This window comes from Hirundo rustica, chromosome 1, assembly GCF_015227805.2.
Source record: "Hirundo rustica isolate bHirRus1 chromosome 1, bHirRus1.pri.v3, whole genome shotgun sequence".
Taxonomy (NCBI): Eukaryota; Metazoa; Chordata; class Aves; order Passeriformes; family Hirundinidae; genus Hirundo; species Hirundo rustica.
In genome coordinates, this window is record NC_053450.1 from 103,813,980 (window position 1) to 104,052,457 (window position 238,478).

Genomic DNA, 238,478 nt, shown 5'->3' on the forward strand with positions numbered 1-238,478 from the left:
AATAGTATCTTTCATTATAGTCTTATTGCTGCTACAAAGAGTACCCAAGAGAAGCTGTCATCTTAGGTGACAGATCTGTAAATCTACTCTCCTCTCTAGGTCAGAAAAATAATAACTTTTTGGGACAGGTTTTTAATAGTATTCTTTGACATGATGCACAGATGGTTAGGCTTTCAATATCTCTTAGCTCTTTGTGCATTTTGTTGTGAGTGCTCACGGTCAACCCTCAAGAGTGACCACAAATGGACATCTTCAGATAAACACAGGGCCCCTTTGCCTGTCAGGGCTCTCACACCCATCCATGTCTAGCAAAAATTTGAAGTTGCTCTGAAACATGACTTCGTACTAATGGGACCTTCTCCCTTGATGCTTATTCAGTCATGTCACTGAGCAGTGACAAAAAGAGGATGCCATTGCCTCCTGCTGCTTAAGGACCTGCAAAAATAAGATAGCTGAGGATTAGGAGTACCATGTGGTCTTTTGGGAACCAGGTGAATGCTCCTGTTTGATGCCAGCCAGGGCACAGAGGTCTCACCTGAGGTGGCTTGGAGTAACCTGAAGACCTGTGTTGCACAGGGAGCCCAGGCTTTATTGTACTGTTGTTCTGTGTCAGTGGCTTCTGAGAACTTGTTTCTAGGTGTCAAGCTGGATTTGCAGGACATCCGTTTTGCTGTGAATATGAGTGTCTAACAGAAAAACTTGTAAGGGCCACTGTTTCTGCTGGTGGAGTCAGTAGCCATCTGGAGCAGAGGAAGCACTAGAGGAGTTCATTCCTGCATACCTGACTTGGATGAAATTGTAACCAGGGCTTTTCATTACTGTGCATCATAATAAGGGACAAAACAAAGTACTTCTGTGTGTGCAGTCTCAGGCTTGAGCAACACTTCAGATAACAAAATAGTACATTTGATAGATGCATACAATGCCTGTCTGCACATCACAACTGTTTATGTTTTCTAAATTAGCTTGAAGTGTAAAAGCTGTGTATGTCACTGAGTATGGCTGTGTTTACAGAACATAATTTTTTAAAAGCAATTCCAACCTTTTCCTGGCAATAGAAATGGCAACAGACCTCATGTTAATAGATCGATCTTGTTAAGTCCTTTTATATTATGAAATGTATCTGTGACAGCTGGCATTGTCCTGGACACATTGAATAGAAACCTTTGTACAGTGAAATTCAACTTCAGGTGAACTTTTCCTGAAGTCTGGCTTGTTTATTTCCTAGTATTGATATGGATGACACTACCTCATACAACACAGTGAATTCTCTGCTAGCAGAGTTGCTTGGTCTTTTCTTGAAAACACATCCCCTGCATGGGCATCCATATGCATTAATTGCAGATTGTTTACGTGCCTTTCCTCTAGTTGCCTCAGCAATTCCAGCAGGATTTTACTTGTCAGTGGCGATCCCCTGGGAGCTGCCAGCTGCTGCAGCTTTGCTAATGTGAACTTCCTCAGGGGTTTTGGTGCTTTATCTGCTGGGATTCTCTGGGTGCAGGTACTGCGTCCTCTCTTAAACACAAGAGATTTTGGTGCCTTGCTGATGAGGCAGGGTGGTGTTCTGACTGCAAAATAAGGTTGGTTGTCATGGCTGGGAGCCCTGGGAATGTGTGGGGCACTCCCCTGCCCCTTCCCAGGGGCACTGGACCAATGTGCAGCTGACTCCCAGCTGGCCTTTGAGATCTATCTACCTCAAGAAGGTAATTTTTGTGTCTTGTGCCTGTTTCCTGGTTCTTGCAGTGAGGTTTGATCCAGAGGTCAAAGCCCTTGACAGGGCTTGGCTAGAATGGAGATGCTTTAGTTGAGCCACTGAACCTGGGCGGGGAGCCGGGAACATGAACAATGTAACCCCTTGAGGTCCTTTCTTCAGTTGTGCATCCCCAAAATGTGTGTGGTGTACCTCTGAGGAGGCAGGGACCAGGAAGGGAAGGACACCTCTGCCCATATGAGAAGGGGCTCAGTGTCCTTCTGCTGAAATCTCCAACTACAGTGCTTTATGAGACGAGGCACCATCAGGAACTCTTGCTTCACCTTGCCTGTTGCTCTGGTGGGGCCTGTGTTTCATCACTTTGGGAAGTGATAACATACTGACAACTTTCTATGATTTGTGGGTGTTTTTTGTTTGTTGTTTTCCCTTGGAGCCTCTGTGACAGTTTACACTGCTGTAACCACAAACAGCTGGGGACTATATTTTCCAAAAAGGTACTCCGACCATGGGAAGAAGCAAAGGAGGTATTCTTCTCTGCTTTAAAAAATCCAACTGCAAAAGCTCAGAAAGGTTAGCTTCATATAAATATATCCAAAACATCACTTTTTGGCACACAGGTCAGCCAAGAAGCCGTAACAATTTTTCAGATAGTGATGCCTATCTTCTTTTTCTGATCTAACTCAATTGCTAATTGAATAGGTGAGCCAGGATGCCTTTGTAGGCCCTGTAGCCATAGGTAGAAGCCGTCCCCTCTGATGATTGCCCTGTCACCAGGAGTTGAGCTGCCTTACAGTTTGTACTGTTTGGCAGGGAAACAACTACAGAGACACCACACAGGGCAAGATCCAGCATGAGACAGCTTTTACAAAGCAGCTGCTGATAATAAGGCAGTTAAAGATAAGAGGTGTAACTGGCAGCCATTGTTTCAAGCTGCCATGTGCTGCAAGGTGAAAGGGACAGCAGGTAAGGCAGAGGGAACAGTGAGAAGCAGCCCTATCTTCCTGCACAGATCTGTTATTTTAGCTTTATACAGTGAGAGAAGTCACAAGGAAGGACTCTGTCCCACTGCTTCTCTCCTGCTGCCTAACCCTATCATACCTAGACTTAAAACCTACAATCCACTTGTAGATGTCAAGGAGAGGCAGTGGTTTAAAGTCAGGTCCTGATGCACAGATCCCACTGGCCCTGACTGAATTGACATGAAACCAATGAAAACATAATGGGAAAAAAAGTGAAGAGTTTCACTAGGAAAGGCTGCTGCATCAAGCACCCTGCTGCGCAGGGCTCAGGCAGCACAGTGGTGCCTAGTTATGAGGTGACACACAGCACATGTATTTCTTCCCATGCATCTCTCACATGCTGTTTAGATGTTAGAGATCTGTGTCTTTGTTTGAAAGACAGGTATCTGCTAGGGAGGGGTGGGGCCTCTGTAGGAATGGGGAATTCCAATCCATTCTCTCTAAGTTGTTATAATTTAGAAAATTAAAGGGGCTTTTTCAGGCAGAGCTATGGGGAAAGGAATAACAGTTCTTTACTAGTAAATAAGGCAAACAAACAACAACAACTACAGCATTAATAATAAACAACTAGGAACTTTGAGGGACTTTGTTTCACAAAGCCCGGGGCAGTCTGATCCCTTGGGACTCCGAGAGCACCAAGCTGGAAGGGTGGAAACTCCCGGGCTGGTGGCTGGAGCAGTAGGATGTCCCGGCAGGCAGAGGGGTGTCACGGCAGGCGGGGGGGTGCGGGGCTACAGCTTAGCACAAAGAGCAGTGCTGAAGAAGCCGCGATGGCTGGGCAGGGCTGGCCCAGCTCCAGCAGGGCAGGCGAAGGGGGCTCTGAATTCCTGAGCACACGAGCAGATGATGGTAGATCTCCCACGACTGGACTTTCTATTGACAGTGGACTTCTCTCGCAGCAAACTGCAGCCTGGCCCTCCTAGCTCCCCCAGCCCTGTCCTTTCCCTCCCCCAAAACTCATGTGATCTACCCCCTCCCTCCTCCACGTCTTTTGTGTCGGTCAAGCACCCTCTACGCATCAGTACTGAGTCTCTTGGCAACTTATGGGGAAAAATTCCATAGGAAAAAAACAAACAAACAAACAAAAAACCTAACCCCCAACAATCTGCTGTACTAGAAAAACCCCCACGAGTTATCCACCTACACCTGAATTAGTACAAATTACTTACTGATCTTCTTCATCCAAAAAAAGCAGCAGTTTCTCTTGGTGGCCGAGATGGCCATGAGTGGCACAAGGGGCTTGGTGAAACAAATACTGCCCCTTGCTGCAGCATACTTGATGTTTCCTTCTGTTAAAGCTTAGCTAGAGGAACATTTCAAACTTCCTCAAAGCTAGGAAACAGCTGTTATTCAGCTGGACAGAGAGATTTCATACGTATGTTTTAAAAACCAGTTCATTCCAGGTCTGGCTTTAGCTGCAAAATCTTCAACAGGATCTGTATGGCCACAAAGAAAAGCAGAGCTCTGCACTAAAAATCACCTGGGAGCAGCAGCAGGAAAAGCACCTGTGGTGCTAGGAAAACGGGAAGGTTACAAAAAAGCAATCTGCCCTTCTTTGAGCATGGACTATGGGATAGGGAAGCAGCTCAGCAGTCAGCTCAATGGGACAGCTATCACCACAGTGCTGGAGGGAAGGAAGGACAACCACAATGAAGAAAAAAACAGACTCACACAAATCACCACCGCAACAGCTTAATCTTTACTAATAAAGCCAGAGAACAAAACATCAGCATTTTTTTCCTCTTTTTTCTGCCTAAAGAGCATTTCCATTTTTAACACTACTGCTTTTTGCAACAGGTGGACTATTACACACAGACAAAGCAAACCAGGGAATATTAAGACATTTTCTACATTTGTAGTTTGATGTAATTCCTGAAGACAATGCCTTGGTGAAATGCACTTTTTCACCTTCACACCATCTTTCCTTAAGGGGCCACCTAGATAGCACAACGCTGTGACGAACAGAAAGGAGGAGCCACGGGGAAAGTCACAGCAGGAAGATGAGGCAGATGCACTATCAAGACACTTCCCCACTCAATACATTTCCTGTCTTACTCAATTCTGAGAGGATTCTGCAGAGAACAATGGTGCCAGGTCTGCCAGGCCCCACCATGGCAAGCCTGGCTGTGGTACAGAGGAGCAGGTAGCTGACTTGGTCATTGTCTTGATGGGTACACTCCAGCATCTTGGGGATCTGCTCAGCATTTAGCTGTTGAGTTTGTGTATATATCTGCATATTTTTAAAACTAGCAGGTTTTAATTCCCTTTAGGCTCCAGCCAGCCAACCTCACCTCCCACAGGAGCCATTCCAAGCACAGTAGTCAAGGCCAATAGGCATATAGTCAGAGTGAAAAACCTGCCAGTTGACCCCCTAGTTAAACAATCCAGACGACAGAGGCTTGGGATTTACCAGGGTGGCCAGTGTTTGCAGGCAGTTCCTCTAAATGTGGTGAGCCCTTTCCCTGTTAACACACCCAACATGCTCTGCAGCCACGGTGGAGAAGGAACAAAGAGGTGAGGGATGATGTGAAACAGGATCAGAGCTGGCATCTACCTCTGCTAGTGTTTCTCTGAGATTTCTGGGGAAGTTTCCTTCCTGGCTTTTCTATGGGCAGAATCAGGGATCCACAGGCTGAAGAAAGTAACTTAGCTCTTGGCATGGAGGAATCTCATCAAGCTGGTCTTTGCTGGTAGACTGTGCATTGCCTCCGTAACCAGCTCTTCCTGCTCCTCACTGATCCCTCACATTAATAATTCCCTCTGTTCCTCACTTCCTGCTGCTCTGCTCCTATTTGCTTCAGCCCAGCTGCTGCCATGCAGCATTCCCCACTCTCACTGCCTTTCAGCATTTTTTCCCATCCCTGGCTGTAGAGATGCAGCTGGGTTTGTTGCTCCCACCTCACCTTCTGCCTTTGCCAGAGGAGTGGAAAAATCTCTTCTGCTGCTCCCATGTTTTAATCCTACCTGACAAAGCAGCAGAGGAGCCGCTACACTGTGACATTAAGAGGTTTGTGGACTGACACTGCTGCGTTGTCCAGCAGAACTGAATGGGGAAATTATTAACATCCCAAGGGATTTGGCAACAAACATCAGAACGCGCTCAAGGAAGTACCTGCAAGGTGACAAATCAAGACACATTTACGCAGGAGCAACAATGCACCTCCAAGCCCAACCACAGATACTGGCAATCAGCAGACGGCCCACAGGTCACAGATATCCCCATGCATGCCCAAAAGGTCAAACTCTGCCATCTGTCAGCTCACACCTGACAGAAGATACCAATTTAAATCAGCACCTGGAATGACAGCACAGGGAGACCTGGGGGAGGATGACCACAGAGCCTGAGTGACTGGGAGTGTGCTACACTTTAGCTTCTATCTGGATACAATAAGCCTGCTCTGTGAGTTCTCGGACTATGTCCCACTTCTCTTCCCAAACCAATGGCCTGATACTCAGGAGCACCTGGACACAAGTCTAGTATTTCACAACCCCACCACACCACAGGGGCAAGCAAAGCACTAGCAGCAGTTAAGACTACCAGAAAAGACCTTTTTCTGTGTGGATTTTGAAGATGAAATATACTTCAATTACAGCCACTATCAATGGCTTCATCTTGCTCAATAATCCTCTGCAGCTTCCAAAAGCAGTTGGTATTTATCACTCCTGTACTGCTACATGGGAGGGGAGGACCCAAAACAAATCACCACTTTGGCTCCAAAGTAACAACCATCCTGAGCTACCTACATGAGAAGCTTGGCCTGGCACCCTCCCTCACTCATCTGTATGAGAGGCTGCAGGACAGGTTCATTCCAAATCGAGGTCCTGGAAAGGAAAAGCAGTTAAGCTGTCCAGACTCTGCTGATGGTGGCAGAGGGAGGTTAGTCCAAGTGACTCCACCTGCAGTTTAAGCTCATTGCATAGGATGGGGCTTTGCAGTGGTGGGGAGAAGCATCTCCACTCTGCTATAAGCACCTAATAAACTAACCAGCTGCAGGATTGCACTCCAACAGCAAACCTCTCTTTCAGACTTTCAAAGAAGCTTCCCACAACAGCAGCAAAAGAAAAGTCAGATCCCTTCCAAGTTGCTAAGTTTCTGAAAACGGAAATGGCCTCATGCCTCTTCACAAAAACAGGCTGATCTACACCAGCTTAGCTTGTAAGGACTGTGGAGAAAAAGGCAAAGAAAAAAAAAAGGACACAGAAACATTTTCCATCTCTTTTTAGACCTGTCAGCACACCAGTGAAGCTGGGCACCGTCCTGCAGCAAACTCTCTCTGTGGGTAACCACACTTCGGAAAGCAACACTGCTCTTGTGAGTCATGCATGAAGGTACAGGACAGATATTCACACAGCTTTTGGCTAACATCAAAAGACTCAGATCAACACACAACACCAATAAACGTGCAGAGCATGGCAAAGACCCGAAGACAAATACAACGGAAAAGAGAAAGTTCAAAACTTGACTTCTCTGGTCCTACATCTGAAGGTGTCACTTTAACGGAACTGAAGTGTGGCTTCTCCTGTTCATGCTCTAATGACTTCATGGTCCTTTGGAACAGGAGGGGTGAGAAAAGGGCTTTATCCATCTGTCGGTTCAGCGTCAAGTTGGTTCATGGTCAGAGGCACTAAACAGTCTCATCCCTTCTGGCATCAGTTTCCTTTTCAAAATGATGGGTTTAGCCATCCTGTTCCACTTTGTTTTCCTTCCTTTGAGGTCTAAGTTCAAATGCTGGAAACTGGGAAGTCTCCGGTACTGAAATGTCTGAGAGGAAGTGAATGGCTCCAGCCATGCCTAAAACATAATGAGAAGGAGTTCTTTGTGCACATTAAAATAGCACAGCTGATAGCAAAGCCAACAGCACCCATTTGAACACCTCCCTCACTAGGATCTTTTTTTTAAAGAGATGAACTTAGGTCCTATGGAAAGGCAAGTTCATCTGTATTTCACCCAGGAAACCAAATTTTATTTGAAAAGATCAAAGGCAAGAACTAAGATGTCTCTGCTAGCATCCCTTCAACTGAACAATCTCAATGCTATTTCAAATTAAGAAAACGTTAATCCAACATTGCACTGTCCTTCATTGTTTGAGCCACTCTTGCTTGTCATTTCACTGGTTAAAAGAAAAAGCCCAAACTTTCTTGAACTTGTGAAGTATAGATTAATTTTTTCACTATTCATGAAGAGGTCATCCAGAGCCCAAAGTGTACCACCCAACAGAACTCACAGGGTGACAGACAAGAGAGGCACAGCAAGGAAATCATACAAATACAAGTTCAGTTTTATGATCAAGCTAAAATCCTATTTTATAAACAGCTAGGAACATTTCTGAATTACAGTATCTGATGGGAATAAAACACTTAGGATATTTCTATAAGATGCACGTGCAACTTCTGTTCAAAGCACGCATATATAGGAAGAATTGGACAACTGCAAGCACAATTTTGGCTACAAAAACAAAACCCAAAGTTAAGAGGATTTTTTATTTTAAATATGAGACTTATATATTTTTCTAAAAAAAATCCAGACAATTAAAAACTAAAATAAAAGCTGTATGTCAGCATTAAAGCACATACATCATGCTGTTTGCACTGTCACCTTCTCAACAAATTTCAAAGCTTCTATATAATAGATTATATACATGCTTTTTTTCCTCCCTACAAGAGCATGCAAGGGTGCTCTCAGGAATAGGGAATACTTATGCTTTTCTCCTTTAAGCATTAAGACATTAACTCTGTATTTAGAAGGGCTGTATATTAACTCTTGCTCTCCTGTGTTCATTCACTCCCTGGATTGTTAATTTGCAAATATCCCTGCTTGGCTGGTGTAATTTCAATTATCTGCAGCAGGTGGCACACGAGGCTCGTTGATCTGGTAACATCTTGGAACTTACATTGCTTTCCTGTTCAAGCGATTTGAGTTCATATTAAAACTACCTTTTTCTTGGTTGAGTACGGCACCAGAGAAGGCCTCGATCTGACAGCTAGCAACTAGTTTGAGACACCCCAACTACAGCTGCTCCTCTGCCTAATCCATCTGAAAAACCACCTGTGATGAAACTGTTGCCTGAACTTCTGTTTGCTTTAAACCAAGTTGCATCTGATGCACAGCAGAATTTTATTCCAGAGTAACGCTGGCACTGCTTTTACATTCAAACTGCTGAAAAGAAACCAGGAGTGATATTGAACAATTTTTCTTAGTCCTTTTCTACCCCCTGCCACTCTGCCTTGTTTTAGGCAGAGGTGGTGGTATGGGGGGGGGTTAATAGGGGAAGAACCCACCAAAGACTTCCCGATTCCTACGCATGTGCCAATATTGCAAGGATGCCCCTCTTTCCTGTAATACAAAACCATTTGCAACACCATCATTTTACCTTCAAAGAGGGAATAAGGTCGGTCAGGAATACGACATCCGTGTGCACCATACTCCAAACACCATTCAGCAAACTGGGGAACACATTAAAAAAAATATTTTTTTCCAGACTGTTAAATGCAAGCTTGAGTATCTGAATATCATTAATAGCTTCAAAATGTGAAGCAGTGTAAGCAGACACACAACACATAAATCACTGAGATCAATTTGTCCTCCTTCAACCATGACAAGGCCCCAATCAGGTTTTAAAACATGTATTTGCATAGAGAGAGTTTCAGTTTTATAACAATGTAATAGGTGGGCTAGACATCTGTTTTTTGTAAATCAACCCTGCTACATGCAAAGGAAAAATGCTGTATGAACAGATATACTCAATCAAAATTTTACTAATATCAGTCTCTTATCTCTCTTGGTGCTTACTTTATCCACAAGCTCAGGACCTATTGCATTTTGTTAATTACATTTTGGTTTTCTTTCATTTCTGTGCACCAACTTATAGTATTAAATCTTCAGCTGTCATGAATTTTATATATTTGCTCTCCCCAGTCCTTATGAAAAATCATTATAAATACAGTTAGACAATTATGGTCATCAGTATTTTGTTACAGGAGATGGATTACCATTAGAAAGAATTAACAGTGTTTTCTCATGTTTGATCAGCACTGCTGCAGTAGCTACATTAGACACACATGAACCACACCAGGATCAATTCAGTAACAACCAGCGACTTCTCCTTTGTGGCTCCCAGAGCATTAGAGGGGCGTAAGTTTCCCTGGCATTTCTGTGCTTGGATGCAAACCACTGCTTGTTCAAAATGCATGCATAAACTCCTGCAAAGCAAACAACTGAGAGGTCTCTCCCGTTTCCCCTGCAATTTGGCCTACCTGCTAGCAAACATACCAGCCTAACTAGAGGGTGCCCTAGCTGTAGAGCTGGGGCTCTGTGGGATGTAAGCATGATCCCAGAGCCACTGGTCCGTTCATTAGAAGGAAATGGGTGGTATCTCCTCTCTTCCTTCCCTCCCTACTCTGTTCTGTTTAAATATTTAGAGGGGAATGAATTTTTCTTCTCTTGATAGAGGTATGCACATGCATGTGAATGTCTTCAGGAAACACAAGGAAAAACCACAAACATGAACATTGTGATTCACACTGTTATTAAGAAGTGATTAAACATTTTTGGGCACCCTCTGGGTATAAATCTCCAAATCTCCACGGTTTAATTCTCCCATGAAATCCTGTCTTAAATGTGAGGACGAAACATGTTCATGGCATGTTTCTAAGCTACAATCAATTCTTGCAACATCCACATCTGATTGCACACACTAGCCTTTATTATTACACTTCCAGCCTGGGAACTGCAAGAGAAATTTAAAAAATGCACCCTAGGCTACTGAAACACAATCATCATTTTCAAGTTTATAACTTCAGCACAACCCAAATCCAGTAAGCCACAGCATCTGTTTAACTGATTGGGGGGGGGGGGGGGGCGGGGGGGCGAGGCGCAGAAAGAAAAAATATCTTAGGAAGACATCTGACATTATTTGTCACACAGACTGGAAATTCTTGCCACCAACGGTGGTAATCACAAGTCTGACCAGCACAGGGCTGAATGCACTGTTACCTGGAGCCCAGGATGCCACAGCCCCTCTCTCCTCTTACAGGCCAGCTAGGAGCGCCTCAGCCTCCTGGGAGCCTGTCTGATAACCTGAGAAGAAAGCTGTGATCATGCAAGTATGAAGCACAAAACAGGGGTCTCCTCTATTCAAATTCTTGTGGTTCATTTTTGAAAGTTTCATGGCTTTCATGAGGTAACCAGGATTCCAGGCAAGACTCCTTCTCCTAGGCCTGGTGTTTTCGTTTGAAGAAGCACCCCTGCGAGGGGAGCCATCTCATTCTTTCAGTTACGTGCCTCTAGGTACCAACAGAACTGCATGTTTGCTTCCCTGCATGCTCTGTCTCAGAAAGAAAACATTTCAAGAATGCCAGAAAAACAAATTCCCCTGTCTGTTTCAAGATTTCCCCTGCAAGGGGATGCTGAAGATGCTAAGTGGCAGAGTGGCTGCAAATCTGCTACCTGACCTATGGGTGGGCACCTCCAGCAGTCTTTGGCCACTGTGTCACAACTTCCTTCTTAAAGGGATTTCAGGTACGTAACTGAGTCTCTTCCTTCTTCTGGCTCTGATACATGTGCTTTCCTCTACCTAGGCATGGACAAGCACCAGGGCTCTCTTGGGCCAGAAATGCAGCACCAACAGGAGCTGCCAATGATGCAGAAGGTGTGCTAGCATAGAAGATGACAGGGAGAGTTGACAGCAGTGCTGCCAGCAATGCCTGCAGGGTGCTGTGGCTCACACATCACCAGCAGCTGACTCCACGTGTAATAAAGTCACATACGTGCTGTAGGAGTAACAGGGTTTTATTTCAATCTCTAGGATGCAGGTATGTCTACAGGTGTTCTCACAGCATGATGCTTTGGTAAATGTGAGACAAGCAGCAGCTTTTTAAATCTCTGTTGACAGAGGACAGGATGACTGTAGAGATGAATACAATCATTTTACATGTGACCAATATTCACAAAAAAGCACCTAGGAAGCAACTCATCAAATTTCATTTGAAATACTTTGTAAAAGGCCTCAGCTAGAAAGCTGTGTACAGAATATGAAACCTCGTGTCAGTGAATTAAACTGGAAAAAAAAAATTCAAAAAACCAAACCAAAGTCTTACAAGGTAAGGAAACAGGCAGAGAAAGCCTTCTCCTTCAGTAACTGCTAGCATAGTCAAGAGCTGAGCAGAACTTAGACAATTCCAGTGGAAAAAATCTGAATGTGTTGCCCTGTAACTCTATTAAAAAAAAACAACTCTAAGTGAGCATTTTAATAACTGCAATTCAGAGTTCTAAAAGCCCCAAACAGGCACTAGTCTGAAAACAAATAATTACAAAAGACTATAAACAGTATTGCTTGAGGACCTGAGGAGGACAGTGGATCTCTCAATGGAATAATTAGCACCACATAACATCAGTCTGTTATTGTTCAAGCAGGCTAATTTTCAGGCTCTTATTTTCTTTTAATACATTTGCTCTCTCCCCTCCCACAAAACATTTTGTGTGTTTCACTCTGCTTATTAAGCCAGTGCTTGCCCTACATACACCGTTGACGTAGTCCAGTCAAAAGTGTGAGTGAAGTGGAGCAAGTGATGGGCCCTGTTATCCCAGCCAGTGTCCCAGCCAGCCCCAGTGCACATCAGCCCATTCCCACCCCGGTTTACCCTGGCACGGGCACTGGGATGTGAAAGGGAACAGTGATTTTGCTGGGATGCTGCAGAGCTCACCTTGCAAGCTCGGTAGAGGTACTTTCTGTCCTGAGTTAGGTTATAGAGAGACAAGAAGGAGTAGCCATTGCCAGCAGTACCATGGCAGATCCCGTAACCTTTTCTCAATAAACCTCTCTGCCAGATGACATCACTGCAATCCATAGCATCTTTCAAGTATTTATCTTCTTTAAAAGTCTGTGGAATAAAAACAGAGAATAAACACACATCAATTGAAGTACTAATGAAAACAAAAGGAAGCTGCCTCTGAGAGATGTTTTGCTGTTTGTGTGGGGTTTTTCCATATAAAATTTATTTTGAATTTCAATAGTCCATTCTTCATAGACTTGTCTTTCTTTTCTTACTAAGTTGTTTCTCCTTTCCCTACATGGTAAAAGAAAAAACTGTTCAGGTTTTTGTTTCAGAAATTAGGACCCCAAAGAAAAACCTCAAGTTGAAGGCCTTTGGTTCTAAAGCCTATAATATATTTGAAGGGTATGTGGTCCTTTTTTCTTCATTTTCTATTCCCAAACCAGAACTTGAAAATACAGAAATGTTATGCTGCCTCCAAGAAATATAAAACAGAATAAATGGTCCTAAATTGTTGGTCTGGTCTTCATGACTAATTCTTCCCGGTTACTCACCGTCTGCCCTAGAGTCCATGTCAAAAATGCACAAGAACATCTCTTTACATAGCACAGGACTCTTTTCTCTGTCACAAATACAAGCAAGAACCCTACACTGCCTTTATGAGTACTTGTATTAGTATAGTTATATAGTATATACTCAGAAGCAGTAGTCAGTTTGAGCAAAGTAAAACTTTTGCAAAGTTTATTGCAACTGAAATGCACTTTTAATGTAGTGGGCTCATCCAGAAAGAAGCAAACAAAGGCAAGTAGTTTAGCTGATTAACACCAGAATTCCACCTTTATAAAGCCACTTTGTTGCTCACCTTTGTCTAGGTCACTTTACAGTTCAACAGACAGACAAAACCCCAAACCAACAACAACAACAACCGCTACCAAAATAACACCAACAAAACAAACTTGATGCACTACTGCAGACTTAGTTGTTTGGAGATGGTATCCCCTGTCAAACTATTTAATGAGATAATAGAAGCAACTAACATGCAGGATTCTTAAATTCACATGCTTGATAAAGGAAGTGCCTCTCTCCAATCAGGGTTTGCCAGCTACTCAGCCATAACATTTTGAATTAAGGCCTGGCAGCACCACTTGATTTCAAGGACAAACACTGCTGCCGGTTATCACAAGTCCTGTGCCTGGCATGAAAGCATAGTCAGCAAAACACACACCAACTTTTTTTCTTTCAGCGCTTCAAAAAGCAGACTATAAAGAATAATAGAAAAACATCATATGTTTCATCACCTTAAACATAGAAAGAGGCCAAAAAGGACACTGCTAATCAGTACTTGTTCCTATCCCTCTCACCTCCTGCAAAATATTTTATTCTGGGGAAAGCACATTGACAAAGAAGGAGAGAGTGGAGAAGTCAATCTCCTACCACAATCCAAAGAAAAAGCAACTGCAACTGCTGTTACATGCAACAACGTTGTAAGAAGTTTGAAGTTTCAGGTAGAAGCATGAGTAATTATTCCATAAACCAAGCCTGCTTTTCATCAGCCCACCCAGATGCCAACCAGGGAATCTGTCAAGAAGGGCTGTCAGAAGCAAGAATCAATTTGCATAAATTTAATTAAATGGCATACTTTCAAATGTCATGCAAATCAGAAGCACATAAGAAGACGGGTAGCAAACCTAGTTAAGAATGGAGAAAGGCCAACAGCAGGCTTGTGGTAGCTCAGCAGTTTTCTTTATGCCCTGGAAGAGGCCTGGGATCTTGGCTCTGATGTTAAGTTCTCAAGAGTTATATCTTAATAAAGGAGTAATTTATGGAAGACATTCTTTGGCTAGGCACATGATCCTATACTTTTGAAAACCAACATAATTGTTAAAACTCTTGGGATGAAGATTCAAAGAATTTAGGCCAATGTTCTCACACCCAGGACTCTGATGCCAAATTGTTTAAATAGATATCTCTTTTCCAAAAAAGCCCAGTAACTGCTAGTGCCCTGAGAAGCAATTTTACCCATTTATTTTTTCCTTCAAAATATACCAATGTAAGTAGGCTGAGAGTTTTACGTATCTAGCTTGGGATTCTTGTTCAAAAGCCTAGAAAGTATCTAGAAAGATACTAAATTAAAGCCTTGCAAACAAACAGGCCTGCATACAAGTCTCTTGGCAAAGAGAGAGGTATAGATACATGTATATATATATGTATTTCAGAGCTTGGTGCTAATTGCACCAAGGCTGTGGGTTTGATCTCTGCATGGGCCACTCGCTTAAGGGCTGGACTTGATGATCCTTGTGGGTCCACTCCAACCCAGAATATTCTGTGAATCTGTGAAATCTATGAACACAGAATCATTCACCTTATAAGCTTGCATGAGCATGTGGATGACTCCAGGGGCACCATGGCACCAGTGAACCAGTCTGTCAGTCTCATTGCTCAGCGACGAAGGGTAATTCCCAGATCGGAATTTTTTATGACGCACATAGTCAATGCTTGGCTTCACCAGCTCTGTCAGGGTCTCCTGGTCCACATTTGCAATTGGCTGAAGAAAACATTAAAATAAATATCACTAAACACATCAACAGAAGTAGTAACAAATTGTGTATCAACACTTAATTCTACAATCTGTTTTCAAGTATCCTACATATGTGCCCTTGATCCAAATACTGTGAATCACATCCTACAGATTTAATTAATGCCTGCTTATCACACCCTTGCGAAGAGCATTTTTACAGTCATTGTGGAGACAAAGAAATTGGGCCACCAAATTGTTACCTGTCTTAATGGAGGTGACACAGTAAGACTATGGAAGAACTGAAAACAGAGTATAAAGACTCCCAGACCTCTCTTCCTAACTTAAAATAGGGAGGATACTTACAGGAGAAAGACAGTTTTGTACATATGGTGCTCATAATATACACTTCCAACATATTGGGTTATATATTTTGTTTTAAAAAGAACCATTTCCCAACAAATGAAGGAAAGTGTATATAGCAACATACCTGGCAAGAGATTTATGAAGGTCAAAGTTTTCCATCATAAACAAAGCTCTCTGAAGCTATGGGCTATAAATCTGCATTTCCAATTTCAGAAGCAATAGCTACCTTACCAAATATCTTAGGAATTTTCTTCCTAGTTTTTTTGTTTAATTTACATCCTTGTCAAATGGAGAATCATCCTGCATGTTCCTTGTAACTAAAGATTTAGAAGCCAAGTAACTGTTGTGCCTGCAGTTGCTCTTGGTTGGCATTCCATCCACTATGAGCCCATTTTCCACCATTTTAGCAGCAGACCTCTCTATTTTTACACAATCTATAAGATTTCTGGAATTTCTGCAAGCTGTGGGAACAGCCACAGGCACTGGAACCTATAGCAGCCTAAAATCTGAGCTTATTTTTTTAAATAGCCTGTCTTTATTACTGATTCAATGTCAAAATTCCACTGTTTCCCACCAGCTCCAGCACATTTGTATTCAACAGATGAGCACATTCCTACAATTCAAAGTCTGACAGCCAAATGAAGGAAAACTTTCAACAGCTAGATTTTGAGTAACCTGAAGCCTCTATTTCCCTTCAGCCTCTACCAAACTTCTTCTAGTCTACCAAGTCCCTCAAGCAGACTCCAGCTCTACACTTTTCTGAGTGGATCAGAAATGTCCATGCTGCTCATAAGAAGTACACCTGAATACAGAGCAGCTTGTCATGAAAACCCCAAAGCTAATCAGCCCTCACTCAGAACCCTCCCCATGAGGTAGAGAGACTTCATAGGAATGTTTATTTTGAGGCTCTTGATTTCACATGGCACTCCTGCAGAAGAAGGCAAAGGGGATGGGCACCAACCATAAATGCCTTCAGTCTTGAGCTGTGCAAGGCAAGCCGAGCCCAGCTCAGAAATCCAAGAAGAGCAGCGCTCTTTACAAACCTCCTTACCTTGTGCTTCCAAGAAGATTTGAGTACAAGTGAGTTTTCTGCCCAAGCTGCTGAGGTTCCCAGCTCTTACTTCCAACACCTAAAGAATAACCTACAGGTGTGCACCCTGACATTGTGGTGAAGAGCAATGGTATGCAAACAGACACTTCTGCTTTAGGGTTAGCGAAAGGATCTTAGAGTAGAGACTTCCTAGCTAGCACTTCAAAATTCCCCCTCTACCTCTTGCATGCATTATTTAACACGGCTAAGCTCTTATTCTTCCAGCAGCCTGTAAATAACTCCAGCAATACATGTTTTCTCCAGCTTAACAAGTGTTTGGATAACAGTCTGGGCACATGGTGTGATTCCTGGGGTGTTCTGTGGAGGGCCAGGAGTTGGACTTGATGATCTTGATGTGTCCTTTCCAACTCAGCATATTCTGTGATATAAGTGTTGTACAGGAATTACCCTCAGTAACCTTCATATCTCAGGTGTGATGTTTTTTGTTATCAAATAATGACTCAACAAACCATCTATTGAATTCTTTGATGAAAATACAGCAAAATTCACCTCATTTGGCGAGGGAGGGACGAGGAAAGGATGAGACTCTGATATGCCATCTTCTTCTGCAGTGGATGACTCAACTTTGCATGACTCACAATATTTAACATATAGTGAAAAGATGGTAATCTAATGCTGCATAAACAATGGCTTTCTGGTGATTCTTATAAGCAGCAATTACATGTAAAGGAAAAGTAACTAAGATGTTAATATGTAGACAGAGCAGCTTTTGCTCAAATCAAAAGGCACTGTGCAATGATTTCTGTTATGAGCCTTAAATAGCCTTCTGTAGAAGACTAGATGTTTCTCTAAAAATCTAGCACTACCAGGGAAAGAAAAGTGGAAGCCAGAAAAGTTGAAGGACGCCAAAGGGGGTGGACAACCTTGTTGAAGAAAACAGTAAGTAAAGATAGGAGCACAGTAAATCAGTGCAGCCTGAGGCCCCAGTGGGATGGTCACCGCAGAAAATGGGTGTAGTGAGATTAAAACACATCCCAGGCAGTAGAGCAGTAGTTACTTTTATAGCAAAGTCAGCTGGTTTAACCAGAACTGCTGGTGGAAGTAGTGTAAGGTAATCTGAAATACAGCATTTTTTCTAAGCAAGGAATGGCTGAGCAGTGGCAGCACCACATACTAGCTCAATCACTTCTGTAGTGAACACTGGTACACAGCTGCAGACTGTGAGGATGTACAGTCCTTCCATTTACCTGAAGAAATTTCATTCTGCATGAGCTGCCAAGGAAATTGTTATTTACAAAGATGTTGAGACTGGCAGCAGCACCTTCAAAAACCAGAAACAAGTACAATAAAGTTTTGCAGTTCTATGACAATCTTCTCTTAAGGCTCTTTTCCCAGACTGCAAAACAGAAATAAGATATAGAGGATTGTTTGGAAAAACAGCATAATCCTATTGCAAATCTCAGGGCAGAGGGGAATTGATTTAAGTGTGGAAAAGAAGAGGTTTACAGAAGAGAGGAATCTCACTAAGGAACACAGAAAGAGGAAAGCAGGGGTCATAAATACACTAAAGAACATCAGACTTTTGTGTGAGAAATAGGGGAGCTAATGAAAAAGAGAAACCTCTAAATAATAAAAGCATTCTGAAGACAAATATGTGATTAAGGATAGTCTTCAGAAAACACCAAGACACTGGGGAAAAAAAAAAAATCACTCAAGAAGAGAGGAAGGGCACAGAGGACAGGAGGCATTAGCAGTGCAAATATTTAAAAATAGCAAAAAACTGAAAAGTGATGGATAGTAAGTGAATTTTTAGCTGTTCTAACTGCAGGCACCAGAAGAAGTAAGTATGAAGATGAGAGAAAGCACTTCATTGTCTTCACTGAGGGTAAGAATCCAGATCCCGACAAGCTGGTGCTCTGGACCACAACTCAAGAGTTAATTCATTCTATATGTGATGATATCCTAGCCAGAGTTTTCCTCTGCTATCAAAGCCCTAGGTAGCACCTCTGCACAGCTCTATGCTGCAGTCTAATTGTGAGACCATGATCCAGCACAACACTGCACAGGCATGAAAGCTGAAGATAAGATCCTCTGATAAACCAAAAAATCTCTGCTACTTCACCCCAGCCAACAGAAGATGCTCTTTACCTGCATGAGCATGTAATAGATCCCAGCCACTCCATGGGCTGCTCCAACATACTGCTTCCTGTGCCACTGGTACAACAGAGGACAACGGTCTGTTTTCCGCTCCTCCTTTGAAAAGTTTTTCCCCGACTCAATAATGGCATCTATGACCTAAGAAAAAGAACACACCCTGATCACCTGCTTACTTTGATTCAGAGAATTTTGCTTCTGCATGACTAAAACCACAACAAACTAAGCCACAATACAGTGGTAGAACAACAATATTTCATTCATTTGGATTTGAGTGTTAAGGAAGAAAATGTATTTTCCTTAATGATGAAATCACTTATATTTTAGGAGTAGAAACTTAATCTAGCAATATTTCTAATTACTTTTTCCACCCTGGCTTCTCTGGTTCCGGTATCTGCACAACAGTCATGCATATTCCTCACACTGAATTCCCTTTTTTTTTCCACTTAAAATACTTCCACACGGCTGTCTTAAGGGTTTTTTGGTAACATGTCTCAAGTTACAAAACTAGTTACATATTGACATGTTTCCTTGGACCCATCCACAATGGCCTGTCCCAGCTCCAGCTGGGCAGCAGGGAAAGGGGGGAACGACTGGATGGACCAATGAGATTGGGTTCCCTCCCTCTAGGTCCCTCTTCTCTCCAGCATCTCTCTCTTAAATTGCTTGAAAAATGCATGAGAGTGATCCCAGTTCAACCTCACTGATACTGTGATGCTGGAGAGAGAAAAGTGTCTTACCTCTTTGATAACAGACTGTGGGACAGTGTCTGGACCGATTTCAGTATTCAGGTACAGCAAGGCATACAGGTAACCTGCTCTGCCATAGAGCAGCTCATCTGGAAGTTCGGAATCCGTGCTGATGACTGTCCTTTGGAGTTGTAGCAACCTGCATCAGACAAGGAAAGTGGGGAGAGAGAGTATCTTCTGTAGAAGATGGCTCGTACAATGCACGCTGGATTGTGCATTGTACCAGACATCAATCCAACCAGAAGAGAACGAATGGTGAAACCACCCCCCTTCAGTCAGCCCAGTCCATTTGGCTGCTGGGTTTACACGCAGAAGCTCTGCACACCTGCTGTCTCAGAGATGGGAAACTCTGAGCCAGAGCCAGGCCAGCATCAGCACAAGTGTCAGGATTTTGTGCAGACAGAAACAGAGGCAGGGTAGGAGATGGAGAAGCCCAGAGAGCTAGTCCAGCAAAGACAGAAACATCCTGGACCCTCTGGAAATTTCACCAAAGTGAGGAATACTTATTTGTACATGTTTAACAGGGAAATAAACAAATTCACAAAAAACCCCAATACCACCATTTGTCATTCCCTCTCCTAAGAAAACATGTTGCCTCAAACATTTAGCACCTCAGTTTGGGGAAGGACACTGCTATAATGCACAGGTATTTTGCTTGCCTTTAGCAACGAAAAAAACAAGAAACAAGAAGTGCTGTCATTGTAACTCTCATTTTCCCCAGAATGACACTCTGCTAATAATTTACCAGTTCGTATTCGCACTGAAGTAGATCAGAGATCTGATTTGGGGCCACTCACTCCCTGTCTTTTCCTACCCTTTTTGATTAAATTGTTTAGATTAAACCATGGTGATGATCACATTTTAAATTGGGGGAGGAGCAACAACAAACTGGATTAAGACCGAATTCAATTCCCAGATTCCCCCAGCTGTTATTTCTCAGGAGAAATGTCAGCATTAATATCATGCCATAACAAAACCACTGACCTCAATCGTGTTTACGCTTAATACTAGGGAAAGGCTACTCACAAAAACCACTTTTATATCTCCCTTCTCAAAACTACACTTTGGGTTTAGAATTAAATGATTTTCTTCTGAACTGTCCACAATTAAGTTTTATTGTTGAACTCATACAACTGGACAAGGTAAAAAGTTAAAAGTTAAATCACAGATTACATTTTGACATCTGTAATGTACCACTCAGCTGATGTCATGCATATATTTGTAAACAAAAATGTTATAAAATAAGCAAATAATCAAACTAAACTCCTTTTCACTACTCCTCACAGAAATTACTTTTCCAAGGAGAGGCAACATTAAAATATTTACTGCTAATGTTATTTTGCTATACTCATGCATCTTGCTTCTCGCCTTACAGCAACACTGCTTTCCAAGCTGCATTCAAAATGATATGCCCAAGTTTACTGCCAGTTGTAAAAGCAAAAAGCCTCAAATCTAACACTCACTTCAAAACTGAAATATTCATTCAAGAACAGCAGCAGAGATTAATCACATTAAGATTCTAGACTAGAAAGAGACCAATTACATTTCCAAACATAAACCAGAATGGAGATGAGGATGTAGGCCTCGTTGCAAATTGTGCTAGCCTCAGGTACATGCTGGATAGCTACCAGGTGGGCTGTGGTGCTGAATGCAAACCCCACAGGGTTCCAGGGCTTCCAGCCCTTGCTGGGATAGCAATCAACTCTACCAGCAAAGGCACAGTCAGTGCTCTAATGAAGCTACATCTAAACAGGATTTCTTGAGACATTTGTTCCATTTAAATTACTTTGAAAAGTAGGCTTGAATTTTTTCAGGCCACCCTTCATATGCTCTGACCTAATTAAATCCCTTGCCTTTACAAATTTGCTCCTGCAAATAATTCCTCATTGTTATATTAAATTTTTGTTATATATCAATCCGATACAACGTGTTTCTGTCTGGCTGCTTCCAGATCTTGCAGTGCACATGTTTTGTAATGAATCTACAATTAATACCCACTCTTTACAGAAAGTGTCACATACTGCACAAGTACTACATATTGTCAATGACAAGTGTGTGGCTTTTGTTAAATGTCACTTCAATGTGACAAAATCAGAACGTGCATGCACTACAGATATGCTCAGGACATGCTGTCCTAACAGCAACAGAAGACTCAAGATAACCCACTAAATATGAATCAAGTGCAAGCCAGCTTTAATAAAGATAAAGTCTATTTTGCATTCTTGTACCAAAAATGTACCAGGGGAGAAAGTGTCCATTCTTTAATCCTATCCTCTAAATTGTTACTTGCAAAAGTTTCTGAACCAATGCTCTCTGCAAATGAAGGGCATGACATTTCCCATCATCAACCACTTACTTGGCAACACATTCTTTAGATTCACCGTCGTTTTTCAGTTTGTGGTAAACCACTGCACCCACTGCCAATGGCCCAGCATCACCACAGAGGAAAGTAACTCTTCTGCCATTCAGATTGCGAAGGATTCTCTTTACATAATCCAGTGATCGCTGCAAATGGCTCTGGTTTTTCGTGACGCGGTACAGTTGCAGATATAAGAGGGCAATACCTGAAATGAACACATGAAAAAGAGAAAGTTCAACTTACTTTTCTTTCTAAGTGTATCATATTCCCCTCTTTGGCACCTCTGAACCAGTAACTCAAATGTGAACGGGTATTTTTGCAATAAAAACATGTCAGTCAAGGGTGCTAGCTTATGCAGTGTGAAGGCACTGGGCCACTATTTGGATGACATTTCAATTGGATTGTGGCAATAAAAAATTATCAGACTGAAGTCTGGTAGAGTCTCAATTTCCAAACAAAAGAAGAAAACCCATGACACAGGGCTCAACACTTGGCAAACTGTATTGGGTTTGCATAGCCAAGCTTTGGTAGCGGGGGGCTACAGGGGCGGCTTGTGTGAGAAACTGCTGGAAGCTTCCTCCATGTCTGGCAGAGCCAATTCCTGGTGGCTCCAACAGCTGATGTACCACTGGTCAAGGCTGGGCCAATTAGAAATAGTGATAATGCCTCTGTGATAACAGATTTAGGAAGAAGAGTTAAAGAAGTTATTGTGCAGTTGTAATTGTGCCAGAGAAGACCGGAGGGAGAACATGTGAGAGGAACAACACTGCAGACACCAAGGTCGGTGAAGAAGGAGAGGCAGGAGGTGCTCCAGGCACTGGAGCTGAGATCCCTCTGCAGGCCATGGTGCAGATCATGGTGATGCAGCCAAGCCCCTGCAGCCCACAGAAGACCATAGGGATGCAGAGATCCATCTGCAGCCCATGGAGAAGTCTCATGGAGCATGTCAAAGCAGGTAGCTGTGACCTATCGGAAGGAGGCTGTGAAACCTGAGGAGAGAGGAGCCCACATTGGAGCAGCTTGTGTTTGAAGGACTGTACCCCATGGAGGAGTGATTCATCCTGCAGCAGTTTGCAGAGAGCTGTTGCTCGTGAGATGGACTCACACTGGAGAAGTTCATGGAGAACTGTCTCCTGTAGGAGAGACTCCATGGCAGAGAAGGGGAATGACACTTCCCGCTGAGCAGTGTGTGAAACCATGCATGATGAAGTGACCATAACCACCATTCCCTGTCTCTCTGCGCCACTGGGTGAAGATGTAGAGCTGGGAAGAAGGGACAGGTGCGGGAGGAAGGTGTTTTGAAGGTCTTGTTTTACTTCTCATTATCGTGCTCTGATTTTGTTAGCAATAAATTCAATCAATGATGGTATTCGGTGAGTGATCTCTCCTAGTCCTTATCTCAACCCATGAAGCTTTCATTATATTCTTCTCTTCCCTGTGAGTGAGAAGCTTTGTGGGTGCCCTGCATTCAGCCAGCAAACAAATCACTGAAGATGCAAAATTTGAGCTAACAAGCACATGTGTGACTGAGTACACTAACTGTACTCATCCTATTATATGCAAAAAGTGACTTCCCATTTGATTTGTTAAATGATCTTTTGATGAGTTTTTGGATTCAAGTTGCCAAGTTCTTCATAACCCCTAAAGTATTTAACAACAAGATTACAAGCTTGCACAAGTCAAACTGGTTTGTAAAAGCAAGAAGTCAAACCAGGGCTCAGAGAATGCCAGTACTATAAAGCTTCACTCCATTAAACTCATTACATAGTTTTCCATTAAAACAAACCAAAACCTTAGAAATAACAATGTAAGCTGAAGGAAGTAAAACAAATCCATCTAAGTGGATATGTATTGGCCAATTGCAAGCATATACATGCAGAAGTAAATCACTTATCTCCAAACCACACTGTAACTCAAACCCATTTCTGAATGGAGAGAGCACTCTCCTGAGCCTCATCCAAAGGCAAGTACACACAAGGCTCACAGAGAGGCTGCCTCAGCACCTACAAGAACAACAGCACCACAAGAGTGCTGGTACATCCTCACATGTTCCCTGAGCAGGCTCTGAGCAAGCCTTTCTAGGTGAACCTAAGAAGAAAGCAGCAGAGCTTGGGTAGCCTGGTTCAGCATCATGGGAGCTTGTAGACAATTTACAGGGATTTGTGAAACCCATTTTTATGCTGCAACAGATGTGCAAATATCTTGGCTTGATCAAAGGATGATTAGAAATGTAGCCAAAGTCCAGTTCATCTAATCCTTCCTAGTGCAACACCCTTAAAATGGCTCCTCCAAGAGGTTTGGCACGTTAAAAAGTACTTTTATAAGTAAGGTGGACTCTTATACGTGTCCTATGATTGCTACATGCCAATAGTAGGTGTACCAAGATTTTAAAGATGTTTCACAAAATGCAAGCCAATGCTCATGACTACAGTGCTAATAAGATTTGTCTAGACTTACAGAAAAGTGGGGCAGCCGTTTACAGCACTACTTTTACACAAAATGCAGCAAAGGGCAAGTCTGGGGAAAAGGCACCTGCATTAAGTATTTTAAAAAACAGATCATTTAGATACTTTTGTTCAGAACCACATCCACAGGAGCCTCAAAAGAAGTTAATAGCTTTGAACAGATGTAGATGACAATCCTTCTACAGGATGGAAAAATCCCACACTCATTAGACGTCACTTTTTCATCTATATTCCTGTTTCAGCAAATGATGGCTGTGTTACTTTTACCTTATGACTCATTTTCAGCATGCTCTGGTTTATCAGCCACAATTTCAGTTGTCAGTCACTGTGTCAGAACACAGCTCCCCGGGAGCCATTCTGTACTGTCAGCACGAGAAAGCCCACCACTAGAGATCTGCATGCACCCGGCAGCCAGTCACTTTCAGACTCTGAAACATGTCTATCTTTTAAGCCCGAGTTGTCTAAAAGTTCCCCACTCGCCCACCCACAGCACCATCTGTACCAAAATATCAAGAAGAAAGCAAAGAATTTTTACCCTTTAATTGCCAGATTTCAGCCTAAGGATGGATAAAGGCTGGAGAGCTTTCCCAAGCTACTCTCCCCTCATGACACAGAGATAAAAGAACAAATCGCCTCAGGGCACATTTCCAATAAGTGGTGCTGAAAGTTTAAGTATGCCTGAAGCTTGAACTCTAAGAGCAGGAACAGAATACGCCATTCTATCCAGCAAAGTCACACTTAGCAGGCCTAGAGATGGACATGTCCTGGCAACTTGAAGAACAGTGGCCATATCAGACATGAAAACTGTAGGCTCTGCCTAAAGGATCAGTGTCCTGGTTTCAGCTGGGATACAGTTAATTTTCTTCCCTGTAGCTATAGTGCTGTGGTTTGGATTTAGTATGAGAATAGCACTGATAGCCCACTGATGGTTTAGCTGTCCCTGAGTAGTGCTTAGCGTAAGTCAAGGACTTTCCAGTTTCCCATGCTCTGCCAGGGAGCAGGTCCACAGGATGCTGGGAGGGACCATGGCCAGGACACCTGACAGGAACTGGCCAAAGGGATATCCCCTACCAGAGGACATCATGCTGTGTACATAAACTGGGAGGAGCTGGCTAAAAGCCACCAATCACTGCTCAGGCACGGGCTGGACTTTGGTGAGCAAGTGGTGAGCAAAGGCATTCTGCATCACTCATTTCTCTTGCATTTTATCCCTCTCCCCTTTTCATTACAATTATAATTATTATTGCTGGTTCCATTACTATAATTCTTATAATTTTATTTTACTTTATTTCAATTATTAAACTGTTCTTCTCTCAGCGCATGGGTTTTATCTTTTTTTTCCAAATCCTCTCCCTTTGCAACTATCCAGAGGGGATTTAGGAGGGGCAGGGTGTGAGTGCTTGGCTGTGTGATATTTAGTTGCCAGGTGGGGTCAAATCACACCAATCAGAAGGGCTCATTTACATCTGGACAGCACCAGAGATGCAATGCTAAATGAAAAATGGTCCCTAGCAATAACCACCACCTGTGCATGCCTAATTTTCTTCATGATCTTCACAGTCTTGCAACCATACCTCTACACTCCCCCTCCTCACACAGTAATTTTACCTTTTTTTTTTTTTTCAGACAGAACAGGAACAGCCAAGTTTCCTATTTGAAGGCTCCAAGCTCCTGGCCACAGAACATATTACCCCCATCTGATTAGAAGATGCTGTTACCATTAGGAAACTGCTAACTAATAGCCTGCTGAACACAAAAAGGTGAAAAATAGCTCAATTTTAAAAGCAAACTTAAAGAAACAAGAGTTAAAGTAAAAGAGCAGCCTTAGAAAATCCACTCCTTTTGCAAAGCAATGATCGCCATATACAAAAGTCAATTATCATTCTGTGTCTTTGTCTGCTGAAGTCAATGCAAGTTACAGACAGTAGTGACCAAGGCTCCAGAGTTAAAAGAAAAACCAACTCACAAAAATGCTTGTATCAGAGTATTTCTGCCAATCCTAAGAGAATATCAGAACAGCCTGTAAATAAATCCAATTACATCATTTAACAAATACACTTAATTCAAATTCTAGCTTTCTCACCAGTCCAGCCAGTATAGGCAGAGCAGTCATGTGGATCTGCCGTCTTCAGCCCCTCCTCCATTTGTTGCAGAAGGTCCTTGATTTTTGCCTGGACCCGTTTTGAGAACCGAGCATTGACCTGAAAGCAGGAGACAGGGAATAAGCTAGGAAAGAAACGAATTAAAGGATGCAAAATACCTGCTCCATTTTCTTGTTTGGGAAGAGAAGAAAACCAAACCAAAACCAATAAAACAAAACAAAACAAAAAAACTAAAAAATAAATAATATATACAACAATCAGCAGCATCAAGGTGGTTCATTTCAAGTGTGTCTCATGTAAATGCATTCTGACTACATTTGTAACTTACCTGCATTAGAAAAAAATTACCTGTGCATTCTTTAAAGTCACACAAAGAGCAGCTACGGACACTGTGACAGTATGCAATTCTAATCAGGGTCCTGGTACCAAGACCATGTTATAGACAAACAGCACAAGTCCTGTGTTATAGGTGCTTGCTCTCATCACAAGGTCCCTGCACACTCTTTGTAGCACTACAGAGCAGGAAATAGCCCAAGGAAAAGGAACGTTCATACTCAGGACAATCAAGCTAAAGGAGATGAGCACAAGCAGCTCGGTATCTTTAGCTCAAGCATGAAGGCAAAGAAACAAGTCTTTGATTTTACACACTTCTTGCTTTCATTTTTGACCAAAAAACATTTATATAGATGAAATACATGAAATGTAACAGAGGACACATTACTCTCGCCAAAATTTCTCTCTCATTACGCACACTTTTAGGGAAGGTATGTTACTGATTACTCCTTAAAGTCTACGGAACATGGAAATTAGCACAGTAGTAAGGTAAATCCTTGCCTGACTACAGCACATCCCAGAAGTGTGGGGTTTGGATAAATTACAGATCCTGGATGCCAGCACACAACTGATTACTCAAGACGTACCACATTTTTTGCTCTTGTTTGGAGTGGAACCTCAAATAAAAATCAGTGATTTCAAACATCCACCCAGCAGATTCAGAAATCAGAAAAGTTGTAAGAATTGCACAAGGCTTCTGACACACCAGAAATCTCCAAGGTCAATAATTCAAATTCATTTAAGGACACCCATGGTAGGATAGGAAGGGAGAAGGAAATTGTGCCATTAAATCTTACATTGAGCACATATCATTCTAGAAACAAGCTAGAGACACCTTAAGCTTCTCCGATACCTCTAGAAATAGCAACCAAACACAGTAGGCATCTTAAGCCTGTCACTCTTCAGCCTTAATATGATGTTAAACACCTTTCTGTTAAGGAACTGTACTATGTATCCACATTGCCACCACCCCACCATCCTCCCTTTTCTGACTAGTTCAGTGAGGTCTCAACACAAAGGAAAACCTTCTCCGAGGGCAGGGCTTCCCTCCTTCAAAAGACAGCTACACCAATGCTAAGGCATATGGTGAAACAGCATGAGGATATTCACGTGGATGCATCCAGGCATAGAGCTCAGCTTACCTGACCAGAGTGAACTAAGGCTTCAGACTCCCCATTTATTTACCTACTGCACATCACAAACATGCTGGTTATCTTTTTGTTCTGACAATACACCTGCTGTTAACAAATCAGGATATTTTATATCAAACACCAGATTAAATTGTGTAAGAGGTAGGAGGGGAATACTAGGCCATCAGGATGCCTGGGTTCTGCATTGAAAGCTCAGTTCCATACAAATAATTTAGCTCAGGTTGGTAATCCCTCTCTCTAGAATTTGAATTGTAACTTACTTGTCTTGTTTCAGTGCTTAGAAAAGCAGAGATTAAAGGATATTTTTATTAATATTTTTTAAAATTATCTGTAAGCCCAAACAAAGCTACTCCCAAGCTTATGTCAGTGTGAATAGTTTATAAGGGGCAACAAAGTTTTCCCCAGCTATCTAATCCTCTACCACTGCCTCGCTTTTTTCTGGTTGCTCTGGAGCTTTCACAACCAAGCACTGCCACTGATCATTTTTATAAAATCCCCCTATAAGCTTGTAACAGATGCTTACGTGCACTAGAGTAAATTAATTACATGAAGAAATGAATGTTGAAAGGTGGCTTTAGAAGATTTAAAAGCTTCCTTCAAGGAATCTTAGGGCAGCATTACAATTGAGCATAACACGCACACTTGTGTGGAGCACAGGTTGATTTTCATCAAAAGCACATTCATCTCACAAGGATGTTTCCAGCTGGCATTCAGCCTTTTCTGCAAGTGACTTGTTATTCCTGTAGGAACAAACGAAAACCAGGCAGCCTGATCTCTGTGGCACATGTCATCAGTCCCACAGTGGCACATTTACTTCTGGTTCACAACACACTGGGTGATAGCAGGAGCTGAAGAGTATCTTTAATTGTAAAGGGCTCTCTACAGGAATTCAACTGCTGCATTACTCCTCCTGCAGAAAGAACAACCACTATCATCCCAAACACAGCTCAAGTTTTATATTGTCAAAACATTAAAAAAGAGAGCTCATTCCTCATTATACCAAATGGAGCCTTGTGCCATATTGGTTATGGTAACTAAAAAGGCTCATTATCAGCACAAAAGTAATGCAGAAAAAATATGTCAGTTTGAAAATCAATAGTTTTGTTATTAATTTGTACCATATCACTTTTTCCATTGCAGTAAAACAGCAGGCAAAATTACATCCCAATACCAAGTCTTCCAAAGCCAACAAAAATGTAAAGAACCTAAGTACTTATGTAACATCACTCACCTCTGGCACTAATCACAAGATGCTGTTTTTGTCAGCAATACATGTTTCCCCTATCTGCTTTCTTTCATTTGTAGGGTTTCTAAAGAAAATTTATCTCATCTTCTTCTGTAAATTCAGCACTAGAGTTACACAGCTACATTAGAGCACAGTGCTAGTAACACCAAGGTCATGGGCTTGGTCCCCATATGGGCCATTCACTTGAGTTGGACTCAATGGTTGTTATGGTCCATCCCAACACAGAATATTCTGTGATTCTGTTATTATAAAAAAAGACATCATGATGCAAATAAAAATCTAAAAACCCCAACCATTTCACTTGCAGTCAACATTACAATAACATACCAATTCTTACTGATGATTGCAGCCATATCCAGCTTTACAGCCATGGCATTAAAACAAACCAGAGCCAACAGCAAAGGAGGCAATAAGCAGCTGCTGTGTATGTATTGTATATCATGACTTCTCCTAGGCAGGAGAAGAAGTCTTGCATGCTCATTTGGACCAAATATCACAGCGCTGATGTTAGTCTGACAATGCAACCCTGCAGCCTCATGGCACTCCTTTTGTCACTGAAAGTAACACTGGTCTGACAGACATGGGATGAGTAATCTCATTTGCATTTGTCAAAGACATTTAGATAACCATGTGTTGTTTAAAAACACCTCTTGGCATTTACTTGCTCATGACATCTATGCTAAGAACCTGTGCAGAGTCACAGCAGGGCAATGGAGATCTGAGCTCACAGCTTCCTCACAAGTTGCCAATATACCTATCTTTCTTGCCACCACCAGCTCCCAAAACAACCATCTTGCTCTTAACCCTATTTTAATTCATATGGGGGACTGATGACATGTGCAAATGCAGACTGCAGAAGTATGCAGCTGATCATGCTGAAGTAAAAAGGGAGGTGACATAAACACACAGTGCTACCTACCAAACAAGCAAAATACACTTTTGTTTCACCTCACTTTGTTGTTGGTGATGTGTAGAACAGGACACATAACATGGTGCTGTATTGTCTTTTAGCCAAAGTGCATTTCAAAGAGAAAAAAAACACAGCTCAAGTTGGTACTGCAGCAAGAACTCATTCAAAAACCAAACTTGCATAGAAGATCATGGAAAGGACATAACAGACACTGGCGAGGAAGAATGTAGTAGGGAAAAACTCACAGTTCTGCTGAAATGAGGAATCCAGGCTGTACTGAAGTCTTTGGGAAATTTGCCACTGACTGTAAGGGAGCCAGGTTTCACAACCATGTATTGGAGCATGGCTCTATTGAAGCAGGATGAGCTCTCATGCTCACCTACAGAAGTCCCTGCAAAAGCAGACTAGAAGGGATGGCAGTAGGATCCCATATGCAGAATCTAGCAATGTCTGCTAGGAGGTGACCAGCCTTTTTGTACAGAAGAACAAGTTCTACTTTATTTTTACCTAAGTCAAAAGACTCTTACAGCTCAAGAGCAGCACTTTCTTCTCTGAAAATACCAGATACTGTCGAAGCTCATCACCCAGCCTCTGTAACACTCAAACACAGTTCTCTGAAACTTCTCAGACAGGTCCTTGGGGGGAAAAAATGCCAGTTCTGCAAAACCACATGCTTAATAAATGCTTTGAAACACTGCTGTCTGTAGAACAGATTGCATTGTTTTTCAGTGATCTGTCACTTAGCATCATACATGCAATAATGGGGAAAAAAAGGTTAAAAAAGGGGGAAGGAAGGATGAGAGAGAGAAAATCAATAGCTGTAGGCAAATTCCTACACTGCTACAAACGCCAGCTTAGGAATAGGCTTTAAACACAGACATCACCCTGTCTCAGAGGACATAAGGGCATAAAAAACATCATTAAAAGGCAAACATTCAAGTTATAGAAAGAACTGCTTAAAGCATGTGAGAAATAAGAAGACTGTGTCTCTAATGCATTTGTGTGTGAAAGAAGTTATATGTCTCATTGGTTAGAACACAGCAAAACCCCAAAGCTTAAAGATCTAGATCATCACAAAGAATCATCAAAAAACTCCAGATTATTGGTACCAAAAATAAACATGATTAGCAGATATCCTACGTTTTGAGAAATGGAGACTGATTAAGCAAAAGAACAATACTGAAAATTGCTGGTCCTCTAGGTAGCCTCACACTAGCACACTATTTCTTGAAAACTGAGAAAATAAAAGTCTGTAAGTATGATTTAAAGTCACTCACTATACAGAAGTCTCTGGCCCAGCTGTGACATTTTTAGGTGGCCCTCAAGTTGCAAAAAAAGCTAAAACCTCTACCAATTCTGTCTAAATTACCTCAATGCACAGAGAGCAGATATATTCCACATATTGAGCTTGACAGCAGATCAGTGCATTTAGACCCAAATAAAATTTATTTTCACCAGGAAGCAAGTATGTGTTATTGCACTTGCCCACACAATGGGCTGGAGTAACAACTCAATAACATGCAGGTTTGCAAGATAAAACTAGAAACTGATGAAGAGTGGATGGATGTGAGACAATTTTATCAGAACTCAGGGTTTGATTTTACAAAGTATTTTCATTCAGAACTGGTTGACTAAAACCAAACAGGCTTAAATCTGTGGTCACCTCCTGAATAGCAGGAGAGGTTTTCACTACAAAAGCATCAGAAAAGCCCTAAGCAGCATTCAGTGCTGATCTGTGATGTAGCAAAGAAGCAGCAGTTCTTCCTTTCGGGCTGTGTACAACTGCCAGGAGTTAGTGAGGGACAATGAAGTACAACAAACTGATTTTCAGGCTCAGTTTTGACCAAGACTCTAAAAAAGCAAACTTTCCTACTAAAGAATTACAGAGAATACTGCAAACCTTGTTTGTTTCAGAGTCCCCTATGAAAAGAGCATACCTGAGCTGGGGAGCCAGGAAATGGTCAAAAAAGTAACAAGCTCAAGAAATGCAGCTGCCTCATCCCACATCTCTGGAAAAAGTGTGAAGAATTATTTACTGGCTTTGGAGGTTGCATTTTGCCTCCAGTGCACTAAGCTGTATAATTCCCACTAGTATAAGTTGCTGCTGAGTGAGTCCCAAATCACAAAGAACTTGCTCCCAGTAAGGTAACAAAAATGCCCAGTGAGACAACCCCCAAAAATTAAAAAAAAACAAAAAAACAAAACAAAACAAAACAAAAAACACAACCAAAAACCAAACAAAAAACAACCAACCAAAAAAATACCCCACCAAAAAAACCCACCCCCCCAAAAAAAGAAAAAAAAATAGAAAAAGGAAAAGAAAAAAAACACCAAAAACAAAGGGAGAAGACAAGTGAGACTATGACAAAACCCCATATATACAAAAATATATATTTTACAGGAGAAGTAAGACTGAAGGCCACATAAAGGAATTATCTGAAGTAACAGAAGACTGAGAAAGCATTAGGAAACTAAATGCTACTAAATCACCCAAATGATAAATATAAGTAAATATTCTATATCACTATTAATACATATTTACCAATGAGCACCATCATCTTTGAAACAGGTTCCCTGGAAGGAGTCCCCTGCAAAGCCTAATAAGGCATGGTATACATTTTTCAGAATATACTGCTCTTTTCTAATATTCTTAGAACATCATAGCAAAGTCAGGAAAAAACTTACAAAGAAATAATTTACCTAAAAAAGAAGTTTAAGTTTGGGCATTCTAGTGACCAATGCATGAAGTATGAATCTAATTTTGCTTCTGTCTTGTGATTCAGACAATCTTAAAGTGAGGGCTTGGATCACGTTAATTTCTTGATGACAAGGATGCTTCTTTTTTTTTTGCACAACCACAAAATCCATATGCTTGTCGAAGCTTCCACATTCCCTGGCTGAGCAGGTAATACCAGGTTGCCTTTTCTTCCCACATCACTGGCCTGTAGTCAGCATGAAGAAGAATCCCAAATCACACCTGACTATACTATAATGTAGCCACAGGGCTGTGGTGGCTCCGAGGACAGTGGGCAATAGGTCCTCAAACAAGCCATCACCACCCCTCAGCAGCAAGCTCTCCTCACCATTTTCCTTTCCTAGAAATCTTTTAGAGTTTTGTAACTTTCTACCACATTAGGGAACTAAGAACTACGGAGTATTCTTTGTTATGAGTCTATTAATTTCTCTGCCTCTTCTGACCATCCACATTTCCATTTTGAAAACTTTTGGACAGACCGCTTTGAGATACTATCTGTAGGCACCCTTTTTGGCTAATGTATCTCTATGGGGTCCAGATGAAAAAGAAAAAAGCTGTAGGATATATACTTAATTGAAAGATTCATCACTTATTAAAAAGAGCTTTACATTTAAAATTATGTTTCTTACTAATCTAGAATTAATGCCATCTGATGAACCTTGGCTTTCTCAGACAAGTTAAAGAAGCAACTTAAGTACATGATACTTTAATGGTTAAGAAATCTAGCCACGAAAACAGTGAATTTCAGCTACATGAGCAAAGCCCACATAGCTGTAGCGTTTACTGTGACTATTTATAAGAAAGGAAATCAGCAACCTCAAATTCTGTTTTTTGTATTCCCATACCTTCAAGATTTCTAAACAATATTTTATACCCACACACTTCCATATGCAGAATTTTGTTCCAATTGTCTCACATTTCAGACAATGCCATGAAGAGCTTCTCCTCCTTTTATCAGCCAAGGGGAATTTTAGATGGCAATCATAACAGACTAAGAAATCAAACAGATTAATAATGCATTGCCTTCCATGACAACAGCAGAGCCCCGCATACCTCAGGCTGTCATTACGTGAGTCACTCAGCACTCCTCGCTCCACTCAGCAGCAGATGGGAGGAAGGAATTATGCAGTGCACTGAGGCCTTCTGAAAGATGCTCTCACTTTTAGGAAACCTGTGTGCTTGTGTACAGAAGTTTACAGAACAGACTTCCTAGAATTTTACAGAACAGACTTCCCCTTGTGTGAAGTCCTTCTGTCTTCACAGGGGCATTAGGCAAGCAAAGATATTTCTCTGATGGAATGGGAGCCAGAAAATGCAAAAATAAAATACTAAAAATAAACTGGAAATCACAAACAACAACAACAAAAGCAACCCAAAAGTACCCATCATGAAATCTCATAAAAGGATAATACTAGGACTGCAGCATGCAAATACTTCAAAGAATATAAACACACATAAATACAGTCACAGCTATATTCTAGCCCAGAAATATGTAAGATGAGTCCTGAGATTTTGCAGATGCAAAACCAAAAGAAAATGTACATTTGCTTCGGCCTTCTACAAAATGCACAGAACTGTAGTTACATGGTTTTAAGGCAGTATAGATTTTTTTTTTTCCAGAGGCACTTCATCCCCCTGAACAAAGCCCAGACACCACCTTTTATCAAATACACGACTACTCAGGTGCTCTAACATATTTTCTCAACACACCTGCACAAATAGCTGCTGACTGCCACTCCCTTACAAGGAATGTCATCCACCATTGACAATGGGAAAAAAAAACCAAAACAAAACATTTGCACCCACCCATTCTCATGCACAGGAGAACATAACAGGCTCATATGTGAACACCAGGCTAGAAATTCTTGACTAACTCATTTCACCTCTGCCACAGAACAATGTCTCTGAATTTAGATTAATTCAAGAATCAGATCTCAAGTAAATAAGAGTTGAACTATTCTGCAATAGAGCTAGTATACTTTAAATGTAATTTTTACAGATGTTCATCTTCTTTTGATATTTCACCATTCTTCTGGTTATGTTACTTGGGAAAGCTTTAGTCCATCTAGGTCAGCAGTAAATGAAGGAGTATTTTCTCTTTTAAAAAATGGACACGAAGTGTGGGATTTAAAGCAGGTACTCAAGAAAAATGACTGGCCTACAAAGTACTTGGGTATGTTTTTCACCAATTTAACAACAATATATAGCTATAGCACTTCTGCCATCTCCTCTCTGCCTTTATACTTGAACTCATCATACTTGGATGATTTTTATAGACTAAACCAGATACAAAAGAACAAAGAAATAACGGTTCTCTTCCACAAGGAAAAAGAATAGTTTTACCAACACTCAGCACACTACGAGGGAGTTGTGTGCAGATTTCACTTCTGAACCTACCCTCCTCAAATGCTCCGCTTCTGACAGCTGCAATTAACTGCAGCAGTTAGACACTGAAGCTCCAAAGTATTCTCTTTTGTGCACTGTTTAGCTACATACCACTTCACAAACCTCAGTCATAAAGAACTTAGTGAAATCTTTCATTAGCTTGGACTTACAGTGAGCTGATGGTGTCCTGCTGGTACTTAAAATGGTCAGAGAGACTGTCGGGCATCACCATCCTTATCTCACTTTATCAGTAAGTTAAGATAATTCCATATTGCCACAAGCAGGAAAATACCGAGCTGTTATCAACAGCTTTCCTTTATTCATCCCAGCACACAATCAAGAGAGTTAGGAAGCTAACTTCCCACCCTCAATGCATTTGTGCTTGTGTCAGTGTCACCATGCAGTGTTTTCCATGCAAAAGATGATGAAGCTGCATAGTATTGAAAGATGAGGCCGCACAAGGGCTAAATGAAACCAAATCCATATTCTGGCATTCCTTCTGCAGCTCAATCCAGCCTGCATTGTAACAGGTCAGGCGAGACCAGCTTCTCTACTTAAAACCTAAGACACTCATAGTATACCAAACAGCAGCACGTGGCATCAAGGAGATAAGCAGAGCAGGAAGACTGCAAACCTTGTGCGACCATTCCTACCAAGCAGACCTTCTGTGGGCATGAACCGACAGCCAGATGCCTATCGTGGTGCACCTGAACCTATAAATGTACGTATGTCTGTAAATAAACACGTGAGAACAGTCTAGCTTCACCTAATGACTGACCGTCGCTGTTACCTGAGAATAAACTCTCCCTTCCTAGATGGGCGCTCATCTTTTCCAACCCTTATGCACTTTCCCAGCTGAGACTCGGGCAACTTGTGCTGACGACTTCTTCTGAGACCAAGAGCCACCGTGGTAAGAGCAGCTGTAGCTTTTCTCCTATACAGCGTTCTATTACCTCTAGCGTTACTTCGCGTACGGGAGTAAAACAGCCCGAATAAGGAACGGCTGCTGCCGACTCCAAGCCGTGCGGCCGGGCTGAGGTCCCGCTCCTTCCCTCAGTTCACCCCGCCGCTCCCTCTCCTCGGGCGCCCATCTAGGCGCGGCCGGCGCGCAGGCCGCGGGCAGCCCCACCGCCCCCGCCGCCGGGCCTGCGCCCCGCCGGAGCCTCCCCGAGGCGGAACACACGGCCACCCGCGCCGCGGGGCCACCGCTGCCGCCGGGAGCGAGCGAGCCGCGGGTGAGGCCGGGCCCGGGGATCCGGGACGCGGCGCCTGTCCGCCGCCCGGGACTCACCTTCCCGTCGGCGCCGAACGGGAGCGACTCCTCCTCCGCCGGCGGCTGCAGCGCCCTGTCCCGGTGGGCGTCCGCCGCGCTGGGGGCCGCCACGGCTCCCTGGGGCTGGTAGTCGGGGTAGGGGTTGGCGAAAGCTCGCTCCTCCATCTCCGCTTCACCGCCCAGCTGCAGTTTCAACCTCTTGGACATGCTCTCTCCCATCTCAGCCGGCCCCCGGCCCGCCTCCCCGCACGGCGAGCCGGCGGGGACACACTCCGCCCCGCAGAGCGGCGGCTTTGCAGCAACGCGAGCGCGGCGCCCGCTCCCGGCTACAGCTGCCCCCGGCTACAGCAGCCGTCCGCGGGCGCTGGGGCTGGGTCAGGAGGGCGCCTGCAGTGACAGTACCCGCCGCCGCGGGCCCATCGGGGCCGCCCCAGGGCGGAAGCGCCACCGCCCCGACCCCGAGCCACCGAAGCCCAACTTTGGAAGGCGAAAGGGAAAGCTGCGACGCCGCGGCTCTGCTCGGCGTCCCTGTCAGCCGCGGCGGGAGAGCGGCAAGCGCGGCGGCATCACAGCCCGTACAGGGGCAGAGCGCGGCCGGGGCCGCGGCCCGGCCCCCCCGCGGGAACAGGCAGCCCGCCTGCCGGCGCAGGCCGGGTGGCACCGCTGCAAAGCTCGTTCCAGCACCTCATCCTCCCCCGCCGGGGCGTCAGTGCCTCCGACTGCTGCTGCCGCCGGCCGCACACCGGGCGGCGGAGCGGGGCTGCCGCCGGCTCCTCCCGCCCGTCCCCCCGCGGCGGGGGCGAGTCGCCGCCCGGCGCATCTCAGAAGAGCGGCAGCAGCAGCAGGAGGGGCACGGACAGCCCCAGGAGCAGGCAGTACGCCACCAACTCCTTCGCCCGGCTCATCCGCAGCCGCTGCCGGTCCGCGCTCATCCGGCCGCAGCGCCCGGTGCGCCGGCCCCCGGCCAGCCGCGGCGGGAGGGAGGGAAGGGGTCCTCGGCTGCCGCGCGGTGGGGACGGCGCAACCGGCGGCGACCGCCCCTCAGCCGGCGAGAGGACGCAGCTCCCCTGCGAGAAGGGGGGTGGTCTCTTTCATCCGGCCCGCCCCCGGGCTCTAATGTTGGGCTGATCGTGTTCACCGTTTTGTCGAGGGGGAGCTCGCTCCAACAAGCCGAAACGTGCTATAGAAAAACACCCCAACCCCCCCTAAAAGACATCAGAAAACCTCCCAGCCCGGGAGGGGGCTGGCGGCGGTGGGTGGGGAAGGCTCTCCGCGATCGGCGGTGGCGGCTGGATGTGAGGGTGGGATCGCCTTCCACCTGGGGAGGTGCAGCGTCTGGACCCCGTGTGGATCGCGCGTTTGTGTCTCGGATCCAGTCCTGGGAGAGGGGGCTGGATGCCAGGGCACTGTGTCACCAGGAATTTAGCCCGTCGTCTTATGACACCTCCACTTTAAGCTAGGAGAAGAGCTCCAGATGAGAGGGCACTGTACAATCATCAAGGATAAATATTTTCTATTCACAAACAAATGGTACATGCTTTCGATGTAGTCATAGCCTTCAGGAATTGATACTGCGTACTGAAATATCGTTGTGTAGAGCGACCCGGCAGAAAGCCTGCAATCTGGCGGAACGCTGCACACAGTATTGTGTAAAAATACAGGCACGGGAGACCTCATTATGCCATGAAATATTTACTCCCAACTATGCCATTCCTTTTTTCCCAGTAATTGTAAGTCAGATGGACCATAGAGCATTAATTCAATAGCTGGGCACTGTGCAGACTTATTGATCTTTGGTTTTATGCGTTGGGTAATTTTATCGCTATCAAAATACATATTCAGTGCATAAGATTAAATAAAAGTGGCATCTGTCCTGGCACTGGCTTCAGTTTATAGTTGTTTGTAGCAATATACATAAGAATAAATGGGACATTTACCTGTCTGTCACCTTGTCACAGAATATGAACTTGATTTAATACTTTCTTCATTTTTATTTATTTTTATAAATTGAGATGATGACAAAGCAGAAATTCCAAACAACCTGTCTGACAAGAAGGACCTTGTATTTGCTCTGGGAGCAAATATAACCAGTCACTTAAAAATTAGAGTAATCTATAAAATGTCCTCTTCTGTGATAATTAAAAAATCACTTTATGCGTCATGTATTCTTTAATGGGTAAGTCTTTTGTGCTGTATTGCAGTGCCTGAAAAGGTAAAAGCAGAACCTTTTTAAGACATCTCTTGTCTCTGAGTAAATATTTCAAATGACATGTTTTCATCAGGCATAATTTCCTACCTTTAGTGGAGATGGGCCACATCAGCACAAGTAACTGCATTCCCATAATGAATATCAGAGTTAAGCCTTCAATATGGGTATGCGTGGTTTCTGTTTTCTTACACCTTCTACTCTTCTTGAATCAAAATTATAGAAATATAAAAGCAGGATCATATCAATTGGTACCTGCTCAAGGCAAACAGATAAGGAGAGAAGGTACTCCCTGGCACCTTGCAAGAGCAGGTTCTTCCCTTCTGGAGCTGTGGGTTTGTGGGTTGCTGGGTTGGCACCTCTTCCCTTTTGCATCATTGTGCTGCTTAATTATCTGCACACTGCTGCAGGTTTAACACCCTGTTTTCTGGAGCGCTTCTTTCATGTTCACTGTTCTTCACATTTGTTGCAATGTGGTATGTTTAGTTTCAAGCATACAAGGCCTTTTGTTCTTAGCAGGTGGGATAGAGTTCAAAAGACTTCCAGGCTTCTTTTCAGGGAGTGTTTTTTCCTTCTGCTCTTTTACCCTTGATGCATGCAGAGCTCCCACAGCCCAAATGGGAATCATGGATGAAGGAGGAGGAAAAAAGTTGGGCTGAGTGAGGTGTCAATCTGTAATATAAGTTTTAAACAATAATGGAGTCACGTCTCTCATCTCCAGCACTATGAAGCAGGAGGCTTTGCCTACTAAAATCATGATTTCATTTGTGCTTTCATTCAGAAAATATCTAAATGCTAATGAAAGCACTGAACCCTCACCTTTACTTCACCACTCCAGCTAAGCACTCCTGTAACCTGTCTTCTGCAGCATTGGCAAATGTGCAGCCCTGCAGCAAGCTTATCTAGCTGAAAGCTGTCCTTTTCCTCTCTGTGATGTAGGTAAAATCCAGCTAATGTCTAAACAAAGCCTGATTCTTACTTAGAAATCAGTTTCTTCATGTAAATCATGGAAGTTTTTCTTATCAGATCAATAGGCTATTCATTCTTTACACAAGAGGAAATCATAAACCCTTCTCTTATGGCCTTTCCTTTCTTCCAATCCTCTTCACATCCTGCAGCATCTGATACTCTGCTCACAACAAGACTAGTGCCAAATTTTTAAATAGTAAAATAAAATATCTGTTACATTTTCCGTCAGGACTAAATAACCAGAATCCATACATAAACCATTAATGATGTTGTGCTTTCCTATGCATTTTGCTGCTTGATTCCCAGCATGCATTGTAAATTAACCTAACTAACAAGGTGGGAAAGAGCATTGTATATCACAGAGGCAACCCTCTGAGGACTAGCACACAGCTGCCCCTCCCTCTACACTCCGTGGGAGCTACACCATGATACAATGTTAGGTGGCTTGTGGAATGAGTGTGAACAGCCATCAGGAATCTCCATAGCTCTAGCTGTGACATGTTCAATGGTTCTTTCAGCATCTGTGATCATTCTTACTACAGCATAATAGTGCTCATTTATTTTCATGCACAGTGGCTCCATATATGTTCAAGCAACAGCCCCATCCATGCTTTGCTCCATGGAGACAAGATGGTGAGCATATGACTTCAGCACCCCTGCTAAAGTGCTTTTTAAATTCAAGGAAACCATTGTAGCAGCTGGCATTAATCTCATATTATTTCTGACTGTAGAGATCCAGCTGAAATTAACTGAGAGTAGCAAGAGCTTCAGGAATGGACCCTGCTAATGTGGTGCATAATGGAGAACAAGGCTGTGCACTGCTTTATTTAGTGTGGAAAAACAAGATATGGAAATTTCTCAGCTAGTGTTAAGTAGTACAGCAGATCAGTGGAGATGGGGTAGTTTATACCTGCTGCAAATCAAGGGTCATACTTTTATTGAACATAAATATAGTCTTTCATACTTTCATGCAAAGCTTTTGCTTTTTCTCTGGTCGTCTCTTTAGGCTGCATTCTGCCTGTGGTGTATCCTTTGTACTCTGCAGCAAACCTTTTACTCCTTGATTACTCCATAGGACTCTAGTAGCCTGTAAGAAAGGACTTCTTAACTCTCTCTTCACCTGCCTTTATCTGCACTTCCTAGTTTCTTTTTTACCTTCACCATTGTATAAGTATATATTCTGCTACTAAATGATTTAAAGCTGTTTAGGTCTAATAAGCTATTGGGGGGGGGGGGGGTTTGCTACTTGTAATAAACATGATATTATGAAATAAAATCTGCAGGATCAGGTTTTGCTTTTTATTTTCAAAAGACTTGCACGCTTTGGACCAAGTTCAGTCCTGTAATGCAGCATAAGAGCTAACTAGTCTGTGTGTGATGTTATTATTATATTGTTATCAGTAGCAACAAGTTTCTCTGGCTGCTGTAAATAAGTGATCTCTATTATTGTATAATTTTGCCATTTGCTATTTAAGATCTCAGAGATTCCTGTGAATCTGAGAAGACACTTTGCTATTCAATCACAAAATAAATGTTTCTTTAATATAGTTGTCTTCTTATTTTCTGTCCTTGTCTTTTGTTTTGTAGCAGAAAAAACCAGGGTCATGAAGTCTGTTGCACTTCTGTTCTGATTACTGCCTGCTAAAAAATGATAAACCTGAACAGCAGTTCTCTCAGCTTGTTTTTAAAGAATGAATTTTGTTATAATCAAATGTTTACGTTCCTTATCCCCTTATTGCCAGTGTTTTTTTTTTATTTGCACATCCTGAGCAGTACAACTAATGCTGAAATCATGCAAAAATGCCTGTAAATGTTCTTAGAGATCCTTACCCCATCTATGATGAAAATGGAGACAGCTTGCTGCTATTAAAATGTACCCTTTATAATCATTTGCTTAATGTTCAATTCTAAAAGGAATTATTTCCAACCCTGACAAGGTTTGTAAGCCTGAGAAAAGTTCAGTTTGTAAAAAACAAATGTTACCCCCCTGAAGCATGAGGAACAGAGGTGAAAGATGGGTACTTTTAGAACAGCTGTGGCTGGCCCGTATCAATAGAAAGGAGTAACAAAACAAGTGTTGGATAAGAGGATTGCTTTTGCCTAAGGGAGCTTGTTGCAAGCTGGACACCTTATTTCTTCAGATATTCTTTGAATGACTCAATGTCAGGGACTTAAAAACCAGCCCTAGTCACTACCTTGAGATTAGGATAGATGACAGACTCAGGCCTAGGATTCACCAGAGATTTTGGACATGTTGCTGTGATGCACTGAGTGATCTCAGTCCTGTTTCTTCAGGGTTTGTTTACGGAGGCTTATGATCTTCAACGTGTACTCAGAAGTCCATAGGTTTGGGTTCCGTCTTCAGTGGCTTTTGCTGAATCAGGACAGAGTGGGGATCAAGCACCTTCAGGCAAAGTAGCTTTACAACTTTTGCAGGATAAGAACAAACTACAACAATACAAGAAGGGAGAAGAAGAGAAAAAATGGTAAACAAGAGAATGTGAGAAAAACTAGGTAGAAAAACCATCAAGGACTGTACTTTTCCTACCTAGTGAAAGATCTCACTGACTTTAAATCTCTGCCCTGACACTGAAAGTGTGAAACAGAGAATAGTGCTCAAGATAGTACAACCTTGATAATGATAGCAGTGAAACAGCAAGAGAGTCTCTAACACAGGATGTACCATCCACTGTTTGTCACTGTGGGTAGTCACCAGCCTTCAGAATCAGCAATACAAGCACCAAGCTTGAGGACAAACAAATTTCTCACTCACCTTTCAGCTGCAAGAGGTCAGGGCTGTTCCTGATGTGTTTGCTTGACCAGATTTTAAAAAACAACGTCAAGAAGGGTTTCCTCCACAGGCAGCCATCTCTGCTGCTGTTCCCTTGATCAAATTATTTCCTGTGTCGAACTTGAAAGTCCTCTGCTGCAGTTTCAGACCATGCAGAGAAGTGTTTACACTCTTATTCATGCCTCTGTTGCCTTACTAAGGAATCAAAACTAGCACAGGTACAGCTGCCCTCAGCACAGTGTTGGTATGTGGGTCATGGTGCAAGGTGCGTGAAATGAGCTCCATTTCTGAATAACATTATTCTCTTTCCCCCTGCTTCCTGCCCCTCCTCCCCCTCTTGTATTTTAGGTATAATAGACCCCTTTTTAATCCTTGTGGAAATAGCATGGGGAGCTGGTGTGTTTTTACCGAGGAGCAGTGGGGAACAAGGGAGTCACGGCCCCCTTCTTACCATTGCCTAATGCAATCTTGTTCACACATTTTAAGATGGAGTCCTGGGCACAAGGTTCTGCAGCACATCCATCCCAGCTCCTCCCAGTCAGTGCAGGGTTAATGTACACATCTGCCCCTGCGAGGTGTACATTAGCACCATTAGCATTGCTCTTCCCATGATTTCTAAATTTTGAGGCTAGGAGGAAGGAGAGACAAAAAGAGGAACAGATACACTTTTTCCATTTGTCTCTGAAATGGTCTGCGTTAGCCAAAAAGCAGTCTGGATGATTTTGTCTTTTGAATTCTTCTTGGTCTTCAAGTTCTGATTTGCATCCTTAAAAAAACCCATGTTTTTTTCAGAGAGCATGAGGAAAAAGGTCAGATTTCCAAAAATGTAAGTGACTAGGATCTTACAAAAGAAACCAACTACTGCTGTAACAGTGGTAAAACCCCTTTAGCTATGTAAGTAACAAAGAACAAAGAGCTATGAGGTTTTGTTTTATTTAAGAGAAGAATAAGGTTAAAAACCATTAAGAATACTAAAGGTAATCTAAATCTAGTGAAAAGCAAAATTAATATTTTTGTTCAGTGTTTAGTACCAGAGAAATTACAGAATGTGGCTGTGAAACCGGGTAATGGGAATAAGTGAAGGAGAACAAATTACCACATTCTGGGTTTGGGTGAAAACTAAACTTAGATTATTTATTACTCAGTTTAACTGGGATTATAAAAGTTGGCAAATTAAACTGTAATTGCCCTAGTGACGTTTATCCATGCAGTGAGCAAATTAGCCAGTACTGTGTGGTTGGAGAACAGCACATGTAGGACGTGTTTAACCAACAGAGGAATCCTGAAGCTGTCCATTACATTACATTAATGGTTATTAGTTGACCTTAGCAGGATGCAAAGATTTAGTCAGATGTTGAAGAAAATATTAATAGGAAAGATGGAGATAAATGGAAAAATATTATGTGGGTTTGTAGTATATCATTCACAGTGGAGAGACTCACTACTTTTCTTTGGCAAGAAAAGTGATTCTGTGGCTCTCACTGTTTGTAGAGTTGCAGTAACTGGTAATTTCCCATGTAGCCCAGTAGCAGGTTAATACAATTATCTTACAGTAAGTGAGGATCTAGAAGAAAGGGAAGCAACAGTGTGCTATTGTCAAAGGGAATGTATGGCGCTAGAGGAAAAGTAATACGGGTGGTAGTAAGGTAATAAAAAAGTGGATTTGGAAGTACTTTTAACAGACATTTGTATTAACAATGTTTGTACAGCAGATAAGGAAAAAACCCAGTGAATTTTTCAGAGGATGATTAGAATGCTATAGTATAAGACCTCAGTGAAATGGGCAATTGTGAATGAAGGGTTGGTAGCTTTAACAGGAGTAACAGTGTATTGACTAGAGTCCAAGGTCATAGCAATCTGCCTGCAGGGGAGTTGGTCAATGGAACTCAAAAAGCAAAACAAAACAAAACAAAACAAAATAAAACAAAACAAAACAAAAAAACCACATTAGAATTGAAGCAGATGCCGAAAATGGGAATGGAGAGTCTGTTTAATGAGGAAAGCTGAGACCATTCTGGCTTGTTTAGCAGAATGAAGGCTGGAGTGTAGTTGCTGTTCATAAATAAGAGAGAGCTATAAATACACAGCTATATCTACACTAGGGAGGTGAAGAATTATTAAGGACCATACTTGCAATGGAAGAAATTATTTTATGTTGCCTGTGATGAAATTCAAGCTAAAAAACAAACAAACAAACCCACAAAAAGGAGTGATTAACTATCAGAAGAGAAAGATTTTGGAGCAACCTATCACTGGGGCATTTTGGAAACACTTCAATAAACTTCTTGGGTAAAAGGTGCTATAATGTGGTTGTTATGAGCCTGTAAACCAAGATTCTCATATTTCTGGTACTTGGGGAAGAACAGTGATCTCAAGGGACACAAAAGAACTTCTCCTAATTCATCAACAGTGACAGTTTCTAGAAGCCAGTGAATATGCAAACAAAGTTGTTTTTTTGTTCATAGATTCCAGCTGAGGGAGGGATATTGGCAAGTGAGATGGTTGTAATATTCACTAAGCTTCTGTGTGAGATTTCCCACAGCAGCTTTTTAAAGTCTAATTGTCATTAACAGTTCTACACATGTTGTGTTTATGTGAGGATGGAGATCAGGCATCTAAACCTGCTTCAAATTCTGCCAAGGGAATGACAAGCCAAATTACTGGTCTGACAGATAAGAGAGTTAGAAAACGATGGATCTAGGCAGTCTTCCATTTTATGGCTTGAAGGGAGATTTCTGTCTGAAGTGAACTCACCATTCTGACAGTTTCCTGACATGTGTGTTTATTTCCTCAGCTCTCTCCTGCTGTTTAACTGTACAAATATTTCCATCATCTGCTACTGAGCTTCCAGATCTAACAACAATTAGAAGATAGCTGAAATATGAAAGTAGGCCCCCCCTGGAAGCCATTTAAAATCTATCAGTCTGACATTAAAAAGGCTACTAATAGTGCCGTATTTAGGTTTTTCCTAACCTGAACAGATAAGGAAATTATGTGGGATGTTCTCCACTTTTTTCTTCAGGTATTCTAACTTTGAAGAACATTTTGGGTCACAGAATAGAGGAATAACTTGGTTGTTGCTTAGTCCCTCCATCACTGTCGTGCTGCATGCAGTTCACCATAAGGCTGAGTATCCCTCTGCAGTTATGAAGATAAGAAGTTGCAGAGTACAGAAGTTTGTGTGCTTGAACAAGGAGAGAGGTGACTGCTAACACCATATTTAAATTCTGCTGAGGTAACTCCACTGACTGGTTTAGACCTCCTTAAGTAGTTAAATAAATTAACATTAATTTTCCATATATGTGTTGCAACTCAGTTGTCATATCATATCTGAATTAAAAAGATAACCTCTGCAGATTTTCTGGACTAATGATGGGCCTTTTCAAGTAGTACAAATATTGTTACATCCAGGCTCAAGCAGGTCATGATTTATTTTTTCACATCTATTTTTTTGACCGCAAACTACAGCATCTTCCTGGCCCAGGGGCTCCTTAACACACTGGGCCAACTTCTGTAAAAATTATAGATTCCAGAAACTAAGAGGGAGGAAATAATTGCAAAACCATTGATTATATTGACTATTTTAAGAAAAGGACAGCATGAGAGAAGCAAAATAGAGATAATGGGATTCGGTAAAGCAGTTGTTGGTAAAATTTGTGAGAGGATTCTTTTGGAGGGATAATTTAAGGATAAAGAAGTACAGGAGAGATAGCAATTACTGACAGAAGCTGTATTTAAGACACAACAGCAAATTATTGTGCTGTGAAGGAGAAAGGAATCAGCATATAAAAGAATACCTGGAGCAGAAGCTCTTTAAAGTCTTGAATGTTTTAAAAGGAATTTATTTACAAATTAGGAACAAAGACATATGGCTTAAGTTGGGGAGAAAAAAAATGGACCCAAAGTGTATGGTTGAGCCCAGACAGATAAACTACACAATGAGTTACTACTATTGAGGCTGATAACAAATTAATGGGAAAAGATTGTATGAACACTAAAAGAGCAGAAAAAGGCAAAGTAAAATTCTGGCCCATTCCTTAATAGGTAAGGATTACAAATAATAGGCCATTATGAGAAAGCCAAGATATTTAATGACATATTTGCTTCAGGCATGGCATAAATTGTTAGCAAATGCCTAAAGCATTTAGGTTGTTTACAGGACCACAGAGTAGGGAAAGAAGAGGTTAGAAAATATTTAATGTGTTACATATATCAAAGTTAGAGTGGCCTGATAAAACTGACTCTGGAATATCTAAGAAACTGAAGCAAAATCTGAATCAGTAGCACTCATTGGTAACAAAAGAAGAGAAAGTTCTCTAGGAACTGGAAGAAAACCCACAGAAACCCATTCTTCAAAAGAGGAAAAGCAAGATTCAGGGAGAGAACAAGTCTATCTGTGTTATCCTGAAAGATACATGTGATCTGTGTGTAGAGAGCAATAAGCTAATAAAAAGAGTAGATTTGTCAAGAATAAATCATGCCTAAATAATGGTCTCCTTCTCTCATAGGATAATTGTTCTCATGGATAAGGGAGAAGCAGTAGATCTGTCTTGACTCTACTGAGGCTTTTGGCATGGTCCCATCCAACATGCTCTAAAGGAAACAAAAGAATCATATACCTACCCAGGGTCACAGTACTGTGAGCACACACTTTCGTACTTTGAAGTTAAACTGGGAAGGTGTTACATGCAGGGGTCCGTAGAAATCATCTCAGCATTATCATCAACAACATGAATCATGAAACACACGACATGTCCAAACAACATAAGGCCAGGAGGGATTACAAGCTCTTTGAGGCACAGGATCAAAATTCAGAGCTATATTGAGAAACAGCACAAAAGGCCCAGAATCAACAAGGGGAAATTCAGTATTTTAATACAAACACTTAAGCTTGGGAAAAGGAAATACAAATACAAATTATAAAATAGGGAACGAAGGTGCATGGTTGCTCTTATGGAGATGTCTAATGGCGTACCATGACAAATGATACTGCCATAATATGATACTGTTACAAAACCAAGCAAATCTCATGCTGTGAGGCACTGACAGAAGTGTTGTGGGTAACATATGCAAGGTAATTATCCTTTCCTGCTTGACCCTGGGATGCTGACACTGGCACGGAACAGTTTTGGACACGACACTTTCTCAAGGGTTGCCAAACTGGGAGGAGTCCAGAAGAGGGAAATGAAAAAGGTAGGAGGTAGAGAAAGCATGGCCAGAAAACAAGAGCCAAAGTCGTGACTTTTGAGAAAAGATTGAAGGAAATTGCTTTGTTTGGTATAGAAAGGAAAAGACTAGAAATGAGATGTAATAATAATCCTGTATTCAAAGGGAAATTTGTTAATGGTAATTTATTCTCTAAGACTCTGCAAAACAGACCATTATGAACTCAATGAATTTGCATCACAGATATTTTATGCTGCAGTATTGGGAGTTTATCTGTGGTGTAGTGCCTAAATATGCTACACAGGAGAGTGTTTATGGGAGGATTTTAAAATCAGGCTGGACAAATTATTAGACATAGTCTAGGTATAATAGCCCAACCCTTCAGAGAGGAAAAAGGACTGTTAGATTCCAGGACGTCCTTACCAGGCTTGCATTGCCATTATTCTACTAAATTTAGACCAGGAACACAGCAGGATTTTATCTTTATTATCTTTGCAGAAAAATTTCAGTTCTGTACTTCAAATATACAAGGCTATTTTAAGGCACCTATTGTTTTATATGGATGATAGACAACCACAAATAAGACAGGAATGTGATTAATTTTTCCTTTTTTAACTGTCTTTAATTTTGGGCCAGTTAAGGAATAATGATCTAGGGAGAACAAGATGTAATTAAGGAATTGTGGGAGGCTTGTAAAAAATTAAATTTGCTGTGTATAATGAAATCCCAGTAATTTCAGCAGGCCAGTTGAGCTGGTAGCCTTGTTGGCAGAAATCAGGCTAATTATACCTACCTTGAAAGTCCATTCTTAGGGTTATTGTGGAAAAGAAAATTGAGCATAAGACAGAATACAGCCTTAATGTGAAAAACCAAGCATGCAAGAAATGGAAAGTCAAGGAGAGGTGTATGAAATCCTGAAGACCTTGAAAACCAGAAGCAATAGTTGAGAGATATGTCTAAGTCAAAAATCTTCTCTGTGTTTGTCACAGAATCACAGACTATTCTGACCTGGAAGGGACCCACAAGGATCATCAAGTCAAGAATCCTGTCTCTGCATGGGATAATATCAAAAAATGCACCATGTGCCTGAGAGCATTGTCCACATGCTTCTTGAACTGTGTCAGGTTTGGTGCTGTGACCACTTCCCTGAAGAGCCTGTAACGTGAGCAGAGACTGAAGTTTCCAAAATTGTCATTTACTCCCTTGTGTTTTGCCATCTTAGTCTAGAAGGATGGTGAGTGGAGGGCTATGATCCTAACCCTCTTGGGAAGCTGTCACTTCAGTGTTGCTCCATTTGTAAGATCTCTCCCAAATAAAAGGTCTGTAAGTTAAGACTATACCTGTGCTGGTTAATGAGGTCTCTCAATGCAGCAGCAGCAAAGGACATTGCTTGCTGGCTGCTGTAGTTTATACATTTGTCAGAACAGCTTTGGGGTTTTGAATGCCAGTAATGGAGCCCTGGATGTGAAATGCAATACAGGAGTTAGCTATGAACTGCCAAATGTAGTGCCTTTCTTCCTCAGCTGCTGGATCCATGTACACCATGCAGTGGCTCTGAATGCTGCGGACAGCCTTGGAGAAGGGAGGCTTCACTGATAGCAAACTGTTGATGCAAAGCTTTGGCTATTGTCACCAACACAGCCTGTTCCAGACAACCTAAGGCTGCCTTAAGTGCAATGCAGAGGAAAAGTGTCTCTGCAAACACAGCATCCCTTCTGGGACCTCATCTCCCAAGCACTGCAGCCTCACCCAGTCAGAACTGATCCTCAGAGATGAGCTGATGGAGCTACAAAAAGGACAGAGCTCCTCTCACCCCATCTGGGGAGATGGCAGCCAGGAGCCTTACAGTGTAGTGCCTGAGCTTCCTTCCCCCAAATACTTTCCCAACTGCAACATTTGCATCTGTTTGAAGCCCTCTTTTGTGGCAGCACTCCTCTAAGGACAGGGGCTTTGGGATCTCTGCGTCTAACCTGAGTCTGGGGGCTGAATCTAGGTTACATGCTTCCTTTCACATGGGGAAGGCAGGTGGACTACCTCAGCAAAAGAAGTGGGTATAGGATGCAAATGAAGCTGCCATATGATCTGGGGCAGAAAGTTTTCCCTTTCCTACTCAGTGACCAACATACTTTACCCACTGCACCCTGAATCTTGATGCCTGGCAGCAATAGATCCATTACAATGAAGTTTCCACTCTTCAGCAGAAAGCCTGGCATCTGCTATGGTATGCTGTTTAGAAAAAGCACAGAGTAGGAGGGAAGGAGGAAGCTGTTCTGAGGGAGGTATGTTTTCTAGGAAAGCTTCTGAAGCAAAGGAAATTAAGTTTGAATGAGTTCTAGCTTTATTCCTTACGAATCCCTGACTGTTAATCTGGAGTCATTATCCTTAAACACCAGTGACTGCAAATGCCCTTCTTAGCCTTCTGAGCAGAGGCAGGGCAGTACACACATGTTGACATGCTTCTCAGAGGAGCAACAATAGATATTGGGCAATAAGAGTTGGGTAAGGGAGGTAACAAACCGTGGCAGGTGGGATTTGTTAAATCTTTGTTCTTAAGCAGATTCCTGCTCTTACTGAAAAAGGAAAAATATCTGATATTTCTGCATGTAGCTGAAGCAAGCAGGATGTCTGAAATATCTGGTGTATGTCTACTCTAGTTTACAGGGACTCAGGAATCCCATGTGTAGTATGCTTGAGGATGAAATAGAGCTAGGCCCTAAGGCTTGGTGACCTGTAAGTCTTAAACGCGTCCACTTCATTTTTCAAGAGACAGAAGCAGCCATAAAGGTCAGCATCTCTGTCTTATAAAGCCTGAGGCTTTGAAGAGTTATTCAAGGCAATAATTTATCTTTACCTATGAGGAGTTAAACAGAAGGGGGCTCTTTGCTTAGAGGAAATAACAGCAAAACTTTGCTCCTGTCAAGAAAGAAGACATGGTATCTTAATTAGCTAAAGAACAGAGTTAGGTAGCTCTTCTGCTAATGATGCCTCAGATGGTCTCCCTGACCATCAACAATAAACTAGACGAAGGCTTAACATATACAGGACATATTATTTCTCTACAAAGGAGAGGATTTATGCGCAGTGCTTACTTTAAACTTTGGATATTCTTCTTACTGTATTGCAAACAAATCCTCCCCCATTAATGAGTAAGGCTAAGATTTAAGATAAAGCCTTTTAGTCTGTAATTTCAAGCAGCTCAACAGAGAAAATTTAATATGCAATTATGTGATCTTTGTTTTCTACGTCTGGGATGCTCATTATTGCACCTCCAGACAATGAAGTTGCCTGTCCTACAACCGGTTAAACTCACATTTTCTTGAAGTTGTGTTGAGATTTGGTCAACATGCAGCAGTGCATTTTCTGTAGAACATGATCTATTTATCTTCCTCATATCAAGAGCTATTGAAGAAACATCTACTCTAAGAATGTGCTGTGAAACAGTGCCAGCATCTCTATTTATCTCACACTAAACTGAGCATGTTTTCTAATAGGAGTGCTACAGAGAAGGGAGGAAAGACTTGATACAAGAGAACACTGATAATTTGCAAATACTGAAAAACTCAGCAGGGTTTTATGGGTATTATTATTTCCTTCCCACCCCAGCTTCATCATCATCAGTGATTAAAGCTTGCTTATAGCATGTAGAATCCTTTATCTGGGATTTAATTAAGCAATTATCTCAATGAAAGTCAAAGTAAGTTAAAAATTGGTTTGGGCTTTCCTAAATGTACAGCATTTTTGTAGCTCACATGACTAAGATTCAAACAGTATTTTTATCTTGAAATCAGCACAAAAGATTCTTAATAAGTGCCTGTAAAAGATCAGCTGAAAAAAAAGAAGCACCTTAAAAAATGGCTACTTTCCTGATTATACCAACAGTAAGAGTATTGTGAAAAATACTTGGGAAGACTCAGTTTTAATGTATTTTGATGTAGTAATAATTTCTTTCACTGCTTCTTTCTTTGCCTCTAAATTTATCCATTCATCTCTAGCGTTTGGATTTCTATGATTAAAATATACTGCTCTGTATCTGTGTTTGTAAGCAATGCAAACCAAAGAGCATCACACAGCAATTTCTGCAGCTAGCAAAAAATTAATGTGTGGGTCTGAAAAGACAGGTATCTGCTAGGGAGGGGCGGGGCCTCTCTAGGAATGGGGAATTCCAATCCCTTCCCTCCAAGTTATTATAATTTGGAAGTTTAAAAAGGCTTTTTCAGTCATAGCTATGGGGAAAGGAATAACAGTCTTTTACTAGTAAATATAACAGGACAGACAAACAACAACAGCAATAATTATAATAATAAACAGAACCAAGAACCCCGAGGGGCTTTGTCTCACAAGTCCCGGGACAGTCTGATCCCTTGGGACGCCGAGAGCACCAAGCCGAAAGGGTGGAAAAACTCCGGGGCTGATGGCTGGAAACGGTGGCTTGTCCTGGCAGGCAGGGGGGTGTCCCGGCCAGCAAAGTGAGCAGTTCTGAAGAAGCCATGACGGCTGAACGGGGCTGACCCAGCTCCAGCAGGGCAAACGAGGGGCTCCGAGTTCCTGGGCGCTCTGGCAGATGTTAGAATTCCCAGGACCGGACCCTCCGTTAACAGTGGACTCCTCACGCAGGCAGCAGTCGCCCGACCATCCTCTCCGAAACTGAGAGCAGAAGAAAAAACCCTCAGCTCCCGTGGGGAGCCCCCGAGCATTTTTCTCCCCCTCAAACTAAGTGATCTACTACCTTTTGTGTGGGTCAAATACTCTTTAAACATCAGTATTTACTCTCTTCGCAACTTATGGGGGGGGCGGGAATTCTATAGGAAAGCTTAACCCCCAACATTAATTTTGAATTATAGCATGTTTCAAAAAGACATCTTGGCTTTTCTCTTTGTTACAAATTCTATTTGATTGCTTCTGTACTTATCAGTAGGTATTTTGGATTTTATTAGTGCTTCAGCATACCAGCAAAGTGTCTTTAATTGAAAAACATGCATGTGATTCCTAAATAAAAGATGCATTAATTTTATGGTAGTTAAGATGTTCATTTTATACAGAGTATTGTGACAATATCAATTAACTCCACACCTGGCAGCAACATCAAGAAAGAGTTAAATGGGCATTCAGATATCTTTGTGATGTTCCCATCTTATCCAGGGTGAAAGTTGAAGGGTGTTCATGTAACAAGAAAAGCATTTTGTTTTGCTCTGGTTTAGGCTCTACGCTCTCATTAGACAAATTGATTTTAAAAAAATTAAAGGTACGTATGCTTTGTGACAACTTCAGAATTTGCAGTATTAAGTAAAATGCAGTACATTTATTTAGAAAGTTTGTTCTTCAATAGATCTGCCTCTAGTGGAAGAGATTGGCCTTAGTTGCATTTCCTCCCCTATCAAAGATATCACAACTTTTGAAGGAACCATTAATAACAACATCAAACAGCTATTCATGGTGACTGCGAAGAGCTCACTGATTGCTGAAGCTGGTAACAATCTAGACCATCTCTAGATTTGACTTTGTGTTCAGAGGAAATCCATTCATGTTAGTAGAGCTCTTTTGGCTCTACTAACAACACTAGTGACACAATTTTTTCTGCCTGCTGCTTCCTGGTTTGTCAGTATTGTGGAGTTTTTTTATTCTTGGCATCTGAGTTGAATTTGCATTGTTTAAATTACCTCTCTTTCTTCTTTTTTCCCTGCCTTAAAAATAAATACTTCCCTGTCTTTCAGCTGATCAAGGCTTAGAAGACCACTGCCTTGGGTATTTTCAGTATCTTTTGAGTTTAACCTTGTTTGTCAGGATTCTTACCAAGTGCCTCAGGATGCAAAAGAATCACAGACACATCATCTGGGAAAAGATTTTGTGTTCAAACCGAGACTGAATTTACTTACTGGCTATATAGGGTACTAGGGAATACACTTTCACTACATCTGTCTTCAAGCCAGGACTTCAGTTAAGCTCAAGAGAAGCAAAACTTAAGATTTACATTTTAATAGAACTGTCAGGTATGTTCTGTTTGCCAGTTTTTGTATTTCTTTTTCATATGCTCAGTATTTAAGTGGATGTTTTGATGTTTTCTGATGCTTAATGTTTTCTATCAAATTGAATTGCAGTGTCATGTTCAAACTAATATAATGTAATAAAAGTTGTCTGATTACAGCACAATTTGTCATTCAGCCTTCTTTAGTTCTGACTATTTTCTAACTTCAAGATTAGGTTAAAGATGCTAAAGCTAATCTTTCTAACCTGAAGTTTGTCTGAGTTTGGATCCACATCTTGCCAAATTGCAATCACTTCAATATCCTCTATAGTAGTGTTGGTTCAGAACTCATGCGATTTCACAGGCATCCTTTGTCACATGGAAGGAAAATGCCCTGTTTGGACACATTACTACCAAGATAACGTGCTGAAACAGGCAACATAGGCCAGCATTATGGATTTTGCAAGGTGCCAATACACCCATGTAGTAATTCTCATTTTTCCTAAATTTCATGTGCTCATGTCCCTGTACTGCCATTTGTTGTAGTATTTGAAGTTTTCAGCCATACTAACTTTCTTAGAACTACCAAGTCCTTGCTTTAAAAAAGGTGAAGGTTGGTGTTTGAATTAGAACACAGAGTCATTGGAGGGTCTGGAGACAAGGACCACTAGGGGCTATTATTATTTTCTTTGGCACTTGGCAGAACGGAGGATGTGAGATTCTGGGATACTAAGTCTTCCACATACAAGAACTAAGCTTAAGTGGAGCTATAGATCTGCAGGTTAGGAGAGGATTCGGAAATGTTTCTGGAGGCTTACAAATTTGTGAAATAGAGCTTTGCAACAAAATTAGTTCATGCCATCAGACGTATTTACTAGATCACAAAGCAGTGAGGCTCCTACAGTGTAGTTGCTTCATTCAGGGATGGATATCCCATCCCTGTCAGTGTTCAAGCTCAGGCTGGATGGGGCTCTAAGCAACCTGGTCTAGTGAAAGTTGTCCCTGCCCATGGCAGGAGGTTTGAAACTCGATGATCTTTAAGATGCCTTCCAACCCAAACCATTCTATGGTTCTATGATTTTTCAAGGCACAGTTTGAAAAGCTTAGGAAATTTTTCTTTTATCCTTCTTTCCTTCTCTGAAGAATTCATTTGAAGATCAAGTGCAATCTGGCAATGTAATAAAAAAGTATATAAACCACCTTGAATTCCTCACAGCATTATCCAAATTAAAAGTATTAATGATTGTCAGATATTGCATGTTGACCCCCACTGGTACTTCCTGTATTAGACATCTGTGAAATAAAGGACTTGTATCATCTCAATCTTCAAGTATTTGAGCATGAACATTATTAGGGGCTTTACTTTTGTGAAACAACAAAACCTGAACAGAACAGTTTTCTGATTGTCCAGTTCATCTCACTTATCCTGGATTCAGCCCATCAGAAAGCACCTGAGATGCTCTAATGGGCAGTGATACCTCACTTGACTTGGTTTGAGGGAGAAGCTTGTGCTCAGAGACCTCTCAGCAACAATGTGTGATGGAAGACCTATTTTAGATTTTGCGCAGTGCTGTTCATAGGGGCCATCTCCAAATCAGCACCCAGCTTGAGGAAATGCTGTGAGGATCTCTTTGCCTTGCAAAGGATGGAGATTTCCCAACAGCCCTTCGTGTTCTGACAATGTCTGGCCAGACTTCACTGCCCACTGAGTGTTGCATCGAGTCTGGTGCCATGAGTGGTATCTGATGTTCACAGCCCACTAGCACAGCAGAAGTATCTGCTCACTCAGAATCTGCTTCTCCTGTGATACCTAAAATTTTGCCCAGTTGCCATTGAAAGCAATGTGGCTAACTGAAAATTTCAGTGGCTAATTGTTTGGGGTTTTTTTTCAGCACTGTTAAGAGAAGGACATTATTTTACTCACAACATGCCTTCCACCCTTCTCTTTATCTCTGACAACAACATTCCTGTTCCAAACTGCTGAGTTATTTTTGCTGAAAATTTCAACAAAAATAAGCAATTTTGTCAGGCACTGAGAAAAAGAATACAGCCAGAAAAGAGAAAACCTGTAGTGGACTGAGAATATGGGGAATTATTTGATCTAAAGCAACCTTTGTGTGTTCCATTCCAATTACTGTTCCTTTCTGACAAATAAAGGATAACCAATGTAGAATTAAGCCGCTTAGGAGGAAGAATAAATCACAGTCATCAGGCTGCAGAGTGCTTCATTAAGTAAGATAATCTATCAGCTTTACTGGGAAAAAACATAGAAAAAAAAAAATGCCTTTCAGTGAAAGCAGTCCTGAGGGGAGAAGGTAACATCAGTGTATAGTATTTCAGTGACTGACAGGATGGAACTACAGGCTTTGGTTACGAGATCTTCCTCCTCAGCAAGGTGCCTGCTTCTTGTGGCTGTGTCAGATCTGGCCTCCCAGTGTACATATGGCTCTAGTCAGGGCTTCATCATAATGCAAAAGAGCACTGGACTGAGATCAGAGACCAAGAAGGGATAAGAAACCAGAGAGTCAAGCAGGTGGTCCAAGGATGTGAAGGAAAGGTGGGAAAGAGGGTTAAGGATCCCATAAGGTGAAAAAGATGATGGTCTAAACAACAGGTAGAATGAAGATGTAACGGACTAAAAATAGGAAAAGAAAAAGCAAACCAACAGCGGAGCCTTCTACTACTACTTTGATCAGGAAAAGCTCCTTGATCTTGGCCGAGAGTTCTTTGGTCTTGTAACACAAGTAGGTGGTGAGAGTGGAGTGAGAGAAAATGAAAAACCTGGGTGATGTTCTCAGAGAGGCACATCTTACTTAAGAACTATAATAGTTGAGGCGGAAGGTGGTTTTTAGTGTTATATTAAACTGTGTGAGATGTGATGGGGCAGGGGAGGTGTCAAGCGGAACAAGAGGACCAGACATGTTGCTGGTATGAGTGGTGCAGATTTAGCATCCCAGTCCTAGTGAGGTGGGATGCGGAGGAGGGGTGTGCTCTTCTCACCAGGAGTGTTTCCTTGCACTGTTTCAGTTATCGCTGAGCCAAATGATGCAGCAGGATGGGAAAGAGGAGTGAGTGGATTGATGCTTCCATTCCCACTCTAGATGTGGGCAAAATGGGTATGTTTTCTTGATTATTTATTGGTCTTGATGCTCAAGGAGTTATATTCTGGTAGCTGAAGAGGCTGAAATCTTTCATCTGAAGTACAGTCAGACATTTTAACTGAGGTCTCCAAGGGCTAGTTCTGGGAATAAACAAGCAGGCCCCTCTTCATAATGATTAGACTCAACATGTTGGTGATGTCAGAATGTTATCTCAATCATTAAATGGAATCCATCTATGTTACATATTTGAAACTGTCATCAGAAGATGACTTAACTTTCACCAAACACGAATTCTAAGTAGCAGTGTACCACCACTATTGAAATTCATCCCAGTCCCCTATCAATTCCATTGATTTTCCAGATCTATGAATATTTATCTTTCCTTCCCTCTCCGGTTTTAAGTATAAACAGATGGAGGGCCTAGAAAAAAAAGAAAAAAAAAACCAAACCAAACCAAACCAAACCAACAAACAAACAAACAAACAACAACAACAACAACAACAAAAAAAAACCCAAAAAAAAAAACCCAAACAAAAACCCCCAACAAAACGAAAAAAAACCCAACAAAACAAAAAGGAAATGCTGAATGGTTTCTAGCTATTGGTAAATACCCAGATAAAATGTCCTCAATAGATTAAAGAAGTAAGCTCTTAAGAAGCTTATCTAACCTCATCTCCTACTATTTGACCTTTATTTATTTATTTTTTGTTTGTTTGTTTATTCTTCAGAATTAGCACTGATTTGATTTTTTCCTGAAATCATTTGCTTCCAGAGTGGTCTATCTTTACAATGTGTGGCTTTGCCCAGTGTGTGCTGATGAATAAATAGAGGACAGTAAGTGTTCAGCCACCACTTCAAATATTGGAAGAAGGGGCAAAACAGGGAACAAATAATGTTGTTAATGTGAGATGCTGAAAGCTGATGAGGCATTCAGAAACACACAGGTCTTGTGCTAGCATATGTCTGATAGCAAAATGCTTCATAATTTAAAGGAAAGTGAAGAGTGAAGATGAGGCTCTGAACTTTGCTGTTCTTTGGTCCTTGTTGCATAGGGAAAAATTAACATAAACTTCTATATACTACCAAACTGTTTGAAAAAGTAACTGCAATTTTGAAACAGTGGGTCAAAACTTGCATGAACTCATTCAGGGCCTCAAAGTTTTAAAATGAGTTCATTTGGAGCAGGAACTCAAATATCCCAAGACACCCAACCAGTATATATCAGCACTGCTAACTTACAGACTAAGCCTGTAAGTTGGGCAAGACAGATGTGGAAGACAACTGTCCAGCTTCTATAGTCCCACAGAGCTCTGCATAAGGAAGAAATGGTGTGAGTTTATAAGAGGCAAGGAGATGCACTTCTGCTGTGCAGTGTGAACTCAAGTCCTCTTTGAACTTTCTGGCGCTGAATGCTTCCCTGAAAGATGAGAAAACCTTTGGTATGATGGAAACGAATGGTAGCTACATGCCTCAAAGAAGTAAAAGATGTGAAGGTTGCCTTGTGTGGAGCTGAGATAAAAGCTTCAATGAAAACCTTTCAGAAAGTCAGTATAATGAACACTGACATCCTTGTATGGAGGTCTGCTTAAAAGCTTTCACCTGTATCAAAAGATGTACTCTTCTTCCCACAGGAAAGTTTAAGAGAAAATTCCCATTAGTGGATTAGTGGTAGTCCATTTGGTCCTTTAGTGAACGTGTTTGCAGCTATCTGTGCGCCACAGAACCAAGAACATTCTACCCCATTTGGACAACTCTGCTTTGCTTCCAACCCTGTCAGCAAATCATTCTTGAGGAAAAGTTTCTGATATATCCAGTTCCTCATTAGCAGCTTTACAGATCTAGTTTTTCACTTGCATAATTTCCTTGATCTGACAAACTGCTGAAACTGGTAAAAGCTGCAGCTGGACCAGTAAAGAGCAAATCTTGCTGGTCTTGTTTAATTTTCAGTGATGCCAGCTTATCATTATTTTGTCTCTGCAGAAACCGAAAAAATCCTGAAGAACTGGACTATTCATAAAATATAAGAATGGCATGTACTCTATGGTGGCAAAGTCTTTAAAAAATTGCATTTGAAATTAACTATGTAATATGGTCTTCAGCAAAGTTGTGTGACTAAAGTAGTTACAACAGTATCAGCCAACACAGTATATGAGAAAGTCATAGATTTCTAGAGATTAATTCGGTGCAAGAAGAAACACCTTCTATGAAGACATTACTCAGTGTTAAATGGGAAACTAAACTTTATGAAGACTTTTCTAAAACAGCTAAGGTTTATGAGAAAAGAGTAAAGCAAAGTTTCTGTAAATGAATCAGAACTACGTTTTGAAAACAGTGGGAGTCAGATGGTAATCCAACTGCAAGGAGACTGTCAGAATGTCTAAGTGTTTGTGTGCATTGAAGAATTGGGTCATAAGTGATCTGGCTATTCAAAATCTCATTGTAAAAGAGAGACAGCTACTTAGAAGTCAATTTCTCTGAGCCTTCATTGAGGGATAAACATTATGCTATTACAGTATTTTTTATGTCATCTAGGAAGAAATATATACAGAACTGCGTAGCTTAAAATACAGATTAAAAATACAGTTTAAAATAAGCTTTACCTTTTGGATAAAAATCATAAGCTAGTGAGTTGACCTCAGCTTTTATATCATGCACAAAATATTGATGCTCTTATTGGTGGCATGGCAGCAAACCCTGTTGTGCTGAGGCTTCCTGGGACACTGTCTGGCTTGGGCCTTGAAGTGAGTCACCAAGGTGCCTCCCCAGGATGTGAGGACACCCGGAAAAAAACCAAGTCAGAGTAGTAACCTCAGCAGGGCTGAAGGACCTACCAGTGTGTGCTAACAAAAGAAATGGTCCCAAAGGCCAGTTTACACTCATCAACACTTTGCTCATGCTAAGATTACATTCCTGTATTACCCCAGGAACGACTTCAGTGATATTGGGTGGGACTACTTTTCAGAGCTAATCTTGTATGCGAGTCTTCAAAGACCCAGCTAGAGAAGTTCACTGGGCAAAGAGAGTGATGTGCCATTAGTCATGCTTTAAAGACTTAATGGGGACATAAATGATACATAACTTTTTACACAGGTTGTATACACACATATACATTTCAATAGCATACTTAGTGCTATTTGAAGTATTTATAGAAGTGTTTTGCATTCAGTGGTGAACTAAAAAAAAAAAAAAAAAAAATCTCTGTGGTTCAGCTGATATCTCAAAGGGATGTTTAGAAGCTTTACTGCTATTTCCCCTAAGGCCGTTCCCATGATAGCTGCAATACTGAGACATAGAAGGCTAATTAGTGAATGTTTGTAAAGGACTTTGAAGATGAAAAGATAGTTTTCTTTCTTTTTTTTTTCTTTTTTTTTTTTTTTCTTTTTTTTTTTAGCTACACATGCTGATGATTAAAAAGGTGGGATTTCTGTCAGCCTCTTTGTTTTGCATGCTGCACTGAAGGGATTTGCAATGAATTCAGTTTGCTGCCAGATTTTCAGTAATTAGTTTTTCTGCTTTACCGGCTGCTGCCTTTTGCCATGCTGCCCTCTCCCCCGGACCAGCGCTGCTGAGGGTGCTGGCCGATGTAGGAGGAGGCTGGACTCAAGTGCTACCCTGCACACCACCAGCAACCCCACGCTGGGCCAAGTGAAAGAAACTGATTCTCTCTAACTCTATCAGTTACCCCTTGACTTCAACAAGCAACAGAAACATGACCTTACTACCCAGGAAATGAATGGTGCCTATTGAACAAGATCTGTGCGGCTAGTTCTTCTCGTCTACAAAGGCAACCCACCCTGGCATTCTGCTTAGTAGAATACATCTTAACCATGCAAGACTGAGAAAATGACAGCAGTTCTGTCTCTGGCAAATTTGACAAAACCTTCTTTCCAGGAAATCCAGTACAAAATACCAATATTTAAAGAGCCCATCTTATTCATTTAAACACAAGAGCACAGCAGCAACACCAGGTTTTGAGTCTAATTCTCCAAGCTTCCTGCTGTTTCAATAAAAAACTTCCCCTTCACTGAACTCATTAGGTTGTTCTTTATCTACTACCTACGCTTCCTCAGGAACTGGAACGAGGCAAAGAGCAGTCTCCTTTGTCAGACAACTTAGTATACTTTCATATTCAGTAAAACTAACTAATGTTATTCTACCAGCAATCTTGATGGGACAAATTTATTAAGTTTTCATTAATCAGACCACTGCAGTATTGGAAAATTTTATACCTATATAAGTGGGTCTATGAAACAGCTTATATTGCCAAAAATATGGTTTGGGGTATTTCCATATTTGAATGTGTTTATAGCTGAGACATGAGGATACCTTGAGAAGATGCAAACAGCAAACATTGGAATTCATCTTAGCCACTGCTAGTTACTTGACTGCATGTTGCTTTGTTTGCCTGCATTTCTTCTGCATAGTGTGAAATGCACCTTGCCTGTAAGAAAAAGCATGCATAGTACTATGACAAAAACCCACTAGAGCAAACCAGCAGTGTTACTGAGTTTGTACTGGATCAGAGCAATGTGAAGACTGAGAATTTTCTAAAATAATAATAATAAAAAAAGTGAATGCAAAATTTCATTTTACAAAATGAAAAAACAAGGCATTTCCTCGGCAAAGAGCTAAGAATCCTCTTTAGCCTGATCTGTATTAAAATATTTATTGCAGAGCAATATGATGTTGGAGGGAAGGCATCTATACTACATAAATATTTCTCCCTCTTTTTCTTGAAATTGTATTATAAATTATCACTATTAATACATTGAGCACTAATTTCCCAGCATATATGGGTAATCAGTCTCTCTATATTTATGTTTTCAATATAAAGAGTGTCCTCATTAGATATTTCAAGGCAAAAATCATGATCAGTGTAACAGAAGACAAGCCATAAATTCAGAAGCTGATATAAAGCCCTGCTGGCTCAGTGGCTGTAAACCAGCAGGGTTACAATCAGACCCTTCTGGGTTATACTCACCAGAGAGCTGAAGCAGCCCTAGTACCAGGAGCTAACTCTTTTGCTGGGTGAACAGGAGTGACCTGCCAAAAATGTTTCAAGAATAGCTGTAGCCAGAGTTTCCCTCAAATTTCCCTCAGTATTATTAATTTTATCAGTATTATCTGTCTGGGTGTTATCAGACCAAAGGTCCATACAGAAAAAGATCTTTCCCAGTGACTATAAAGTAAGTGCTCAATGAAAGCATGTAAAAGAGAAGGCATCCATGGTCTTGGGATAACTCAGTTTATGACGAACCTATTTATTAATTTCCTTATAGCCCCTAGGTAATTTTTTGTTATTTCTTGGCGTGAGAAAGCATACATTTCAGTCGTGATCATTAACCGAGTATGGAATGGATTTTAATAGAATAGCAGTCTTTCATCCAAGAAAGTTTTCTGAGCAAACACTTTGAATGATAACTTCAATACACAGTAATCCAGCATTGAGGACAAAATATCATCTCTGAGCCCATTAAGGCTCCTTGAGGTAATACCTTCTCTATGTAAGCAGGTGATATGCTTGCAAAATAGAAAATTGCACCCTGCAAGAGGATATATATGTGTGCCTGTGGCTTGTTCTACCTGCTGTGCAAATGTTTTTGCATGGAAATGTGAGACCAGAACACTACACATCCAGCATCTCTCTTCAGAAGGCACACTTGGGATTTTTTTTCCACACAAAATCTAAGGATCTGATTTCAAAAGGACCTCACTGTGCTAAGTACGTACAAAACCTTGCTAAGAAACATGCAATGCACAAAACAGCCTGCAGCCTATATTTTGTTCAGCTACAGAGCTGAATTACTGTGTATTGAATACTGGATTACTGTGTATTGAAGTTATCATTCAAATGTTTGCTCAGAAAACTTTCTTGGATGAAAGACTGCTATTCTATTAAAATCCATTCCATACTCACTTAATGATCACGACTGAAATGTATGCTTTCTCACGCCAAGAAATAACAAAAAATTACCTAGGGGCTATAGGGAAATTAATAAATAGGTTCATCATAAACTGAGTTATCCCAATTACTTGTGTAATTGCACTGACCCTTTGACACAGAAACTGTATAAAAGACTGACATCACCTCAGATAAAGTCATAAGCAGGGCTCAAAAATTTTTGGGCAACAAAACCTAGACTTTTGTAGGTATGTCCTCCAAACTGTTTCCTGCTACAACCCATGCTTCTTCTTCTCACTTCCAGGCAGGACCTACAGTCACTCCTCTTTCTGCAGCACTGCCCCATATGCCCTTTGCTACATTGTCCTCCACTAAGTAATACAAGTCCAAAAGACCATTCAAGAAGAAAATCTATCCAATCCTGTCCAAAACATCTCCAGAGGGCTCAAACCTCTCTCACAAAACAAAATAACCACATGTATAAAGGGATTTAGTTAATAATTTAGGAAATAAAATGCTCTTTGTGTGCACATGCCTTTGGTCACTCAACCATGACCAAATTCCGCTATAGATTTATTTTAAGGAAAATACCTGTTTTCCCAAGTCTGTCAACCAGTCTCTGACACACCTCTTCTTAGCTCAACCCTCCACCATGTTTTCTTCCCATCCTTATAAAATTTGCACTTCTTCTATCTTGAGAGCCCTTTATAGTCCTGCCAACACCTATTTGCTTCCTCCTCTTAGGCCATCCCACACTAGGCCAGTTTGTGTTTCTTTCTTTCATTTTTTTAAATAATAAAAAAAATAAGTTATTTTTATTACCTGTGGTAACAAGCTTTCCTGCCTGCCAGGGTCCTTGTAAGACTAAGTACGAGTCACATACTGTGAAGCAGAGAGGGTCACCTCCCTTCAAGGTCTCTTCAGGATTTCTTTGGATAGTCTGAATGTCCCACCTACACCCTCTTGTCTCCTTCCTCTGGCTTCCCCCTTGTAAACCAATGTAATGGTCTTAATTTAATGAAACTGGGTAGAAAGACCAATTAATACAGAGGTTTTAGTATTTATTCTTTTTCTGTGGGAGAGAGAATTAGGAGAAAAAGCAAAGCAGGCTCAAGCTTAAAAATGAACAAAATAGTTTTATTAACACACAGTAAAAGAATGGAAAAAAAGGTTAAACTAAAAAAAAAAGAAAACTTAAACTAAAACAGAATGGAACTTTAAAACACTCTTTTCTCCCCCTTCAAACTATTAACTTTTTTATTGAACAACATAGAAAGACACAACTTGTGATTTTCAGTCAGTTCCACTATTTAGACATAATTATAGGAGAAGAGTCTCTCTAGGGTTTTTTTTTTAATGGAGATGTTTGCTACAAGACACAACAGTCTAGTGGCTTTTATTGGCACATATCTGCAACTGCCCGGAGTTTTTGCAGACTGTGATGTTCTCTTAGTAAGGCCTCCCTGTGCATCTGTGGTACTGTTTACAAATACTTATTCTAGTCTAAAATCATCTTTGTCTCAAAGGCTGAGACCTCCTTTTGACCCAGAAGCAGGGGCTTTAAAGTTCCCAAATAAATCTCAATCACATCAGTCCTCAATTTTGATCAGAATTAGCATTCTACCCAACAACACGAAGATGCTACAAAGAACAGTCCATTTCTGCATAGTTTACCTTAGAGAAGCCCGGTTAAAAATGTCCACTTCTTCAATCCTATTCCAATATTATCAGTTCTTTCAGTTCTAATCCACTGACTTCATGCAGCGTCTGTTCTAAGTACCCTCTGTTTTCTTTCTTCTTTCTCTCAAGGAAGAGTTGTGCTTTAAAAGCTCCATGTTGCTAGGAAAGGGTTAAATCCGCCCAGGCCTGCAAGGGCCATGTGCAAGTGCCGGGCTGCATGAGGCTGAAGGAAATGCAAAGCTGTGCTGATGGAGGAAGCTGGTAGATGTCCTTTTTTCCACCCCTCAGTCTAACAGGGCGGCCCAGCTCAGAGTTGCTATGGAGCTGCAGGCTTTCTTTCTCTGCTGCCAGCGGTGATTAAGCTGGGCCATGGCTTGGCCTCCTCTGCCATGGTCTGAGCACGTGGCCAGCACTGCCGAGCTGCAGCCGCCTCTCTTCCCTGCCGGCAAGAGCGGGAAAGGGGCTCAGCCGGCCCAGGCCCTCCCTGTGCGGGCAGCGGCCCTCAGAGGCCCGACCCGACTGCCCAGAGGGACAGCAGGGCCCAACCCGAGCCAGCCCGCTGCCCACGATGTTACCTCACGGCTGATTCCAAAGCGAGAGAGCAATCCGCCGCAGATGAGAGTTTTAAATGTCCTTTCCAAAGTCACATTGACATCCTTATTGGTCAAACTAGCCGCCAATGTCTTGGCTAGCTTTCTGATAGGTCCCTGTCGTCCCCCCACCAAAACCACTCTACGGTCCTGGCAGGGAAAAACATTTCACGTTTCTCTATAACCAGAAAACAAAACGGTGCCAACCCATGATAGACAGCAACCTAACTTTTGGGAGGAGGGCAACGGCGTGTGTGCTTTTGTACTGTTACATATTGCTTACAGACATACGCCTCAGGGGCATGTCCGTTGCTCTCTGATCCTAAAGTTTCCAGGTTTTGGCAAACAGACATTTTGCTACTTCCCACCATTGATACAACTCATGTCTGATGGAAGCTAGGTTTTTTAGCTTAGCACTCAAACCCCAAGAATAATTGAAAGTCTCGCTTGTTTACAATTCTGTTCTAGCAGCATTATTCACAGCAGCAAAACATAAAGTGGTCAGATATTTTAGGCAGATCCCCACTCAATTCTAAACCAATAAAACAAGTACTAGAAGTAATCTTGCATTAGCAAGCTGCAAGGGCCAATACAGTAATTTTTAAAAATATGTGGAGGCAGTGTTTGCATTAGGCAAAACCATGGCTTTTCTAAAACTGCCATCAACTGAAAATAGCATTTTTTGCTTCTGCATTATGTTAAACCCATGCTGGAGCATTTCCATAAGATACAAAAATGCTGGATGAAGAATTTTCCCTACCAGCAGTATAATGATCACAAACCAAGCATGAACCTAGATCTCTTTGTTCTGACACAGCCTATTTGCGTTACTTTTAAGGTTCTTCACAGCCTCATCTGCACAATATTGCTTTTCTTGCAAGATATGAAGAAATCCAGGAACTGAGAATTGGGGAAATAGAATTATCTACAGTAAAATGCACAAGAGCTTTTGAGGGCAGGAGGATGTCACACTTGTTATGATGTTGTCACTTGTACACTTGTCACCAAGGGGCATGGTCGTGTCCTTTGCATGTACATTACCATCTCAGAAGTCAGCTCTGGTGCATGCAGAGCTTGCAAGTCTGCTAAAACCAAGCTGCCAAAGAGAAGGATTAATTTTCCATTGGATCAGTGCAGCAACCCTTTCTAGCAGTATCCCAATCGTAGGTTGGATTAAATGTACCATGAACCTGTACTCCAAATGGACTGGAAAATAAATCTCCTACGCAAGCTCCTTTTTTCAGCTTGGCTTGCTGGGAGACCTGTTTTAAAGATATGTGTGCTCTGGACAGAGTTTCTTCCTTCCAAGAGAGGGCACCATTAGCTTTCCTTCTGGTGCTCTTTGGAGCAGGGGTAATAGAAATAGTCCCAGAGAGGCTTTGCAAGCTTGGGTTCCTTTTGGAAATCTCAAATAGCTGCAGATGTGTTCTACGAGTGCCCCAGAGGATGTCTGGCCACAGGGGCAATGGCTGTGCCTGAAGGATACCACCACTGTGCTGTGCCAGAGCTGCATTCCCATGACATTTATGCCTAGCCAGGCTTGGTTTGACCTAGCATGGCCTGGTCTCCATGGGCAGCAGTAGAAGTTACACATTGCTATATTTCTTATCCACAATCAGCAAATTCACACAGAGATCCTCAGCTTCTGATGATTTACTAGGCTCCAAGAGCTAGATGGGAATCTATACAACCAGCTGTGACCCTTACTAGCTGTACTTTGGCTTGCTAAATCAGTGCCAGGACAAACACTGCTAAATAAAAGCTGTCTGTGAGACAAGGATATCCATCTCTTGTATCATCATTGCTCCTATCTGAGAGGGACAGTGTCCAGCAAAGTCTAGTGCAATCCATAAGTCCGTGTGCTTTAAAAGAGAAAAGGAAAAAATAGGTGCAAACATACAATACAGGAGAAAGATGAACACTTACTGTGCTATTTCTTCAGGGCTGTAACTCACTGAAGAAAACAGCCTCTGAAGTTAACACACACACATTGAATAACATTCCTTCTGCTCTCTTTAGAAAGAAAACAGGTTTTCAAGTAAAAGGATTTCTGCAACAAGAGCTCTGGTGTTGACCTTCACACAGATGGTGCTTATTAGAGAGATTTCAATTCCCAACAAACAGTTTAAAGCACCACCTGATCTGCAATTCCAGCTCCTCTCAAATAAACAGCAATAATTCACATTGTGGGACTGGGGCCTTACTTCCTCAATTTATACTTGCAGATGGGCTCTGAGCAGGCCACCTCATGATGTGGAGAGCAAGGTCAGCCACCCCACCGAGCACCCTGAGCAGGACATGTCCCTTTGTGCCTGCCATGTCATTGGCACCCCTCCTGGGGGTCTGCCGTGGCTCTGATGCAGATGGATGCTGACAAATGAACTGAGCCTATCTTGGACAGCACGCATAACGCCACTCTAAGGAATCTGAGTCACCTTCACTGCTGTTCCCACCCCTGCCTTTGGCAATTGCAAGGCCCCTTTTTCTTGCCAGAACCATGCCTGGTACAAAAAACCCCCATCAAATGCTGCTGCCCCAGTCAGCAGCCTTAGGACAAGAATGAACAAAGCCATTTGTGATGAGTTACTGCTGAAATATGACTGTCTCAAAGACTGATGGTGAAGCCCTTCCATGTTCAGTGCTGTCGGAGGCATGTGGGTCTGTCCCAGGTGCCATGGTAGGTGGTGCAGCTGTGGCTGTGGACCTGCTCAGGCCATATTATCTTTTACTGGCTCCCTTGTACATTTCTGATGTGTTCTGGTGTAATTATTGGGCATTCAGATAGTTTCCCAAAGGCTGGCTTTGTTATATTCCTGGGTTGAGGTCAGGAGTTGCTGACCCTTGCTTAGGGCTGCTGTTAATAATGATGGAGCCTGTGGAAGAGACTTGTATTCCTCTCCTATCTTTTAATAGCAATTTTCTATATCTTATCTTAATCTGCCATATCCTGTGCAGGCAGATAGGGAGGTTAAACTGCAGCTGTGTTTCTTTGGCTGCCTTCTATTCTTGCACCCTCTGTCACTTTTCTGTTTATTTGATGTTGACTGCACTGAACCCAGTGGAATTTCTGAATGCTCATCCTTCCAAACACCCACACTTTTCTACGCTTATACTATTCTTCATTTTAAGTTCCTCTCTTTTGGTGCTTTGGGAGTGGGATTTAGCAAGTTAGGGTCCTCACCTCTCTGGGGTAAATACAGAGGCATTGCTCCTCCTCTGTCAGATACAAACAACAGCAGTTTCCTGTCTGATAAGGACTTTTAAATCTATAAGTTGCTTTTTGATCTTCACAGAGGAGATACATAGATGTACAATGTTTATTTCAATTTCCTTCTTGATATTCATTATTCTTCTGCAGAGCAATACTAACTTATCTAGAATCTTCTAAGGGCAGCTGATTTTGAAGTGGGGGTGAAGGAAATCATGTGCCAAAAGAGCAAATATTTATTTAATTACTTTTATTAAAATAAAAATATCATGCATTAATACTCATTAGACATTTCTGAGAACCAGTAATATGAAGATTAAGACTACGTAATTTCTGCATAAAATAGGTTGAGCTGGTAGAACATGCAGCCTACATACTGGAAGGGACTGGATGGAAAGATGAAAACAAGAAAGGTGCTGATGTGGCTTTTTTTTTTCCTGTGTAGAAAATTCATCTATAAAGACAAAAATTATTTCATTTACTAATTGTGATACCTGGGACCTATCCAGGCTGAATGCATACTGACAGTTCCAGGTCCTCTCTTCTTTACTGTCTTGCCAATGCAGTGTATATTGCTCTGTTAGGTTGAAGACCCTGCAATTTCTTTAATCTTTGTCTGCCACATGTTCCACCAGTTGGATAATAAACACCCATACTTGAGGTACACTGGGGCTGCTTTTGCTAACAGAATTTCTCTTCCCACCTAGTATAGTACAACAGTTTAAGTCATCAGTGTGACTCTGGTTGAGACTTTATTTTGCCTTAGCTATGCACTTTGGAAATAGCCAACGCTACAGCTTCATATGCCACAGGGATCAGCTTTTGAGGGATTGCTTTCACTCTGCTTCTGCCCTTGTCATGGAAGTGAAGTGGGAACCTGACACATAAAAGAGCAGCTTTTTCTAGGGCCCTGATAAGCAGCACCTGGGCTGTCATATTGCACTTCCATTGGTCACATGGCTTGCCTATATTATTGCTCACATTATGAAACTCCAGCACTGTGCATGCAGAGAGACAGAGTCTTGAAGAGAGGAAAGTGTGCTGTTACTAGCTTCACTAAGCTCTGGATAAATCCCCAAGGTGACAAACTTTACCAGAAAAAAAAAAAAAAAAAAATCCAAGTCCATCAATAAGGAAACCTTACAGTGAGTTCTCCTCTGGCTACAAGCTATAAGCTAGCCACTGCTTTTTGTTCCCCCCAAATACAACAGTATATTACAATAAAAGTCCTCCAAAAATTAAAAACAATTAAAAAGAATAATATACACCTCATTTTTTTATCACTCATATACAAACAATCTTTGATCAACAGTATAAACCATTAAACCGTATAAAAGTCAAGAGTCTTATTTTACAAATAGTGCTTTCATAGTTGAGTAACTTTACAATGCTGTGAGGGTACCATCTGTATCTATGGATATATTGCTTGACAGTTTATTAAAACCAAGTCATCATACCTTATATTCAGTTGATTGCATCGATATAAAGCAGCCTAAAATGGGCATTGGATCCATAGGATCTCTGATTACTGTGAGGGATTTTAAAAAATCACTCAACATTAGCCTTTTTTTATACTCTCAGTGTAATCAATTTAAACATCCCATTAATTTCAAGAACACTTTTAGGAATGTAGATAAAAAAAGCAACAAGGTATATGAGCCAAACCTCCTACCATTGTAGACAACTACTTTGATGATTCCCTTTAATAAAATATGAGGATAACATTAATGGTGGTTGCGGATGCACACTCTCAAGCTAGCTGGTGGGAAGTAAGGAGAAGAGTCTGGATAAATTCCAGCCTGACTGGAAATGATGTACTGTATTGGCTGTGTAGGAACACCTTCTACCAGTTCAGTGGTTAGAGGCATTTTTGATTTCTGGTTTTCACCTTATTGATTAGAAGAATCTATTTCTTCAAAGTGAGAGATAGAAAGAGACCATAGGACTTGTGCTGCTGCACATCCAGACAGCCCCAACTGTACCATGTTAGAAGATGACAGAAAAGTTGATGAACCACCAGCCCTAAATCTTGGCTGAAGGTGTTCAGCCTTCTGACTGCTGACTTCATCAGTGCAACAAGTGCTGTGTCTTTTGCCAGGCAGGTCTTCCATTGCCAATTTCTTCCCTTGGGAAACCCATTTTTGGATGCTGTTGAGGGATTCATTTGACCACTACCTTTGGTAGAGCCAACTATGACTGCACTTTTCTCTCCCTGAATAAGAAACAGGGGTTGCACCAACCCGTAATTCTCAGTCCACATGGCCATGGTAGTAGAGGTGGTGATCTGCTTAACACCAGACATCAAATGCAGGCAGGAGACATGGCAGAAAGCAAAGCATATCATGGAAGCTCTGTGATTTCAACTCCCCTGCATAATTAAAGTAATACATAACCAAAAGTGTTACTGTTTTATAGTCTCACTGCCTGCCTACACACTTCCTCACACAAAAAAGTTATTTCATCATGTCTCATCTTCATCGTATTTTTTCCTCATATTCCAAAATAACATGAATTTGCTTCTTTTTTTCTTGGCTGTGTCTCTGTTTAGATACTGCATTAAGTGCAATACAGAGTAGAGGTTTTAGGTTTGGCACTGAAGTGATACATGGTCCTGATATCCGTTTGGTTTTCTATGGCAGGCCTCACCCTCCAGCTAAACTCTTGGCTCAGTGGAGGTCTGACCCTGCCCCAATGAAGGGTGGAGCTCTGTAGCTCTTCTCTAAAAAACAGACTGTGGGAGTGGTGATCTATTGTCTTACTCCTTTAAAGCGAGAAAACAAGACGTTACATCTTTGGTCCTAATGCAGCCCATTTGACAAGCTACTTGAAGTGTCAAGTTTTTCTTTTGTATAAACTTTTTTTTTTTCTATTATTTTATTATTTAAAAAGGCTCCTTGAAGGTTGTATGTCAGAACCAAGAGGGAACACTTATAAGAAGAAAGCTAGAAAATGGGATCCCAATATAAAAATTTGAACCAGTGGTGATAAAACATTACAAAATGTTGCTCTTGCTAAGTGTTATACACAGAGTCTGACATTTCACAAATACACAGTTTCCACCAAGAAGGAGGACACAGGTACATTTTCATACTTTGTCCTGATTCAAGTGTTTTCTCATAGAGAAACTTTGGGGCAAACAATGGCCAGAGTACTGTAACTGCTCATTTGAGAGGCAGTGGTCATACTAGCAGAAAATGTTCAACCCTGAATGTGAAAAATGAGCGCTTGTCTGGAAATGCAAAGTTTCTTCTTGGCACTCTGGAGCACCCGCAGACAGACCAAGAACACCCCAGGCACCTTGTGATACTTCTTCAAGCTGTTTGGGGTCCTGACATTGTTGTAACCCCGACTATGTCCCCCAGGTAAAGAAGAGATACCCCCCGCAGCATGAATGCCATGTACATTGGTTTTCACACAAGCAATCTCTGCAACCCCCCTTCACATCAAGCTGGGATCAGGGACAGGATAGTCCTGCAGGTACAGGACTAGCACCTGTACCTGCAGGAACAGTCAGTGGCCTCAGTGATGTCCCTGTGCAAACTCAGCAGCTGTCTAAGGTATGGATTGATCAGCTACAGCCCTTCCCTGGCATTATGCTCCCTATACAAGCCCCTTCCTTTCAAATAAACCACAAGACCACATTTTCTAATGCTAGGGCAGGCTTCAAGTTGTGGTGAGGTTGGTGGGATGGGGCATCACCCTGAGGCATTCTAGAAACCACCATCTAGTTCTGGCCGCTCTCTCTAAAAAAGCGTAATTTCAGTGTTGACTATCAGCTGGGAACAAAAGCAAGCCTCTGGCATCTGGATGAATTTACTCGACAACATCAATTGCAACATGGAGAAAATGTCCCAGATCAACTCCCTTTGCAGCAGAAAACAACTCAAGGCCCACAATGAAATCAAGTCTGCTGACTCTGCACACAATCACTGGAAAACATCAAAGTAAGATGAAGACTCTTACGTTTTCATACACTTAGAAGTTATTAAAAGTCCTAAATTATTATTGCAAAAGGAGTTCTGTAATAACTACTGCTTTATGATAGACGCTAAGGACGAACTTGTTTAAATTTGCCTTCCATGAGAAATACAGTAAAAAGGGAAATTTTATCTTAAGTGGTAAGATTGTTAGCTTTCAGAAGAGGCTTCGGAATGCTACATTCCCCTATTTATCTGTGTCTTTAAAATCAGCTTTTCCTACCCACACCTCCAGCTGACCTTTCAAGTTATTTCTGGATGTTGATTTATGCTGCTAAACCGTATTCTCCTGTATGAGCACCTACGACGATCTGCTGGGGTCTCCTTGCTGTTTAATGTGCAGTGAGCTGCAATGGGAAAACCAGGACATTTTTCCTGCTTACCTGTTGGGTGATTGGTTTGGGGTGGTGTCTTTTTTTGTTGTTTTTGTTTGTGTTGTGTTTTTTTGGTTTTGTTTTTTTTTTAAATCCTAGTGGAAATTATTTGGCATATTGCTATTGTCTGTTACCCTGTGAGCATCACCCTGCATAACATGTGTGCTTCCAGCCACAGCCAGTAGCTGCACAGTCCCATCTACTCCCAGTGCCACTCTATCTGCCTCTGCAGGCACTACCTAGTTTATATTTTTTTGCTGGCTTTTGAATCATTACTGAGCTGCAAACTTACAAATCATGGCTTACAGGATGCCAATCTACCAGAAATACTTCACAATTTGTTGATTTCACCAACCTGGAATCTACATTTGTATCAACAGTTTTTGGTCCTACATTCTATTTCCTACTTTTTTCATCAAAAACATCACATTCCAAGAGAGATATTCTTTCAAACTTAGATTACTTAATTTTTAGATGAAACTCCTTGTTTCTAGCAATGAATTGCTAGAAACTCCTGAGTTGTTTTAAAAGGGCAAATGTTAACCTCTATTCATGCTACATAATGCTGTGATACAGATTGCTGTTTCTCAGTGGCTTTCTGGTTTTAGCTAACAGATTAAAGAGATTAAAATCAGCAAATTCCTTTGAGCAGTAGTGTTTGAAAGATTCTGTGGGAGAATATGCACTATGTGATTTTCTGGTGTTCTGCTTGGAGACATAATAGATTCAGCAAATTGAAAAGTTATCTGTGAATTCTGTTAAGATCTTTTTTTAGTTTTATGTACATTTTTGCCAGGGCAGTGGGTGGGGAAAAGCAGCGCTGCCTGTGCGCACATGTTGCACACTTGTGAGAGCAACACAACAAATCTGCTCCCAGGAATGCAAGGAGAAATCTGCTGCTAATTGGACGTGGGAACTGAATTTTGGTTACTGTTTTAAGTATAAACCACTGATAATCCAAGTCAAACATTGCATCTTCCACACTGCTGTGTCTGGGACTTGGGCATGGTGAGACACATCTACCAAACAGAACAATCTCCGGATTCTGACCCAACATGCCACTTCACCCTATACTGTAGTGGGGCCCATGAGCTGTACACATACAAATTGCTAATGCATGTTAATTTAAAAAGGGATCATTTCACATGACTGAAGGTCTCCTTTGCTAGTAAATCTGTAAAAACAGTGCTCTAAGAATTTGCTGCTTGATCCTGGACTTCAGATACAGTACTTAAACTGAAACACATAATGATGTATTCAAAACACAGCAGTAGAATAAATTTGACTGTTTCTTGCTACTTAATATAGACTACAGATCCTCTCTCAGTTAGCTGCTTATGCTACCCTCAAGCAATTTACCAACATTCAACTAGTTAAGGGCCTTTGTGCCCAAATGAGAATTTTCTTTCTGATCTAGTGGTTTGATTAAAATAGCACTGCCAAGCTGCTGGTGGGATGCATCTAAAGGACTGACTAAATTCACACTTCAGGCACTTTACTCCTCCTACCTTCATAAGAAATGTTAGTGATGGAATAATTTTATGGGTCACTGGAAAGAGTAGCTTCTTTTGCTGCTGTGGCTGATTTATACCGTCAAGCCAAAATCTTAGCCTTGCCTTGCCTGCCTACACACACTAATAACCAGAAGATGATGCTGCATAGTTCAGAGAAGCAGTAGGCAACCCTGTGCTTCAGAAGAGGAAGATAGTATTTTCCATCATTCCAGATTATTCCTTCTTTCCTTAATTCATTCTCACTGCTCCTTCGGCATTGCCAGGACAGTAACCCCAAAAGGACATGTAACCAGCCCCAGCCTCTGCTGCAGCACAGGAAAACAGCTGGCCATATTTTGTCTTGAAGTGAGTGAAGTGTACTACTTAGATACCCCTTTTATTTGCCAAATATATAAGGAAAAATTATTTCTGCTTTCAGCCCCTCTAAAAAGGGAAATAAAGCTGCTTGGCTAGAGCTACCTGTGTTTCTTGCCTTAATCAAGTTTAATTCAGTCTGTCTCGTGAGTGCTCCAATTTGCCATTCTTTGCATTTCCTTGACATTTAACTGAAGTCTGTTAAACATTATCTGACACTTCATTTTTCAGTTATGGCAACATCTTTTAACAGTTTTGTTGAAGAAGAAAGGCATTTTGACAACTTGACAGCTGCATATGGGATCAGAACAAAAAAAAGTTTTGGGTTTGACCATCAGAAAACAGACTAGTGAGCACTTTATAATCATATAGGTGACTTGGAGGCATGTTCCGCTTGTCAGTTTGTAGCAATAGTGGTCAGCAGGTGATGCATTGTGCCATTTTGCTTCTTGTGCTAGTTTTCCCCAGACCAATCCACTCCATACTGCCTGGGGCAGAACTGCCCATACGTCCCTCAGATGCACTTCTCACCTTTGGGCCAAAAGGCAGTATATGGAACCAATTTGTAAAAATCAGGTGGTTTGGAATAACAGTTTCAGTTCCAGGAGATTTGGAACATAATTCTTTTTCCTGCTGGTGATCTGAGCAACACTTAGCAGACGAGCAGTACAAGCATCTGATCTTGTAAAAGATCCAAAAGATCCAAAAATTCTGTTAGAAACATTTATAAAAATACAGAATGTAGAAAGGAATTTGACTGTACAATGTGTACAGCTCTCAAGTTCATCCCAGAGTGGCTTTTTACCATGCTACCATTTGAAAATGAAAGGAATGCATCCATATTTCTTCAGTCCAGGAATATCCTGCTCCATCCCAAAATCCAAGTGCAGCCTATGGGCCTCAGTTATTACATGGAAATGGGCAAGGAAAGGCCCAAACTACCATCAGACAGGCAGGCTTTGCAGTTTCAAAGCCCCATGCTGAAAAGCAGAGGTGCTTTTTGATGCACTGCAGTTGCCACTTGCTCTGAGCCAGAGTCCACTCTTGCAGCAGCCAACAGTTCACTTATCCAGCTTGCCTTACTGCAAGAAGAAATTCTCTATGGTCATGCTGAGGCTTCAATGTATTCACTTTTTGGTGCCGCTACCCTCAAGTACTCTGGGTTTTCTGCTGCGGGAACTTTCAAGAGACCATTAGGTTTGGTTTCCTTCGGTAAGAAGTCCTGCTGATAGTCAGGATTGTCCAGATTTATTTGGTGGTTGCCCGCCTGGATCCAGTAGGGAGAGCTCTCAAAGACTGTCTTGGCCAGGGGAGACTGGTTAGTGTTGAGATACTCGGGGTTGTCCACAGCTGTGCTGTGTGAATTCTGGTAGCTGGAGTCTGTGGGGACCTTTGAGTTTGCTGTGAGAGAGAAGTTGTAGATTGGATTCTGGACTACTGAGGCAGTTGCTTTCTTGGGCACCAATTGGTTTACATACTCTAGAATAAAAAGAAAATAAAAATGAGAAGGAATGAAAAGGAAGATATAAAATCAATGCAGCCATTTGTGTCACTTGACATTTAGTTTCAAGCCAGCTGCCACTTGCTCTTCGCACATGGCATGTCTCTGAACTTCCCGGAGTGGAAAAGAGCCAAAGGCAGGGAGTGCCACTCTGGGGCACCAAACACGCTGCCCTGAAGTTAACCTTCAAGAATTTTGTTTGCCAACCAGCAGAAAGATGGCTTGGATCATGAGACAGTGAGATAGCTACTGCTGATTTTAGTGGCGTGTGGGTGGCTGTGTCCCAGATTGTGTTCTGAAATGGCAGTTTGGGAGGTTAGCTGCCAGAAGCTGTTTCCCCGGAAAAAATGTTTAGCGATGAGGAAAATGCCTAGAAAATACAGGACTGGCAGTAACAGTGATTCCACATTTCACGTCAGTGCTATTCCTTGCAGGGCCTTTCACCCTTTTTAGCTATGGTATATTCTTGGAATGGTTGGTTGGGATTTTTTAAGGACACAAAACATCATCACTGCATTATCCAGCCCCATCTCCCTCAGTGCTCACTGGCTCTCTCTCTGACCGCCTACACTGTAAGTCCATGTCAAACCATGAACTGCCTTCTGTGGATTAACTTCTGAAAGCAATGAAACAGCCATAAAGCTCTTTATGTTGTTGAAAACATTAAAAAAATGAACCCGAAGTTTTAGATGCTACTATCTCAAGTAGAAAGCTTTAAACATACAACCACACACGCAAACTCCCTGCTGAGATGGTACACATGGCTAACATAAGGAACCTGACTCATGAAGGAACTGAAATGAGAAATGGTCAGAAGCAGACAGATAAAGGCTAGGAAAATGGTATGTTCACACTTTTCCACTCCCATTTACTGAGCCAAAATGGTAGAAAGCATTTAAATTGCTTCATTTCTACAGAAAAGGAAGAAAAATTATTATATTTGCAAACAAATGGCCTGTGAATGAGTAGCCATGGGATGGAAAAACAGGAGAGGTACTCACCTGGGGCTGGTAGGAAGCTGTCATCTATGCTGTCCTCCAAGAAAGCACCTGTTGGGTCTGAGCTATACCTCTGGACAAAGCTGTCTTCCCGCACAGGGTGTCCCTGCTAGGATGAAAGTAGAGAAAAACAGTATTAGAAGGACTGATTTGTAGAAGCGGATCCACATAGGTTGAATTACTCTCTTATTAAAGGTCCTTCTACTTACCCCGTTCCTGTCAATGCAGGTTGTAGCAGAGTTGTTGCTGGTTGCACTCTTAAAAGAGAGAGAAAGAAAATACAGACATTATGAGAAGCAGTTCACTCCTAAAATTTCATGTCATGTTTCCACAGTGGAAAATTTTCATACCAATGAACTCAAGAGAGGAGTGCGAGATGTTGAAGGGCTGTTGAAAAAGCCCTGGTGTGGCACGAGGTACTCATCCGCATCCACTATATCTTCCATGTCCTCCTCCTCCATCAGGGTGCGATAAAACTTGGAGTCTGTAGGGCTGGGCAGGTGCATCCTATCATCTCCCTGTTAAAAAGGTCAACATGACACAAGACTTGTAGACTCCTTTCCAGCCCTCATTCTCCCCTTCTCTCTGAGACAAAGTAATTTAACAAGAGGCACAGGATGCAAAATCTTGATTCACAGAATATTCTGAGTTGGAAGGGACACACAAGGCAAGTTCAATACTTAAGTCAATGGCCCATACAGAGATCTGTGTATTTAACCAAATTTACCTAGAGTTTAGGGGAACTTAGGCCTGCAATCTCAGTCCATGCTGCTGTAAAATAACTGCATTTTGAAGAGGATCAAACTCTGTTCTCCTCTCATGCCTACAGTATGGACTCTTTCTGGTCCTAGACTGAGACCAGTACTAAGAAAATAGTGACCAGTCTTGACATTTTGTTTGAGGCTGTAGCTGAATGGGTTAAAACCTGGAAAGCAACAATAAATCTGGTCTTCAGTTATGTGCATCATATGTTCTCATATGCATTACTAGTTACTTTGGGCCTCAGATGAAATGCCCATCAGATGTCTTCCCACCACTGTGGTTAGTACCTGTATAACAAGATAGCGTGGAGGGTCACGGGCCATTTTTGAGAATTCAGCTATCAGCTCACGAAACTTGGGACGGCTGTCTGCATCGATCATCCAGCCTGCAGGAGAAGCAGTGCACAAACAAAATTGTTTTGGTGATCAAACACAGAGTTTAAAATAAAATATAACAGCAAAAAGGCAGTTCCATGTGTGGAACAAAGAAAGGAGCTACCCCTAAGAGATCACCATAAAAAGTTAGTTCACCAGCCATGGGTATGAATTTCAGCATTTAAAATGCAGATTTGGCAGTTTGGGGAAGGCGGAAATGAAACCCCATGTTGGAAAAGCTTCAGGCTGAGTCTATCTCCTCTCCTGCTATCCTATCTCCACATGGGCAGGCAGGTCCCACCTGAGGGATAATCCCAATTAGTTTGCTTTGAAAATAGCTCTTGAAGGAGAGGAAGCAAACTGACCCCAGTGGGTGTCTGCCGAGGTACCAGGATTTGACCATCTGACAATCACTGGAGTGCTTCATGAAGTCCTGGGAAGCTTACATCAGAAGCCTCCCTGTGTACCAGATGCCTTCTAAAATTCATAACATTCTCACTGAAGACATATTGAAAGATTACTGCAACTAAGCTGTATTTAATTAGTAAACTGACTTCAACAAAAGTAAGTCCTTACAGCTTAGTTTGAATCAATGCTAGAAGAGATTTCAAATATAGATACTGGAGGTTTTACATGTGATGTCAGTTAGGAAACCCATTTTCTGTAATCAACTAACAGATGAGCTGATCTAGAGACTCTTGTGTTTAAAATGAAAAATAATAAAGGTCAAGCTTAGTGTGTCTCGAGGAACTCTGAAGAAACAGCCTATCTATATTAATGGAAAAATGAAGTGGTAATATGCCTTCTGAAATCTGCATTAGACAAAGACATCCACATTAGACAAAATCTCATCATTTCCAGTGACTTTTTACCATGCTAGAAATATGATTCCCCACTAATTCAAAAATAAATGCTTCTTGCTATTAGACAAAATGGAGTGTTTGGGAGTTTGCTGTTCTTGCAGGAGTAGAATCTACTTTTTCTGACTTTACCTCTAAGTTGCCTATATTTAAATGCCAGTTTTTAAATTTAAAAAAATAGTATTTATTTTGCATTAACTTTGAACATTTCAACTTATACTTTCTGATTATAAAAGAGGTGACTGGGAATCCTGAATTCCTTCTGATAAAATGGCACAACTTCATTAGGGTCTGCACTGTAGCCTGCAAACATAAGGTGACCAGAGCAACAAAAGATGTGCAGCTGAGTCCTGTGCAAGCAGGAAGGCTCAGACCCCAGATCCTCACAGTCTTGCATTTGAATTCAGGGTAATGGCATGGAAAGGATGGGGACACTCCATTGGCTCTGTTTTAAAAGCAGCAGGTACTGGATTAGGTGTCTGGCAAAATGCCTCTTTTCTGCTTCTGGACTGACCCTAAGGAAAGGCAGGGGCTGAGCTGCCACTAGGGTTCAGAATCTCTGAGGAGGAGTTTCTAGGACATTGCTTTGGGGTCTGGACTCCACTTGGGCTAGGGACACACTTCTGGATGCAGTTCCTGTTGCCCTGCTGAGCACAGGCTCACCTTGTGTGGTGCTCGTCCCACCACAGCAACATGTGGGTACTCTAGGATTCCCCGAAAGTGCTGTACTACAGCATGTTCATGGTAGTGTGTCTCCTGTTTCAGGAACAGGTGCATGTTGCTCCAGTGAGAAGGTCTTAAATGCCACCTAGTGGGCCGCTTATCACATCCTCACAGCAGTGAGCAGAGATGTGGCAGTCATGGCCTAGAGACGCGCAGGAAGCCAGGTAGTAATCTGACGTTTAGTAGATGATAGAGATGGAAAGGGGGTTTGAGGTTCAAAGAAGCCCTTTGACATACCCTAAGCTGGCCAAAAAGTGCTTCAGAAACCCTCTGTTTTGAGCTACTATACTACAACAGCTGCATGGCAAAAAGGGACCAGCCAAAAATGAGGAAGAAATTTGAAAAGGAACTCTGAATCCTCATGTCTATCTGACATTGTGATGGTGCCTGCAATCCCGACACTCCTTTAGTAATAATCCACCCTGTGTGACTGCAGCGGGAAGCACATTACTGAGCCGAGGGGGAGCTTGGAGGAGAAGGCAATATTAATTTATTTCCTAGACATACAGAACCAGAGTATCAGGCAAAGTGATTGCTGTCCTGCTGATCTATACTGCCTGACCATATGTACAAACCACTGTGCTCACTCTTTTCACACAACCCTATTTCTGTGCCATTACCAGGAATGCAGCATAAAATGAAACTGAGTTACTTATTCAGCTTAGATGAGCAGCCAGAACCCCAAGTGTGAACTCACATTTGACCATGATCATGTACACGTCGATGGTACAGATGGGGGGCTGCGGCAAACGCTCGCCCTTCTCCAGGACAGAGGAGATCTCACTGGCAGGGATCCCTTCATATGGCTTGGACCCAAATGTCATCAGCTCCCAAACTGTCACACCTGCAGGGTAAGAAGAGAAGATCATGAAAGAGACTGCCAGGAGCTGGACTGCTCGGCCTGGGTGTGCAGAGGTGGCGAGCAGAGAGGGGTCTTCTGGAAGCACTGTTTTGCCAGAATCTCAACCAAAGAAAGTATTTTCTGACATGATTTTATAGAGAGATTAATGTAACAGTTTGAAATCATCCTGTTTCCATTTAAGGTTTTGGTTTTTTGCCTTTTTTTTTTTTTTTTTTTTAAATCTCAGCTAATATATTAGTGTTGAACATTCCACAAACTTTCTGGCCCCACAGAAAGGAAATGCAGGTTACTGTCTCCCAACTCCAACACAGCAAGTGGTTTTAAAAATGGAACTTGTCTTTTTGTTTGGAAACAATCTCTCTGGAGATGAGCAAAAGCAGTTTTTGAAAGATGTGTAAACCAGCTGCTTAAGTGTCATTTGCTGACATACCATGGACTCTTGTGATGTAGCTGTTGTGATTGTCTAGTAGCTTAGGATACAAAACAAGATTTTGGATGCCAAGATACATAAATGGATTAAGAAGACCAGAGGCTTGACTGTTTCAAAAAGGCCACAGGATCTGACCATCTGCATTAAATATTTTCCAGGAATATAAGAGCCCATGACGGGGGAAATTTTGCAATAGGTTGCTTTGAAAAGTCTCCTTTCTTCCCCTTTCTTTCAAGCTGGCTTTACGAACTATACCAAATACAAAATAAATTCTCTAAGGAGATTATCACACTGCTTCCCTTTTAGCATTGTCTTCTCAATACCAGGAAACATAAGCATTTTCGGCCTCAGCAGAGTTACACTGATTGACACCGACTAATAGTGTGGCCAGTGATTTTAAGTACTCCTAGTTACACAGATCTATTGCCTTGCAATGGCAGCTCCATTATATTTCACGTGAAGCTGCTGAAGAAAAACTTTAACAGAACTTCAGTAAACAGACCAGAGTCTCCTACCTGTAGCCCCTTTCAGGTGAGAGCTCATTACAAAGCATATTCTGTGAAACATCTTACACCTCACTCACATGCAGCTTCATGGGGATTTTACTTTGTTGAATAGGTGATTTGGGCATTGTGTTTATATATTTATCTCTCGTTCTTCTCACAATACACAGTAAAAAGGCCAGTATAGAGTCACCAGCAAATCCTGAAATTTTCCATCCCATCTGCAATAATTGTAATTGCTTTTAAACTCACCATAACTCCAGACATCACTTTGATGAGTGTAAATCCGGTGCAAAATTGACTCCAATGCCATCCATTTAATAGGAACCTAGAAAAATTCACAAAGAATCCTTAAGAGAATGACCCAAAATTCATCAGAGATATTTACCACCAGGTGGTGTGTAAATCAATAGTTTGGTTGCAGAAGGAAAAAAACCCAACACAACTATCTGAATGGTAGAAGAGGAAGCTTTTGAGTCCCCCTTTATTATTTTCATATATTATGAAGAACCTGGAACCATGTGGAATACTAGGTATATCAGAAATACCTCTTACTAAACAGTTTTACCATATTTTTAACAGTCAAATTACTTTTTAGCCTTCTATCACAACAGGACACAAATCCAATCTTAGGCTGCATGACTGATCCACACTCATGTGGTTTCTATTTATGGCCTCTGCAATATTTGCAAGCAGCTTCTCTTTAATTTCTCAGCAGGATGCATTCCCTCCATCAGCACGTAGTACAACACGAAGGCGTGTTGAACCAAGTCTGACAGGTCTTTCTCCTTCCATGAATATACAACATTCCCGTTCTCTTTATAAACAGCACAGTCTTATTGGTCTTGGCTACACTGATGAATTTTCCCAGACATTCTGGGTGGGAATTTCAAAAGCATTTGCTCTGCTACCTCTGCTTCCACTGCAGTCCCACTGGCCTGATGCTGCTTTGGCTGATTTCAGAGGACTTCCAAAGGCTTCAAAGGCAGCACGCTGAGGCAGCAGCCACGAGCTTTGAAAAACACACTCCCTTTTCTCTCCCCTTTGAGGCTCGTGTGCAAGCACGAACACCAGCAAATGTGCAGTAGCTCATTCTGCAGTGTGCTTTACCTTGCCTCCCTCAGCATGATATTCCTTCTCATCTGCACCGAGCAGCTTTGCCAGCCCAAAGTCCGTGATTTTCACATGTTGAGGAGTCTTCACAAGGACATTCCTGGCAGCAAGGTCACGGTGCACCAGCCGCCGTTCCTCCAGATAGTTCATTCCCTGCAATGTAACACACTGTTGGTAAGGCCTCATGCACTTGGAGCTCCAACACACAAATTGTCAAACCTCAGCTGCTTTGTGGTAACTACAGACACCACCCTGAACACGTGGTAAGTTATGCCACCTGCACTCTCCATTTACATGATGTTTATTGCAGGGCGAGGGTTAAGTGCTTGCACTGTTGCTATTACCCTCCAGGAACCTTCTTGTGGGTCCAGGCACTGGTGGAGCGATGAAGGAAAAAGAGGGAGTAGTGGGTAGAGTAGATAGTAGCAGGGGATGTGGTTCCTTTGGGACTTAGTCCAAGAAATACAAAATCAGGATGGAACTTACAAATAGAGGGACAAAGTCTTTCGGCTGCACTTGTGCAAACCCAGTGACTTCAGGAGAGCACAGTACAGAGTTTAACTATTCCCTGCCATTAAGTACACACATCGGCCCTAGAGAGAGTATTTAGACAATCATTCAAAGTTGCTCATACTGTGATTTATTACTCTGCCTTCTCCCTGCTAACAATGAGGCAGTCCACTGCAAAGGTTAAAATGGAGGGAAAAAAATAAAAAAATCATTTTAAGTCTGAACTCAGAGTTGCATCCATTTTCCAGTCCTCTTTGAAAAAGGCAAGTTCTTCCAGTTTCACTGCCTCCCATGATTAGGCTGGATTCACCATAGCATACGTGCTTTTTTGGTACAACTGCTTTTCAAGGAAGAATATAACTAACTGTGCTGGTTAGACTTCTAAAGCATAAATTTAACAGCTGTGTTTCTGGCCACAGAGATTACTCCCCTTTCCCTCAACACCAGTCTCTTGGTACATGGAATCAAAAAGTTCATGACTTCCAAGTTTCCTGCAATATCTTTTTCAAAACCCACTATTATTCCCAGTTCACACATTTTTGCTGGTGGTAGCTTATACACTTGTATTTTTATGAAGAGAATTGATTAAAAATTACTTTTAACCTACAAAGTTAGCACCAAAACGATCATGTTGATGTGATGGCAGAGGACTGGAGGGAATAATTGCCTTCCATCCTCCACCCGCTTCCTAAGCCCACTTCTAAGCTGGACCACCATCGAATCCTCCTTCCAAGTCCCTCAGCAGAACTTCACCTATGCACTCCTAATGTTGCCAAAACAAACCACCCAAACAAACTGGCATGGTGCCACTACGAGCTTGCACTGAATCACACAAATAGATCTTTAGCAAGCAGAGCTCTTGAAACAAAAACTTCTGAGCTGCTGACAGAAAACAGACTATCTTAAAAAAAAAAAAAAAAAAAAAAATCCGTAATCTAGCTCCAGTAGGGCAAAAAATTTCTTGCTAAAATTGACTTGCTGCAGAGGCTAATAAGACTCAGAGCTGCTGAAAGGCAGAATATCAGCGTCACACTAAGCACTTTAAGGAGCTGATGGCTGAAGACTCATGCACGTGCATAATCATACACTGAGGATGTTGAACTGCCTGTTTAGAAAGTACAGCAGATCTTTAATTGTGTGCAGGCCTGGAGTTTAATCCATTTTTCATCACTAAGCGTGAGACCATTGTGTTCAAAGAGTTCCTTCACAGTGTTTCTGCACATGGAGTGTTTCTGCTCTGTCATAACATCTTGCCTGAAGAGAGAACTCCATACCTCAGGAAAAGATAAGGTTTATAAAAGATGCAAAAAACCCTTATTTCAAAGCTGTGAAAACAGTAACAAAAATAAGCTTCCCAGAGAACTTGCCTCCTGCTGGTTTAGTTACCAGACATGTATTTGTTTCAATTCTTTTTCCCACTCATAAGTAAATTTTTAAAGAGTCAGAGAATGTTCAAAAATCTGGCATAACTTTATCAGAGTAGTAACATTAGACACATTGGTGGGAAAAAGCGGTACTTAAGATATATGAGTGCTTTGAGGAAAACTTCAGTGTTCAGCAGCACAAATGAGTATGTTGAAGGTCAGGCATCGCTGGCGAGGGTAGAAGTTGCTATGGGCAAATGTTAAACTGCCATGAAAAAATCAAACGAAAGCAAACAATTGTGAATGGCAACCTTTCAGGCAAGCAATGCCCCAAGGACCCATTTGGGGATACATTTTGCCACCTTAAAAATTAACAAGGAGAAGAAGGAGGAAGAGGGAAATACGGCCTCCATCTCATCCTCTGAAGAGATTGAAACTAGGACAGAGCAGTAATTGATTTTAAACAAGGAAGCAAAAGATTCACAAAAAGTCACAAAAAATGCAACTCACATCCCAGATGGACACATAAATTAGATTTTACATGTTGTGGAGCACAATGTAAAAAGTACACACACACACAATGAGATGAAAAATGTGCTCTACAGACATTTGGTGGATACATTTCTGAGGTCCTCAGCTTGTTTCCTGAAAACAAACTAAGGCTGGGATGTATACAAGGTCTCAAGGGACTAATAAGTTTTGAAGTGTGTGGTTATCCTGCAGACCAGCATTCCTGAAATAAACAGCATTAAAACAACCATGCTGTGTGGACACTGCCATCTCACATGATGGATCTGCAACAAATTGCAGTTATTTTTTTGCTGGTTTTGCTTCGTTCTTCCACACTTGCAAATGGCTAACCACAATCCAAATACAGCACATTGCTGCTAAGAGCTAGAGGCTGTATTGCAATTCCTTTGCTGCTCTTTGGCAAACAGTACCAGGTGTGATAATGAGTCTTTTACGGCCATTGCAGTTAGAGTACAGACCCTAGCTCAGTACCTATGAATTACAGAATAGCTCTGGGGTGCCTGGATGCCTTTTGGTGAAAGCCAGCCTGAGCAAGGACAGAGCTGGTATTCAGTAGTCAGCAGTTTCGATCCCTGGCCTCAGAGATTTCAGCATCAAACTCTCCAAGGCATACAAGAAGATGTATTCAACATCACCATCCTGTGACATAGCCCAGAGAAATCCACTGATGGAAGCAGCCATTTTGCTATGGGAATTGACAAATTCTATTGCCTTCCCTGCCGCCTGTGCTGCATCACGTTTCCATTGCATTATCATTTCAATACTGGGTGTCTGGTTTGGGCATAAATGTCTAGGTGATAATATTAAACTGCCTAGAAGCATTTTGAAGAATACTTAAGGTTTGCTCATCAGCATGAAAATAGTAAATTGTTCAAGAAAAAGTAACTGCTTATTGCCACGTATAAGATATCTAGGACCCAGGTGGTGAAACAGAAAGATTTGCAGAGACAGGTAATTAAATAAACACATTACATGCTGTCAGATCTCTGAGTTTTAGCTGATCTGGAGTTCTGGTCTGCTTACCTTTGCAATCTGCACACACCAGTTGAGGAGGTACTGAGAGCCGATGTTGTCCTTGTGCTCTCGGATGTAATCCAGGAGGCAGCCGTAAGGCATCAGCTGTGTGATGAGCTGAACAGTTGAAGTGAGGCAGATTCCCAACAAGCGACACACATGAGGATTGTCAACACTAGCCATCACATAAGCTTCCTGAGAAGAAAGGAAAAAAAAATAAATGTGAAACATTCCCTTTGGCATGACATGAATATTTGGAGACAGTTTAAAATAAGTTGGTCATCCAAGAAGTTGCTAAAATACTATATGCAAACTCTGTGTCTCATATCACATACAAAATACATATATTTCCCACTCTGTTGACTGACCATTCAGTGGAATGTCCAGATTTTGAACACCAAATTACCACTGAGATGCCACAGAAGAGCCAGTCTCTCACTACTGTACACCAAGCAAACATTGGACATAAAATCCTAGGAGACTGAAATTTACAGACCAAGGAGGAATTAATAAATTGAACACCAACTGGAAGCTGATGGGATTTCATCATTTTGAGCACTTAATTGCAAGGGCAACACATTTTGTGAACTTGTACCATATGGCTTTTCCCACAGACCTTTTAATAAAACTGACTGGAAAACAGTGTTTTTGAGAATTCTGCTCCCCTGTCAAGGTTGGTACTAACCGAGAAAGCCAAAGATCTCATTTAGAACGTGATTGACAGTCTCATTCTTTTCAGAGACCATGTTCTTCTTGACCATGTTCTTCAGTCCATGTCAACTCAAATACATTAATGATCAGTTCACTGCTTTAGAAGCTTTTATACTTCTCTTTAAGTAACAATGGGGAAAATACTGCCCTCAGAAAAGCTATTTTAGACTTATATAGCAATGTAAATGATACTAGGAAGGTACTTGGAATGTGGGAAGCAAGCATTAGAGCATTACAGCCCCTTTCGTCAACTGGAATTTTGGGGTTTAGTTTCATAAATATGTGAAAAATGTTGGTACACCCTGTATAGATTTAGGTGTCTATCTACAACACCCAAGATGCCTCCTCTTTTGTTCTTCTGTGGGAAGGGAAAGACCCCTTCAGAGGCTGGTTCAAATACATTATTTAACATGGCCATGGGATAAAAATTCCTGCCCTCATGGGGTTTGTGTGCAAAAACTACTTATGGATTGAAATTTGAGACCTATATTTATATTCAAACCCAGACAAATGCCAGCTCAAAGAATGTACTCCATTTGGGGAAAAAAATTAGAGCTGCAGTTGTTTGGTTTCTTTAACTAACTTTGTGTCTGATTTACAGTATGTCACTTTTAGACATTTAAAAGTGATTTGACTGAAAAGCAACACAAGAGGAAATTAATGGGGATTTTTCCATTCAGTGAGCAGGTCAGCATCTTGATTCAGCATCTGGAGTAACACCTACTAATCACCTTTTGGCAATTCAGGCTAGCAGTCCCCCAAATCATAGTGAAGACATGAATGGTGCAAGGGAAAGGGCAAATCTGCTTTTTCTAAGAGCTTAAGAAAATAAATACCATAGCACTTTACTCATCATCTAGCAAGCATTCCACAGACGTCACATAGCTCCACAGCTGGTGAGAACTATTATTAAACAAAGTTATTAAGGCAATGACGTTCAAGAAATAAGCAACCCCAGTTCTTAAGCTATACTTTCTGGTCTCTGTGTTGCTGCTTAATGTGCTAGCCTAAGCAAATCATGATGTAATGCAGCCTCTTTTGAGGTACTAGTTCTGCATTTAGTATCCTTGTTTTGGAGGCCTCAGGATGAAAATGGCCTCCAGTCAGACAGATTAAATAGGATCTCCAGCAGAATTAGTAAGAGCTCATCAACCTACAGCGTGATGTGGGCACACCACTGAAAAACATCCCTCTGCCATTGATAGCACTGATTGTGCGGGTTAGCTCAAGGAAAGATAAAGCAGGAACACCATCTGCTATTTAGTTTGTATGTATTTGTGGCATCATTTTTTGGAGATTCTTGAAAAATTTTTATCCCATACTCAGACAACGCGGAGACCAAAACAACTTCACTTCCCTATGCTTCCAAGCTGAGCCATTGTAAAGATGAAGGATGCCTCGCCTCCTGCTGGGATTCAGATCCACATTGTATTCATTTTGGCAGGGCAGGGTGGGGGGAAGACTGCCGAGTAGAAGCTGTTCTCACTGCCCATCTGCCGCGCAGCCCGCGTGGGGCTGACCCGGAGGCTGAGCACTGGGACGCTGCAGGAGCGCGGTGGGCGTTTGGGCCACACAGCTTTCCGAGAGCGTCCAAGGACTGACACCGCCTCTTCCATTTGATACTGCAAAGGAAAATAGGCCACCGCCTCCTCCTTGCAGAAAGCAGAACGGGGCTATTGTGTGGTTGTGGGTCCTTCTAAGTAGCCCAAGACATTAAAGTGGGTCTTTGTTTCAACTGTTTATCTTGGAAATCTCTTCGGGTGTGCTCTGACCTGCTCCAAGTATGCTTGGTATTCAACAACAACCTTCTGAATTAACCCTACCCTAATAAAGTCGGCCAGAGCTTACTCAGATTATAAGAGCTAAAGCTGCTGTGCTTGTTCTATACCTAGTATGATTCTGTAAGACAAATCATCTTTAATTAGACATTATTATATTTGAGGTTCCAGTGACCTTGAGGTTCCAGTTGTGTAGCAAAAATCTGTTTTGAGAAGTGCTTTTGGAGTTATCCCTCTGACTTCTTTCACTAGTTTTGTATTTTTTTAAATTTAGTTCTGAAATACAGAGTCTCACCAACCAAATTATCTAAAAATTAACAGGACTGAAAAAGCAAGAGCTTTTTGTTAAGTGTCCTAATTCAAAGAAAAAGCTAATGTTGGGATTTGCTACAAAAATTTCTTTTATAAGAGAAAGCACTTTGATACCACTGAAGAGCACACAGACCCTGCATATACTGCCCTGTCCAGTGATCTTGATGTGCTGAAGGAAGGATGAAGTATTGTCAGCTTGCTGATTAACCTTTCCTTCAGGATGCATGCTTTCAGGAATTTAATGCAGTTAAGTCCAAAGCATCCTTTGTGAACACTGTGTTATGCTCCTTATCACTGTGAAGAGCAAAATGTGGGGCAGAGGTCAGGGCAGGCAGCTGAGCAGCATCTCTGCCAGCTCCTCAATGCAGAGAATGCCAGTAAAGGGAGGGATCACAGGCAGGTGAGGGGCAGGAATGAGGGTCACATAGGTAGGGACCTGGGGAAGGGCTGAGACTTGTCTGGAGTCTAACCAAACTAAAACCAGAATGGATATTGCTTCCTGGACGGATTTGGAGATGGACCACCTATTCTCCTGCACTGATGCAATATGCCCATTAAATCATATGGCGCATGACATGCAATCTGGTGTAATGTATTGGAATTACACTGTTTATTCAGGGTGACTTGAAAAATCCAGTGAGCTTTATTATTGTCAGAGGCACAAATGGTGATTTGTTCACACCCTGAGACTTTTCACTACAAGGATGGGCTTTTTATTAAGATCTTCACCAGCCTCAACCATCTGGGATGAACCTTCCTACCTGAGGTGTCATTTGGTGGCCAAAACTGGATTTAAAAAAATCTCCTTCTAAATTCAGTCCCTACAAAAATAAAAAAAAATTCCACAATTTTCCCCATGGCTGAAGAACTTGTGTGCTTGATTAACAATACCAAAAACTCCAGACAAACAGGTCCATTTGGGACATACTAGGGACAGGACAAAGACAGACACATTCTTCCTAAGAATTAAGACTAAACCACAGCACGGGAAATCTGAAGTTACACTGAACTTCTGAGTGCTCCTCTCCTCACTCAGCATTCTCCTTTCCTTGTACAGAAGTTTATACATCCTTGTTGCTGCATGTTCCATGGCTTTGGATGTAGTTAAGATTTTCATCAATTCCAGGTTGGGGAAACTTTGTTTTTAGGACTCTGCCTCACTCATCATAAACTTAAACATTTATGAACTCTTAAATCAGTGTCCCATAGCCTTTTCTCCTGTTTTCTGGAGGGATGAGCTATAGCCAAACAATAAAATGAAAATCCCAAGCTTCCTTCAGAAGGTGAGATAATTTCTTGCATTCTGTGGCATAGAAATCAGACAGCTGGGATTTTTAAATTTTATTTTGGATTTATAGTTAATTTAATCCTGTTTAATTAAGGAACTAGTTATGACAATCCACTGGATTCATAAATCATTAGGTCTGTTGTTATTTGGCTTACTTGTACCACCATAATGACAATGAATGGTACAGGTTAAGGCCTGAAATGTCAGAATAAAGAAAAAATGTCCTGACCACTCCTTAGGTACTACCCCACGAGTATAAAATCTGTATTTGGATTGGGTTCATGAGAGACACAAAAGCCCTTCAAAGACTGGGCTACAATGTGCAGAACTTCTAGATGGAGAATTGAGTTTAGGAGGCAAAATATTTTTTCCCACACAAAATCCTGAAACCCCTCTAGTTGTTCGAGAAGAAAATCCACAGACCACTGACAATTTGAGAAAACAAACATGAAAACTCACATCAAGTATTTCCTTGTTGGCTTTTGGTGATGTAGCCTCTCTCAACTCTTTAATAGCCACAGGAATTTTAACCTTCTCTCCTTCTGGGATCCAAAGTCCCTACCAAAAAGAAGTACAAAGAGTTATTCAGTCGCATACCTAACAGGTTAATTCTCACAGTTACATATATATTTTACATCTTCTGAGTAGACTTAAATATTGTGAGCAATGGAAAGACATGGCAGGGAACAAAAATATGCAAAAAATGTGTCTTGTGGGTATTACCAAATTCCTGTTAATGGAGTGGTACTTCTTTTTCAGTCACCTCTACCATACTTTTGTGAAAAAACTTGTTCATTACTATGCCTGTGGAAATAGCCCAAGAGATGCATAAAGAGCAACTTTTGTGGATGGAAATATAACTAATTAGAGCATCACAGCAACTGCATGTGCAAAATTTTGCCACTTCCAATTTATAAATGATGGGATGAAAATGATTAGAATTTTCTCATTAAAATCCAGATGGCACCTGTACTGTACAAATAATCCAGTCCTAGACACACACAGTGGCAGGGAACTCTATGTCCCACTGGTGCAGTGCTCTACATCCACAGTGTCAGGAGCCATTTGGGTGGCAGGTGAGCAGTGTGGCACTGTGAGGACATGCTGCTGAAATCCCCAGCAGCGCAGGTGCACATCTTTTTGTGCCCCCGAAGTTCTAATCATAGCTGGACGCTTGATTCAGAATATAGAGCTTTATAAAGAAATATAGGAACCTTGAGTTAATGGAAAAGCCTGAAACACATATCCTGAATAAAAGGAGGAGCACAGAAAAGTGGAACTTGATGAAGAAACACAAAGGATAATCAAACACCAAGAGAAAAAATAACTTGTGAACCTACACAACTGAAGGTGTGCAGACGCTTTCACACATCTGAATCAGTTCTAATGGAAGAATGATTGAAAATTATAAGATCCCAGATGACACAGAAAAATGGGTTTGCATGGAGCTAATCAGAGTGCATTTTTTTTCTTCTTAATATTTACAATGGGGTGTATTTGACTGTGGTAGTTTTTAAGTCAAGATTTGTGTTCAGGTTCAGCAGTATGGCTTTGGCAATGTTTTACATAAACCTTCTCCTGTTACCCAGTTTCTAACAAAACAAATGATGATTGAGTAATCGCTCTACCCTTCAATAGATACATGCTATAAAATCTAGTTAAAAAAAAAAAAAAAATCTACACAATGATTGAAGTTCCCAGTTCTTGCTTTGTTTAGGTGGCTTCTGCAGGAAGGAGCAGGATGAAAAGGGAAAAGAAACATGGTGATCTTACCTTATAAACAGTGCCAAAAGCTCCAGAGCCTAAAACTTTGACCTTTTTAAATTCGGTTTCTTTTAAAATTCTCAGATGAGCCTGGTTTGGTGCCTCCCCACTGGGTGTCAGTGGTTCAACAAGCTGGTGCAGAGAGAAGATGATGTTAGAAGGTTACACAGTCTGGAAAGTTGAACACTTTGTGGAAGCAAATAAATCCTTCCTTTAAAAAAATGAACATTTGATTCCATCTGAAGTTTTCGGGAGGATAGCTCTGCTTTGACTCTCAGGAATAACTACCTGCTCCAAAAATCAAGCACAGAGTGGCAACTGCCATTTTGAAGCAGAATGAAGGAATACCTCTTCTCAAATGGAGGCTATGACTTCAAAGCCTTGAAACACATGGCATGAAAAATAATGTAATTACCACAGATGCTAAAGGAGATTATTTTTGTTTTGAACTTGTGAATAAATTATTAAAATGTTTAAAATAATGGGTGAGAATCACCTGCAACCTTTCATGTCTGCTCTTGTTTAATTTTTTAATAAAATTCCCATGCTACTGGTGGCTCCCCCAGACCATGCGGTGCACAAACAGTAATTGAAGCTCTGACAGTGATTCTTTCCTCAAGAAAAAGGATGTTGAATTGCCCATTGATTTTTTTCAAAATTTTATCTCAGCCTTATGCAAACAGCAATAATGCCCTCCGAAGATATTTAATGCTTTTATGATGCATAAGACAGCTTTTTCTTTAGTGTTTTTCCTTTTGCCTTTTTTCAAATAAAACTATATTTAGCTAGATTCAATCTGATTTTAGAGGCTCAGCAGCCTCTCTGTTGTGATGAAATATCCTTATTTTGAGGAGTCCAGAGGGTACAATATGAGCTGAGCACAAACTGAACTCTATCACTGCAGAATACAGCAGTATGTAAAATATAGTTTCATAGTGCAATGAAAAACAAACCAGCTTGTTTTGTTTTCTTTTTTGTCGTTGGTTTTTTTAAGGATATTAGCAGCTGACTCTGCAAAGCTGGCAAGTACAGAAAGAAGCTGGGATTTTAGCAGAATATTAAAAACAATTGGCTAATTTACTAGAACTTGACTAGAAAGAGAAGGGGGCTAACGACAAAAGAGCAGCTTCCACCCAGGATTAGGAATTTTGCTGTATATGAGGTATCCAGAGGGTGATGCTGTAATGCACACAAAGCCATGCAAAAAACCAAAAAGCAGTGCAGAAACCTTGTTCATGCCCAAGAGAGTGAACCATTCACTTTGATGGCTTTGCGGGCTTTTTGTGCTAAAAACAAAGCAAAGACAAGACACAAACTCCTCCTCAATTCCTTTCTCTCCTCTCCTTTTTTTTCCACAGGATCAGGTACGCACCTGACCAAGGGGGTAAAATTTTCAAAAGCACCCCGAGCTGCCACAGGACCCTCAAGGGTTGTGACACGATTTGAGGCTGAAGGTCTACACGGGAAGGTAATATGGATCAGCAAACACACTGCACCTCAACCTGAAGGTGTAGGTTTTTCCTGAGTAGACCATCTCAATGACTTTCCTTGGGTCTGAGACATCCAAATCCCTTAAATATTTTGCAAATTACAACGGAGAGGGATCGGATTTGAGACTGAGCAGGTGTTAGGTGCATGCTGCTCCTTTTTTGAGTAGCACAGCAGGCTCCACGTTTCCCATCCCAAGGGACTGCTGAGTTACAAGGCAGGTGCTTTAATCTCCTGGCACAAGGAGCAGGACACGCGCTGCCCCAGAAGCAGGGGTGCCGGCAGTGCTCACCTCCCTCTCCTGCAGCAGCCGGCGCAGGGTCCGCTTCCTGACAATGTGGCGTCGGCGCAGGTACAGGCCGATGCCCAGGCCCACCACCACCAGGCACAGCAGGCCTCCGACAACACCGGCTGCGATGGAGGGGATCTTGGAGCTGCAGCACACGAGGGGATGCAGGAAGAGAAAAAATTCTTAGGTGTTTGATTTTAAAGAAGCCCTACGGAGGTTGCAGGAAGCCTGATGTTTTGATCCAACAGACTCTGGACAGCCACGTAAGCCTATGTGACACTTCCGATTTCTTGGGCACCTGTATTTTCAAGTCCCTCATCCGGTATTGTGTTCAAAGTGGTGCTTAATTTCCATCTAGGCTTAAACCGTAAGTCTTCATTCTTCCCTCAGACTCGCAATTGGAACTGATCATCACAGCTTAAGTGAGGGGATTTCTCCTCCCTCCGACAAACCCACCAAGCACATGTGTTACCCTGGTTTTTCTGAGTTTCTTTATTAGCCTTTTGATTTTCATAAATGGAGTCAGATCTTTTAGTTACTGTACAATATTAGAGCAGTTTTCTACCTTTCCCACAGAAGTAATATAAACAAATCCTTTGTTTTTCATTCTCTGTCCTTTGTTTGCATATTTCTAACCTGAAAACAATTGTAACTGACAATTGGTCTGGCCATTTGGCTGAGGGGTGGAAACCCCAAAAAGCCAATCTTCTGCTAGACCCACAAATGTATAAAAAGTAAAAAAATAAACAAAGGGGGCTCTTCTTCTCTCGGCTTTCAGCTGTGAGCTGGGATCGGAAGCACCTCTGCCTTGCGAAATCTCGTCTGCGTGTGACTGCTTTGTGTGTCTCGGTGACACACATGAGCATCAAATCTGTGATGCCTGTGTGTGCCAGCTGTGGGCAGCCCTCGTGTGATCAGAGACACAAAGCATATGGAGAGAAGGCCTCTTAGAAAGGCATATGCAGTTGTGATGCCAGCAATGCAGCTGACATTCCCCACACCATTGGTGGGGCGGAAGGATGCTGCAAGGGTCACAGCGAATGTGAGATCATCTATCTTCCTTACAAGTACAAATGTCTGAAGCCAGGTATTGTGTACATTCCCCACTGTACACACAGACTACTGCCTTTTTATTAGAGCCTGGGTAATTGCAAATTTAAGTTGAAAAGAAAAACCTGCTTTCCAAGGTTGTTTTTTGGTCTGTCCTTAGAGATTCTTCCCAGCATTTTTCTAAGTTGCCTCTGGGATTACTATTAAATGCAGTCACTTTTTAACAGTACTTCTAGGCTGAATTTATCTTGCCACAGCATGACTTTGTGGCCAGAAACTAAATCCCTCTCTCTCAGTCAGAGAAGACTGCTTGTTGCATGACCTCGAGCACATCATGAAGCCAAACAGTGTCTTCACGTTGTGGCCAAGGTATAGGATTCAGTGGCTAAGATATAAGATCTAGTCTGAGTGTGATGAATGAGCACCCATCTGGGCAGACAGTATTTGGAGATGTACAGATCACAGGGCTGGAAAAGACCCTCTGCATCTCTGAGTGTCCTGTAACACAGGTAACTATATCAGTGCTAAACATCTCCCTCTTTGCCCTTAATACTTTCTTTTTCCGTCCCCTCCTTTTATTATTCTTCAGTAACAGATCCCTGGTCTCACCTTGACAAAAATTGTAGGCAGAACAAGATTTTCAAGTCTTGTGCCAGTAGCAATATTTCTCAGTTCTTTAAACCATTTTTACAGCTCTAAACCTGCTCCAATCTGTCACTTCCCTGTAAACAGCTGAAGACTTTAGTCCCAGCCTTGCAGTGTCCAGTGTGGAAATGTAAACACAGATACACAGACACACAGACACAGACACACACACACACATTCTTTCCAACTCTGCCATTAATTGTAGCAGATGAAATACTCACCCATTTGGACAGCCTTCAAGACCTGGCCCTTTGCACCTGTAAAAACAAATGAATGTTACAAACATAGTAGTTCTGGCCTACATACTTCTGTAATTCCAACTGAGAAGAGGGCTACTGATTTGAAAGTTCGTGTTTCAGAGCAGTCCAAGTGTTACCATAGGAATTTATAATAGTCATACACTCCATTAAATATCAACAACCTTGCTCCAAAAACTTTTATCTAGAGAAATAGCTATGCTGCATACTTAGTTGAAAAAATGTTTTAAAACAATGTTTTAGCATGTGGTAGAAGTTGGGGAGATAGATACACAAAATTCATGCATTCCCTGTCTCTGTGCAGAGCCCAGGGCTGACTGTGGAGGTTAGAAGTTGCCTCCTCCTCCTACATGGACAGAAATGCATGTGGAAATATGTCATTGCAGACCTTTCTGCATAATCCTTGTTTCCTGATAAGGTGAAGATTTCAATTTCCAGACTCTGTATTGCACTGGAAAATTTGGGTAGCAGATACACAGACTTCCATCAAAAAATGGGATTTGACAGCACTCTCTCAGGCTACAGTTTGTTGGCATGTGTCCATGGTATTTTTCCATTAGAATCCAAAGTCTTATGTTACTGGTAATGTAAACAGGTACAATCATTATCCAGAGAGCCAGGAACTCTAATAGCAAGTCATTCACCCTCCATTTGAGTTTAAAATGCTCAAAATTTTGGCAGCACAGTGCAAAATAAAACATAGTGACTGCATTCACTTGATGGTCTAATGAGTGTGAGAGGCACGGTGCATTCCCCAGGTGCTGCTGGGCTATGAGATGTATGTTCTTCATGGGAATTGTGGTCTTTGTGGTGTCTACTGAGGAAGGAGAGCATTACTGAGAGGGTGACATCACCCCTGGAAAACAGAGCACAGGAAGGAGTAGAGTCCAGTTTGTGGTATCCGCTCCCTGTGCTGACTTAAAGAAAATGGATCATCCCAAAACAATTCCAGAGGAGGTCAAGTAGGGGGTAAGGAGTGAGCCCATGCCAGGAAAACTGCTCTGGAATCCCTCTCACTGAGAGGAGGAACCAGAAAAATTTCAAAAGGCCAGGTAGAGTTGCAGATTTTCTCTCGTAACTTGGTCTGGGTCTGGAGAAGGAAGAGGTGAAGCAAGTACTCATTTTATTGGGTTTTAGTTTGTTTGTTTGTTTGTTTTCATTACTCAGCTCTTCCCTTGTGTATTTGCCTTGTTTCTGGGCCAACACAGTGCTCCAAGACCCAGCATCTGGAAGGTCTTGTAAGTTCACTGGGCTCCCATGCAAGAATGTGCATCCTGGTGTCCTGGACATGCTGGAAGTGCTGTGCATACCAATTCCCGGATTCCGGGTGCTCAGCTTTGTTAGCTTTCCTACCAGCATACAGCCTGCTTTGTTTGCTCAGTCGTGTAACTAAGCACAGAGAGGCTGCATGTGAAGACCATTGTTGCTCATCATCATAGGAGGCAGATCTTGCCTTGGGTTTCTCTCTTTGGGTTCTCAGTGGAAAACTGATCAGGGACTCCAGACTTCACCCAGTCAAGGTCTACCTCCTGGATATGAATTTCTAATGCAACAAAGCATGTGAAGCTGCTGTTGATAAGAATGTGACATTAGAAGACCTCGCCTAATTTCAGAATATGACTACTGTCCCTCAAAGTATCTCTTCCTCAAAATTCTGGTTTGCCATGCTACTTCAAGATGGCAAGTTCTCTGTGTGCTTCCTAATTGTAAACAAAACTGGCTGAGGGGATTGTAGCTACAGTCCAAGGAATGACTAACCAGTTTGCCTCTTACAATCAAAGTAGAGGCAGGAGAACTGTAGATTTTTATCAGTCCCCTTCCTTTCCCCACACAAATCCATCAATATCAAGTCTCGTAGGGTAAAGCGAAAAGGTGTTTGGGAAGAAATAGAGAGATCAGCTTGTGCTTTTCAAATCCCACTTGGTTTTCTGATTAATTTCACAAGTCAGAAAAGAAACAAAGACCATAAGAACTATCCCTCCAGGACTATATATAACTATCTTTCTTAATGTGGAATTTTATGATGATATCCTACATAAGTGACCCAGATTTTATGGAATCTAAACGATCATGTTTTCCATTCTGGAGTTATTTTTCTTCTGCTTAGAAACCAAAATGACAAATGTGACCTTATGTTATGAAGTAACTCAAGACCTTATGTATATATGAGGTGAATATAACAGCAGTTGTAGTCTTCGATGTATTTCTCTACTTACTTGAAAATTAGTTCTGTGTACAGCTCCTGAAAACTACTTCATCCTGAACTACACATTTTCCCCATCTATGTAAATACTAGTTGTCTCAGTGCAGACAGCTATTTATTTCCTAAATCCATCAAGATTTTATCAACTTTCTTCTTGACCTATTGTTCCTAATTTGATGTAATACAGTCAAGTTGTTATGATTGATGGCCTTTCAGAGGGGACTGACACTGTAACAGCCTAAGTTACATCACAATCAGAAACAGAAAACTATTTTAAAATCTTTTTAAACTTCACAAAAATTTTACTTTGTCCTTTCTTTCTACGTAACTTTCCAAGAGCGACAAAGGCATAGAATTTGTGCTGTGCTTCTGCAGCCTTCCCTCTCAGATCCCCTGGCCACTTTCTCATCTCCCCCAAAAATCCCTTAGCATTTTAAATGGAGACTGGTGAGACACAGAATGTTGATAGCGACTCTGGATGGAGGCAGGATGTGCCAGCCAGTGGTATTTGGTACAGTGGTGGCCTCTTCTTCTCCTTGCTTAGCCACCCCAGTGGCTGTGTCTGAGTTTATTTCCTGTACTCTGTGAGACTGGTAAGGAAAAATCAAATCCTTCAACACTGACCAGATTAATTAAGATGGTGAGTGTCTTTAATTTATGAACATATGGGGTAATTCCAGGACTTTTGAGATGTTGCTTTCTTTATCGTAGCATATAATCTCAGCTGTACTAGAGGCAGGGCAAAAGGAAAGCTTGTGTACAAAATCCCCGAGACAACACAGGAGAACTGGGAGAGAAGGGGTCTTTTGGGCTAAGCAGGGGAAAGCATCCTTCATTCTGTTTCCTAATGAAGGCTGAAAAATGGACTCAGCAAAGAAAATAGACTCAAAGGGATTCTTCATGACATTCCATAAGTAGCAATGTACAACCAGTACACATACCTAAAGAAAAAAAATGAAATGCATGACAAAAGTCAGCTGGGAAGAGAAGTCTTTTACTGGAAGCTTCTTCAAATAAGGAAAACAGAGAGAGATCCTGGGAACCCTTGCTTGCATGACTACTGAAGTCAGCACACTTAATCATGCTGATAAGATTTTGTGGGCTCTAGCCATGAAATTGGACAGGGACAGAAATGAAGTTGTTTCTTGTCATGCAGGAATTGCTGAGACTGTGGTTTCTAAGGATGCAAAAGCTTTGTGAGACAGATGTTTTCCACTCAGTGCTGAACAGATCCATTCCCACAGCAAAATGAGGGAAAGGCGTTAAGAGAAATGGCATAACTGATGGATTGCCTTTAGAGGGACAATGCTGTGCCTTGACTGCATGTTCCCATATTATAACCCTGACACTGGCTCCCTACTCATCCATGGCCACAGATGTCCCATCTGTATAGCAAATATTGTAACACTACCTCCTTCTAGCTCTTTGAACCCTTCAAGGAAACAGCCTATTTCATCTGCCACATTTGGGCATCAACCTGAATAGGGCTATTGAGCATGCTCACAATGTAACTGATGCAAACAGCCCAGCACTTTCATGTGAAACATGAAATTGATACTACTTTTTATGTTCTGCCTTAGTAACACAGGGCCAAATACACTGAGGCTTATGTTGGGTAGCCCTCATTTTAAAGTCTCCTTACTGTAACCCTCCTGCCTGACTCTTGTGGTTTCCCCATGCACTACTAAAGCAAGGCAGGAATTGACTTCTCTGATCAATTCTGCTTGGGGAACTTGCTTGTGCACTAAGAGCCACTGTGTGACTTGTTTTACATCCCTGTCTGGCAAATTATGTTCTCCAAATCTGCATTAGGGTTTAGTGTTTGATCTTACTACCAAGGCTGCACAGTGGAAAAAAAAAAAAAAAAAAAAAAAGCCGTGTTTAGATGTGGTTACTCATTACACTATTCAAGTAATCAGCTGCATTTCCATTTTCATGTGGCCAGTTAGAAGAAGGATGTTGGACCACTGTGGCCAGTTTGTATCAGTAGGGACTACTGAGGTCATTAATAAAGAACAAACTTATTACAACCCCTTTTCAACTGAGAAAATTTCTTCTCAGGCTTGCAGTGAAAAGCCTTGATAAGCCTTGTCTATGACTATAACAAAAAGCAGGAAATTGTGGCAAATACACCAGGCTGGTATAACTACTGTCTGAAAACCATTGCACTGAATTTCACAATGAGAACTAGAAAGGGCTCTTGCTGATTCCACACTTCATCTCCTTTTTTCCACGAAGGTGGGGAACTGGCAGTTGGATTAGCTAATATGCAATGTGATGGTTGGTCTGAGTATGTTACAGCTCCTCTCTTGCAACACTTATGGGCAGGTTATAGAAGGATTTTGGATCAGACAGACTTGTAGGGTGAAAAGCAGAGGTCTAGGAAAGAAAATACAACAAACGTGGGCTTTTTGTTTTGAAGGCACCACGGTCCAATAACCAGCTCTCAAACCCTAAAATGTTTTCCTGTGCATCCCATGTGTTTTGTAGGTTGGAAATCAGGAGAGGAGACAACTGTTACTTGTGATGTAGGTTAAATAGTTCAATACATACCTTGTTACAGGTTGCAGTTGAGGCGCGTCCCCAAATGAGGACAAAAATGGCTCATATAGATTGAATTTACTGTGATGCCTGTTAAAAAAGCCCCACTCACAGGGATTTAAACTCAGAACAAGGGCTAGCATACAGAAGGAATGGAAGAAAGAAAATCACTGGGATTTCCCTCCTGAAGGTTGAAATGTGCAGAGAAATACGGGCCCTGGGAACCCAGCATCCACCAGATGTCACTGATGTTCCTCAAAAACCAGAGAACACAGCAACAAGCCATGTGGGGAAAAAAGGGTGCCATCACTGGTGGGTGAGTCCTGTAAAATTCTCTTTTCAAGTTATCAAACAAGCCTGTTTCAAACCCCTTAAACTATTTTTCCCCTTTCCTTCTGCCTAAAGACAAAGAACCACCGACCTTTTCCTACTTACAAAGTTTGCCACACTCTGCTTACATTAATTGTGTCCTCCTGACCTCTCTAGCTCCCTGCTAGTTCTTCTCAGTGGTTTGACATGGGACCATCAGGAAGAGAAAGAGCTCGAGACAAGCTGTTTCTCTGTTTCTTTTCTTTCCTGTCGCCATTCAATCCCAGGTTCTACTCACCCCCGGGTGCAATTTGGATGGCAGAGCTGGCAAACGTTATTCCCATCGGCATATTTCCAGACGAGGGTGTCATTCTCGCCCAGAACCCCTGCTGGGCAGGATTTCACACAGTGGGGGCCATCTATAAAATGGGCACACTTCATGCAATTGTCAGGGCCCTGCAGAGAGAAACAACTTGTTTATAATGCCCTTATATCAACCTATTCAGAAGGAAGCTTAGAAGATAAATCTAAATGCCTTCCCCTGCTGGAAGTTTTCAGCATTGCCTGGTTTTATTACCTTGCTACCTGATATTCTTGCAAGTAATTGCACTTGCAGAATGGACCATACAAAAGACAGTTCCCGCTGCTTAAAGCTAGTATTTTCTTACATTACAGTGTTGCTTCTTTTTCTCCCCTGCCTTCTGTCTGGTTGGAAAACTTGCATTTTGCATTTTAAATGGGGAGGAATTTAATGACACCTTAATAAGGGGTTAGCTGAAAAGCAGACGGCTTGGTTGCTACCTGGTGCAATCTACTGTCACATAATTTAAAATAGTGGATATAGACCCCCTGATACCTCCCTGAAATATGGAATCAAATAATTATTTTTCTGGTTTCTCAGCACAGGTTCTTTCCTCTGTTAGGAAGAAGCATAGAATGATGAAGGCAACCCAAGGAGTCCATGCTTTTTTTTTTTTTTTTTTTTTTTTTTTTTTTTTTTTTTTTTTTTTCACTTTGAAGACTTAGCTTGTATTTAAAGGCATTGCCTTTGGCCATTTTTCACAGAACTGTTTTTATTAAGACTGTAACAGCACCATGAATGACCTAAATATTTTAAAGCAGGGGAACCAGCAATTGTGGGTCAAATTCTACTATAGAGAATAAACAGACCAGATCCACAGTGCTGGTTGCAGTAGGACAAAAAGTATGACACACTATAGGAAGATTATTTTAATCACTGTAATGTCTAAGGGTCACTATAATAGACTGATTACTAGATGCTAGGCAAATATGGAACAGGGGGTCACTGCCTCAAGGAGTTTATAATGTAAATAACATCCTTGAGACCATGGTGCTAGAAGAGAATGGAAATGCTTCACATTACTGAGCAGTGACTCTTCAAACTGATGATGGATGTCCTTGGTCTTGACAGGACAGGGTTAATTTTTGCAGTAGCTAGGAGGGGCATGGCTAGGACATGGGGGTTATTCTATATCCCCTCATGTCATTGCCATGGAGGAATGAGTTTCTTCTAGGGAGAAGGGGTTCCTTCTGGTTGAGCAAGCATGCTAAAGGGTACACTGGGGTAATACTGGTTCTGAGCAATTACGTATGAATCCTTCACCTTTCTTGTACGCTGTTATTAATGTTGTTGCTGTTACTGTTCCCTTTCTTATCTCATTGCTGTTTCCAGTAAATTGTTCTTATCTCAACCTATGATTTTCCCCTCTTATGCCTCCAATTCTCCTCTCCAGCCTGCCAGAGGGGAAAGTGGGGAGGGAATGGGTGAGTGGCTTGTGGTTTGGAGAGTCTCAGTGGGAGTACTTAAGCTGGGGAGTACCATTCCTACACCACAACAATGGGCAAGGGTCAAACTCTCAGAGGCTGCTGAGCATGGCAAGAGGTGTTTAAAGAATTGGCTTAAATAACACAGAGGTGGACCTGTGATGGAAGAAGATTTGATCTCAAAACAGAGGTATGGAGTTTTGCAATTAAGATCTGAGTTTGATCTAATGTGTTCACATCAGCTTGGAAGCTGAATGGTTACATGCTACTCAAATGTTTGCCAAAGTTATTATTTTTTTTCTGTAGAAATACAAAAAATATTAAAGACTCTACAATGTCTGTGACTGTGGACTACATGTCAGAAAATAAACTAACACCCTAACACTAATAAAACTACTACTATTAAAACTACTACTAATAACACCCTGAGGTTTCCTATCCTGCTCCCGTGCCAAGATCTTGACTTCTAACCACCCCATTCTCGACTTCACCTCAAATAGGGTTAAAATGAGACCTCAGGATTATCTGAACATGGGAAATACATATTAATACACGATTTGAGGCTCAGTTTGCTAAGATGAATCGGCTCTTACAGGTCCAGTGCAGGTGGCATTGTACATGGTAGAGTTTTGCACCAGGCACTCAGGGTGGCAAGGGAGGCACTTGGAGTCCTTTTCAAACTCTCTTGGCTCCCTGGAAAACAACAACAACAAAAAAGAGAAATAATTAAACCTCAGAAATAATAACAAGTGATAAATTGTGGTCTTCTCTTCTTTTCCAGACTTTTCCACATTACATTGATGGTACTGAGACAGGAGGAGGGACCCTCTTGGCTACAACAGTAGCACTTGCTCAGGGCAACCAGGAGGACATAAAAGTAAGAGAAATTTGGTTGACAGTGAAACACATGGCTCTCCAGATTGCACACTACAAATTAGTTTACTTTCCCTTTTAAGCTAATGTCACAAAATACTCACAACCATTTCTAGGGGCTTTTAAATGATAGTGATGCAAAGAGATCAGCAAAAACAGTTCAGGTGATTCCAAGGCTACAAATAATAATTAAGAAAGTTAAACAGCAAGGCACTGATCATTAAATTCATGTCCTCTCTCCAACACATAATGAATCATTAAAATATGAAAGTTGGGAACAGATGGTTTTAATAGCAATAAAGCTGTTCCACTTCAAGTAATGGTGTTATTAATTAAACTAAATCTACCCATCATTTGACACAAAAAAATGCCCCAATCTGCCCTTCAGGTTATAATAGCTGCTAGAGGGAATTCACCTTAAAAAAAAGGCAGCTGCTAAACTGCAAGCCACTAGAGAAATACAAACATCAGAGGCATTAGAACCCTGACAAGTACTTGCTTAATACTCAGGAGCTTTAAAATCAAACTTTGTAATTTTGCTGCTAGACGTGTCTTTTCCACCTACATCACCTATTGAATTGACACACAAGGCAGCAATATTTTTTTTCATGACCTGAGTGAGGCTGAGGCAATAATTTTGCCTGAAATTGCTGCTCTCAGAGATTTTTGGATGAAAGTTCATTCTCTCTTCACTGCAACTTTGCACACTGCAAGGGTGAGCTGCTCATCTGGGCAAATATAAGAGGAAGGAAGTCTACCAAGCAGTGAAGCCCTGGCTCTGGGGATTACTGAGCTCCCAGAGACTCTAAATGGCTCTGGCTCTCACCCCGTGTACTTGACATGACATTCACAGCTTGGGCTTTAAACTCCTTTCTTTCTTATGGGAATGAAGCCCAAGGCTTAGCCTCCTTGGGCCTCCAGATAGTCTCCTTGTGGGCTTAAGGGGATGTTTTCTTAGCAGTCTCCCTGTCAGGAGCTAACTCCTAAGCAATACTGAACGGGGAAGGAGAGGTACCTTGGCTAGGTACTGTGGTTCACGCAACATCTCTGCAAAACTGGGGAAACCCCGTACAACCAGAGACCCAGTCTCTTGCTTTCTTTCTAGCTACAACACATTTTAAAAACCAAAACCCCCATACCATCACCAAAACCTAAAGCACCCCTGAGACACCTTACCCTTGCAGGATGTTGCATTGTTTCACACATTCTTTCTGACGATCAAAAAACCTGCAGGAGAAGCAGTGGAAGGGCCCAGGGCCCCAGCAGCCTACGTCTGAGCACAGGGGGTCACAAACATGCTTGGCAGCAGCTGAGAGAGAAAGAGGGACAAGAAAAGACTTGAATGTCAAGGCAAGAGTGTGGTCAAACTCTCCATTCTCCCTCTTTCTGACCAACCAGTTTCCCCAGCTTATTCCAAAACAGATATGAATCTTCTGGTGGAGTGGGAGAGGAGTAATCATGCTTCTCTAAATCTCAAAGCCTGAAATTGAGTGACTTCTGGCCATTCAAAATAAGAATGATCTCCTCTGTGACAGCTTAACAGATGTATAATAAAGTTAAATCAGGCTGAGGGAGCTGGGGTTGTCCACTCTGGGTAAGAGACAGCTCTGGAGAAACATAATTGGGGCTTTTATGTACTTGAAGGGCAGTTAAAACAACTTTTTAACAGGGCATGTGGTGACAGGACAAGGGGAAATGCTTTTAAACTGAAGGAGTGGATAGATTAATGGCTACAATGAAGACATAGTTACAGTGGGTGGTGAGATGCTGGCATGAGTTGCAGAGGATATGTTGGTGGATACCTAATCCCACAAAGTTCAAGGTCAGATTGGATGGGGCCCTGAGCAACCTGGTCTAGTGAAAGACATAACTGCCCACAGCAGGGGGGTTGGCCTACATGACTTAAATTAAATGATTTAAAGGTCCCTTCTCACACAAACCATTCTGTATTTCTATGACAAATTTCTAAAATGCAACAAATTCATACTCTGCAAAACAAAATAATTAGATTTTGGCCCAGGGACCACTGCAGTCAATAGCAGTATGGTTGAAAAACAGCTTTGACCTGGTCAAAAAAGACCAGCGTTAGGAGTTAGCTTTTGTGTCCTTCAACTGATGTGGCTTCATTACGTTCATAGTAGTGAAGAAGCTCCTGATTTGCTGGACACCACAAAATCCACATTTTGGTGGGAAGAAAAAAAAGTCCCACACTTCCCTCACTCCTTCCATTAAAGCGGTATCACTAATGACTCCAGAGGAACATGGAGAAAAAAGCCTTGCTTGAATCATGAAAATGCAAGCCTACTCTTGAATTTCAGCATGAGCTTTAATGGTGAGCAGGAATGCAGCACTCACTTACCACACTCATTTTTATCTCTGTTCTGTAAAATCTTCGTTTTCTGGCTCTCAGTTGCAAAGAGGCTGCGCCAGTCCATGGTGTCAGCATAGCAGAGGTTCTTGTTCCTCATAATGGCAACATCTCCATCACTTATTTCCTTGAGGGAGCGCAGCCCTAGGGACTGTATCTTCAAGTTAACAACTGCAAGGGAATACTGGCCACTAAAATGGAGATGGACAAATAGAAAAAACATGCAACAAAGGTAATTAGTAAGCAAGATTTACTCAGCATGTTTTTCTTTTAGTTGTCAAATGCGTCTTGCTGTGAACTGCATTTTCTTCAAGCAAGATTCTGCTCAGCCCTCTAAACTTAATGCCTCGTACATTACACGCCTATTACGTAACAACTGCAACATTCACATCTGGTTTTGCAAGGGCTTTTTAAGCTAAAACTGGCAAGACACAAGCGTTCTGCCAAGTAAATTATGTGGAACAATGGCTGTAGGTAGGTGAAGCAGCTATTATTTTGTGCTTGTCCACCAAGTCATTCTTCAGCTTGGTTCAATCCTAGGAGGGCATTGGAAGCACTGCTGATGTCTGCACTGCTTGGCAGCCTCCATCCACGACTGCCCAGCTACCTCAAATCCCACAGTGCTTCTGATCATATTATGACTTAGCTCAGACTGTAAAGAGCACTTTCTGTCCTGCCTGTGCTTCCAGGGCGGTGGGGGAGACCCTGGTCCTGAAAGCAGGCTCAGGGCAGGCCTCCATATATGGCACAGAGCTGAGGGTCTTTACTCCCAGGGCGCATTATCTGTGCTACAGAGATGGTGCTCTACTCCTTGCAGGGTTTGCCCCATTTTGCATCAGTTTTGGGACACCAGAGTCTCACACTGCTGGCAACCTTGGTGTGCTCAGCCAAGGGCAGCTCAAAACAGGGTTTCTCTTAGAGTGGCTGTGGCACATAATTTACTTACTGTTGCTTTGTTCTGCCTCGTATAATCTCCAGATTTTCAAAAGCATAGAGATCAGTAGCATTCTCAGGCCAGGCCTGAATCAATAAAAATCCTGAAAGAAGAAAAGAAGATTAAAAAATAATCATAATGGAAATAAACCCACTGGCAGCAGAACCTTCTCTCTAGCAAATCTTGCACCAGGAGAAGGCGCTTGTGCTTTCCCTATGCTTATCTGAAGGATCTCAAAGTCTAACATGACATTTTAGGAACCAAGGAGATATTTTTAAACCCTGTTTTATAAACAGTTTACTTCTTAGCCCACCATGAGGGCTTAGGAGCGTAACAGAGCATGTCGGTGAGCTGCACATCCTGCCACACCGAGTCACTAGCAACCATGGCTCTTGCCAGTAGATACCCTGGCTGAGATGCTGCAGACTCTGGATCTGTGGGAGAAAGACAGCACTCCATTTTTCAGCTGACCCCAAGGAAAAGGAACACTGAAAAGTGGGAACAGAGCAGAATAGCTACTTGAAGTGGATTTTCTGAGGCAAGCAGAATTCTCCACTCAGCTGAGGTGTTTGGGAGGAAGGGGAGAATTTGGAAAATTGCAGGCTACTGAATGAAGCTCTGCACTTAGTCATTGCTGCCCTGAAGGGAACCACACAGGTGAGAGAGAAAGAAAAGGAGAACTGGAGTCACGTCTGTAGACCTAGCCCTGATGTTACATTCATTTCATAATGGGCTGAACACAATTACTTTTAATTGATACTAGGAGCAAAAAGGTGGCTGAGTGTTCTGCTGGCAGCTTTGTGCACATGGAGACACATTCACTCCAAGGAAGAACTCTTGAGGCTGGAGAGGGTGTCTCCATAAGGATGACGCAAGCCACTGAGCATGCTTCCCTAAGAAGCTGCTGAAACGTTTTCCACAAATAGAAACACACTTGGCTTTTTATAGCCAGAGTGGCACGCCTTTGCATCACCACATGCTTCTTGGGTGGCTGAGGATCTCCACTGCTTTTACTCATCTCTAGAGCTGACAGTTCAGCAGAAGAGATGTTCTGGCCAAACCACACACCTTGGATGGAAGACCAGTATGGGTTACGTGGGTGTAATGCTGGCAAAGTGCTGCTGACCACCTTGGTTAAGAGTGACCCTTGTTAGCTCAGGGACAAAGAAACACTTTGGATACACTTCTCTTCATGTGCTTAAAAAATTGCCCTCCTCCCTATTTGTGTTTTTGGCAGTATCAGTCAAAAAAGATCTGAGCTTAAATTCACTGCTAACCTGATATTTCTTTGACTGTTTTGAAGACATCCAGCTTCTTGGGATCCAAAGGCAGGGTCTTTGTGAAGGCATCACTGAAACAAACAGAATGAGAAATTGGGAAAAGAACAGCTTAGTCTGGATTTTCCCTAGCCCTTTTCTTTCAGTGCTTGATAACCAGCAGGTAACTCACCCTAGAAATGCAACTGGGAGAATGCTGACGTCTCCATTGATCTTGGTACAGTTTCTGAAGGAGTCAATATTCGTTGCATTTATGGAGAGGATCCCTTTGAGTTCACCTATTCCAATGCCATTGCACACTGTTGAAGTAGAGATACAAAAGTTAGGGGGACAAAAGTGAAGCCCAGTCACATGGCAGGGTAGAAACAAGGAGGTGCCACGAGTTCAGAAAGAATTTCTGTATTGTCAAACATACCACTCTAAGATCAGTTTCATATATCTTTTGACTATTTTTGCTTTTCAGAAAGTGCCACAGGATAACTGTTTCCCGCTTGCCCAGCTGTGCAGCTCTGGTCTGAGCATCTCTGCACACAGGCTCCGGCACATTCTCTTCTCTCTCTGTCCCATTTCCATTCCCCTTGATGAGACACAGGGAAGGACAAATGGAGAAGGCTGATGTGCAAGATATACATGCACACAGCACACACTTTATCTACTGTACTTGCGGTGTATCTGATCTGGAGAGCATGCTCCATAGTCATGCTTCCTGATCACACCACTTGTCAGATCTCCAAACTATCACTGGATCTGATTTATATTGAATTTGCACTTAACTAAGATCAGAACTCCCCACACCTTTCCTAGTAAGTTCTCTATCATCTCAAAGCCTTACTGGTTTATTCCATGCTTTTTATACCTTTGCTGCATAGCCCATCACACTTTTTACACTTCCGAACACCATTTTCTTCCACTTCATAAGTATCAGCGTTGCACGAGCGAACGCAGGAGCCGTGGTCTGTCACCACGTAGTTGTCTGGGAAAAAAAAAAGATACAAACACGACTGAAATACAAGAGGGATGCTTTGAGGTGCAGACAAGCACTTCAAGACTTGGAAGAAAAAGGGGATTTGAGCTTTTGCCACACTCAGGAAAGTACAGGCATTAATTATGAACATCACAAATATCATTTGAAGGCCCATGAACATACAGTTCTATCACCATTTTAGGGGAGGGGAATGGTCACAGAAGGATAAAACAACATTCAAGTCTTGATGGATTTAAAAAATACAGAAATGGAACAGCACGAATGGAAAAGCAAGCATGTGTAGAGAAAACAATGATCACAGGCCTGGAGACAGAGTGTTAAAATCAATAACTTTTTAACAGTCCTAATTAAGAACCAGTTAAAAGTTGATAATGCTTTGGTAATCCATAGCATTGATCTGATATAGCCTTGTTTTTAGAAGCTGCCTTTCTCTTTACCAAGAGAAAAATTTTCAGAAGTCAAAATGCAAAGATTAAAAATTAGGCAAGGTGCTGGATGCAGGCTGTTTGAAGAGGCTCACTTTGTCACCTCCTCTCAGTTCCCACAGAAGCTGAAGAGAACAAGTGCTCTCTTTCACCTGACCACAACACAGAGGGATGACATAGGACCCTTCCCCGTTTTCTCCAACTCCCCACCTCCTCTGCGGCTGCAACCTGAAATGAACTTACGTGGACATTCCTTCACACAAGTGGCTCCAAAGCTGTACTTTCCTTCAGGGTTCACATCCATCTGGTAAGTGGTGGGGTTATACAGGACCAATGGGGGACATGTATCCTTGCACGTAGCATCATCCCGAAACTTGCGACATGCCTGTAATTGAACAACAGCACCCATTAAACTGCCTTCTCCTTAAAAAGTCACAGTGATTTTACATCAGGTCTTCAAAACACTCTGATGGCCTCATCTGCTTCCTGCTTAGCTCTAATGGAAACCCCAAGCAGCTACAGGGATGGTCCCTCAGGATCTGAAGTTGAAAGGCTGCTTCAGGCTGGGCAGTGGAGTTTAGTATTTTTTTAAAAAAGAAAGCATGAGCTTTTCTTTTTTCTGAACAAGAAACCTTGGCACTCTGCTTGGAGAGCTGCTGGGATTCACGTGGGAACAGGAGCAAATCTGCATGCCTTAGACTGAAAAATTTTTCCTACAAGCAGGAACCAGATCAAGAGAAACTGTACTTTTCTTGGCCAGTTTTTAATAACCTAAATCAAATCAAATCAAGTCCTTTCCTGCCAATTACTAACTTTTCTAGCTAAATATTAAACGCAAGCCATTATATTTGGCTGCAGGTAATGAACAATTTAGCAAGCATTTATGAAGGGCAAGTTGGTTCTTCCAATCTAAATCTGCATTAAATTAATAATGATTCTCTTTTTCCCCTTTCTTCTGCCCTGGCTTTCCAGAAGAGAGAGAGTAACTGTCATCTCTGCGAAGCAGTAAGGGGATCATAGCCATCTTAAAAGAAACCAGGAATAGAGGTAACAACAATAAAATCCAGCACAGACAATTTCTATCGTGGTTACTGAGAAGTCACTTCATTCTGAATCAAGTGTAGTGCAAACGTGGGGAAGAGTTAAAAACCACAGCATGCACCAAACCCCTGAAACTCTTGTGGAAAAGCTATGAGACATTTATTCCCTAAAGAAGCTCCATTTGTTTCCTTTCTCTTCACTGTCCCAGGGCTCCCCAAATACAATGCTTTTGTGGCAAGTCATAAGCAGAAAGGGAAACCCATATTTCATGCGTGAAATTTGGCAAAATGCAAAATAGTGAGGATCCATCACTTTTTACTTCCCTTACAACTTCTTTCTTTAGTAAACCAAGGTTATTACTGACTAGTGCTAAGGAGTACAAGGCAAAGCTGTGCTGGCCTGGCAAAACTGCTGCACCGTGGGGGCAGCTGTGGGCCAGCGGACCTGCTCATATGGGGAAGTTGCCTACAGCAATCATTTAAGATGCTCTGCAACAACATTGGGCTCACTGGGCAGTCAAAGGCATTAGCACTGCTTCGGAACACACTAGGAAGGTCCCTGGGCAGAGTCAGTAATGACCAGCTAAGGGTGCTGTGAAGTTCATGCCATCTTCCCTCCCAACAACCACCCATGCAGGGAAACCCTCCAGGTCAGCAACTCTCAGGAGGCCTTCTGGGGCTGAAGAAGGCTAGAGCTCATGCAGCTGGTCGCCCTGCTCGTGTCAGGGATCGAAGCCATTGTGGTGGTGGTGTAGCATCATTACCAGGCAGTCACTCTCCCGAGGCCCGGTGCACCCTGCGGCACACTGGTTGTGGCAGCAGTCGCTGGGCACCTTTCCCCTGCAGCGACCAGAGCACTGCTGAGCACAGATGACTTTTGTTACTGGAAGATACAAAAAAAATTAAAAACATCAGCTGTACTTGCTGCAATGAGATCAAGAAATACGGAGAAAGGGTCTGGTACAGGTTCTGTGCTAGATTTTCCTCATGGGACATTCTGTCCTCATTTAAGGCCAAAGTTTGGGAGGGGTGAGAGCGAGTGTGGGTGGTGGTAAGAAGGGGTCATGTTCAGCCTGTAATTATCTTGGCTCTTATGAGGTGCTAAGAACTCTGATCCCAGCCAGGAAACATGTCCTGCTTAGAAAGAAAAACCCTGTTGCCTCAATGCCTAGAACAAGTAAAACTCTGTGACAGAGTCATTGCATCTCATAGCTGGGCAACAGCGTAGAATCTGTCTCCATTTCACCGAGAAAATTTACTATTATTGGTGCTAACTTTGGGAAAAACAATGTGACAGAATTGCCAGGATTCTGTACTATAACTGGAAACTGTACATTGTTGGTGTGGTGCTTAAAATGTCCCTTTAATGCACTAAAACGTTTCCAAAATTTTTGGAGATAGGGGAGACTCACTCAGCAAGCAGATTTCATACGCACATTGAATTATTTTTCTTTAATGTTCAAATCCTTGGCCAAATTTTATCTTCATTACACAACTCCCCCAGGGTTTGCACCAGTGCAACAACCCAATGGAAGAACTGGCCCTGATCCAACTTTTTGCAGGGAAGGAAAAACTGCCTGCAACATTTTGTTGAGAATTGGGAAAGCTTCTTCATTTGAATATCAAAGCAGAAAAAAGGATAATCAGAACAATTTTAAAAAGCCCCACAAATGAACAGCTAGCATGTTTTTATACCAGAGGAGACCCAAAATGGGAGTGTTTGTTCTCTTAAAAATTTCTGATCCATGGAGCCTGGCATGAGGTGCCAGAAGAACCTGATGGCTACGCTGCTTCATACAGCACCCTGAGCATTTCAGCTGTGCACTGTGCTAACTGTTATCAACTTCACAGTTGGCACAAATGAGTTACAATATTATCAGGAATTCCTGTAAGTCTGAAAACCATGGTTGTTAATTAACAGAAAAATATTTCAAAAAATACCCAGCTACAGAGTATGTAACAGTGATTTCCAAAAATTATATATTCTTATTCCATTACACAGTTCTGTATCCAAACTGTATTTTTTTTTTTTTTTTTTCTTGTAGGCCTGTAAGCAAGGTACTGTGTTTTCAAGGAAACAGATTCTTTCCACAGTATGCATTAGCTTCTCTGATAGCAACTCCTCCAGTCAACTAGAAACAGGGGAATAAAAGGCACATTGTTCTACATGAACAGCATTTTGATACAATTTTTTTCATAAGAATTAGCAGGGGAATAAAGCACCTCATCACTTTGATAACTATTGACTAGAGTTTCCTGCTGGAAACATACATTACGTTAAACATTTTTACTTCATATAGAATATCCCACGTTCAGGAGAAAGACATATCCCCCAAACTTTCCCACATATGGAAATGTGGGATACATTTTCAGTTGGCCAGATTCTTAAATGCCTGGAGAGGTGAGCAAGAGCCCGCAAAAGATTTTGTTTTATGCACTTGACAACCTCCTGATTCCAGCAAGGGTTTTTAAATGCTGGAAGCTTGCAGGGCTGAGACCTGAGGTTTCGCAAGGTCCTGGGACAGCTGTGCAGTCTCAGCCGCAGGAACCAGCCCAGGAAGGGCTTTGTATGCACAGCCACTGTCCACCCTGAGAGCCAAACTGCAGAGCCAACTGACAAAAATTGAAGCTTACACTAAATGAAGACAGGAAAGGTATATGCTCCTCTTTTCTCAAGCTCTAGGTCATACAAATTTGGCTTGATATTTGCAGACAAAAAACTTAGGTTCAGGTGATTATTTGCAATGGAAAACTGAATGTAGGATGTTGCTTCCATTTGCATTATGTCTAGATCAGCAGTCTTTCCACTGAACTTTTCACAAAACAAAACCCAGTGTATTTCCCCACATTTTAGAGAAAAAAAAAAAAACAACAAAAAGCCAGTGAAACAAATTGACATGGTGTTCTTTCTCAGCCTTTACTTTAGGAAAAATAGACTGTTGCAAAATCTCAGGCACTTGTAAATGGATGTTTCTGCTGCTCTCTTAGCATCAGTCAAGCATACCACCTGCATAATTATGGTTAGTTTTTCAGTAGACAGAAATGTAGTATATATGTTAGAGCACACAAGCTCTCCCCTAACTGATCTGCAGGCTTACATGTCTGGCAGTTTTGTTCACCAGGGCCCCAACAGTGGTCTTCTGTGCAGTTCTGATGGCATTTAGGACCTAAAACACAAGAGAGAGTATAATATTCTGTAAACAAAGAAAACAACAATGTACTATGAACAACAGAAAACAATGACTTGAGATTTCCTTCCTGATAAACCAGGGTAGGAAGCATCTATATAACACTGCTCAAAGAATTTGAGAGCTGAATTTGTTATCCTTTGTTCACCTCTGCTTTCCTACGTGCAGTTCTCCACCTCCACACCTTTGAGCAAGCAAGCACAATACCCAGCCAGTCTAGCTTACGAAAGAGGCATATTTTTCCCAGGAACAGGAATCTCAGCTACTGCCCAGCTGGCCCTTCTGCTGAGGTTTTCATGTAATGGCAAGTCACCACTGACTTGCTTGAAGTCAGGCATGTGCCAGCTGCTCACTACAGGCCACATGTAAATCAGTGTTTCTGAACAAGACAGTTCTAAAAAGAAAACAAATCCAACTGGATTCACAGGCAACTGCCAGCTACTCAGACCACAAAGTAATCTGACTTGTCTGCTTCGTGCCCTCCTCCCATCCTCTGCCAAAAATACTCCTTGTGTAGGACTATGCTGGAGATGGACAATTGATGGAGAGGTGGGTAGGATGGACAGACATCTTGCCTGACTTCGAGGGTTCAGTGCTGGCTTCTTTCCCATTCCTCCCTCCTTGCTCTGTTCCTTCTTCTTCTTTCTCTTAATGACAAGCAAAGTCCCAGAGAAACAACTTATTTTAGAGTGTGGGACCATTATTAAAACTGAAAAGGCTGTCTTAGCAGATTAATGTGGAATTCACTACATTTAAAAGGCATTTACTAGTAGAGTGTTTCTTCCCACTAATAGCATGATTCTCCTTCCCCCCATCAGCCATCAAATAGCTGAACAAATGCCAATACTTGTCCAAGAGTTGATTGATTTGGTGTGGGACCAAAGAGCTTTTTTTTTTTTTTTTTAAAGTTGAAAAGTTAAAGGTTAACATTTCTGTGGTGTTCAGAGCCAAATTCCTGTCCTGACACGTATAGTTTGTAACTCCTTGATTACGCCAGGGCTCTGTAGAAAAATAAGTCAACACAGAAGTTGGCTATTAGCTCTCAGACAATTATGCAACTGGAAGAAGATAAAGAAAATATGTTTTCCTGCCAATTTATAGTGCCAGAAATGAAATGCTCAGAAATTAAAATAAACCCTCCTTTCTGTGAAATGACTGGGGATTTTACGAGGTACTCATAAGGCTGAAGGATTAGCTTGAGCCTGCTCTAAGCAGATGCTGTACAAACTTTTAAATATCCCCTCATCTCCCTGTTGATCTGAAGTGTGAGATTTGCCAGAGTAATCTGTGCAGCCCAAAGCAGGAGAATTTTACAGCATTCAACTTGGGCCTTAGCTCTAAAAAAGCTTCAAGTAACTCCATTAATCTACCCGTATGTTTTTTCTAGACCAGAGTCTTACACTGTAAACAGAGGATTGCTGGAAAAGTAAATGGATGTACGTTTTTCTGAGCTGTCTTTCTGAGCTGAGCAAATGTGCAGGGTACTGTCTTAAACCAAGAGCAACATTCCCAAGAACTTTGCTGAGCTATGAGTTAAGGACCTAACAATCATGAAAAATTCTATTCTAGGCCAGTGGTGCAGAAATGGAAGCACTTCTCTTGGAACAGGGCTTGGTGGCCTCCATTAGAAATTGCTGGACCAGGAACCAACGGCATGGAAGATGGGATGTTCATTTTACTCTCTGAAATGGAGGGGGACACATAGCACTTTTGATAAATTAATACTCACAAGAGGACAGGTTGCTCGCAAATTCAAGCACTGTGGGAGGCTTCTTGCCTGTGTCAATGATGTCATTCCAAAGAACAGTGTCCATGTTGCACAGTTTGGGGTTGTTGCTGATTTTAACACCTCCATTGAGAATTTCTGTTACAGAAACAACAACAAAAAAATTGCTACGTGAAGCAAACCCCTAATTTGCCCCAGAGACATCCCCAGAATGTCTCTGGTCTAAAGAAAGAAAAATAAGTTACGTCTTTCTGCATCTCTGTCACATGATACTGACAGAAAGGAACAATCTGCAGGGCACCAGCACTCCTGATGATGTAACTAACACCAGGATCAGACTGAAAGGTTCTGCAGAGTCAGCTTTTCTCAGATGCCACAAAGATGCCACTATGCATCGTGCCTGGTGCCACCTCTAGGGCCCACAGCACTCAGGAGAGTAGGCACTGCTGGTGTGCATAGTCAGAGACCACATGAGACACGCAGATTACCAGTTCCCACAGGGATCTAACCAAAAATACTGATATGCATGCACTGGAATCAAATAATACAAAATAACAAATGGATACTCCTTTGCCAGTTTCAGGAGCTAAGATGAATCTTGATGAATTTTCTTTGTCTTTTGCAGAAAACAGGCTAGCAGGAAAGCAATTAGGAAACAACACTTAGATCCTTGCTTTTAAAGTGAGGTTTCATGGCATATGACTTTGAGGGGCAATCTCCAATAGATCTTGACACCAATAAGCTGACAGTTGAAGTTGGCTTTAGAGACCAACCTCCACCTCTTGCCCGTGTCTCACCTGAAAGCCGCTTCATTGGCAGCTGTTGGAGTCCCTGGGTTTTATTCATGTGGTAGTTGGATAAAACTGCCAGGGCGTAAGAGTTGTCATACAGCACGTTGCCTCGGATGATCTGGAGGTTTTCAAGGGGAATGACATCCACCATGTTAAGTGCGATGAGCACGTAGCCTGCAACCTCCTGTATTGTCTGAGAGAAAAACAGAAGAAACTAGGTGCTTAATCCATAGTACACTTCAGTAACTGCTTTCCTCCTCCCACTCCTCCAATCTGCCATCTTTCAATTTTAAGGAATGACAGACCACTTAAACTCATTAAAAATAAATAAATCTAAGAAGAAAAAGGGACTGTGTGAAAAACCTGGGTGGTTAAGCATGTCTAAACTCACCCTTTCAGCAACTACCAGTGGGTCATTCCAAAGGTCCAGCATAACCTTGTTCTGTCCCCAAGTAAGGGTAAGTGGGGCTGACTAGGGGATGCAGGAGAAAAGGGCAAGCATGCATGAAATGCAATGCAACTAAGCATGCAAAGCATGCAACTAAGTGTGATGCTTCCCATAAACACTTGCCTAACCTTGAACAACTGGCAGCACAGAGAAGCCACCCGATTCAGGCTTTTACATTGTCTCTACCACGCCCCTTCCCTTGCTTATCAGAGGGGAACACTAGGCAACCTTTTCCCTTTTATATAATACTTATCTTTACAGGACAAAAAGACAAGTGAGGTACTGTTCTTGCATGTGGGTTAATTACTGTCTTGCACTGTGAAATGTATGGATTTCTATCCCCTACAAAAATCACAAGTAAAAATCCTTCAGGCTACTACTTAAGATATTTCCCTTTACTATGGAGCCTACCAGTAAATTTTCAAGACACTCATTACGTTCCTTGGAACCCTGAGCTCCATGATCAAGTTGTGTTTGGGAAAGAAGAACGGCAATACCATCATATTTGTAACCCATATGTTCAAACAATAGATTTTTTAATCTTGCTTGTTACTTGCTGGTGGAGAACCTGGAAGTGCCCATGTCAGCCATGGCTCCTACCCTGTGACTGTATTTTGATATCCATCCTCTGTTCACTCCCTCCTCAGCTTGCCGTAATTTGCCCATGAACTTGTGCACAAAACAAATGTTGAGATGGGAGTAGCCCATGTGTCAATCATGGGGAATTATCTTGAAGATCACTTCAAGGATCCATGTGGGAAGTTATTGCACAGGAGTTGCCTGCCTGCTGAGGGTGTGAGCACTTCAGGCTGGAGAGACAGTCACCACCATGGCAGGGGAAGGGATCGCAGTTTGGAGGGCAGGGAAAAGGCCTCCACACTTCAAAATCTGCCACTCATTTTGTGCTTTGCTTTGCCCAACAGCACCAAAAAGCCTTTTGCTCTCTGAGAAGTGAGGTGACACAGGTAAGCGCGTAATTCTAATTATAAATAAGAAGAAACCCATCTGCAGGGCACTCAGCACAGGCAGCAAGTATTTGAAAAGCTACTTCTCAAAGTACCTGATTTCTACAGTAGGGTGGAGTGCAGCCTGCAGCCTACAGGAATGTTTGGACTGTGATTCCTCTGACATTAGTTATGTTTTTGGATGAACACAGAATTTTATCAGCAGCTGATCCTTTGCACTGAAAATATGGAGAGGGATTTGTTGTAGCAGAGAAGGCCCCATTGGCCATGAACACTAACCTTCAGGAAAGAGAGGTCACGATTGTGCTCCACGTAAGTAATCTCCAGGTTGCTGAGTACCACCTCGCAATTGTTGTACATCCTCTGCAGGCTGGTGAAATGGTCTTCCACATGTCCCAGTTGGGTCAGCTTGTTATTTGTCCCTTGACAAACTGTGGAGGAAAGGAGAAAGCTCTGTGAAGGAAAGAAAGAATAACTACAGGGCAAAGACTTGTTGCTCACTTATCTTTAACAGCACAACAGTAAGCTAAGCATCAGCTTCATAAGAAACAAGAACATTATCTGTCATGACTCTAATGGCAATCGTGTAGGAAGCATGCAGTGTTTCCCAGGGACAGAGATGTACCAGAATTTAGAGCTGAAATAACCCTCCACCACCTTCTGTTATAGAAAAGCTTCAATACGAGGCTCTTGTACATAGATAGCACTAAATTTTCTGTATCACAGACATAACTCAGTTCCTCAGGAGAGGACATTGATACAGTTTCACTGAACAGTACTGGAACTAGCAAGCTGCCAGATATCACTAAAGGTGATTTCCCTGAGGACCTATTTAACATTACTTTCAGGGGCATTGGGTCTCCTTGTAAGCTCAGAGGGAGGAAGGGGGGCTTCCTGAAGGACCCCTTAAGCTACAAATTCTGGTTTTAAGGTCTGACTCCAGGGCTTACACATCTCTTGCCACTCTGACATTTTGGGAGTATGACAGATTCAGGAGATTTTCTGGCATATTCATCTTTGGCACTCAAATCCACTTCTGCCTGGTGGGAAAGGAAGAGGTGTCACACAGAGCAGCACTGAGATTCCAAATATTTATAACAGCACGATGGAAAAATTAATCCTCTCCTGAAATAATATTAGTCTGCTTTATTAAATCTAGAGGAACTGAAGAAAGTTATCACCATTGTATTTGATTGCAGTGAATGAGCAAAATGCAAAATTGCTTTGAAGAAAAACACCAGAAACAGCCCCCAAAAATTCTGTACTCATACAGTCATTCCCTGGGCTATCCCTACAGGGATGAACACATCTCTCAGTTAATGCTAATATAGAGCAAAGGAGAATGATATAGAAGACAATGTGGTAAAAAACTTCACAACCCCTTCCAGGGGCTCCTTCAGCTCTGCTTTGCTCTTCGGTGGGAGCAAAAGGAGTCTGTTATCTCATCATTTGTATAACGTAACTCCAACCTGACTGCAGAGCTTTCCATAACACATTGAAAGAATTGTATTTTTTTAACTTGGAGAAATGAATACATGAAATGATACTTCTGTAGAGCCATAATTCATAGAAGCACCAATCATAAACTGGGGTACTGCAAAGCAAGTAACAAAGACTCTCGACAAAGCTGGAAATATGTTTCAGTTCTAGTAACAAAAGACAACACCTGTTGAAGATTTACTGAGCAACTGATGCTTTATTAGTAGGAAAAACAATGTAATGACAGTGATGAAAACACACCAATCATCAAAACTATTCACTGACCATGTGGTACTTCTCAGTACAATCATCAGCATTAGGAGTAACAGCAATAACAGATTAAATACCCTGGACCATGTTTAAAGCAAGGCTGTTCACTGACATTCCTCAGTTATTTCTCATTATACATCGAGATAAACATTATAGTGTTTGGAATCAGAGCGGCAACTGCTGGTAAACGGGAACACTGTGACGGGCTGTGAGTACATAATCTAAGCTGCTTGACCCTTTTAATGTATTTGAATTTCTGAATTTCTTAACATTTGCTTTAGAAATTCTAAGTGGGATTTTCTGTTTCAGCTTCTGCTCCAGTTTCAAACTTAACTGTTGCATTGTGTTCACACTTCAAGTGTGTATTTGCTGCCTGCTTCAAGTACAAGGACCACAAATTATCAGTCACAGGCAGGTTTTTATTCCGCGGAGTGATCACATTTTGAAAGTTAGAAATACTGCCTATGCTAGTCTACTCTGGAAAATGTATTGTTGTTGGGGACAGGGATGAAGAGTCTTTGAACTGACTGGAGAAGTCAAGGAGTCATCCCAGAGGGCATCTTCAATTTTAAGCAATGTCATCCTACAACCAAGGAAAAAGCAGTAATAATAGATTCTCAGAGTGTTCAAAACCTCAGCTTGGATGCTCAGTTCAGGCATCTCATATCTAACCTTTAGAACAGTGTGATTTTGGAAAGCACTCCAACACAGTGCAGAAGCAGTTTAGACTGCTCACAGAAATAAAAACACGTAAGTCATCCTGCTGTGGTCTTCAGGGTCCACAAATGACCCGATGCATGTGCTGCATCTTTGAGGTTGCCAGCAAAGATCTGCCCTGATACTCAAGACAGGCACAATGCAAAAGCTGCAGCGTTTATGCTACACCTGAACCAAAGGACGGCTGGAAGGAGAAGCTTTCTCTGGAGGCATCCTCCTGGCCACCTGTGCCCTTGATCGACCCTGCAACTTGGCACTGGTCAGATCATACAACAGAACAGCCCAACTTGCTGAAACAATCCCTGAGACAAACTGCACTCGTGAATGTGCTTCTCTTGGGATCAGACAAGTGTTGGAGCGCTGAACTTGGTCAGCTGTCTTGAGAAAGACAGACTTTTTCTCTGCTTACTAGGTCAAGGCTGAGGCAGCAGTCAGAGGGCATGGTTACTCTTGCACTTCTCTCTCTCCCTCTCCCATGGGACCTTTCAGGGAACCATGCCAAAGAGCTGATCCAAGCTACAAATAATATAGGACAACAAATAAATAATTGGAGAGAGGGTATTTTTAGCTCAGGAAACCTCGTCGATTTGGTTCACCATGGTGCTCCATGCATTGGAATCAGCTCAGAGGACAGCAAGGAGGCAGAAGCAAAGAGTTAAGAGAAGGAGCTTCCCTGCTTGTGAAACTGCAGAGGGAAACCCAGACATAACAAGCGCTGAAAAGGCTTCAGCTTTGTCCCCCTACTTTTTTACCCTGTACTGAGAGCAGGGAGCACTTTGATGGCTCTCTACCAAAGATGTCTTAAGCTACATGCAAATCCACTGGTCACCTCATCACATCCTCCATCCAGTAACCAGTAGCTGTACATGAAATGTTAGTTACAATCTGGAGAGGGTAAGAAAAAAGGCTGCTTTGGTTAAGAAATCAACAGTATGTGGCTGTCAGAGTATCAGTCAGAACACCACAGCGGAGCTTTCTCCCTCATGCACAATTTTTTGTTTGCGCAAAGAGATATAAGGGGTCTAAGTACATCCACAGAGTGAACTTCATCACACCAGTATTCACCAAATGAGAACCTGGGTCATAAGCAGTATATGCTGAGCAAATAAAACTCAAATCAAACAAAACCAGGTAAATCCCTGCAGCAGTATTACTGAACTCAGGCAAAGGTGCAGAATAATTTTTCTACTAGAACATTTGAAAAGAATATGGCCTGCTTGTATCTGATGAATAACATAATTCCTGCAATTTCTTTGCTTGTGGAAACTGTGTTCTAAAAAGATACATGCTATAATTATCTGCATATAATATCACAGTGTGAATGCCACTCTGGCCAGAGGCTAAAGCACAGACAATGAGGTGCTCACCTTGCTCTGCAGAGTTTTAAGCGGGATATGCATGCTTGAGTGGATGGAATTTATTATGATTTGACCTCTCTTGAACTCAACTTATTTGCCCTCTGAAGGACAGATTCTGATGCTACACACAAGACATTCATTATGTAATTTTGTTTCAATGTGTTGCAAAGCCATCACTGTCCTGGTTTAGGAAATCAGTGGTGGGCATGGACACTTGCATGGTACTGCTAGAAGCTATGGTAGCATGTACCAGATAATATATGTTCTACGTGGACTCTTACACCTTTTAGCTACAAAGGAGAGTAAAACATTCAGGGTGAGAATATCCCTGACCAGTGGAAAAACCAGGATCCAGAACTGAACTTCAAGGCATGGGCCGATCCCTGAAAGACGAAAGCTTTGCTTTAATCTCTGATGTTAATATGACAAAAGCACAACCGGTCTGGAAAGTTCTGACACAGAGGGCATATCCCAAGAGGCTGCTGTCTGTGGCAGCGCTGAGAACACGGCTGCATGCTGGGAGTGCAGGGTTCTCCTACCCCAGCCAGGGGACCTCCTGGACCCTTAGTGCCCCAGCCACCACTCCTGTGACATGGAGACCACCCAGAATTTTGCGGGGCAGCATAATGGGATTACCACCACGAAGCATTTAAATTCTATGTGATATAGATTTTAGCCGCAATTCCTAAATGCCAAAGTGATGTTGATCTTGAATCAGCTGCAGCATTACCTCAAGAGACAGCCTAACAAAAACTCAGATATTGCTGAAACAATCCAAATGTCAGGTGCTGTATAAGGCAGAATCAAGGGCTCAGGAAAGAGGCACACCATACTGATAAATGCAAACTCATTGAATTTAGTGCTTATGAAAAGTGCAGGGTTGGCTGTCCTGGCTACTGAAACCTTCTGTGTGTCCTCAGATGTGCTTGGTCCTTCTCTGCCTCAAATTTGGGCTTACAGGAGAATTTCTAGGTGATGCAAACTGGTTCACCCTCTGCAACCCTTTACTCCTTGGCCATTTTTTTCTTGTTCAGCCTGAAGTAGTAGCATGAAACCAAAGCATTTCTTAAATGGCATTTTCCCCAAGTGATGGCAGGGAGACAGAGGACATCCATACAGCTATAATGCTAAGCAACTATATTTTCCCAAATACATACAAGCTCAGATTAAACAAAGTGGTCCCTGCAGCAATTGCACTGATACAAGTAAAATCTGTTTTCACCTTTTCCCCAGAAAATCTCTGATTACTGAAGTCCCAAGCCTGTCATGCATATTTGCCCCAGGCTAGACAAAAACCCTAGAGAATGCTTTGAAGCCAAATTATCATTGATCCCCAAATCATCCTCTGTTTCTAACCATGTTAGTCTCCCTGCAGCTCTGATAGACACATCAAAATAATAACTCACAAAGGTAATTTCAGAGATATGCAAGTCTATTTCCATGCTTCATATGTCACATGTTTTCCATGCTTATCATTATATATGCCCTGGTATGATAAATTTATATACTTTTGCATGTTTTCTAGTCATTATTGACAATAACACAAAACTTGTAGATAAAGGGATATTTGTTTAATCTGACAATTCAGTTGTAAATGTTCATCTCTCCTTACTCATTAGCAGTAATTTCACTTTTGATTGTTTTTAGGTACTTCATGGAAGAGCAGTACCTTGCTGGGTGCTCAGTTGGGATACAAAGCTGCCTGGGGAGATAATGCTACTGAGTGTGCTAAAATCAGTGCTGCCCCTACTCAATGCACCTTTATCAGAGTGTGGGGGAAAAAAACAAAACCTTTCAAGTGAATTGGAATAGCTTCATAGGAAATATTGTTCAATTTGGGTCTGTACAAGCAATCACCGTGGGTCCCTCCTGCACAACACAGAGGGGATCCTGGCCATACCCTGCATCTCCATGATCTTCCCTGGGGAAAAAACTGTTTCCCCTTTATGAGGATCTTAATCTAATGGACCCTCAGAAATGAAATGAAGATGCTTGTCATTCAAGCATTAATATGCACATCAACTCTAAGGGCAGGTCCTCTATATCAGGTATTTTTTTAACCAGCTTCAAAGCATACCTTTACAGCTATCAAATGGATCCACACAACCTGAAGTGGAAATCAGCAAAGTGCAGCTTACTAGCTACCAAATGATCAAAATAATGATATTTAAACTTATAATGAAGTACTAGAACAGATAGGACATTTGTCATCATGATTAACCTACTAGAAAGAGAAAGAACCATGCAATGCTTTTCCTAAAGAAAACAGGGTATGAAATAGCAGAGGCTGGAATAAGAAAGTGACATTATATTTAATGTAATCAATCACCTTAATAGAAATATTTCTTATATTCACAAGTTCCTCAGCTCTAGAGAGAGAAGGGGTAGAGAAATTTCAGTATTGCTGGGTTGAATGTGTTTAACACACTAAGAATTTCAAGAGGGAGGAAAGTTCATGTGACACAAAAGGAAAACCAAATCTGCCGCAATGTGCCATGGGAAGTTATGAAAAGGAAAGCTAGGAAACAGGGGAGGAAAAACAGAGCTCACATACTGGCACATGTTTTTCCTTGAGAATAGTGTTGCAAACCCATACAATGCCTAAAAAGTCCAGTTTCAGCTTAATGACAGCAACATTCAGGCACTAGAAATTCTTCTCCAGAAGATAATGATTTTTGCACATATCCAAATACTTTAATTTAAAACATTGTGAAAAACAACCTCATGTGGCTTTTAGTAAGTTCTTGCTCAAACAGTGTGGTTTAGAGTAATGCAGCTGCTGAGATTAATTCCAACTTTTAGACACACTGGGACCAACACAATGACAGAGCTCTTAAAAATACTTAGATGGAAACTGTAATTGCAAAAATTACCAAAACTAACACCCTAGTGGACAAAAAAGAATATGCCTTGAGGGAAAGCTTTCCCAGATGGTTTCTTATTTCTATTTACTTGACAAAAACAACTTTTCCAGATACATGTAATTTTAAGTCTCCCTTCCTAATTCAAATTAGGAGTGGAGACCTGCCCTGTCAGAAGTCACATCCTAAATTGTAAAGGATGGAGGCATCATGACAGATGGTCTGATTGCTGGTGAGTGCCTTTGCCTGAAAAAACAAATAATCACATATAAATCAACTGGCTCCTGGATGAAGACCTCACCAAAATCACAGTATTTCTTACAACAAGGGATTCAACCTTATTAATTCCCCAGGGTGCTTTTTTTCCCCTCCCCAATATCATTTACTGATATTTCTATTTTTCTTCTTTGTTGCCATTATTTAATTCTGCATGTATGTTTATTAATCTTCCAGAGATTAAGGCCAGACCAAGATGTGCTGAATTCAGTCTTTCCACTGGTTTAAATGTGAACTGGATGAGGGATTAAATTCATCTCTTGCTGATGCCGGTATTAATTTGGAGCAAGTACATGGACAAGATGGACTAGCCCAGATTTAAACTTCGCCCTCTGAATGTCTTAGGTTAAAACCGTGGTTGATACAGATAACTTCTGTAAATACCAGCAAAATTTCAAAGAAACAGGAATTGTCACCTTGCAATTTTTTACGGTTTGGGGAAAAGTTGATTTCCAAAGGTGAATAATTGATGGGAATTTTGGGAGAGGGTACTTCCACTGAGGTACTGTAAGATAACGTGAGTTTAGTTCAGTTTTGTTCACATCGTTTTGTCAGTGATCTCTAAGAAGACTTCAAAGCACTGCTGAGGATTCCTGCAGATGACACAAGCATTGCTGGAGTTCTAAATAACAAAGACGGATAGATGACCTGCACAGGCTGGTTTGCATAATTTAGGAAAATAAGCTCCTTTACAACATTACATGCACTATAGCCAAAGGCAAGGTGTTACACCAAAGACTGCAGAACACCTAGTAGACAGAAAATGGGGTCCTGGAACGCAATTTCCCTGAAAAAGATTTGAGAATAATATGAGGTGATCAGAGAGAGAAACCAGGGTCCACCAGGTCCATCAGTGACAAAATGCTGAAGGAAGGGAGGCAGACACTGGCATTAATCCCTGGTGGTGCCCCAGCATGCCCCAAGGTTGTTGGCCTCTGCACTGGAGGGCTCTCCTCTCGCGGCAAAGCAGGTGCCACCTGGGACAGCTCCCACTCCCAGGGCTACCAGGATGCTCCCCTCAGGCTTCAGCCCTTCTCCAAGCTACATTTTAGCCCACAACACTGATACATGGCCAGCGACTAGTGCACTAGGATTTTGCCTTGACTTTTGCAGGCTATTTATTGAGAACGATGGCTGTAAAGTCAAGCTGCCCAAGATGTTCCCCCCTGCAGCTGGGGTGCTGCTGTTGGGTTGTTCTTCCACTGGCACCCTCTGGAGAGCCTGCTACAAAGGTAACTAAGAGCTTGCACGGGGCTTTCTCTTTAGAGCTATTGCTTAAGGTCAAAAGGCCAGGTTTATTGTAAGTGTGATCACCAGTGGATTTAAATAATGAGTTGCTTCTACAGTGAGTGAGGGAAAAAACAAGAATAAGGGAACTTCATATTGTTCATCCACTATACAAACGTCTGCACATATATATACAACAAGATAATGAATATTTCATAAATATTAGACAAAACACTTAACAAATTTTGTGCAGAAAACCACAGAGGTACCTTCCCCCATTTTTTAACCGTATTTATAGAAACTCAAGCCATACTGACTGTGTTATGTGAAGTCAGCATGGACTCTGAGGTCCCTCCATGAAGTTTTTCCACGTGAGCCCAATGGAGCAGCGTGATGAGCTTGGCTTTACAAATATATTAATATCAGGATGGGCAAAGTGATGAGTTCATGCCCTAGCTTGTCCTTTTTAGACTCACTGTTCCCTACACACAACAGAGCAACTGAAACTGGATGCTATAGAGCACAAAATGGGGCTCTTCAAGACAAAATGACAACTGCAGCTTAGACATCCAAGTGGTGTACAATACAGGGAAACACCCCTGCGTGCTATGGAAAGGAACGTGACTTTGGGAACTGCTGAGGAGGAAATTAAGGAGTGGGGGAAAGACAGAGTTGGTAGTATATTGGTTATGCTGGATGGAAGTTCTGCCATCCCACTTATTCTGGGTTCTCCAAGAGAAAGCACTGCCCGTGCCTGTGTTTTAGAACAGTGATCTTCATGCTGTGTGAAATCCACATACTGACCAAAGTATGTCTGTCTTGCACAGCACTGTGTGTACCCAAACAAGACCATGCAAAGGGCAACAGACCCTGGTGTCAGTCCAGCAGCTCTGTGTGCTCCAGTGGCTTGTTTCCCCCAAGGATGGGTCTGCCAGGTAGCACAAGCCCTGGTTAAAAGTCCATGGCTGCAGTCCTTCCACCCTCCAGCTTCATACACGAGCATAGCTACCATATTCACTGCAAAAAAACTGTGTGCATCTGCTGGGCAGAGCTCTGGAGTGTGAGATGGACTCTCACACAGGTCCATTCATGTGAGGTTCAGGCCCTGGGAGACGGCTCACAGAAATGAAATGGTTCTCCAGGCATCCATGGTGAAGTTTGTATTACTGTGTTGCTGCAAGTGAAGTAAAAAATCTGCACAGAACACAGCAGCAAGCAGCCAAGAGAACTCCAACAATGGGCATGGCTCACCAAGCCTTGAATCTGGTGTCACATTCTGGCTGGGCTGTGGCACCTCAAGATCTACACCAAAATATTTGGGAAAACAAGTAGATGAGGACGGATAAATAAGCCTGTATTCCATGGTCTAAAAAAACCCTACATTCTTCTTTGTTGTCTGTTCTGGCAACATCTATGAAGCAGAAGGATTTTATAGCACAATAAAAAGAAACTGAAGATGTGTGCCCATGAAAATATGGGATCAGTTGCTAGTTACATCAGCCCTGAATTGTTTAAAATTGTTTCAAAATGAGTTAACTTGAGAAACGAGAGTTAAAGGCATTAAGCTATGCTGTGAACATTTTAGCATGTGGGATTGCTTGAGACACTGCAATTGACTATTTCAATTTGTGCCTACCAATGAAGAAAGTCATATGTTTTTCTTTATTTACATTAAATGAAGTCTTATGTTGAAGTAAGCTGTGGTTCTCATGTACGTATTTCTGAATCCCCTGAGGTGTAAATTCTATGTGAGCACTCACGCGCTGGCTCGAAAAGGACAAGAGAAACCACTTACAGCTGATTCCAAGTAGAGCACTAAAAGCTTGCTATTACAGACAGAACACATCCTTATTTTTTTCACCAAGAAATACATGATTACACATACACACACATACACGTATATATATATATACATATGTAGCTCTCCCAGATAAGCAGATGGGCATCTCTAGAGATACAACATATGCGGAGTACTGCTGAAACACAACAGCAACCACACAAGCTTTATTTGCTGCCTTGAACTACATTTGCCCGCCTCAACTATGACCCCATCTACTTCTGTGTGTGGTTCTGCCCACTGAGGACATGGGAAGTGCTGCCAGCACACATGATGAATGCTGCACTGAGCCTCTGGACCTGCACAGCTGCATCAGTCCTGACACTTCCTCCCAAGCTGGTCTACAGTTAAGTTTCAGACTCCTATGGAGTCAAACTGGAAAGCTACAGAAAGATCTATGCCTCAAAGTTGCCTACAGGACATCTTGTCCCTTAAGAATGAGGTCACCTTCTTGAGCAAGACTAGAACAAGACAAAAACTGCAGACAGGGCTAAGATAAACAGTATTTACTGCTTCAAACCATAAGAGTTACTGTTAAGTTACTACTGTAGCAAATGTTCTGTCAACTGACTACAAAGGAAAAATGCAATATGATAAAAAGCTTTAAAAGTTTGTTTTCAACAACTGTGCATTCATGGGAATAAATGCTAACACTTACTCTAGGGCTTCCAGATGAAATTTGGATATTTGTGCATGTTGACAAGCAAGCAAGTTAATACATGCTGCTGGGTTTGAAGAGCCTCCGGTAATATTTAAGTTTAAAAGGCATAGCAGAAGAGAATATTAGATGTAAATGAGGATCATCTTCTGATCTTCATTTAAACCTTGACTAAAACTCAGTGGAAAGAGTGCTACTGAAACAAATGGGATCTGAATCAAGTACTTATTTAATTAAATTTAACTGTGTGAAATCTAATAAATAAGGTAAATAGACTTTCTACCACCTTTTATTCTGGAAGGAGAAGAACTACAATTACATTTTGAAAGCCCAGCTAAGAAGCCACAAAATTATTTAACAGCACCTGGGTAAGTTTTGAAGATGAAGAACAATTTATCTTCAAAAGTCTGGGAAGAAAAAACATTGAATTTAGTTGCTGTTACTATAAATGTTGCATGTTATAGCAAGTGGACTGCTTTTAGAGCTGGTCTTATTTAGCAATAGGGAATCTCAGTCACATTTAATGCCAGAGTTCAGTTCTGTGAAGACATGTAAACAGGTCTGAACACTATAAAAGGTATTTGAAAAAATGCATGCATGATTACAGTATGTTTCATGCTATTCAAACTCTGAAGAAGTTCCCTCTCCATCTCACGATTTGCAAGGTTCCTTCCTCATGTCCTTTCACCCTTTTCAGCAAAGCAAATGCTCCATGGCTTAGTAAAGAGCCCAGAAAATCTGCAATCTGAGCTCCAGAAATATAATGTAATACTGGATAAAGCTCTGCTAACACTCTTAGACTTCTATGATCATAATATTCATTTATACAGGTCACAGAGAAAAGAATAAAACCTCAGGTTTATCAAAAGGTTGTGCCTTGTATTGACCCGTGCGTCTTTTTAGGTCAAATTATTACTTCACATATACTCTGAATTAGTGACTGTTTAACTGTGAACAGATTAAAATCATAATAAAGATGACTGCAGCTGCTAAATTTGATTCTGCAACTCCTTTGTCCCTAATGCTTGAGGGACGGTCTTCCTCAAGGACCTTTTCCAAGCAACAAGGCAGGAATAACAACACACAGCTTTATCAAACATGTCACCCCCCTACATGCAAATATGAAAATCCAGAAGATGACATGCAGATAAGAATTAAACGAAAATCTGCCTTTACATAAACAACACAAACCTGCTTTAACACATTCCACCCCTGCAGAAAAAATTGCCAGAAAGAAACTGCCCCATCAGCTCAGTAAACACGGGGAATAAACGTCCCCTTGTATACAAAAAGCTGGTAAATCAGCTACAACCTAAGCTCCAGCACAGAATGTGAAAATGTTATCAGTAGCAGACGGTTGGACTGTGCTTATCTTTGCCAAAAGTGTCTTGAGCGGGGAAAAAATGTCAGAAACTTTTTACTAGTGAAAAAAAATGCATGAAGAGACATGAAAGCCAGAGGAGCCTGACTGTAGAACTGATCTCACTTGCTCCTGTTCCCATCTGCTCCTCTGCTCCTGCAATGTTTCTTCTGCAAAAGATTTCACTCAAGTGTTTTGATGAATGGAGAAATTTTTGTCATCCATTGAGTTTGGTTTTGTTTTTTTTTTTTTTTCTGCTCTGACTAAAAATAATCAGCTTTTACCTTTTACGATATTACAATTTGGAAACTCACTGATGTACACGGGTCTCTCGCTTTTTTTGTTTCATAGAAGAAAAGGAGCTGGGAACATTCCAGTAGAGGCTCCAGCACCAGCATTGCTGCTGTGGGGCATCTCAGCAGTGTTGCAGGAGGATTAGCCCTGCTCATCTGCCAAGTGCAAAAACTGTGTACATCTTTGTTACTCCGGTGATTCTAGGATGCCTTACACCTTCCAAAATACAAGAGCACCTGCCTAAGAAACCCACTTCCTTGACTTCAGCATTTTGTGAGAAGAAGTTTCTTGAACAGCAAGACAATTTAAATCACATTCTAATTTATTTCTAGTACATTTCTTGGAGATGCCACATTTTTCTCTGGCCTATATCTTTGGTGGAAATTCAAAGAAAGGAAGGACTGGTGAAGTGCAAACTCAGAAGATATTAGAGGCAAGCAATGCTAAGATTTGAGATCCATCACTCCAAGAATTTGCATGCTTGAATCTTCCAAGGACTTTTATGGAGTACTAAAACTATGAGGGGAAAAAATTATGTGAGGCAGGCATCTATGTACCTCAACTAAAAAAAAAAAAAAAAAAAAAAAAAAAAAAAAAAAAAAAAAAAAAAATCACATTTTCTTTTCCAGAAAATGACATTAACTTCGGAAAGATCTGGCCTTGGCTACTGCATCCCAGAAAGTTTCCAAAATTGCAAAATGGTCACCTTCTGAGCAAACGGACACATCACACAGCCAATTCTCCTACTCCACTGCGAAGCTGCTCCCTGCCTTGTGAAGTATCTTCTGATAAGCCTTACTAAAACCAGAGCCACCTTATCTGAGAAAAATGACACCTACCAAGTTTTTAAAGCCATAGGTCTGTTTGACTGCCTTTGATGCATTTGCCAGTCTTCAATCACTATCATTTCATGGAGGGGCTGCAGCAGCTCTTGTGAGCCCAGTAAACTGCCTTGCTGCAAGCAATGAAATGCTACCAGCCCCAGAGAACAGAGCAGCTTTGTGTGTTAGCAGCTTCGTGTTATAGCAGCTCTGTGTTGCCTTCATCCTCACCTCCCAAAATGTGGAAACAAATACTCACCATGAACAAATAAAATTATTTCTTCCATGGGCTAAGAAATTAACTTTGCAGCATTGAATGCGAGACTGTGTAGTACTACACTGGATGGTATAGCCAGTCTTGGAAAAATAAAGCAGAACAATCCTGTTCTCAATACTAGGACTAAAGGTCTGCATTACAAAACTTCAAAAGATTTAGACAGATTTTCCAAAGTAGGAATAGGATGTAAATCATACAACAAGCCAGTGGGAGGTGGCCATCAGCACCAGCTATTGAAAATCCTCTCTTTAAGATGGATCAGCACTGCTCAAACAAAGATGGAAGTTTTGCCACCCAGAAGTAAAGTTTTCAAGACCTACCATGCCTCCATGAAGGAACATTCTGAAGGAACAAGAGCCCTCATTTTGCCCCAAATGCAACACCCCTGTGTTGACATCAGTGTTGCATGAGGGTATTGGCTTCACTTAGTTGCACTGGGCTGCAGTACCTTGGAGCAGTATCACCATTTTAAAGCAGAATGCAAAATGGTGTTAAAAATAATAGTGGTAAAAGAAAAAAAAAAAAAAAAAAGAAAAAAAAAAGAAAGAAAGGTGGGCTTAGAAAGGACAGAAAACAGCTGCTGGTAGATGCATTACAGCCGCATTCAGTTTACAAGCTCCCCAAAGGTTCTGGTACAAGAGTTAAGCAACCCCTTGGGAAAATCGAGCTTCTGATCTGGCTGTTATACAGCTACAGGATGTCTTTGCTGTCACCAGGTTTGCTTTTACGAGACAGTGCCTGATAGAAGGGGTTTGTGTTTTTTAGCTCTTGGATCTCATAAATGAAATTACAGAGTTCTTTCAGAGCTTTGCCAAAATAAGTTTCCATTAAAAGTCTCGAAACTGTCTATGGAAAGTTTCTGCTATGCTTTACTGAACTCTCCCAATACATGGCAATTGTAATACTTGTGGGAAAAAGCTCTGTCAGTGTGCATCTATTCCAGATAATGTGCTACTAACACAACTCAGGAAAGAAAATGTGGATCTCAGAGTAACTAAAATATAGTGGTTTAGGGCATTGCTTTTCCCTCTGCATGTTGGAGCCCATTGTTCCAAGGAGGATCCCATAACCCTTGCAACTGCACCTCACAGGATGTGACTGATTTGCTCTGCCAGATGCTGGGACACAGCAAAATACTGGCCTTCTGAATCCTCCTGATTAAGGCTGCACTTTTGTGAGGAATTAATTCTACACAAAAATGTGCAGATGCTCATAAACACCCAACATATTCTTACCTGTTCCTAATAACGTATGTCTTCAAGCATGCAAAACTGTCCTTCTTTTTCCATTTAAGTGCATTTATTTAAAATTTTGGCTTTCCATCAGGAAGGGAAAATAAGTTTTACGCTTCCAGAATACCAAACTCGTCAAGTGGAAAATCTGCATTGGCCTAGATCAGTGACCATGTAAAGATGAAACTGCTGAAGCCCTGATGGTAATATTGCTGCTTTTGAAAATTCTTCCTTAAAGCCTTATCCCATTATTTTTGGTTTTAAGCAATTTTTTAGATTCAAACTTGACCATAAGAAATCAAACCCTATACCATAGAACTGGAAGGCTGTTGCTTGTTGGAAAGCATTTCACTGCAGCCATCGTGTGAAAACTTATGGAGAGGCAACAGGATTTCAGAAGCAGTGACTAAATATGCACATCTCTCAGACAGAGCAATGGAAACTTATTTTTTGTCTTCTTTTAGTAAAGAGATGCTATTAGATCTCTGTGGTTGTTACTGCAAAAGAGGATTATCTCATTCATTCTAAGCATCATTTAGTGTGCTTCCTCAACCAGAGATTTTCAATTTGTGCTCAACACCACCCTGGGAGACCCTGGACTATCTTCATGCCCATGAAAGCTAAATAATGAAAAGCAGGCTTACACGTGCTAGAGAGATCTGTACCTCACCTCCCTTAGAACCATTGCATATTGAGCAATGCTGGAAACAACTGGTATGCATAAACTGTGAACTCCTTTAAAGCACTTCCTACCACTGCCTTACCCCCCGCACCCCTCAGCACTGTATATTCACACACACACATACGTAACATATATATTTGTGTATATATGTATATAATTGCCACCATAAGTCTACCTGAAGTACTTCGAGGTGAGACTGAACTGCAGGAGAGGGGTGGTAGAGCATTGCACACTGATTTCCAATCCTCCCCTTGAGCATGAACAGTGCCTAACCACTGTCTCCCATAAAGTCTCATGTGCTAATGCACAGACCCCATAACCAGAAAACACTTCCAGTCATGCAAATACTTACAGGAGTCTCCCTATGTGGCCAATGCCATTTCTTCCTCACTTATTTTCAAGGAATATTTGTCATCAGCTTTAATTTAAACAGAGAAAATAAGTTTTTTGACCAGATAAATAGATCCCCCTCTAACTGTGTAATGAATACCCCCATGCTGAAGACACAGTGAGCTAAGAAGTGCTCTTGAGTGCTTCAGAAGAACAGAGACTCAATACATTTTATAGATATGTATGATACTAACACATAGTTGACTGTGAGTGAAAAACAATCCCGTCTCAATTTCCACAGGAGTTTATCATCACATAACCCAGATATTGTAACTATTTCCTTGCTATGATGGGAAAAAATTCTTTCCTTGTTCACCAATTGGCGGGAAGAAAAGGGTGGGGGAATTACGTGGGGATGTGGAGCGTTATGTTCCTTATGTTCCGCAATGACAACTGCCCAAGTTAGTGCATCAGTTATTTCTCAGCATTATCATGTAAGAGTGTAAATAAATAAAAGTAGTCAGAATATTTATCTGGATTAAAAATGTACTTTATCCTCTGTGGCACAATATCATGACTCAAAGCAAAGTCTAGAATTCTTCAGTCAGAGGTTTTTCATCTAGGGTCATGCTCCTGTCTTGATTAAGAGAATAGAAAAGGTTTTTGTTTGGTTGTTTGGGGGTTTTTTGTTTGGTTGTTGGTATTTCTTGGTGTTTTTTTTTTGTTGGTTTTTTTTTTTTTTTTTTTGGAAAGAACAGTATTTTCTTTAGTTCTGTTATGAGATAAGATATTTACTACTGAACACGTGCTACAAATATATGACAGAGCAATAAAAAATTTAATAGCCTGGGAATTTCTTGCTCAAGAGGGCTACGAGGTCAAAAGTTACGGCTTTGACATATAACATATGCTTTCTGAGTGCCTTCTAATTGCAGGAAATGTTTTGATTTCACAAACTTACAAATATTCCTGAAAACTCTGAGGTATTTTTCATAGTGATTCATTCATGTGGGATTTAAAAAATGGATGCTTCCTCTGAGCACCTTACCTTAGCACCAAGTGCCTCCATGAATGTGTTCTTTGAGAGGTCATGAACATCTCTTGAGGCATTTCCCCTCCTGGAAGGGGACTGCAATAATGACATTATATGCAGAGCACGGCCAACAGGAGAGAGGTCAGCACAGCTACACCAGCCACCCGACAAAGAAGCACCGAGTCCAGCTGCGCCGCGCATACACACAAACGCTACCAATTCCCTGCCAGATGTGCTCGAGCCCTGCCTCTGCAGGGGCAGAAAACCCATGTCACGCCATTCCTAACAACTGGGTACTGCTGAGTCACTCATGCCCAGGAAGGGGAAGCACCAGACCACACCGGCTTTCGAAGGAGTCACTGGTGTGAGCTGTTGCCAGACCCTCTGCAGTCAGCGGGGACAGATCAGCAACCAATAGAACTGTTCATCCTTGCTGCAGAGCATACCAGGTCCCTTGTTTTGCAGACAGCTTAAGATTTTGATAGAGACATGGCCTAAATCAAATTCCTCCACAAACATGCAGGATGTAACATGACCTAACTTGCCTGTGATTTTTTAATTTACAAACAGCTAGGAGATTAATAGGAATGAATGATACCAGTGATAGCAGATTTCTTAACCATTAGAACCTACAGGGTCCTGTGATGTTTCTACAGGTTCCCTGTTCAATGCTCATGTGTGCCATGCCACAGACCTCTGGAGACATAAGAAGCCTCAGCGAGGCAGCTGGGCCTTTGTGCTTCTTGGAGATTGCTCCAGACCTTCATCCCTCTGATATTTATGAAATTTGTTTCTAAATGTTCAGCCTAACTCAGGCTTTACCATTCAGACCATTTGTATAAGCTGTGCTAGCACTGTTCTTTCCATTAAGGAAGCTTCTTCCAAGTCTGATGTTGTCTTTTCCAATGCATATACCATGTCATAGGTTATTTTGATTCATTCAACTCATAGCCATGTTTCATTAACCAGCATATTTCCCTGATTTTCCTTTTATTATATCCATCCAATTAACATTCATATCCCATTAAACTGAGGACCACAACCATACACAGTGTTTCTTCCAAGGATTTAGCAGTGTATTGTAAATGATATTAATGCTTTATCACTACTGGGACTTTCTGCACAGTGTATCCTTGTTTTCTGGATATACACATGGGCTCCTCCATTCTTCCAGATTAAAACAGATTAAGTATGTGCTTTTGCATTCTGCACAATTTTAATTTTTATTCCATTTCTTAGCGTCCTCCAATTCTACTCAAATGCCATCCAAACCTTCCTCTTCCTTCTCACTCTCTCAGCTCTTCATTGTGAAACATCACTGTGAGAAACACCTATGCAAAGATCCTTAATGAAAATATTTAATGAGACACATCCCAAGAATAATTCTTAAGGATACCCAGTAGATACCTGTCTCCAGAGTTTTTCTGATACAATCTGTTGTCTCCTCTTTAATCAGCCCTTCATCCAAGTTTAAACTCTGCTACTAAACTTCACCTCCTTCAAGTTATGTAGTAACTTAATTTGGTTACTAGAGTTACTGAAATTCTGGCTAGTAATTATCTCCACAAAATGAAACAAAAGCAAAAACCCAACCATCTCACCAAGAAAGACAACCTGGTAGAACTGATCTTTGCTAACACAACTAAAGCTTTAGACTGTTTTCCATTTATTGTATTTACCTCAATTTTCCTTTCCTTCAAAGCACTTTCTGGTTCTATAGCCATGCAGCTTTCGTCTTTCCCTGAAAACATGGGGGCCTCACATTATTGCACAGACATGTAGAATCATGATTGCTTGATGACAGATTATATTGCTTACTTTTAAAATATCTGTAACTTTTTAAAAAATATGCATAACAGGAGCTTGACCTGGGTTTGCTGTGACTGGAGAGTGATTAGAAAAGTGGGGATGATGCATTTCTCTCATGGAAGATTTAAGATTGTGAACACCCATTAAGAATTACTTTCCTGCAGATCTCTCCTGGCCATGTACCTTTTACTGTACATGTAAACATCCTGTCTACCTTCAGTACCATATAATGCTTTTCATGGTAGCAGAAGTCAACCTGATGCAACTTGAAGTTAACCTCTGATTCATTTTCTTCTTAATTAATGTAACTTTCTGGTATTCACATCCTTCGCAGAGAAAAAAGGAAGGTCGATCTTTTAAGTCAGTCAATTTTTAAGGGAAATGTAATAGAAAAAACCAAACCCAGACAGTCATATCTGTGTCACTGAAGCTCTGTGAGCTGTACCTGATAAATCATCTGTCTGCGATGCCACAGAAAACACTCTGTGCTACTTCCTGTACACCTTGTTTGTAAAGCTCTGTTTACTTACCTGTTACTTTTTGGCTAACTATTAACCACAATTAACCTGATGGACTTTTTTTCCAAATAGAACAAATATTTATCAGAAAAGCAAAATTTATTCAGTAAGCCAAATGCAAATGTTGTCTCAGGCAAGGTTAGAGAGGTCACAGGGAGCAATAAGATTGTATTTCCACATGCAGTAGTTTGTTCATTATTGCTGAATGAAAATTAGAGGGAGATTAGAAGATCAGAACTGAAACTTGGTTTATTATGGATTTTTTAAAAGGTATTATTTACAGAGTGGTTTGGAATCTAGTTCCAGATTGGAGGGAGAAAAAAAGCTGCTTTCTAGGCTCACTGACAAAAACATTTTAAATTCATTGAAATGCTACTGACAAATTTGGTGGGGGTGTTTCTTTCCTACTGTCTGTTTCTGAGCAACAAACAACAAAATATTTCTGAGCAACAAACAACAAAATATTTCTGAGCAACAAACAACAAAATATTTCAGGAGAGCAATGGATGTTGCATCCTACCAACTACTCTGCATCCTTGGCTAACTGCTCACTGGCATCTATTCTTGCTCAAACATCTGGGGTGATGGCTTCTGTTGCCTTCACTGTGTCCCTGTGGGACAGACCCACAGGGTTTACATCTGTAACACAGTCTTACTGATTTGAGACACCACTCCCACATGTGGTTAAGTCTTGTCTCCTCAAGTTTTAAAAAAATCACTAGAAATTAAAGCAGGTAAACCAAAATTTTCTATTAATGGTGCCAAAATTAGCCCAGGCTATGGCTGAAATAAAAAATGCAAAACAGGCCATCAGATGATACCATAAGCATTGGCAGATCATTCTAACTTCCAGCTTTATTGGCTGGGGGAGGAGGTTTTTCAGTAGATACTGCAGACATCTAAAGCTGAGAGCTCGAATTGTAATGAAACATTTCACTTTTCCCAGATGGTGTTCTCCTATTCAAGGATGTTTGTGAAACCATGCTGCCAAATCTGTGATTTCACAAACTTTTCCACAGTGATAACATAAACAGTGAGTAGTGATTTATCTGAGGGATCAAGCTGCGCTAGAAGGGGAATGTGCATTTGGAGGCATTCTCCCCCCTGAGGAAGGATGAAGGCTCATATACGTGTATAAAATGAACTAGACACCCCAGACCTGACAGAATTGAAGCTTTTTTTGGTGTACTTTCTGAAAATCCATGTCAAATTCACTGAACTGAAAAAAAAAAAAAATGCAAAATAAGAAGCATTTCTATTAAACGGATATTACTTTGCCTTTCTTCTTAATAAAGCAAATTTGTGATATTTTCACAGCAAAGCATTGAGAATATTCTCCATAACCCACTGAGATTTCACTCTTCCTTTTAAACTAGTAGATGATGGCTTTCTCAGGGAAGATCAGATTTTGCGCTCAGTTACATCTACATCAAAACAGAAGTAATGACACTGATTGAGGCAAAATTATTCCAGGTCTACATCTCTCTCACAGACAGCACCAAGAAAGAGCAGTTTAAAGACAATCCAGTTAATTAAATCCAAATTCATCATACTTTTTAAAGTTATGAGCAAGAAGAGAAACTAGACTTAGCATGTTTGTCTTCTTGCCAAGAAGCACTCACTATAAAGCCCCTTCAAATTCAAAACTGAATGTGCACATATATTGTAGCAGGAAGAAACTGTATTATGGCAGAAAGAAGAACAGTTTACGAACTTTGATATTGCTTGATCTAGAGTTTTGATTAAATGGTACTTCCAGTATGAAATTTTCCTCTAAGAGGGCCACAGTCTTGAATTCTCCCCCGTATTTCCTTAATGGTTTTCACATTTTATTTTCTCTGCAGCAGTCAAAACAACTTCTTTGGCAGTCATATCTTCCTGCAGTACACAGCCTGTGACCACTCTTATCCCCACAGAAGGCATCTGGGACTACAGTGTCTCCTGGATGAAAGTGAGAGCATCTGTCTTCACCACTGAAATTAAATATTTCTCATTTCTACAGAGCTCTTATGGCCTTGGTTTAAGTGCTGGGAGAAAGGGAGGATAACACATAGGGATACTTATGCAATTATCAGGTCATGTATTCACAGTACACAGTGAGAGAAGTCAGAGGAGAGAGAGATGTGTGGCCAGTTACCTGTCCCAGCACCCACATCTTGTCCAGGTGCCTCTCCTACCATGCTCCAAAAAAATCACACACAGAGGTTCAGAACAGCCAGTGCTGTTTAGAAGAACCACATAAACTGAAAGCACTTTTTAAGCATTGTTTTTCACCTCAAAAGAGATGCTCAAGTGAGTTTAAAAATTGTGATAAAGCTGCCTGTAATGTAACCTATCCCATAGTTTATCGTGTACTTGAGTACCACTCATAGTTGGGCAGAATCATGAAAGGAAAGAAATGCACCAGAAAGGACAAACTCTGTCTTAACACATTATTCTGAAGGTCAAATGAAAATCAGCATCTCAAAAGCAAGAGGAAGAAATTATGATCTTGCATATCTTGGTTCAGTCTTTTTGGTGTGCACCATCACCATCACCCCTTGTCTGAACAAGGACAGTACTGAAGAGCCAGAAGCCTGGAAAGACAAATATTCCCATCACCAATAGGAGGGCTTCCCTTTCCACTCCTTGTGAACAGTCACTGTCTGTTGCTAATCAAGGTTTTCTCTGTGTATTTCCTCAACCTGGGCTCCTTGTGGTTTTATCTTTTTTCTTGTCGCTTTCCCATTGACATTCACCTCTTCTTGAAAGATCTACCCTTTGCAATCTGCCTTCCTCCAAACAAGCAGCCAGAACATAGTGAACCAGAAGGCTGCTCTCCCCCAACCTCTCTCAAAATAGTTAAGAGAAAAAGGCAAAGAGGAGAAAGGTCCTGTTTTAGGAAAGCAAAGCCCAGGAGTGAAGAAGGCATGAGCTTACTGTGCACCTGAGGAGTGCACCTGTGAGCTGCAGCTTGGGTGGGTTGGCATGGGCCAGAGGACATTGCTCCCACACCCTTGTGCCCATCCCAGAGCCAACACTGCTTTCTTTCCCACTGCCTGACATCATCACCCAGAAACTCCCAAAAGCAAAATCCTTTTGCTTTCTCATCCACATCATCCAAAACAATTTTCAAGCTGAAAATCAGGGCTATAATGCACTCAGAGTTGATTTACCCAGAGTAAACTTAATAACCAGCAGCAGTTATTGTTTGTTAATACGTGAAGCTTTGTGTCCTATTGCTTTATTAAAATGTCTACATGTATTTATCCACGTTCAGGAGGTGTTTAATCTTCTCTGTGACCACTAATGAAAAATCCTTGCCAATATTTGATATCAAAGTACTATGCCTTAGTGAAGTGCCGATTTCCAGCAGCCATGAGAAAAAACTCTGTCGTGAACACATACAAAAAGGAAAAATAAAAATATACTAGATTATCTGAGTCGGATGAAAAACAAATAAACCCCACCACAAACACCACCAGAAAAAATATGCAAAAATCAAGACAGCCACAGTTTAAGGATGTGTTTTACTTTTAGGGGTTGATGGTTCTGGTAATGGCAGCTAAGGGAAAAGAATTACTGGGGTAATCTGTGATGGCAAGGAGGTAAGAAGTAGCAGCTCAGCCTCCCAACACAGACCCCAAGTGAATTGCAGAGGGGAGAGCTGACAGTGTCCTTGCTCCTGGTAGCACTGCTGGGACAGCTCCCAGCTCAGCTCCTGGTGCTGGCTGGGCACCAGTAAGGATGTTTCCCAGTAAGGGGGGAATCACTGCTTTCTGGAGAATACACCAGTCATATTGAGTGGGTATTGTTAAAAAAAGAAAGAAAGAAAGTACTTTTACAATTACTACAATTACTACAACACCTAAGTCTTATCCTTCATTACACCCTTGGCTTTCTTATAGTAACTCATATTTATATGGGGCCACTGAAGACTCTTTGCAGCAGGTCAAGCGAACCCAGCTCACTCTGCACAACTGGATTTCTATTCCCAGCCCCAAAGTGACATGTTTAGAGGCTTCTCAGCCACCCCAGGGTGCTGAGAACAATCCTGCCCAATATCTGGTGGTTCATGGTGTAGTCATGCTCCTGAGAGGCAGGGCTGGGCTGTGAGGAAAGGCCAGGTAAGCATCACGGAGCAAGACAAAACTTGCCCAAGCACGACAGCTGGCTGAAGTCAAGGTTACTGCGGGCTGCAGGAGCTCTTGCCCTGCCATCCCAAGCCACAGCTGAGCAGAGAAGTCAGCATTCTACAGCAATACAGCACATCCCCCAGCTGAGTTAAATCAGAAATAACAATAAAAAATTAAATTCATATACTGAATTAACCTACATGGGATTTGGGAAGAGCAAATGGGAGAGGATGATGAACAGACAGAGTAGGCACAGTCAGCTGCTCACCACTAACTCAGGCCAGGGTTTGCACGGCCACTGAGTCAGCTTCTAGGCTGTGAACAGAAAAATCCAAGCATCAACCAGCGAAACTTGACACGTGGAAGAAACATCCGGGCACTCACTTGGGGCACGGACTCTTCACCAGATCTGTCACCCACTCAGACCTGCTTTTCACATTTTAGCAGATGAGAGAAAAGCAGGGCAACAAAATCACTGAGACACAGGATGGTGTCAGCTCTCCCACCCACAGGTACACTGCTCCTCTGCCCTTGCTGGCTGCTACCCAGCAAGGCACTAAGAATTTGATAGGACAAACCCATCCTCAATATACATCACATCTGGTTTAGGAACAAAATTATGTCCAGCAATAGACAAGGGAGTTACATATCAGGTATTACCCAAGACTTTATTGCTGCTGGTACCATTCATGTACAACTCACAGGCAAACGATGCGAGGCCAAATGGGAATTACTCACAGTATTTGGCATGACACAACGCTTTACTGTGAAGAAACAAAGGTCACTTTGGTCCGCTTGATGCCGGAGACTGAGAAGCCCGAAGTCAGTGCAAGTTATTGCTTCTTCAGGCCTCTCTGAAATACATGCTAGAGCCATTTAGGTGCCCCTGGGAACACCAACATCTCCACACCTCCACCTCCACCATCCTCTAAGGTGAAATCTGCCAGGATGTGGAGGCACCAAGCAGGGCAAGAAGAGAACAATGGCAAAGAAATCTTACCGAGCTCTTGCACAAAATCACCACGCATCTTCTGCTCTTCCTGAGAAACAAAGCAAATTATAGCATATGGGGATGATGATCCTCATAGCTGATCAAGGCTGCCAATTGTCAAAGAGGCTTCAATAATAGACACGTGCAGGTGACATTACACAGAGTAGAATATGAATTTTCCTGTGGACTATGATACAGTTCCCTTCTTAATTTACAGAGCTACAATGACAAAATCCGAACTGATCTGTACAAAATAATTCCCTTAATACTTCCTCTGACTGACAGGATAAAGAGACTACCAAAGGCCATATGCTTAGGATTATTATACCAAATTCTGCCTTCACTTAACACTGCCTTCTAACTTACAGAGATAAAGACATGAGGGAGAACACAGTCCACAGCACACAGCAAGTAACAGGAACAATAAATGCAGTTACCTGTGCCCTGAAGCAAATACATGTCCCTGAACTGCTGCCATGGGAAAATACCCTACTAGCGATTCAGCCCAGAATTTCACATCATGTTTGTGCCTGTAGCACCGGCAAGAACACTGGAGGGGTTTTCCCTATGGGTGCTCAAGTGTTCTTGGTGACAGGGTCTCTAAAGCATGCAAGGAAGTGCTTGTCCAGATCCATGTTTTATGGCCCAATTCCAGGACTGCCTTAACTAATTAGGCAATATTAGTCCCTTTTTTGTAATGCAAAAACTGCAGTCAGGAACATGAACAAGAACATTGTGAAGCAGGTTTCAAAGAATGGTAAATCCACATGTGAATTTGAGAGTATTTCTTTAAATCTCCAATTTTTTTTTTTTTTTTATTATCTGCATATATGACAAAGTTAATATCCCCAGGAAGACTGACTCATCTGGGAAAAAATCAAGAGCTCCCAATTATTTCTGTTGTACCTGTCCCTTCTTGCTTTGCAGGTTATTATTTGTAAAGAAGAGAACAACTATTAACCAATAGACAATGTGTTCATACTACCCCACCTTCCTTTTTAAAGCTGTCAGAGATCTCATCCTATTCTTCCCCTCAAAGATACACAGCTGAGGCTGTCTCTGCATACAGAAGGGACTTTGCATGAGCAGTGGCAAGATTGTTGTTTTTTTTTCCCTTCTCAGCATTAGCATAATCCTGCCAGCTTCCTCATCCTTTCTGCCCTCAAAATCTATTTTATGGATGAAAAATTATTGAATTCAAGATCTGAGAAGTCTATTCTTAGAACTGGAGAGGGGGAACAGGAGAGATACAACTGCTCCTAAAAAACTATAAATTTTTTGCAACCCTTCTTTTCTTTTTAGCAAATTATCAGAGCTCATTGTCAGTACTAGCACATGAATATATCTGCAATGACAAGTGTCATATTAATGAAAATACCTTTAAAAATGCAAATGATTCATGCCCCATTAACTGTGAAGGGCACACCTGTGTGCAGCTCTCTGCAAAAGGGAGATTGCCCCTGACTGACCCGACAGAGCCCGGCCTTTCAGCTTAAATCCAACACAGCTGCCCATGGGAACACCAGACAGGGAATTTGGTGGCACTCAAAACTGTGACAGTGACTTAGTGAGAGCATTTTAATTCCTCTGGGAAGGTTTTGCAGGGAAGGGGATAGCAAGATCCCTCTACCTCTCCTTTTTGGTTTTTTTTCTCTCCTGTTACAGGCAGATGCCTCATTTTCAGTGTTTTGCGGCGAGAACAGAAAGTCAGTATCTAGTTACTGCTCTGTATATTTACATAGTCTTTAAATATTTTCATTAGCTCCTAAGCAGTTCATCCTGCCTGCCAGTGACTTGCTTCAGGGCCTCACAGATCTGTCTGGTTGGAATAAGGGTGAAAAAAGGTGACTTAAATTTGTACCTTTTTACTAACAAACCCACTCACGTTAGATCTTCTCAAATAAAAGCAGAATTTCACTAGGGAAAGTTTGAGTAGAAGGGATGCTTATTCCCATTCTGCTCCCTGCCCTGTGTTTACCAGGAGCGGCAGAATTACACAAAAACTAAGCAGTTTACACAACCACCTGAAATAACAGGATTTGTACTGTTTTAACTCCATAGGAGTTGGTGACTCACCAGCAATGATACTACATTTCAAATAAAGATATTCAGGTCCATTTTTTTCAGTTTAGCCATTGAGCCTAGAAGGAGAGGGAAGGGGGGGGGGTGGTCCATTCCTTTGTCATTCCTCTATTAATGTGCCTTTGATAATTAGCTGCCTCTCATGGCTTTCCCTTTTATTTCATGCCAGAAAGCAAGCCTTTCCATGAACAACATACCAAAAGAGAGTGATACTATTTTAAAGTGTCAGCGTTCGCAGTATGAACTGCTCTGTGTAAACAATGAGATCGTCTCTTGCCTTGAGAGAGCCAGATGTTTCAGAAAAAAAACCCCCAAACCTTCCCACATGGAAGACAGCTACAGCAGAGAAGAGATTCATCCACCAGACTGACTGATGGACTTTTTTATCACTGGTGGAACAGGTCTGCTTTTCACCTTTTCATTTCTTCTGGCTAATCTGCACTTTTCAGGCAGAGAGGCATAAATCAGTTTTTCCCAGTCATGTCTTAATAGCGAAATCTTTTAATGCAAAGCTCTATCTTCTACTGTGCCTGAACCCTCTTCCCTACAGAAACTGTCCTTGCTTTTATTAAGATGCTGGATGTGTTTGATTATAGTTTCTTCATTTTTTTCTAACTCCTAGCCAAGGTTCATGGACACTGCTGGGCAGCACATTCAACAATACGGTTATCTCAAGGGGCAAAGAGAGAGAGGAGAGAACCAGGCTTGAAAATGCTTCTGTGCTCCTCCTGACAAAGTCTGCTCACATGCCACCTCTGAGCATGGGTTAAAGTGAGCAAGGTTTTGGCTGTGGCTTGCTCAGAAGGGCTAACAGAGTAGGAATCAGCCCAATTAATTAGTATTTAATTAGTATTTGCAGTGCTAATTTCCATTGGCAATATGCTGGACTTAGAGATAATTAAGAGACCATCTTACAGTGTTTCATTCACCTCTTTACAGAAAAACTGGCATTCAGTGTGTTACTGAAAGATTGCATTTAATTAGTCAACATAAAAATAACCAACACAGCCCTGTAAGATGTCCAAAGAAGTAAGTATCTGCATGATTTTCTTCCTCTTACTATCATGAATCAAAGTTCAGTTTTCTGCTAAGGTGATTTAAACTTCTTTTCCTGGGGTAAAAAAACCTGTGATTTCCCCCTGGCTCCTTTTTTTGTTGAAAGAAAACCTCAGAATTACACTAGTGAAAAATGAACTTGCCCTCTCTTCTGTCTTAATAAGAAAAATTGAATGTGGGTAATTGTGTTGTCTATTTTTGTAAAAGCCAGTATAGATGTAAAATGTTCATGGCCAAGCTCAAATTATCTTTCACATGATTAATATGAATACAGGAATTGGGTTTCAATACTGAAGTCAAACACTTGATTTTATTCTCTGCCTAGAAAAATACAGAGCTACTGCTCTGGCTACTGCTGAAGAAATTAAAATTATGATGAAAAGAATTGACTATGGTTGGGTACCAGAAAAGCATGGAGGCTTTGCACTGTAGGCTCTATGTCTTCTGGTAAATCATCAGTCAAGAAAAGATATTTTTAATCCTATTTTCTAACAGGTTCACTCAAGGACCCCCAAGGAATCCCATTTTCAGATGTGTTTATACTTACATCTTTTCATCCTGGTGTCCTCAGAACAGCGCAAATTAAAACCAGATCCCTATAACAGAGTACTTAAGCAAAAAAATACAAAGACTGTCTGCATCAAAAGAACCTGGGCTACAGGACCTCAAATTTCTTTAAAATACAGCTGCTGGAGCTACCATCCACACAGCTATCTGTTAAAATCTGTTAAATTTGTTAAATTGCTCAATCAGAAAGGATGAGGCCTGGTTTAGTATATAAAAGTCCATCATACAATTAGAAAATTAGGAACAAGCTGAATTACTCAAATCCCTTCACCAGCTATGACACTCAAGTCTCTTCACAGCATCTGCTCTGCTACTAGGCAGGCTCAAACCAAAGCCTGAAAGTCCACAGCCTCCAGTGTCTGCTAGACCAGGAAGAGAAGCCTTTTCCAGACTTGCCAGCTGAGCACTCTCTCTCGTGTTCTGCAGGGTCCTGGAAGAGCTCTGCTTCTGGAAAGGGGCACAGCAGCCACATGGCCACATCTGCCTAGTGTTCAACTGAGATGATCAAACCATAACTTCCTGAAAAATCTGCTTGGAATTCCAGATTTTGGGCAGGGGAGCAACTTTGCTGAAATGTGTGTTCCCAGACACAGTTGCAATGATTACCTTCAAAACATTTTGCCATCACTCATATTACTACACAAGAAAGCACATTTCTGGCACCATTAAAAACGTCGTTATGCAAAAATCGCTTGTAGGCAGTAGATTACGCAGCCTATTAAAAACCTTACAAAATGACCCTGGAATTGATGAACAGACAATCATTTAGTTTTCCAAAACATTTCCAAGTTGGTAAACATGACCTTTCATTTGCAAGGAAAAACAGAAGTTGCCTCTACCACTCTCCTGCCTTTCAATTCACTCTGCAGTACACCCAGAGGACCTTAACAGTTTTTTTCCTCATCTTGCATATTAGAAATTCAGCTGAAACCTTTCCTGCTTAAATTTAATGACAATTACAGAACGACAAAAATCCTTTCTATCTTTTTACCACCACTCACTATCAAATAACTTTTTGGAAGGCTCTGAAAGTGGTAATGCATAGACCAGGCTTTCTAATATGCTTGATTTCCTAGACTGGGTAAGTCTTTTATGTGTAATACTCTTTATATGAGACCCAGGTAGATTTAATATAACTAAAAGAAACAAGAAAAAGTGAATAGGATTAGGGATGACAAAAAGGTAAGATGCTGTAGCATGGGGAAGTTGTGTTCTCCAACTACACTTAGTGGTTTGGGACCATGGAATTTAAAAAGGACCTAGACCATGCTTCCAGCTGCTGCACATTTTTTGTTATTAGAGATTGTTAAGACTCTTGAAAATTCTATTAAAATCCTAAATCAATGAGACTGCTGTTATCAGCACAATTATCCTAAAGAGCAATATCTGTTCAGACATACACCTTTTTTACATCACAGAAAGACTGGTGCGTGTTGAAGATCTACTTATACTTCAGTTCTAGGCAGTTTCCCTCAGAAAACCTCTTTGACCAAAAATTATGATCACCTTATTTCTTATCACTCATATTTCAAAAAAAATATAATCAACAAAGAGAGAGAAAAGAATTTAATATTAAAATATTTTGAAAATGTTCAAGCACAAAACAATGTTTAAAGGTTGTTTCTGTCCTTTCTCAAAGTCTGAATTAATAAGATATACCATCAGGAAAAGTCCTCCTATGCTACAAAAGCCACTATGTGCACATGAGAACTACAATTCTAACACAACTATTACAAATAAATACAACTAGTTAATTATTCTCCTGTCAAAGAATAAAGTTATTTCTGGCCTTAGTAGCATTATTTGCAGACTAGTATATGCTACGTGCTCTTTTAAGTTTGTCATGACATAGCAACCTGCAAAAGAAAAGAGTAAATGTGAGCTCCTCTAAGGATAGGGCTCTAGAGATAGTGGCATGTCATTTTGGCTCCTTTACTGTATGTTTGAATTATGACACTGAGCATGACCAGTTCCCTCACACAAAATAACAAGGGCAGAATTAACTTCTAAGTCTCCTCAGAAACGTATTTACATACACACAACAGCTTCATAGCTGCACTTAACCTTATATGTAGCAAAGATCCCAGCGACTTCAGGAGAGCAGAATCAGGCACTCAGTATTTGCTGAGCAATGAAATGACATCATATAACAAAAGCTAAGTATCTCTCCTGAGCTTCAAATACTATTTATCTGGGAAAAGGCATTCATAGAGTCCAATAATCCCTCTTATAAAGTTGCTGGTTGTAAGGACATCTAGTATGTACCTCTGCCATGAGTTTCAGCTTCATATTGTTTTCCTGAGTTACCCTCTTCATAATGGCTTAGCACAAAACTCACGCATATGTTCTGAAAACACTTATGCTAAAACAAATTACAGACAGAAAATAAATTTAAAACAGCAATTAAAAAAAAATATCCAGGAAATGTACAGCTGATTTTCCCTCCTAATTTTCTACTTAAATATCTATTACTGCAGCACAGCCCTTATACTCTTCCAAGATACTTCATACTTCACTCAGTAGTACTGATAAGCATTAGAGCAACAAAATGTTAACTATAAACAAAAATGTCCTGTTCTTCTTCGTCCCTTCACCAGAAGAGCCAAAAAGCTTAATTCTATGACACAGGTGTTATCCTTATTTTCTCAATGTGAAGAACTGGATCAAAGTTCAGAGACTGAGAATGCTGAAGAAAAACAGACTGCAGATCAGTCAGCTGCTGTTAACCCAAATCATTTTCTCCCTCATACTGGTCTGGAGAAAATAATAAACAATTGGTTTGGGACCAACATTCCTTTCATGCATCAAATCAGCTCTTCTTTAATCTTGCTGGGAAGCAAAAAAAACAAAAAAAAACCAAAAAAAAAACCCAACCAAAACCCAAAACCCAACAACAACCAAAACAAAACAAAAACAAACAAACAAAACCAAAACAACCAACCAACCAACCAAAAAAACCCACCAAAAAACCCAAAAACAAAAAACAAAACAACAAAATAAAGAAAAAAACCCCAGACAGACAAATTATAACAAATGTTCGTACAAGATATCTCTGATATAACAGTATGCTGAAAACATCTGTACAACCAGATATAGTTCCTGTGTGCAAAACCCAGCTGAGATTGCACAGTCTCATGACCGTGATGTCATGACCCACAAAAGGAAATTTACATCTATACAAAGCCCTTGAAGTTATCAAAATTCAATTTAAAACTAGAGGGGACATAAAGGAAAAATTTTCTGGCCAGATCCATCTCCAGGAATTATTAGACAAGAAGGCCTCTTTGCTGCTTGGGACCTTCAGCTTGGGAGAACTTCTGCTTAACTGCACTGCAAATAGCATATCCAGGGCTCTTCAAGCAAACCAGCACTGTAAGATGTGAGGTGTCTGACGCTTTCCAAAAAATGGGAAAGAAGGTCAGCACGCACAGTCCTTAACCAGGTGGAACTGAGCTGGGAAAATGCTCTGTCCATGCATTAGGCATCAATAATAGCAGTGATAATGTGCCTGTTTCTTAAAGAAAGGGCTGAAGTGTCTGCAGTGCTTTAAGCAAAAGGAGCAGTATCTTGTGGACTGCATGGTAACATTACTGGAAAAAATGAGACTTTACATTAAGTCAGTGTAGAGTTCAGTGTGGAAGCCTCTGGACCAGCTCCTCCTTATTTTAACGTCATGCCATTAAACCTAACGTGTGTACAGTGGCTTTTCATAAAGCCTGACCTTTAATAACAAGCCAGTGGTATTACACAACAGACATCAACAAAATATCCATTGCTACAGAGGGATAAAAGAGAAAATCCTGTTCCCAAGGGAAAATCAGGCTTCAGGACTGGAAAGCAGTGCCACCTGCCTCAGCCTACATCATGGGTCAGCAGCATGGATCCAGTCAACTTAAGAGGATTTATAAAATTTCTTTTTCAATAGAAAAGTCACAGACCGCACTCTGTGGCCTTGGGAACCACCAAGACATCTACAAATCTCTGCAGCAGCCAGGATGTCCCTCTGAAGAGCATGCCCATGTTAGTGCCTCAGGTCAGGCAAGGGATGTAGTGGTAAAGGACCACTCTCTTTGGTTCATGGACACCTGGACACCCTTCCCAGTGGGCCTCTGGGCTTTTTATGTGCACTTCAAATGATTGATTCTGGCACTGACTCCACTGGGTGCACACTGCCTCAGGCAGAAGGCCCAGTCTCATTGCATTTCCTGGCAACCAGCAGAAATCTGACAGATACCAATACCTTGATAATTTTGCCCCTTGGTACCATGTTGGATCCAGGGGAAACCATGCCCCAAGGCCTCCTCCCATAACATTTCAGGGACAAAAAAGGCTCCAGCTGCAGCAGCCAGTAATGCAGCTGCTGAACACCCACTGCATCAGCAATGTAAGGACAATCCAAGGCGTCTAGTCAATTCAAGTGGCAGGAGTTGAGCCTGCATGTGGTAGGAAAGGCCAAAGAAAAAGGCAATACAAACAAAACCTAACCCCACGCCCCCTGATTTCCTCCTTCTAAACAGTACCAGAATAAGCCAGATGTGTGTGTCACTGCTCTTCTCCGGAAAATCTCTTACATTGTAGGCAGGTTTTTCCCTTCTTCCTTGTCACACAAGTCCAAAAAAAAAAACAAAAAACCACCAAAACCAAAAGTGGCAAAGAGAAACGTTATGAGCAGTTCCCTCAAGAGGGAAGGAGAGAGATGCCTAGAAATATAATACATACTGACTACAAAGACTGCTGGATCTCAGAAAACAGAAATATGTATCTCCAGCAAACCAAAGAAACATCACCTCTAATGACTCAGTCTCCACTGATCAGCTTCCAGGTGGGGCGGAATTAATTTTTCTTGCTCTTATTCTGCCTCTATGAGAAAAGACAGATAGGGCTCTGACTACAAAAAAGGGAGATAATATAATTAGTCAAATATTTGTATAGGAAAATGACTGAAGATTTGTAGGATGAATATTGATTGGGAATGAATAAAAAAGAGGTTGGAAAAAGGATTCCAGGGTAGCTTCTCCTCACTACCCAGAGGGAAGAGGATCATTTAATGGAAAGAATGCATACATGACCTACCCTAAAATCTAACTCAACTCCTTCTCCTACTCTGTAGGATAAGCTACAAGCCAGTTTTGTACAAGGCATGCCAGAAGTCTAATCTGGGGTTTTCAAAGAGACAGTGAAAGAAAGCACCTGCTGTGCTCTAAAAGAGAAAGTGCCCAATATGCTGTAATAACTTGGTTTAGCCATAGGTCACAACTGTGGTCCTCGGGACCATGTTGGAGCGATGGTGCAATGGCAACATTGGCATTGGAGAGCTCAATGAGAAAGACTGTTGTGATACTCTTCCTTCTTGCCACCTCTCAGGAGCCAGCTGACCCCTCTTCCTTCTCTCTCTCTCTCTGGGGTTTTGAATCCACTGCGAAACTCCTCTTTGAGAGTGGGCACATTCATTACTCTTCAGAGAAATGTCTCACCAGGCAAATCAAGTCAGGTGACATTTTATAGGCAGTGAGTGCTTTTCCAGGAATGTTTCTGTACTCGGCAGTAACGTATTTGGATAAAATTTCAGTGTTGTTCCTAAGGCTTAGAGCTGGAAGGAGAAATGAGGACATATGTGTGATGAGAAATGGGAAACAAGTGGTCCCAGTCTTCCCCTCTGTGGCACGTTTCTCTGAAGGACCACAGATGAGAAGTGATGGGATACATTAGGAAATACAAATGTTTTGCTTTTTCAACAGCCCTAGACTCTTACTGCCTAAAAGTTTGAGGCCAAACCTTTTAAATCATTAAGTTCTCATTCAGAACTCCAGCATAAAGAGACCAAATCAACAGTACAAACTATTTCAATTTCTCTCCTTCCCCAGGGCATTTTCTCTCTATACCACAGGCTTCCCTCCTGAAAACAGTCATCCCCAACTCCCCAGACAGCTTCTCCGCATCAGCCTCTTTTGGGAAGCTACTGATTTTAACCCTGCAGCAACGCTTCCCCTTGACTAACCTGCGTGTGGCAAAAGCCTGCACAACTTACTCCCCTGAGTATAAACCTTCTCCAGATAGGAGCCATAGCTGGCAAAGAAACTCTGGTCATGATTTTATTTAAATGCAGTCATGTTTTGGCTGGCAGATTTGGCTGGCAGAACATTTCAGTGGAAGGACGTAGCCATGCCTCTGTGCCGACTCTTGAGGACATCCACCATTTTGTATGGTAGTGCTGAAACGTAACAAGAACAGAGATAACCTGGTGCCCCAGAGCACATGGATGAGCACAAAATCCATTCACAAGGAGGATGGAAACTGATAGTAGGCTGGATTTGAGTGGTGAAAGAGTTCAAGACCAGGTTGGATGGGTCCCTGAGCAGCCAGACCTAGTGGGTGGAGACCCTTTCTATGACAGGGGATTGGAACTAGATGATCTTTATGGTCTCTTCTAACTCCAATCATTCTGGATGGCCCTTGTCTTTGAGGAGAGGTGAAATATGAACTGTGTTAACAGATTCCAGTAGCCCTGTAGAGTTTTATTAAAAACAAAACATCTCCCCACACAACCCATGCCAGAACTTAGAGGTTTACACTTATCAAGAAGGTAACAAAGAGGGCAGAAAAAAGGTGTGGCCACAAGAATGCTTGCTGACTCCCATGAGGAAATGAGATATCATTCTGGGTATCATTATTTTATTCTCTACTGCAGATACAGAAAAACTTTTAAAAATATCACAGGAACATTTCAATGACATATTTACAAACAGGTGCTTATCAATCAGGGTGGTCCAGAGCAATTTTTCAATAACAAGATTACGTTTCGTTCTTCCAAATGCAGAACTGTTTAGAAGCTGAGCAAAATACCACAAATAGAAATATTAATGAGAGTGGTCTGTACTAACAAGCCATAGATTTATTTTTCCAATGTATGGACCATAAATATTATTAGAGAAGAAAAACTCTAAACATACATCATCTGGCACACAACTTTGACTTAAACACCAAAGTAGTTAGCAGCCTTATTCCAACCATGAATCTATTCTACTGAGGACATTCCAGCTTCTAACACTGTATTATATTGTTTCAATACGCAGACGAAAAGCTTCCAGTACAATCTTTCTGCTTTTTTAGAGCCCTGTTTAGCTTTCTAATGGTCTACAAAGGTCTAGAAGCTCAGCTGGTTGAAATCAAAGCAGCTTCAGGGCATGAGACTTTTCAGATAGCAACAAGTTCTCTAGCAGATTGTATTGTACTGGCCTCTTGGTGATAATGGGAAGGGGCAGGGAGAGATTGTGGTGGTAGCAAGGGAGCTGTTAAAGCTTGATTGAAGAGCCTCAGCTACTTAAACAGAAAAGCTCCACTAATATTTCCCAAACTTCCTTTTACAGAGGGTGCACACACTAAGTGAAAATACCAAATAAGCCACCTTTTCTGCTCGCATGACTGCACAGAGAATAAGCCATACAAAAGAGAGGAGGAGCCTTTTAGGTAAAGAATTGAAAAGTTAGGACGCTAATTATGCGCCCAGTCCTTGAAAAGCAGAGCAGTTTATAAACAATGAATCCTTTCTGATGAGTGCAAGTTCTGGGGTTGAAGCTTAATTGCAAACCTCTGATCCCTTCCCTGTGTTTCTGCAATTGCAAACTCTTTCCACATGCAGTATGCACCCAACTCCTACATTCAGAGCTCTTGCTATGTTTAGGGCTTTTATTACAGATTCCTGCAGAAACCTAGTGAGCAATAAACCCATAGACGTCAGTAATGACCATGACAAGGGTATTCTTACTAAGGTTCTCTGAATCACCCAGTAATTTATCAGTTAACTAGAATAAATATTGACTTGTTCTTTGCACTGTCCTCCACAAATACAAACCCACCAGAGGGCTCAAAAGGCTAAAAAAAAAAAAAAAAAAAAATCGAAGTTACTAGATAAATATGAAAAAAGAACTGGTTATTTGCGTTGGGATTTTCCTGGTGTTTCAGATTTCCAGTGTATCAGATGTTGGCATTTAGAGAATAATCTTAAAGAAAGAGGACCTGATATTAATTTAAAAACCTGAGTAGCTGAATTTTTTGTTGGTTTGTTGGCTTGTAAAGAAACCATCCAGAAGGAAAACAAAACCAAGAGATCATTTTTTCATCCGTGGCTAAGTTTTCTTTCTAGAAACAGATAAACACACATACTCTGATTTGCATGCATTTGAAAAAGTCAGTGACAATTAAGCCTGGAGCAATTTCCTACATCTTTAGCTACAAGTTTTCTGCTTTTCTTTCTCTGCAATGGCATAAATTCTTATTTGAGTGATTTAATTTTTGGCACACAAATTGAGGTATCCTTCTTTCTATATTCCAACAGAATCAAAAAAGCAGAAATACCAGTCACAGTCTGAGGGATGCAAAACTGCCCCTGAAAGTGGATGCCCTCAGCAACTCCATGGCAGCAGTTGGTCAGTAAGACAGTCAAAACCACAGGGCACTTACCAATGTGATGCTTTTGTTTACTTGCCTTTATCTCACCCATAAGAAGTCAAAAAGTAGTGAAGACAATAGAGAAATCAGTCTCCACTCAAAGTTACTCATGTAGATCAAACACAAGTGCAGGCCTGGCTGCATGTGACCTCATTTATAACTTCTTCTGTTACTGTAATAACAAAACACATAAAAGATATGGGCTCTAAAAAAAGCACAGGTTCACACGACAGTCTTTCAATTCTCCCCCAGGCCCCTTAATCAGCAAAGACTCTACGGAGCCAGAATAAAAAAAAAAAAAAAAAAAAAAAATTCAGTGACCTTGGTGTTGTTTGGGTTAAAACTTTAACCTCTCTCTCCCTGGGCACCAGCATAAGGTTGGCTCTTCTATTCCTTCACCACTGTGCAAGTTGAACACTGCAACTCCTACCCAGATGTGAGGTCATGGAAGGGTAGGCCAGAAGTGGTGGAAAAGGAGGTCATGAGATACCAACAAGGAGGGAAACTGGGGTTGCTGTGATGAGGCACCATACCCAGGAGCCAGAGGAAACATCAACAGGGAAGAAGGTCCTTTAATTCTACCACTCACAGAGTACTTGGTACCCAAAAGTTACACCAAGAAGATAAAGCCTAGGAAGTAACACTTTTGGGAGTAACTGGCTATGGTTAAATGGTCTATATTATTCTGGATGATAAGAGACACTTGTTGCCTCAAAGAGTCAATGATGTATGTATCGATGTTTTGGTGCTGGTTTACAGGTAAAAAACCCAAATCACACTAACAACAAATTCCCCTAAGAAATTCTTAAAAGAAATAAGTGTAATAGAAATACCTGTTCAAAGCAGTGAAAAGGAAAAATTGTCCCATTTTTATGAAAAGAAAAACCTAAACACCCTATTTGGATGGCTGTCAGACTAACACTTTCTGTCTGTTAGTTCCCCTACAACTGTGCATCTGGTGTGCCTTACCTAAAAGGTACCATTCTAGAAAATGAAGGTGATCTTTCCCTGATGCTTTCTTTCTGCATGAACATGAAAATGTAAATTCTAGTAGCAAATGAATTCAGCTCCTCAAATGAAAAGGATATATTTAATTCCAAGATACTGAACACACTAATTTAATAGTTTTTAATAAAACATGGGCTTGAACAAAGTGTTTTTAATAAAGATCAGACACCAAAAGCTTCTTTTTAATGTTTTCAAAACCAGTTTTAATCTCACACTTAATGAGATACATTTTCACTTTTCTAGAATTCCAGCCCTCTTACAGATAGACTAACTTAAAACAAAAGAAAAGAAACTCAACTGGCTTCAAAGTCACTCCAGCTGCATGGCCCAGCTGGAGGGAGTCAGAAGGCGTTATTCCCTCTTGACTCCTTCAGGGGCTGGAAGGGCCCAGTGCTGTCCTTGACAGTTTGATCCTTTAGGCCAGTGCTGGGGGGAGGAGAAGAGACACAAAGTTAAGAGTTGTCAAAATGTCGGGCGCCTGGGTGGGAATTCTCCCCCGGTTACCCTCAAATGTGCTTTGAGTGCTGAGATGTACATATGCCACTGGACGCTCTCCTGCTGCTGCCTCTGTTGACGGGCTCCATCAGACCCTGGGGCATAAGGCAGGGGCCCATCCATTCACTTAAGCAGCACTTCAGCACCAGATCCCCAAGTAAGTAGGTGGAATTTTAATTAAAGAAAGAGAAAACATGTTAATCTCATTAATAACCGTGAAGGGGAAACCCCACTAAGATGAAAGCCTTGTTTTGTAGGAGCATGAGAAGAATATCCTTGTGACTGGAATGTGCAATGCGTTTTGCTGGTCTGTCCATCCATCCTTCTCTTCAGAAACTTTTGGTCAGTGGGGGGTTTATTTTGTGAGAGGGGATAACATCATGCTCTTAGTCACTACTCTTGTACCGAGTACCAGCAAAGCTAAGGGAAGTATGTGTCAAATAATAAAAAACACATTAAGCCAGTAAAATCATCCAAAATACAGCATTTCTAGTGATGGTCTCTGCAGCGCTGCATGTGCAGTGAGATTTTTATAAAGAGGTATTTTTGTGAGGTACATGGCAAAGTACATTATAGTTTGTAATGTAACAAGGCACGTGATAGTAAATATGTTAAAAAAAATGCAACTATGGCAAGGGATGACAATTGAGTGAATCAAAGAGCACCACTAGTATTTAAAAATACTTCTTGTCAGATAATTGCATAATCATAAGGGTTGCAATTTGTGTTATGCTGGCTGTCTACACATACAATCAAAGTAGACTCAGAGCCAGTAACAATAACTGATCTCAGGTCTCATTTAAAAATTTAAGTCTGTCCTTTGGTAAAAGAAGTAAAGAAAAATCCCTTGACATCCTAACAATTTGGTGAAACTTGTAATTGGCTGATGGACGAGAAAGAGCAAGAAAAGAGAATTTGGTTGAACAAATTTTCAGGGACTATTTTAGCAATTTATGTTCTACTTTGCAGCTGTGAAAGCTCTTTTTCACTCAGCTTGAATGTTTAAATAGTCTCCTGCCCATAAGTAAGTAAATGAAATGAAGCATAGATGATAGTGTTTGTAAGCTCTGGCCTTAGAGCTCCCTTTGAAATCAAAGAAAGTAAAGAGTGTTTAGCACCTAAGAAACTTTTAAATGTCCATTTGTGCCCCTACTTAGCAGGTTTATCTCCTGTTGACTTAAACCAAGGACAAGATCAGACTCAACAATTAAATTCCCATCAGTTTGTTTCAGCACAAGACCGTTTTCTGCTCTGTATTTCACAAGTCTTGGATTCTTGGACTGTGGCTTAGATGCTGTAACAAGAGATTCCAACGACCATGAAACAAAAATAAAACACTTGTCTGGCAAGTGGAATGACACCCAGTTCATTAGAAGGGGTTCTATGCTGGTGAATGTCCTCCAAACCACCCTGTAAATAAAGTGGGCTTATTTGTATTAGGCAAACAATAGATAATCTAGACTTTCTATCTGATGAGTTAAATCCACATAGCATATCCATGACAATTTTAGTTTTAGGGGATTTGGAAATGCTCTGAGCAGATCAACAAAATAAATAATTTTTCAATGCACTTGTATCAGCTATGAAACAAATGCACGGGACAAGCACTCAAAGAGCAGCAGCACATATTTTATCTAACACACCTTGTGAATATTGTGCTGGTTGTCCTTCTTTAGCAGTTTGATACAGCGTATGGCACTGAACTGAGACACTAATTGTGTCTCAGGGTTTTTACCTGGCAATAGAACTTCTTGCATACAGCTCAGTGTTACTTAAATTGGAAACCTTTATTAATTTCAAAAATTTAATTATGTTCTCTAAACAATGAGCTGAGAATTACTGCTTGGGAGATGGCTGTCATTAATATAACCTGACCACAATGAAAAGAACACATGAATTTTATATCATTTCATCATTGCATCTGGTTCAGCAAAAAAAATTAATCCAAACCCTCCCAGAAGTCCAAAGCCTACCATTTCTAGGAGACAACTGAAACTTAAAAATATTCTTGTGTAATACATGGGATGAGTTATGTCCTAAGTGGGTGTGCGGCTTGATACCGTACCAATATATTTTTTCCATCAATGGCAACTGCCATTTGCACAGAAAGAGAAGTTCCAGCGAACGAATGTTATCACCAGACATTATCTCCTGGGACCCAGCCTCAGGAATTATGTTTTTCTCTTGCAGTGTGAAAAGCTGTTCAGTGTGCTGCATCTCTGCAGAGCACTGTGGACAGCATGTTCTCTCATTAACTTGAGAAACATATTTAATAAATGACAGGGTTTGTATTTGATTGCTAAAATATGCCTCTCACCTTATTCTCCTTGGGTACACATAGAAGGCACCTATTAAGAGTCCCAAGGCATGACTCCTAAACCCAAGAGTATTCACTACAGCAACTGGATGCACTTAAGAAAACCCAAGACCAGCTCTAAGAGTAACACACTGGCAATTGTGATTGTAGTGGTTCTATGACTGGTGCTTCAGATGGTTTTGGAGCTGTAAAGGAGAAAGAAGAGGTTCAAGGGCCTTGTTTTTCACATCCAGCAAATCCAAGCAGGCTTTTTTTGTACGCCCTCACATCCATCGTAGCCTCCAAAGCACTTAGACTAAGAGTTTGAATAACAGATGACTTACACATATGTTTTTTTAAGACCATTAACACTATTTTAAGACGGATGAAGTCTCCCCTCAGTAACTCACTCAGGTTTTGGGCACAGCAACGCAGTGAGGGACAGGCAGGCCACCCTGTGAGTGATGCTGCCCAGCCCCTCTCCTCCTTCATGCCCACAGGTCAGAAGACCCCCACATGCTGCAGCACAAGCTTCTTCCTGGCCATAAGCACACTCCACACTTGCAACACACATTCACCCTCGTGAATGTGCTTGTCTGTCTCCCATAAAACCCCTTCACAACATTTTAAGGAAATATGAATCTAATTCCTACTGAACTACAGCAGCAATCAATAGCTTTATTTGGGTATTCTAACCTTACAAATACAAAACACAAGAAACAAATGCTATTTGTCTAGCAGAGTTTTGAAGACTTGGGTGGTTGACACACGAGGACATGTGTACACCAAGAGCTGGTACATGTGTGCGCTCACAAAATTGCAAAGGCTTTTCAGGCCAGAATGTCCAGCTGCTCACCCTGCCCCTAATTTTGAAGAACACAAACCTGCGGTATAATATGAAGGTAAATCTGGGGTTCAAAGATCACATAATTATTTTCTCCTATTAACCCTAACACAGATTACTTAGTCTTTCCCTTCCTATTATACAATTATCAGCATAAAGTTCCTGAAAAAAATGAGATCCTATGATTTGTGTCATGTAGAACAGTTTTTCTAGAGGCTCGCCTACAGGTTGGCTGGATTACCTACTTTGTATCTGAATGCCAACTAGCCACAGGCAATCCCGAAGAGATACTAAGGATTCACATCCCCCCCAATCACTGTGCTTCATAATCTCCAGATCTGCTTCAGAATTCCCAGCATGTTATTGGTAATAGCTTTCATGCTCTCCCGTTAGCACATTAAAGACCTACTGCAACTGCACCCATAGAAGGGGATAATTAGGTTAAACTGGCAAACTTCTGAAGCAGCTTTTCTATAAATAAATAAGACCCTATAATATAAATAATAACCTATTGATATATGCTAAATAGTAGATAAATGAGAGGAGGAGCTTTCCCATCTTCCCTTGGACTGCAATATCCCCCTCTCAAGGCCCCAGTTTGCCTCTGGAATGGAAGAGGAACTAGGGGCTCCTGGCTGCAGCCCTGGGAGCAAGAGCAGAGAGAACCCCATGGGGATGGCTGGGCTGAGAACTGAGGGCAGCTGATGCTGGTGGCTTGGGGGTCAGGATTGTGAGCTGTGGGCCCATTAAGTGGGTAGAGTGCAGATGGGGCAGTCGCATAAAATGCCACTTCTGCTTGCAGCTCTCGAATGCAGATGCACAAGGGCCTTGAGACCCCCAGGGAGCTGTGTGCTTGGAGTGCAGAATACGCATTATGAACACAATCTGGATCAAATACATACATTTGCCTTTAGAGAGGATATGCATTCATGCTCCAAACCCAGCCAGGACAAACAGGGAACTGCCCAAAAGGTCCTTCCAGTACACAAACACCAGGCCAGCCAGCATCACTGGGATGAGGTTAAACCTACATCACATCAGTGGAAGCCAGCAAGATTGCATGTGCACAGGCAGGCTGGTGGCTGGCAGCACAGCTGGCCATCACTAGGACAGCCTTGCACCAGCACTGCCCCTAGCTGGGAGCTTGCTCACCATGTGATCCCCACCAGCCAGCATGTTTGGACACAGCAGTCCCACTTTGGGGTCAGGACACTGCAAACCAGGAGAAAAACCCTTGGTGAAACTTTGCAGCTGATTATCTTGATTCCAACAATATTCCAAATATATAAAAGGAACAAACATACGACGGATAAATCTGTGTATACTGCAATTTTTTAGTATACAACTAGTTCTTTTTTCTTGAGTAATATCACTGCTTGCATTAGAAACACTGCAAAACAAATGCTACAATCCCATGCATTTTTTTTTTTTTTTGAGAGCTTGGAAGTGCAATTTAAACTTCCTAACAGTTCAGTGGCTCTACAAAAGGAGAAAGAAAGGAGTATTTTACTTCCTAAATAGTCCTTTCACAGGATAAACCAAATAGAGAAATAAACTTCAGCGCTTCAGAAGTGGAGTTGAAACTGCAGCTCTGCAAAGACTCAGATTCAACATACATGAGTGGACTGGATCTTTTCTTTCACATATGTAACAAAAAGGAACATTTCTTTCAAGTGCCAGCTGATGTGGTAATAACAGGGGTAACTCACGCTATAACACACTTCCATGACTTTACTGTAAATGTCACATGCTCATAGGTGTCCCACTGTACTATAATTTCCTCTATAATGTAGCATTACCTTAACAAAATAACACCCTTGGATTTTATTTTTAAAGTTAAAAAGACCTCGCAATTCACTTAAGAGATCGCACTGCAATTTTCTGCATTTGATGTGATTAACCATGCATGTGTTTTGGAAGCTCACTGCCTGAAAACAAGGGAGTAATCTTGGTCTGAGAGCTGCCCACTGGCAGCTGAGTATCATCTGCTGGCCAAGGCCCAAATTCTCATTGTGTTAAGATTTTGAAAAGATGATGATCATAAAAATATCAAAATTGGCTTAGAGATGTCAGATTCTAAGTCCCACTCCTGATAAAGAAAACTTTGAGAATCACAGAGCACCATGAGTTGGAAGGGGCCCACAAGGATCATCAAGTCCAACACCTATGTGAATGGCCTGGCACATACAGGAGTTCAACCCCAACCTTGGCATTATTAGCATCATGCCTCAACTAACTGAGGGTCTTCTCAGTATTGTATATGACACTGCACACAATATCCTTGGAAAAAGGAAGGGCTGGGGCTAACCAGCTTGGAATTACTTCTGACCTGCTCCTTGCTGTCTCGGATCCATGCATCTCCTCTCAGTTCAGTAAGCAGAATCAGAAGAGAAGTTGCCAAAATAACTGATTGTTTGCTTTATCCTCTCACTGCAGTGTCACTGCATACATTACTATTCACACCGGCTATTTTCCCAATGTACTATTCCTTCCGAGCATCAGAAACATTTGAATGACAACTTCTAAGCAAACACACCAACTAAAACACCCTTTGGGGTTTATCATCCACTGCCTAATCTAAATTTATCACAACATTTCCAGCATGCTTCAAAGCAGTGGAAAGGAAGGAAAAGATAAGGGATTTTGCAATGATTAATAAAGGAATGCTCTTATCTGATTCTCCTGTTCATGAAATATACAAAAGTACAATAAGCATTTAATATCTATAACTTCTGGGCAGCCCTAACAATGAATGCTTCTTTTTCAATCACTGTTGTACCAACTGATCAGTGCTGCTGGATTAAAGCAGGCATGTAATGCTTCGGGGGGTCTCATGAACGTGAGTCCCCAAATCACTGACGAGAAAAACAGGATGCTTTATTGCCATAGATTTTTTTTTTTCCTCCCCTCTTGTTATTGTTGACTAGGAGAAAAAAAAGTTTCCAGATGAAAATATGCATGAGTGTAATGGAAATGACATGCAGGCAACAGCTTCCCTCCCCCATTTGGCTGTCAAACTGAGCTCAGTCTAGAGCAGCCCAGTAAACTGCATGGGGGGGAGGAGGCGTGAGGAAGAGTTGGGGGGGGGGGTGAGGGGGAGGGCTCAAGTGGGCAGGGGAAGAAGTGAAAGCCTAAATAAACTTTGACTATTAGATAACTGGGCTATTATTGCTCTGTAGCACTTCCTGAATGGCCTAGAAAAAACACAGAGACAGTTCTTGTTCCTGCCTGAAGGAAACAAAACACAAGGATGAGTGCTCAGTATGTCAACTAAAAACTCTGGTTGTTTCCTTCCTTCCTTCCTTCTTTCTCTCTCTTTTCATTAGTTTTAATTTGGACTTGTTTTCTTTTTTTTTTTTTTCCCCTTGTTCTTCTTAAAAACCACGCCATATACTTAGCCAAAGACACAAAGACCCTCTTTCCATGCAACCCCCCCCACCCCGTTTAAGTTTCCATTGCAGGACGTAAGCCCCGCATGCTTAATGCAAGGCACAGGCTGCAGGCACTGGGGCTGCAAGGCGAGGCATCCCACAGCCCTGCCAGCAGCACTCCGGCAGCTGCAGCTCCCGGACAGCACCTCTGCAGAGACACCTCACTTCTTCACAGCTTGGAAAAGTTTTTGTTCTCACTTAAGTAACTTCAATCAAGGATATTCCCTGTTGGTAACCTTCTTGCTTGCATGTATGATACTGTTGTTGTGCTAAAGCTGTTAGACTCATCAGGGAAGCACCTACACCAGTCATGTATAATTACAATTCCTCAGACTCAAACCAGATGCTCCAGACAGTCACAAAAAACAGTAACTCGTGCTGTTTATATTCACTGATCTTTTTGAAGGTGAAAGCAGCGAGAAATATATTGCTCAACACCACATTTGGAAAATGACCCAGAGTTACAGCTAATCTTCCTCTCCAAAACAGTTAAAAATTTCTCCCTTCCTCTCCACCTCCTCTTGGTCCATCAAGCACTCTCCCCATCTGCTGTGAGCTCCTGCTCTGGCTGCTCATCTTGCTGCACCCACAGAAATGTTGCCATAAAATGTGGCAGCTAAGATGATTTCAGTGCACTGCCTCCCGAGTGATGACACACACCTCCTCTAACACGCTCACCGACCTCTGTACCAAACAGCAGCTTTCTATCTGCATGCTTTGCTAAGGCCCTCAGACAACACCTGAAGTTTCCACTTATTTACACATTCTTTGTTGTGTTCCTAATCTTGTCTAAACCACTCCACCTATATAGCAATTTTCACTTCTTCCTCAGCTCCCTACTGCTCTGTATTTTCTTCACAGGCATTTCCCATTCCTTCCTCACTTAACCACTTTAAAGCCTTTCTTTTTGCAACATTCAGTATAAAGTCCCCATGGACAACTGTTTCTGTGGTGGAGAAAGGGTGGATCTGTGCAGGACTCCCCACACCCACTCCTATTTTGAGCAGCACCAGGTTGGCCACCAGGATGACTGGGAACAGCCACTGAATGGGAGTGTAAAACTGAAAAGTACTGGTCTGCAACCAGAGATAATGGGACAGTCTGACTGGACAGAGACCTCCAACCTCTGTGCACTCAGAACTAAGCAGGAAGAATGTCACTGGCACAGACACACACAATGCAACAAACAAACAAACAAACAACAAAAAAAAACCCCCATCACCCCATCCAAAAAAAAAAGGCCAAACCCTTAAATGCCCCATTTTTGGTCTAGTGGCCTTAATACATTGCTTCTCACGCAAGCACAGAATGTATTTAAAAACCAGAAAGAAGCTCCAGACCCAGGAGACCACACAAAGGCACTGGGAAGCACAAAGAGAGGTGAGACGCGGAACGACAATTTTCTGGAGTGTAAAATTGAGGTGGTGGCAAATAAGAGGTAAAAAATGCTCAAATGGATTTCTGGTGCAAATAATTGCGATATACTTTTTCCTAACTCCTTTTTGATATTCTCCCAAATTGTTCCTTGTAATAACTGCCCCTGGAAAATGGAAATACTGAGAGGGGAAAAAAAGAAGAAGCAAATTAGAGTGAAAGCAAATTCTGCATTTGTATTTTAGTTAGCTGCCAACATAAAGCATTTACCAGCTGTGAGCTCATCCAAAAAGTAATTTTGCAGGACTGGAAAAAGTGATGTTTTAAGTGACTTAAAGAAAAATCTAAGCTTTTTTCCTCTAGTTTCAGCACCCTGAAGAGTCAATACAGGAGCCCTTGTAATCATAAGCAATTTTTTTTCTGGTTAGTGGCTGTTTAATTTTTTTTGTTCCCAGAAAGGCTGTCATTAAACAAACAAGGATCACATATGAAAAGAGAGACATCTTTGAAGCCTGAACAAAGAGAAAGCCATTCCAAAAACTCCTAAAATGAGCAACCGAACAAGAGAGCAGGATGGCATAGGATATGACTCAAGTTCTGACACACTCTCCCAAGCCCTAATGACTGACCTTGATGGGGTGTTCCACCGGGGAAAATAAACCTCTCCAGAGAAAACAAAGCTGTTACACACAAAATAGGTGAGGAAAGAAATAAAGCCCTAACTTGCTCAGGTAGAAAGGGGCCTGGAGGTACTGGTGACAGCATGAACATGAGCCAGCTGTGTGCCCTGGAGGCCAAGAAGGCCAATGGCATCCTGGACTGGATCAGGAACGGTGTGGCCAGCAGGAGCAGGGAGGTCATTCTTCCCCTGTACTCTGCACTGGTGAGGCTGCACCTTGAGTGCTGTGCCCAGTTCTGGGCCCCTCAGTTTAGGAAGGGCATTGAGATGCTTGAGTGCATTCAGAGGAGGCAACGAGGCTGGTAAGCGGCTTGGAACACAAACCCTGTGAGGAACGAGTGAGGGAGCTGGGGTTGTTTAGCCTGGAGAAAAGGAGACTCAGAGGTGACTTTATCACTCTCTCCAACTCTCTGAAAGGTGGTTGTAGCCAGGTGGGGGTTGGTCACTTTCTCCAGGCAGCAACTGACAGAATGAGAGGACAGTCTTAAGCTGCACCAAGGGAAATATAAATTGGATATTAGGAAAATGTTTTTTATGGACAGGGTGATATAGTCTGCCTGGGGACGTGGTGGAGTCACCATCCCTGGATGCGTTGAAAAAAAGACTAGATGTGGCACTCAGTGCCATAGTCTAGTTGAGGTGTTAGGGCTGGGTTGGACTTGATGATCTTGAAGGTCTCTTCCAGCCTAGGGATTCTGTGTGTGACCTTCTGTGTGTGATGTTGAACAGCCCTGTCACTGCATTCTGTAGGTTTGAATCAATTCTCAGTGTGGGCTGCAGTTTGGAAAGACCTTACAGATATCGACGATGAAGCAGCTGGCTTTTACGTCTCAGACGTGTGGTGGGGGTAAAAGAGCCAGGAGTATTTGTGTGAGCTGCAGGACACCAATTAGCATCTAGCACTCGGCTAGCAGGTGTTGTGGTGTTAAACTGTTACAAGAGTTGTTACATGGCTCCTCCTGCTCCATCTCAGTGGTACAGGTGGTACCAGACCCTGCAAACACATTCATGGGGTCCCCAGGAGGCTATGAGACCCATCCCTGTGTGGGTGGTTAGCCGCAAGCCAATACCGTGAGTTGGCTTTAGTCTTTGTCCTGTGATGAGGTTTCTCCCCTAAGAGCTGGAGGTAAAGTCCTCTCAGAAACAAGATTGTTCTACCAACTCCTGTGTGCACCTGACACTGGCAAAGCCTCACCAAGGGATTCCAGCAGCATACTGAAAAAATATCAAATCTGTGTAAGTGCTAACTTTTACTTTTTCCTGCGCCATTATCAAGTTATTGTCTTCTCTGAAGAAGTACCTGTTGAAAATTGTCCGTAAAGGTGAAGTCACTTGCCATGGCACCAGTGCAAGGGCTGGTGTCTGTTATCACATAGTAAGTGATTATCAGAAAGGGTTACCTTGGTTGTGCAGTCCATTTTTATTCAAGCCTGGAAGGAACATTCCCACCATGACTGAAGTAGGGGTTTTGAATTGAAAGTATCACCACAAAGAAAAGGCATAAGCAAATTTGGGAGAAGTGGCCTCAAAGAGAGACATTCTTTGCAGTAAAACTCTTAGGTCCTTGATGCAAGCATTTCAATGCAAGACAAATAAAAGAAAACAGACACCTCCCATGTTCTATTTTTATTAGACATCCCCAAGCAAGGGACGCTCAATCCAGTCTTAAGGGAGCAGCTCACCAGTAAGGTGGGAAGGGTTTATGCAGCTGTGCATTCATACGAATGAAATTTCTTTTACGTGCACAAAGACAGGGTACTCTTGAAAATACACAGTTACAGTAAAGTAACTTGTAAGGGAGAAAAGTACAAAACCAGGTTGTTTAACTGGCTAACAATAAAATTTTTCTGGTTGAATGCATTTAACTCTATTCTCATTTAAATGAAAAGAATGTACTCCATTGAGTCCTGTTAGTCTGGGTAACTAAGGAACTTGACTAAAAATGAATGAATGAAGGAAAGAACTGAAGTTTCACTCTAATTTCTTGTATAAAGCTATTTGACCAGCACATTTCCTTTCCTTGTCCTCAGCCCCCAGAAGTAGTGGGAAGGTATCCAATTTCACAGGGATCGTCATTGCTTTATCTGGATAGTGCTACTAAATGAAGCTGAATCCCAATCCCAGTTTTTTACCAAGTGATACTATTACCAGAATGATGAAAATGGAAATCCAAGAAACAGGACAGAAATGTAAAATGTGAAATGAGTTTCTGGATACAAAACTAGAAGTGGAAGAGCTGCAGAAGGTCACTGTATTTCTTTCATTCACTCTGTACTAAGGATTCCTGTGAGTGCAGAATAACGTCTGAAAATTTGGAGCTCAAGTCTGAAATGTTTTTGCTCCTGAGCATCAAGTTAAGAAAAGCTTTAACAATTGTTCCTTGCACATCTACCTCTAGGAAACAGCATTTAAAAAATCCAAACAAACAAAACTCCAACAAAGCAACAAGAAAAGCAAGTGCAGTCAGCTATCAACAAATAAAGTACACTAATGTATCTGAAAGTTTCAATGAGAGGCATAAGTGCCCAGAATCCCCTGGGAAACTTCATACCTTGTAAAGCTGAATAAACCACATTTTCCAGATTATGGAGGGCAAAAGATAAGGATGCCTGATAAAACAGCACGGTAGGAACAATTTGTAGGTCTGCCTTTCTTTTGATGTCTGCCCATGTCAAAAACCCCTCATAGTTTTCATTACTGTCAGTACCATGGGAATCAACCTGTCTCTTCTCCACAAAAAGAAGGCAGCTCTGGGGCACAGTAGGTTCCCAACAACCTCAAACATTTTGGGGAGCTTTCATAGTACGGAACTCCTCCGTCTATTCTTTCCAAAACAGAAGACTTCTTCCACAAGAGTTTTTCAGCTACAACAACATGAGACCAACAGCCTCGGCAAAGACATGGTTTATACATCTACCAACTGCTCGTTCAGTCCAAAGGCAATGTGACACTTTGAATGCCTGCTGTCATGAAGGCCTGATCTGTTGTTCATCAGACATCAGTTCTTAAGCTCTTCCACGGTTTCATCACCACCAGCCCATGAGGACTCTGGTCTTTGGTAGTTAAAGATTATGGGGTTTATTTACTTCCCCACTGTAATTGCTTTCCCACTGAAGCCACTTGGTGTCAACCAGCATGCTAAACAACACACTTGAAGTCTAAAACATGGAAAAGCCATAGTCTCATCCAGCATTTCCAATTCTGCAATGGAAGTATGTTGCACAATACAAAAGCAGGATTCTATTTTTCATTTTGCTTGCCAAAGAATGATTAACTCCAGCCATTTGAGGACCCTTGTCCTTTCTTCTTCTCTCTCCAAGCCTGTGTCTATCTCTAGCCCAACTCAAAGCATTGCTTTTTTTTATGCCCAACACTTTAATCTCATCAAACACCACTTTCATCTTGTGCCAATGTTCTTACAGCTCTCACTGTTCTTACAGCTAAAGAAACACCTCTTTCTAAGGAACCCTAGGAGAAAAGTAGCTAAAGTGCTGCAGTTAATGATGTAGATGAGGAAACATTACCTTTGTGCACCAGACTGGGCCCCATCACACACCTCCTGCACAGTGCTAGGTAAGTAATTCACCTTCCCTTTATCTTTGCAGAGGCAGGCACAGAAGAGTTGAATCAAAATTGGATTTGCTAACACGTGCAAAGCACTCATTGATCATAGCTGGGAAGTGTTATTACTACTTTATTACAGAGATGACCAGCTTTGTTGCAGAGACATAGCTCTCCTCCACAGCTGAGCATTTGTGAAATAACCAGCTGACCTAAAAACCTCATCAACCTCCTGTAAGACCTGCTGTAACACAGGGAGGGGACTGTGGGGCAGAAATCTCATTTCATCTTGTTAAACAGGCTCAGCTACAGAAAGTTAACAAATTGCTAGAGAACCGTGCAAACCCTTGTTAGTGCAGTGGCAGTGCATGACTGCAACAGAGCACACAGACTGCAAGCCAAGTGAAAGACTGGTGAGATCATGAAGCAAAAAAAAAAAAAACAAAAAAACCCCCAAAAAACTACAGACTAGTAAATTAAGAAGAGATTGTGTGGGCAAGTCTCTTTAATTCCCTCCAGTTTTTGTAGTAGGAAAGGTGCCATTATGAAGTGGCTGGAGCGAGTTAAACACCTTTCAAGTGTGTTCTAACAATTAGTGGTATTATGAAAAAAAATCCCTTGGCATTTGTTTAAAAAGAAAAGCTGTCTTATTTAACTACAACTCCAGTGTTTAAAGTATTAATAGCTGCCTATGCCACTCGTTCCTACATGCTTACATGCTTTTCAAATTGCATTTGGTAAAGCTCAGTCCATCTGTTTTCCCACACTCCATCAACACACGCAACAAAGTGAGCAGAGGCTACCTACAGTAGGGTTGTGTTTTGTTCAGAACTTTCTGCTTGCATACCAGAAATTCAGTGCTAATTCAACGCGCTTTGGGTGCATTCAAGCTACAAAAGGAGGGGGCTGGGGAAGGGGAGGGGAGAAAGGTTTTCACTCATCACTATACACGCACTTCCAGAGGAAAAAGTGCCTGGGAAGGATTTGTGCATCGTGGAAGCCCAGTTGCATACCAGTACCTCTTGGATCCAGGACAAACCTGTTGCAACATGACAATATTATGCAGCAGAAACTGGACAAGCAGCTGCTAATTCACCGCATTAACTTCAAAACCCATAAATTTTCTTTTCAAACCTATCCAACAAGACAAAGAGAAGTCTGTTTAAGATTCATTACAAGTTCCAGGCTGGTGGCTAATTTGTATGAAAATAGGTATGGTGGTTCCTGTAAATAGCTCTCCTAAGATATCTGTAGGTAAGTGGCCTGGGGAGTGATTGAAAAGGGATCACTCCCTACCTAACATCAGCCTTCATCAAACCTAGAAAGAGACAAACGCTTGGATGTACAGCCCAGAAGGGATGGTGATGTAAGGGGTCTTCATAAAGAGATCCAAGGAGAAAGAACAGAGGCAGAAAATGAGGATATGCTAAGGCTGTTTGTGGCTTTTCAGGTGGATTCTTCACCAGCCATACATTCTGGTCCTCTGCCACTGTTTCTCCATCCCTTCCTGTCCCTGCCACGCCGTCTGTCTGCCACCCCCTCCATTCCGCCAGCACAACTGTTTCAGCAGCCACATTATGTGAACCGGATTAACAGGTCTGGCTCCAAAAGAAGGGAAAAAAAACCAACCCAACCTAAACCATTTTAATTGCCAGGCTATTTTTAAATTCTCCGATGTTGCACAGCATGGCAGGTACAAGTGAGGGGGTGGCATTTATCAGCACAAGGTAAGGGCACGCGGAGAATGAGGATGCTCTTAGTGTGTAACACCAGGAAAGATTTTGTCAAATGAAATGTACATCGTAACTTTCTCCTCCATTATAGTTCCCAATGGCTGCTTTGCCTGCCATTTCTTCCAAGCTGGTCAGATTCTGGAGTCATATAAGCCTGTGTGCTAGCACAGACATTTAAAATCGCTTCAAGCTTCTACATTTTGACTTATAAAAATATTTAAATAAATCTACTTGCTCTTAGAGGAAAGCCAACCACACACAAATTTTTCAGGAGTTATTTGATTCTTTGGCAGGGTGCACAGCCTACATCAAATGCTAGCTCAGCACTGCATGGCCATCACACATATTATGAAACTGTGTAAAAATACCTGGGGAAAGACACTGTGTTGGACAAACCACAGTCAGAATAAAGGCTTATACAAATGAACTGGAACTACCATTCCTGGAAGCAGTTTTAGATGGAGAAATGAAGTAGCTATCACTTAAATCTTTCATGTAAGAAGCTTTGGAGGATTTTTGGAAGCAGAAACAATTTTCAAAATCCACAAAAAGAAAATTTGGAGTTAACTCACTATGAGTTTTTTACCAATGTGACTTTTCGTGTTTGTGACACATCATGATGGATGAGCAGTTGAGGATTTACTGCTAGAGATCAGAAGGGATATTTACCCCCTCTATTATAGATGGGTTTCTGGTGATGCAGGTGGGACGCTACATACATTTATGAATAAACACACTGGCAGCAATCACCTCCATGAGCTCTGGATGCCATCTGAATATCAGCCAGCAAGCTTGAAATGGTGCTCATAACAAAAAATTCCTCCCATCAATATAAAGGTCGAAAGCTGTTCTCATGTGAAAGCTAGATTATAAGTATTTTATCCCATTTAAAGCTTTTGTGCTCCAACACACTGAATTCTATTTTGTGCTTCAGACTAAAGATTATGATTTTAAAATATGCATCCCTACTTGATTCATATCTCCCCAACCGTATATTCAATGTGACCATAAAGTCTTCCTGTAGCTTATGCCAATGTAAAACCTGGAATCAGAAAAAGCAGTTCCCATTGAGCTTTTACTCTTCATGGGAAAGTCCTCATGGTAGCATTTATTCTTTGGCTAAAGATTTTGATATTTGGTTCAAAAAATTATATTCTAGTCCTACTCAACTGTAAAATGTGGTGAGGCTAAAATTTAAGCCCAGATTTAAGCTTTTTAGCTTGCCTGCTATGTTTGAAGTACTACTGGTCTCCAAAACCTATGTCATATTGACATAAGTATGGAGCCATACTGTTTGGCCAATGAGTTTTGTTTTCCTCAGCCTTCCTCACCTGGAGCTCTTCCTCTTCCTGTGGCATCAGGGATGCTTACAGCTCCATAAACTTTGACTCCTCCCCCCTCCCCTCCCAAAACAATCCCTGCACCTTGTGTGATTTCCCAACCATGCAGTGTGGCTGAACTTAAGGGCCAGCAAATCTCCACTTCCACTGTGTTTATGCTAAGCAGCATGAAAACTCCATGTCAATTAAGAGAGTTTATTTGGTGTCACCATGATTCGTGTCCCCCCCCGCCAACCATTGCTAATTTATATATATACAGAGGGGAAGGAGGGGGCTCTGCAAATGCAGGAGACAGTTATGAGTTCTTCCTTCAGCTGTTCTGCTGCTGCTTGAAGTCAGCTTGTAGGGATGGGGTAAAGTGAAAACATGTTACACTATGACTCTCAGTTACACAGAGGTTTTCTCCAAACAGTCTGGAAGTGAATAACGCTAGGAGGTCCATAAATGTAAATGGCAACAGAAGATTGGGAGCAGAATTATTTTGTGGTGCAAAATTAGCCAGTTCAAAGAAAATCCAGAAGGATGTTCCAACTCTCAAAGCTGGCGTAACTAAAATATCTCTCTCCCCTATGCTTGGTTGACTTTTGCTTGCGAATAGTGCAGAATTTACTATCAATCTGGACCTTCCAGCCTGCTTTTGACATCTATGTAGCAGGCACCGGATGCTTGCAGAGGCTCACAGCACCTTCAGCTCCAAACAACCCATGGTTCTGTTAAGATGATAGCAGAGAACAGCCAGATTTTCATTCACTGCTTTTACAATGTCAGCCAGGTTGTAATTTGCTGGGAACAGGATGAGACTATCAAAGCAGCACTGGGGAATTTTGTTCACTGCTATTTTTCTTCCTAAGCCCAGTGTTTGCTTGAAAATGTATCACTTTATCTAGGAGAGATTTTCATTCACAAGCAATTTGTCAAGCGACTTCAAACTTCTGAGACTGTATTGATTCCAGAACTGCAATTGCAGTTGTCAGCAACACGGGCTCCTGCAATCTGTTAAACACATTCCTCGAAGGTGGTTAGTATCCTCCCTTCTCTTTTCCTGTGGGAAAGACAGCCACAATGGGCTCTCACTCACCATCCTCTGAAAGGCTTCTCTGGGATAGTTTATTATACTAAACCCCTCTGGTCTTTGCCCTTCCTCCCTGTGAGCCTGCCTTGCAGCGGAGCCAGCTGGGCTGGCTGATGCCTGGCCGTAGCCTGCTGACTGATGGCTACCAAGTAATGGATCAAGCCAGCCGTAATGGCTGGAAACCCAGTGCTCACCACCTCTGCCACCCCACGACAGGGACAGCAAAGCCACAGTGGCAGCCAGGCAGAAGGTAACCTCAACTTAATTTGGACAAGAGTAAAAATCTTCCCTTCAGTGTATCTAAACTTGGGGTGAGAAGAGGGGGGGGGGTTTGTTAGCTTTTTCTTTTATTCCTTTTTAATGCATCTAACAGCCCTAGAACAAATCAGCACCAAAAATGCTTGATCCCCCACATATGGTCAAAGGGCCAAAAGCCTGGTAGTTCAGTTGCTGCTCCTTGCTGCTGCCTTGCTTAATTCTGGCTGTGGCAATGCCTCGCTGTAAAAAAAGGCCCTGACTCACACACAGCACTGAACAGACTGATTCTTAGGTCCCTTCTTCTTCCATGCATCTTTCCTTTGCAAATTAAACCCCTTTTCAGACACAAGAGCAAGGTGAAATGAGGTATAAGAAATCTCTTGGGCTGCTGGGCCAGCCCTCCAGCTCACAGAGCCTGGCAGAGGGCCACCGAGAAGCAACGGTGCTGGGCTGATTTGCACCAGCTAAGGCTCTGCCAATAACCCTTTTAAGGATTTGGAAAGAGTCCCTGTGAACTAACAGGCTGAGAGATTTTAATCTGAGTGAAGGGGAAGGGCGATTCTGCCTGACCTTCGCCTCTTCCGAAGGAGGGGAAAGGAAGGCGGGAACACTGGAGCAGAAATTATCTTAAATAAAAGCAGGTGTCAGCATACACAAGGTACTGCCTGGAAAACAGAAAACTGCTGTAGCCTAAAGCAACATTCCTTCATACCAGAGAGATGAATAATATCAAATAATATATGCAAGAAAAACACACACCATTCTCATCGATTCTGTTTCCTTCCCCCTTGCGCTTCTCAACTATGAGCAAGATCAAAGACAAGGCTATTCCGACGTTTAGCAGAGGCATTTGCTTGATTTATTTTAAATAAAAATGCAACAAACTTGCCAAAAATAACACTCCAAGTATTTGCACCAGAACAATCCCACCAAGGGTGAAATGTGGAGAAGCGGCACCAGGGCTAAACCCAGGAGAGTCAAAGCCCAAGAGGGATTACTTGGCTTTGTTGTAAGAAACTCCTCTCTAAGCACTTTCTCTTTCAACACTGCTGAAATTGTTGCTAGCAACGAAGCAAAGCAAAAACAGAGGAAAATTTGGATCTAACACTCTTTCAGCAAGAGCAGGCATTAGCTGGCAAAGGCTGCATGGCCAAGAAAACCTGCAGGGTTTCTGCCAAGCTCTGCCAGAAACACAATATATGTAGTCAGCTCTTCTGAAAACTCTGCAGTCTGCCTGTAATTACTTTTACTGTCCTATCATCTAGCCATATTCAATGCTCTTTACAGGAACTGCAATAGATATCACAGTTATCACGAAATTATCAAGGGCAAATGGCATATTTTAAGAGCAGCCACCTGAACTGCAGCTCTTTTTACTAAACCTATTCAATTAGAGACAAGCTTTCTCCATAAGCATCATACACTTAACATCAAAGGCCTCTGGCTCTGTTTCTAAAAAGGTGTATTAATGTATAAAAGGTCCTTAGAAAGCAGAAGACATCGGATAAATGCTAAGTGCTGTTGAGAGAGTAGGACATACTAAAGACATTCATGGAAACACCAGTGTACAGACAAGACTGATGTATATATGACTGCTATTATATAAATTATATTGTATTAGTCATCATGTTCCTCTAGGTATTAAAAGCCCTTTCTCTAATGAACTGCAACCATAAGCTATTCCAATTCTCTAAGTAAGTAGGTCACAGGATACTGGGACATGATAATCCTTCCATCCATAGGCAGCAGCTACAAGAAGTGCAAAATAAAAAAACATTTGTATTTCATCTGATCGACCTTGTTTTGCTGGTATGCTTGGCTTGATACGCTTTGCATGTGGAGAGGAAGAGGCAGCACAGCCTGTAAGTCTATGTTTGTGTATACCAGGAACATAGGGGAGCAAGAAGCAGAGAGAAAATAGCCATGCTGAGCTCCCAGGGGAGCAAAAACACTTGGCTACTTCCCCAGTTTCCATCCCATACCTGACCACCTCATTGGATTCTGCAAGGGGTCTGGGGCTTTCAGTTCATGCATATTTTGGGGGTAGTTAATGGGATTTAATACCCCAAGAGTCACCCATGACATGACAGGATTTCCCATGTTTAGTTCTATACTGGTTTTCCCTAGCAGGTACCAAAAATGCATTGGGCTACCCTCTAGCCTCTCCTAAAAGTCCCCAGCTTGCCCTGCCCTAATCTTATTCCTGTTTTAAACACAAATTAACTACTCTGACCAAAGGACCAGAGACCCGATTTCCAGTAGACTCCCAGGTGCACACAGTTGTACAGGCACATGGTGGAGGTGGGAAACTATAGTAGGTGACTATGAAAGAGGGGGCAAAGCAAATATTCCCTAAGCCAGCTTTGTGGATGAGGAAAACAGTCTTGGAAATAGTTTCCTAAATACATGTATACAATAAATTATATTGGTACTTCATTCCCTGCCTGTACCTTCTACTCCACTGCGTATATCAACTTCTCATACACTGTACATACAAACGTTTTAAATAAACTAATGGAGGTTATTTAACTGAGGCTCTGTTCCACATAAATCCTTCTCCCCCGGGTGCTTCTGATTCATTTTGGTTAAAGCTTAATAGAGTAATACACATTGACAGGCCTTTCTACATTTCTCACTGGACAGTCCCCTCTTCTCTTGCCAGCTTAGGCTACAGAAACCTCTCAACTGAAAAAAAAAAAAAAAAAAAAAAAAAAAATCTGTTGAGATTCATTTAAAGAACTCTTCCTCCTCTTTAACTTTTGCAATTCATTAGATATCCATAATTAAACCAATGGGACACCTTCCAGCTCCCCAGTGGGTTTTTGTCAGTCAGAAAAAAAAAAAAAAAAAGTTTTCCTGCATGTGCCTTTCAGCTTGCACTGAGAATCCCAGGCTTTTCATGTGAGCAGCTGCAGCAGGGTTACCCAGGGTCGGCTTGGGTAGGAAGCAAAGGTTTCCTCCAGTCAGATAGGGGGAACACAGCCATGGTTGGCAAAAGGGAAAAGAGAAAACAACTCCCCTTCAATTCAAAGTGCTTTTAAAAAGAAAAGCAACAAGAAACATTTCGGGAAGGGACTTTTCTAATGGAGAATGATGGAGAAAGGAAAAACCAGAAAAACCTCTATGAAGTGCTAAATATTCAGCAAAAAATGTAAGCAGAATCCAAATAAACCACTGACACAAGCTTTTTATTTTATATCTATGCACACAGCCAGGGTACTTTAATGTTGCAAACCTGCTTAATATCTTTCTTTCAATCCTCAGTTTCAACTGAAGCAGCTTGGAGTCACATGGTCCCTCCATCCTTCACTAATCAACCCATATCCCTAAGAGCTTAGCATCCCAGGCTTCCCAGGTGTGTGGTTACACATGGCAGCATGAGCCCGCACACGTGGCCCCTTTGTTTTAATTGTACTGTATTTACTTTGGAGCAGGGCAGGAGGAATATCTCCCCCATCCCTCAAAATGAAGGGGACAAGGGGCAAAACCTGTCTTGAGAGCATTACCTACCAGCAGCCACCACACATGGGCTCATTAAATTCCAAGGCAGTATGGGAAGACGCCCAGGTTAGAATGCAGGTATGCTCTGCAGGCTTTGCTGCATCCAAGGCTCCACCACTCCAGGGACTTGAAAGTTAATAATAAACAAAACCATCCTCCTACTCCAAAATCCTCCCAAAACCCTAAAAATGCATTATGACTTGCAAGGTTCTTGGACTGTCAATTTCCATCCTGTTTATGAGAAAAGGCTATTCTTAGTCATAAAAGAAAATCAAAGCTGATCCATTTTAACATTACTAACCCCAAGAACAGCTCTTTCTATTCTTCAAAGCCTGCCTCCCACTTGTACACATTCTTATTCTCTTTGTCCAACATGTGCCACTCATTAAAATCTCTGGGAGACAATTCTGCATGGACACCTGATGGAAACACCTGCAGAATTATTTTCAGTACTGGCAGTATTCATATCTCCTCCTAATTGAATAGGGGAGGGGGGCGGGGAAGGGGAAGGATAAACCAGGCTTGAGAATATTTGCTTAAAACTTTAAAATTACATATGAGCAAACTGTTGTTTTATTGTGGGGGTTTTTTTGTTTGTTTGTTTTGCTTGGTTTTGGTTTTTTTTTTTCAGAAGAAAAAGAAGGCAAAAAAACCTATGCAGCACCTGACAGATTACAACAGATGCAGAAACTGAAATTCAGTTCATCTCCAGAAAAACTGCAAGGAAGGGACGTAGCAGAAGCTGCTCCAGCTAACTACCCTGGCAATGCCGGCTTTCAGCAACAAGGAACACTGCTCTGCCTCAGCACAGAGGCTGCACTGAGCAGTGCCAGCTGCATGCTGCAGATGCCCAACAGCCAACAGGGATGTGACACAGGGATGAACTGGTGGTCTAGATATTTAACGAGACAGACAAAAATAAGCATGTTTCTTCCTCCCTCCTCCCCATATTAGTGTTACTGAACCAAGTAACTTGATGTTGTTTTACATATTTTCACTATTTTCCTTCCAAAGCATCAGTGTATATGACATGCATACATAGATGTTCAAATAATCTCCAAACCCAGTATGGATGGGTCATAGATCTTGTTTACCATGTTTTTATCCCACAAGCTAAACATCTCACTCGGAAACCACACACCTATTGGGAAAAAAAAAACCCAAAAACCAAAAAACAAAACCAACCCAAACAACTCTTATTATTTGATTCATGACAAGATTAAGGGCTTGAAATGCAGACATTTCAGACTATACCGATCCTGTAACAGCAGATCCCTGTTGAGAAATGAAAAAGAGTACAACTCAATATGCTATTCATGAATAATCCAATGTGGATACAGAGTTATTCAGCTACAATGCAATTAAGAATGAAAAAGAGAGGGTAACAGCGGTAAACACCCAGGGATATTTTGAATTTAATTGGGATTAGCATGTAATACTCTTACAGCCTTTTGAAGAGAGGCTACACTGTGGCATACTGAGAACATATGCATTTGAAAGCCCTGAGCACCTCATTTAATGATCTTTTCAGCTGGTCTAAGTTGCTTTCAACAGCGGGTTCATTTGCAGGGACTTTAACCCAGTGCTGCTGCTTGAAGCTGAACTCTGCTGGGGGGGAGCAGACTCCAATGTTGAAGTACACATTTTGCAGTTTCAGGGCCGGGGAGCTGAAGCATGTGAGGGTGTTTCTGAAAGCTCATGATCACTTCTTTCACACTCAGCTTCTCTCACACAGAAATACTACATGCAACACCAGGGAGTGTTTGCCTTGAGGAGAATAGCAGAAAAAGACACATCTGGAGCATTGCCAACATGATGGGGGAGATGTGTGCAGTGCACCTAAAGAGATTCTGCTTGGAGAGCAGGTGTCATGTATATGCTTTCTGTGCACAGTTCTTCTAGGGGATATATAAACAGGGGGAAGTAGTCAATTACTATTTTCAACCTATGTTTTGGAAAGATGTATAGGAAGAAACCAGGCAGCCCTTGATGGTTTATCCTCTGCTCACAGAAGTATTTTCCAATAACTACCAATGTTCTGGTACTGCCCAAGCTGTTTAAAAGGCAACGGTGCAAATATCTGCAGCCTGTTTGCAAAAGCAGAGCACCCATCGGCATCTCAGACAGTTGTGCTGCTCTTGCCTTGAAGAATGCCTCAGGGAAGGGAAAGGGCTCAGGGAAGGGTGCAGAGTCCATATCACTGTTAGGGGCCCCAAAACATAACCAGTAGCTGTCAAGCTCACAGAGGGCATCTTCGAGGCTCGCACGAGCCTAAGCAGAGGGACAAAACTGAAGTACTGTGAATTTTACCTTGTGAATTTACACAGCCTGCTCATTTTTTGGTGAATGAGTCTACAGGAGGATAGTAGGGAAACTTCAGCACACAGGGGAATGAAAAGTAAGGGATGTCTTTGATGTTTTTTTCCCTTTCAGCCTGCTTCAGATTTCTGTTTCAGATTGCAAGTGTCAGAATGGTTTTATAAAAGCCAAAGTTTGTGGTAGGGCTCTCACTGCAAAGGCACTACTGTCCTTATGTAGTCTTTGAAGATTTTCTTCCAAGCTGTTCCCACCGTGAGTCTCCTCAGTTACCAAACCCAGTGGGAATCAGTTGCACATGTTGCCTCAAGTATTTCTACAACTGCACAGCTTTGTTTGTATGTGGTGGCAGTGGGGGAAATGGCTTTTTTCTAAAAATATCTCCCTCTTACATCTGGGTGAAGAACTAGGGATGAGGTTATCCTTTTAAGTGCTGGTAACCGGGTCTAGTATATTTGTTGTTGCTGCACCTCTGAGAAAACCGAATTAGGGACTGTTGTACTAAGTGTTGTTTTTCTCATGTAAAGACAATCTCTGCTCTGGTGAGCTTATACAAATCCACCTTCTGCCAACAACTTAGCAAAACACGGAGTACATATTCCGCTGACTTATGTCTGCAGCAGTCCCACTGAAATCAATGAGGTTGACCTACTTGTAAATGGAGCAGAATTTGATTCCTGTGTTTATTTATAAATGGCTGTGGAAGAGGCTGACCAAGTCTGAATGGAAAAAAGATAACCCAGAACATCAGAGGTAGCTTCTGCTTGGACTAAACTTCAGAGGGTTTAAGGACAGAACATGGGAACGGATGGATGAATCCTTACAAAAACAGCAACCGGACTTAGCAGCTTTGCTTTGTTAACCTGAAAAATGCTCAGGGAACTCCCATACTGGGAAAATTCATGTGCTCTCACTTTTGCTTACTTCCCACTTTACCATTTTTTTATTTGTGTATAAAATAGAAGGAAACCACTTGCAGATAAATGACATACCCCAATACCACAGCAGTGGCAAATTGAAAGCAAAAGGCAAAGGAAAAAGCCAGTGAAAGGTTTTTAGCTACATCATGCAACCAGCAAGGCATCACAGCCTGAGACATGCTTCATCAGCCAGATGGCAGAATGCAGCTGGCCTGAGCATTGAAGGTGACACAGACCCAAGCATGTGCCTTGTATTGTAACAGGAGAGCATTGGTATTGGCCAAGCAACTTCTGGCTGCCACGCGTTTAACAGGGGTCGGAGAAGTGAAGGGACATAGCTCAGAGTCAAAGTAATTAAAGGTTTGGGCTGATGGCTGGGATTAAGATACCAACACCCGCTGTTTATCTGTAAGCACCCAGGAATCCTGGGAGCAGCTGCAACTATTGCTAAGTTGCTATGCCAGGTTCAGCAAGGACCTTCCTTGACAGCCTGCAAATACCACTCCGCAAGGACAGGAAGGAAAAACACCTAGATGAAGCCCCAGCAGCCTGGAGAATACTTCTGAAGCTTGCATCTCAGATGCAAAAAGGAGGTTTTGGAGACAATAAGTTTTTATAACCCTGGAAAGTATAAGCATGAAGAATTGGAAAGACCAAGGACTTGCATTTGGAAACAGCTGGTAATAAAGCATCTCTTCAGCATCCTGCAGAAAGCAAGCCAGCCTGCTGTCAGGCCTGACGGAAGCTGTGGTTCTCACTCGTTGACTAGCCAGTGTGGTGGGCTGAGAGACAGATAACATCATGTCTGCACCCTCATTGCAGAGGCAAAAATCTGGGCAGGAAAAAAGTATACTACATTAAGTGAGCAAATATAGAAATTATTTTAAAGCTCACTGGGAAGAGAGGAGGAAAGGTCTGAGCAGGGGCAAAGCAAAACATCTTAAAAATGAGCCTTCACACAGGGCTCTCCATCATTTCCAGGATGCTCTAAACCAAGCTGGCATGCTGCGGTATGAAGCCAGTTTTCACTGGCACAGAGTAGCTCCTAGCTTTCAGTGATTTTCAAACTCGGCAAAAGCTAGGAGCCAGGAACCACTACCTCTCACAGACACTGTACCAGCATGCTTAATTTGGGAAAGGAAAATACAGTCTGGCACATTAGCCCTGAACAGCTGCCAAGCCCTGCTCTCATCTATGCAGCGCTGGAGCTGGCCAAAAAACAGGAGGAAAGAAGTCCGACACCAGGTTGGATTCCCTCACTAACAATCCCCCTTCCCAGCCATCTCAGTTTCAGCGTGCTTACCTCCTTCTGAGCATTACAGGGAATCAGGGCTTATATTCAGAGCGAACGGGAACACCAAACCACAAGCAATAGGGGAGAAACTGGGGGCCTGGTAACTCAGAAGTGAGTCAACAGAGGTGCTTGCACACCCTAAAATGTCGAAATAGCCAGTTCTGGAGATTGTCCCAGGGCTTCGTTCACCATCCTGCTCGATACCACCACCAAGCACGACAACAACCTTTCCTTCAAGGCTGCTCCACAGTGCACAATCTTGTGCCTGATCCAACTATAATTAAATAAACCTAATTTCAAATGGGAACATTTCAAACCTATTAAGAAGAAACCTGCAGCTATTACATGGATTAAGAAACATTTTGGAATTATTAATACGTGTGTTCTTAACACATTAGGCCTAATCAGGAGAAAACCCCTACGTGTTTGAATGGTTTACTACAATCACCTGGATTTTTTTCAGAAGTCTCAAAGTAAACAGGTCCCCATAATGGAGTTTTATAAAAATAAATGTATGATAACAAATGTGGAGAGAGTGTATTTATTTACATTTTAAACCCTAAGAAGCACTGATGGGCTTGTTTGGGTTTGTGAGGTTTTTATTTTAAAAAATCATTTTGTAATTTAATCACTCGTTTCCTGGATACTGGGCTTTGAAGAAAATGCCAGTTGTCATCAATTGACACTGTTGAAAATGGAATAAAATACGTTCTCGTCTGCAAATACATACGGGATCTTTGATTTGGCTTTGACCAGCAGTGTCTACCCTCCAAAAACATGCTACAGAAAACAGACTTAAGTACACAGGCAAATGTCTTTGCTTGCCATCTTTTGTTGCAAGTATTGGTAATAAAACTTTGAAAGTTTTCTGCATTCACTGAAGGAAGAGCAAGAAGAACTCTGGTAACTCTGTCCTGTAATGCAGGACAACAATATGGTGTGGAGACCACAGAGCTATAAAGCTACACTACACATCCACAGTCTCATGAATTGCTTTTAGCAACAGCTATAACTCCTATTGCCCAGCCCTGGAAGAGTTCAAGGCGATGCTGGATGGGACTTTATGCAAGCGGAAGGTGGAATTAGATTATCTCTAAGATCCCTTCTAACCCCAAACATACTACGACTCTCTGAAGGACGCAAGTAACGATGGAGCACATTTGCTTCCATCACCCTCCAATATTCCCACTAAGCCATACCAGGCCACCAAGCCTGGTGGGGGTCTCTGCCCACTACACCAGCACTGGCTGCCCCAGGGAGTCAATCAGTTCCATGTCTCTCACTTTCCTCTCAAACCTGAGTCACCCTGGAGTTTTCAATCCCAGGAATAAGCTCATCCTAGCTTCAGTTTCAATGGGCAGTGGTGGAACCAGCAGCTGGGACCAGCTTAGAGGGTTTTCTCATAGAGATGAGCTTGTGTGCACTGTCTCCTCAACCCATTCATTCTCCAAACCAGGAAGAAGCAGACAAAGTAAGGCGTCCTCCCTGGTAAAAGTATTAAATAAAGGTGATCAAATAATCCACTCTTTTGAAATGTTCCTACAATTTATACTACTCAAGACACCATAAATCTCAGAAAAAATGAACCAAAGCTCACAAGATGCCATCTTAGATTAAAAAAATAAAAGCCTGTCTTGGATAGATAAACTACTGAGAAAGGTTTTAGGGAAAAAAAAAAGCAAAGTTTTTCAACGAACTATAAAGGTAAGGGAAGCGCCTCATTTTTGAAACTTTATTGATTTTTGATACTTACTTGCCTCCTCTTAGGTTCAATCAGCTAAAAAGTAACTGCTCAGAAGTGAAAAATAAATATAAAGAGATGAAGCCACTCATTCAGGGAAGCAAACCTGCTTTGAAAGCAGCAGCAAACACTGCTTGATCCACTGCCCAAAAGAACTAAAAAGTATGTGAAAGAGTACAAAAACCTACGTAAATAAGCAAGTTTTTGTAAGCCCTGTTCTTACAAAACCTTAATATTCTGGACTTAGGTTGCTGACTTTTGAGGGAGTTGAGCAGCTGGTCTGTCACACAAGAATGACCCAGCCTCTTGGACACAACATAGACTAAACAATGATAGCCCACTTTCAGAACCTGGCAGAAGTGTCCCAGCCTCACCCCATCCTTTTTTAACCACAGGCTCCCTTCCTTGATCTCTTTATTTAACATTCACCACCTGCTTACTGCTCACTGCCTAAAAACTGCCTTCTTCTCTGGAGTTGCAAGAATGCTGCTTCTCTCACAACCCAAACCCTTTGGTTCTATCAAAGAAGAATGGAACCATCTTTTGCTCTTTTTCACAATTAGTTTGGACAAAGCTTTCAAGAAGAAACAAAAAGCACTCACATAACCAAACAAATGAATAAAGACAAATTCCACTTAAACTGACCATCCATAAGTGGACAAGTATTTTCTCTTATAGCACTAGCACTGCCCAGATGAAGGGGCTGAAAAGGTTTGTGAAATAATTGTGATGTCCTCATGGTGCCCACCTCACTCCTCCTCTGTCTTCTCAAGGAGAAATAGTAAGTTTCTAATTGATAACTTAACATTTTAAAGCAGTAATACTGCTTCACATATCTTTCCCCTTGGAACTTATCTAGGGTGAGGTATTGATAGTATCTAGTGAAAAGCTTTGAGAGGAGTTCATGATCAGCTATTATTTTCAAGCACGTTTTGGTAAAGAACAGAGACACACACACACAAACACAGCAAGGAAAATAAGCAGAATATGTTAAAAGCCCCTGTTTTTCAGAAGCACCATCAGAAGTTAAAGTAACAGGAGGAGGACATCTACTTCTGTCCTGTAGCTTTCCCATGTTGATCCCCTCTCTCCTCCTTGCTGGATGGTATAGAGAGAATCCATGCTCCTGTTTATGATGTACTTCCACTCCAGCCCACTGGAGCTCAGATATTTTATAGGCAGCCACCAAACAGTCACGAAAACATAGCAGATCCAGCTACAGGGGTCAAACCACGTTAATCTGAACAATGAGTGATGGGCCAGAAGAAAAATAATGGAGAGAAGAATACAGTTCTAACATTCACTCTGAGAAGTTGACTCTGAAACTAAACACAGCTCTTTCCCTTGTTCTAGGAACTATGCTGGAATAAAGGATGCCTCATCCCTACTTTCCTTATAAGCATTTCCATGGATTGTCCTAGAACAGGATCTTCAGGGCAGTACTTCACTACCAGCCTAAGAATCACCTTTTCTAAGGGGACCTTGGTCATGCCTGGCACAACTGGTAACGCACCCCAGGAATGAGCATAGCAGGAGCTCACCTCTTGACTGTCTCCCTTGTGATAGTGCAGACCCAGTTATACACAGGCAGAATTTCAGGCAAAAATCCTTGTATCAGCTGCACTAATTCACTATGCCCAACAATGTCACAGAGAAGCATGCTTTTCCATTTCAGTGCATGCACATTCTGTAGCTGTAGGGGACATTAAGCTTCTATAAAGACCATTTTAAGAAGTCAGCTCATCTCTCTCTCTCTCTTTTTTTTTTTTTTTTTTTTTTTTTTCAAATTCCTACACTCTACTATGAAGTTGAACAAAACAAGACAATTTGTCATTAATCTGTCAATTCAGATAGACCCACTGAGCTAAGATAATGGCATATATTGAGTGGTACAAGACTTAAGAATTATGCTGAGCCGGGAATGTCTTAAGCTGCCATGAGAAATCTACTGTGTCTTGGCATGGTATCACATTTTATTTTCTATTCAAGGGAGACCCTCTCAATCAGGCTGTATTAGAAATGACCTAAGGTTTCTGGTGTTGCATGAAAAGCTCTCAAAGCACCAAATTTACACCAATGCTACAGTTTTAGCTTTCTATACAGGAGACTATGTCAGTGTTTGGGATGTTCAATGCTATCACAGCATAAACAAGTCAAGACACATAAGCAAAAGTAAATTAAAAGACACCCCAAAACTGAAACACAAATATTAGAGCACGTTGGAAAACAAGCAGCAAGTCAATATGGAGTGAAGTGTTCTGGTCATACATGGCAGACCATAGGAAAGTGATGAACAGGCTTCATCCCTAAAGCAAAAAACAAAACAAAACAAAAAAAAAGTGTATTTTTCATCAAACAAGTGTTAGACGACTTGTAAAAAAAATGGTTTTGTCTAAAAGAATAAGTATCTATCTGCTCTTCTAAAAGAGAGGTAAAATCTCCAGCTGTAGCTAATGTCAGCCCATGATGGGCACCAAACCCTCTTCCCTCCTCAGCCAGGCTTGCTGCTCGTGTGCAGTACACAGACGTCTCCCAAGTCTTCCAGCATCACCCGCCCCCTCACACTGCTCCCTCTCAATTTTTTTGGCTCAAGGCTCACCTGCCCCATGTTACTCTTGTGACGTGTTTGATCTGTGTACCCAAGTTGCCATGGAGTAGGACAAAACTTTGTAAATCTCCACTGTTCAAACAGATTCTCTCAAGATGTGTCATTTTAAAGCATTTTCTCAGCCTCCCTTTACATGCCATCTTTCTGCCCTCCTTCCCCTCCAGCCCCATCTCTCTTCCAGTACCTTCAGTAGTATATGCAGTAAGATGTGAAAATGCATCAGCTGCTCACTTGTTAAAATATTTATATTTTCCATTTCTGCTTTACAGATGGACCCAGTCGTGCTCTCTGACCCAATATTTTAAAAGATATAGAGCTGTATGTTTTATTTAATCTAAATAAATATGCGAAGAGTCCGTGGCATTTGGGAGAGACAAACACAAGTGACAGGTTGGAAGATGGGACAAAAGGAATGTGCTGGCTATTTCTTTTTATGATATAATCCTGCTTTCCAATCCTTTCTTGGGAATGTTTATTTTTGTGTTCACGCCACAAATTATTCTAGCTGCACTGTAAATATTTCTAATAATTTCCTAGTTTAGTTTAAATTTCATTAGTATCCTAAATACGGAGGGGAAAAAAAAAAAAAAAAAAAAAAAAAAAAAAAAAAAAAAAAAAAAGGCAGAAGAAGAAACTTTAAACAATCAACAATATGCAGAGAATTTCTTCTGGGATGCTGGAAAGGCTCCTGTTCGGTACTGGGCCCACTCCCTCCAACAGCCCAGTAGTGGTTTCAGTAGCTTGTTCTTAAGCAGTTAAAGAATTTCCCCCCCAAAACACTATAAAGTTGGAGTAAAATGTAACTAATGTGCATGCAAAGAGGCTTGTTTTCTGCAGTGGTAAGTACAAGAATTAAGACCTGCTTGGGTTTCAGCTGCCTTAACATTACTTGAGCACAAAGTCAGTCCATATGGAAATAATCAGTTAAAAGAATACTGAAGGCTTGGTCCGAACTTTCCTTCAGTGTAGCAGAAAAATATATTACTTTTCAACTGTACAAATGACCTTAGCTCTTTTTTTGTCTTTTCCAGTAGAAAACTCCCACTGTTCATTAAAGCACCTCACATACAAAAGAGGCCTTAAAAGGAGAAGTGGCTCTTGCCTAGGAGCAAGTCGGGTATGTACCCTGCCCCTACCCCTACAGCCTTGTCGGCTCACGAACTGGGGAAAAGAAATTATTACTACAGGTCTACTCTTTCTCCTCTTCACCTCTTTAATTTTCCTCTTCGTTTATCTTTGCTTTTCACAGCATTAGACTGAACTGAGGTTAGATAATGTGTCATCAAGTGAGAGCTGAGGTTAATTCCTGTCCATGGGGTTTAACTTACTTTCTTTTCTATGTAGCAGTTCTCTAAAAAATAGAGGGAAACAGGTCTTCAGGTGGGCGGTTACTGTTTCAGACTTCCAGTGCTCTGTGGGAGAGACCCACAGACGTGGCCTTATTTAGCAAAGGGAGCATCCACCCATTTCCTCCCCCTGCATATCCTGGTCCTACCCCTGCTAGCAGAAGCTGATGGACCCAAACACTGAAACTCTTGGCTTACATTTCCTTCCTATCCTGAGCACACCACCTAGGTTTTAATTCCCCACAGGTTCAGTGTCCATAGCTTATATATTGAGCCAGAATTATAGGTACCATATGAAAGATGCAAACTATCACATGGGCATATGGAGCTCTGCTTTACTTTGTTTGTATGGCTCATTTCTGATGATCCATCTTCAGGCAACCCTTGCTTTTTCATCTTCTCCAGTTCACAGATGAAGATCCCAAGTCCGTATTCATCACTCCTATTGCAGAGACAGTTTTCTACCCTTGTTTTGAAGTCTGGATTAGTGCAGATAAAAATGCTGGATGGAGCAATGAAGAGGGCTGACCTGAGATGACAGCTATATGACCATGAACACTGGTGCTGGAGAAAAACCACAGCCCCCACAAATGCAGCACAGGCATATTTACAGCAGGGAGTGACAGGTGGAGAAAATCTCACAGGGCAGGAGGCAAGGTCACCAGCAGGAATCAGAGGGGCAAACAGCTCCTCTTTTCCCCCCTTCTGGCTGGCACTGGTGACTTTTATTTTACCAGATCCAGATACTTCACAAAAGGATGTAACAACTTCAGAAACAAGCTCTAACTCAGTTTATTTTCTTCATTTATTCAAAGAGTGCCAGTGCTGAATTTATTTTCAACAGAAAGACTCAAGACTGTCAAGAACTGGCTGGTTCTTACATCAAAGAACCAAAAATTGCTTTGGTCCTTCACAGACAACTCAGATTACTCCTAAAGGCAGAGGCAAACCCCACCCAGGTCTTGCTTTAGCATTCACTCAAGAACTGACTTGCCACAAAATTTCACTGGCTTGCAGCTCAGGAACCAGGCAAACTCTTCCAGCACCTTCTTTTTCATTCCAGAGCCACAGCACACCTATCTTCGGTACATTAAAAGAGAAGAGATTCCAAAGCCTGATGCTTGACAAGGGAAAATGAGCTCTTGGTAATGCTGTCCCTTGAGACACTGCTGCTGGAGCCATGGTGGGTCGTGCTGAATCTTCCCACCTCCCTCTTTGGTTTCAACAGCAGGACTGGAAAGCTGTGGTTCCTCGATGACCCATGATAAGAGTCCCACAGGAGGACACGAGGGGTTCAGGTCCACCACAGGCACATGACAGTATTTCTGTTGGGTTACCTGGAGCAGTTGATGTTGCATTTATTTTGACTCAATGCCTTCACACCACCTTCACGACAGCTGCAGAACAGCTAGAATCTGCTCAGGCACCAAGCCAAACGGTATTGAATTACATAATTCAGGTGTGGGTTGGGTTTTTTTTTGTTTGTGGTTTTTTTTAGTTTAGTTTAGTTTCATTTAGTTTAGTTTAAAATAAAAATCTTGAGACTGGATGTGAAGCCATTACAAGCCAAAAATAGTAAGCTGGTGAGAGGCATACACACAATATAGATCAAACTGCCCATCAGACTTGTCCACTGTTTAATACTGCACCTCACCCTTGTCCTTCCAGTCATGCCTCACAAAGCCCTCCCACAAGAAACAACTTCCCCAGTCTGTCAAAAGGCTTAAGAAAAGTATGAAGCTCCTCCCAGAAGAGAGCCTGAGGCTGAGGGCTTGTATGCAGCTAAAGGAAGACGCCCTGACAAAAGTCCTCCCTGTCATTGCCAGGACATGCCACCCACCGTACCTCTTCTGGAGCTGGGTATGTATTATTCACAGGACATTTTGCAGGTGCCATGACCCCTTCACCTTCCCTGTCCCTAACGCATTTTCAGTGTTTTCAGACCTCTGACTCCACTATACCGGTGTGGTTCCTTGTCTAAAGAGCTCTAAAAGAATTTATCAACATGAAAAATATCTTTCCAAGGAAGAGAAACTTTCCTGTAGGTACTTGAGAACCTTGTATTTCAGCTGGTACAGGAAGATAATCCACATCTTCCTCTTCATTTTAACTCAAAGTCTTAAACAATTCTATTTAAGTAATAAAGCCATTCTTAATAATCCTCCTACTTCTGGGTTCCAAAGTTAAGGCATAACACAATCAAGCAGATTTTCTTCACTTTTTCTCGAACATTCTCAGGCATTTCTTTGAGGGATCTTTAAAAGTGCGTATTTAGAATCAAGGAAGTGGAAGTACACATTTTTAAAAAGTAGGTTGCTGCAGATGCACAGAAGAATAGAGAAGAGTTTGCAGACTTGGTTTGAAAGAAACCCCTCCAAGCCCCAGTCCCAGTGGTCTTCAAACCGGTTGCAGACTCATTGCTGGAGAATACATGGAGCAGCAAGTGGACAAGAACTAGAGCTAAGCTTTTCACCTCCTACAACCATCATTTTAGGTAGCTGAATCTGTGAGGAGCCTAAACTGCAGTGCTAGATCCAGATTTGGTCTAGGTCTGGTTTTATTGTAAAGTGAAAATGCACTTACATGCTTGTGCATGTAAATGTTTGGGGACACCTTCTATTTTATGAAAGGATCTGCTGTTACTACACCAGATGTCTCTCAATTTACAAGAAACTATAATAAAAAATCCACTTTTTTTCCCCTTGTATTTCTGAAATGTAGGCCTAAAGAGTTTCATCATTTTACCTCAGACCACCAGACAAAGTTCCTTTGGAGGCACTATATTTAAGAAACCTGGTGCCCTTCCTTACCTGCAAACCATCACTGCAAAGACATTTGAGATAACAAAAACTACTTTTCTCATTTGGAATTTTAGGCTTTAAAATTCAGAGATTACCTGAAAATATTTAACCCTCAATTAAATTTAGTAGTAAAATCTTCAAGCTATTAAGTGAGCTTTAGTATGAATTTCAGATGTTTTCAGGCACTATGAGGTTCTCCTTGATCAGAAAATGCTAAAAGAATATGGAGTTTATCCTACACAGGTTGGTTAATCCCTGTTTTCCAACACAAATATGTCCGCTGGCAGATATCGGCAGGAAGCAAACTCTAGACCAAAGATTAAAACCATTACAGGGAGAGAGCATTGCTACAGAAAAACCCATTAAGATAGCAACTAGAGGAAAGAGTTTTCCAGCTCATGATTTCTCCCTGCTCTTTTATATAGTTAATGTATCAGTTCTTCTTTTTTGACCCGTTCAATTTCTTTCCTGGCAATACAGCTAGTGCTGATTATGAGGTTAAGGTCCCCAGGGGTACCAGTGTAGCAGTGACAGCTGATGACCCTGCTTCAGCAACTGCTTAAGAATGGAAATCAAACTCAGGAGTTTTTGTATAATAGCTCTCCTTCCTCCTGCAGACTCCCTCCCTCATCTTTTACAAGGACTGTCCAAAATGCCTTGTATACCCATCTGCAAGGGGAAGTGGCATGGGCTATGTAGGCAGCTTCACCTAATAGTGACTCAAAAGTTAGGAACTTCAACAGAGAGGGCATGGCTGGGAAGAATAAAGCCCCAAACCCAAATAACTAAAAGCACACTTGACATCACAGGGGAGTAATTATGAAGGGAAAAGAATTAGAAATGAACAAAGGGCAATATAAGGGCAGTGGTTATTTCCTGTTCACTTACTTCTTAAGCTTTTTTCCTTAATGTGTAAATTGACCCCATCTGTTTTTTTTTTCATTCAACCTCTGAAGGGAGAATATGGGTCACAATTTAATAACAATGTTCCCACAAGACTTGGCAATCCAGCGTTATCTCATTACATTGTTCCAAAACTGAGAAGGAGGAACCACTCAAAAGACCATAAGAGTACCACATGACAAGCCATCACCATTTGCAGAGACTTGCAGGATAAGAGTAAACTGACAGCAGAACAGAGAAAAAAAACCCAAATGTAATCCAAGATTAAACACTGACGAAAGAGTGTACATTGTGAAAACCAGTTCTAGCACGGCTGCAGTAGCAAGAGGACTATCCCACTGCAACTCATGACATGAACTTGGATGGTAACCATGGAGCACTAGTAACATTGTGAGAGAAAGTCACAGACTCAGGATACTGTATTTCAGCAAAAAGTCTCTCTAGATAACTCTTTTGAAATCTCTTCAGATTAAACATTATGGAAATTGAAAAATGTAACAATCTTTTAGCAACTCTGCAACATAATATTCTAAGTGCAGCATGTCTTCCCTCAAGAGCGCTATTGAACCCAGGTAAATCCCTGCCTGACTGCAGTAGCCGTACTCCTTCCAATGAAGACAAGCATTTCTTCACAGGAACCCATCTTAAACTCTACTCTTACATCACTCAGCTTTGGGTACAAGCTTTCAGAGTTGAAGACTGACAATATCACATCTCAACAGCTATGTGCATACTGACTGAAACCTTCTTTGTGGACAAAATAATATTCTGTGTTATTTGCATTTTTGCACTTTTAATTCACATTTTGAAGGTTGTGGCCTTGCTTCAGATAGAAGTCTTATTTGCAACTTATTTATCATAGCCTCTTCCTTAAAATAAAAAAGTTGTCATTCCTATTTCTCCCATACACCTTGGGACTAAGGTAACCAGCCTTGCACATTGCCTTGGTCCTCTAATTTGGGGTTACAATCATAAAGCACAAAGTGATTTATTGCCCTAGTATACTCTGTGAAAGATATCCAGCTCTGAAAATGGGCTCAAAAAAGAGGGACCTTTCATCATCAGGTTCTTAAAAAAACATTAGAAAGAAAAGGAGAAATAAAATAGAAAGCACATGCACAACACAGATGTAGGAAAAAATCTGCTTGTTTCCAACGCACTGGTGAAATTGGTCAAGACCATGACATCTGTTCTGAAGCACAGGTCTCACAAACACAGCCACAAGCAAAGGCAAGGATCAAGCAGAAAGAAGGAAAGGTATAAGGCCTTCACACCTTTATCCGTGCCTGACCACCATGGAAGACACCCCCATACTTTATGAGAAGCTGAGGTGCAAACACATATCCCCCTGGAGATCTGTGACCCTTCTTGTCTGAGCGTGAGACATGGGGATGTGCTCAAAACAGCTCGGCACCAGCTCCTTGGGAAAGCTGTTCCTATCTTACTGCATCCATCTGCTTCGGGACACAAGCATAAATCCCATTGCAGATTTTTTTTCTGAGAATACAAGAGACTTCATTTAAAAAAAAAAAAAAAAAAATAGAATAGGAAAAAACCACACAAATCAGATGGCTTTTCAGGAGATTCCAAAACCCCCCAGATATTAGAAAAACTTTAGTGAACATAGATGGAAACTATATTTTTGGAAACACAAAATTCAAGCATGTGTAAATTGAGAACAGCCAAGCACTGTCCACCCTGCAGAAAAATGCCTCCAGAGCATTCCCTCTCAGCCCTGCGGTCAGAAACAAATCATTTTGCTATACAGGCAATCAAGTTCTAAGAAGAAATTTTTGCTTTTTGATTTTCATATCTAAGTCAATGGCGAGTTCTACAAAACAAAAAAACCCATAGTAGCTTGGTCCAGTGAGACTTGTACATGACAACAAAATTTATAGAGATGAAATTATAATACTCTCAGGGTACTTTCTGGGAGCAACTGTTGGATGCATCTAGTTATAAAATAAAGATAGAAAAATCAAGTCTGAGAAAGCTTTTGATATGCTGTATTTGCCATGGAAATGCCTGTAATAACGTGGTACACTGAAATGAAGAGTGGGAAAAATCCGCAGTTGCCAAGGAGGAAGCAGCATGAACAAATAAATCATTTTCCTCTAAACTTCACTAAGGAAAGAAGGTGCCCTAGAGATCCTCAGAGGTAAAAGCCACTACATAACAACTCAATAAAAGAACAGCTATGTTATATAGAGCAAATCTTTATTAAGATGAATCACAAAACACTGTGGAACAATAAACTTTCCTTTGCCATGCTCAGTTGCCATTTTCTTTTAAAACCTCATGACCTTCTCACTGTGCCCTTGAATTGTACCATTAGTTGTACACAATATTGTGAACTAAAATGAACAATGATCATCCATGACCAAACTTGATACATAGATTTAAAAAAACATTGGCAAATGGGCTATTAGAAGTGGATGCACCGTATTGATTCCCCCTTAAAGCAATTTACAGTTAGACAGCGCTATTCACTCAGTAGCTTTAGAACAAAAACTGCTTGTATTTGTCTTGCTGGCAAGGAGAAAACACATCACTGCATTAGAGTGGAGATTTGTATCTTGTTAAAACAGAGCTAAAAGGCTGTTCATTGTATTTAACACAGACCTGCCCATGTGCTAATATGACAATATTTTAAAATATTAAGATTATCAAAAGAAAGAAGTATTTTGCCATATGATTGCATTTCCAAGTGTTTCCCTCTATGCTTCATTCCTCAGGGAGCCTTCAAGACAAGTAATTACAGAAAACACTTTCACTGCAAGATGTCTGGAGGTTAAACAGTGTATTTAATCAAGATAAAACTATCTTTATATGATACTTTAGCTGATGGTCCCAATACACATATTATAGGGAAAAATAACTACAGAGATCAGGAGAGGAAGGAACAGGTATCTTGATGGACAAAACAGTGCATAAATCAAAAAAGGAAGTCAATGTGACTAGCTCCTCACAGTACTATGGTTCAGGATAAGTTCCCTAACAAGCCTCCTTCCCTCGCAGGCTTCCTCTTAGACATCTTTTTTCCAGGTCCATTATTGAAATTATTAGAAAAATGCAAGAGTATTGCATTTTGCTAAAGTCAGTGAGAAAACCACACCGTCCACACTGCACTGGTCAGTGTTCTATTACAGATACACAGAGGTTCTCATCAGCACATCTGATTGAGTCACACTTAATGGCTTCAAAATCTGCCCACCCTCACCTGAACATGACTTTGGGTAGACACCTTCTCACTTTTACAAACAGCCTTTCTTAAAAACCCAAGATTAGTTTAGCCAGTGAGAGCATGGGGCGACTAACAACAAGGTTGTGGATTTGATCCCTGTATGGGCCATTCACTGAAGAGTTGAACTTGATGATCCTTAAGGCTGTTTTTGACTCAGAATAGTCTGTGATTTTGTGAAAAACACGCTTCCCAGAAAGTCAAATCAAAATAAGTCATCATGAGTGAAAGGCTTACTTTTGCTTCTTTGGAGTAAGATTAAACATGATAATCACTATCCTTACTGACTGCAAACATCATTTAACTCAGCTAAGGACTGAACCAGAAGTTAAAAACAAGCAGGGATGCCACTGATGACATCTTAACATTATGTAAGATGACTTGAGACTGTTCCTTCTGTATCACCAACCACTGCTCCACTGCTCCATGCCCAAGCACCTACTGTTAAGCATTGAACTACATTCGTTCCACCACAACATGATGTCACAATACGATGACACCCTGATCTTGACCTGCATTCCTCTGCTGCTCTGGTTTGGAAACCTCCTATTTTGGAGTGAATGCCATCTTTCTTTCATACTTCTTACCATCACAAGAGTATTTCCAACTCAGATAAACAATTTTCTCATTCTGATAAATTCTGAGGTGGATCCGGGAAATTGGTTTACTGATGCAGGGATACAAGTGTGAAAAGACAACCTCATGTCTGCCTGTAAGGAAGGGGAGCTTTGCGACTAGAGTATACCAATGCCTCACGCATATTCCTGCAGTAATAAATTAATCCTTATTTACTTAACACTAGTTATTTTGTTCCTGCTGAACTTAGCAGATATCATCAGCGTTGAAATGTCTAGAGCAAGTTCAAGAGTTGGTGTCCTTGTAATTAACTGATCAGCCCCAGCATGAACTGGAAGAGCTTGATAATCACAGACCACTGTCCTTTTTAGACAGTTTATGGGAATGCATTCTAGAGAAACAAGGACTTATCTCCAAAGAGCCTAGGGAGACATGGGAAACAATGGAAATCCTACAGCCCCAAAACTCTGGCAAAAACAGTGAGGCCTTCTCCAAGGGATGTTTATCTGACATTTGCCATTCTGGAGGACACTAGAAGGCAGGTCAGGCAGGCCTCCTGTGCCAAAGCAAAGGAATCATCTGTGACCTCTGAGAAGAGTAATTTCTGTCACATGGAGTTCACGTACATACAGGAACACTTTCAGTGACCAAACATAACTGGCACGTACTGGAGATTGGAATCAGGACACAGAACAATAACAAAAACCCTGCAGCTGTCTCCAAGTCATGTGTTTGGATTGCACAAGTCATCAATAACATTCTTCTACTGCCATTCTACAAAAAAGCCTTTTCAGTCATTGATGGCTGAATGTGATTGCCTCCCACCTCTTACCAAGGGGCACCATGCCTCCAGACACACCCTGAGGCTGAATGCTCCATGCACTCCTCGTTCTGGCTTTTGGGTGCCCGTAAGTACATATGTTAACACACAAAACACACCACTGAACTACACACCTTGTCCAGCAGATCAGATTTTACTACCATATTCACCACGCAAACATCTCACCAGTTACATATAAATGCCATGACTGTAGAATAGGCAAGGCGTTTGTGTGCTTTGACTGCTTAAAGGAAAAAAAAGGAAGCTTTTGGAACAGGCACGAAGCAAAGGTGCACAAAAACCACGCAACATTCATCTGAAAAACAAAACAGAGCTTCAAGTTTCACTTTAGGCTTTTCACTGGCTTCTGGAGTCATATTAGTTACATCTTTATCAAATGCTCTAAGAAAAAAAAAAGCTGCTACAGAGGTAAAGAGTTTGTCACAGATGCCTTTTTTCCTTAAAGTAGACAGCCTTTAATATGCTGGAGATAGCCGATTTAGAAAAGCCTGATCCCAAAAGTCACACCCATGCACTGACTTGCTTTCTTCAAATCAGTGTGAGATGAAGTTATTCAAAGCCTCTCCAGAAAAGCTTCAAGAAACAGCTGTATTTTGCACTTTTAACTGCTCTTTAAGAATTTACAGGCAGGACAGTGTTAGTAAATAACCAGATAATATTTCCATTACACGCTCCATTTCTATCTTATTGAAAGGGAAACTAATTTTATGACTAAAGTTCAGTTTTCAGTGAATACAGCTTTGCACAGATGCTTTAGTGCTGCTAAAATCCACAGTAAATGCATCCTTAGCTATTACCTCCATTAACTGAATGAATCTGTGGTTTGCCAAATCTGTACAGGCAAAATGCAGGATCACCTTCCAATTCAGATAAGTTCCTAGATGTCAAACAGGATATTCTTTCTGAATCAGCACTTCTGGTTCCTTAAGGTAGTTACCGAATTCTGGAAACTAGACAGCGGCAGTTCGCTCAATTCCTCTGAGCGACTAATGCTCATTCAAAAATGAGCAGAGACATGTGAAGTGAACAAGCAGTACAAGAGCCCTCCTGGAGATAATGTCTTTTTAGTGGGTGGAAGGTGGGGATTTTCATCCAAGAGGCTTTAGCTTAAAGAGACATCACGATCATCTTAAAAATGGTATCCTGGAGTTCCAACCAGTGAATACTAAAAGGTAAAGAGCACAAAAACAACAGCAGCATTGTTGTACTGCCCATCTGAATATGACTACCAAGAGGAAAACTGAAACTGGTTCCTGGGAATATCAGTAACTTGAAGGAGCTGCTTTACAAAACCATTTCTAGCAGCTATGAGAAGCATCTAGGGGTCAGAAAACTGCACTAGCCAGCACCAGCAAATCAGCAGGAATCACATTCAACCAGCTGAAGAACTGCGGATTAATAGCCTCTAGTCCACTCAGCACTGTCCTGGTTTACTATAAAACATCTTAGAATGGACAAATTGTTTCAAAGGCTCCACAGGTCAGCAGAATAAGAAAAGCACAATCCTATAAACCACACAGATACCAGACTGGTGGCGAAACACCTTCACAAGAGAATTCACATGTTTGGACTCAGCTTCTTTTTTTAAAATCCAAAATCTTGTTTAAAATGCTAAGGTTTGTTGTACTGGACAGTGGTCTGGGATGGACAACTAGCTCAAGTTATTTTCTTGGAAATTGCTAGAGAGTGAAAGGCAATTCTCTGAAATTTGACATCAAGTTCTACCATTCCCCAAAATCTCTGCTTTGATCATCCATTTCCTGCTGTCAAGTCACCCTGTTGTATACTAGTCTGATGTCCCCTATACCACTTAAGAGAAGGAAACTCCCTGTGTTCGAATAAACTACTATGCTAAAACTGGGTTGGCAACTAGTCAATGAGAAGAACAGGCCAGGCCAATTTTCTTCAGTACTAGCATCATGTCCAAGGATACATCTGTTTCTTTTCTCCTTCAAAGCCTATACTTTTTCATCCCGATTTTAACCTGCGCAGAATTCAAGTAAGTCAAGCTCAGCGTGTCTCAGGACTGAAAAAGCCTTCTGGTCATTTGAACAGTAACTGTCTCCAACTTGTCCCTGCTCCAGTAGCATCATCAGCAAACGAAAGCAGCCAGGACAGCAGGGAAGTACTAAAAATACCTTTCCTGATATTTTTTATCACTCCATCAACCTGCCACTAAAATAAATTCTGAAACAAGGGGATGCAGTTTTATTTAAGGGTACTTGATAGATATTCCATCTACAGATCTCCCCTGCTTGCTCACTGAACCCATGTAAACACTGTGGTAAGAAGTTCAAGGGTTTTAAAAAATTCTACGTAAAACTTGACACAGCTGTCAAACGGGACATAGGATACAAAGTACTGCTGCAGTACGCGGTATTTATGTGGTTATTTATGAAAAAGCAAACATAGGAAAGCCGAAGGCATTGGTGGATGCTTTCAAAAGGGAATGGGCTCATGTCTCAGCCCCTTTGGCAGGAAGAAACTCATTAGTGACACAGGGCCATGCTTCGAGTGGTTAAATGTCCTGCAAACATTCAGCCTCCAGCTCAGTTGCAGAGAGATTCCTTGCATGCTTAAAGCAAAGGCACTGTGTAAATGTTTGAAGAATGCCCCTCTGCTAACTGTAAGAGCACCGGGTATTTGTTATTGCCTTGGACAACCTGGGAACTCTCAAAGAGATGCTACATTCCTGTTCACAGAGGTATTCCGCAGAATTTGGATCCCACAGCAAGGCAGACAGTTTCAAAGGAAGAAGATCAAGGGAACAGACCTGTTAATGAAATGCTAGAATTCACATCATTTGCTTTTCCATTTCAGAGCCTGTCACTGGAGCCTCTTTCAGCCTCAAAAGCCTCTGACAATACCTAGCTCTGTTTCAGAAACTCAGAAGCCTGGAAATGTATACAGTTTCCAAATACTGTCTTAAAAAAATATTCTGCAGCTTTTCTTCCTCTAGTCATAATGACGGAGCAAAGAAAAAAAAAGAAATTTAAAAGGGATTGGGGTTTTTCTAAGTACATTCCCTTGTTTAGGATTGGAAGGTAACAACTTTTGCTTTGCTGCAGAGCAATTATACAAATACTTCTATTTACCCAGAATCTTTTATCCTGAGAGATCCAAGAGGTATTTATGAAACATAGGCCAGAATTTTTAGCTCAGGAATGTGTGTAACTGCAAACAAACGCTTTCTGGGCTTGCTCAATTCAAACATTTGCACGTAAGAGCATCCAGCTACGTGTTCCATTTCATCTCCTTCTAAACAAACAAACAAGAAAACATCCTATTGGCAAAACTGATTTGTAGAAATAAAATTAATGTGTATTTGGGAAAATAATGGAAAATAATTACACTATGAAAAAACTCACTCTGGTAAAATTACAAATTCAAGTGCTGTCCTGTTTCAGATTCCGTAAGAACTATATTTAATTATACCTGTGCATACCAATTTACCTTCACTTTCTCTGAAATAGTTTTATTGCTGCAGTACAAGAGTATCTCCCAGGCAACTCACCTGGGGGAGTGGTGACAACTGCTGTTTAATCAGTACAGCAATTAACTTAAATTCTGCTTCATGGCTGAACATTCAACCGATGGCATGGACTGGAGTGATGTTTAACTCCAGGGACGCAGCAAAGGCAAAAGTTTAAATCACAGTCTTGTTCCAGAAGAAGAAAGTCTGATGAACGTTAAATAAAATAGAAGCATTAACAAAATTTCAGTAAGGCTCATTTTCAGTATTTTTTTCTTTTTTTTTTTTAATAAGTGTGGTCCTCTTGGCCAAACACAGTAACACAATTTCCAAAGTGAACTTCCTAAGGGAGGGCTGAGGGTGGGAGGGAGAAGGAATCTTCCTCCCACTGCAAAACTGTTTTACATCCGATGGCTGAAAGAGCTTTCTGCAGCCACACTGCTCCAGAGATCTTGGGGCACTACCAGGAAAAACCTTCCAAATGCTTCCAGATGCACCGTGAATAACTGAAGCGAAAAACCCACCAAGCTTTCTACTCTATTCGTGAGCAACTGAGTCTCCCGGAGAGGTCAAAAACTGGCTGTGGGCTGGGGAATGCAGCTCTCCAACCCTTCTGGGAAGCTTTAGGACTTCTTATCCAGGCTGTGAATCACAATATAACTGCTGCTGATGAGATGGGGAAGGGCAATAATGCTCTAAAAGCCTTATGGCCCTTGTTAAGACTCTGCAAAAGAAAGGCAGAAAGCCAACCAGGCATTTAACATCCGGCAGTGGACATGGGTTTGATTGTAATTCTGATTTGGGGCTTGATAGCTTTGCCAGGGACCCAAATCAGGCCCTTTGAGTGTGATGAGAATCCAAGCTGTACTGCCTCATTCTTACTTTTTCTTTAATAACACTTGAGTAATTGCTGTCCTACCATTAGAAGTGAAATCAGACCCTCTTTCTAGAAGTAGACTACATTGTTAGTAATATTATCATTTGCATGAAAAATACCTAGATAAAGGATGCTATTCATTCTACCAAAAGCTAGGGAGCTGTTAGTCACAATATAGTATTGGAATTGAACTCTCAAGTGAATTGTTTTTATCTATTCTGTGATATCTGGTGTTATCTGATCTTTTGAATATGAATCACTGCAACAAAGTAATGCTAAACCTCTGCTATGCAGAGGACAAGGCAGAAGATACAATTCAAATTACTTTAAGTGGTCATAATTCACTAATTTTTAGAAGCATCTGAATAGCTCTCCATGTTATGTCTGTGCCATATATAAAGTTCATTAACTTTACTACCTTTCTTCTGTGTAACTCATTTTTCAAGCCTTTCTTCTGAATGAAAAGTGAAGCTCAAACCAATTTATATCTTCAGAAAACAAATGCACTCAAGTCCAAAACAGATGTTAAAGTGCCTGCTACGTGTAAAAGGCATGCAAGGCACAAGTATATTGGGGGGCGGTAGGGGGTGGTAGGCGGGGAAAGTTGGTGCATTAGTAATGGGCCTGTGGTATTCTCTTCTTTCAAGTTGAAAACACCTTGTGAAAACACTGTACTGCTAAAAAAAATTTATATAATATCAGCTGTCTTAAGGCCACATTCAAAATAACAGAAGAAGCCTTCCCAAGTGCCACAGAAAAAATCCAAGAATATATGTTTTAATCAGTGGGGCTGCTTTAATGCAAAGCTTCACACACAGACACACACACAGCTCTTCTACTACATCACCACCCACACACTGTGCTCTTCAGAAGTATGTGCTCACCATTAAACAGACAGCTTTCCGCTTTCCTAATCTGCTTTGACTTTTCAAAGTGGATATGGCCACACATGAAGTCCCTCTGACCCATTAGTTTACATTCAGCCCTTCGCTTACACCTCTTCCATCGAGGACAGCGCTTGCAGGATGCGACCACATGTAATATAAATACAGGGGTAGGAGAGCCCAGGGGCTCCTTCTGGAGAGAGACTCTTCTCCATGGAGGCTGTGGACATTGCCCTTTACCCTGACCGCTTTGTCCTTCTGCACCAGATCATCGAAAGCGAAAAGCTGGGCTCCATCTCTGCCATTCCTACAGGCGATCCCAGGGCTGAAACCTTGCTGGTGAGAGCTGCTGCTGAAAACCATCTCAACTTGAAGCTCTTCAGAGAGGGCAGGGTGTACTTACACCAATCAAGAAGTTCAAGGCAGAGGAGGGGAAACATGTTCCAGCTTTCACTATAAACACAAGGAGCTCTACTCAGCCAAGCTGAAGTTTCTTGTCTCCTTGGTATTGCTTGCAGAGGTGTTCCACATGGCGGAACAGAACAACAGGGTTGTTTAGCACCCCGGGCAAAGAGCAAATGTTTATTAACTGAGAGAAAATATTCCTGCTCAGACTTGGCCTGGCATGCACAGCTCTGATGAAAAGTCTCTCCAGCCATCTACATTAATCGGACTAAGCTCTTCCTTAAGACTAAAAGAAGCATCTGCTCCACATTTTCATCACAGCTTTTACACTTTTTTTTTTTTTTTTTTTTAAACAATATACAAGTTTTTCCATTTTAGCTTTAATTAATCCATCATTTCTACCTTTAGTAATTTTCTGGGCACATCATGGATTCAAAACAAAAAGGATTTGTTCAAAAGCATCTTCAAAATTTCATACGTAAACTTCCCTCCCTTCTTCCATCTCTTAAGAGACTTGAAAATACACTAATTTATTCTAAATGCTTCAAGAAAACAGGCACATTAAGCAAATCTGAGATGAGTTTAACATCCCAAAGTTTTAGCAATATGCCGGTTATGTAGAATGGATGTAGGTGTCTATGTGCAAAAGGAGCAGAGATTTCAGGAGCAGTATCTGTTGCAGAAATGTTTCATTTTAAAACTGAGTACAGAAACTGTTAAAAAAATTCTCCTGAAGTGAACAGCCAAATCTGCATTTTCCATTGCTATCAGAGCCACAGCATACACACACAGTTTCACAGTGAAAATAATCTAATTTTTTTTTTTCCCAAGCAGTATCCCTTATTTGTACTTCCTGTCTACAGTCTGCAATGTCCCTCCCACATGGGCTAAGTGCCACCACTGAAATTGGATGAGTAATGACCAGCTGGGCTGAAATGACTCCAGTGAAATGTTCCTCCACCACAAAGTACGAAACCTTTTTTGTCTTCTGGCAGTTAGTTCAGACTACAAAGGCTACGGATTCAAGAAAGCACCCTATGTCTAAGCCAAAGGTTTGATCTACGGAAAGTTCATGTTTGCTTGGTAATGGAGAGCACACCATCACCTGGAAGAGGCTAAATCACATAAAACAGGGTGACATCAAGAACAACACACCTTTAAAAAACCCTCAGCTGAAATACAAAACACAATAAATTACCTGTACAAAAGAGGAATCAGCACTCCTCTCAGTAATACTCCATGCCCATATTACATATAATGATCTTGCCAGGTAGCAAGTTACCCATCAGATCTGCCACCTCAGCACAAGAGGACAGATGCTTCCACCACAACATGCATGTTTTCCTGAGAATTGTAGGAAAAGCCAGTAACTAACCCAGGCAATATAAAGTCCCTGTCCCAGCTTCATTCCTCCCTTTCAAAAAAGATAGGTCACAGCAGTTTTCTTCACAAGCAGTCTTAGAGGGAGTCTGTGACCCCAGGGCAGACATTCTGAAAACCCTAAAGATAAGTCCTGGATAGAGAAGCAGTGCTACTATGAGATATGCCTAACAGAACTCCTATTCCACACCAACTGCCCATGGGACAGCATTTTAAAACCCAAACACCAAAAAGACTCTTCTCTCCAAAACACCTTGCTCTCCCAAATAATGAGGGGTGAAACCACACAAGCTGAACATGCATGTTGCCTCCCCCAGCCAGGGTCTAAGCAATGAACCTCTGAGCATCCTCCAAGGAATGGATTCCATGGACAATTTAACTGTATGCAGACAAGCACCAATCTGAAATGTGGGAAGGGACCCAGAAATCACTCCCGAAAGCCAAATGCATGGAATTCAACCATGTTATCTAAAAGAAGTTGGAGACTTCCCAATAACAGGTTAGGGCAGCCTTGACATACCTGATGCTTCAGCAAGAGACCTGTGCGAACGACTCACACCAGCCTGTACAGCTGGCAAGCATCCAGCTTCCACACAGAACATCAGGAGAATCCCAAGAACCCAGTGGGGCAGTGAGGAATGATTAACAACTTCAAAATCAGAGCTATTTTCCCTTTTACAAGGCTGGGAGAGAAGACCTATAAAGGTCAAGCAGCCAAAACACATTTGCAACCGTCCTGCAGTTCTGCAGTTGTAACCTTCTGCCTCTCTCCTGAAAGAAGTGAAGCCCTTTAAATCCTATACTCATGGGATGCATGGAATCCTACAGGCTTTCCGAACCGCTAGCAAGCTCCTTGCATCAGTGACATTAGCAAATGACTTTTCTACCAAACAAAGGCTGCAAACGTGAGTCATAAGATGACAGGATCAAGAAGTTCCTCCATGCTCCAACCCCCAGATTTTTTTGTAAAAGCAGGCTCTCTACAACATCCCCTGCCCAATCTCAGTTCACCTCAAAATGTTCTACTACCTATAGAATAATTTCTGGTATTAAACTGCTATGGTGGGGTGTGTGTGTTTTGTATCACTGCAAGTTTGAAAGCTGATTAATCAACCTTCTCAAATTTGCCTTAAAGAAACAGTTGTTCTCTCTCACTAGTTATTGATTTTTATGTTTTTTAACATTTCATTACAGCCAAGACCTAGATTTTGAAGCCAGTCTCTAACCAAATCAACATACCTTCTCTTTTGGAAGCTGAAAAGATACCTTTCAGCTGAAAAGCAGTAAGATCTACCTTCACGTTAGTGGCTCCTCCCTCAGTTCGCCACACTCTGTTTGCACAGCAGGATCAAATCAGGGTAACAGGTTGCACTAGGGTTGCTACCAACCTTATCTTCAGCTGGTAATCCCACATATCTTTAAGAGGCAGGAACAAAGTTGGAGAGTGTAATTGTGAGCAGCCCATGAGCTTAAGTGACTGAGCTCTGGCATGGGCCTTTCAATTCATTGCACTTCCACCTGGGAGGTACAGAAAACCTCTCAACTCCATGGAGTTCTAAGTGAATTTCAACAGAGATATAACTGCATAGGATGCATCTGCTTTCCACTCAATAAGTGGTAGGGCTGCAAATCAACATTTTCTATGCCACTCCTTAATTAATCTTATTTAATCTAGCAGCTCTCATGTTTTCAAGAAAAAATAATACAACAGGATTAAAAAAAAAAAAAAAAAAAAGTAAAGGCTGTGAATCTTTTTTTTCCCCTCACACAAATATCTACAAAGTCTTTGAATGTTCCCATAATTTTCTGGCCTTGTCTTTAAAGACATTAATATGCTTAAATACCTGGGAATTAGGTTTCAATTACCAGGATCCCCCAGAGGTGTTTTTGCTTTTTCTTCTTCATTATGCAAAGAACATGAAGAAAGATCAAATTTTTTATGAGCCCACCCACAAAGGCTTCAAATATGCTGACTCTTAAACACAAATTTGGAAAGGAGAACCTAGTCTTGGTGAATGTATTTTAATGTTTAAAAAAAAAAAAGTTAAAAAGAAAATCATGAAATACGTCCTTTCACTCTGACAGAGCAATCACAGGACAGGAATGAAAATAATGTGACTTCCCAGTTTTCCCAAAACATCATTCAATTTAATTTCACCACCTATAAGGGTGCAGGGCAGATTTAACTATTGCTGCTGCCCTCTTTCTTAAAAAAAAAAAAAGTGGGGAAAAAGAGATTTGGCTCCTTCACTTTCATCCTGTTCTCCAGGCAGAAACAACACTAGCCATCACTAAATACACCTCCCTGGTGTTGCAAAGACTGAGCTGGTTACCAGAATAATAATGCAAAAATCAACAGGTGTAGACCCATAAGAGTCAGTTAATGCAATTATTAATAAATACAGCCATTTAGTGAAACCATCCACTTACTTTGTTTATGCTCTAGAAATTTTTGGCCTCCTTGGAAATTATCTTTCATCCTCTGGGAATGGAGTCTCATGGCTGGCTTCAAAGATGCTGGCACAAAGTGCAGACCTTTTGTTTAATTGCCCTCTTTTGAAGCAGAATATTAAGTCAGATTAGACTGAATATGAAAGGGAGAAGCCATACTGGAGTTGATGGGAATGAAAGACAATAGTACAAACTATATCTACCCCCTTCTCCTCAGCTCTAATGGTATTAAGGGAAGCATACTTTCCCATCCAGACTCTGCAAAATGCTCCAGCAAAAAAAGGGGGGAAAAAATAATGTTTTGGATGCAAAAAGCACTATACTGCATTTTATTTTATGACTAAATTTGGTTTCATTTTATTTTTTAACATACAACAATCTAAAGCTGTCAGTCTCAGAAGTACTGGCGCTGGAATAGCTCCACTTGTAAGGAAATATCTGATACTAGGCCAGACTAAGGCCGCCTGAAGAAAACCCCATTGGTAGTGTTTTTAAAGAATCAGGGTTTCTACACAGCACATGTGTGAAAATAAGAATAGACATACATTTCCATAGATACATGTAAGTAAATACATACATACATACAGAAATGCACCACCAACCACACCTCTGTGGACACTAAGGGTTGGTTTGCCCCCAGGACACAGGACTTTTCCAGCATGTTACAATTTAGTATTTGCATTTGTCAAAAAGAAACTGTCAAAGTGAATAGCTTGAACTGTTCTCGTTTGCTGATACAAGTTGTTACACAAACAAAAGAGGACAGCTACTCAGAACCTATGGACACGCAGTGAACTGCTTTACTCTTGACAAAGGAAACTTTACAGGGTGAAGAAGAAGACTCTTCTCCTTTTCCTGTGACAGCAAAATTTTCTGCTTTTTTTACTGACATTCAGGGCATTGTTTACTTAAAGCTTCCAGAATTTAAATGAAACCACTGCACTGGCATTATTCAGTTAAGCAAGCAATCATCGCTGCTACAAGCAATACACCTCTTGAGCACAAGGAGGTGGGTTGCTTAGTCAGCTCTGCTGAGTGCCCTGAAAACCCTCTTTAAAAACATTGGTGCTGGATTTTTATTTAGTATTTGAAGTATTATTTTCCTTTCCCTTGTAAAGTCTTTGCGTCAAGATAGTTATAGCACACTGGGATCTGACGAGGCGAGGGGCAAAACTCTGTCCTTTGCTTTGGCCCTGGGAAGTGCATGTCACTCCCATGCAGGAGATAAACTGTGGTCCTAAAATGGATGGGCAGCCTGGATTTAGACAGTTGATAATGAGTTATCACACGTAACATACAGCGAAACATGGAGGCCATGTGGATCCAAACCACTGTGTGCATGTAAGACAAATGCTTTCTTGGCCAAATACAGAAACACACGCTCTTCCCTGCCACGGCAGACAGGGAATTCTCTAGGCAGGCGTAGATCCATACCGTACTGTAAATTATGGCCTGCTCTAAATGAAAAATGCTGATTTGGGGATTGTTCACTTTGTTATAATTTTCCAAGAGTAATATCCTGCAGGGAACAGCCAAGTTAATACAATGTTTCCACTCAAAAATTGGCAGTGTGAGCACAGCCGATGGGGTGTATTTAACGAGACTATGCCTGCTGATAAAATGTTATTGCAGAATGCGCAGGCTAAGTAGAGCCTCATATTTTCCATCCCAGATGAAACGTTAACCTAGCAAAACCCAGTAACTAGCAACAGTTCTCTGGACATGTAATAAGACGTACAGTCTTACTCTGTTTTAGACATGTTCTGTAATTCATAAGGTCTTTCAGTCATCAGAAGAGTACAGATGTCCTTTTGTCTGGTTTATTCTCAAAGGGAGAGGCTTGGGATCTGCCACAGATACAACTCATACCCGTTATTTTCACACTTGGCTCTGATGTGCTGCACAAAGGTTCATCTGCTCCATCTGAACCTGAGTGTAACTTACGGAGCGATTCACCTCCAACACAAGTATTTGCTCATCTTTTCTGAACCTACTCAATATTTTCTCCAAATCTCCTATTTTTGGCACAGAAAGTGAATAATTTGCAGTGAAATGTGAAACTACAGTAACGTACAAAACAAAATCTGGGATTGAGCAACTGACCTGAAAAAAATCCAAAGTGTCAAAAAGCCCCCGCTGCTCTGTTGCGAGCGTGGCTCAAAGGTAACAGATGTGTGGAGCCCTGCAACCCTCCTCTCTGCTCCTCTCCCTGCCCTATGCCTACAGTGCTCAGCACTCCTTTTGCATCCATCAGCTTACATAAAGCTCACAAGCTGCTGAAGTCTGAAACTCACAGAAACGTGACACGGGGAAAACTCCATTTCACGCTACATCTCCGTGATCAGCATCATGCACAGATTGAAGTTTCAACTTCTGCATCCATTGCCAGATGACAGACAGGGCCTGAACACCGAGGGCTCAAAAGAAGCCAAGTACCACAAGAGCCCCTTGGGTTGGGCACAGGAGGTTGCTGAAATACACACAAACAAATGTTACAGGTCTCCACCAGGGAAGTCGGGGAAGCGCTGAACAAGATGTGAATCACATGGAGTAACAGTTTTGCCCTAATTTGTACAATATTGTTTTGCAGCATAACTGGTTTACATCCAGTATTATGCAGAGGAGGAAAGAAATCCCCCAGCACTGCCTTGAGATCACAGGCCAAGCGTTTGCTAGAGCTACTAACAAACATGTGTGTGTGTGTCAGTATGTGCGTGTAACTCCACAGCTCTTTTCTCCGCCCCCATACACAGCACAGGGAATCTGCTAATGCTTAAATGGTGGGGAAGGTCAAAGATTTATTGTGGGAAAGCCAACAGCAATTTTGCTGCCTCTCTAGAATACTGCGAACAGCCAAACTGCACAGTTTAAGTAGAAAAATGAAAGTTATGCTTTAATTTCAGACTTTAAAGATGGTCATAGAATCCACCACCTGAGGGTACAGCCCCACTCAGTGTATTTCCATAAACTGAGGGCAGCAAGTTATTCCCTCATAAGAAGAGCTCCTTCTACATAGCATGACAACAAACTTTCCAAAGGCAGAACTGGAATGTCAGAAACCTTCTTGCTTACAAGCCTGCCAAAAGCCCCAAATCCCTGCCTCTCACAAGGATTTCTGCAACTTTCCTTGTGCCACTTCACAAGAAGAGGAATGCAAACACTTTGGCAAGAGGCAGAAAGATCTCGTGGGAACACCGCAGAAAGCACCATGCTCAATCTGGAAGCAGAATTTTCTTTAACACCATAAGGGATGAACTAAGAGAGGTTTGCCCATTTACTTACCAAGTGCGCATTTACTTCTGGTCACACACACGACTTCAAGGAACACTGCGTGTTACAACCGTGAAGTTTCCCAAAGAGCAGACATAACCAAAGGCTTATTCAATCTCTGCAAGGTGGCATTTTGGAAGATGTTATCTGAACCCCCAGGCTGGTCCCAAGCTCAATCTTCACTTATGGGAATACATTCTTTCATGGAATAAAGCCGCTAGTGGGAAAGACCCTCTGTGCTGAGGAGTGGCTGCATATTGCAACACCCTCGTTTGGCAGAGGAGGCTGCGGCGTTCCTGCAGCTGTCCTGGGTAGCAGCCAGGGGCCCTTGCCGAAGGTGCTTCATCCCGTGTCCAAGTCTTTTATGAGTCCCAGACTTGCACAAGAGGACTGATGCCAAGTTCAGTATGTTCTTGGTTTTACCAGCTGCCTTCTTAAATTAAATTATTCTAATTCATAATAGGATGAGAAACTATGAATAACAAGGTGCTAAAAGCTTCACTTGATTTTGTTCAGGTTCCTCGACATTTAGCTGGGGATGGTCACTCCACAGCCCAAGGCTTCAGTCAGTGCCAGCGGTTGATGCAGACTTTTCTCTGGTAGGAGAAGGCAGCTAAAAGCATTAAAGTGCCAATCCCATGTAAAAAGCACGGAGTATCTAGCCTGTCCTACGTTAAAGTAATGCTAAGTGACGTAAAATGTGAGCATCTCTATGTACTTCATCCCAAAGCTTCCAGCAATTTGTTCCATTACCAAACCTCAAACCATTTCTTTTTTTCAATCAGTTGCATTTTAGACCTCTGTGCACTATTTTCATTCATTGCAGATACTCAGAAACTGAGTACTTCGAGATTTTTGCTCTCTCCACCCTTAAGCACACCATGGAAAAAAATGGGGCAACACTCAGTGTCAAGGCCTCCCCAGCTTTACTTTTCAGACCCCACCACAAGCAGACCCCCGGGTGACTGGGCTCACCAGTGACAATTTTCATTGCTGTGTAGGGCCCCAGGCCTGAGGGATGTTCTCCTGCATCATATAAATTTCTCATCCAACTGGCAACTTCTTGCCATGATGATCACAAAAGCAGATTAACAAGCATTCACCAAATTTGAGAAGAAATCCTGAGGATGTTACATGAACCGGCTGGCTTTGGATAGCACGTGCCCTGTACAAACAGCTCGATCTTCACCAGCGAGAGTAACGGAGCGAACAAACCAGGCCAGCAGTTGAAACGTTTTCTAAAAATCACTGAAAACAAAATAAAATAATTCAATTGCTGGCCTCACACAGTACTATCAATACATGACAGAAAGCAAGCACTTGGTTTCAAAGGGGTCATTAAGCCTTAAACCATCCACTTAACAGGAATGCCAGTAGCAATACTGGTCAAGTCAATGTTTGTGCATGATTACACTTCAAATTTAAATGTGGAGCTGTTGTACATAACATCTGTGGAGACTTGTTTCTCTTTCTAATGGATTTAAATTGCCAATAAAATGGAGCACTGGACAAAGGTACAAAACGAGCTTGAAGAACAAACATGCATTTTCAAAATGCCATGAAGTTATCAAGGGCATTTTGTGTTGCCTGTCCAATGCACATAATTTAAAAGAAAATATTGAATTTAAAAAAAAAAAAAATTGTGGGGAAGGAGCACCTTTTGAATCAGACCATAGAATGGAGATCATACGATGCTCTTTTCCACTCTTCCCTGCTATAAGATGCTTTTCCTTCCTATGAAGCTTTGTCCAGAGGCACAAATCAGCCCTGAGAATGCTCAGCCAACTGAAAACTTACGGTGAGGGCAAGAGGAAAGTGGCTGGGCAAAGGAATACACTTATCCCACAACAGGAGAAAATAAAGCAAACACAACAGGATCCAGATTGGCATCAGGTTCTTTGGCCAAGGACAAGTGTCCAATCCTCTTCTTCACAGCTCAGTCTGGACAGTTTGCAAGTATCCTTGTGATGCAGTAGTTAAGTGCAGAAGTTGTGCAGCACCTTTTGCAGGCTTCCCAGGTATTACAGGGCTAGTTTCACCTTATAAAGGCCTTTTGTCTTCAGAGGTCATGTTAGATCTGAAAGCAGCTCTTGTCCTGAGATTTTGCCAATGGACCAAGCTCTCTTTCAATGGAAATAACACTGCACTCCTTAGGCCTCTACACTATCAAATGCTATAAAATAAGAAAGTAAGAATGGAGATGTAAATATCGCACCTGTTATCCTGGCATGCTGCAGAAAGTAGTGTCACTAAAAAAACACCCAAAACCCAGCCAAAAAACAGTAACAAAAAGCAAACACCCAAACCAGAATTCACTATGCCATGTAGGTCCTTGTAAATATCCTCTTTAAGTCTTTACCCGCAGTTGAATTTGGATTGCAACAAAATACCTCATTTGTATTCAGCCAAAGGATTGCTACTAATGTTGCAGAAAAACACAGTGCAGATTAATTCTCAATATTAATGAGAGGAGAATATCCTAAAGCTGCAGATTAATAAATATGCAGTCATGGCCAATGACAGTTTGTAGACAATATATAGTTCAAAGCTTTAAAAGTTTGGGGGTTATTTGTTTTTTGGTTTTTTTTTTTTTTTTTTTTTTTTTCTTTCTTCTTCCCTGTTCTCTATTGGTCCACAACTTAGAAACCCTGATAGACTTCGCAAGAAAATGCCACGGACAGATAAATTAATGGGACCTAAAGGAAGCTGTTATACAGCCCTCACCTAGAGAAGTTTTAAGAGGGTGAATCATGCCTAACCCAAATACAACCTCCCAGATTATCGAGGAGGCTCCAATCCCTGCAGATGCCAAGCTGGGGCCAAAGAGCAAAGGTGCAGAGCTGGGCGAGCACGCCAGGGCTGTGAATGGTGCCAGGGCAGAGACTTCCCCCCAGCACGCCCAGAGAGCAGCTCCCACAGGGGCATCACCACCCAGCAGCAGTCCCAGCGCAGCGTTTGGCACTCCAGGATGCCCGCACACTCCTTGGAACGTCAGAGGCAATTAGTAATGGGTACACTTCCCCAAACCAGTGGATTTTGTGGCAGTTTCCAAACATGCACACACAAACAACTTTAAGACCCCACCATTTAAACACCGCTGTGGCTTCACTCACCCTTTGTTTTATATCTAAGAAAATGAAGTCTCTTTAGTACACACACCTTGTATTGCAGCACATAATTCTTGATAACACACAATTGCTTGGGGTTGGGGGTGGGGTGGAGCTTAGACCATATCAAATCTATACAACAGTGCAGGCAATTACAATACACAGATCCTGATTTTATAATCCTCCTTTGACTATCTCATGGGAAATCCATTATTCTGATCCCTATACAGTCAAGACAAACCCATCCAAACAAAATCAACACCAAAGCTCTCCCCAAAATCCAGAGCTTACTAAGTATTTGATACTTGACTTCAGGTCATTTTAGCTCCTCCTTGGTGTATCTTTTTCTTGGGCATACTTCTTCCAGCACTTACTGTGAGACACTAAGCCAAAATCCTCTGCTTTATTTGCAACAGATGATGATTTCCATGCAAAATGCCTTATTGCAGTTACAGTGACCTGAAATAAATACCTAACACAACAAAAAGTAATTGGCAGACTATGGCGCAGGACTTATCTACAATGAATCATCAAGGACAAACCTATTTTAATTTTTTTTTTTTTCTTTTAACAAGTCCTTTATACCTGACAGCCCAGACTGGGAGCAAACCTGAAAGACTTGCATCTCCTGCTTTTGAATATTGCTTTTACTGACTGTAAACCCAGGCCTGACTTCAGACCTGAGTGCAGTACCTCAGCATTTCAGCTGGGCTGCAGAAGATTTACCTAAGGGTAGAATGTGACCTTATGTTTCCATATCACAGTGCTGCAGATACTTACACTGTCCCCTTTTCATACCTGTGCATGTAAAAGTACTGCTAGCTTTAGATAACAGCTGCCCATGCAGCTGCCTGCAGCACAGGTAAATGTTTGCTATTCCTTCCTATAAATGAAAATATGCTAACAAATTTGCCTGGCTTTCAGAAGCCTCTGGTGTTTAACTTAGTCCATAGCTAAAGCAAGCTCTGTGTCTATAGCATATCATGCATACAATCGGGAAACACAGCAAGGGAACACGTGCATTTTAAACTGGGAGTGCTAAGCATTGTAACAAATTCGGTGCAATGAAATATGGAGTCTGTGAAATAACTTTCTAAACCTTGGGTACCTTCCTCTCCCTAACATCAGTCACTCACTTTCATTTTGTGCACAGACCATGAATTATGGACAAAACGTTATTTTCAGGTATCAGCCCTACCTACCACCACATCCTTTAGGCAAGGACCTGAACTTCATGTACTGAAAATACGCCGCTGCCTTTAATTTTAAAATTTGAAACACTGTCCCTCAATGTTTCTGTGAGCAGACGAACAAATAAATTTCCTGCCTGGTTAAACTACTGCGAATGGTGAACCCAGTTCCTCTGCCCCTGGGAGCTCCTTTCAGATAAACAGTCATCAGACTTCTAAGCTTTTCTGCCTCTGTGTCTCCAAAAGCATTCTTAATATGCATTTCAAGCAGCTTGTTAAAAACCTGCTAGTGCTGGAAAGCATTCCACACGTAACATTGAGTTTATCATCAGAAGTGAGTGATTAATTAGATATCAGGCAGACAGGCTGGATTTTTGAAGGTGGATGTATATTTCTGAGATAAATCACTGCCTGCATTCAATTTTTGCTGTGGCACATTTAGAGTACTACATACAAATAACAAAATACATCATTAAAAATTCTGCTTTTGACCACAAACTGACTTCTTTTTGTTGTCTCAGGCAAATTATCATACATGTTACGTGTCTGAACACCTTCACTACACAACTATTCTTTTAATACAGTACTGGGAACATGAAATACCTTTTATGCACAGGACTCCCCTGGCATATTTGTAACAGAACTGAATTTGGTTTCTGAAGAAACTTCTCAGAGATCCTCTCGATCAGTTTTTCTTATTGTCTGGGCAGCACCACAAAGGTGCCGTTTCCAGTCCCAGGATAAAGTCACTATTGCTGCCTTTAACTCAGTGAACTCCAAAGTGCATTTGGCATTTGTTCAAACAAAACATACTGAGGCTGTAGGATGGTTATCAAATATAAACCTGCTCCACACTATCCTAAAGTAAGAGTGACAGTAAAGATAGTTACCAAGAGAGAGAATCCATGAGAATGATCAGAACGGGGATTACAGAGAAAGAGTATCAACTTAAGTGCTGTGGGTTATACTACAGAGAGGGTGTAAAAGGTAGATGTTCAGAAATCATCCAAAACTGATCTTTCAATGTTTGTGCCTACCTGACCCAGGCTAGCAGGGGAAATCTGCCTTACAACCCAGCATGGCTTTCATGTAAAACTTGTGAATTTTCAGAGGCATTTTAATGGCAACCTGTAGCTTCACCAGGGCTTGGGTTCAGCCCTGAACATCCAGCTATAGCAGGGTCTTCTTATACCTCAGTGCCTTAAAGTTATATAAAACTCACATAGGTTTATACTACTAGGTTCAGACTAGCTTAAAACCTTTCCAAGTCTTTCCTAGATGTTTTGCCTCCCCTAAAACAATTACCAAACTTTTACAATGTACCACTCTAACGTTTACTAGACAACAAAACAAATTTATATTCACACCCCTCAACAGAGATTCCTTGCTGTATCAAATACAGGTGATGCACAAATGTAATATGAAACCTTGTCCAAAATTCAAAATTACCCACAAATCAAAACTTCTAATACTTCCAGTTACTCATTACTTCCCTTTCAATCGCTTTCAGTGGCTCATTATAGAGAAATGCCAGGTATCTGGCCTCACCAGTCACACCCTACAAAAGTGTCACTACTGGAACCTCTCAAAACCATCACTCTCTTTCACAATGCAATTTTTGTCACCTGTAAAACAAGACTCTTGAACCTGTACAAACTCTGTCCCTACATAGAACTCAGCTGATTTCAAAGAGATTGCACATAGACTTGAAATAACGCATCTGTCAAAGAGCTTGTTGAATTAGATCTATTGCTATTTATTTCCATTAAGAACTTTTCTCAACTTCTGAACAAATTCATGATCTCCTTCCACTGTAGCATTCACCAAGTGTTAAGTTCCTACTCTCACTTTAGCTACATGCACTTTAAAAATCTGTCTACTGTACTTTTATAGGCCCTACATAGATGGGAGCTGCTTCAGTACCGGGTGGCATAGCAGTTGCTGTGGTAACACCATTTTTTCTTAAATGATAAAGCAAGAGTGCCAGAGGCCTCTATATACTAAGAATTACATATTAACATATCATCTGAGGCCTATAGTAAATAGTTCTCAGGAAGAGAGAGAGAGGTGTATGCTATACACACACTCACAGGTTTCTTTGCAAGAGCTCCATGTAAAAATTTTGGCTTCAACACATCCAATGTGTGTGAGTGAAATGCCACTCAACTCCATCAAGTTCATTCCAGCAAGTTTAGAGATATCTCATTTTTGCTAATCCATGAGACCACCACTTTGGCTGGCAGAAATCAGTGCCTGAAGCCAGAGCGCTTTACACAGGCTAAAGAATTCACCCAAATTAATCACATCCAAAAATGTACCCAGAAACAATCTTTTCAGGAAAGAAAGTGGAAGGACAACTGCCAGAATACCTGCTTACTAGACTTACTTGCCTCACCCAGGCAAGACTCATTGCAAGTTATAACACTGATACCATAAAATCTTGGGATGCGATTATCATCTTACCTTCTGTTTTGGTAGAATTATTTTTTGGCATAGTGTTCATATAACACAGTGTGGTATTCCATATCAGTTTTTTCCTTTAAACTAGATGAGAAGAATTTTCTTAGGCAAATAAAGTAATAAAGAAAACCCTGAACCTGCAGTGGCAGGCAAAAATATCCACAGACTTCAAAGGGATATGATGCCTACGGTTTGCTGGATTGAGCCTGAAGAGAAAATGCTGCAGTGTTAATGTAGCTGAAAAGCAAGAGTTCCAGATTTTCTTCTCTCTCCTCCAGCTTCCCATAATTTTACCTTTTCCATAAGCTTCCATGCATGTAGCTGCAATGTTTTTTTTCAAAGTTGAACATTCTGAAGCTGGGGAGCCAAATTATTTTGAGGCCCTCCTTGAATTCCACTTTACCACCCACTGTCAAGTACATCAGGAAGGTAGAGATGGAGCAAGCAAGTTTATCAATGGGCCATTCAAGATCATTAACTTAAGAATTATACTTTTCTGGGGTGAAGCACTCCTGAAGCTTTACAGGTGGAGACTGGAGAATATATTCCCCTAAGATACTATCCTACCTCTACCATCACCACCTAAAGAAAATAAAGCAAATAAATATGGGCAAGCAGTAACTCTAGGAAGACACTTTGTGTCTATTTAGCACGTTTCTGTTCCCCTCCTTCCCAGAGTATAAAAATGAAACTCCACATACAGGCAGGTAAACCAACTCCTCCTTTCTATCCCATGCTGCAGAGGTGGAAAGTCCATGTTCAACTCTTCATTAAGCTTTGTATTAGCAATGCTTATGCATTGGATATGTTGAATATCACCAACAAAATATCAGAGCTGGAGCAATTCACTGCTTGACTAAACTAATGACATATTTTCCTGCTGTCTTCACTGCATTATCAGTGCAGCATTAACAGTGATGTTGCTTAATGCACTGTTAAATACCCTGTGCTATTTATTTTCTTGCAAAAGAACTTCCTTCTCTTCCCAGTTTGGATTAAAGCCCATTTTGCATCACACTACGGCCAATAATTTATCTAGCCAATCATGTGGAAGGGATGAGGGGAATAAAAAGGAGATAGGAAGGTAGTAGCTGTGAAAACAATTTGAAGAGACCATACATTGACACAGCTCGTAAGTTACAGACAAAAATTAAGCACTTCTGTGCTTCTGTTTTTAAATGCAGTATTAATGCTTATGAAAGTAATTGAGTCATTTTAATGTTCACATTCTAGTAATTGTAATGCCAAAAAACCCCACGGTTAAAGCTAACAACAGAGTAGAAATATAGTAAACCTTAACTAATTTTTAATTTTCATACAAACCCTGTGCTGACATTGCCTATTTCTGCTGACCTAGTGAGCAACTGGCAGAGGTAATGAAAAGGTGCCTGTCCTATACATACCTCAGATGTAAACCCACCCCAGCCCAAGCCAGTTAAGGGACTTTTGGGCAGCAACAGCAGTTGTGGACCTGAGTCATTAATTCTTAGCAGACAGTATTTTTTATTATTTATTATTACATCTTCAGAATGAAAGCCTTATTTTATGAAATTACATAAAAACAATTGATGGTAGCAATTTATCCCAGGACCTGAAGACATTCACTGGCAATCTAACAATGGATGGAATTATTGTTGACAATTTTACAAAAGCTTTTATTGGAGTTTATGGGCCATTAAGCCCAACAGTGTGATTACCAGTCCGATATCATCTCTCTCAGTAGTACAGCGCTGGCCCACAACAGTCCATTTTCTAATCCTCTCTATTATAATCAATCTGTTTACTTAGAAGTCATATGTTTGCTATTTCTGAAATTATCTCAGTCTTTGAAACTGTGTTTTAATCCACAGATAGGATCCAAGAGGTACTATAATAAACAGGATAAAATAGCCCTTCTTTAAAAATCCAACAATCAATTCATATTTTCTCTTCATAAGTTGAAATACAAAACACAGACGTTAGCATACCTGTATTAAATTACATTATACAGGCAATACAACAAAAAAGGTAATATTTCTCTCCAGAACATCAAAGGATTCAGTTCTTGACCCAAGTTTGTCACTGAAACACTTCCATACCCTATGCTATAAGGAATTAATTTGGCTCATAGTAACTAATGACCAGACAAAAGAAATAGAGAAAGTGTTAATAAGCCATTTTTACTCTTAATTCACTGAATAACATGCGCTCATTGATGCAAACCAGACTGCTGCTGTTCAAATCAAGATGACCCCCATTTAGAAAAAGGGTCTGTTCTTTTTTTGCACGTGCTAAGTCTTTCATGTGTCAGCGAGAATTATCCACACATACTGATGGGAGCAGCTTACACACTGCTGAACACAAACTTCCTTGGTGCTGAATTAGTTCATCTACCATAGACAACTGTTATAAACTGATGCTGCCTAGGGGATCTGCCTCATTAAGGAGGGAAAGAAAGAACAAGAGCAGATCTGAAATAATAAAACCATTAACAAGAGCACCTTGAAGAGCTTATTAGGTAGGAAACAGACTGACAATACCATTGTTCATTACTTAATTACTTTTTGAAGACCAGATGGAAGTGAGAGAGCATTTCAGTACTCATCCTTTCAAATTAAAAGCAAAAAGACAAATATCAAACTGATCCATTAACTGGGCATGTATCCTAAAACAGATGTTTTAAGAAATAATGAGATCCTGCCAGATAACTGAAGATGCTCAAGTTTTGAGTTCACCTCACTGCAGACTCCGTCACTGCAAGAGATCAAATTGGGAACTATAAATTACTTTCACTCCAAATTAAAATGCTGCAACTCAATCACTTATCCTTACAGGCAGGTGGAAGCTGAACACACAACGTACATTTGTCTTACATGCTTTCCCTTCTGGATCTGCTGTGAAAGACTTGTCGCTGCTCCTACTCTCGAAGACTGAACTGCTGCTGTTAATTTTGGGGTAGTGACAATGGCATCAGTATCAATCCAGATGTTACAAAAGTGGCAGTAAAGGCAAAGTGTGGAGCTGATACCACCTTGCAAGTTCCTCACTCAGCCTGCTGCACAGACACCAGCTCATGTTGACCTTGCTCTGCTACATGAGTGAAAATTTGAATAGAAGCCAGACTATGTGAGAGAAGCCAAAGTCACACTTCCACTATTTCCCAACTCTCCCCAAATGCCAAGGGCCCCACATCGTACACACTGCTCTGTGGTGCAAAACCCATGTTCGTGTGGAAACCTACCAGCTTCAATTATGGTCCAGCTGTGACAAATCAGCTTCCAGAGTCAGGATTTTGCCAACTAACACTTCTGCTTCCAAAAACTTGTTTTGATTTGTTCTGGTTTAATCGGTTTTTCACTTGGGGTTTTCTGTTTGTTTTTAATGGAGGAAAAAAAAACAACAAAAAAAAAAAAAAAACAAAACCAAAAAAACATGTACTTGGTGCTGAACTGGTCTGAAGAGCAGTAAAACAAACTGAATCCTGTTCAAGAGGACGTTTGAGAACGTCAAGTTCCATTCATGAGAAATAGGTTGCAATTTAAATGGAGGAGAAAAACCACTCCACTCCTGTAACTTAGATTTCCACTAAAGGCCCTTACTGTTCAGCATTTTCCAAAACATTGTGCCAACCAGTCACTCAGACTTGAGGATAACTCCTCCACATTTTTGTGGGGGAAGGTTTCCTTGTCTTCATGTGCCCAGCAGATGATCTGTGAACCTTCGGATTTAACACATGAGAAGCAAATTTGTCAAACAGTCATATCTGCTCATATCATAGCTGTCCCTTCCCAATGATTAAAGGAAATAAAGACATTTTCATTTTTTCCCAACTTCTAAAGTTTATGCAAAATTCACCACCAATGCCTTCAGGTAGGAGAACTATAACTTCCCTTCTCAGAAGAAATATTGATCACATATGCAAAATGGCATTTTCATCTGGCAGTGAAGATCTGATATCTTCATGTCTCTAATGTACCTTTCGTGCTATATTAATTGAAAAAGTTGCAAAGAAACATGGTAACAAAATTTCCTCCTGGATAGAGCAGATAATAACTTGGCTAGTAAGCCTTAAATCTTACCTATTCTCCATATCCCTTTCAACCAGAACTATTTGTTGCCTTTGACAATCCAGGGTGTATTTTATTAAATTAGCATTGCTTTGTCCATGATACAACCAGGTATGACAGAGTAGTAAAGTGGCCATATGTTTTTTTTAAATGCTATTTTCACATCAAAACCACATGGGATTTTTCAGTTTGATAATACAGCTACCTAAAATTAACCCAAACTACAAAACAGCACCAGGAAACAAAGAACAAGAAGACTTTTTCTTTCTGTTTTCTACATTGAATTGCAATGCTCTCATTCCAAGTCCAAACCCTAGAGCAGAACTTCCACGTGACCCTTGAAGCACATCCCCTTCAAAACACCAGGGACAGCACATAATCCATGAACACATCTGAGAAAAGCAGTTTTCTGCACCTCTGGTTATACACATCCATGGGAACTGATAGCCAAGTAAGACACGAAGGAAAGCTAAGATTGTAGCAACTGTAACTATTTGGGAAGCACCTGCTTGAGAATTTCCCACTACAATCACAGAAAATGGAGGTACCCTTAGCCAGGTGACTTATTTTTCCTGTTAAGTATCTGTTTGTAGAAAATTCACATGAAAATATGTGTAGAAGATACAGCACAATACCACCTGTGCAAAACAAATGTGCAGCTCATTTTAATGTGAGCTCTGGTTAAGTGGCTTGAGTTGAAATGCTACCTAGCATTCCAAGTGTAAACCAGCTTAATCATATCTATTGAAAACCACATAATAAATAACATGAAATATGCAGCATGCCATCCTAATTGCAGAGGTTGTCTCACTTACTAGAAGTCATTTATTTATTCAAATGACTAGAGCTACGTGATTCAATCTGAATCATGGGAACTAGTTACTGATTTGTGCAAACAGCCTCTTACTTCTTTGCTAAAGGCATTGTTGAAATAACTGACCCAACCGCTAAAACAAGCTCCTTCCTTGAACCCTGCCTCCTGCTTTAGTCTTACCTCCTGAGTGAACTTCAGAAAACATCACTGTTCTACAAAAAAAATTGTGAAGTTAATTTTAAAAAAATAATTCCAATGCAATGACTTAATAATGCAAAGGAAAAACTGGTATTTTCAAGATCAAATAATTGCTTAATAATAGGGAACTGCACATGCAGCCATAACTTCGCTTTGCAGAATTAAGTACACAGCTCTCAAGAAGAAACATCCACTGCCTCAGATGTGAATCAAACTCAACTTTCAGAATTGCACTCAGATCTTAACGGGGGAGGGGGAGTGAATATATATCCATAGACAGAAGAAGCTATTATATATATATATTTTTTTTTTTTTGGTTAGTTAGTTGTTTTTAGGTTATTTTTTTTTTTTTTTTTAAGTTAGACCTTGCAAATGTGAAAATTGCCATCATAACTATGCTGCAGCTACATAGAAAGCATAATTTAGGAAACAGTTCAGACTTTACATCTGCTTACACCCAACCTTGATTTGCAGCTACTGTCTCATACTGCTGTCATTTCAGGAGGTGCTGGGGCTTCCCCGGGGCGGTGGAGCAAGGGGCCAGGCATGCTGAGCCCTACCACAGGCAGGGAGTGAGCACGCCTCAGCCGCCAGGAGCCAAGCCAGATGCATGCCACCACGGGTCACCTCATCCCAGGCTCTGGCCAGCCTCCATCAAGGGACCTGTCCCCAGGGAAGGGCACACAGAAGGGCCTTCAGAAAAGGGAAGGAATGATGGTCTGCATGAGACATTTTCTCAAAGCTTGCGAATAAGCCACAAGTACGATGTTGGTTACCTTCAACTTCAGGCAGCGTTTATCATCGGCTTGGGCATGGGGTGAGAGGCCAAAACACTAGCAAGCAACTTCATCAGTGGCCAGATGTGTTGCCCCAGGCCAACATTCAAAGTCTCTGTGGCTTCAATCCCTTGAATCATGATAGGTGAAACAATACTTTTCCCTATCTAGGGAAAGTGCTGTGTGACCTTGCAGTGCCCCAGTGCCAAGACTGGCTGATTTCCAGGGCTGGTTATCTTCGTATTTACTGCACAATCTGGTGATGAGAAGGCAGGGATTATGCCACCATGTCCTGATTACCAAACATACAGACCCCGTTACCACAAAGTGATAATTTTCTTCTTATAAAAGCCAGAGCTAAAATACTACTATCCTGTCATCAAGACAGCTGGTTTATATCCTCTTTTCCTTCCTTCCAACTCTTACCCAGAAAACATCCTGTCTGGCACGGTCCCTGACAACCCATCCAACCCTACTGGCCTCTGCACCCAGGAAGGAGCCATCCACTGTGGCAGAGTGGTTCTGGCACATCTGCCTCTGCTGATCCTGAATACTTACAGTTTTTCAGTTTGGGATGGAGAGGGCTGGCAAATCCTGCACTTTTCCAAGGAGCTACAGTCTACTTCTGGGGAGGCTACCCACCTTTCACGCAGCACCTTTGCAAGGTAAAGGAATCAGAGAGAGGTAACCTCTAGACAAGAAGGCTTTTAACCCACACAGCAGTGTTGCTGGCCCTTGGGGCATTGCTACTGCTCGGCAGTGTCACCCTGTCTGCCCAGAGCCCCAATCCTCCTGCTCCTGCACCTCCAGCAAGGAGCCTGCAAGGCCTGGGCTCCTCCTCCAGAGCTCAGCAGTGTATGGTGAATGCAGAGACCAGGGAGGTAATGGATACCAGCCTTTAATTTAAACATATTTATTCATCCCTATTTCATTGGTTTTACTATTTCATTATTTCAATTTATGAAAATGGAAAAAAAGTGATCACAAGTATTTTGGACTTAATTTAACTCTGTTAAATTAAGATCAGAGCAGAGATATTAATATGTATACAAATGACCATTTGCCCCACTCCCAAAACCTTAATTTTTTGAGCCAAGCTCAGCAAACATGTCTTGGCCAAAAAATGAAGTGGGAGGGAAGTATAAGAAAATCGAGTGGTATTTTGGTATTTTCAAAATAAACCTGCACATTTTCATTTCAAACGACATTTCATTTTGCTTCTTACCCAACTTGAAAAGAAATCGTCTCAAGTCAAATTTGATCTTCCAGATTATATTAAAACAAGGCTTTTTTTCTTGGTGTTATGATGCTGGGATTTTTTTCCCTTTACTTCACTAAAACCACCCCTGATATACTTGTCTCAGTATGACTGGAAATTATTCTTTTTTTCTAGTTTTTTTTTTTTTTTTCAACCACTGAAACAAACAAAAGCCACCCGTGATTCAATGCACTCTGCTAGTAGAACATGCATGTGAACACGTAGATGTTTACTTTCATGTACGCAGATGTGCTGGGCAAATGAAGGAATGCTGGCAGAAGGAGAATCCCTGCATCTGCCTTGCACGGATCTGACAACAGGCAAAACACATTTTGCATTGAATCTTCCCAACGAAATCTCATACATCCCTACGGGATACATAAGTCCAGCACATCTCTCTCCTAACTATGTCTTCTGTTCAATAAAAAATAATTTTAAAAAGCTGTGGTATGATAGCACTTGCACTTGCTAGCTCAATAGCCAGCCCTCGTGGCCACATCTTTTCACTCTGGTCATCAGAAAGATTTCGTGTTGAAACACACAATCTCATAGGTAGGTTCCTCAGATTTTTTCCTTCGAGCAACCCTCAATAACATTAAGCATAGAGAGCACAATACCCACACCTACACATTCCCCCCATAAGACAAACTACAAAGTTGTGTCACAGTTCCTGATACATAACCATCTTGCTTCAGCAGAAATAGACATTTATTTTGGTTCAACTTCTCTTTACAGGAGTATATATCTTTTTTTTTTCTTCCACATTTCCTCGAAGAATGATTTCTGCACATATTAATGCCAAATGTTCTGTAACTATTTCTGAAATTAAAAAAAAAAAAAATACACTATTACTCAATACTATTAGGTCAGCAGAATTCAGCCATAAAAAGGAAGCATTGCAATTCCATTTGCCATAGTTGAAAGTTAAGAAATAACATAACCAGAATGGACTGAAACACCACCAGGTCTCATACTGTACCTACTAATAGTGTTCCTGGAAGTTCCTGGAAAAAGAGGCACAAGAGAAGGTCAAATCCATATGTACTTAACAGGATCAGCAAGTATTGTATTAAGCTGAACAAAGACTGTCAACGTCCACACAAAATATCAAGCAGCGGATTTCTACCCTGTGTACCAATAATGCCTGGAAAAACATAACTCACCTGAACACTTTCTACCAACACCTCCACAATGCTGATAAACCCATAGTGCAGGCCCTCCATGTCCTCATGCATTCCATGAGCTCTCTAAAGCCGAGAGGTTCTCAGGAATGGAGGACTTCTGATGGGTCACATCCAACACAGCTCTTATACCACTCTCATCACCAGCGGTGTGTGGTACTGCAGAAGCCTTGTTTGAAGGGTGCATCCCAGCAGTGGGGGCCCCCCATTATTATCCCTGTTCCTCTGCCATAGAATAGAGCTCAGCATCACACAACTCCTGGCCATGGTCCCTATCACAGGTGTTGGGTGAAGCACTGCTCAGGACCCAGAGAGGCAAGTTTGGCACTTAGAGCAAGTGTTGCTCAAGCCAGCCTCGAGATGAGTGTGAGACAGGCAGCTATCCCTGGCACCACAGAAACTGCTGCTCGAGTGTTTATCGCAGGCTATACCGCCTGCAACTGCCACAAAGCAAATGCAGGAATCAAAAAGTGAGAATGATCCTTCCACTGAGAAGCAAGTAACAGCTCTTTGGCATTTCCTAATAACTTTCTCTTTCTGATAAAGCCAGCGATTCCCCAGCCAAGTTGAATGCAATCCTTGTGCCAGATGAGCCCTGACTGACAGAAGTTCATTTTCCACTAGTAGATGTCCAAGGAGAGCAGTACAGCAGAACTGGGGTTTGAGAAATTATAAACACAGTTAGAAGATGCCTAATGCATTTCACACAATTCCAAAACAACAGTTATTCTATCTAGCAAGTAATCTTTTTACAGAATTTGACTAGTCTAGATTTATAAAGGTTTGTCAGCCAGGTCACCGCAGGAAGCGTTCCTAATATAGAACAGCCAGAAGATGCTTTTGTGAGTACAGCCAGTTCTGGCTCCCTGAAATAAAAGTTCTACGAGTCATATTTGTGTTACACAAACTCTTTTGCAATATAGACCCAAGCCTAACATGAGATTTAACACAAGTTCTCATATCCTTAAATGCTGGTGTTTATAACATAACACGCTGACACCAGTTTTGAGTATCAGTTCTTTTTGGGATAATCCACTCACATACACAGCGTGACTGTACTCTCTGATGCACAGATACTACTGAAACCTGGACTAGAGCAAGAGTTTGTAGCAACATCAACAGTTTCTATGCAAAACCATTCCATGAAGGTACTGTCATCCTCCTGAAAGTGAAGTAAACCCTCCATGAGGCTTGCTTCTGAATGGCTATTAAGCAAAGGCAGCTTGTGCTCAAGGAAGATAAGGACACTTTCTGAAGGAACTGGTTTGGCTAGTCAGCTATCTTGCTGCTAAAGCTAGCATAACCCAGTGATTTCACTGATACATGGATACCTAAATGCAAAAGTCAGCCCTGCGGACCATAATGGCATTGTGCGACACTCCCCAAAAGTCTCTCTTTATAAATGAACAAATAAATTACAACGGACTACTCTGATTGTAAAGTCTGCAGGGCATTGATCTTGATTTCCTATTTATCTGTGAATCTCTTAATATATTCTTGATGCAAGAAATAACACATTTGTATTTAGTAGCACTTCAGCATCTAGTCTGCTCACCATATACATACAATTTGCTGAAAGGCCAATCTCTCTTGCAAAATTTTGCACACAGTCACTATATTTTGCAGATTGCCTGAATTAAGGAGATAACTGCTAGCATTTTACCTTCCCTTCGCTGATCTTAGTGATGGGTCTCGTCTTAAGCATTCATGCACTCAGGCACTGGAGTAAAAGCAGCTCTACACTCAACACTACTTATTTATTTCTATTATCTCACCAAAATGGGCCGTATCCGTATCTAAGTTTCCATTTCTCTAACTGTATTTACCATCAAGACTGCACAGATTTATTTTAGTTTCCAAACTCAAAAATGTTTGATCATTTACCAAGGCGAATAAAATAATAGGTGGTTGCATAGACAAGACCTCACATAATAAATACCTACACAAACATACTAGCTCCTGTCCACGTAGAGAATTCCGCTTGTGTCAGTGGTAATACAAACACAGGAACGAGAGAACAGTGCACCAGCTCTCCCAGGACTTTAACCTGAGTATGAGACATCCTTCACCAGGTACCAGAAAGACAGAGAACACGGCTGGTTCCTCAGCCAAGCTGTGGATGTGTGGGCAGCCCCCTGTTCCTGGGAGGCCCTCATAGCCGGCACAACTCACAGGCTTCTCCTGCCAGATCTCTGCTCCACACAGCATTGACCAGGTTACACTGGAGTGCATCTAAAAAGGCACTGGATGCTTACATGTAACTGGATCAAGCTCTACACAATCCACAAAGACTCGTCTACTTGTGCACCTCTGTCACGAGTAAGCATGGAATAATACACAGTGCAGAAACTAGGAGACAATGTAAAGGGCAGCAATACTCAACATAAGTGCACACACAGTCCACACATAAACACTGCACAGGACAAAGGCTTTTCGCTTCACATGGACATGAGTACTTCAATAGCCTTAAAGAACTTAGCCCCTTGCATAAGACTCCAGATACAGAAAGTTACCACAGTCCACTCTGGCAGCTTCTGAGCTGCCCAGAACAGCTGCGTGCACACTCCCGACATGGAGCAGCACACTCCCATCCCACAACGGCTGCAGCTACAGATCAAAACTAGAGATATAAAACCAATATATAGCAACAAAAGGCAATTTGCTGAACCGTAGCACTGTTGCCGAGCACTAGCACACAAAAAGGACACGGGTCAAATGCATCCAGCGTAAGTGGCATGCCAGCTATCACAGGTATTTACCTCAGGTACCACCAAGCAGGCCTCCCAGGGTATATTAGTGGAAATCCGGATTAGTTCCACTGTGCTTAATATGGGTCAACATCAGAGCAGGTTGTTAGAGGCGGGTATTGATACCTGTGATGAGAGTACTTCACTTTTGAGCAATGCTGTTTGGTTCTGGAATATGTTCAATTAGGGTTTTTTTTGTATCTTAATGACTACAGTGATATAACAAAACCAGTTTTCTCTCATCTATCTTCAAGAAAATTAATTCTATGGTTTTGGGAGAAGACACAATTGTATTTAAATTTCCATTGAAACATTATGTTGATTGGATCTTACAAACTGATTCTGACGCTCTTCCAACAGTTGTCCAGGCACCTTTCCTTTTTTGAGACTTCTCCTTTTGGTAATATAACAAATCAGGTTGAAGTTTTAAGAACTGTCATTTCACGTGCAATTTGAACTTGCAGAAGTGTTGCATATATTTATGACAGCAGGTTTCCTTTCAGGACTTCTCTGAATTCTGATGCTAGGTCTTACCATTTGACTAAGGAGGCAGTCCCCAGCATACACTGATCCTCTGCTACCTGCTGGACCTGTTGCTTCAAATCAAAATCTCTCAGTTCTCAGATGCTGATTAATTTTGTGCCTCTGAGTAATTTTCTTGCTCATCTTCAAGTGTGGGGAGAAACTAATAATGTCCAATCAACTGATTAATGCTTTCTGAAGAAATCCTCCTGCCTTTACCTCCGCCACTGAGCCTCCAGCTCTTACCAGAGGAACAGTTACTTGCTGACACAACATCCTGAGAATAACCTCTATTGGATTTATCACGTAGCTGTTGATTATTTAGTAATCCTCAAAAAACTGGCAACCTCCTGAGCTTATGAGACACAGAATTAAACATTATAAACAAGGTTTATACTTCTCCTCTCTCTTTGCATATTATACAGGGCATGTGCACCTGAGACTGCATCTCAAAAGACAGGCAGAGCAGATGGGAGGCAGTTTACTTCTCACCAGCTTCAAAGGGTGAGGAAAAATAAATAAATAAAAAGAAAACCGGGAAAGAAAAACTGCCCATGTTACATCAACAACAGGTATGAACTTGATTTCTGGAACAAGAGAATCTTTCCGCTTTTTAAAGGTTGTGCAACTAGTTCTTTTGGATGGGGTGTTCCTCACTTTCAGGGCGGCTTTACAGTCCACAGTCACGAAAGATTCCAACTCAGCTGCTCTAAGCCATGCAATAAGCCCTTCTAGAAAGTAATAGTTCTCTTCTCCCGCTTTTTCATTAAAAAGAATGAAAGGGAAAAGAAGAAAAACCAAACCACCCAAATCTGCATTTTTTCCTCTGTCTGGCAGATTTCCAAGATAAAGAGGACTGCTCTCCGGCTGGAACTGCAGCCGGGGCCTGCTCTCCAAACTCACAAAAGAGAACACCACACACAGAGAAAAAGCGACGGGTCCGACCGGCCAGAAACGTCTTCCTGGCCTTCCCCTGAGACAGCTTCTCCAATAAAGAAGGAAAACCCAAGCACCCGCGGCAGCCCCACGCCCCGGCCCCACAGGCAGCCCGGCCGAGCTGTTCCCACGCACTGCGGGACGGGCGGGCAGCGCCGGGGCTGGCAGCGCCGGCAGGCTCGGGACGGGACGGGACGGGACGGCGGCTCCTTCGCGCCGGGTCGGCAGGGATAAATCGCTGCTCTCTGATAACTGGGGAACCAAAACCCACACGAAGTTTCCCTTCTTTTCAGTCACCCCTCCCCAGGTGCTTCTTTCTGTTATTACCATGACTGTTTTGGAACGGGACAAGGGGAAGTGTCCGTGTCAGAGCGACAGCGGGTTACCGGAGCGCTGCTTCCTCGGGAGCCCCGCGGCTTTTCCCCGCCGCCACGGTGCAGGGGAGCCGGGAGCGGCTGCGCTGGGCTGAGCCGGGGAGCGCTCTCCGGGGACCGACTGGGCAACGTGGGAAGGGGGGAAGAATAAAAATGAAACACTAAAGGAGAGAGGCACGACCGATGAGATGTGCCAAGGCTTATTCCCTTTTATTTCCTCCACCCCCACAAAAGAAAATAAGCCAAGAATCAGGAAGTCAGGGCTGCGTGATCGCTGTTATAGGTTTGGTTTTCTCCCCATTTCTCCTCTCTCTCTGTTCCTGTGGTGGGTTTTTTGTTTCGGATTGTCTTTTTTCTTAGGGAAATAAGTAGTTAGGACTTTCCCTCCGCCTCTCCCCACGGGAGGCCGCGGCACGCAGCCGGCTCCCTGATCCCCCGGGACGCAGCCGGCAAAGGGCGACGGGATCCCCGCGCCCCTCTCTAAACCCCCCTACCTTTCTTTCCCTCCACGGCGAGGCAGAGAGCGAGGCGCCCCAGCAGCAGCACCAGGACAGCGGCGCTGCGGGGCCCGGCGGCAGCGAGGGGGCTGCGGCCGCCCATGCTGCGGGACCGCCGCTCCCTCGGCGGAGTGGCTGCGGGGCCGGACGGGACGGGCGCACGGATGATTCCGCGGAGCCGCTCCTGCTCTGCTCTCCTCTGCTCTGCTCTGCTCCCGCGGCAGCGATCAGCTCGTCTCCGGCGCTCTGCCCTGCGCGGCTCCGAGCAGCATGTTGGAAGGCGGCCGTCGAGGTCTGCGCGCACACGTGCGTGCCCCGCTGCGGGCGGGCTGCTGCCTTCCTCCTCCTCCTCCTCCTCCTCCTCCTCCCACCTCTGCTCCTCCTGCTGCAGGCGGCGGCGGGTGCACACGGGCTTGCGGAGCGGCTGAAGCCGGCTGTGGGACGGGGTGCGCCCGGCTGCGCTCTCCACTCAGTCGCGGAGCGCAGGGGCTCCCTCTGGGGACGCCAAGGAGGAGGAGGATGGGGAGGGAGCAAGGAGGAGAGGGGAGGAGAAACCGGCAGCGCCTTCCCCGCCGAGGTGGAGAAGGGGCGGGCCCCCCACCTGTCCCGAAATATAGGATGAGAGGAGGTGGGAGCGGGGACGAGATAGTTTAGCCGTTCCTTTGCTCAGGGGGGTGTGTATGTGTGGATTTTCTACTTCCCGGCAGCTCATGCCCGGCAGCTGCCAAAGGCATGATCGTGCATTTGCGCCACTGCTCGCAAAAAAGCGGTGTGGCCCTAACGCAGGTTCTGCCTCCCCTGTGTCCCCGCCCCGGAGTGGTGTGGGGCAGAGCTTTACAGCAGTGCGGGTGTCCCGGGGCGGGTGGCAGCAGAGGCGCTGTCCCGTCCAGTTCCTCAGGGAGAGCTGTCCCATCGCAGCGCCCGGGAGAGGAGTGCGGGCAAGGGAGAACTGAGGCGTTTTCCTGGGGAGTGGAGAAGACGCTCCGGAGGTTTGATCCACTCCCCAGGGACGCATCTTTGGGGCTCCGGCCTCGTTTCTGCCCCCCAAAATCAGCGGAGCCCACTCGGTCTCTGCGGATAGTCCTGCTGTCGTTCTGGTCGTTTTACTCTCAATACTTTTAAGGCCGAGTGTGCACGTGGAATGAAACAGCACAGTTTTAATGCGTATTTAGCACACGGATAACAGGGTCCATGTTTTGCCCGTAGCGCTCCTATTCCCCTGCCACCAGCACTGAGAAAGTGCTCCTTGTTTCGCGTAGCAAGTTACTTAATAAACACGAAATAGCGCAAGTGCTCCTGGGGTGCTCCAAGTACATCCACAGACAATAAGCAAAAGAGTACCTGTATGGTGCTCCTTTCCCTCAAGAGGAAAACCCTAGCTATTCAGTAATCATTGAAGTGTTCCTATGGATTTTTAACAGGCAACTTCTCTGGAAAGTGGGAAGAAACACTGTTTTGTCACTCAGGTATGTAAATAGGACATAAGACATGCCACTTGTCTGGGCTGGGGCTTCTCCGAGTAAATCATGATTCAAATTTGCTGAACGCTGGTGGTAATTTCTTCTGTGAGGGCTTAGGTTACACAGTCAATAGGATATGAAGACTTAAAACTGCTGTGATGAAATGGGAATTCCAGAACTAAAGCCAATAAAGACATGAGGTTTGGGAAATTCCGTGTTAAATGTCCGTGTCTGTCACAGGGCATTGGAACACAATAGATTGCAAAACAGCCACTCAGTGTACCTTGACTTTTCTCTGTTATGCATGTTTCTTTGAGAGATGCATCACCCTTCTCCTACCAGTCAAATTCCTCTGTAAAATCCTTTTTTTTTCTTTTTCTTTTTTTTCCTTAATAGTTTAACTAGCCACTCACTGTCCTAACTTCCTAACTTTGCCTACTCCTAACTAGGCAAAGAAAACTACCATCCCATTTACACATCCTAGCACAATGCCCCATGCCTGACCACATGTCTTTAATCATTTATTAAGATGAGTTGCATTACAAGACAGCTTTCACATGCTGTAGCTGACGTTCTGGTTCGATTATATTTTATAAATAAGGTTGAAATATGTACTTTGAAGTAAACTCAGATATTAATATCTGAGGATCTCTATTCATATTATTGGTTTCATGGCTGTAACTGAGGGCAGAACTTGAGCTTACAATACAATATTAATACAAATTTGCTTCAAAGATTCTCACACAGTGAAACTTCATAAACACTATGTATATATGGTACATTTTTGTTTATTTAGACAAAAAGGAGGATCTTTAAAAGTGAGAGAGACCTAGGAAAAAGAGATCAGCTTCTAGGGATGGAAGATTTTCAGATCATCCTTAGCACACACTAATGTTAACAGCTTGCATTATGATAAAAGAAATGCAATTAAGACAACTAAGAAATGAGCTTCAAAATAGTTGTGTAGGTAAATAATAAATAAAATTGTGCCCCTAGACATGCACACTGGGTATTGGGTTGCCACTGTAGAAGCCAATAGGGTTTTTAAAATCTAGAAGGAGAAAGGATTCAAAGTGACAAATTAAAACCAAACTAAACATAGGGGGGAAAGAAAACATTTTTGCATATTAATTCAGTGGAGAAACTGGTCCAAATCCTGTCCTAACATGCTGAAGAACAAATACTTGCTTTGCAGAATTTTTGTGATTCTACCTGCTGTACTGAGAAGGAACATTTCATACTTGCTTGGCTTCCCCATCACGTACTGCCCTTAAATAAGTGCTCATAAATTCAACTATTCAATCCTAACTAAACATCTCCTTCATTGCCGACACAGTGAGCAAGGGGAAGCTAGGCAAATTCCTCTTTAATTTTTTTTTTCCCGCGCTGCAGATATTCGCTACATGAGACTCTCATCTGCTGCTGGCAGTGCAGTACTGCTGAAGGAGCTGGCATAGCAAGCTGCCATAAATTCCGTCCTCCCACCTTTGTGAGCACAAATGTGTTACTTTTGTGGCATTGTGGTCTGCTTGCCAAGGTCACGAGACACGTAAAGGAACTCTAAGACTGAAGTTTGAGAAGCTTACCACAGGTAGGAATTTCAGGCCTTTTTAACACAACTGAGCAATATCTGAAAATGTTTGAATTCAAACATGACATTTTCTCTAAACAGCTGGTCACGTGCTTAGTGACTGCCTTTGGTATGACTCCTTTGAAGCAAACATGAATTTTACCAAGGGTGTTCAATATTCACGTTGCAAAATTTTATTACTGGCTGCATGTATGCATGGATCAAAGGTCATGGAACAAAGGCCAAACTTTTGGTCACCAATTCTTAAATTGATAATGCATAGTGAAAATACTAAATGCAACGACACTCTTCAGCTTTCTTTTGATTTGCTTGCTTTATGGTATGTGTATATATATATATATCTTGTCTTCTATATATTAAATATAACATGCTGACCTATGAAGTGAAGATCATGTAATCTGGTAGTTCTTCCACATGAAGATACTTCTGGATTGCAAAATTTGACTGCAGTTGCTCACCACCACTTGCCTGCACCACTGAGCTGGTTACTTTGCCACACATGTAGAGAAGTAGCTGTAAGAGGATGAATAACTGATTTCCCCATCAATGGAAAAAGCAGGATTAATTCTCCTATCTCTTCCACATTCCCCCAAAACAGAATAGAGTTTCAAAATCCTCTCAAGAGTAAAAAAATCCCTGCTGCTGGATCCTTTCCTTACAATAAAAAAAAAAAAAAAAAAAAAAAAAATAGTTTTGCTTTTCTTTATCCATTTGCCCCTCAAAAAAATTTATCAGCAACCATTCTTCAATGGCAATGCTGCTCTTCTCTACAAGTTGCAAAAGGGATTTTAAAGGGCAGGCCTTTTACTGGAAGAGAAGATATTAAATAGAGATGAATTAGCAGAGTTTTACAGTCTGGTTTGCTCAGAATTTGCATGGTGTTTGAGATTGTCAACGTTGTATTTTGCATTGTAGTTTGTATTCTATGACTCCTTGCTCAGGTTTTAAAGCAAGGGCTGAGATAAAAATTTGTGGAGCTTTATGGCGCTTTGCATGTTGAAAATATTGCAGACTCATAAGCTAATTTATCTTTGCAAATCTCCCATAAAGCAGGTTAGCAGCTATCATTTCCATTTTATAGATGTAAAATAATTTGCATTGGGCGGAGCGTTAGTGGCAGAGCTGGGGTTATCACTCAAGAGCTCTGTTTAAACCTTGGATCTTGCTACTTCTAGAGAGTGTCCCTGATGAAAATGGATACATTTTTACACAGATTAACTTTCTCTCTTTGCTTAACACTGTTTACAGAATCACAGAATCTGCTGAGTTGGAAGGAGCTCATCAGGATCATCGAGTCCCACTCCTGGCCTTGAACAGGACACCCCAAGAGTCACGCCACGTGCCTGAGAGTATCATCCAAACACTTCTCGAACTCTGTCAGGCTTGGGCCTGTGACCACTTCCCTGGGGAGCCTGTTCCAGCGCCCAACCACCCTCTGGGGGAAGAATCTTTTCCCAATATCCATCCCAAACCTCCCCTGGCACAACTCAGGCCAGTCCCTCAGGTCCTGTCACTGTCACCACAGAGAAGAGATCAGTCTCTGCCCCTCCTCTTCTGTTCATGAGGAAGTTTTAGCTGCAATGAGGTCTCCCCTAATTCTCCTCCAGGCTGAACAGATGAAGAGACCTTAGCCCCTTCTCATATGACTTCCTCTCAAGGCCTTTGACCATCTTTCTTGCCCTCCTTTGGATGCTCTCTAATAGCTTTGTATCTTTCTTATATTGTGTCACCCAAAACTGCCCCATGTGCTCGAGGCGAGGCCTCCCCAGTGCAGAGCAGAGTGGGACAATCCCCTCCCTTGCCCAGCCTGCAATGCTGTGCCTGGTGCACCCCAGGATACAGCTGGCCCTCCAGGCTGCCAGGGCACTGCTGACTCACATTCGCCTTGCCATCAACCAGGACCCCCAGGTTCCTCTCCATGGCACTGACTTCCAGCATCTCAGGTTGCCCCATCCCTGCTGCAGAATCCAGCTGTTTGTTTGTCTGTTAGTTTGTATAACAGCACTTAGAAAGGACAACACCAACAAAGACATGAGTGTTGAAATTAAACTTTAGTTATAATAAATTGCACAGCCAGTATTTCAACACGTGGCCAAGGTGTTATCTCAGGAGTGTTCCTACACTTTCTTTATTTCTTTTTTATATCCATGTTAGATTTATCTATCATTTCAGTCACCAGGGTCACGGTGGCATTTTTCAGCAAAATTCTCTTAAATCAGGAACAGACTTTTAAAATGATTTAAACTCTGTTAGGGATTCACAGCACTACCTTATACATTAATGAAAGTAAGCAACAAAAAAAAATCAGTTTAAAAATAAAACCTGTGTCGCTGTAGTGGTTTTTAGCACACAAAGATTTATTGTAGCCGTTGCATGGGAGAAAGTGTGAGCCATCTATTTTCTGAATTATGGCTTCTCTTTGAAAGGTCCCCCAATTTTTGTCCAGTATAAAGCAGGGAAAGATACTGCTTTTGTGCATTTTGATTAACATCTAAAGTAATTACAAGAGAAAAAAAAATATGGCAAATTTTTTCAGTATTGGAGAAAAACCCAGCAATTGATAAGATAAACTGAACAAGGTTATCAGGGTTTCATAGGAATAACTACATTGTATTGAGAAAAGTATTCAGATTTACTCACTGTATAGTTGTTCTCTGCCTTCTCACAAAATCTCTACTGAACTCCTGGGGAATGTGGCACCTCCATTGCCATCTAGGAGATAATTTCAAAGGGTAGAATGCACTTCCTGCTTAAAAGCATGTGTCATTTTGTTGTTTGTAACTTCATGTAGAGACTACTGTGGTTTTTAACGAGTACCAAAACTAGGCATTTCTTTCCTCAATAAGTGTTACAGTTCATGAGGGTGAGGACATACGTACTCACATTATGATGAAATGAGGTATATTATATACAAAACATTTTTTACTAAACAGTACAAGTTTCCTACATAAAAACAAGCTCCTGGGTTATTTCTTATTTCCACCAGGATCCCCAGGGCCTTCTCCACAGAGGTGCTTTCCAGCAGGTCAACCTGTGCTGGTGCATGGTGACATTATCAGAGCATAATGTACAGTTATTCAGGAAGGGTGAGTAACAATGCTAGGTGTCTGATTATGAACACTAACACTGCATTACTCTCACTGTCTGTTCTGCACTTTATGCCCTTGCTCACCTAATTCCTGACCCATTGCATAGCCTGTCAGCCCATGTATGATCACAGTGACAAAGAGATGGGGACAAGAAGGCACAAGCCCATGCCATGAACTTTGACCCAGGAAGAGTTAAAGTGCCATACGCCAAGCTCAGGTGTGGTGGTTTGTTTGGGTTGGTTGTGTTTATCCTGCACCTTCCCTTCCCTTCCCTTCCCTTCCCTTCCCTTCCCTTCCCTTCCCTTCCCTTCCCTTCCCTTCCCTTCCCTTCCCTTCCCTTCCCTTCCCTTCCCTTCCCTTCCCTTCCCTTCCCTTCCCTTCCCTTCCCTTCCCTTCCCTTCCCTTCCCTTCCCTTCCCTTCCCTTCCCTTCCCTTCCCTTCCCTTCCCTTCCCTTCCCTTCCCTTCCCTTCCCTTCCCTTCCCCCACCTTTTCCCAGCTCCCACACCAAGTTCAATACCACATGCAAATACTGCAAGTGGTTGCTCAAAATACTGTCTCCTTAGGTGTTTGCAGTGCTGAGAAATCTATGGCACAGAGAGAGTGAAGAAATCTGGTAGCTCTGAGTAACAGCACAAAGAATATGAGTTGGATCAAGGGTGTGGCTAATGGGGGTTTCTTCAGATTCAGCTATCTCCTGCCAATTGCATCCGAAGTGGACACAGATAGGAATGATAAGACTAAGACTTTGCAACACTGTGATTCTTCTGAAAAACTACAGCAACCAGTCCTTATACAGGCTAGCAATTACAAAATAAGTCAGCCCTCCCTTATATCCACTCCTTGCTTTGCATTATTTGTCTCTACATGAAATGACTTTTCTACATTAATTCCCCTATATTAAAATTAAAACAAAGCTATGCAGAGGCTGACTATACAAGTAACTGTACAGGACCATTCTCGAGTATGAAATGAATTTTCATTTCACAGAGTAGATTGTATCCATCAAAATGTTAAAGTTTCTCAGTCCACAGACTGATATGTTTGTATCCAGACTACCCATAAGAAGCACTCCTTGCCCTCTGCTGCCTCTCAAACTGTAAGTGGAAGAGTACTAGCCAGTCTAGCCTGGGAGTGTTTGTATAAATGAATAATGTAGATGATCTAGCACAATGTGCAGAGAACACTCCCTGCACAATTGACCAACATGAACATGGTCATAGCTATTGCTCAATATTTTGAAGTCAGCAGTTATGTTCCTTACTTAGTGCACACAGATTCAATAACTAAGGTATCTGAGTAGGTAAATTTTTCCTTTCTAGCAAAAGAAAGCAGAGATGAGTAAGGAACAGTTCTTTTCTCCCAGCCCTGTTAGTAAGTACCCTTATGTTTATAAACATTTCCTCGCTTCTTCCTTCTCTGTGATCCCAGAGATATGCCACTGAAATCATTGCCTAGCATATTTTCCGCAGGAAAACTAAGCCCAATAGCAAAGCTGTCACTGAAGAGAAGGCGAAAAGCATTTTTCTGTCATGTATTTTAAGGTTTTGTCCCCAAAGGGTTTTAACCACAGAGTAGATGATCATTTTTATTTAAAGCAAAGCAAGTCATAATGCTTTATAAAAAATTCTATCATGTTTTATTCAGCACTGCATAACTAAATAATAAAGACATATGTGGCAAAGTCTGATCAATTCTATATGATTAATGTAACCTAAATCCCAGAGATACTGCAACTGCACTGAAACAAATCCCATAGGACATGGACAAGTAACCAGCTGACTTTTTTGCTTTGTCAGGCCTTTAACTTTCAAAATATTTCTTAGGTAAAATTTTTCTGCAGCCTGCTAGAGCCCATCAACAAACGTGACTGAGCAGAAGAGCATGTTCTGGAAATCAGAGATGTCACAAAGTGCCTAACTTTCCAGCAATGGCATCTTCCTTTTCTAATGAGGAGGAGCCAATGTAAATGCCCTTGAGGAAGGTCTCATTGGCCAACATAGCAAGGTACAATATTGAAGACTGAGATTTCGGTAAGTGACTAGGTGTTGGAGGACTGGATTTTTGAAGTAAAACAGCTGCAACATAAGCCTTGTTGTCATCACTGCATGTGTTTCTGGGCATTTTAGCTCAGACTGCCTCTTGTGATCCTGTGGACTGAATGTCTTCTACTCATTGGGGTATGAGTATGCCATATGCCCCTGGAGCACATATTTCAGCTTAAGTCTTTTTTGGAAGAAACACAGGTTTGACATCCAAAGCCCATGGCATGAAGAGGAAGCGCACTCCCAATCCATCCCAAAATGCTTTTACAAATACTTGCCCACAATCTGCAGTATCTAGAAAAAAGAGAAACAATAAAATATTTTAGCTCCTACCGAAGTAGGAATTTTAATCTTTAGAAGGCAAGACAAGACCTAGAACTTCAGTCTTTGAGGTTTCCAAACTGGACTGACCCCAAACTCAGAACACAAACAGACCCAGTCTTTCACAGGTTACTTAGAAAACCGCTTGATATGAAAATGGCAATGGGATGAGAATGCCAAGCATTTCCCACTACCCAGTGATACTGAAAGGTAAACAACATACATAGGATCTGTAATGAAAAGGACAGGCTAATAGCAGCCAGGCAGCTCTTCAGGGAGCCATTCCAGTGGTACACACCGGCAGGCAGGCAGGGTGGGAACCAGGGCTGGCCACTGCATCCACAGAAATCAGGTGCTGCAACTCGGTTAGGACAAAGTTAGTTAGTCCACAAACCAGATAATCAAGAGCTGACATCATATTTTAGGTGTTGTCCAAACATGGCTACAGAAAGGGGATGTGAGAGGCTACCTGAACGCTCCGAGCTTCTTTTTCCTTCTTATTTATAGTATGGTCCCCAAAACACCTCAGGATATCTATTTGATCTCAGCTCTCTGGTATTTACTGCTTGAGTTCCCAACAGCTTTGATGGCAGTACTCCCCTTCTGTTCAGATGGATGAGCAATTCTTTGGGCATTTCAGTAAACCTTCCAGAGGTAATTAAGATATAGCTGTCTCTGTAGCTTCCTCTTCTCCAAACTCAGAGTCAGTCCTTAAAATTCTCATGTGACTTGACAGCAAGAGTATGTGAACCTCTAATCAATTCCGTGTGCACAGTCCCACCTCCATCAGACCCCCAGCTACCAGAGTGTGATATCCTGCACTGCTGGCAAGAACACAATATCCTGGTGTAATAGAAAACATACCATAAAAAAACCAGGGATATATGAGGATAAAGAGACTTGCCTCCTGCCAATTTTTTTTTCTGAAATGGGTCAGATTGGATAGGTTACTTCACACTCTCCATCAGCCCATCTTCATAAGCAGCTCCCCAAGCTTACAAGCTTCTCATCATTTGATTTCATGCATTACTTCCTTTCCCAGCCACTTCTGCAGAACTAGAGACCCAATCCCTTTAAAAAATGAGACCCAGTGTAAGAGCATTAACTTTTCCAGACCTGCTTCCTTCCTGACCTCACTGCTTATTTGACTGTAAACAACTGATGCTGCAGTTTTCAAAGAGGCGAGTGTGGACCACAATTTCTGTTCCCAGTCTGTGGGAGTGGGAAAGCAACTTCGGCATAAATACATGCAATTTGATACTCTAAATATATGTTAAACCAGCTCCTTTTCCTTTAAGCCTAATTCCCTATGAAGACAGAAATTTATCACCAATGACTCAAGCTTCCTCAAGGTTTTATCAATTTAAACTTCAATAATGCTCTTCCTTCATGGGTTCATGCTACATTGCCTAGCCCTTGCGTATCCAGCCAGCACTTGCTCACGCAAACCAATACTTTGGCTTTTCTGGCTTATTTGCATGGCTGCTTTTTCATTATGTGCCTTGCCCAATCTATTAATTTGAGATGAGGGTCTTGTGGGAATTAATAAGTCTGCAAATAGATGAGCTGTTTAAAATCTTGCCTGTTTTCTATATGGTTGCACAGTATAGAAATGCTGCCTCTATATGGAGCAGGCAACAAATGCCTGGACCTCCCAGCAGTGAAAGAAACTAGAGACTGTTTTTCTACAAATGATTTTGCTTTCTCCTTTTGTTGACTGTCCTCTGCAGTACGCTCTTGTGCCCGCCAACACCAGCTGGATTAGAGACAGCTGGTATGGAGATGTATCCATGGTAATTGGCCACATGGGCTGATGGTGATACAACAGTTGCTGAAGCTGCAGCATCTCCTCTTTACCTACCACCTGATTTCACCAGGCTTGGGAGGTCCTCACTCTTCCATGGTATTTGGTTAAAATTAATTAACAGGGATGGGGATCAATAGATGAATGACTGCATGAATCTTTCTTCCAAACTAAAAAATTGGAAGCTGGCAAGAAGCTGTGATTGTGTGACTTGAAACAGTTGAAATGTGTCCTTGATGTCCTTTCTAGCACCTCAGGAATAATGATAGGTTTTGAGAGTGCAACTCTGTGACCTTATTTGAATTGGAGCACAGAGCAGTGGGAGTAAACAGCTCTCTCCAGGCTTTTTTTGGTAAGTTTAAAGAGACTGTATCAGGACATCAGTGTGGTCCAAGGTTATCAGAGTTGTTACAGCTCATGACAGAGGCATAAGCGCTCCACGATTCTGATGTTTGTCATTCACAGATCTGGTCCTGACCTTTGTTTTTATCTCTGCATCTCACCCTGAAGCAAACATAAAGTGCAACAAAAGCCACGTTTACTTGAGCAAGCTCACACAGAAGTCAGAGGGCTTCCTTGGAGAGTCGGCTGTTGGCTCACAAGGCTTTCCCTCAGGAAAGGAAAACATGGAAGTTGTGTTTGTTTTGCAGTTTCTCAAGAACCAGAAGATTGACTGTAAGCAAAAAAAAGTCTTATCTGAGTATGGAGAAGGAAGTAAGGGGAAATAAGAATTACAATGAAAAAGTCTCAAAAACAGAAATAGGAGCCTGTCACTGCCTTTCAGGGACACCCATGCAGCTTACTAGTGCAAAAAAAGAAAAAAAGTCTGTCCCAAATGAGGTAAATTTCTATGTGTGGCCTGAAAAAGTAGATGCTGAAGTAGGAGCCAGGGTTTCAAAAGCTGGAAGTCTGTGTAAGACCAACCTTCCCTATGTATCCCCTATGGGCATAACAAGTAGCACAAAAACCATAAATAATTTTTAAGAATAACAACTTAATAACCACATGGTGCTTTATATCCAGGGAGGGCTTCAGGAATGCTAAACATCCTTAAAATCTTGACATTCCACAATGATGTTGGTTTGGTATCTGCAGGGGGATGTTTTCTGTTTCAGGGACCAGCTGCACTCTCACTTCTTAAGTGAAAGTTCTTTGCTGAAACAGAAAGATGTCCAGGTTGATGATATACAGGGCTGCCATTGCTGCTCTGTTCACTCTTAATTACTGATGTGGTCACAAGAGCAGTATAAATCAAGCCAGCGCAGCCAGGAGACCTTACCACAGGCTGGTTAACCTCTACATTAATATGAACATCTGACACTTCATTTTCTAGAAGGGATTAAAACAGGCGTAAAACCTTAGGGAAGGCCACTTGTTTGCATATATGGGTCAAGGTGGGGGGAACAGAGGCCATGAGCAGGAAACCCCATAGCTTGAACCAGTATAAATTCTTCAACCCTCCCTTTCGCCTGGGATGTGGAGCCCACTCAGACTTATTTAGAGCCCAGTGTGAAAGAGGGCAATGAACTCAGGTGAGGTTTGCTGTATAGTGGTTGTATATGTGCCTCTAGGCAGGTCCAAAGCACACAAAAAGTTCACTGCTCTTGGTAGTCGGAGTGGAATGATGTGTTTGCTGTCTTTCCATTTTAAAACAAAAATCCAGCCTGAGTATTTTAAATAGCAGCATTTCTCTAGGAAAGGCATTTGTTTAGTGCCTGTAAAATTCGTCAGAACAAGAGTATGGGAAATAGAAA

General features: G+C 41.7%; 2 protein-coding genes across 3 annotated transcripts; both read right to left on the bottom strand.

The window, feature by feature from the left end:
- Nucleotides 1-4,408: 4,408 nt before the first annotated feature.
- Nucleotides 4,409-36,630, bottom strand: LANCL2 (LanC like glutathione S-transferase 2). Its single transcript, XM_040070826.2, has 9 exons — nucleotides 36,334-36,630; nucleotides 26,244-26,361; nucleotides 21,693-21,900; nucleotides 19,328-19,475; nucleotides 18,582-18,728; nucleotides 14,864-15,046; nucleotides 12,433-12,609; nucleotides 9,102-9,174; nucleotides 4,409-7,522 (listed from the first exon to the last, which is right to left on the bottom strand). The coding sequence occupies exons 1-9, from the start codon at nucleotides 36,532-36,534 to the stop codon at nucleotides 7,407-7,409; spliced, it is 1,371 nt and encodes a 456-aa protein (XP_039926760.1). The 5' UTR covers nucleotides 36,535-36,630; the 3' UTR covers nucleotides 4,409-7,406.
- Nucleotides 36,631-68,164: 31,534 nt separating this feature from the next.
- Nucleotides 68,165-226,519, bottom strand: EGFR (epidermal growth factor receptor). Of its 2 annotated transcripts, none has more exons than XM_040058184.2 (28): nucleotides 226,414-226,519; nucleotides 117,374-117,525; nucleotides 115,688-115,874; nucleotides 114,894-115,028; nucleotides 113,075-113,143; nucleotides 110,741-110,859; nucleotides 109,180-109,321; nucleotides 108,383-108,499; nucleotides 107,699-107,825; nucleotides 107,527-107,600; nucleotides 106,262-106,352; nucleotides 105,307-105,506; nucleotides 104,124-104,256; nucleotides 102,668-102,767; nucleotides 100,588-100,745; nucleotides 95,201-95,236; nucleotides 93,288-93,429; nucleotides 91,517-91,639; nucleotides 90,203-90,301; nucleotides 85,664-85,849; nucleotides 82,233-82,388; nucleotides 81,375-81,450; nucleotides 80,025-80,171; nucleotides 77,658-77,755; nucleotides 76,959-77,126; nucleotides 76,818-76,865; nucleotides 76,612-76,714; nucleotides 68,165-75,588 (listed from the first exon to the last, which is right to left on the bottom strand). In XM_040058184.2, the coding sequence occupies exons 1-28, from the start codon at nucleotides 226,517-226,519 to the stop codon at nucleotides 75,215-75,217; spliced, it is 3,666 nt and encodes a 1,221-aa protein (XP_039914118.1). In that variant the 3' UTR covers nucleotides 68,165-75,214. The 2 variants fall into 2 exon arrangements, with proteins under 2 accessions (XP_039914118.1, XP_039914110.1); XM_040058176.2 differs by having other exon boundaries at nucleotides 76,612-76,717.
- Nucleotides 226,520-238,478: the final 11,959 nt, after the last annotated feature.

Bases quoted from the DNA above. Each gene is read 5' to 3' on its own strand.
- LANCL2 (XM_040070826.2), bottom strand. From the start codon at position 36,534: ATGGGAGAGAGCATGTCCAAGAGGTTGAAACTGCAGCTGGGCGGTGAA. The intron at 18,729-19,327 runs GTAAGACACTTT...TCTTTTTCTTAG, and splicing joins CACAGTCTGTTATCAAAGAG to GTCATAGATGCCATTATTGA. The intron at 15,047-18,581 runs GTAAAGAGCATC...TGTTTTCTTCAG, and splicing joins TCTATTACATGCTCATGCAG to CCAATTGCAAATGTGGACCA.
- EGFR (XM_040058176.2), bottom strand. From the start codon at position 226,519: ATGGGCGGCCGCAGCCCCCTCGCTGCCGCCGGGCCCCGCAGCGCCGCT. The intron at 113,144-114,893 runs GTGAGTATTAAT...CTTGTGTTTTAG, and splicing joins TGCGAGCAACCTGTCCTCTT to GTCCTAAATGCCATCAGAAC. The intron at 102,768-104,123 runs GTAAGGTGTCTC...GTTGTTTTCCAG, and splicing joins CAATGCAACATCCTGCAAGG to GGAGCCAAGAGAGTTTGAAA.